The 288,358-nt window shown below is 41.1% G+C and overlaps 1 protein-coding gene and 1 long non-coding RNA gene across 11 annotated transcripts; one reads left to right on the top strand and one right to left on the bottom strand.

Moving 5' to 3' along the window:
* The first annotated feature begins 53,364 nt into the window (after positions 1-53,364).
* On the top strand, positions 53,365-270,133 carry LOC116783555 (sodium channel protein type 5 subunit alpha-like). Of its 10 annotated transcripts, none has more exons than XM_032681210.1 (28): positions 53,365-53,500; positions 94,569-94,887; positions 96,598-96,716; positions 101,896-101,985; positions 105,542-105,670; positions 110,504-110,595; positions 118,650-118,880; positions 133,298-133,361; positions 146,679-146,820; positions 148,498-148,695; positions 152,703-152,876; positions 155,282-155,683; positions 165,975-166,107; positions 169,974-170,212; positions 175,045-175,218; positions 176,625-176,981; positions 198,040-198,510; positions 212,647-212,790; positions 219,636-219,756; positions 229,082-229,236; positions 233,035-233,208; positions 247,046-247,168; positions 253,437-253,718; positions 259,927-259,980; positions 261,255-261,392; positions 262,699-262,803; positions 263,281-263,551; positions 265,304-270,133. In XM_032681210.1, exons 2-28 carry the CDS (start codon positions 94,621-94,623, stop codon positions 266,536-266,538), a joined length of 6,084 nt encoding a protein of 2,027 aa, XP_032537101.1. In that variant the 5' UTR covers positions 53,365-53,500; positions 94,569-94,620; the 3' UTR covers positions 266,539-270,133. The 10 variants fall into 10 exon arrangements, with proteins under 10 accessions (XP_032537101.1, XP_032537095.1, XP_032537097.1 ...); XM_032681204.1 differs by having other exon boundaries at positions 212,644-212,790; XM_032681206.1 differs by lacking the exon at positions 110,504-110,595 and adding an exon at positions 110,278-110,369 and having other exon boundaries at positions 212,644-212,790.
* On the bottom strand, positions 111,012-114,367 carry LOC116783613. The gene is made up of 3 exons (XR_004355768.1): positions 114,305-114,367; positions 113,774-113,859; positions 111,012-111,207 (listed from the first exon to the last, which is right to left on the bottom strand). It is a non-coding gene; the product is annotated as an uncharacterized LOC116783613 (long non-coding RNA).
* Positions 270,134-288,358: the final 18,225 nt, after the last annotated feature.

Below are 288,358 nucleotides of genomic sequence, written 5' to 3'. Positions count from 1 at the left end.
TTGATGTTGTGGCAGATTGATGGGGGTTACTATCCCATTTCCAAATATTTGATGAAACCAATATCTTTTTTTTTTTGGGGGGGTGGGGGTTGTTTGTTGTTTTTTTTTTCCCTGAACAACAGCTCAAGAACATTCAGGATAACAGGTATTTCAAATGAAGTGCTCTAAATACACTCTTAAGTTTCTAGAAGTCTACTTACATTCTATCACTACTTATAATTAAACAAAAAATGAACAGACTTCTCCCTGAAAAATATATTGATCATATCTTTTTTTAAATTACTTTTAGGAGCTGATGGCTCAGAAAGTTGATGTTATTAGCCATGCATGGACAATCGACTGTTTAATTTCCATAGCTTACCTGTTTTGGAGTTGCTTCCTTTCTACTTGTCTCTGTTATTTGGACAGAATTAGTGACAGGAAGAGAGGAACGAAAAATGGCTGAATTCTTACTACCTGGTACCAACAACTTCCGCAAGTTCACTCAGGAATCATTGGCTGCCATCAGAAAGAGAATTGCTGCCAAGAAGAATTGTCGAAGAAACACAATAGAGCAGAAACCTGAGGAGAAACCACGTCCCCAGCTTGACCTGAAAGCTTTCCAGAAGTTACCAGCTCTCTATGGAAATCCTCCTCCAGAGCTCATTGGGGAACCACTGGAAGATCTTGACCCCTACTACAAAGATCATAAGGTTAGAGCCAGCCAACATGCTTGGATTTTAATCCTAATTAATTTAATTTAATTTAATTTAATTTAATTTAATTTATTTTATTGTAAAAGAAAAGTTTATGCAAATGATTTATCAAAAAGTTTTGCTTACACCCCTTTAGAAAAACTATCATTCCTTTCTAGCTTAAATAATGCATGCAGCTGGCACAGCTGAGTGACATGCTGCAATCTTTAAAGGGAAAGCTTAATTCTGAATTATAAGAATTCAATAATATGAAATTGATTAACATTTGAATCAGAATGGAAGCAGAAAGAATAAAATGAATAAAGAAAGGAAAGTGGCTTTTGAGTCAGATCCACAAGAAGCTATATTAATTTTTTACATTTTCTTAAATTCCATAGTTTGAAACAATATGTTTCACTCTATCTCAATGGTTATGCTCAATTTACATGTATAATAAATGATAACTAAATATAAAAATTATTTTCAAACTATTGCTGATTAATCCTTAAAAACTACTTATTCAAACTCTATATTCTAGTCCTGACATATTGGAGAATATCATTTTTAACAATGAACAAAGAAATAGGAACCAATCCATTGGAAATTCTGCTTATTTCTTGAGAAATGTTTAAAACTTTGAACTGATTTCTACAGTCTAAGCCAGAGGATCACTGTCAACAATGGTAAACAGGCTGCAGCTCTTCCTTCCACCTTTGTATATGCTGACACAACGAGAGGTTCATTCTATTTCAAGACAATAATCATAAGCAAGATTAGTTCTGTGCACAGGTCTTTGCAAATTCCAAGGTGCAAAAAAGAAGTTCATGGTAAGGAATATTTTGCAGCCTGAGAGTTAATGGATATTAACTCTTCCATCAACTTCGGATGAAAGGATAGCAAAGTAGTACAGAGTCTTTCCAATTAACCAAACAGACTAGAGTGGCATTCAAACTCTTACTCATGACTGATACAACAGGATATAGCACAAAAATATGTTCTCTGTTCAACTTACTGAAAAATTATTGTTTGTTTATTTTTTAAAAGGTTTTCATAGTGCTAAACAAAAAGAAAACAATCTTCAGATTTACTGCTACACGTGCCCTGTGGATCCTCAGTCCTTTCCATCCAATACGAAGAACAGCAATTAAAATTTTAGTACACTCATATCCTTTCATTGGCTTTGTTCACTCTTTTTTTTTTTTGATTATAAAACTCTATGTAATCCTATGCCTCTGTATTTTAGAGCATTGAATGAATCTGACCTTTTCTCCACTACAGATTGATTCTAATTATGAATTACCTCTGATATTGTTAGTGGTTTGGTGCCCTTGTGCTACTTAGAAACACATCGTTTTGTGAATATTTGGCTTATGATCCTGATTTTCTACAGATTTGTGTTTTGAGAATGAGCTCTGATATTGATTTCCTGGTGTCTCAGAAACAAGTATCTCATGCTGGATCCTTTCCCAGCGAGAAGATTAATAAGATCTCTATCCCCTTTCTTATCTACTGGTTACCCAAACGTAGGAATTAAATTCAACTCATATGCAAAAGCTGATCAGCCATTGGTCAGTTTTAAGAGAAAAGGCTGAGACAGGCAGGCAGTCATAGGAAAACACACAGAAAGAAAAATCATGCAAACTTACTTTCTTTGGGAAATAAGACTCAAAAAGTATACCTTTGGCATGTAAAAGTAAATATTTCCATGGATGCTGTTGTAGGGAATGCCTTTGGGATATAAAGGTAATACAGATCCCACCTCAGACATCAAATTTAAGGGATGGAAATCAGTAGTGCATTGCTCCAGTTTGGCAGTGGGGAATGAGACCTGAGCAAAAATGCTGTTTCCTGGAGCTGTGTGGATTTCAGGTTTCCAGCAATCTCCTGGCTCTGTGGTGCTGAGGTAGCTGCAATGGGTCTGAAGTTGTTGTTGCAGCAGTGTACAGACATCCTTGGACGAGTGATGCCTCTGAGGCTTTCCCTGCCCAGAAATAGGGTGATGTTGGCATTTCAACACCAGTGGGTCCAGATCCTTGGGACAGTTTAACCATGCCTAGTGCTAAAGTCAGGAATTTTATTTTTTTTGGGGGGGGGGGGATGGAGAGGATGGATAATGGAAAAGCCAGAGGTCTTTCCCTTGCGCTTCTACCTCTCGGGTTTCCAAAAGGACTCAAGGCATGAGGTCCAGCTCCAGAGGTCCAAAGGCAGGTGCTTGAGCTTAGGAGTCTACACGTGGGGAAGCTGCCCAAGTTCCCATTCTCTGGGCCAGCAGGTCCCAGAGAGAGCAGCTGGGCAGCCCCAACAGTTGGTTAAACATGTTCATCCAGGGTCATCTGAGGCAGCTGTGAATATCCTGGTAGACTTCATGTTGTCCCTTCAGAGGAAAACAGCTTTGCCGGTTTAGAGTTAGGTTTGGGCTCCACCTATGTGACCTTGGGCAAGTTTTTTAACTTCTATGCTATAAAATGAGGTTAAAATTGCATCCTTCCTCCCACTCTTGGAGTGATTGAGGATCCTTTTACCAGGTTTGCAATGCTTAGAGCAGCGTACAGAAGTCTGTGAATAACAGTAGTAACTCAAAATTAACAAATACCCCTCTATGCTGTTCTCACATGTGCTTTAAAGAAAAACCCGGATACTACATCTAAGACTGATAGAATATCTAGTTACATTTCTGAACCAATGTCTTATTCTTTGCCTTCACTCCTGTGACTTACATTATTCACTTTGTTTATCATGTGCACCATTCTAACTAATTGTGTATTCATGGCTCTGACTGAGTCCTCAAAGACTACATCTCCATCGAAATTACTCAAGTTTGTTGAGTAAGTATCTGTGGGTATGTATATGCATATTTTTTAATTCTATAGTTAGATGGAATTACTGAGACATGTCTTACCTCCTTCACTCAAAGTAGCTTGTGAGAGAATTAAAAGGAAAGTCGCTTGTGTTAGGACTTTATATATATGTATTTTTATTTTATTATATTTGGGTGACTATTTTTGTCTTTAAACTCAATATCTATGATAATTTTGGTGTTATAGGAGAGAATAAGTGTAGATTAAGTTCCACTGTTGAACTGGCTTCATATCTGTTCTACTGCTCCAGTTTGTTATGCCACTTTCTGAAGTTACTCACTAATTATTTTCTCTCTATCAAGATGCATTTCCCACTGTTACTGATGCTGATGAAGCACATGGAAAGCTGCTGATTTTCAAAATTCTTTCTAATAATGTTGAAATGCTGAGTTTTGCTCTAATAAAATGTTCTGTCAGAAGCTCTTGGCTTGCAGGACTCTGTTAGAAAGTAAAGTTCTTATCTTGAGTGTTGCCAACACTTGCAGTGTTAAATCACAAAAATTATGCACCTCTGTAGTCCTTCTTAAAATATATTATCCCACGGTTTTAATTTTTGAAAAAAGAATATTTCAGATCTCACTTTTTCACTTTGTCAAAAAACTTCTAAAATATGAACACTGGTAATTCTAACACCTAACACAAAGAGAGAGCTTCCCAAAGACTGAGTTTTAAAAAGAGGTCTAAAATTATTTTTTACTATCTCATGTTACATGACACTGAAACAGCTGGGAATGGCAAATTCTCATGCAAGCAGGAACGAGACTTTGCATGGTATTGATATACATATCTCCAGAAGATACTGAGATACTTCTTTACCTATGAGAGAATTAAAGATTACATCAGAGTTGAATCTGCTGTTGGCATCAACTACCATTCAAAAGCATTTCAAGAATAATTTCTGAATACTTCTTTCCAAATGAAAAGGGAAGCACTACATCCATATAATTTCTTAGTGCATTTACTGACTACCAAATGAATGCCTTTTGAATCCTGTAGGGAGATCACTGCCTTCTTGAAATTGTAAGTGCACTCAGTTAAGTCCAGAAGAGCTTTTACCGATAATTTTCCATTAATAAGAATAATTGCCATCTTAAATTGAAAATCCTCTACTCCTGTATTCCTCTAAGTGTTTCAAATATTCTGCACAGAAGGGGATGATGTGTGCCTGAAGTAAATAGCACACCGCATATCACACGTTCACTTGGCTGCTTGAAGCCAGAGGAAGATACAAATTTTTGATCTTCATTTTAGCTAGTAGCTGGGAGCTTTGTGTTTCTGAAATTACGGAGACTCACATGGAAGAGTTTGGAAAAAAATTGTTGAGTGCCAAAAAGCTTGCAGGTCAAATCGTGTCCAGGTTGCAGTCAGCTACTGTCTCCAACTCCATATGAGCCAGATACTGATGGAATACACTGAAATCAACAGCAGTCTGAGTTACTTCTCTCCAGCATTGGCTCAGTTTGCTGGCCTAGGTGTTAAATATTCTGACTGTGTCTCTTCCGTGCTAAGTGCTAGTATTGCTCTTTTCTTTTTCTCCCTTCCCTAGATTTACTTTCACTGGCATTTACACTTTTGAATCATTGATAAAAATATTGGCAAGAGGATTCTGTCTAAATGAATTCACTTTCCTTCGAGATCCCTGGAACTGGTTGGACTTCAGTGTTATTGTTATGGCGTAAGTGGGAACACATAAAATATGGATTATGTGCCTTGGCTCTCTGTGTTTGAAGTTCTCATTGCTGTGGTGCAAAAGGCTTTGTCTGTGGTACAAAATCCAACCCGTGGCTCTGAATTGCACCTGAAACTGTCTAGAACATTGACTTTTCCCCTTGTTTATCACTCACTGTTTTACAATAAAATTTTAGTCTTTCAAGAAGGGAAAAGAGCTGTGGAGAGCAAGATAAGCCAACTTGTCAGTGGATATGAAAGGATGTGTTTAGACCAGTGAAATGTGATAGCTGGGCATAAATACAGATGTACTGTTCCTATGAATCAAAGTATAACTTTGAAATTAGAATGATGGGTATAGACATCAGGACAGTGGGTTAAATTTGAGCTCTATCTCCAAAAATCATAGTTTGAGCTTCATTTTCTGGTGATTAGTAAGTCTTTATAATGGTAAAATGCAGCTACAAAAGGGAGATGAAATCAGTTCAGCCAGTGTTTAAGCCTGAAATTAATATTTTTGAGAGTAATATTTGTTTATATATTAAATGAAGGATGATTTAAGATGCTGGCAAAAAAGCTGCTGTGCACAAGCCAAGAGCCACCTCGGATGAAAACTAAAAATCAAGAAATGGGTTTCTATTGTATAAATCTTCAGACAAATCCTGGATATGTAGTTTTTTTTGAACTTAGAAGAAACTTGGAAGGATTGACATTCAAGAATGACCACTGTAACATAGTTGCTCTGTTTACCCTGTTCAACCACTTGACATATCACATCCGGACTTTACAGGTATGTGGGAGCATTTAGTACCTTGGGAAGTGTGTCAGTCCTTCGGACTTTCAGGGTTCTGAGAGCTTTAAAAACCATTTCAGTAGTCCCAGGTAAGAAATCTTACTTTCTGCTAGTTACAATTCATTCTTTGTTTCATTCAAAATGTTGGCTTCCCCCCCCCCCCCTTTTTTTTTTTTCCTCTATATCTTTCATGGATTTCAGACATGAAAGCTGAATTTTTGGACACAAAGTGTGTCTCAGTTCATCTGTCCCAGTCAGGACAAATCAAGCGTCAGAAACGATCTTGCATGTAGTTTATTTTCATTATGCTTTTAAAGATACTGTTAACACTTTATCATGTCAGTTTTACAGAACATTGTCTCAGCTGGTCTGTGTGTTATGGTTCAACAGAAGCAACTTTGGAGACTGAAGTGACTTTACTGCTAATCATCTCACATCATCAGTCTGTGGCAGGGGAGGTTTAGATTCGATATTAGGAAAAATTTCTTTGAAAAGGTAGTCAGGGAACGGGCTTCTCAGGGAAGTGGTATAATCATCATCCCTGAAAGTGTTCAAAAAACATGTGGATGTGGCATTTGGGGACGGGGTTTAATGGTGAACACGTGCTGAGTTAATAGTTGAACTTAATCTTAGAGGTCTTTTCCAACCTTAACGATTCTGTGATTCTATCTCAGGGAAAACAGCTTCCCTTTCAGACTTCCCTTAGTTATAAAGCCAGTGGATTCTTTCTCATAGTGAAATACAAATTAAGAGTGAGTTGCCTCTGTCTTCTCTTTCTGTCATAATCATTATAGTTTACAGTATCTTCACAAACTACCGGTGTTGCGATTGAATTACGCATATCACTTTTTATGGATAAGGAAAACTAGACTATCTCTGTTTCCTCATCCTTGCATGAATATTTTGTAGGGATTAAGTGAACTTCTGAAAATTTGTAGGGTCAATGAAATGAGGAAAAAATATTTTTCTTGTATTAGTCACTCTCATCCAAACTATACTTCTACTGTAAATACGTTTACCACATATTATCCTGTAATTTTTGTACTTTGGTTTTTATACATTGTCTTAACTCTAATCAAGTATGATATCTGAATGTGAGTTTTTTATCCTGTTTTTCCCTTTTATATTGCCTTTTTAGGACTCAAGATCATTGTAGGGGCACTTATCCAGTCTGTCAAGAAACTTGCTAATGTGATGATCCTGACTGTTTTCTGCCTGAGTGTCTTTGCCCTCATTGGCCTCCAGCTTTTCAAGGGAAACCTCAGACAAAAGTGTATCAAGAACACTACAGAGTGTGGTAACAAAACATGGGAAACCTATGAAATGTTTGTTAATGATTCAGGTAATTTTTTTCCTTAGTTCTTTTTTAGATGATCATATAGACACCTATGCATGCATGCATAACCACTGCTGAGAATTACGTTGGTGTTTCGGTTGATATTTTGATGGGTAACTACCTGGTAAGGCTTTTTTATTGTCAGAGCAGCTTGCAGGCATCCAGGAATGCTCTCCTTCCCTTCATTATAGGAAAAGCACTCCCAAGTTTTCCAGTAACATCCAGCTCTGTTTCCCTGAATATATAACAATAACTGAAACACTCATTAGCTCATTCTCTGTTGTAATTCCCTAAAGTTCACCTTTTACTACATGCTGAAGAGTCTGTCTTCATTTTCCTGCCCAGTGAGAATAACTATTCAGCCTGAAACAGAGGAATTTGTTAAAAAGTCAAATTACTTTCTTCTTGACATCCTTTGTATCTTATTTGGTGTCTTATACAAGATATATACCATATACATCATTCATGGTTACACCTTGATTGAGGCTGGTGATGGAACTGTAGAGCAGAGATCTGAAAATACATCAAAGCATTCTCAAGAGGAACAACTGTGAGAGGCAATTCAGAAAGGAAGAGCCTTGTGCTAAAGGAGAAGCCTCAATATATGCAAAAAAATAGACTCAAAATGATGAATGTCTGTGCCAGAAATATGAAGAAAGCTTCATCACTGAAGAAAATCTCCCCAAGCGAGTTCAGACATAGCAGCAGTTACACAGGGAGATGAGAATTCTCCCGGGGGAACTGTTGAAATACATGAGAAGCCACCCAGGATTGCTGTTTGTACACACTTTGTGTGGGAGTTTTGTTCAGACAGGGTTTCTTCAATAACTTCATAGTCCAGGGGAAGAAAGTGTTTGTAGACAAGACTTTTGAGGAAAAACTTTTTTCTTGTACCTACCAAAAGATCACACATAAGAAGAAAGTTATTTACATGTACGGAATTTTGTAAAAATTGTAATTGAAAGCAAACTTGAAAAGAAACCAGGCAGTGACTAGACGACCACAGAAGAGACCATGGATGTGACAGTTTGGCTAAAAATGCTGATTTTCCGTGCTGAAGAAACAGACAGCACAAGTATCTACATTTTATTATTTATTTAATGCAGATTATTGCAGCTGTATAGAGGCAATGGCCTGGAGAATGTTGAGCTTGAGAAATTAAAAATCCTCATTTCTTCACAAGCTTTGTCTTGCTAAAATTCTATGCCAAAAGGAATATGAAACAAAAGGAATAGGAAGGCCCAGACAGGTTTAATGCAAGCTAGATGACTTTCCTACAGGATTTAGGATGCACAGCACTATAAACCCAGTTTTCTATGAAATTTTATATATGTATATTTATGGGCTGCTTTAGTCCTAATTTTGAGGGAAGTTCCCATCTCCACATGCTGTTATGATTCCCTGAAGTTCAATCATTGACTTCTTAAAAAACCTTTCTATCAGTTGGTAGGAGCATAGCTGAGCAAAATTTGGGTGGAAAGTATCCTAGATAGTGACTCATTCCTTTGTAGAGTATTTACATGCTAGAGTTCAGCTGATACTAATGGTTCCTGTTGGCTCTGAATCATACTGACTTACCTGATGAGCACAGCTGAGGTTTGAGAAGCACCAGGAATACATGAGAGCTCCCTTATATCTGGGATAAGAAACCCACATCTTAATGGAGATAATTAGCTATTAGCACTAAAGCTTTTACTTTGCATCTGCGGATAGCTCAGGCACCAGAGTAACTAATGTTAAGAGAAATAGGGTAAGAATTCAAATGGCACAGCTCCAGCATCCTAATGGAGAAATCTTAATTTCTCAGCTGAGCAGGGTTAGGAGATGCTGTTTGGCTCAGCAGTGGTGGATATCCACACAGCCAAATACTTTTTGTTTCTCCTCAAAACAGGGCTTTGTTTTTTATTGCTCCCTGGAAACAGAAGTGGTCTGTGCTACTCTGAGTGATGTTTGCACTGGAGAAGACTAAATACTGTGGGTCAGAACTGTGCCAGAGTTTGTGTTAATGGTTACCAAACCATGGATTGGTTTAACATTTAAATTAGATGTTAGGAAGAGTGGTGAGGCACTGGAACACGTTGCCCAGAGAAGCTGTGGAGGCCCCATCCCTGGAAGTGTTCAAGGCCAGGTTGGATGGGCTTGGAGCAACCTGGTCTGGTAGAAGGTCTCTCTGATCATGGCAGGGGGATTGGAACAAGATGAGCTTTATGGTCCCTTTCAACCCAAACCAATTGAGCCTATGCCTCCAATTCTCCATTTCCTTCATGGAGATGTAACCAAAATGATAACGTGTTTTCAAATTCTCTATTTAAGGACTGCATTCAGTCTGAAATTTGTACATAACCATATGAATGTTTATAAATGAGGCCAGGACATCCTGCAATCTGGTGCAGTTAATGTGAACATGGGAAACCTCTATGTGTGTGCACACATTTACAGGTCACTGGTTACTCATCACTACGTATTCAATGATGGAGGATTCAGCCTAGAAAGTGCTTTGCGTTTAAATCTTTTTCCTTTTTTTCTTATAGATGATTTTGCAAAGAAAAATGGCACCTTAGATATTTTGCTGTGTGGTTCTGGTGCTGGGTAAGTGCACTTAAGAATATTTATTCTTTGGAAGTTTTCTCTACCTCAGTGCTTCTACGTTTGCTCAGTCATGTGAGACCAAAGCAGAAATTCCAGGCTTTCCTTGAATGCAGAAACAGGAACACAGAAAACAAAGTATAGTAAACAGTCAGATAATGTAATACTTGTAGGAAAGGAAGTATGAACCTGCAACTGGCTTTTTCAGGTCTAAATTCCTTTTAAACTTTCCAGAAGTGCTGCCTTTCCCTTCCCCATGGATGTATGAGAGAACTGAAAATGTGAAAGATCTGGGGTATGGCACAGGACAGGCACTCTCTTCTCTGTGAAGGCTCATGAGTGTTAAACTGGAAAAACAAAACATGAATTTTGGAGGGCAGTTTTGGGCAAGGAGGGAGATGTGACTACTTTGCAGTGAGAGGCGGAGGATGAGGAGTGGTTATAAGGGATCTGTCCTGGGATGGTGATCTAACTCAAATCTTTTCCATCCCACCTTCCAGCCAATACTACCTGGAGAAGAAAATTAGTTTGCAATCTAATGAAAATGCAGAACTGAATCATAATCACAATTCATACATGAGCTGAAGTTTTCCTTGAAATGTGCATGGCTAAAAGAGCTCAATTTTTTATTATTACTTCTAGGGCCTGTCCTCCAGGCTACAAATGCTGCAAAATTGGTCCAAATCCTGATTATGGTTTCACCAGCTTTGATACATTTGGTTGGGCTTTTCTTTCCTTATTCCGCCTGATGACCCAGGACTACTGGGAGCGTCTGTACCAACAGGTACCAGCTTTGTGCATGGTTCAGGACTGATCTTCAATAGTTGAAGCAGAAGATGTGTAGAGAGGACAAGAAGCCTCAAATAAAAGCAGTATCTGCAAGTCACTGAGCCCACATCTTCCACTCTGCCTTCCCACAAGCTGTGACTCCTAGAAAAGTGATGCTGAAGTGTTTCCCAGCTCTGTCACCCTGCTGGTTTAGGACTTTAAAAAAAAACACTAAAAGGGTCTTGTACTCTCCTTCAGAAATATAAAAATGCCTTGTTGATTGTCATCATGGGGTGTAGGATCAATGATTCACAGGTGAGGGTACAGGAGAAGGGAGAAAGAGGGGGAAGGAGGGCCGGGGAAGGAGGGCCAAGGAAGGTCTAATTCCAGTTAAGCTGCCTAAAGCATGTGTCTAGGAAGCTCAGTGCTTCTAAAGAATTTCAGAGACACACTGAAAGCCTATTTGGTATTTTTTATGGTAATGTTTATCCCTGGGGTGTGTTGCTTACAGACCCTCAGAGCTTCTGGGAAGGTGTATATAGTCTTCTTCATGATGGTCATCTTTCTGGGCTCATTTTATCTAGTCAACTTGATTCTGGCTGTAGTAACAATGGCATATGAAGACCAGAACAAGGCCACCATTGCTGAAACAGAGGCAAAGGAAAGGAAATTTCGGGAAGCCATGGAATTATTACAGAAGGAGCAAGAGGTATGTAAATTATTCTCTTGAGAGCATTAGTCTCTGTGTTCTGTTGTTGGTCACATGGGAACATGGACTCACAGAGTGGTTTGGGCTGGAAGGGACCTTAAAGATCATCTTGTTCCAAACCCCTGTCTTGGACAGGGAACTTTCCACTAGACCAGGATGCTCAGAGCCCCCTCCAGACATAAAAAAAAGCGCTCCCTGTGTACAGCTGTATATAGTAATCCTTCATGGAAACAGGAGCAAGTGGTAACTTATTGAAAGTAGTAAATCCTAGAGTTACAGAACAATTCCTTGTTCAGCTGTGTATTTTTCCTGTGAAACAATGACTTTTGTTGTAGACAAAGAGTATTAAAGCCTGATGCTAGTTTTAGAAAAACGGTGTTTTAAAATCTGGAAAATGTAAAATTCCATCAACCAGCAGCTTCCAAAAGAAAATGCAGTTGGTTTTAATTTTTTTTCTTTTTCTTCTATTTCACCATTGTGGGTGGCTGAGCAAAGAATTATACAGTAATTCTGCCAATCAACTGCATTAACATCTAAGCCAAAACCTATTGTAGTTGAATGAAAAGTCTCTTGGTAACTTAAATGGCTTAGAAGCTTCTGGAACAAGACAGTCCTGTGTTTTGAAAACATTGTCCTAAGTTCAGGATGGGAAGGAAAGTCAGCCATGGTGTGAATACAATCTGAAGGATCCCCAGTGAAAAGATGGAATTTTAATACTCTTTGAGCATTTCTTTTGTGGAAAGGGTATATTCCACAACACTATTTTCAAACTGAGTATTTTTATTGTAAGTAAATCTGCCATGTGGAGGAATAGGAGCTATAATGTGATTACTTTGCCTCTGGCAGGCCCAGTACATGCGATCATGTAACATACTGCAAACAGCAAATTGTTCGGTGCTCCATATGTTGGGGGAATTCTCTGCTCTTTCTTTTAGTCTTATCACATATTGGAAGATTTTTAATGAGCTTTGTGAAACACAAATTGTTAACAGGAAATAATAATACTGAGCACAGAATTGTTTTCTTTCTGCTTTTATTCAAACAACCCAGCAAAAATATCATTCATGTTTTTGTTTTAATTTCAGTCATTGGGTATTAAAGGAATTGATAACCTATCACCTAGCTCCTTTGAAGACCCTTCTCTGTCTACCAAAGAAATCAAAGAAAGAAACAACAGGGAAAAGAGAAATAAGTCCTTGGGGATAGGAGATAATGAAGAAGAAGAAGAAGAATTCCCCAAGTCACAGTTCAGAGACAATCAACGAAAGTTGGTAATCTATTGTCTGAATCTGAGATTCTTACAGCTTTTCCAATTTTAATACTAAAATTAATTGCTTGAAAGTATAAACCAAATATCATTACAAGCACAGATCACTCTTAGGTCTTTAAAATAAAAAATTTTTTGGGATAAAGCAGAATTAGATGCAAAAATTAATTTGGAAAGGAAATGTTATAAATGAAGGATGAAAGAAGAACTGTAATAGTTAAAACATTTTCTATAACACTGAGAAACAAAAAAAAGTGAATGATTAGTAGAAGTTAGCTTTTATACCCTCATTGTCTGTTAAAATGTCTTGCTTAAAATATAAATATAAAGCTTACCACAAAAATAGCTGCTATAGCTGATAGGATTTTATTATCTGCCTTTTAAAATATAAATATAATCCTTTCCAGAAAATCTAAATCAAATAAGAGTTTTAAACTTGCAGTGATTGATAGTTAATGTTATGAAACTCTATACATTTACTGCTTCCCCAAATTTTCTGTATGATATTATGGTGTTCTCTCTATATTGCTTTTCCTGGGCTTTTAGTCTCTCCTTGGCCTGGTGTATGGTCCCAATGCAAGCCAGGGGAGACGCAGATTTAGCCATGGGAGCGTGTTCAATTTCCAAACACCCGCTGTAGAAGCTGATTCCAGGATGGATTTCGGTGCTAAGGAAACCCACAGTGCTGGGGGACATAAAATCCGGTGCCATTCCCTGTCGAGCACACAGATTGGAAGACGCTCCAGCTGGCAAAGCCAAATGAGCCACAGCTCTCACCCCACTACCCTGAACTGTGTGCAGAGCAAGTGGGCTAGCATGGATGACTACCATGGTGTGGTTTCGGGGCTGGGAGGAGGAAGCAGCAGGGTTCACAGTCAAGATCCAGAGTCTTCTGAAGGATTGGTGCTTCCACCGGTAATGGAAGACTCTGGAAAGGGAGACATGGTAAGGAAAAACATATTATTTTAAATATATACTCCATGTTATTTTTTTATTGATCAGTGGCAGGGGTTTCTTGTCTTAGGAGTTTCATTGCAATGTCAAACAGTGATGTGAACTGAAGTATGTTGATGTGAGGAGTTTATAGGTTGTCAGTAGAAATTGGTTTTTAATAGTCTGATGAGTTCCTGAAAACCAGACTTTGACATTTCTGTTATAAACTTTATGTTTCTGCTATTCATTAATTGTATTAACACATTTTTAAAGGTTCCTAGTGCTGAAATTACAAGTCACCAAAGAGTCTTTCTGACCCAAACTCTGTCCAGGGGTGTCACTTTGAGCAATACCTTTGATTATTCTTTTTTCTCCATAGCACATTTAGCATCACACAGCAGCTTTTTCTGCAAGTTCCCCAAGTGGGCAAAGTTGCTTTTCTAGCATTTATCCCTCACCTCTCTCCTATTCCATTAGTCTCTTGAATATTTCCTAGGCCTATTTCCCCTCATACACTTATTCCCAAGGTCTGTGCTTGCCCTGTTGCCATTACACGCTTGCAGGATCCATTTACTACACCTCTATTACTGAAGAGCAGGACCTTCATTCTCAACATCTATTACATCTTGTGAAAAGGTACATTTGTTTGGCTGTGTGTCATTGTTCCTATTAACTCTCATAGTTACCCATCATCACATCCTACTTCGTTTCATTCCTGTGGTATCTCCCTAATCATGTTTACTTCTTTGAGCAGCCAGCTGTGCATGATGAGAGCAGCATGATGCATTTACCTCCTCATCTGTCGGTGGAGTACTTTAATGAGGCTCTTCAGAGACAGAGGGCAGCAAGTGTAGTCAGCATAATTACCAGTGTCTTGGAGGGTAAGTGGTTCCTCATAATGTTTATTTCAATCCTGAAGTAATGCCACCATGAAAGAACAAAATATATTTCTTAAAGGTTAACAGGGAATTGTAGGTGTGTGGTGAGGAACTTCATTGTTAATCTGGCTCTTTTTTAGAAAAAATGCATTATTGCACAACCTTTACGTACTGGAACACATCCTTTGCCCATTGTAAAAGCTCATTTTGTAAGGACAGACTGTGAAGGGGGTTGGAGTGAGAGTGGGTGTAAGAATTTTGTTTAGCATCTGACCTGCAGGACTGGGGCACTAGTTTTTCCTCCTGTGATTTCTGCTGTGTCACTGGCAAACACACAGGCATGTAGAATCCAGCAATTAATAAGATTATGCAATTAAAGTTAGTTCTGGCAATTCCCAGATTTCTAATACCTCACCTCACAATTTTTTTTATTCCTTTAACTTACCTTTCCATGTGAATTTTTTTTTTTTGGAGGGGGGGTTAATCAATGACAGTAAATTTGATGACTGATGGTTTTATTGCAGATCTTCCTGAAAAATTTCAGTCCAAGTTGTTCAGGATGGTGTTTTGTTTTGTTTTTTTCCCTGTTGAGGAGCTCTACCACCAGCTCTTGGACCACAAGCATGGGATTTAGCAGAGGGGTACCCTGTGGCAGGGAGGTCTCTTTTCTTAATTTTTTGAAACATTTTGCCAGGACAATCACAGCTGCAACACATCCAGTTGAGTTTTGCTTTGCAGTGTAATTCACCAAAGATCTGGGTTTTGTCACACAGTTTCAGCTGTGAACTGAAATGCAACAGGACTTATAGCTCTAAGTGGCTGCATATTAACCTGAGAACAGGCATCAGAAGGGGTCTTTACTGGGACCTAAACACCAGTTCTGCTGGATCCACAATGTATTCATAAAGAAAAAGTCAAATGATGTAGGAGAACGGAAGACAAGAGCTAGACCTGGAGTGAAGGTTGAGTCAAGGTGATCACACCAGAATAAGCCGGGTAGGGTAGAATCTGGGACTTGAGCCTAGAGAAGAAATGAAAACTAAACAGAGGGAAGAAAAAAGGACAGGTCAAACTAAGAAAAGGATATCAGTCAAATCCAGTTCATTTGATACCTGAAAAGTTTTCAGGTCCTTAAAAACCGGATTACTAATTCCTACTGGGCTTGCATTAAGTCAGCTCCAGTTTTTCAATGAATTTACAAAGGACTTAAGGGTCAAAAGTGTTTTGAAGGACTTTGTTAATACTGATGATGAAGAAGGAAAGGCTATGAGACTTATATTTGATCAAAAAGATGCAGGTGAAAAAGGCAGAACAGTTTCTGTCCCAAGTTTTATTTATGGAAAATGGAGACGTGTGGAAAATGGTAAGTGTGACCTTTCCTACAGAAGTGGCCTAAAGCCAAATTTCAGGCACCACAGCTCGGATTTGCCTCACCTACAGTCAGGATTCTTTTGTCTGCCATAGCCTCTCAAAACTCCCTCGAGAGTCAAAGGAGACAAAGTGTTGTTGGGTGTGACACAGCTGATATCCCAGGCATTTCCATGAGGACAAGATGGGAAGTGCTGTAGCTGCGCTACTGACCTACGAGAGAGTGAGAAGCCTCTGCATCACAAAAGTCTGCATTTAGTCAGATGATTGTAGTACCAGTCTGAGTCTAAGACAAATAAAACCCCTTCCAAAGACTTTTGAAGGAAGTGTTCATGAATGCATTTAGAATCCGATTTTCTCTGAATATTTATCTTCACATTTGTCAGCTGATGCAGTGATTAAATGAATGCCAGAAAGTGTAGGGAAGCTTTGGGCTCTGTGAGAGTTGAGAGGTTTCCTTTTTCTTCTCCGGTCTTTTGAATGCTTTGTTATTTCACCATCTTGCTCAGTGGTAACTATTTAATGATGGTGGGGTTTTCTTTTGCATTTAGAACATGAAGAAGCTCAGCAGAGATGCCCACCACGCCTAAAGAATCTTGCTTTAAAGTATCTGATTTGGGACTGTTGTCCACTTTGGTTGAGAATCAAGAAAAAAGTGGCTGCTTTCATAAAGGATCCTTTTTTTGATCTCACTATCACTGCTTGCATTGTGATGAACACTTTGTTCATGGCACTGGAGCACAATAATATGTCACGTACTTTTAAATTCATGCTTAAAGTAGGCAACTTGGTAAGTAATTTCTCAGCTATGCAACATTTTATAGGATTCATTGATTGATTGATGGTTGCTTTCCCTTGAGACATAAAGAGCAATGGTAAAAATTAGCAAACTCTGCATTTATAAGCTTTGTTTCTAATATAGACAATTCCCTGATTTTGTTTTTTTTATTTATGCACTTTGACATGATCCAAAGAAGGCAGAAAACAACCCTCCCATTTTACTTAAAAGTGCATTAGGACTCCATAAAAATGGGTTTTATTAACCTGTCCATGAATATTATTTGAGGGAAAATGAACTAAAGATAAGATAAAGTCGTGGCTACTTTTAGGCTGATGCTGCTGTTTCTTTGTCACAGGTTTTTACAGGAATCTTCACGGCAGAAATGATCTTAAAAATCATCGCTCTAGATCCCTATTATTATTTTCAGCAGCCCTGGAATATTTTTGACAGTGTAATTGTCACACTGAGTTTAATTGAACTGAGTTTCCCCAGAAGCAAAAACCAGAAGGAAAGGCGAAGAGGAGGAACCCTGTCAGTTTTACGATCCTTCAGACTGGTAATGCTTCACACTTGCTCACTTGTATGACACTTAATTTTGTGTTAATAGAGAACACTTTCTGTTGTCTGCAGTTAGGAGGCACGAATTTTACTTTTTTTCAGTTAATTTTTTCCTCCTCTTGGCATTAAGAATAAGAAACACGCTCTTAAACTCCTTGTGATGCTAGTCAGAGTTTAAGGATATATATGCTTCTTTTGAATATACTAAGAAATACTCAAATGAAAAGGTATTCCAGAGTGGATGTGTTATAAAACTGTTATAAAAATATTAAAACAAGTATAAGAAATTAGGAAAAGACTGTCAAGAGTACAAATAGAAAAAAACCCCCAATATATAAAGATAGATGTGAAAGGATATTAAGGTATCTATATCATGTACTATGGATGGATTTAAATTGCTTTACCAAAAGACAGACTCATAGTGCTACAGCAGCCAGACCCCCAACTTTTAGTGCTTTGTATTACATGTAAGTTAGGCACCATAATCTACATCAAGAGCATTGTATGGACCCTGCCTGTGTGGGCCAAACACTTATGAGGGACTCAAGTTTGCCTGGTCCTTTACGGGGTAATTAATTTATGTTTGCAGGGTTGCGCAGTAGAAAAAAAATCTATTAATGCTTTTTAGAAATATTAATGTCACACGTGCCACAAATATTGTACTGCTAGAATATTGCAGAATACCTGTAATTTGGTTGTTGCAGGATTTGCATGGTGTAATGATAGGTTATCTCTACCAATGTCTAACACTATGTTTTATGTTGCTACACAGCTAAGGGTCTTCAAACTGGCAAAGTCCTGGCCAACCTTAAACACTCTAATTAAAATAATTTGTAACTCCCTGGGAGCGCTGAGTAATCTGACCCTCGTCCTGGGAATCATCATTTTCATTTTTGCCATAGTAGGGGTGCAACTTTTTGGGAAAAGTTATAGGCTCAACTCCTCTAGAATAAGCGAAGATTGCAAGCCACGTTGGCACATGATGGACGTTTTCCATTCATTCCTCGTCGTTTTCCGAATTTTGTGTGGAGAATGGATTGAGACCATGTGGGGCTGCATGGTGGTCGCTGAACCACCACTGTGTCTTTTTGTCTTTCTGCTGGTCATGGTGCTAGGAAATTTAGTGGTAAGTTTTCCAATATTTTCTTGTCTTCATCCTTTCTACGGCAGAATCTATGTAACTGCTGTTTTGTCAACAAAAGGTAGCTTCCCTAAACACAGGTGTAAAAGTTATCTGTGTGTTGCAGTCTGCAAAAGCCTCCTTTGCCTTTTACCTTTGAGCCATTGTCTGTATTTTCCCATTTTGTGTGCTTTGCACACAGCATCACTTGACCTTTTCATGTGGCAATGTGAGGAGGAATATCTTTGCAGTAAATATAATACAGGCTATAATGTGTTTCTTCACATCTTGCTTGGGATTTGGATGTAAATAACCAGTGAGGCTTATGGCTTACCTGCTTGAATTAATTAAACCAAGTGCTTAAGTCCCTCTGTAAATCAACTTTAATTTTTTTTTAGTAAGAGCTCATGCAAGTCTTGAATTCTTTATCAGCAAATGGCAGAATCTACACTCCTACCACTGAAATCAGGATTTTCTTAGTCACTTCCAAGTATGTTTATATCCAAGAGGTAGATTGTGCTATGGTAAACCTACACAGCCTCACACACTGTGCTGGGGCATGAGCCTGCCTTCCTGGCCCTGTTCTGTCATTTCTTAATGTCCAAATCATAAATACCTTACTGTAGCAGTTTTGTTTTTCATGTCCTTCTTAGTATCATTCATATACCAAAATTGTCTTAATTAGAAAAACAATTGCTGAAAATAATTAATTTTAGGCAGCCTTTTATGGGAAATATCTGTTCTGTGGCTGAATCACAAATATCTGGGTTTAATATGCCACCTGTTCCACACTGCAAGGATTGACATCAGTGATGAAATGAGTGATATTCATACCACATAATGTTAAGTGTGAAGCAATGAAGTGTTTAGCCTGCACTCTTTGTCTAGGCTGTCTTTTTTGTCCCAGGGAACAGAAAGGTATCCAACAATGAAATTTATTCCAGCCTAAGGTCGATAACTAAGACAGATGGGATGAACTGATCTCTGAAGGGCTAATATCCTCCACTGCTTGTGGTTTTTGGGTAACTCAGGGGTGCTATCTACCAGCTCTGACATGATAAAAATTAAGGTACATGGATCCCATTCCAAACTGAAACATTAGGGAAAAAATTAAATTCTTACACTCCCTTAAAAACAAACAAACATAAAACAAACTCAGGTTTATAAATTCTTCTATTTAAGTGTACTCAAAAATGGGAAGGAAACCTCTCTTCGAGCTTCTCTTGGTTTTGATTTTTGTGATAGTGTGGCAGATTCGTTGGAACTTCTGGGCCTGAACCTGATCTCACAGAATTTTGGAGTAACTCCACAGAGGCCTGATTTAATTCTAACTTGAAGAATGAAGAAACAATTACTAAACTGACAAGCCATAACAATACTCTCTGTTACCGTTTTAACCTTTGAAAAGTTGCTTTGGCCACATAATGCATTTGGCATGCACAGATCTGTTTTCTCTTGTATGTTAAATAACTCTTTTGGGAAAGAGGGGCATGGGAACTGACATTTCTGAAAGAGAATTTGATTTCATCAAACACAGTGCAATCAGTCATTGTCGTTTCCTTGTGACCTTGTTTTGATTTGCTCAGTATAACTGAACTTTGGTAGTATCTGTGTTCTTCAAAGTTAGAATTCAGAAATCTGAATTCTACTCTCCAGAACTTTAATTTTTTAATGAATGACTTTCAGGTTCTCAACCTTTTCATTGCCCTACTGCTGAGTTCCTTCAGTGCTGACAGTCTCCAGACAACAGAGGATGATGGAGAGATGAACAATCTCCGGATTGCCTTCGCTCGGATCCACAAGGGATTTCACTTTGTCAAGAGCAAGACGTGGGACACCTGTTGTGCAAAGCTCAGGCATTTAAAGAAAGCACACGGGAAGAAAATCAAATTGACTGCACAGAACTCACTTGGACTCAGGTGTAAAGAAATAAAAAACCTTAAAGAGAATCACAACAATGAATGGATTGAGAAAAATGGGGACAAATGCTCAGGTCTTAGAGATTTTGTTAATAATCCCAATATTGTTGTTTGTGTCCCTATTGCTGAGGAGGAGAACACGAGTGAGGGTTTTGAGGATGATGATGAACTGAGCTCATTTACGGACACAGAATACAGCAAACAGGTAAGGAATTTCTATATTTGTGTTGGAACAGTAGAACTGTGTATATATATCTATACAGAGAAAGAGGGATGCACACATGGTAGAAGATGGTCTCTAGCAGAACAGGGTGGGATATGTTAATCCTTTTCCAGAGACTTACAAAATTTTGAACTAGAACCAAAAGTACCAATATTTAGAGCGAGGGTAAATCACCACTTGGAGCCTTTTAAAATCAGGATTCTTTCATGTTCTTAAAATAAAGAGCATTAATTGCTGTGTGCTGCAGCAATTCCTAACTGATGTTATGGTGCACACAGGTACTTGCATAACCCATAGGTAATTGTGGCAGTCCTTGGTGAATTTGGATTTTTTTATGTAAAAAATTATGTAAATAATGTCAACTGTTTTGGTATTATGTACATAAAAGAGCAAAAGTACATATTCTGCATAAAGTACATGACCATGGACTCATAATATTAATTTATAGCTCTGGTCCTTACTTGGTGTTTGTCCTCGCTGTGTGTAGTAATTATTAGAAATTACTAAGATTAAGTATGGAGTAGTTCTACTAAGGTCATATTTATGATAAGACAGCATATATTACCCTATTTCTTTGTGCTCTATGGATTTTTCAGTTCTATTTTAACCATAATTACCATCCTGGTCTCAAGATTTCCCACCTTAAGTTTTCATCTTAAATCCTATGCACATATTCTCACTTAACTTCTGAATAGATCACTAAAATTCCTTAATTTGCTGCATGTCTGTTGGGAAAAATTTCCCTTTCTCTGTCAGACTCAAAATGATCCTATATTATGACTTTTGTCTGGAGAGTCCCACTTTAAGAGCAATGCATATCTTATCTTTCTTTCCCCTCTGACTTGTCCCCCTCCTAAAAATGGAAAGAAACTCCCTCTAACGCACAGATTATTTTCAGGATGAAAATCACCTGAGGCAAAGGGGAGAAAGAGCAAAAAATTCAGGCAGCTGGAGCAAAGGATCAGGGTTTTCCTCTGAGGAATTCAGTGTGCTTTACCCAGGAAAAGACAGGAAGGGTGAACCATCATCACCAGAACAAAAAGAGGTAGAAATTGTTTCTCAACTTGACTTTTCAATACTGGTCAAGCACAGGAATGTTCCTGTTCAAGGATTTACTGGAGTGGAGAATAGTGCCAGAAGCAGCTCTGAGCTGCAAAATTGTTTTGTAGTAATTATAAATAATTTATAACATTCTCTCTGCTACTTTCCATTTATTAAATTCTGAGTCCACAAAAAAAAGAAGAGGAGAATTTAAAAAAAAAAAAAAGGTATTAAAAGAGAGATAAGCTTGCAAGTGGGAAATTCCATCAAGTCTGCCTGTGTCCTAAGTAACTGTTTCAAGAAATGTAATGATTGAAATGAGTTTCTCTCTATGTCATTGAAGATTGTAGTTATTAATTTACAACATTTTTGGAGTAATTTGGAATATAGAATACATTCAAAGAAGTAAAAAACAGCATTATGCAAACATGAAAGACCAAAAGCATGGAGTAAGTAATTTGCAACAAACTGCTGGCTCATCAAACATTGTGTATGAGATAATGGGATGGTAAAAAGCTTTATAACTGAAAATATAGGGTATGATTCCAGTTTCTACTTCATAAATGCTGCCCTGGGTGCTCAGTGCCTGACACAATAACAGATATGTTTATCTGGTTCTCCTATTTGAATGCATCTTTCTATGGTTCCATGGGTTTAGTCCAAGTAGTTTATCCTGCTTTGAGGACTCCATGCCCTAACATGCAATTTAAAAGCTTTTCAATTTACCAGCTGATTAGGCAGTTACCTCTGGTTCATGTAGATAGATATTGTAATTATAAAGCTTTGGCCTCTATTTAGATGCACCTATTGGTGCTTCTAAGCTCATATGTTTTTAAAATCACAAAGTTTATTCCATTACTAACACTACTTGTAATATTAGTACACAGCCAGGTTTTCATTCTGAGTTTTATTTGTTCATGGATGAATTTATTCATTTGAAGCTGAATGTAGAAAGAAACAATATCTGATATTACTTCGTTTGGTAGTTTGACAGTGTCAGCTCTTCTGAAGGCAGCACAGTGGATCTGACAAATCCTGAGGATGTTTTGAGGCAGATTCCAGAATTTTCTGAAGACTTCAAGACTCCAGAACAATGTTTTCCGGAAGGTAAGATTCCTGTGTTTTCAATGCTGAAAAGTGAGAAGGATTAACACCCAACATGTTTCTCTAATGATGTTGAGACTATTTAATTTTAGTTAATTTTAGTTATGTGGTAAGTGGTTAAATAGTTGTCCCTTTCTATTCAACACAGTAATTGAGAGACCTGAAAACTAAAACCCTTTCCCCTTAAAGCAAATTGCTTCCAAAGGGGACTTGGACAATGGCATAGACTCCATTCCAAAAAATGGGATTATTATAGTGAAGTGTGATGAATTTCACTTTGTAGGACAGCAACCGAGTCACTCTGGGGGTTTAATGTAAGAGAAGTGTATGTGATCAGGTCTCACCTGGCAGTGGCCATAGGGATAATAGTGGTTTGGGTTGGAAGGGTCCTTAAAGATCATTCAATAAACTGAGAATCTCTTCTCAAATCACCACACAACATCATGCTTCGCACTGGATGTGTTCAGTACTTTTATGATTTCTTCCTACCCTAACACATAATTGCATGTAGCTTTCATAATACCATGCCTGTTAGAAAAAAAAAATAAATAAAGATTCTATATTTTCTTGCCCTGCTGCAGAGAAGAAATGTGAAATGCCTTGTTTTGTCCTCTGTAGTTCCCAGCTGCAATGTGCCTGCAGTGGCCAAACCATTAAAGTCAACTGAAGGTGCAGCAAGTCTGTACCTAACACAGATTTTACCCCTCCCCACAGTCCTTATCTTGTGCAGGTGCTATTCCCTGCCTCATCTCACATTCCAGATCCACATTACTGGGGATTATTGAAATAAAAGTAATCAGAATTTTTTGCGTGTATTATGGCCTGTAGTATACATGAGTTACATATGCGATGTTAAGAATATGTGTATAAGACTTCATATATAAATATGACACATGTATATGTTATTTTTACTGCGCTTGGAAATGACAGAAGCCTTCTGACTGACGTTGTTTGCCATAGTGAAAACATGAATTAATGCAGAGAATGCAGAAAGGAAAAAGTTAGCCAAAGTGAGTAGATTCTTGGAAAAGCTAATAAGTAATCAAACCCAGGATTTTGTAAAGAGGTGATCAGAAAATATTAGGTGGCCCTGGTATCATTTTCTGTTGTGAGAAGGAATCTGGTGAGCTGGAAAGGAGAGGTGTCCTTTTATGAAGCCTATGTATCAGCTAGAATATAACATGTATTTGCAGGTTATATTATATAAAATCAACCACTCCATACATTTGGAAGTAAAGGAATAAATGAATAGACCTTTCAAGGCATGGTATAAGGCTGCAATATTGAAGACAACTGTTTACCCCTCTGTTTCCAAGCCTTTTTGTTCTGGGGCATCTCTTCTCTGCTTTCTGAACAGTGTACAGAAAGTGAGAGGGGCTTTTTTTAACATCAAGACTCTTCCTGTGGCCCTGAAGTTTTGTGTGCCCAAACATCAGATCAGTGAGAGCCTGTCCAGTGTCTCAGAAATATCTTGAAATAATGGAAAGTTGTCCAAAGGGGCTCCACCTACTTTATGGGTGTATAAGTAGGAGCTACAAGGCAAGTTAAACTACATCTCCTAATTTTTTATTTTTCATGGAAAAACAGGGAAAACAGCAAACAACGACGCAGTTACTGTGGCTGCTGACAGAGGTTTTCTTGAGCAACCCTTCACATTCATGTACATTCCTTCCATATGCTCATTGCTGTCTCTCACTTGCAGGTTGTGCTCGACACTTTCGTTTTTGTGTGGGTAATGCTGCAAACTTTGGAGGAGAAACATGGTGGAACCTGAGGAAAACCTGCTACCAGATTGTTGAACACTCTTGGTTTGAATCCTTTATCATATTCATGATTCTTCTGAGCAGTGGAGCCCTGGTTAGTGTTTCGTGCAGTTTCGTGCATTTCAGCACAGTCTCGTGTATCTATTTAGAAGGATTTCTGGCTTTAATCAGAGATGTTTTTAGTAATAAATGCAGTGAATATCTTTGAATTCATAAGGACAAAACAGAAAAGGCTTCAACAGCAGTCATTCACTATTTTAATTATTGTGAATCTATTATTCATATTATTAAAAATTATAAGAGAGCGTGAGCAAAGCTAAAAACACATAAATCTCAGAAGATGTTTCTATTCTGGCTGTATATTGGATTTTTCTCAGGAAGTTATGTCACATTTGTGAAATATTAAGGAGTTTTTATATCATTAAAACAAACAAGTGACTCAATACTTGGGGGGAAAAAAGTACTTAGTTCTCTTAAACATATAAATTTCTTATTAAATTTCTAAAAATATATACCGTCCCAGGTTTTCATTGTGCATGATGGGTGCATCCACAGGGCTGTACTATACAGAGAAAAAGAAAGAGAAGGGGCATGGAGAATTATACTTTTATCAGCTGACATATGAGTAACACATGGTGTTTAGATCTGTGTTGAAACACATTGAATGATGAAGAGGTCTTAATGTTGCTTGACTTTGATTTTATAAGGTTCATTTCTGACTTCTACCATTTGTCTATATATTATGATTTAAGGCATTTGAAGACATTCATTTACAGAAGAGAGTCAGAATTCAAATGATACTGGCATTTCTTGACAAAATGTTCACTTTCATCTTTGTTCTGGAGATGCTTCTGAAATGGGTGGCTTATGGCTTCAAGAAGTATTTCACCAATGCCTGGTGCTGGCTGGATTTTCTTATCGTAGATGTAAGTTTTGCTTTTGGTGCCTGATTATTTTCTAGATGTAAATTTCAGACAGTGCTCTTACCTCCTGCAGTGATGGTGTTGGGATACTGCACTCCAAGGATGGAAACTACGGGGAGATTTGGATTTGTTTGTTGTTGGTTTTTTTTAAATGAAAATAAAGGAAACAGATAACAGGACATTGCTAATACTTTCTTTTGTCTTCCCACTCAGGTCTCTTTGATAAATCTCTTTGGCAGTTCGGTTGGCCCCATGAAATCCCTTAGGACTCTCCGAGCTCTGAGACCCTTAAGAGCATTGTCACGGTTTGAGGGGATGAGGGTAAGACTGATGAAAAGTTAGACCTTCAGAGCTTTTCAGATAAGAAACATAACAGGTTTGTTACTCATGGCTGTGTCTTTATGAAATAGTTCACATATCTACCCTGAGTTCCATATAGGAACTGTAAAATGAATTTTTAAAGAGGCCCTTGCTTGTGCTCTTCTGTACTTGGATGTTCCTTATGCACTTTTCTGGAGTGATGGATCCTAAGTGCTGTTGAAACTGAAACTAGTCTAGATGGAATTTTGTTCCATTGCTGGTTAGTCATTCTTGTGTTCCTGTCTTACTGAGATAGACAAAAACCAAACAGAGAATAAGAACTGTGAGCACAATTCTTGTTTTTGAAGTCTAATGGAAAGCTAACTCAGGAAAGAGTCACTTCCCTTTTGCAAGTTTTTGCTGGATTGATTTACAAAAACTTAAGACTATTAGAAGGTGCTTTGCTCAAAGTATTGTTTCAAATAGACTTCTTTCACAAATAAAGTGTGTTTGTCTGTAGAATATTTGATGGGGTTTTTTTCCATCAAAGGAGCACCTGGAACAATGTGATGCTGCTGGACATTAATTACATTTGCTTACAGATCTACCATTGTGCAAATGCAGAGAGGGATTCCCATTGTCGTATGATAAAACACATCTGTACACTGCAATGGGAAACAGTAGGACAACCACAGTGGTATTTTGGGCAAAAGTCTGGTCTACAGAATGTGCTCTGGCACATGAAAACAGATGATAGAAATACATATGGCATCACTGTCACACACGTACAAATGGTTTTAAACTCAGAGGAGAGATTTAAAATAGATTATAGGAAGCAGTTGTTTCCTGTGAGGCCCTGGCACAGGTTGCCCAGAGAAGCTGTGGCTGCCCCATCCCTGGAAGTGTCCAAGGCCAGTTTGGACAGGGTTTGGAGCAACCTGGGCTAGTGGAAGGTGTCCCTGCCCATGGCAGAGGGGTGGAACAAGATGATCTTTAAGGTCCCTTCCAGCTCAATACATGCAATGGAATGCAGACTCGAGGCAACTGAGACATAGATTGCTTTTGGATATTTTCTGGAAATGAGACTGAAGGCTTTCTGATTGCAATCATGTCACTGTAAAGACAGAGAGAAATGGCATTAAATTAATTAAAAGAGACTGTCAAAACTTCTGTGTTTGGAGTCAATTTTGAAACAGATTACATCATACTTTCTGTCTTGCTATGCAGAATGTGTGTGACATGGTCTCCAAAACCTTCACAAAGCTTTTTAATTTTTCTGCTGGTCCATCAAGTTGTTCTTTGCTGCCTGACAGCTGAGTTCACTACCTTCACTGTGAAACTCATATGTATAGTCTCATCATTTCCTTATACTGTCCCATTTTATAAAGCAATCTGTCATATCCTAGCTTGCTTTTAAAATCTACATGGACATTTTCTGTGGTTGTACAGCACCTAGCAGAGAAAAAGTACCTAGCCCATGATTATAGATCCCAAACACAATCCCAATCTACTAAAAATAATATATGCAACAAAATTCTAGCGGAGAGTTATTACTGGTCCTTTTAGAAACTACTTTTGACAGTCTTAATAATACAGTCCTTTGCACTAGTCCTTATGGATGAATACTTCAGAAATTTATTCTTATTAAAGTTTAAAACAAAGAAGCCAATGGGCTATCCCCCACTCCAGAACCAAGGGAAAGTAAAAAAAAAAGAGGATGGACTCACATTTTAGCATACTTATGTAGTAGGGGCTCACAGCAAACCAAAAAGTGTCAATTATCCATTTTAAAGCCTAAGAGGTGCTATGGACACTGTTCAAGATCCCCCTGCCAGCTGTGACTAGTATTGACATGGCAAACATCAGTTTTTGTTTGCAGAGGTGACTGACTGCTTATCATTGATACCTGAGCCCATCTTTTTTGAAGTGTGTTTTTTCCTCTCCCATTTCATCTAAGGTGGTTGTCAATGCTCTCCTGGGAGCCATCCCTTCCATCATGAATGTTCTGCTTGTCTGCCTCATCTTCTGGCTCATCTTTAGCATCATGGGAGTGAACCTCTTTGCTGGGAAGTTTGGGAAATGCGTCAACCTGACAGAAGAAGATTCCAAATTAAACGACATGATCAAAAACAAATCAGACTGTGAGAATTACAATAACACGGGAAAAATATTCTGGGTCAATGTCAAAGTCAACTTTGATAACGTTGGCTCTGGCTACCTGGCTCTCCTTCAGGTGGTAAGTGCTGCTTGCTCTCAGTAGCCAGCACCATGTCAGATGGGCTTGACCTTCTGTCAGCTCCTAATTTATCTCTGTGAATGATGTAAAGAGTGAAATATAATACAGCTTGCCCTTTCCATGTAACTGGCTGTTCAGGCACACAAATGGGAAAAGGGGGACAAATGAGACTCTGCTGCGATTTTGCAGATGACAAAGTGAGCATCTGGTGGGCAAGGGCTGTTTCAGCCTCCAGCACGTTCATGATCCTGAGAAATGGAGTCAATCTCAGAAGAAAATCTGGGGCAAATATTGACCTATTCCATTGAAATATGGATTTATTCAGCAATGAGGGTTGCAAGGCCTTTAGTACTATGCTAATGAAGGTTTGCTCTGTCAGCATCCCAGAATAACATGTTCTGTCCCACCCTTGCTAGCTTTCATCTCCTAATGAGGCTGAGAATGCCCCACATAAAGCAGCAGCCTGACCTTGGTGCTTGTGCATGTGATCATACCAAAAGCTCATGCTCCAGTCAGCATCATTTGGATATTGCAAATTATGTGAAGACTTTTGTGGTCAAAGTTCAACACATTTTTCATAATCTCTCACCCTAGGCAACATTCAAAGGTTGGATGGACATCATGTATGCAGCAGTGGATTCACGAGAGGTCAGTCATTGTACTTAAATCATGTTTTTTGTTAATGCCACTGCTTTGTGCAAATGCATTAGTTTTGCACTTCTATGACTGCTGTTTGCCTGTGCTAAATCTTCCCAGTAATTATTTATTATCAGCTGATGTAAACATTTAATCTGCAAATGAATCATAGAATCCTAAAGCTCCTCTGTTGTAATGGGGGTAGAGTTTCAGCTCAGATCCACCCACCTAAATGCAGTTCCTCTAGTGTAAAATTTCCGTGTAAGTTCCTCTCTAACTGCCCTGTGTGGTAAATGGAGATCTAATTGATGTGCTCAGAGGGATCTAGAGAACATTTGAACTCACCCTGGATATTTACACTGTTCAGCTGAGCACCACTTTATGCTACGTTTACTCTGCTAATAACTGGATGTCCACCAGCTAGAGGGGAGCTGAGTTTCTTGCCAGCCATCTTCACACATCTTTTATGAATCTCAAGCTTGGAGTAAACCTGAATGTTTTACACTGACATGGTTTAAAGTCCGCTTCAAAACACAAATCCAAACCTCCTCAAGAATCAAACTATTGTGGCTAAGCAGCCATTTGAAATACATTCTGAGACATCACTAGCACTATTTTGCCCACCTTTTATATTGCCAGACATGTTTGTTGTCTTATCAAAGGTATCATCTAATGTTACACACAACAAAGTGATATGTCTTTGGAAGCAAAGAATTTGAAATGAACAGGCTTTTTTAATTTCATCATGAGTTCAAAGGAATCAAAGAATTTTAAAAGTAACCATATATTAAAATGTTTTTGGCTGTGTTTTAATGTTTTTTTTTTCTTTGTGCTTCAATATGAAAATTTATTTTTCTTCTGATTTTGTTTTTATTCATAATAACCATCACAGAAGTTTTGGCTAAGAAAGAAAAAAACCAACAATGTAACTAGGACAAGATTTTTAATGGCAAGAGCTTGGAAATTGACTTCTAAATAGTTTGCTTGATTTTTCAAGTGCTGAGCAATTTACAACTCCTGTTCTTATTGGAAGGAGCTGAACTGATGCTTCTGAAATGTTTGTGAAAATTATGTCAAGAATATTTAATTCAGTAACTGTTTCTACTGATTTTATTAGGGCCTTAATCAATTGCAAGTGGTGGAAATTTAGGTCAGGTTTGAAAAGAAAAAAGAACAAAACCCACAACAATCAGTTTCTGTGAAAATAAAAAATAAATGAAAGTAAACCTAATTTACTGTTGATCAAAGACTAGGTAATGCTCTATAATTTTTTCAGTGGAAATATATTCAATAATAATGAAATTGTTGTGTTCTGCAATGCTTTAGCCAGAAACTACATAAACAAACATTGTAGAAGAAATCAAGTTAACAAGTTTTCATAGCGTAAACACTTTGTAGTACTATTATTTCCAGACGTATTTTCTGGTTAGTTATGTCTCAGGTGTATCATTTCATAAAGTTCAAGTTGAATTCAAACAGGGTAGTAGTCAGCATCTGAGCAATAATGTTCCTATAAGGTCCTAGAATTCTGATTCATCCAGTAGTCACAGTATGATTGTTAGCTTTGTCCCCTTTCAAAACTGTCATATACAAGTAAAATTTGGTGTTATGCACTATAGGTAGTTTTAAACCATACCAATTTTATCAGAGTTAGCAGTAAGATTATAAATCGTAGTACCTCCTGGAATCAATCTGTGAGAGGATCAGTAATATGAAGATTGTTTTGAATTAGGCCCGTGTTGTTATTGGTTATTCTTCAAGTTGCTTCTTATTCTTTCAGAAAGATGACCAGCCAGAAATGGAGCACAATCTGTATATGTATCTCTACTTTGTGGTCTTCATCGTCTTTGGATCTTTCTTTACCCTGAACCTCTTTGTTGGTGTTATTATTGACAACTTCAACCAACAAAAGAAAAAGATAAGTATATTGGTTGTGCTTTGAATTTTAGACTTTGCGACTACAATAGTGCTGCTTTCTCACCAAATAACAGTGACATTTCTTTGTATACTTAGGTGGGGAAGATATCTTTATGACAGAAGAACAGAAAAAATACTACAATGCAATGAAAAAGTTGGGATCCAAGAAACCTCAAAAACCCATTCCAAGACCACTGGTAAGACAGTGTTCTTCAAAAGGAAAATGTACTGCAAAAGTGCAATTTAATTCACTGAAAAGTGCATGTGTTCATATATTGCATGTAAATTATTTATACTGTCTTTACATTGATACTCACATGGTGCTCTAAAGTTAATTCCACACCAAAAAGTTGACTGAATTATTTTACAGGTTAAATATTTATTAAGTTCTCTGCATAAATATTGTTAGGCTTTACATTCACCTTGGAACTGATTAAACTTCAGGACGAGAAGGGAATTTTAATGTCATTTTCATGTTCTGCCTTTCTCAAATCTCTCCTGACTTCACTGTAGTTGAGTGACTTTGCAACATAAAACCCAAAGCTGTTGGAAACATGCACAGATGTTTCTCTCCCTACTTCCATAACTGATGTCATATATATATTTTTTTTTCCTCTAGAACAGATACCAAGGGTTCCTTTTCGAAATTGTAACATGCCAAACCTTTGATGTTGTCATCATGGTTCTCATCTGCCTTAACATGATCGTGATGATGGTGGAAACCTATGAGCAAAGTGAGACGAAGACGAATGTCCTGAACAAAATCAATATACTCTTCGTTGTCATCTTTACTGCAGAGTGTGTCCTGAAATTGGTGGCTCTGAGGCAATACTATTTCTCAAATGCCTGGAACATATTTGATTTAGTGGTTGTTATTATGTCACTTGTTGGTAAGTAAAATTGTTTGGCAGATTCTTTACTGAATCGATTATTACTACTCACGGAAAAAAAATAGGTAAAATTTATCAACTTCAAATGGACATTAAAATGTAAGTCATAATGAAAAGTCTTAAGGAAAAAAATAACTAATCCCACTCATCCCCTATTTTTTACATATATATATATATAAAAGACAACTCTTACATTAAATCTTTCATAATAGTTCTTTAGGTTGTTTTTTTCCCTAGTTTGAAAGACAGAATGAAAAACCCACCATAGCAGTATCACATTATGTGATAATTCCACTGACACAGACTTAATGCCAACTAAGAAATCTTCAATTAGATCAAATTGTTGGTTTTTTTAATGTCTGTTTATGGCAGACAACTGAAATATATAGAGAATAGGAAGACTGGAATTAAATTATAGACTATAGAATTCAGTTTCTGCCAACTCAGGCATTGTTGACTGAAAACAAAGGTTCATACTGTTAAACAGCACAGAAAAGATGACCAAAAATGTGTTAGTTTTTATTTGAAGGGATTGCAATAGATGAATAAGAAAAAGAGCTCTTTTGACAATTTGACCTTTTCTGCCAATTTAACTTATTCCTAAGGCCAGTACTGCCAAGTAGCAGAAGGCATCTAGGGAAAGAAAAAAGAAATTGTTTCTTTAGTATGACTTATGTTTTGGGTAAGTAAAATTCCAGTAAGACTATGGCTCTTTCTTGAGAAATTAAGTTCCTGAGCAGGAAGTCAGAAAAATGTACCCAAACCAGGTAAACCTAGAAAAGCCAAATCTCTTCTAATGCTACTAGATGTAATTTTTTTCACTCAAACAAGGAAAAAAAAGTAACATCCATGTGTAGCTACGTCCTGGAATTAATTAAAAGCCATTGTAGAGTGGCACACACAATTTCTGTGTTCATCACTGTGTTTGCTTATACATATCTTGCCTATATTACCTAAATGATGACCATGACATTGTATTATATCTTGTTTTCTTAGTTCAACTGTATAGTGTCAGTATTGGGAGTCAAATATAGAAGGTAAGAACATAACCTGCACCTGCTGAAGTATTCATGCAATCAGTGTCAAAGAAAACCATCAGTCATCAAGTGTCAACTGATGCAGATATTTTAAGCTGTGCATAGAAAGGTGCTTGCAATCCTTAGTACAAAGGATCTTCTGATGGCTGAGGAATGTAGTTCTCAGCTGCTGATTTCTACAACTATATTTTCAACTCAACTGCTGCTAAAGGTTGTCCTGGCAGGGTCTTAGCACACACACTTCAGATATTTTCCAACTGTGGAGATATTGTCATTCCATCCCACTTACCACTTAAGCAGAAATGTGATGTTCTAACCAGTTGTTATCCTTTCCATTTTAGCCCTAGTGCTTTCTAGCATCGGCAAAGCATTTGAGCATTACTTACCACCCACACTCTTCAGGGTCATTCGCTTGGCTCGGATTGGACGAATACTGAGACTCATCCGGGCTGCCAAAGGAATTCGGACTCTGCTTTTTGCCTTAATGATGTCCCTGCCTGCTCTGTTCAACATTGGCCTCTTGCTTTTCTTGGTCATGTTCATCTATGCCATTTTTGGCATGGCTAACTTTGCCTATGTGAAGATGGATGATGGCATTGATGACATGTTCAACTTCCAAACCTTCGCTAACAGCATGCTCTGTCTCTTCCAAATCACCACATCAGCTGGCTGGGATCTTCTTCTCAGTCCTATTTTAAACACTGGGCCACCATACTGTGATCCAAGCATACGTGGTACTGTAGGTGAATGTGGTAAACCTGCCACAGGTATTATATATTTTGTAAGTTACATCATTATATCATTTCTCATTGTTGTAAACATGTATATAGCTGTTATTCTGGAGAACTTCAATGTTGCTACTGAGGAAAGTACAGAGCCTTTAGGGGAAGATGACTTTGACATCTTTTATGAAATCTGGGAGAAGTTTGATCCTGAGGCAACTCAATTTATAACTTTCTCTGCGCTTTCAGATTTCGCAGATGCTCTGGCTGAACCTTTACGTGTACCAAAACCAAACAAAGTTGAACTCACAGCCATGGACCTGCCTCTGGTCAGTGGGGACAAGATACACTGCTTGGATATCTTGTTTGCTTTTACCAAGAGAGTGTTGGGAGATTCTGGGGAATTGGATACTCTAAAAGTACAAATGGAGGAGAAGTTCATGGCTGCCAACCCATCAAAACAGTCCTATGAGCCAATATCCACCACGCTCAGGCACAGACAGGAGGAAGCCTGTGCCACAGTCATCCAACGTGCCTACAGGAGTCACCTGCTCCTACGCTCCTTAAAACAGGCTTCTTACCTGTACCACCGCAGAACTTGCAGTGCTGACACTCTGGGAGAGGCTGCTCCAGAGAATGAGGGACTTATAGCATCTGTGATGGCTGCAAACTATGGTAGGAGTCCTAACAAGTCTGAAACTTTGTCCTCAGTATCCCTTCCTCCATCATATGACAGTGCCACAAGAGAGAGTAGTGGCAATATTGTGGTTGAGAATGGAGAAATAACAGGTAATCAGCAAACTCCAGACATTAAATAGTTCACCAGTGACAAAGTCGTTAAGAATGGTTTTAAATGTTCACAGAAGATGATACTGTAAATACATGTCAGCTGAGGCAGCCTCCCTGTGAAAAGAAGTCTGTTAGTGGGGATCAGTTACTTATGGTAGCTGGTGAATCATGGCCTTTGGCTCTGCTGTGTCCAGTTTTCTTCAATATTTACATATTTGGAGAAAGGTTTTGGATCTGTTTGATCAAGGGCATCCCACTGCAGAGCAGGTCCCACACTACCCGAGTGCTGCAGCGCGTTCACAGCAGTGACAGGTGACCTCTGCTGACACTTCCCTGGTGCCAGAAGCAGAAAAAAGCCCAAGCACCAATGGAACTACTGGAGAACAGAAAATGAATGTCCATGTTAGTATAAATTGAGGAGTGGAAAGGAGCTAAAATTTACTCTTATTCCATTCCTAATTGAAACTTTCATTATAAACCTGTTTAGCAATTGGCTGCTGATTTTTTAATTATTTTTTTTTATGTTTGGGGACAGCTGTGCCACAAACATAGACCCTGCATGATCCACAGATATACCACAGTATAGTGGACTTCTTCCCATGTGATCAATTTACAGAATAAGTCATGGCATGTGTGTTATTGTAGTTGTGTTATTGAAGTTTAATGAAATAATAAATACAACTCCTAGTATTGCAGAAGTTGTACTGAGCACAGCAAAACCTTGCTTTATGTTTTGTCTGTGAAGATTATTTTTTTAACCTGGTTTCCTCTGGCAGTGAAGTGAAGGCAGCTGTGCCCTGTGTCTGTCAGTCACCCCATAACAAATTGTGTTTATTTCATTCTTTCCTCAAACTTCTCCTAACAGATAAGTTTTGTGTTCAAGCTGATTCCTGACAATGTGGTAGAGAAGGGAGACAAAAATAAGCATTTCCACTGGCAAGAAACTGGTAACATCACTTCAGCCACTCCCTTAGACACCAGAAACAAGGCTAGGGAGCTCCACGTGGGACCCATCAGAGCTGTCCTTGTTCATGGTGATGAGCATCATCCATTGCCATGGTATGAGGCCTAAGGTAGATGTGGCAAATTGGAGGTAGGAGCCTTTCCCCCTTCTGGCTGTGCTTCTCTGATGGGAGAACCAGCTTTCTCTCTCCTGCAAAGATTAGAAGCAACCAAAGTATGAGTAATGTGGGCAATTAGGAAACCTGTGTTGAAGCATTTGGGTCTGGGGTTAACACGAGATTAAGGATGTAATCATAAATTCTACTTCTCATGAAACTACCTGTGCAGATGGTCTCTCATTTCTCATGGTCTCTCATCTCACCTCATTTTCCTTACAAAGTCCTTTATCTTCATGTCCTCAGAGGTTGGACTTCTCAGAAAAATACATGGCCAATCAGTACTCAGTCTTTCATCCTTTGTGCATGCACTTTGGAGATACTTCCAGCTGATACACTTTGCTGCCGAAGGACTGTTGTGTTTTCCTTTGTCATGCACTAGACATAGTCATAAATTACCCCTGACATTTTAATTTCTTAGTTAAGCTTCAAACACATTAGTTTAAGATGTTTTTTACTTTTCTTAGCCACAAATTTGGAGCTGAGGGGTCAGTGTTGGGTTTGGCAGGTTCTGGCAAAACTCAGGTGGGCTTCGCCCTCCACACTGATTTCATCCAGAAAAGAACTTGGCTTTTGCGACTGAATGGGACCTGCTGTGTGCTTTGCTTGCAACCTGCAGCAAGTCTCTTATCTCTTCCACACCCTTTCTCTATTGTAGTAGTTATGTGTCCTGTCTTGTGTCACTTTCTTTTTCTGTCTTTTTCACCTCTTCAGATTGTGAGGGTTTTGGACAGAAATTCTCTTTTACTATGAATGGTAAATTACACCTAATAAAAAGACTCTGTTTTCAGTTAATATTGTCTAAAGACTGATACAAATAAATAATGTTTATAGTACCTTTTGATTTCATCTGTGGTATTCCCTCAGCTATCCATTCCTGGAATCATAGCATCTTTAATTAATTTTGATTAATATTCCCTCAGATTTTAAGGTAGGTGCACAGTGAATACGTGTTGTACCAGAGAAGTCAACAGCTCCGTGCCTTTGGAACCCAGAGGCTCTATTCCTTCAAATAAATGATAAAACTAAAAACTACAAAATAATTTTAAAAATTAAATTTAGTTGGCTAAAATAACTTTTTTTAACCACTTTCCCAGTTTGTGATCCATCACAGGTGAGGAATTGACTACATGGCACTTGTGAGATGGTTTTTACCATCTCCACCTGTTCGAAGTCAGCTTCCCAAGATGTGCAGGATCCATCGAGGAGTAGTAATGAGCCACATGCATCGTTCTCATTGGTTTGGGGGTGCACTGAACAGTCCTGACATCGTATTCTCCCAGGAGATTGCATTGAACACATCCATACCTAAATGTGGTGCCACTCAACTTTGCCAGTCTGTGTGTCAGGAAGGGTTTTTTTCGATTGTAAAAGTAGTTTATTGTTGTCAGCTACAAACAAGCCTCACTGGCGTCCATCTCTCTGGGAAGACCACCCTGAAGCTGAGCCAGTGTTCCACCAATGTAGGAGATCAGATGCACAGGATCATTTTGTACCCTAAATGAAATATTTGTTGGTGCAAGAAATGACAAGTACTCCCTAGGGTGAATTTTATCTTTTGCAGAAACTCTTCTGAGTAAAGGTGAATTGTTTAGGGAAGACACTTCTCTTGCCATATTCTTTAATCAGAGAATCATAGAATGGTTTGATTTGGAAGGGACCTTAAAGACCATTTAATTCCAATCCCTTGCCAAGGGCAGGGACACCTTGCACTAGACCAGGTTGCTGAGAGTCCCATCCAACCTGGTCTTGAACACTTCCAGGGATGGGGCATCCACAGCTTCTCTGGGCAACCTGTGCCAATGCCTTGAATCACAGACTCACAGAATATTCTGAGGTGGAAGGGACTCACAAGGATCATCAAATCCAACTCTTCAGCAAATAGCCCATTCTGGAATTGAACCTACAACTCTGGTATTATTAGCACCATGCTCTAATCCATACAATAAAAAAATATCTTCCTTATGTCCAAGCTCAACTTACCCTCTTTCAGTTTAAAACCATTGCCCTGCATCCTGTCAGTACAGGCCCTGACAAAAAGTCTCTCTCCATCTTTCTTATAAACCCTCTTTATATAAAGAAAGGCTCCAAGAAGGTCTTCCAAGCCTCAGGAGGGTCCCAACCATTTGAAAGATAAAATCCTGAATATAAGCACAGCAATTAGAAAATGTACTCTTAGAAAATAATAATCTTGCACATTCTCCTGCTGCTTCTTTGAATCTCCTAGTTTTGAATCCTACCAATGTCCATAGTAAAATCCTAGTTTCCCATGATGGCTATGTGGCATACAGTCTTGTTTCTAGATGGATTGCTGCCCTTTTTGGTCATACAGAGCAATATTCTATGTGTATGTCCCCTTTTAGTCATTATTCTGAGAGCAGTGCATTAACAGCCTGGTCTCTTCAACAGTTTCCTCTTCCATAAACTGTATGTCACAAATTTTACCCCAAATTATGTATTTTAAAAGAAGTTATTAGTAAAGACAACCAAAAATTGAGGCCTAAGAGCTTTTTCCTTTGACAGTAAATGAGAAACACCAGCTCATAAACATGATGTTTCTGTTTGTTCCTTTTATATAGAACAATGAATAGACCAACAAAGGACATGAGATTTCCCAAACATATGGACCTCTCTGTAGTGGACTTCATTTTACCACCTAAAGTACACACATTTTTTCACAGAAAATCAAAGTAAGGAAAAACCTTGAATATTTGCAAGCCAATCAAAAGAGTTAAGGGGAAAAAAAAAAGACAATGGAGCTAATGAATAAAATCTGTTTTCTTCAGCAAAAAGCAGGACCTGTAACATAAGCTAGACTGTTACCAATGAGACTATCATTATGGGATCATGTGAATAATGTAGAGTGTTTCTCAGCTCTTCTGCAAATGGATGGGGCTACATGATATGAAACTCCTACTGCACATGAAAGAAAGGCAACATTTTCCCTCCCATTTGCCAGAGATCCTTGTAATTCAACAGCTATGAATTAAAACCAGATCAAGTGCAGAGAAGCAATGCTACAATAAATAACAATCTGTGATATGAAAAAGAGATTCAGGTTTAGTTTGTTCAAGCTAGAAATAACAGCTGAGAGGATGCATTGAAGATCTCAGTAAATAAAACGTGGAAAAATATGAGTGAGGGAGAAAAGTGTTTAAAAACCAAATTGAATAGTCAGCAGGAAAATTAACCTAGAAATTAGAAATAGTTTCTGTTCTTCACAAGGTGGAGTCATGAAACTGTTTTAGCAGGAGGAGAGAAACCAGTTTGACTGGAAGGTGAATAGTTACACATTTCTCGAAGGAATTATGTGACACAACACTTTCCAGGAGATCTGTGACCCAGCAGACCCCTTGGTTCCGGCTCAAAACTATTTCAGTTTAATAAAATTGACCGAGATCTGCATCTGGACAGCAAAACTTGTTGAATGCTTCCTCCTAGTGGTTTTCAATTAAAATGACATATTCAAAGTGAGGAAAAAAAAAAGAAAAAGAGAAAAGAAAATATTGAGGCCTCTGTCTCATGTATAGAGAGTGAAACCCAAACAGATAAATAACTGCCTGAAGAAAGAGTATTAGCAAAAGGGAGTGGGAGGAAGGGTTGTGCTAAAAGAAAGCTACTGTTTAAACGTCAGAAAACAAAATGAGTGAGAATTTCTAGAGTAGAAGAGAATTAGACCATGAAGAGGAAGCTGACACAAGTCATTGGCTACATAAGAAAGAAGAAGAAAAAGTAAAGATGAGAGTTTGGTTTAAAATGGGGCAGGGATGAGGTTTTGGATCGCTTTAGGGTTAAAGTTCATCTCTCTATACATATGATAAACATCAGGTAAGAAATCTCCTTCATTTTTAGTGAAGACTACAGAAAATGTGGGATTGTATTTTCCTTGGCTGACAAAAAAGTTTGAATGGAAATGCGAGTACATCCATGGATGGACACAGAAGTGAATTAAAACAATGCAGTTGGGGTCCAGAGTAATTCCTTTCAAAAATCCTGTTGAGAACTGTGACATGAACCTGCAGATCCCTCGGTAAGGATTTTGTGAGAACCTGCCAAATCAGGAAAGGTAGCAGGAGAAAAAAAAAAAATCAATAAAATCCAACCTAAATGTAATACTTGTATTTGAAAAGGAGCTAACAAGCAATTGAAGCAATCAGAGACTTCTAATCTGAATTAAGGATATTGCAGTGCTGAGGGACACATTTTGGAGAGAAAATAATAAAAGATTTGAAGGAAGGTGGAAAATTGAATACAAGACATTTGAATTTTATTTACTAAGAAAGAAGAATGTGTAAGATATTATCCCTTTGTGTTCTGAGTAAAAGGGCAGAGTATGAAGTGCTCTGCTGGGGGCCAAATGGGGATATTTGCTTCCAGGTGATGGAAACAGCAGAGCACTCTGAACACCTGGATCATTTACTGAAACAGAATGGTTGGGAGGTGCAACAGCATGCAAACATGAGACAGAGAAATGCAAATGAAAATCAGTCAGCTGAGACACAGCCCGTGGAGGGCAGGTTGTGCCGATGCAATGGGAAGGCACTGGTGAGGCTGCAACTGCACCCCTGCACACACTGCCCAAGATGTGTCCATCTGGTCAAGAAATATGCCCAAGAAATATCCATATGAGCCAAACAAGAATTAAAGGGTTTCTACAATAGACAGGAAACTAGAAAGTCTTTTGAAAGAAATCTGGGATTCTGGCTTGCTTAATTCTGAAAGTCGAGAGATGTGACTATTCTTGAGAGGAGAATAAATGCCAGTGAGGGTTAAACAAGAGTACTGAGCAACACTTATTTTGAATAGAGTCTGCATCATCAACCCTTCTCCAAAGTCTACAGGAGGATGCTGTTTATAGCTTCTGGGCAGCGAGTTTTCCCTCTGGAATCTTGCCATGATCCCATGGCTATGGGTCAGGCCTCTTGCACAGATGCATGCTGGAAAATGCATCTGGAAACTTTGTCATCCATAACCTATTGGTCTGGAAGCACAAGATGCTCCAGAACAGCAAAATCCAATCCTCAAATACATGTTTGCTAATTCCATCAAATAAGATGGTCCCTAACTGACACTTCATATGTGTTGGGACAGCAATACCAGAAAGTGGAAAGATATTTTCCTGACACAAAGGCAAGCAACATTTGCAGGAGGGTGTAGGGTGCAGCAGAGCAGGCTGGCACACTCACAACTCAAGTGCAGCACAAGTGTTCATATAATTGCAGGTAAAGAGATGCAAAAGCTTGTTGGACAAAGACAACACTAAGATTTGTGCAAGCTGATTTAGAAAGTAGATCCAGAGGGCCTGTTTTTGGATAGTATGAGCATAAACCAACGGAGTGATCTTAGTGTAGGTTGCTCTATTACAACTATGTCATGTTGCCACTGAAAGGAGCTGGCAAGGCAGGTATAAATGCTGCCAAATATCTTAAAGGTGGGTTTGGCTGTATTTGACTAATTTGTTCCACTGGGGTTATAGCTCTCCACCTGAAGACATCAAGGAGAATGTCTGCTGCCTGGTAATTTGTTTCTCAGTTAATCAGCCTTACACTTAAAATCACAAGCTTGCCTCTTTGTTTAAATTACCTTGACTTCAATGCCTTTCACACCTTTAATGCTACATTAAAAATTTATTTAGTACCTTCAATGAAAATATTATTCATGATCACCTCTGTATTTATTATTTTAATGTGATTGGAAGGAACTCCTAAAGCCTCTCACCAAGGCATTTTCTCAACTATCACGAAATCTTTTGACTCTTGTCAACACCTTCCTATATCTGACAAACCAATAACAGCTGAGGTTTGCCGTGGTCAATACAGTCATGATGGCAGGCAGCCAAGTATCATCTCCTTGGAACTGAAGAACAGGAACCAACAGTCAGGAACTTCATCGGATGTGGCAAAGAAAGGGTTAACATTCACCCATCAGGAGACAGCTGCAAGAGATAAACAGTCAGGGAACAAACTATAATATAAAGGCAGGAGATGAGTGCCCATGCTAAGGGAAGTGGGTTTGGGGCTTTGTGTGTAGGTTTGAACCATTGCCCTAAACTGGTGGTGGCCTCTGTATCTAATGAGGTGATAGTGCAGTTATAGCTACATTTGCTCTGTTTCTTTAGACAAGTTTTTGCTGGGACTGTTGTTCCAGTCAGGCTTTCCACGTATGTGTATTTGGAGAGTTTATCCTAGCTGATTTTTTTTTTTTTTTCTGAAGGAATGACTGCATTTGCTTGCCTGTTTTATGAGCTGGGTTTCATTGTTGCACTTGTCTTTGTGTTGGAGACTCTCTCTGGAGTGATGGTGTGTTTCTGGGGCAGGACTGACATGAGTGATTTATGTGTGTCCATGTGTGGTACAGAAGTAGTAAAATGGTGACCCCATTTACAAGAGAAAGTGGTGCAAATTCTCACTGCACTCTGAAGTTTGTGCTTTTGTCTTACCTATGTTTACTCTTCAACTTTTACTTTAAGTCATCTGTAGAAACCAGCTTTTGTTTTGGTGTATTTTTTTTATTTAATATGAGCATGAGTACAGAAAAGGCTAAGAAGTAAAAGTCAGTTAGAGAAAGCAAAATATGATGAGTAACAGGTGGTAGAAAGAGCTTCTCCAGCATCCATTCTCAGTGTTGGACTCCCTAATGCCCACAAAGGGCGGCTGCTCTTGAAGCCTTCCAACTCTTTTGGAGGCCCAAGTCAATTGTTAGTATTGTGTGTTATTGTCCATGAGTGGCTGTGTTTGTGTTGAGAACAGCAATTCCCTTCAAAAACCTGGCAGAAGCCCCAGTCCTATCCCATTTAAAGTCACTCCCAAATCAATGCTTGAAAATAGATGAAAGAATAAATAAAAAACCCTAAACACTCTCTCTGAGAGAACACTTAAACACTGGGGAGGGGGAAAAAAAAATTGGGCTTTTCTTGATGCCGAGGGGAGCATTCAATATCCAGCCAGGGTCTGACCCTGCACTCACAGGGGTCAACTGGGAAAGTAAAATGCAGTGGTTCAGTGTGTGCATTGATGCGCTTTAATGTGAGTTTTCCAGTCAAGGGCATATAGTCCTTAAAGGCTTCATTTGTCAGACATTAGGATATTGCATTAAGGATGAAATATGAAAAGCTGATGGCCTTGAGTAGTTACAGGTTTGTATAAAATCTTCTCCAAAGAGTTAAAACAGAAAGATTTGAAAGATTCCTCCACTTTTAACAGGTTGAATTTTTGGATGCTTGGAGACTCCAGTGACTTCACTTAACTTTTCTTGGGAGGCAATTGAGCCTGCTGCATTAGCTGTGAGGTCCTGGTTAAATGCTCTCCTCATCCTGCTCTTTCTTGGTCCTGGGTAGGGTCATCAATTACATTAGGGTTACAGATGATTTATGCTGGAAGTTCCTCTTGTAGAGGTTCTGACTTCATCTCAGCTCTAGCTTGGTCTAAAATTGCTTACTGCAGAAATGAAGGTAAGGAGGAAATTGGTGGTGGGATCTGATAAAAGTATAAAAATGGAAGTGGGAGTAATCAGGAGAGGGGTGAGAAACTTGCAGACTGCTGGCAAACAGACTGAGGAGAGAAAGAGATAGCCAAAAAACATGTGATGGTCAGTGCTTGACTCTTCTTCACTAAGGCAAAAGACGTGTGCATTGTGCTGGTTTTGGCTCAAGTAGAGTTGGTTTTCTTCACAGTAGCTACGATGGGACCAAGTTTTAGATTTGTGCTGAACACAGTGTTGATAATACAGAGATGTTTTTGCTGTTGCTGAGCAGCACTTGCACAGCATGAAGGTCTTTTCTGCTTCCTGTACTGCCACACCAGTGAGGGGACTGGGGGTGCATGAGAAGTTGGGAGGAGATACAGCCCAGACAGCTGACCCATCTGACCAAAGGGATATTCCCCACCACATGACATTGTGCTCAGTATATAAAGTGGAGGGAAGAAGCAGGGAGGATGTTTGGAGTAATGGCATTTGTCTTCCCATGTCACCATCGTGTGTGATGGAGACCAGCTGTCCTGGAGATGCCTGAACACCCACCTGTCCATGGGAAGTGTTGAATGAATTCCTTGTTTTGCTTCGCTTCTGCGTGTGGCTTTTGTTTTATCTTTTGAACTTTGACTCCACCCATGAGTTTTCTCACTTTTCCTCTTCTACTTGTCTCCCTGATCCTGCTGGTGGGGGAGTGAGTGAGTGGCTGGCTGGTGCTTAGTTGCTGTCCAGGATTAAACCATGACAGATGTTTTTGGTGCCCAGTGTGTAGCTAGAATGGTTAGAGATAATGAGAGATTTGATTGAAATGTTCCAGGTCAATTTAATAGCTGTTATTGCCATCTAGATATTAATTGTCAGGCTCCTGTTCTTGCCATGGGGCTCATCTGCCCGACTGTATTAGTCTAGTGCTTGTCAGTGGCTGCCTTTTGCCTTTGCTGCTCTCTGTAGCACTGATCACCTCTCTCTGCTGTGCCTGGGCATGTTTTCACAACAGCCACAGTGATGTGCCTGCACTGGCAGATGGCCAGGGCAGCACTGCTGAACTGGACAGGCTGGAACTCCAGTGTGAACTTCAGTCAAAGGGACTGTGAACCGTGGATGAGTCCATGAGGGAACAGATATTCACCAGCAGCCCACGAAGGACTTCATGCTGGAGCAGGTTGATGCCTGAAGGAGACTGTGATCCTGTGAAGGACCCACACTGGAGCAGCTTGTGAAGAACTGCAGCCTGTGGGAAGGACCCACACTGGAGAAGTTTGTGGAGAACTGTTTCCCATGGGTGGGACCCTGTGCTGGAGCAGGGGAAGCAGAGATGCCCCTGAAACCTGTGGTGAAGATGATGGTGAGGCAGCTGTGCCCCTGCAGCCACGGAGGACTGTGATGTGGACTCTTAACAAGAACACCTTGTTGTTGACCACGCTGGGATGAGGAGTTCACTGCAGTGTTAAACCTAGATAAACCTGGTTCCAAAAGGACCAGGGCTAGAGATCATAACAGATGTGCCTTCAAATTATTGTCAACCATTATTTGAGTTGTATGTTACAGCAATTACTATAACAGGAACCACATGGACCAATGGAGGAAAAGCATTAAAAGAAGCAGTGCAAGAGCAGAGTGACCCAACTTGAGCTGGTTTTGGTGCCCAGTAATTCAGTGCAACACACCATCCCTCCAGTCCTGAGTGGCCACCATAACTGATGGAGCCCAAAGTCATGGACTAAATGAACACAAAGGACTTTGTGTACATAGAGTAAGGGAGTGACATCTGTGTGTTGTACTGAAGGGTGGAAGGGAGGTGGTGGTTAATGAGGTGTTGGATAGTCTGGGACCTGACCACAAATGGTATGGAATAAGGGGTGGAACATGGTGGGTTTGGCTGGGGTAGAGTTAATTTTTAGTATGGGGCTGTGTTTTGGGTTTGTGCTGAACGCAGGGCTGATAATACAGATGTACTTTTGCTATGGCTGAGCAGTGTTTTCATAGAGCCAAAGACTTTTCTGCTTCTCACGCTCCCGTGCTGGTGAGATGTCCAGGGGTACCTGGGAGGCTGGGAGAGGACACAGCCAGGATAGTAGATCTGAACTGACCAAAAGGATATCTGGAGCCATGTGACATCATGTGCAGTGTATAAAGTTGGGGGAAGAAAGAATAAATAGGGGACATTCAGAGTGATGGTATTTGTCTTCCCAAGTCACCATTATGTGTAATGGAGCTCTGCTATCCTGGGGATGGCTGAACACCTACCTGCCCATGGGAATTGTTGAGTGAATCCCTTGTTTTGCTTTGCTTGTATATGTGGCTTTTGCTTTACCTATTAAACTGTCCTTAACTCATGAGCTTTCTCCCTTTTATTCTTCCAATTCTCTCCTTGATGCCAGTGGTGGGGGGAAGAGGAAGTGACTGTGCAGTACTTAGTTCTGTCTGGGTTTAAATTGAGACATACATATATTTATTAACTATTCTTAGTTGTGTAACCTTCACTCAAAGGTGGAGGTTTGCATAAGAAAGTATTTCTTGGCACTACCAAAAAGAGTCTGGCTGCATCCTCTTGATACCTTCTCTTCAGTTACTGATATACATTGATGAGGTCCCCTCTCAGTCATCTCTTTTTGAGGCTGAACAGGCCCAGCTCCCTCAGCCCATCCTCATGAGAGAGATGCTCCAATTCCTTCACTTTCATAGCCTCTGCTGAGCCTGCTCCAGGAGGTCCATCCCTCCTGTCCTGAGGAGCCCAGAACTAGGCACAGCACTCCAGATGTGCCTCACAAGGTCTGAATAGAGGGGCAGGATTACCTCCTCTTAATGCCATACTCTTCCTAATGGCATCCCAGGATACCATTGGCCTTCTTGGCCCTCAGGGCACACTGCTATCTCATGGACAGGTTGTTGTCCACCAGGACCACCAGGTCCTTCTTGGCAGACCTGGAATGCAGAGCTGCTTTCCAGCAGGTCAGCCCCCAGCCTGTACAGGTGCTGGGGGTCATTCTTCCCCAGGGGCAGGACCCTGCATTTGCCTTTGTTGAACCTGAGGCAGTTCTTCTCTGCCCATCTCTTTAAACTGAAGAGGTCCTTCTGAAAGGCTGCACAACATTCTGGGGTATTGTCCACTCCTCCCAGCTTTGTAATTGTATAAGGTTCAACAAGGCCAAATTCCAGGTCCTGCACAACAATGGGTCACAACAACGCCTTGCAGTGCTACAGTCTGGGGGGAGAATGGCTGGGAAGCTGCCCTGTGGGAATGGACCTGGGGATGTTGGCTGAACATGAACCAGAGTGAGCCCTGGTGGCTGGGAAGGCCAATGGCACGTGGCCTGTACCAGCAATAGTGTGTCCAGCAGGACCAGGGCAGTGATTGTTGCCCTGTTCCCAGCACTGGTGAGGCTGCACCTCGAATCCCGTGTTCAGTTTTGGGCCCCTCACTACAAGAAAGACATTATGGTGCAGGAGTGTGTGTCCAGAGAAGGGCAGCAGAGCTGGGGAAGGGTCTGGAGCACAAATCTGATTGGGAACAGCTGAGGGAGCTGGGTTGCTTAGCCTGGAGAAAAAACAGCTCTGGGGAGGCCTTATTGTTATCTACAGCTGCCTTCAAAGAGGTTGCAGACAGGTGGGGGCCAGCCTCCTCTCCCTGATAACAAGGAGTAAGACAAGGGGAAATGGCCTCATGTTGCACCAGAGAAGGTTTAGATTGGGTATTAGGAGAAATTTCTTCACAGATTGCCCAGAGGAAGTGGTAAAGTCACCATCCTTTGGAAGGGTTCAAAAAAATATGTGGATATGGCACTTAAGGATTTCGTGGTGGACTGGGTAGTACTAGGTTAAAGACTGAACTTAACAATCTTAGAGGTCTTTTCCAACCTAAATGATTCTACGCAGTGTCAGTTTAAGAGTTTCATATTGAAGGAGCTTGAGTTCAGGCCTCATGTTCATTTGGGGCTTCTTAAGCTGATCGGCTTGAAGATGTTGAAAATATATTAATGACATTTGCTGAATTCAGTCATAGAACCATTGAATAATTTATGTTGGACAAAGCCTCTAAGGTCATGGAGTCCAACCATTAACCTAACATGGACATCTTCCTAGCATGGTCATTCTTTCCTCTTTTCAGAAGAAAATAATCTATTGTCACATCTCTCTGCTGTTGCAGTAGACTTGGTTTGGACATGGATGAAGAAGCAGGTACATTTGGGGAAAAGTGACCAGAAAGAGGTCATCAGCTGGATTGGAGACTCTTGCGAATAAAACAACACGAGTACTCAAAACTGGGACTAGACTACAACCCCTGGATTTGCAACTTAATAAAAGGATGAAAAGATCGTTCAAGAGCACCAGAGAAAGGGCACTGAAGGACAAAGATGATGCAGAAAACTTATAGGAAAGGTTACAAGAAAAGGAACAGGAGAACAGCTCAGTTTAATTTGCTCCAGATTTGTCAAGCTTTTATCAGAAATTCCAAGCCATTGAACCACTTGTGACCACAATTTCCCTGAGATCTGACCCATGTGAGCATCAACAGGCCTAGAGCAGTCCCAGGAAGTCCATGGCATTATTTCTGTGCTTAAAGACATTGTGGTCATTATTGCATAGTTACATTGGGTCTTTCTACCCCAAGCACTTCCAGGAAGCTGAAATGGCAGAGTTTGAACACAAACTAATAGGCATTACAATTAATTAGGAGATCCAAATTAAAAAAATAAAAAGGAAATGGTTCATGACTCATGTAAAACGTGAAGTAAATGTAGTGGAAGAAAGTTTGCCTTTAATTAGTGTTAAAATGGAGGAGGGAGGGCATAATGGACTGCAGTAAAAGAAAGAAGAGGGATTGGGTTGCTAAATGCATAAAATTATCACTTGGAATTTCCCTGCAGTCCTTGTGGGGATTTTCTTGTTAGCTTTGCCTCAGAGATGCTTCTCAAGGCTTTTTTCTAACTGCAGGTAGTGTTTGACTGAAACCAATCAATCAACCAACTTTCTCTGACTGTGATTTTTTTTTTTTTTTTTTTTTTTAGTTTTGATGTGGAAATCTTTTCTAAAAATGCTTAACCTTTCACTGGTCTGCTTTGAAGTACTTCCTTATGGAAATCACAGCCAAAACTCCTGTTGAGGTTGGCAAAGTTTAGATTTCACCCTCCTTAAAACGTCTCCCCGGGGCATCCACGGTCCAGCTGCACCTTGGAGCCCTTTTGGTTCCCTCCATGGGCTCAGCTTTGATGTCCCTTAGCTACTGAATAGAAGACAGTATCCTCTGCTGGAGAGGTTGCAGGGGTAAAGCAATTTTGGTGTCGTGAGTGGGTGCTTTTGACAAAAAAAAAAAAAAAAGAGGGGGAATATATTTTTATTTTACACTTTGCAAAGGCTCAATGTGTGATCGGCTCTTTGTAGGAGGTTTTACCTAATCTAGGAAAAGCAGGAGAGCTTGGCTGACTCTGCTTGCTTCCTCCAAATAGGACAGGAAGCTTTGCTGAAACTCAGGCTCTGCCTTTCTGACACTGCTAATCACTAAACCTCATGTAAGTGCTTTCCCCACTTAGTGAAGCTGTGTTTCTCTGCTCTCTGAACTGCCTAATGACCAAATATTTGTGCTGTCCACAGGTGGCAAAAGCATGGTAATGGGTCATAATTCAGCCCAGCCCAGCATAACCTTCTTTGCCTTCTAAATTAAAACACAGCTGTCTTCTGGTGTGACATAAAGTAGCCTAATTTTGGAGAGATTGAGGGTTGAGCCATTTCAGGGAGATGAAAATTAATTTTACTTTAATGATGTGAGCTGTTATGTCTAGCAGAGCCCTGAATGCTTTCTTCACACTTGGACACAGTCGTTGACAGAGGCACTGTAATATTTTTTCCCCCATTAAATTAGATTAGCTCACTTTAGGATTATATCTTTGAGTCTGATTGAACAAATGTAGCAATTTATCCAGGCGTTACAGGATTTCCCCATGGATGCTTGATGAGAGATGCTCCATGAGGATGATACACTTAATTAAAAGATGGAAGCTGAAGACTGATACAGATGTACCCTGACACAGCAGCTGGGTTTGTGTCAGGGTCCCTTTGCTTATTGAAATTGAAGCGTGGGGATGAGAAGAAATCAGGGCTCTCATTGCAGAGGAAGGAATAAGCCCAGATCTCAGACAGGGTTATACAATGGAATTTTAGCATCATCCCTGATGTGATTCAGTGTGGGGTTCCTGTAGGGGTTAATCTTGTGCTTTCCATGGCACGGAGGGGAGGGGGGGGTCTCAACCCTGCTGGTTTGCTTTATTTCCTTGCAGTGGGGCTGGGAAGTCATCAGGGAAGGGAGCTTGTGGGAGTCCTTGAAGGGGGTCGATACAGGATGGCTCCAACCCTTTTGCCTGGTTAATAAAAGAGCAATGTTTTGGTGATTGCCTTTTTTCATCCCACATGCCCTCAATCTTCCATCACTGGAACACCTTTCTTATCCTAGTCTTCTCCTTTATTTCAAAGGGAATTAAAACAAATGACAGTATTTTTCTTTCCCAGTAGAGGGAAGTATTGCCTAAACTGAGTTTTGTGTGTGACAGCCTCATGGCACCTCCTGCTAAAGGAGTTTCTCGCAGCACTTATCCCAGGTAGTAAAAGGGTTTATAAAAAACTGGGGTCTGTGAAAAGCAAAAGCACTCCACTTGAGCACCTAGCAGGGTGGGAGGGCTTGGAGAAACCTTTCAATTTGAAGAATAATACTTTTTTATATTCCTTTTTGCCAAATGAAGTTCTCCAAGGAAAGTGCTCCTAAAACACTTTTGTTTTGTTTTGTTTTGTTTTTTTTTTTTTTTTTTTAAGGGGGGAAAACCAAATAGTGTGTTTTAAACAAAAACTTGTCCGAACTCAGACTTTCAAGATCTGCAGATTTTTCAGTTTCTTTGTTTTCTGAAAAGGTACTGACAAATGTGCAGAGATATGGGTAAAAGAAAGGGTTTACGAACATCTTTGAGGAATAAATGGCTCTTTGTAACCAGCATTGCTGTCTACAGTCCCTTTAAGTATGTAGTGATTGCTTTGTGGGGAAAAAAGGTATGATTTGGAGAGAAGTGAATTGAAAGATGACACCAACTGATCTCCCCTCCCATAGTATTTATTTTGTTCCTGGTACTTACTTCCACCTGACATGCACATTTACTGGGTTTCAGCTGACTTGCCTGAACTTTTTCAGACATTCAGCAAGCCAGCATTACCTGAATGCTTCTTCCAGAAAGGAAGACTTTGGCAAGGCAGAGCAGGTTTAATCAATTTTCCTCTCTCTGATCAGCCTGTCTATAGGGTTCCAGTTAACATGGCTGCCTTATGATTAGTGTTTGCATTAAGAGTTGATTCTGTGCCAAGGATGTTCCCCAATTACTGTGTGATTTGGAGCTGCACATATCCAGAGCCCACCTGGGAAGTGCTGCCTTCAGTGTATGTTCCTGGATTACATTTCTGTACCTTCTGAAGGGATGCTCAAAGGGAGGCAATTTAAAAAGAAAAACCCAAATACCATGTACATATTTGAAAACTGGGGGAAAAGATTCTTTTTTGGGGGGTAGGAAATGGAAGAACCCTCTCAGTCCTGTTCCTGGTATGGAAGAAATTTGGCAGGTATCATTCCCCTCTTGTACTCCTGCCTACCTTTTATTAACATGATTTATTTCCTTTTTAAATATTGCTCTGTTTTTTTCTATAAGCTGAGTTCAGACTGAGCTGATTTCATTATCATAGGATTTAGGATTTTCTAGTATTATGAATAATTTCTGTATTTGTAAAGACAAATGAAACAGATGGGTCATCCAGGACTTTCGACAGGGTTTAGTAATGTTTTCTCCCTCTGTAAAAAAGAAGTGGATTTGAAAATTTACAGAAGAATCATCTCTCAGAGACTGCAAAAATGAAGCAAGAAATGATTCAGGATTAGTGGATGGGACATTAAGTGAAAGTTTGTGGCTTTCTCCTCCTCTCCCTGGCTGTGCTACTAAATCTGTGACACTGAGATGCTGCTGGCTCCCAACCTTGGGATCATTGTTAATGTGGTTCTGAAGGAAGAAGGGAGGACAGAGGACCTCCTTTCATGGATTGCGAGTAGAGCAAGAACCATATGGATGAGAATATGGAAAATCAGTATTTTAATATTTACTTTTAGCTGCCATGGTCCCTTCCACCTGAAATTCCTGACCTAAAGGTAAATTTCCAGCAATGTCTGTGTGACATCAACCTGCAGAGGCAAACTCTGGTCTGTGAAAGTACAGGTGAGCATATAATATATAGTATTACATAAGTAGTAAAATAAAAATTCCCTCAAACACATAATTCAGCCCCAAAACACACATCTTCACATGTAATCACCACAGAGAGCACTATGATCCAGTCTATGAATCATAGACTCATTAAGGTTGGAAAAGACCTCTAAGATCCAACCATTAAATGAACTCCTCCTTCATAGGAAGAAGCAGTAAGTTCACATGTCCTCTCTCTCCACAAGCCCAACTACCTCATGATATATTTTTTTAGCTGTTTGGGGGAAGAAACACCATTTTTTTGAGGTGATGTAGGGCACAGCACCATAGTAGAAGTTTCTGCAGGTCTGAGCACCCCACAGTGATGGTTCTGCTGCCCAAGAGTTGGGAGTATTTCTGGGTGCTGAGAGCACTGTTGTGGTGGGATCATGCCATGGCCACCCCAATGTGGAGGATTTCCACTGCAGCTCTGCTGCTGTGATGAGCAGTGTGACCCCCAGCAACTATCCCTACACTGTACTTTTGCTATGGTGTGAATTCTTGTTTTAATTGAACTTAAAATGATGTTGGAAATCATCAACATTGCTGAAAAAGTGTTGTTCCTCTTGTAAGTTGGAGATGTCCTGTAGAGACATGACAGTGCAGTGGTTGAGGTTCAAAAACGGGTTGAGATGTCACAGACTCACAATCTGACTTTCTGGCATTGAAGATGTGCTCACCCTGACCTCTTTGGGCCCTCATGAGAACCTGCTTCCTTTGGTGCATGCACCATTCAGCCCTATGATGACAGGTTAAACCCCTGAGGATTTGTCTTCCTTTGCCTCCTGCCTTGCACATCATTTTGTGCTGCTCTAGGCTTTTACAGGCTCTTTTCCCACAGGGAAAGCTCCACTCTTCTCTGCCTTTCTTAGTCTTCATTCCCCTCCATCTCCTTTTGTTTGTAGTCTTTGTTTTCCAGCCTCTAACCTCTATTCCCCCTTCCCAACTCCTTCTCTCCTCTTCCTCACCCACCTCTTCCCTATGATACACTTCATTTCCTGCTTTTCCAGTTCTGAGTCTTTGTTCATTTTGAATCCCCCACTTGATAATTTCCTTGAGCATAAACTTGTTCTTGAATGGAGACCTGCTCTCCAACCACCTTCCCGGGGCCACTGCAGCCTCATCAGTTTTTTTCTCTACATGATCTGCTTCTTTCCCAGCACTTGCTGTCCTTGATCACTACCAAACCCTGAGCTGCTTTCACAGGAGTGCGTTACAACTCCAGACTCTCCAGAGAGGCAACAGCCACTTTCCAGCACATCACTGAGCTAATAAAGCAATGCCAATCTCCCCTGTACATCCTATTATACCTCACTCAGTAACTTAAGGGTCTTTTTCAGTTTTTCAGAAGTTTCTTTCACTTTTACCACCCTGAATACTTCAATATTTCCAGCAAGTCCTTGCCACTCCTCTCTACACCCACAGACATCCAACTATGATCTTTCCAGTCACTGCTGGGCTGCTTATTTTTAGTGAAAGCTGCTGTTCCTACTCATTGGAGTTGCTGCCCTGTAAGCAGGACCCAGGAATATCTTTCTTAAGGCCTGAGGCACTGGGACAGTCAGCTGCAGGAAGAGATGGGTTTGGTTTTCTGTGGGTGATCAGAGGGCCCAGCTTTGGCACAGTTCAGCCTTGTCCCCTTCCTCTGTGTGTTCAGGGACCCCTTGCTTTGTCCTGTTCCTCACTGCCTCTCCTCTTCCCTGTGCACCCTTGGCCTTGGTTGCACCCTTTCTCCAAGTCCAACATGACAACTCCCAACTTCCATAGCAGCTTCATCCTCACTCCTTCCCCCTCCCACGTTTCCCTCCAGTCCCTTTCATCCCATCTTGCTCCCTAGAGCATTTAGATGTAGCACCTGGGGACATGGTTTAGTGGTGGACGTGGCTGTGCTGGCTTAATGGTTGGACTCAATGATCTTAGGGGTATTATTCTACAAACTAAACAAGTCTGTGATTCTAGCCCTCACTCATCCCGCTTCCCACTGCCTTTTCCATCCTTCTCTTCCCTATCCCTCCCTTCTTCCCAGCTCCTCTCATCCCTCCTTCCACCCTAGAACACATAGATGTAGCACTTAGGGACACAGTGTAGTGGTGGACTTGGCTGTGCCGACTTAACTGTTGGACTTGATGATCTAAGGGGTATTTTACAAATCAAACAAGTCTATGATTCTAGCCCTCCCTCATCCCACTTCTCGCTGCCTTTTCCATGCTTCTCTCCCTTCCTCCCAGCCCTTTTCATCTCTCCTTCCACCCCACCCCTTCTCCTTGCCCATCGTTTCTCCTTCCCCACCCCTCAGCCCTGCCTATCCTTCCTCCGCACCCCTCTGCCTTCCTCCCTATCCCCCTGCCTGCCTCCCCATTCTGCACCTTTCTGCCTCTCTATTCTCCACGCCTCCCTCTCCCACATCCCCCTTTCTCCCTCCCCATCGCTCCCCTTCCCTTTCCCTCCCCTCCCTCCTCCCCGGTCCCTTCCCCCCACCGGCTGCAGGGGGCGCTGCGGGGCCGCCCCGGCTGCGCTCGGCGGGGCGGGCGGTGCCTCCGCCGCTCCCTCCGTCCGTCCATCCATCCTTCCCGCCTCCCTCCTCCCTCCATCCCTCCCCACTCCCCCCCGCCGCCCGCCCGCCCGGCCGGGGCTCCGCTGGCTCCGCTCCGCTCCGGCGGCAGCGGCACAGACGGCGCGGCGGCTCCGAGCCATGAGCGCTCCGCGGCGGGCGGGCAGCGCGCTCCGCGCCCGGCAGCCGGGCGCTTCCTTCCCGCGGGACGGGACCGCTCGGGGACTAAAAACTCTGTGGATACAATGAAGTGGCTCTGGGACTCTTGGTTTAGCAGGAAAAATTAAATAAACCAATGTAAGTTTCTCTCTCTCTCTCTTTTATTTTTTCTTTTTTTGGTTGGTTTTGTTGTTTGCTTGTTAATAAAATAATAATAAAAGGGGAAAAAAACAAAAGAAAGAAAGAAACGGGAAAGACGCCCTGTTCCGAGTGTGTCGCGGAGGAAGAATTGGTAGTGCTGGGATTTTCCCTTCCCCAAACTTTCCCTCGAGGCGACAGGAGAACCGCGACCGTCCCGTCCGAGCAGGGCGGCAGAGAGGGACCGGGGGCTGGAGCAGAGCGAAGTTGGCGTAGCAAAGCTTGTGTTGGGCTGTAAAAGCAGAGCATATATATATATTTATATATATATATATGTTGCTGTTTAGAGGTAATTCTGGCAGAGAATCGGTCTGGTTTCCGTCTCGCTTCCGCGCCCAGAAGTGCCGGGAAGAACAAACAGCAGAGAGAATAATCTGCAAATTGTTTGTTTAATGTTACGTGGTGTCAGATGTGTTGGAGTGGAAATTTAGTGGCGGGTTGTGAAGAGAAGAACTAGAATAGGTATTTCTGTGGTGGCAGGGAAAATGTATCGTTCTGTATCGTGAGAATATTACTGGTATTAGTTGTTGTAAGAACTGACATATTTTAAGTATGTATCTTAATGGCACCACACACCTCAAAGCTCTTTATAGAACACCTCTGCTTAAAATATGTAGCGTTTTTACCAAAACAAATTAAAAACTGGACTTGGCTTATGTAAATAAAAGAAATCAGGGGAGAGCTGTACTGCACTCCAGCAAGGTGATCATGATTTTATCGAGGCAACCCTGAGGGGAACAATGAATACTGAGAGAACTGTGAGAGAGAACAAAAGCTAAATTAAAGCAAAACTTATGCAACCGAAGTGTGGCTGTAGTGGGAATAAATCAGACCTTTTTATTTTTTTTTAATTTATTTATTTTTATTTTTTTTTTGAGATTTGGGTGAGGAGTTGGAGATGAGCCTCTGGAAACCAGAGAAACATGCAAGCCAGGCACACCTACAGCAACAGGTCTTGTTTTGCCTGGGAAGGATGAGCTGAGCTTTGTGAGTGCTTGAGCCAAGCTTACCCAGTCACAACTGGGGCAGTGGCTGATCCTGCAGACGGGCATTGGATCCGGGGCTGGTGGCCCCAATTTCTCCCACTGCTGGGCTGGCGAGCAGCTCTTCCCAAAACACAGGGCGGATGGTGGAATAAACGCGGTGATTCAAAGAGGATTTGTCAATACTAAAAATAAACAGGCCCGCAGATGTGTCCTAGAGGGTCATGTACAGGCTCAACATTTTCGGGGCCAATGAGCTGATTTCGGCCATTTTCCGCCTGTGTGTCCTGTCCAAGGTGCTGAAGTTCATTTTGCTGCAATTTCCCAGGATTTCGGGGTTTGGCAGAAGTGGTCTTGGAGGCTTCCTCTCGTCTGAAACTGGTGAGGGGGTTCCCCCCCGGGTGGTATGAAGAAAAGCAGGGATGTGTTTTCAGACACGTATATTTGATCCCTCCTTTTGGCGTGGGAAAGCAGGCCAGGTGGCAGATCAGGCAGATCCTATAAGCTTTTGGTGGCAGAGAATTGGAAAGGTCAGAGCTGTGAGGCAGCGAGGAGTGAAACCCTCTCATTCTAATGGACCAAGAAAGTGGTGGTTTTGAAAGTGTCAGTTCTGTTGGTTTGAGTGCATTGCCTCAATGAGACATCTGGTTCTGGCAAAGTTGAGGGGAGCCCAGTGCAACAACGGAATGGAGATGATGCAAATGGAATTGAAGTGATATTCACTGATTTTGTTAATGGTTTTTTTTTATTCTGATGTAGCCTTTTGAAAGGGTAAACACAGTTGGCAGAGAGCTTCAGAAGTAGAGGGTCCTTTAGAAAAGAAGAATGTCTTTTGGGGGCAAATGTCTCAACATGTAAGCAATAGAAGCCTGTCCTGCAAGTTGTGATATTTTTAGATTAAAGTGACAAAAGGTCTCAGCCTCGAGTAGTGGAGTTTATGTAACTTTGGTAGAGACAGATCACAGTATTGCCAGAAATAATCACAGATTAATATTTTACTTAACTTGTTCATGATTGGAGTTCAATGCTGTCACATGGTTTTTCTCAGATCTTGACACTCATTCTGACTCATTCATAATGCAGCTTTGTACTTCTGTCTGACACTCTGAGGGTTTTACAAACATGGAGGGTCAGATTCTAAGGCCAGTGTTCTCCCACAGAAGTAGGTTTTGCTGTGAGGAGTCCTGCAGATTTAAAGCATGCCAGAACTCTGTACAGTGTGGTAGAGAACTGATACTGTTTCATGCCCTGAATCATTCGTCAGAGCTCACAAAGGTATTCGGTTGCATCATTGGGTATGTAGCCTAAATACCTTGACCATGAAGGGGGTATGTAGACCACGAGACTTCATGACTCTGAATGACATCTTATGGGTGCAGACTTTAAAACTGCAACAGAGTTGAGAGCATTGTATTCCTGGCTTGAATGAGAAACTGGCCCTGGTTCTTGCTGTGATGGACTAACACCTGTGGCACCAGCTAACACCTCCCAGGACTTTTACAGGTTACAGGAAAATGTTGAGTGGTTGCTGTGTTCTTGGTTTAAATGTGTTGTCAAAATTATATTTAAAAATTTGCTGTTAGGAAATGACATCCTAAACTGGCATGGGAGATTTATGAAATATAGCTAGTTTTAATTTCTTTAAAATATCCTGTTTATGATATTAAATAGGGATTGGTTTGTCTTCCGATTACCATTTTCTGCTTAGTATATTGAAAGAATCCTCTGTGTATGCATGCGAGTAAAGAACATGTTGGGTTGCATATTAAAACATGTTGGTGGTCATTTGGAAAGCCTGGTCATGCTTTTCAAAAGGAACAGACTGTCACCTGCTACCACCTTAGATGCCTTAGTTTTTGGAAGCTCCGCTTGAAAAACATAGAAGAGACCTTTTGTTTTCAGAGAGTGAGTGCTCAGTTCTTCCTGAAAATTGCTACCTTGTAAGTTGTCTCTGAACATCCTCAAGAATCACTTCTGAAGATTATAGCCCTAATAGTTAAAAAGTGACAACAACTAATTTCTGAGTTCTGTAAAATAAAACTTTGGTAACACAGAAGCAGCATCACTCTTAAATATACACTTGACCTTTCTGCTTTGTGTTCACATGTTGTCTTGAGGTAGGGCCTTAATCAAAGTATACAGCAATTTATATTTGGAATTCTGTCATCACTTCTCACTTGCACCATCTAGCCTGTAGGAAAACACATGAAGTCAGTTGGGTATACTTCTATTTGATCATAGTGAATATCTCTTTAACAGTGTCATGTATGACTGCAAAAAGTTCAGATAAACGTGTGTTTATTTATCTTTTAAATAGGATTGTCCTTATGAATATCTACCAAAGGGAAACCCTGGTTGTATTTCTATTGATCTTGGTTTATTATTTAGTCTGCAAACAAAACTGATGGGCCCACTTTGACCTGTCTCTGTCTCTTTGGGTTTCTCTTGCAAAGTGACAGTTTCTAAATCAGGAAGAAAATCAGGTCACATTTCTGGCTCTACAGGATTTATCTCATTGCTCTTCTTTCAAAGTAATTAGAGTTACTAATAATGAGGAAAAGAAAACTTTTCCAGAACTGGAATGTCCCTAACTTCTCTCTCCTTCTGGCAGTTTTTGTGTCACTGAAGAGATCCACGTAGTTCAGAAAGTTTGTTGTGGAGGATCCTTTTGCTCCATCATACACATGCTATCTTCCTTTTAGTTTAACTGCAGGTGATCTGGTCACTCTTACAAATGTACCTTCTTTTCCTTAGGTTAATTATGTCTCCTTATTTATTTCCCAGTCATTCTGGGACGGTGTTACTGGACCAGCTCCGGGCTGTCCAGTTGCAGTGAGTGAGATCCCAGATTTCAAGTTGGAAGAAGAAAGAGGGCACATCTACCGAAGCTGTCACATATCCCAGTCCCTAAGTTGACTCAGGACAGAGTGGTTTTGTTAAATGCATGTAGTACCAGCTGTCATAATTGCCCCTTCTACCCCTCTTTTTCAGGTTTCTTATCAGTCTGACTTCACAAAGCCAAATTCCCAGCAAAGATGGCAAAAGAACGACAAAAATTCCCTCTCTTCTCACACGCCCACCTTTGAGGAGGTGTGGCCTGGCCTTCCAGGAGGAGGTCACCTTGTGAATCTTTTGTGTGCAAAATTTTCATCAGTGTCAAAAGATTCCTTATCCTTCATGGCAAAACCATGCCTCCCTGCTCTTTGTATTGAACAAAGCCTTTTTTAATCACAGTTCTGCATGACAGGAATGGCTTGGGTTTTATTTTTATCGTAATATTGCAAGAGCTTTTTGAATTAAGAGATCTGACACATCAAATAGTACTGTTGTACCAAAACATGCAGAAAAATTTTAAATTCTCCTAAGCTCCAAGTTTTCTCTTTGCCCTTTTTTATTTGATTTTAAAATCAGAGGTTTTCTTTTATATCTTGGAAAAAATAAGTCCATTCTTTACTGGATTATTTATTTCATCTCTCAGCTTGAATTGTGCTTTCTTGCTTTGCTAAATTTCTGCCAAAGAGGCTTTTTACTGCAATGCTGAGAGCCCTACCAACAGGTTGTAGGTTCTTTTTAAAGCTTGCTGGATTCCTAAGGTGCTAAAACTGCTCTGCATTCAAGTTATCACTTGAAAGATATCTGCAACTTGTGCTTTCTTAATTTTAATCCAACTCCAGTATTAGTATGGAATACTTAAAAAGTCTTACTCATTTTAATTGCAAGTTTGTAAAAGTTAGGTGACTGAATGCAGACTGTGGGCACAATTATGGTGTGTTGGAAGAAATGAGTCTTTCTCAATATTCATGGCATGTGAAGCCTGATTGTGAACACTAAGCCTAAGGTTTTAGGGGTCTTGGGAGGTGTGAGTTGTGGTTGAGGTTTTTTGCCTGCTGACTTTAAGGCTTAAGAGAAAATGAAAAAGATCTGTATGATACAAAGCTGTAGAAAAACTTGTCGATGGGCAATTTTTTTTTTAAGACCTGTTAGCTGAAGGTAGATTAAAGATTAACTTTTTAGGTCAAAATCCATTCTTAAAAACTGTACTATTTCTAAAGTTATTTTTCCAAGACTCTTTTCCTTATCATAATGAAATGGTCACTTTTCCCCCCAAAAATGGTCAGTTTTGTTATTGTCTTGGTGGTTGAATATGCCACTGTTCTGCCTGGCTGGCTTACAGCATGTTGGGTCTAACAGGCTTTATGTTTATCAAGGCTTCAGGTTTACAGAACCTTGGTCCTGGAAAATCAGAACAGGACAGCACAGAAGGATCACTTCTAGTTATTTCCAGAGAGAAAAAATTCACCCCTTTAGGAGCCAGCTTGGATTTTATGCCCCATTGCCAGCCCTTTTTGGTCCTCTGAGGAGCATCTCTGCTGCCGGGCTGTGCGAGGTCAGACACTGCCCCTGGGAAATCCCAAAAAACATGAACTTTAAAAAGAAGTGGTGATAAATAAAGCAATCTCTCTCACCACGGCGTAAAGCTCCTAAAGAGGAGAAACTCTGTCATGAAGTTTTTGGGTTTCCCTGTGATGTAGACTGGGCAGAGGTTTAGGGAGAGTGATGTTAGTGGGAGGCTCTCGGGGATAGGAGGGAGCACCTTTCAAGTGTTACAGCCTGACCTGCAGACAGGCACTTGGTGTTGTCTGAGGCCTGACACATTAGTGGCCGTTACATAATGCACAATTATAAAATCGCACTAAAGCCTCTTTAAAATACCTGCCTGATTATAACAGGGTAATTACGCCGCGTTTAATAGAGATGAGTGCTGCGGGGAAGGGACCCCCCTGCACCAAAACTTGTTCCCCTGCCTGCCACATCAGATGCAGCCCATGGTGCCTTATCCCGGCCCGTGGAAGCCCCAAACCCTCCCAAGCCCCCCACGGCGGTGTGCCGGCTCTCGTGTTACAGGGGTTGTCCTTTCCTTCCGGACGAGGATTTCTGGCTGTCGCTGCTCCCCATATTAGTACAGCCAGTGCGACGCCGTGACGCGGCCGCCCTCTCTCCCTCCCCGGGGCCCAGCACATCGTCTCCGCTGCCTCCCCAGCCTTGTTCCCAGCCTCTGACATCGAGTTATGCGCAGCTCCCGTGCTGCTGGGGGGGGCAAAGGCATTGCCGGCCGTGTCCGCAGCAAGAGGGTCTGGAAAGCACTGCAAGTATCTTAAGAATTTTTTTTTTTTTTTTTATTCCCTCCTCTATCTCTTTTCAACAGCGTTTCACGTCGAGAGGTCTAATCTCCCTCGATGCGTGCGTGTGGTTCTCATTCATGTGAGAGCAGGGGCTGCTCCGGAGTGTGTTGTGTGGTCCCTTGGGAAATAACCCCTTCAGAGTTGCAGTGCGTGGCAAAGTTCCCCCCTGGTTTGCTGAGGTCCTCGAAGCTCTTTCCTTCCCTGTGCCCGTCAAACAGAGGGATGAATCCTCCTCTCGGCTCTGCCGGTGTAAATCCAGATCGATTTGTTTGTCTTCAGCAGAGCTAATCCAGATTTACACAGTCCTTTCCCTGAGGACTTCCCCCGTTTTTTGCTCTAGGTGACTGTTAGTGGGCCAATGTCAAAATACATCTGATCTAGTCAGATTCCCTGTCTCCAATCATTAATTATTCTCTGGCAAAAGTTTCCGAGGAAGAGCGGTTGTATTTGAAAACAATATACAAATTCTGTTGCTAATTTTAGAAAGTAAGGGAGATTTTTTCCCCCCTCCTGTTGAAACTAAATATAATTTGAAAGATAATGTACAAAGACTTAAATATAGCACTCAATTATACATTGCATATGAATGGTTTCTCTTGGTTTTAACATGTTTAGTTTGTTTTTCCATCTTTCTCAGCAGACAGCTGTTAGATAAAGAGAGAAAAGTAAATAGTTGTTATGAAACCGAACGTCATAGCTAAAGGGAACAAAAAAAAGGAATCATCATATGGAAAGATAAAGACAAAATAAATCCTGTCTGTGCTTTTCCCCTTTGCCCCATACTTTCATGAAACTTCTGTAGTAGCTAAAGAAGTACTTTCATGTTTCTAGAACAAATTTCCTGCAGGTCCATCGTGCTCATGTTCCTTCTGGATTCAGGTAGTTTTGAATTGAGACTCCAAATCCTTCACGGGAAGGTAAAACTGGAGTAGAAACTTCCCTAGGAAAATCTCTGCGTTTTTGGGTTCCTTTGCCCTTAGTGGAAGTTTTGGTTGAGTTACACTGAGTTCGCTTTTCTATGAAGTTGCTAAACTTGACGACCCCCAAAAGTTTTGTTATGTCCACACGGTGTCTGAACAAGCACCTGCAAGGTGTACAGGTGTCCTTCTGGCTGCACAGGATGGCTTGAAGAACTTGCTTTCTCCGGTAGTTGTGAGATGCAGCAGTGCTCCTCATATGCTGTGACACCCAGGAAAAATTGTTCTTTTTGTTAAAAGTTTCTCAAGGTTTTCCCTGTTTTGTGAAACCTGACCAGTGCTGGCTGGTGGGTTCTTGCTCTGTGTGTTGTGTGTTCAACAGTCAGGTCCCAGTGCAGATCTCTGCTTTTTAACTGCTTCTTAGGACAGGCCAGAAAGAACCTAGAAATGCCACACTGGGAAACACATTGCCTTCTTTTATAGAGATATGCAGAATGGCATAAAAGACCCTCAGACTAAAAATAACAATAATTAAAAAAAAAAAAAACACACCAAAATTATGATTGTAGACTCCTGGGAACAGGGCAAGTGGCTGCATATGAGCTTATGATCTGAAAACATTGAAATATTCTGGGCTGTGGTTTTCTTTTATTAATTATCTTAAGTGATGTTCAGAACCTGAAACCAAGGCTTTTAGACACATCTCTGGTGCCTAATTCTTCTCACTGTCTCATAACAGGGTGAATCAGGAGGCTGTTTACTGAAGTCAGTGATGCAGTGTCGATGTAAAAGCGACATAAGGGAGATGGAGGATTTGTTTACGAGCATAAAAGTCCCCTGGACAGTTTAACACTAACAGAGAAAATCACTGAATAGCTGCAAAGCACAGAGCTTAAATGTATCTGAAATAAGTTTTCTGGAGCATTTCCAGAACTATTTTAAGGGCCTGATCCAGAGCCTGGTGAAGCCAAAGGTAAAGCTCCTTTTGACTTCTTCAAAGCTGACATTACACTTTGAAACATCATTTCCTCTCTGAAATTTTCTAAAGTTGTCTTTTAGATGGTTTCTAATTAACCATTATGCCAGATGTAATGTCTTTTTTATCCCTCTAGTGCTTGGATTTGTTAAATATAAAAAAGAAATAATAGCACAATTCCTTTTTTCACACAGGAAATTCTGATTTCCTATGTGTTTAGTCATTAGTTGCACAAGCCACAAAAACTCATCTTCTGTTGCTCTGTTTCTCTGCTGGTTTGCCTTTGTGCCTCTCTCTTATCCTCTAGCTTTTGAACCCACTGGGTTCAAAACCCTCCTGATTCAGAGGTTCAGGACTAGAAAATATTTGGGGTATGCGAGTGCTGTTAAAGGATATTCCTGGATTGACAATAGACAGACTCAAGGAGTGTAAGAAAGTGTAATGTAAGAAAGTGGCTGTGGGGTGACCCAGCCACATACTACACAGCTATGGATCCACCAGAACTCCATAGAGGAGCACGTTACTTCAGTAATGTGCGTTGACAGAATTTTTAATGCTATTCCATGTTACATTGCATTTTATGTTTAATGTCCCATTTCCAGGCCAGCCATTGCTTCACCTACACCAACCATGTCCACGAAATCAGGTAATGCCAAGTGTGGGCTGTAATTGTATAGTTTTAAAGGGGACTTGGAAACAAAGCCCTGCGATCTCAGCACCTTTAGGAATAAGCTCCATCATGCAGATTTAATGCTGGATCCAAAACTGCCGAAGATCCCTCTTGGGCTTCAGAATGTTGTGGATAGATCTGCATGTGCCATACACCGAGGAGTGGGTGTCAGGAGTCTGGGACCAAGGGTGCCTTGAGCCATGAGAGAGCTTGAGGTCCTGTTGAAAGACTGGAGGACGTGAAAGTGGGATGATGTCCCAGAGGACTATGGCCCTCCTGCTCTAATCCTACCCCATGCACTGTTATATCTGAGGCTCCTTGTGTGCAAGGGGAGTGTTTGACTATCAGTGCTGCTGCCCAATTTATGTTCATCAGATATGGATTAATAGCCATTTTTAAGCATATATATATAAAATATCTGTTATATATATATGTATATATATATAAAAATATATAAATATATGTAAAACCAAATGAGGAAAGAAGCAAAGACATGGAAAATGCCATTTCCAGCTCCACCAGTTGTGTACTCCCCATTCTGCTGGGAACTGGCATATCTGTGGTGTCAGATGGCATATGTGTGCCCAGCTAGAAGGTGCTGTGAACCAGGACGAGAGGCAGCAGGGATCACACCGAGGATACCCCTGAGCTGTGTGCGTCCATGCAACGAGGCTGTGGCTGTTTCTCCCCCAGCCCTCGGCCCGACCATCGCTGCGAGTGGTGCGAGGAAGGGAAAATGGAGGGTGTCCCTGACCCCGGTAATCTCCAGCTGCCACCGAGCCTCCCGGGAGGCACTCGCGGCCAGCGCAGATTAACACAGCCCACAGCAGGGACTGGCCTGCAGCCAGCATGGCCCCGGGATCAAAGGAGCGTGGAGGTGGCTGAGAGCCACCTTCGGGCTCCTCCTCCTCGCCTCGCTCTGCCACAGCTTTTGCCTTCCCCGATAAATCAAACCCACCCTCTGCCGTCGTTGCAGATCAATATGCTTCCCCCCCCCCCCCCATCTCGCATAGGGTGTTTATGTCCAGGTGTGCTTTCAGAGCTAATAACTGGCACAGAGTCACCTTTCTTAAGGATCTTGCAAGGGGAGTGAAGTGCACACATGCTGGCTGCCTTTTTTCTTGATGAGCAGAAACAGGGGCTTCTGGCCCCAAAAGATAAACCATGATGGCGCGAAGCTGGGAACCATCGTGAGGTTGTCACAGGCAGATCCAGTGCAGAGGCATGTAATGAGCTGTACCCAGTTCTCTACAGTCCTCTAGGAGGAAAGGATCAGGAGGGAGCGACATGCAGCATTACCTTTGAGTTTAAAAGGTCACAAGGCCCCAGGGAAAACACAGGCATTGGCATACACAGCACTGGAAATGGTGTATTTTATTGGCAAGCTAGTGCCTTGGTTTGGTTTGCAGGGGGTGGTCTACACCAGAAGCTTTATTTCTGTTAGAGAGGTTATTTTTGATGGCTGTTTGTTTACCAGGAGCAGGAGGCTGGTGTTTTAAAACACCTTTTGGAGGGACTATCAGTGTTGTCCCTATGAATTCCAGCAGCCTTTGTGCCCCAAAAATGCAGAGGCTGTTTCTTGCTGCATGGGTGAGCCCTTTCAGGGAGGTTCCTCATCCCATGCACTCCCTTTGGGCACCTTCATTTTCAGCTTCTCAGCTCTGGGCAGTTTTGTAAAGCAGGGAGTGCTGCTGACCAGTGGCAGGGCCACACAACTGCCAACCACCCCACCAGCCCTTGGGTCAATAGGTTTGTTTTCCAAGGTAGGGCTGGTGCCAGCTGCACTGTTTTTATGGTGTGATGGTCCCTGGGGGTGGCCAAGGAGTAACTCTACCTTAACTTCCGTGCATCTGTTGTTTTATCCTTTCCCGATATTAACCCAAAGTCCTGCCCAGACAGGAAACAACCCAAGCAACAACCTGGAGAAATGCCCTTGCAAGGGCATTTTCTCCTCTCACTTCAGTGGACCAGAGTCTCACCTTGAATGCAGAGCAACATCACTTCATGCTCATTTTAAATTGTGGTTTGCAGGACCACGTGGCCCAGAGCAGGATTCAAAAAGCAGCATCTCACATATTTAGGTCTATGGGATGTCAAATATGTTGAATATTTTCTTCCCAATGCCAGTTTGAAAGCTAGTTTTATAGTCACAGCTAGCTTTGCATATGTTTGAATCGTTCCCCGCTACATGATTTTTTCCAGGAGGTTCCTATAACATTAATGAATGTGAAAGTTGTGATTAGCATGGGAGATCATTGCTTATAGCAACTACACAATGTATTAGGCCACCCATCAGTCTTGCTGTTAGAGCACTCTGCAGAATTCAATAAGCAGCGTTATTTGCACAGTTGCCTTTAGGAGCTTGAGAAACTTTGCAAAACGTCTTATAATCTAGGCAAAAGCTTTGCTGCAAAGCAAGTTCGCTTCATTGATTGCATTTCTTCACTTTGGTAACTGAATGGTAGGCTAAAAATAAATTAAAAAAAAAAAAGCAGAATTGAGATCAATCTCTAATTGATTTTGACTTGTCATATGCAGTTAAAAGCAGAACCAATGCTTTCTGAAATGTTACTGATGTTTGGGGGCTTTGTAAAACTGAATATGAAAGGAAGCATCAATAGCAGAGTATAAGATATCTTAATTTGGGCTTCATACAGAGTTTTAGGCACTTAAATGTCAGACTAAAGTTCAAGTGTTCATTAAAGTTCTACGAGGATCTTCAATGTCAATGAAATTCCTAGTAAAACTGTCCTGTGAGGCTTTGCTGCCTATAAATGCTGGTTCCTTGAACCAAAAATTGCACAGTCTGTTGAAGCAAAGGCCTTCACAGGATAAAGGGATGTCCAGAGAGAGTTTCTGAGAAGGGAACAATGAGGGAGCTGCTGGAGGAGCTTCCACAAGAGCCAAACTCAGCTGCTTTTCCTCAGCAGTGGGTTGGCTGGGACACCATCCTGGAGGGCAGGGGTGGTTTGTGTGGCTCTGCCCTGTCCCCACACCTCCAGTGGGGCCAGGGGCTTGGATTGCATCTCCTGTGCTAAAGGGGCTGGAAATCACTCTTTCCCAGTAGCAGGAGGGCAGGCAGGGACCCCTGTGCTATGCTCAGCATCACCCTGACAGCACCCCATCCTGATTCTCCCCCTCTAAAAACACCTCCTGGCTCTCTCCGCTGAGGCTGCTGTTTTTCTGGATGTTTTTCCCTGGACCGCCAGCCTTGTGCCTTTGGCTGGGGGATGGAGAGAGGGGAGAGCCAAAACAGAGAACAGCCTATTTTTAGGCTGACTATCTCCCACTCCCTGGAAGGCTGGGTGCCAATTAGGTGGTGTCGTGGGGTGACGCTCGCCTGTCTGTAACGCAGCCCGTCGACAGCCGAGCTGTGGCAGGCACTGGAGCAGAAAGGGAGCAGAGATTTGAGCCATCTTTCTGCAGCAAGGGACCCTGAACCTGTCTAGATTTGCAGTAATGTTTATTTTTTGCTGTTGCATCTGTTTATCTTTGTCTGGATGGCTTTCTCCTCCCTCCCATCACATTTTATAACAGAGCTCCACGCACACTGTGAAGTGCGTATTTGAAGCCCAAGTACAAAATTTTGGCTTGTGCCTCTCTGTTCATTTTGTAGTGGGACCAAAAAAAAAAAGGCTGGGCAATTTAGGTCCAACCTCATAATATAGAGGTTATAAAACTGTAAAGTAAAACTGTGATCATGTACTCTGCCTCATAATTAGTATTGTTTCAGCTACAGCATATACTGTCAAGAAAAAAGGAATTGACATGGATGGATTTTCCACCCTTTAGTTTTTTGTAAACCATGGTTAAATAATTTTCTTTAAATGGTGCACGTTACACCTAATTTATATTTCTTTTGTTCTAGTTCCTGGCCACTGGATTTCTTCTATATCAGTCTTGACAGACTGCAGAGTATTCAGTAATATGGAGAGGAATAGCAATGTTTTAGCTGTGTTTGTCCAAGGGTGATGGTACAGTGATTAATTCATCCCTTTCCATTTTCTTTGGTATGATAGAGCTCTCTGAAGCATTTACTATGAGCCTGTTTTCTAGCCCATAGTTGTCCTTAGTGATACTTCCCTAAACCTTTCTAATTTATCAGCATAACCCTTGTGTTTTGGACATGGGAACTGAAATGCTCTACAAGGGTAATGTTCCCATCAATTTCTATCACTGTCCCCTGAGCCCTGATTAACCAAGCCCTGCATCAGCTATTCTGTTCTTTTGCCCAGAAAGCAGAGAAGCCCACAGTCACTCAGATCTTCTGCTTATCTGTATAAAATACTGCCACAACCATTTTCGTGTGGTGCTTTACCACTGCGTCCCAGTACTTAGAAAAGCAACACTGATATTCAGAGTACATCTTGGCCAAGTCTGTAGTAACTCTTGAGTTCAATTACCATGACTTGTTGATATAGAAAGTCTAGCTAAAGAAACCGGTGTGTTTTGTACTTCTTTATCGCTCTTAAATGTGAAATGTCATTCTCAGCATATTATTGCTCCATTGCATGGATTTTTTTTTCCTAGTACAGAACAGAAATAGGTATTGAACATTTCTGCCCTTTCTGTGCTGTTGTGCCTGACGGTACTTAGAGGATACATTTTGTTCCTCATGTGTTTGAAAAGTTCCTTCTTGCCCTTAGAAAGGCCAGCAAATTCTCTAGCTGCAGTTTTCTCACTGATTCTTTCTACTCTATCACAGGCATCTGAGTAATGTGTTATTCTTGACTTCTTTTAATTTTTTATTTTTTTTTTAAATACATCATTTTGCACTCTGAAGTGTGTGCAGCATTTCTGGTTGTCATAGGATAGGAGGTAGAAAATTTCTGAGCCATTCAGTGTCCAGGGAGAGTGACTGTACAGGCTCTGCACTACATGGCCAACATGGGATTTGAAGGACAGTGAAGCAGGTATTTGGAGAGAGCTGGGAAACTAGGAAAGGGAAAAGTCCCCAACATCTCATTAAGGGCGACACCTTTCCTCTACAGACAGCCTCAGTAAAACAGGTCTGCTTCACATCTCCAGACCTCGATGCACCTCTTTTATTAAAGGACAGCCATTAATATATAAAAGTCTGATACGTGTTCCCACCTCACATGATGGCAACTGCAAATATAATTTTTTTTCTCCATGGAATGTGGTTGTGATATCATGCCACCTTCTTTTGTGTTTCTGCTAACAGCTCACACATAACTGGGACTTAGGAAAATGCTACCAGAGTCAAAACCAGTCATCATCCTACAGCCAGTGTCCTTCTGCAGCTAAGCAGTAAATTGCTGCTCTCTTGACTTGATCCTTAGCTGGAGACTCCAACAAAACACCATCATTGGGACAGTCAGTGTCCTCAGCACACCCTTGCTGGGCTGAAACATTCCGGGCTTTGGAATAAATCCTCTGCTCTGTGGAAAAGCCCAGGCTGGGAGATGAGCTGTAGCCCTGGGTCAATGAGCTGAACACCAAGGTTTATGAGGAGGAGGGATAACTTCCCAAACCACTGCTGAAACCCTGCAAAGCAGTGAGATTTTCTTTCATTTACTGAAAGTATCAGAATTCAGTCTTTCAATCCCGCTGATGCTGGAGTCCCTGAGCAAGAGACACAAGGCCTCCTGGCTTTGACTGAACATGAACTCTGGGCTGATGCATATTTATTTATTAATATTTTCTATTTCATGCTGCTGATTGTCCCAGATGCAGAGGAGGAAAACGACTTTCAAATGAGAAGATTTTTCATAAGCCTAGAGCATAACTGTACTTGGAATGCAAGCTTTAATCAGTTATTTGCTGGAAAAATATGTAACAAAAGTGCAGTCTCTGCTGGGTTCTCTTTCATCCCGGTATCAGTTGCTGGGTGGTATCCCTTGGATGAAACATGGATTCTGTGTAAAAAAATTACACAGAAGCACCTTGTTGCAGGGACCATCTACCTTACTTGTGTGCCCTGAGAATAATGATAAATATTAATAATAATAACAATAAATGTGGCTTGGTGGGAAAACTGTGCTTCACTGGCTTCATTGGGGAAGTACAGTATTTTTAGGTTGGAGATTTTCTAAATCTCACTCTTGTGTTCAAGTGTCTGCTTCTTCAGTTCAGCAGCAGTCAGGTTCCCCTACTCTTGGACAAAGGAGTGCCCTTAACCCCAATGAGGCGTTGCTTCTTCCAGCTGCTCTAATCCTCTCACCCCATGCACCTTGCAGGTAGTCACACACCAAGCATGAATGAGCTCTGCTGAAGAGCAGCAGTATCTCTCTGTGGCTGATTGTTGAGGTTGGGTTGTTGAGGGTCTATACCATCCCTCACCATCCCACTGTGGCCAAGGGCAGCCCATGCCCCAAGAGCTTTTCCTCTGAACCTAAAAAAAAAATCCCAGGCTCTCATGTAAGTGTTTGCAGTAAAGAGCTACTGGAGGAGGCTATTTTTTTTTTCCAGGGCACAACCAGAGAGGCTACTTAGCATAGTTTTACATGCTGCTAATGTGGTTTTATTGCTTCTAGGACCTGACCTACTATCGTTATATGCTGCTGTATTATGTGCTGTGGATGCTTTTATTCATTTGGAGCTGGTCCAGGGATCTCTAATGGGGCTCTGCACTGCATGACCTAGGTGTGCTCAGCATGACACCATCCCCTGCACTGGGAAAGCTGGTTTATCACGCCACTGTGGACTGGGAGGATTGGGAAATCAGGCCAGCAGCACGCCCTAACTTATGTTCTGGTCTGGATCCTGCAGAGTATTGGGAGATGGAGGGAGGAACATCCCTGTGGTCCCTATCACCTCATAAGGCCATGGGTTACTTTATGCTCCACTGTGGACTCTGTGTGCACAGAGCACTTCAGTCCAAGCACTGGTGTGCAGGGAATTCAGTGAGCAGTGAGTCATCCCCTGCTGCTGCTAAAGGGAAACCCAACAGCATCCAAGTTAGAAATGGACAAAGGATGGGGTTTGGGATTCACTTTTCCCTGAACTGCTGAACCCAGGAGTCCTGCAGCCACAGCTGCTGTTCTTCACCCCATGTTCTTCCTCCAGTGCACTGAGCCTCCAGGAGGGAGAGGAAGAATGAGACTGAGGAAGGTGGAGGAAAATGCAGAGTGCTGGTGAGCGAAAGAGCTCTCATTCATCCTGAGCCACCACCAGAACCACTCCTGTCTCATAATTGTTCTCCTGGCCAGAATAAAGGGTCCAAACATTATCCCTTTAGCCATATAAGCAATTACCACAGTGGTATATTTAGTGACATGTTTTCCGTGTGTTTGGTGTTCCTAGTTCTGACTTTATTTCCCGTTCTACAGCCTCAAATTACTAAAGTGAACATGTGCTGTTTATTGTGTTTTTCATGTTTTCTTGACAGTTGTCAGCATTTTACACTTGGTATAGTTTTCTACTTTTTTTACCCCATATATAGAATGCTGATCCAGGCAATAACATCTTGGCTGTGAGGCCAGTTTCTTTCTCAGATGCTCAAATATAGGTTGAGAAATCCTTATTTTGGTGAACAGTGACTTTTATGCCTGAATAGCTCATAGGGACCTAGTCTGTATTTCGAAAATCCGAAGACCTCTCCTTTGTTATTAAAGTAACAGTTTTATATTGGATTTGGCAAAAATTTTTTATAATGGAGGTAAAAGCTTTGGATGACAATTTGATTTTACTGTGAGCACGAGTACACATGTTTAAATTTAAGTTAAAGGAGGCACTCATATGTGCTACTTGCCATTAATTTTAAATGCTATTTTTTAAGGGCAGAGCTTTCATTGTCCAAACACTGTTCCTGGATTTTATTGTCTGTGACACTTCACTTGTTTCTCTGGGAGGGGAGAGAATGGGTGAAGTCACAGGGGCAGACTGATCACAGGGCTGGAGTGAGGGTCAGGCTGAGCTTCTCAGAGATTGATCCAGTAGGGCTGGGAAGCTCTGCTCTTTACTGTCAGTTCAACCAGCCTCAAGGAAGCTTGGGCTGGCCTGAGATAACCTCCAAAGGAAAAGCTGCAGCAGCTGAGGCAAAGGAAGTCATAATTTTGGAGGACAGGGCCATCACTCCACAGAGAAGAGCATGTGTCTTCTTGAGAATGGAGATGGAGATCAGTCTGAGAGTGATGTTTGCCTTGGGTGCTTTTGAGTTGCCTCATTGAGGTATCTGGGCATTTGATAACATAGCCAAACTGGGCTGGAAAATCAATGAAGAGAAAATGAGACAGTGGAAAAGAAAAAGAAATAAAGGAAAAAAAGAAAGGAAGAGAGAGAAAGAAATAAAGAAAAAGAAAGAAGAAAGAAGAAAGAAGAAAGAGAAAGAGAAAGAGAAAGAGAAAGAGAAAGAGAAAGAGAAAGAGAAAGAGAAAGAGAAAGAGAAAGAGAAAGAGAAAGAAAGAAAAAAAGAGAAAACAAAATCCACCAAAAATGACACCTCTTGTGTTTATTTAGACAGCAACCTTGCACCACAGCGAGTGCTGTTTTTTTATTTTACAGGGGTAGAACTGAGGACAAATTTCATGCCCAAAGTCCTGTGGAAATGGCACAACAGAGAGCTGGCCCTGCACCATACACTAGAAAACAAATTTTTGGCTCACCTCTTCAAATCTCCACAGATAGCCTCAGCATGCCCCTTTCAGTTCCGGGGACCCAGTGAAGGGTCTTTCCACCCACAGCTCTCCAGAATTTCTGTCTTCACCACCGTTCATTTATTTTTTTCTGGAACCTTCCCACTCCTGCCTCAAATTCTGCTTAGGTGAACATTCCCCATCCCTTTGCTTTTGCTTGCTTCCAAGCAGCAGCACCTCCCACTCCAAGAGACAGCACGGGATTCAGGCTTTTCATGGAGAGAAACTGTGTGAGCATGCCTTACCTGGTTAATCAGGTGTAGAGAGAGAACACAACTTATGTGGCAATGCCCTTGTATGACCCCAGACGTTGCCTGGAGGTGCCTCTGTCTCTGCATTGGTGCTGTATGAACTTGAAACATCTGTGCTCTCACCGTGTGCTTTGCTGATGTAGGATGGCTAAAATGTGCTGTTTAGGTGATGAAACACAAAAAGGCTTTTGTCTTCAGGGATGCTGAGTTTTTCAGCCAAGGTCTGTGCTGGCCTCCCTCCAGTCCTCAAAATGAACCTCTCCTGGGGGTCTGTCTAGCTTTTTCTCGGCATGGACTTTGCTGTGCATGTCAAGACTGTGCTGTAGGAGCAAGAGAGCATTCAAAGTGTGTTGGCATGAGTGGTTCTAACCCTGATCCTAGCCCCATATAGACTCTGAAAATGCAGACTCAACAAAACTGCTGAAAATGTGTTGCAGAGCTTAGCCATGAGTGTACAACATCTGTAAAATATTTAAAAAGTAGTCAAAGAGGAGAAGAAATTAAGAGCACATGGGGAAGAAAGTGTACTATTTCAGCAGAAAAGACAATTGCACCTGCTAGTAACAAGAACAACTTCATCATCTGATGCGTGGACCTCTTCCAGCTTGTCACAACAAATACTGCACACCCAAGGCTATTTGTTGCATTAGCAATAAACCAGGGAGTGTCAGGAACTGCAGCTCGTGTTGGCACAAAAGCTGGGCACCAGTTCCCACCTGTGCAGTTACACTGCTGCTCAGGGAGTGGGGAAAATAGGGAAGATGTGAAATGGCATCGAGGTCACATTGTGTTTCCCACCTCCTCTGAACTGGGTGTTGATCAAGCCCAAGTGCTAGGTCAAGCCTCAAGAGGTAGTATTATCTACAATTTTACTAGGAGGACTTAAAAGACACCTATCACCCTTACAGCTGAGGTTTGCTTTGCTGTGGTTAAGACAGGACCAATCTTTAATCTAGGGCTGGGCAGGGCACAGGAGCAGCTGCCTTCAGACCCCCAATGGCCACTCAGAGATTAATCTAAGGAGAAGCCTGCATTCACCTGTAAGTGAATAGAAGGACATTATTTATCTTATTCTGGATTCAGATTGAGGCGAGACGTTTTTCCCAATATGTGTGAATTCCAGAGGTAGGATCTGTTCTATGGACAAAGCTCAGCTCCAACACAGAGAGCTGTATCAGAACAGTGGTATAACTGAGGCTCAAATCTTTCCTGGAGTTTGTTGCTAAGGTCTTTCATTCTGAATGATGCATGGGAGTGAATTAGCAGTAAGATGTGTGTGTAATTCATGTGTAATGTGCTCCAGTGGTGTGGTCTATTCAGAAGGCAGACTGCCTCACTATATTCTTGACAAAACAGTCTTTAAAATTTAAGTTAGACCCAAGTTGAGCATGTTGCAGTAATGAAGCTTTGCAGTGCCAGAGACCTGAATGGAACTAGGTGAGATCTCCATTTATAAAGATATCTACAATCTTCTGAATACCTGAAACAAAAGAAAGGCACTTCTCTGCAATACAGAGAAAAATAATCCTCCAGGTTGCAACTGACTCAGGGGACACATGCCAGAAAAGATGAGGAAGAAGAAAGCCCACATTACTCTTGTTTAGAGCACATGAAGGTAGATCTCTGCTGGACATCACTCTGTTTTATCTTACTGGAGGTAAAATCACCTGGCTTTCATCAAGGTTCCTGTCTGTTCCAGGATAGACAAGTGAGCCGCACCTTCTGAGAAAGGCTTGCAAAAGAGTGTCATTGGCTTTCATTGTGGAACTAAATAACAAAGGTGCATTTGACTTTGCAACGCAGATTTTTTCTCAGCATCTCGACCTGAAAAGGGCTGTTCACAGGATAAAGGAATATGAAAATTACAGTAATAAGAAAAGAGCAAACAGATGAACTACCCCGCAGGAAAAAAGTTTGTACTACCTTGCCTTCTGACAGAAGCCTTGAGGCTGCCTTCAAGACAAGATTTGCAAGACTTGCAAACAGTAGACCCTGAATCCCAGAGATGGGTACAGCAAATGTGGCCTTGAAAATCCCATGCTGGTTAATAGTTATGAGTTAATACATCAGAAGAGTGTCTAGAGGCTGCCTGGGAAGTGCTTATATTGGCGGGAGAGAGGAATAGAGCACAAGATACCTAGAGATCATGGAGACTGGCCTTTCAGATCTGCACTGATCAGCCCACATAAAGCAATTCCGAGTGTAATTTGGCCTTCCTGACACCTAAATTCTACCTTGTCCTTTCAATTTTCAAAGCCAGCCAAAGTTTGCCTGTCAGGTGCTGATTTTGAGGTGAGAGCTGCCTCCAGAACCAGAGCTTGACTGATGGGAAAGCAGCTTGGCTGTGGAGCGGGATGATCTCCCATTGTGGGCATAATTGCTACATTCCTTAAGTGGGAGAGGAGCAGAGCAAGCCTGCCTGCGTAGGACTTAGATGGAAATGGCATTTTTATGGGAATGTTTGAAATGCATCTTAAAGGCACCCAGTTAAACACTCCTCTCAGACTGGCCACAGGCCAGCTTGGAGTTCTTTGAACTTCTTGCCCTCCAGGCAGAGCCCAGGGTTGAGTTTTCCTACTGGCTTCCAGGATGCCAGGTCATTGCTGTCCACAGTGAAGAGAGCCCAGCTGCCTGAACTCTTGCCCACAGCGTTGCGTTCATCTCCTTGGCCATGACTGGGGTTTCACAGGCACATCCAAAGGCAGGCATTGTTTTCTGCAGCTTTTGTGGCACTGTGTCCACTGGCAGACCTCTGTTTTTAGCAGAGTTAGAAATCGGACCACAGCTGGTAGCCAGGCAGTCTGCCAGTGTGCTGGGCACACCAGCCATTTCTCATGATATATAGCAGCTGAGCTAGATTTATTTTTTTTTTTTTTTGGGGGGGGGTGGAAGCTTTGAAACACATTGAGCTTACCATGTGGGAAAAAGTTCTGTTGGTCCTGTGCTTGTCTGCATCCATTTGTAGCAAAGGCACAGTGAGTTTGGGAGCATATTTTTGCTCCTGGCTTAAAACTTTCTTTCAGCATATTGTGCATGCATGCACAAAACCTCTTGTTTTGGACACCAAGGTCCTGTTTCTAGGTTCAGATCCTCAGTGTGGTTCACGTAGTCTGGGAAATAAAGCTAAAAGTGTGTGTAAATTCAGAGGCTGCTTTTGCAGCTCTCATGTACCATATGCTGCTCTCAGGAGAGTAGGATTTCAGCCCAACAATCAGGCTCCTATGGGAGTCTTTCCCTGCTGTTTTGCTGCCCGGGACAGAGGCTTTGCATGAAGTTGCTATCCCCGAACCAAAAGGACAGCTGAACAGCTTTCATGGTCTTGTTATTCTTCATGGTCCTGCTTTAAGGGATTGCTTCATATTATCAGTGTTGGTTTCCTCCTCTTTCTTCAGGAGCGAAGGTTTAGACTTTACTATTTCAAGGCAGAAAAGGATAAGAGAGGAAGCCACAATATTAATTCCTGAAATGACACACTGATTCTGCTTTTGTAAGGTTATTGTCCTAAAAGAGGGGAAAAAAAGCTTCTGTTGCTTTGGGACTAGCAAAACTAATCCAGCATAACTTCCTATGGATCTATCTCATTTATCTTTAACTCACTCTTCCAAGCCTATAGTTTCTTCTGGACCACTTGTGGGACTAAATGGCAATGCATGCAGGATTTAGGATTCATTTGCATCCCTAAACTGATTGACACGCTGACAGCTCTCAGAATGAGGGGTTGGAGCTATACCACAGAGGGGACAACAACTATCATTGATTTATATTTCTTAGCTCTCCATTTCTTTGAGGAGTGGGCATTTAGTGTGTCTGAAATGTCTACTTCCATCCCAAGGGTGGTTGAAATTGGCCAATGGATTCAAAAGTTATTAGAGGGGATTAAAAGACAGACAGCATGACCAGATAAGCCTTTTTCCTCAGAAAACTAGGTTAAAAAGGGAAAAAAAAAATCTAGTGCAAGGACTCCTGTGATGTCCTCTCTGCATCCTGCTTTTTTCACTGTCTGTGGTGGTTAATACTGGAAGCTCCGAGTATTTACAAAGGAGTGATGTAGTACAAACAGAAGTGGTGCTCTCCTTTCCCCTGGGTGTTTATTTACATTACACCTGCAATACTGAATGTCACTGATGTGACCCCTCCCACTGAGCCCCTTGTCTCAGCAGCTGAAATCTTTGTGTGCGAGAAGTGGCTCCAGGTTACCCACATCTGAACAGCCCCTTGCTCAAAACAGGATAAAGCTGCCAGGAGACAAGCCCCATGGACTAGTCCCTGTTTGTTGAGGGGATGTAAGACAAGCCAACTAGTTGGTCATTTTTTATCCTTGAGCAGGTGATAAAGACTCTGCTGCTTCTCCCCTCAGTCAAGGTGTGAACAAGGAAGTATTTTAGTTGAGTAGGGAAAAGATGCTGTGCCCATCTCAGTCCCAAAGATATCCTTGACTGGCACCTTTCACAATGGACAACATTTTGCAGTCTATAATCTGCCAGTCCAGACAGACTCTGGGAGGTGGGGAAGCCCATGAGGTGCTGTGCTTGGTCTCTAGATGACAGGTTGCCACTTTGCATGAACAGCAAAGCTGATGACCCTTTGATCCCTGTGCACATCTCAGTGCAAACTCTGTTAATTGTGATCCCAGGATCCAGGAGGAGTGTTGGAAAGGGGTTGAGTTTAATGGAGACTTTCATCTGAGAGAAGAGTGCTGGGACAATAGCCAACCTCAGTTGCTAGAAGAAACATAGTTAAAGTTTGTGAAGGTATTAAAACTTGGGATTTAATTTCAGGCTAAAGACAGACATGTTCTGGGAGATTGATTTTGAAATGTGAAGGAAAGGTATGAGGCTAAGATTTGGTGTTCTGGTTATCTTGGCATTTCCAGCCCAATTTTCTGTGTTTTCTGTTTATATAGCAGAGCTGGTACAGCTTTTCAAGCAGACACAGAAATCCAGAAATAAAAGGAATAGCTGGTTGTGAACCTGCCACCCACACACACAAATCCAGAGAGCCAGCTGGGCTGCAGTACTCCTCCCTCTCTCCTTTCCTTCTCCTGTGACATCCCCGTTGTCTCAGTTCCTGAGCTCTTCAAAGCATTGCTGAGGCCCACGGGGCAGCTCTGCAGAGCAGGATGGGGGATAAGCCTGGAGAGACTGTCTTGTCCTTCTGTACCTGTAGGGCTGGGGTTCTAGTAGCTCCTGAGCAGTCTCTGGGGGGAGAGGTTTTATGGCTCAGAATCAGTGCTTTGAACACTACTTGGAGGAATTCGGATGAGGTGGTGGGCAACGGGGTTGTTTGAGGTGATGGACACCAGATTAAGTTCACACCTGCCAAGCAAAAGATTTCACCAGGGCTTTCAGAGCTTCTGAGTATGTCTCACCCCAGCTCATGGTGCAGCTGCACTTTCTGTATGGGGGAGGCAGTTGATGATGGGCTGCTGGGAAAAGCTTTGGAGATATGAGATCCCTTCATCCTGCTGGTGGAAGAGGTAAATAACTTCCCACTTTACTATCTTTTGTCAATCCACAGTGTGTTTTTCCAGCGCCTACCTGCAAAATAATTTTATCTGGGACCTCTGGGTGCTACTGTCAAAGAGCAAAAAATAGCAACAGGAATTTTGGGGGCTGGGCTTCAATTTAGAAACTCAAAAAATTTCTGCACACTTGGAAATCCTTCCCTGCCCTTCCACCTCAGATGGGCACTTGACGTTGTGAAGGAACGTTTAATAGCATCCTGGTCCTCAGGATTAGTAATTTACTTTGTTGTCTGTGTTAATCTAAAGCCTCTGACAATGTAACAAAACTTCAGCAAAGTGCCTCCTTAGAGAAATCTGGGAGCAGGGAATTAATGTGGTGTGTGTAAGAAAGCACTGTGCTAGAAAGGGTCATTATCTGTGACCCTGCTGTCCAGGAGGGACCCAGCTGCCTTTATCCTACATCAGGTGTGAACCTGGGGGGGAAATCCTCTGTACCACTACAGACAGAAAAAAGCTCTGATGTCAGACAGCAGCTTCCCAGCTGAGGTCTGGTGTTCCCTCTCCTCCTGGGGACTGCAGAGCTGCTGCCTTTTGGTGTCTTGCTCTCCAGAGGTTAAGAACAGATACTTTCTGCCCCTCCTTGGGCTGGGTTGCTTTATGGGAGTCGTGGTTGCACATGGTGTGGTCCAGGAGTGGCTCACTGCCTATGCCTGAAGATTGCAAGGTCCCTTACAAAGTACTTTGTGCCTCCACCCAGGCCTTGATCTCTTGGCAATGAGTATTCTTACAAGGTTCTACCAAATGCTCCTCCCACCCCACCCCCCTGCTGAAACAAGCTCACACTCGTTGTTTTCCTTTGTTGCTAATTTGTGGTGGTGTATTTTTCTTCCTGTACTGCAAGAGATAGTGCCTGATGTAACCTAACTCTGACAGACTCCTGAGAGCAGCTCCCCCCACTCTCCTTATTCCTGTTCATCTTGTGGCTCGTTTTGAAATTGCTATTATTTCATCCCTCTGGGGCACCAACTAAGGCAACCCCGATGATGGATCCTGCCAGACCAGATGCATAAATATTAAGAAAGGCAGAAAGAGCCAGACCTGTAATTTCCTTGCGCAGAACAGTGATGGGGATGCTGTTCTTACAGCTGACCAACTCAACTGCAATCTGAGCTCCAGATTTAAAAGGCTGTAGATGCTGGTTAAACTAAGGCTTCAGCTGGGACTGTGACTGGGGTTAAGCAGCATGTGGTCAGCTGCAGAAGAGAAAACATGTTGATTATAATGGAAATGTTCACTAGACTACTAATGGGTTTGTTCAGGACATTGTTCCCAAATGTATACAGTACCTTGTCTAATTTATGTTGCTGATAGTGCAAGACACATTTGTGACTAGATGATTTTTGCGTAGTTTTTTGAATCTTTACATGCAAATATTGCACCCTGTTCATGACCCTAGAAATGATTATATTAACTGTCAATCTGAGGTGTAATCATTGTAGGACAGTATTAAAAGACACCTGTCCATGTGACCACCTTAATAAATCAGTGTGGGAATCACCTGGAATTGCCAGAGGTTTGGTACTATCGGAAATATTCAAACACTGGAAGAACAGAAAAATCTTGATTAACGCTGAGCTAGCTCTCTCTTCTCTAATGGTGTTTCCAGTTCAATGGATGTCTTGATAATAGTGTTTGGTCTGAAGGCCACAGACTTATTGATGGTCATAGATCAAAATACCATCCCTCCTAATAAATTATGCTGCTCTATTTCTGTTAAGAAGTGCACCAAGGAACAACATCTATAAAAGCAAGGGTAAAATCTGAGTAGTCCAATCAAAGTCTCATAGCACCACTACTCAGGGTAAGAGCCAACAGGATTGAAGTACATTTCCAGAAGTGACATTTCGGGAATGCAAATTTGATGTTGACAGTGCATCTTTATTTTGGACCCCACAGCACAGAAGGCCTCATGGTGTTTTTAGAGGATGCCACGTTCAAACTTTTCCTTCCTCCAACTTATTCTGTATCCCGCTGCCCATCTATCCCACCTTGGAAGGCAGATACAGTTTTGGAAATTTAAGGATATATAGATGAGAAATAATGTTAAGGATATGTAGATCAGGAATAATATTGAAAAGGCACAGGATATTCTTTTTACAGCTCAGGGTTGCAGCTAATAGTGCCAAAAGTTTTTGATTTAGTAAATCACCTTAATGTTCACAGTCTCCAAAACATTATCTGTGTTATTAGCTGTGAACATCAAGGCCAAGGGCTACTGGTGTGATCAGACAAAGATCTTGATAACCCTGCACCCAGTCCCAGCTGAGTAAACTGACTCTTCATTAAATCAGGTATTATGAATGTTAAACAATCCTCATCTTGCCAGAGATGTAAGATCTCTCAAGATTTGCATGGAGTCTGTGGGTAATACTGCTACTCTTCCAAGGATCTTACTTTGTTACATCTCATGCTCAGCAGGAAAAAGGAAGTTCATCAGTTTAACCCTTTCCAAAGCTATTAACTTCCACTCACAAAAAATGTGCAAATTACCTTCCACTATTTTAAACTAACAATCAGGGTCCATTATATTCTCTGCAGTAGGAAGATTGGATGGCATCACGTTTCAGAGCATCCCAAAACTGACTGAAATTCCAAAATGCCTCACTTCAGTCTGCCTACTCCAGCAAACCCTGACAGCAACTGGCTGCAGAGTTCACATGTTTCCTTAAGATGAAAACTTTTGCTCTGTGACAATCCATGAGCATCCATTAAAACACAGATTGTGGAGCAGAGCAGATTGTGTGGTACTGCCCATCTGCCCATCGGATAGCCATGCTTACTTTTTAATAAGAGCAAGGAGCTGGATGTAATGTCATGCAGTCATAATTCTTGGCAGTTGCTATAGTTCATATGTTTATTGGAATCTGAAGCTTTGGAGCATTTTTCAGATATCTTTACGCTTCCTGCATTACTGCTTGGGGTTTTTTTCTCAGCTGAACTCTCAGGCTCCCAAAGCTCTGTTTGGTAGGGATGGAGCCAGGTGTCCAGGAGAGTGTTTCATGGGGGGAGTGATTATACTGAAAAAAGGTGAATAAGTCCAGAAGCACCTGCCTGGACAGTGCATATTTGTAAACTCAGAGAGTTTTTAGATGTTTTGAGAAGGACAGGGAGATAACTTTCCTGTAAAAGAGCTGAGTATGAAATGTAGGAGCTATCCTGAGCGATGACAGACTCTCCACTGGAGAGAAAGTGAGTTGTGTCAGACTGACCTGGGAGAAGGCAGCACTTTCTGCTGTCTGAAAGCAGACTGCAGTGAACTCATCTGTCAGGCTTAGGATGTCATTTAGAAGTTGGACTCAGATTTGGAACCACAGCCTGAAACAGAGGAGATTGTAGGACAGCTGGAGTCATGGGAGCATTTCTATCTCGTTCATCCAGGAAGCTTCCTCATACCACGTGATGTCTCAGCCACATGGACACTCTGGGAATGCTGAAGGAAGGAAGTCCACCCACTGTCCTGTTATGCATTCCCTGTGCCATGACACTGAGTTTTCAGCATCCCTGTTCACCTAAGACAGCCTGGCATGTGCTCTCAGGCATGAAATGAGAGTGTGCTCCTTGCTATGCAGTTATGAAGGAGAAGAGATACTCCTGGGGGTTCACAGCTCTTGATGTGGATTTGGAAGCTGCAGGGAGGATGATTTCCTGGCTTTTCTGGGGCAGCCCTGAAACGCAGGAGACAAGACTCACAAATCTCCCTCATTTCTTCTTTTCCCAATTGCTTCCATCTGAATTTAGGATGTAGGAGGGCAATAACAGAGGATACTTGGAGCTCCCCTTCTCCTATGACGCCAACACCCTGAATAAGCAAAGTAAAGCTGGAGTTTGCTCTCACGAAGGTGATATGGTATACAACTTCTTCTAGGACAAAATTTCTTTGTTTAATAAAAGTTCTATTTAAATAATCAAAGTCCCAGGACCGAGATGCAACTGGCCTGTGTGCCCAAGAGAGCATTTCAGAATACTTTTACCCAACAGTTGGTCTGAGATCAAACAGACTTGGCATTGTGCTGTTTCCTGGATAACACACCATCATTATTTATTAATCTGCATCAAAGTTCTTGATGTTTTTATGCTATCAGTTAGACAGAGCCTTATCGTCTGCCTCCCTTTTTTTTAAATTTGTTATGTTTCAAGAAAGTTTCGAAGCTGTTGCAGTGGGAAATCCATAGCTTAAGTGGCAGCTTGCTCATATTTTATTTATTTTTATAATAATCCCGTTGTTACTCATTCAAAACTCAAAAAAATCCTTGTCCTCAGTCAAAACTTTCATGTCTAGAGACTAATGATGACATCTAGAAGAAAAGCAGGTTTTACTCATTTTGAATAGGTATTGTTACTTTTTTTCCTTTCTGATTAAAAGAGATATAATGTGTTTTGTCAAAAAATGATTTCAAAATTCATTTTTATTTTGGGTTCAAAATGACTATGTAAAGTTCCCAATTTTTTCACATATTTTTAAAACACAAACACAGGAATATCAAGCCAGTGGGAGAACCAGCAATGGAATGTGATTAGGGTGATTTCTGGCCTGTTTCCCATCATTCTTGGAGAGAAAATATATTTTTCCCCCTGTGAAAAATGGTGATTTTCTCTGATAAATCTGTTCCCTTTTCAGTTTGGAGGCTTCTTTGTTGCAGAAAGAAATTTGTAACTCAAAGTAGATGCTCTTTACTAAAATGCTTCTCTATTGGAAAAGCATTTTTCCATAGAAATAGAGTTTCAATGGGAAATTTGCAGTCAGCTGTTCCATACGACAGGCAGTGCTGCTCCCCCTTCCTCTCAAAAGGGTGGTTTCAGAACCTCCACTTCTGCATATCCACACCAGTGCTGTGGTTTTATAAGAATATTTCCCTATTTCAAAATGTTTTCCTGTCTCCTGTTTTTGTGTAAAACATTCTCACAAAGAGGGAGGATGATTAATTGGAAACTACAGAGGAAACTAGAAAATCAATTGCACTCAAAGAACTGTCTAATGTAGAAACTAAACAAATAAAAAGCCCCAGAGAATTATATATTTTTTTTCTCTCTCCTTATTCAGTCGAGTTTTAACTGTTACTTGGAATATTTTTCTGAACCAGAACTATAACCACTATCTGTGCACACTGCACATTGTCTGTGAACATAGCAAACAATATTACAAAAATAGCTGAAAACTGTCTTGATGGACTGCAGAGTTATTCAGACCATTTACACCAAAAGGCGTTCTGATCCCCCAACTCACTGTGTTTCTTTATAAAATTAATCCGTAACATTTTTCTGCTCAGAAATAACTGTGAAATGACTGAACTTTGAAACGTAAGACATCTCATGTGCTAAACCTCATGGAAGAATAATCTCTTGATAAATTTAGTTTTAAAGTAACGGAAGCGTAGATGATTGCAATTCTATTTTCAGACATGCACAGTAAAAACCTTCTATTTAGTTTGTAGTAAGGCTGGTTTAAGTCAGAATGTCCAAATGAAGATGGAGGTGTGAGAACAAGCAGGAGCAGCAGGGTCATTGTGTTGAATGGTCCTGGCCTGGGGTTTGGAGGCAGTTTTGTGGAGGTGAACCCAGACTGTGTTTGCCAGAGCAGGGAGGGGGAAGTGATGAGTGAGGTATGAGCTGGTCAGTGCTGGTGGCATCACTAGTCACATCAGAAAGACTTGAAGACCAGGGCCCCTATCTCTGCTGGGTATCTGTACCCAGCCAGCAGAAAGCAAAGCACGCTGAAAACATCAGCTCCTGGGATCATTACTGTGTGCTTTGGGTAAGACAGAGGCAGGGATGTCCTGTGCTATCTAGGCCATACTTAAATAATAGATACAAGTAGACCAGGCACTGATAAGTGTTTCTGCTTTAGATGTATAAGGAGAATGGAGTTAAGATAAATCAGCAGAACTTTTCATCTTTTTAGCCACCATGAGTCTAAATGTTAAGCATGCGAACTGGGATTTCCCATTACTTTCTTAATGTGAGTATTCAATTTAATTTTGATTCATCTGGGAATATCATAAATTGTAAGAATTGAGAGGATCAGTAATGCTTTTAATGGTCCAATCTTTCAAGCTAGATGTTCTTCTTGCTTGGGCCTGAGGGCTGGCTTGCAGGCTCCTATGTGTTTTGTGGTGGCATTTTACACTGCTTTCTTTGCCAGCTACATCCCTTTGGGGGATGGCAAGGTAAGGTAGAAGTCAGACTTGATGATCTTGAGAGGTCTGTTCCAATCTAAATGATTCCACGATTCTAAGTCATGCTGAAGCCCAAGGCTGCAGTACAAGGTTCCAATTTGGTCTGGTGTGACCATATCTTGCAGGACATGTCCTTTAACTTCTTTGCAGCTCATTGACTTGGAGATGAAGTGAGAGGCACAATTTCCACAAAGGATGGTGTGGTGGATTAACCTTGCCTGGCTGCCTGGTGCCCACCAAGCTGCTTCCTAACTGCATCTCCCTCAGATTGGATTAACCCACCACAGATGGTTATTAGGTAAAGGGGATCTAATATACAACAATCCTACATAAAGGATGTTGGGACGAATAGGTCCTTGGGGAGTGTGAAATGTATCTTGGAGACATGGACAAGGAAAATGTGTGAAATGCCATCCAAACTTGTCTCTTTTCTTTCCTCCACTCCGTTCCTCTCTTCTCTGTCTGGCAGGAGAAATAGACAGGAGAAAGCTGTCCCTTTTATGGAATTAGTAGTTCTGGGAATATTTTTTGAAGGAAAGTAGAAACAGGGTTGGAGCGTTGTTAAACACTTGTGTGGGAAGAGAGGAACTGTGCCATCACTTGTTCTGCTTTTAAAACCACTATACACTTTGATATAATCTGCAAGACAAGCCCAAGACTGGAGTAGAAGTGGCTGTGAACTAGGACAGATGTGCAACTCCAGCTCTTCTTTGGATTGTTTTGTTGTGATCCTCTAGGAGTCATGGATGCCACTAGCCTGTATTCACTCTGTTTTTAAAAATATTAGCTCAGAACAACTTTTGCCTGTGTAACTGCACAATCCAGACCTCAAACATCCCTTTAATTTGTGGAAGTAAAACATAAGGCAGAAAATATTTTCTAGGTTTGTGAGTCCATGGTGAGTCTATCAGGATAACCTGGGTGACTCTGTTTCTGGGAACAAAGTGGTTGTCATTGACTAATTAAATGTATGCCGTTTGTTGAAATTGAAGATCTATACTTCACGTTCTAAAGTAATTGTGTGCACTGGAAAGCTGTTGTAGAAGTGTTAGTTTGCCACACGCTGCAGTGGAACAGTCCCATGGTCCATTCCTTTACCACGGTGTGGTTGGAGGTAGCTGGTCTCTATTTTTGAGAAGAGTCAAGTAGGCGAAAAACTAATGCACGTCACATTCCTTGCATCATATTCCATGATATGATGGTCTGAATTTTTGGGGGGGGGGGGACATATTTCAGTCCAGACCCCCCCTGCTCTGCCAGGGAAAAGCAGTTCTCAGGCACCTAAAGGTGCATATCAACACCTAAATTTCGGTGTCCTAATAAACAAATTGAATCATCAGGATCTTTGCTAGGGTCTGATGCATAGTTTATCTTGTTGAAGTAGACATTGAGAGGAGAGATGACTCACGTCCTAGCACTCTCTGCTTCTCCCTGAAAGTCTAACATCCCGAATTTCTTTGGTTCCAATGCATCAGAGAAGCTAGATTTTAGTTGATTCATTCTGTTCTGTCTATGAGGTTATTTCACAAGGGTTTCATATCCAATAGATATCTTTTTTTAGCCAAAAATTTCTAGAATACATTATTTGACCTGTCTGACTTGAGGAACTGCACTGTAGAATGGATAAAGATACAGGTGAGTATATAGAGGAGCAGGCAGTGCTTGAATCATGATCTTTATCCATGACACATTAAAATAAAGAGATCTGACCAAAATCTTCGATTACCTTGTTGAATTTTTATTTTTAGTTGCAGTTGTCTTGAAGAAGGGGAAAAAAAGTCCTGAGTATTCAAGCAGTACAGTCATTTCTGTATCATTTTAGGGCCCTGTCAGAGTGGGTGTATTATACCTCATAGACATAGTGTCATAAGGGCACTCTTACCCCCAGTATTCATATATATATCGGAGGAGATTAGGGTCAAGATATTGAATGATCTCTCAGTGGAATTGCTGCTTATCACCGCTCTTAGTAATCACAGAATCATATCATAGAATGGTATGGGTTGGAAAGGACCTTTCAGATTATCTTGTTGCAACCCACCCCTGCCATGGGCAGGGACACCTTCAGCTAGAACAGGTTGTTCAAAACTCCGTCCAAACTGAAGACTTCCAGGGATGGGGCAGCCACAACTTCTCTGGGCAACCTGTGCCAGTGCCTCACCACACTCACAGTAAAAAATTTCTTCCTAATATCTAATCTAAACCTACCCCTTTTCAGTTTAAAGCCTATCTCCACATGTGCTTGTCAGAAGTCGTTTTCCTGCTCTCTTGTAGCCCCCTTTAGGCACTTGGAAGTTCTGTAACATCCACCTGGGGCGTTGTCTTCTCTGGGCTAAACAACCCCAATTTTCCCAGCCTGTATTATTAAGAAAGGTGCTCCAGCCCTGTGATCATCTTTGTGGCCCTCCTTTCGACCTACCCGAACAGGTCCAGTTCTTCTTATGTTGGAGGCCTCAGATCTGGATGCAGCACTCCAGGTGGGGTCTCACAAGAGCTGAACACCAGGACATGGCTGGCTTTTTGGGCCAACCAAGTAATGACAAAGTTATTTTTAGGAATACCGTTTTTTTTTCTTTCAGGAAGTGCAAACAAGTTCCCAAATTATGTAGCTAGTGCATTTTCCATTTAGGAAACATCCTGCATTGATACCATAATCAGATATTTCCCTTTCACAGGCCAATTGATGTATTATTTTCTGGTTTGTTCATTGACTGCTTGGTCCCATAAGCTAAATTAAGCAAGAAGCCACAGCAGGGTTTGCAATACTAAGCCTCTATTGTGTGATTCCAATGCATTGTGCCTGAGGCCCAATTGAGTATTACCAACCACTCAAGCATGCACTGTTGACACATAAATGCATATTTGGATGTAACTTGTTAGTAAATGCAATGTCCCCAGCAGTTTTATTTGGATGATTATATTATTGCTAATTAACAGAAAATGTCATGACTTTTGGAATAGAATTGTTTGTGCAGTGAGTTATTTACTCTGAAAAATTCTTCCATGTAAAAAGATGAGGAAATTATACAGTGGAGAAAGGGGGGAATGTTCAGGATTGCTACAGGGTTCTCAGAAGCATCAGTCTCATTGACATCAGTGGGACATAGCCAAAACCACTCTTGGTAATGTGACTCACATACCTCTAATATTGTCCACGTTCACCACTCTTTAAATGCTCCTCATCATTTGCTCAGATGCACTTTAGGTTTTAGTTAGTGTCAGGAGAAATAAAGTTTAATTCAGCTAACCTGCCAGCAAAATATAGTCGCTAGAAGGCGGCAATCTTGGTCATAACATTAAAGGCTACGAGATACCTTTTTTTAAAAAACAATGAAAAATCCCCAGCTTCTCTACCTCCATGCTTCTGTCAGCCTCATTTACATAATGGTTTAACCATTATGTAATTCAAATCAAATTGCTGTCAGTCGGCACCAGCATCCGTTGCATCTTTTCCATGAAGCTACGCCGAGTTGCTGAAGTAAACTTCTCTGAAAGGAATGACAGAAATCTAATAATTCTGTCTCTCTGACGCCAGGGGTCTGACCCACTGCCTATTGCAGTCACACAAAATATTCCCCTTGACTGACGTGAGCTGAGGATTGCACCCCCAGAACCCATGTAAGCTCTTAACTCTGATTCCTAAACTTGGCAGACAAACCCAAGCGGTTTTCAATCGCAAACAAGCAGAATATCCCTCCTCTGTGGACAGCAATAATCTCTCTCTGTCTCTCAGGGCGGGGGGGTGGGTGGTGAAATCTCTTCCATCAGAGTGGAAGAACCACTAGCTTTATCCAAATAGTACTGTCAAATTTACAGTGCACTAAATAATGAATCAAATCTTCAATATATCCCAGCAAACAGCAACCAGCTACTCCCTGATAGGATCCCTGTTGTTCTTCATGACTCTCTATTTCCATTACCGGGAAAGATAATTTTGCCAGCACACTTGTAAATCTGTGCCTTTTTATTTTTTCTCCTGTGCATTTTGTTGCAAAAGCAGTGAGAATTTTTGTCGTTAGCTGGGGCTCTGTTAGCGCCGAACACTATCCAAAGCCATAGACAAACAGAGACCCTTGTATCCTTGTGCAAGGGAACCCACCATCATAGAGAGAGATGCATTGCATGAGACAAATTGGAAAATAAAGTTATAGTCCCAAAATTTCATAGCGTTGATGTGAATGTCACTTGAGAGTTATCGACAAGGACAGGCTTGAGGAACTGTTATGTTGACGTGGAATAAAGTAGTTGGGAGGATGAAATAATTTTCTTGGCTGATGAATAGGAAACGGATAGAAGTGGAGAAAGATGGGAAGCTGGGTGTATCATAGGTGTGTGGATAGGGTGGAGTTAAGTGAAGGGTGGTGGTTGTGGAGCAAAGCTCTCCTGCTACTGCAGACTTGGCAGGACCTGCTGTATTGCCTCGTGTCAGTCGGATGCAGGAGGGGGACCTGCCACCTCCCACAGCTTAACTTTGTGTGATTTGGGTCTGTCTCTCCCATTCTTTCACATCTAATTTTTTCTTGACCCTTTGCCTCAGCCTCTTTTTGTTCCCGTCACTTGAAAGAAGGAAAACCTATTTGCTCCATTCACTATTAAAAATGAAGTTTAGTTGTTATGTCATGTTTGCCTCTTAGTTCAATGCTAAAATTGTGAAAGAGGCCCTGGCTTTGCTTATAGAGTTTCATCCATCTTTTTAAATGTAAACATGTCAGTTCTGATGATTGGCTTTTGTAAGTCTGTTGGTTTTCTGCTGATGAAATGTGTCTCCATAACTTAGATGGAGGGGATCAGGGAATCCTTACCTATAACTTTGTGGTAATACATCAGACAGCTTTCGAGCCATGGCTCCTTCTCCTCTAGAAGCATGCAGCCAAGATTTTGCTGGCCAGCCTAACACTGCCTTCTGTCTGTGGCATAACTATCCCATAATGGCTTCAGAATACATTTTAATGGCTGTTTTACAACTTCCTATATCCGTCTTTATGTCTTTACAAAACACTCTGTGAATAAAATGGACAAGATTTGATATATTTTATTCATGTGAGCATCCAAAGCACCTAATGGTGTGAGCACTGTACATTATATTTGGCACAACATGGAGTTCTGTAGATTTCTTATTTCTTGTTCCAAAGCTAGTGACTGCATCCTGAGCTGAAAACATTCCTCTTTCTTGGTAGCTCTTTCCAAGCTCTTTCAGTTCAGAGTAGCAAAGCAGAAATCTTTCCCTGGATCTGAAGGCTGTGTAGTTTATAGTAAATTAACTCTGATGCCAATTTCTAGTTAATTAAAATAGAAATGAAAACCTGTTGGGTGCAGAGAATTATAATTTTCAGCAAAATATAGAGATGTGCAGCAACTATAATGTGCTACTTCCCTCTTGCTTATTTATGTCATTTGGATGCAGCATAATTTGAAATAAAAACACCTGAAAAGAAAGTAGAATATTTTTAGCTCACTAAAAATATATATTTTATCATAAGAGAAGACTTAGTGCCAGCATTTAATTCTTACCATAACATTTGTCATCCTCAAATACTCTTTCAGTATCGGAATGAAATCTTCCGAATTCATTTCCTTTTAGCACATGTTAGCTTTCTGAAGACTTTATTTTATCAATAAGTCATTGGTAATGTCAGAATGCCATGATTCTGATGAGAAAGATGCCAGCAAAGCTCATTAAACTGGATTTAAAAGAAGATACTGTGTAGGCAGAGCTGGTTGTGACGAAAGGCTTGTGTGTTGGTGATGGAGGTTTTGGTTTGGACATTTTGTGCTGTTTGTTTGGTGTTTTTTTTCCCCAACAATGTGAATGTAATGAATTCTCTTAAATATTTATTTCTACCCCTGGTCAGCATTCATGCTGAACAACAGGGCTCATTTTAGGAAATGTGTTATGCAATGTCATATCAACCTGCAGGTTTGTCTTGTGACACGGGCAGCAAGAGGAACTCTGTCTCACTTTTCTTCCTGTGTCTGTTTGGGCTGATTTCAACACTGTACTTTGCCTAGGAGATCTTCAGGAGCTAAACATCTCAGCCATTTCCATCAGATTGTTGTGGAATACAAAGCTTTTCCCTGCAGACCAGCCATGGGAGCCTGCCTGGTCCCCACCAGGCTTCGGCTTCTTCAGCATCCCTTTTTGGACCTTCAACTCTGAACTCACCCAACAAGACAACCATGGGTGAAGGAGCATTTTCAAATTGCCTTCACAGGTTGCAAAAAGCTCGAGATTTTCCAGCTCCCTGGAAGCTTGGTTACCTTCTAGGCCATTAGTTTAATACTTCAATTACATGCTCTCTGGTGCTCGCGCTCTGGTGTGAAGGTGCTCTTTTAAAAAAAAGCATTTCTAGTCAAATATTCCTGATCCTAATAGATCAGTTCCACAGCTGTGACTTCCCTGGGATGGGTAGAGCTGTGCTGATTTATGGCAGCTTGAGATGTGGCTGATTATATGTGTTAGGAACATGTGCTACAAAAACAATCGTTGTTTATGGTCTTGAGAAAATTATGCTTGTTGGAAAAAACAAACAAAGCAGATATCATTTCAAGTAGAAGTAATGAGTGTACTGTGTAAAATTGCAAGGACTGTATTATTCAGTTGCCCCTTGTTTTGATGTGAGCACACAGGCCATCAAAGTGTGTACTAACAGCCACTGAAATTTTTCAGCTAAAAGAGAATTTCCCATGACACCTCCTAGATGTGAAATGTGAATTGTGGTATAAATATAAGTGAATTAAGTCTCAGAAGGTTATTTGTTTACTGTCAGTAAAATTATGAAGTGTGTCTAAGTCACCTAGACTACTTTAGCTTCTTGATCTTTATGTAAAAAGTCTTTATTTGATCTTAATTAAAAACAAGAGTTCTCCATGAAGCCATTGCTTCATGGTTAGAATAAAACTTCCATGTGATTCCATATCAACCTGTAGTCCTTTTAAATATGATGATTTAAAAATGTTTGTGTTTGTGTGTAAATTTATACATATGTATTTGTGAATCTAGACCGGTGACATTAAATTAGATGTGTCATTGTTCCGTTTTTTATTTCCCTAGCCTATTATTCTCATGTTTTGCAGTGCTCTGCAGGTCAAAGGAAAATGCCAAAGAGATTATATGGAAAAGGAGGGGGAAGAGGAGAAGATGACTGTGCTCCATATAGTCTCAAACACTGAAAAGAAACCCATCCACATGACTGTTTTTGATACAGCAGTTAGGACTGCAAAATCTTTATTTAGTCACGAACATTTCTTAAACAAAAGGAGAATTTAGGACTCTTAATTCTTATTTTGTAAGACTTTGGCCTAGCAGAATTGCAGTGTAATCATGCATACTGCCATGGACTATCATCCCTCTCCCCAGCCCATGGCTGGTGGTAGCTTCTTGATTAACACCATGGAAATCTGTAGAGTTAAATAAGTACAATGCTACTCGAGATGAGCATGTCTGATGGTATCTAAACTTTAGCCTGTAAACACCACTTTCACAATGTTGATTTTTAAGTTTGGTTCCTTTATTACCACTGCCAAGTGTTTGAAATGTATGGACATGTGTCCTTGATACTATGTCAGGCCACGTTTGGTGTAGTGCAAGCAGGAGATGGAGATACAAGAAGTCCTGACTTCTCTGAAGGCAGTGTCCAACCAGCTGTAGTGCACAGCAAGGACCTTATTCTCCACTTCTCCTGTTGCTTCTGGGGAATGTGACCTCCCTGCTGGTTCGTTGGGACATTATAAGAGGTTCTGGGTTCCAGGATGGTGGCCTGAGCCCACAAAGCCCATGCCAGAGTAGGAGGGCAGCAAGCTGGAGGTGAGCAGGACCCCCTTCACCTGTATTTACCCCCCCTACAGGAAACCTGTTGACCAAGCTGGCCTTTTGGGTGGTGGTCACCCATCCCCAGGGACTCAGAGAAAGGTTTGCAGGGCATACAGGTGGTGTTCTGAGAACCTGAAAGGCCTTTTGAACTGAAGTGGCTGAAGCCTGTGACAGTAAGTTTAAAACTGTAATGGCAAACAGCATTTATCTTTCTGAATAAATTCAGGTGTTAGAAATACCTAATTTGTTTGTACTGCTCTCACTTCTTGCCATGCCAAGGAAACTATGCATCTTGGGGCTTTATTTTCATATGCACATTCTGTTTACATAACCAGTACATTTTATCAGCCAGAACCGATGTTAACTGACAAAGCAAGAGGGAAATTTTCATTCTGTGCGTGGTGATATCACAGAAACAATGTGTTTGAAGCCTTGCACTTCAGAAATATGCCTGTGAGGAATGGAAAAATCCAGGCTCATATTGTAAAAACGTGAGTCACAACAACTATTATCTCTTAAGAAATGGCATTCCAGCTCTTTGATTCAGTCATTGATGATTTCCCTTTTTAAGTTGTGGTTCTTTCTTACCCTTTTAAGAAACATCTGGGCTAACCCTGGCTATTTGTAGAAATGTTTGCAATTCATAGATTAAAAGAAATTAGACATAGAAAGGACCCATGAAATTATCTTGTCCATTCCTGAAAGCATATGAAATTGAAAAAGAATTGTGCTAAGTATATATATATTAAAATTTGGAACTTTAGCTTATATACAATATGAAGACAAAACAAGTCAAGAATTTTCAGTGGTAAGGATGCTGAAACATACTTTTTATTTAAAGAAAAATTAAATAGAAGACTGGAAAAAGTCTAATGAAGGTTTTGCAGGATTTTCCAATTCTTTCTAGGCAGTTACCTCTCTGGAATTTGTAGATAAAACTGAAAAGATTTGTTTTTGACCAGTCTGAATTTGATTCAATTTACTAATAAGAGAGAGCTTTGAGCAAAAATAATTCTCTTTAGAAAAAGTAATTAAAACATCTGATTTTGATTAGGTTTTTTCTGGTTATTTTATCTCCCTTACCATCCCCCATCCATTTTTTGTTTCTACTTTTTAAAAATATTGAGCCAGTTCTGTTGCTGGAATGGCTTCTCTTGGAAGTCTTCAGGAAGTCTGCGAAGGATGCTGAATATTCTAGTGGATATTGTAGTTTTTTGTGATCAAGCAACACCCGTGAAAACCGTGGTACTTGGTAGGGAGATTCCACTCGTTCTCTGACATCTCAGTAAGGACTTGGTGCCCCTCATGCTGTATGGCCAATGTCTCCAGCTTGGAAGTAAGGAATGTGGCGTGGAGGTGGCTACCACCGGTTTTCCAGCAAAGGGGGTGTCTGTGCAGGTCGGAGGCAGTCGCCCATCCCGTGCTCCGAAGCACTGGAAGCAGGGAGTTGGTGCAATGTGGGTCTGGAGCACCTGCAGGGGTGTTAACAAATAGAAGTAGTCTTTCTTGCATGCGCCCAGGTTCTGCAGCTGAGGGGTTTTCTCAGTCAGAGGCAGCATCTTTGTGTTTAAAACCACCTATGGACCTTTTGCCCTTTTATTTGCCTTGTGGCTTTGTGAATCCTTGCCATTTGTGGCCAACAAGTTTCACAGGATGACTGCACCATGTGGAAAGTGGCTCCAGTGGTTGTTTCAAACCTGCTGCTCTGTGATTTCATTTGAAGTTTCTCCATTCTTGTATTATGAGAAAAAACAAACAGTCATTCCCTGTTCACTGTCTTTACAGAGCTCATTATTATCTGGACCTCAGCTAACAGCCCACAATGTTCTCCTCTCTGGTTTAGAGACCTGTTCTGTGCCCTTCCAGCAGTGATGATCAGCCACCGATTTTCACTGTCCCCTTCAGCACTGAGACAGGTTTCATTTTGAAGAAACAAAAATTGAAAGGACAAAAACCAGATAATTTTCTGGCCACCTGTATTGATGTCATCTATAGAAAGTGAAATTCTATTTGCTCACACTGGTGCTGAGTCACAAAGCAGTGAGCATAAGAAACTCAATTTGTGGGAAAGCTTCTAATTTCCTGTTTTTTCAGGAGGAATGGGATAAAACAAATGACATGGAGGAGAGAGGGGAAAGGAACAAAGAGAATAAATCCAAAAAAAAAAAAGAATATCAGAATACTCAAACTCTGGGAAGAATAATTCATTTTAGCCCCGCTTGTTCAAACCAGCAGTAATGCTGAGTATAATGTACAAGCTTCAGTAAATCATTCCTATATGATAGACTGTGATCAATGACAATTTAATGAATTCATTTTAAAATGAAGTCAGAATAGGAAAAACAGTAGTTATTTGAAAGAGTACTTTACTCAAGTAAATTGAGTCAATAAATATGCTATTTGTCATGCAGAGTCCAGTTAAAGTCTTGTTTGCTAACAAAAATGCTGTCATCACAGAGCCTAATAGACACAAGCTATCTGGAACTATCCATTGTAAATAGACAAATACCATCTGAAAGCAGAAAACAACAATTGTGGTTGAACAAAGAATTGGATCCTGCACACGTTGCCTAATGCAATAGTGTAGCCCACCTCAAAATCTACTGTTTTGTTTGTCACCAACATGTATTCTGATTTAGTATGAATGGTCTGGTGGTGGCAGAAAATCAAGGTCTGTTTTTCTTCTGTGAAATGAGTTTTAATTGTTGTGTAGTGAGGACTTCTGTTGCTGGAAAAACATGCCTCTAAAGTAACTATTAAATTGCAAAATACGGCTTCGGTGAGTTTGGATGGATTTGTGCACACTGCTAGAATAGGGATAAGCTTCATCCTTTTTCAAACAGTAGTTTTGCATTAATTTTCACAGCTATACATGTTGTTTAGTGTAGATACAAGAAGCCCTTTTGTTCGGCTGTGCTTTTCACACTTGGCTTTACTCATATGAGTTGAAGAGATGTGGCAATTCTCACTTGTTTTCATTCAGGAGGAGACTGGAAGTTTTAACAGTGAAGTACCATAAGGCAAAGATGGTTACACTTCACAGCTTTGGGCTAGAATCATAGAATCAAAGAATATCCTGCATTGGAAGGGACCCATGAGGATCATTGATTCTAACTCCTAGATGTTCAAATTGGTATTGGATGGAAGGAGCCTAGTTTTCAGATGTGATGAACTGGCAGCAGTGGCTATTCAGCATCTTGGAAGCTTGGTGTGCTCTCATGAAGGTCCCAGGGCTTTTTCAGGCACATTTGGGTTTCCAACATCCTTCAGATTGCAGGGCGTGGAGGAAAAGAAAGTGCTCAAAAGTTTTGATAGATATCTTGAAGATGGCATTTCCTGTCCCAAAGGAAAATGAAAATTACATTGCAGAAGCCTAAGACAGAGATTATGAAGAATTTCTATTGGATTTAAGAATCTAAACTTGACCCTTCACTCTTTAAATTTGGAATAGAACAGCTGGGGCATTTTTAGATTTTGCGTCATGTGGCCGGAGATCGGCTGATTTAAATCTGCCCTGCAGTCATCTTAGGCACATTGTTCACCCACTCCCGGAGCTGCATTTTCAAAAATGAGTTAGGAATCCAGATCTCTGTGGCTTTCGATGAAACTTAAGCTTGTATGAATCTAAGTTACTCCTTAGTTTGGATTTAGGATCCTGAATGACTGAAAAATTGAAGAGTATTCCGCACTCTACCTACAAAGACTTTTCAGCTCTGATCATGTGTGATTCCTTATTGAAATTATACTTTCAGTAATTTTTGTTTTCCTGGATGTTCTATTAACCACCTAAAAACAGATGAAGAGTTTCCTGATAATCAATAACCTACAAGTTATTTGTTTGGGTTTTTTTTTATTTTTCATTCTGATGGCTTTGTTCTTCTCGGTTTTTCTCCTGCCACTAACTTTTTGGTAATTTTATTTCAGCTGTTTCCACTACTAGGAGTAAAGACCAGTAAAGACAAAGCAGGATGAAAAGATGGCTGACTTCTTGTTACCACCGGGTACTAACAGCTTCCACCGGTTCACGCCTGAGTCCTTGGCTGCCATCGAGAAACGGATCGCGGAGAAGCTTGCAAGGAATGCGAAGCAGGAATACAGAGAGCAGCTGGGCGAGGAAGAGAAGCCTCAGCCTCAGTTTGATTTGCAAGCTTGCAAGAAGCTGCCCGATATCTATGGGACTGTTTCTCCAGAGCTCATCGGGGAGCCCCTGGAGGACATCGACCCTTTCTACAATGACCGCAAGGTGAGCCCCAGCCAACTGTCCTCCTTGGCTGCTGCTAAAGCACAGCCACCATCTCTGTTTTGGGTGCTCTGGTTTTTATCTTTCTACAGTCGGTAAAAATGTTTCTTTTCCAGATTAAGAATCAGAGTTTTGGCATGAGCAGGGCTCCCAGAAAACCTCTAAGCGGGAGGGCAAAGAGGGATAAAAAATAAAATTAGAACTTGTGTGTTTTCAGATAACCCTGAGTATGAATATACAATATCTGAAAAGAGCAGAGCAGTAGCTGAGTTAAATTAAGCCAAAGGTTTTATCTGCCCTATCTTGCCTTCTGCGTGAGCTGTGACTTTTCACAGGTCTGTTGTTTATCACTTAAGCCCCTTAATGTTAAGGGCTTCTGGGTGACTCGAGCCTTGTGCAAGCACTCTGCACAAGAGCAGAAGCAACTCCACAGCTGTTCCTGGAGAGCAGCATTTCTTTTCCTGCTGAGGAATATTTCAATTCCATTTAAGATGACCAAAACAGAGCTGAAGGGAGATGTGTGAGTGGCGTGTGCAGTGCTGGCACTTTGCAGAAGGGTAAACTTTGTCCCAAAGTGAGCATCACCTGATGAGGGATCACGTGTAGGCTGGACTAAAGCCACGACAGTGCAAACAGCTTCTGTCAAAAGGCTGTTGACAGCAGAGCTGGGTTGATTGCTTACTACAGTTTGTTCTCCTTTCCAAACATTTTGCAAAATGGGCGATAAAATAAAGTTTGGAAGCACAGTGCATTTTTAGGCAGCTTCCAGTTCTTTCGGGTACTTGTGTTCCTGATTTTGGGCTATGCCATTTCCTCTAAACAATGTTGGCCATAATGCTACTTCTATTAAAACAATGTAGAGGCAGGTGCTAGAGGTACAGAATAAAAGTTAAATGGATAAAGACAAATAGATTACTTACCTGGAAGGGCCAGAATTAATTTACCTTTTAATTTGCCTGCTATCCCCGGGCACAAGCAGCAGGATATAGATTTGCAATTTTAGTGTCATGAAGTTTTTAAACCCAAGGTGGGTGATTTGCTTAGATTTTATATACTGGGTGTCCTGATTCAGTCTCTGAGTGAATATTAGTTCCTCTATGCTTGTTGGGGCATCTTCAGAGCTCTGCAAATTGGGTCAGCATCCAATTCACCTTTGCTTTGAATTTAATATAACTTACAGTATTGTTTTCATCTGCCCATAATTATCTGAGTACAATGAGAGTGCCTCAGCACCAGGGTCAGATCCTGCTGTGGAGCTGTGCCTCGTGCACCTTCTTACTTGGTGAGACAAATACATTGAGAACAACACAGTGCTCAGAGTAGAGAAGGTGGAGGAGCAACACAGCAAGGTCCCCAGCACCTGGGAAGAAGAGCATCACATAAGTTCCCCCACCACATTTTAATCTCCAGGTCATTTTTATTTTTAAAGGTGATTCCACTCTTTTCCCAGACCCTGATGGAGATGTTGCATGGAACTCTGTAAGGGTTGAAAGGACTAAAAATAGTTGGGATATTACAACAGAACAGACAACAGCTCTTTAGGGAAGGTCTTGGACAAAACATTTAACCAAGTGAAAAGGAATTTGGGGTGCTTGGGAGGGAATAGGAAAAAGGTATGGGATACTTGCAGGAATTTACCAATGGGATGTGGGCTGGGAAAAGCTGAGTATAAATGCAAATACTGAATGTTCTCATTTTCATTTTGTTTTCCAGACATTTATAGTACTGAACAAAGGGAAGACAATCTTTCGATTTAGTGCCACTCCTGCCTTGTATATACTTAGTCCTTTCCATCCAATCAGAAGAGCAGCAATTAAAATTTTGGTACATTCATATCCTTTCTGTTGATTCCCCTCCTCATGTATTTTGTATGGGTTTTAAACACAGATGGATGGAAGTCAGAAACCATTTTATTTCATTAAGCTGTTTTAAATCTTTTGTCTGAATTTGCTTGCACAAGCAGAAATGTACTTGGATTTTTGGTTTGTTTCATTTTATATTGTTATGTGGGCTATAAAAAATGACTGTACTATACTGCTGGCATCAGATAATGTGACCTGCATTGGAGAGTCTGGTGAGTTTACTCAGGATCATCTTCACCGAAGAGTCAGTGGAAGACAGTGGGTGTAGTACCTTAGAAAGGAAGGACACCAGGAGAAATCTACAATAATGGAGATCTTTGCTACCAAGCACTTCAGCAAATTCTCCCAGAGGTGAAACTCTATGACACCATATGCAGGCACAATTTAATTTTGAACTGCCTCAGAACTGAAATTTTTTTTCTCTCCTGAAACAGAATATTTTAAAAAAATTGTTTTGTTGGTTCTTTTCAGGTTTGCTTATTAGAACGTGTTATACAGGCAGGAAAAAAAGCACAGGCTGTCCTGCTGGACCTTCCAACAGAAGGGCAGTGCCTGATTTCCCCTGACTCTTGTTCTGAAGTCATGGGAGAAACACTGCAGTAGTTGGTTTTGCTTGTTTTTTTAACAAAACCACAGAAACATTATATTCTGACATAGCCACATCTCTCTGAAAGGCCAAATTGACCCAAATATTCAGCTTTGTGTGAACATTACTGAAAACACACCCTTCTTTGTGACTTGGCTGCTTTCTCTGTGGTGCACGTGGGAGACCTGGCAGTGATAATTCAGAGACTCCACATGCTGCTGTGCTCATTCTGTGATGTTTTAGTGATGGGAATCCCTCATCTGCAATGCTCCAGTCACCACAGAGAACTAACTAATAAAGTAGGTAGCATCTTAGAATCACTGGTTAATTATCAAGTTTCAGGAAAAAAATAGGCAAAGACACCAGATTCCCAGTGTTTGTCCATGCAGTGAGGGAAAAAATGTGATATTCTAGCCAAAGGAAAAACAGGTGAAGCTTCTGACTGCAATAATTCTATGCAAAACCGAATATGTGATATCAGCCAAAATATTATTATGGTTACTAAGAATACACTGTAGAATTCCGCAGAGAGATTTGCTTGTGGATCAGATTATGTGTGTGAGCAGTGCTGCCACACACCTAGAGCTCAACAGAATTTTTAGGTACAGTTACCTCAGCACAGCACTGCTGAAGTTAATCAAGGTTAATACATTTGTCCAGGTATGGCTAAGAGAAGAATCTGAAAATTGAGCTTCTTAGGAAAAAGTGTGAATATTGCCTCCAATGTTGGAGGCAATTTTTCTATTTTGCCCTCACTTTCTTCTACACTGGCTGGTGAAGCCAAGAGGTCATAGGTATGTGTAGCACAGGAGCTGTGTGCCCTTTGTATCAGTAAACCAAAAGATAAATAAGCAAGAAATCCTTATCGTTTTACTTCCAAGGATAAAGACCACAGAGGAGAGCATTTAAAATATTTATCAAGAAAGAAATATGGTCAGATGAGGACTGTAAAATTTTGGGAGTGGCGGGTCTGCAGGCAAATATAAATTTAGCTCCCGAAATGTCCAAATTACCACCTTGTGTTGATAATGCCAGGAGATCCAGCAGCTCGAGCTCTGGCAGGCACAGGCAGGAGAGACAACAACTCCATCCCAGTGAAACAGCAGCGAAGTTCCTACATTAGGCACTGATTTGTTTTCTGTCAATAAAGACCTTTTGCATCAACCTGAAACACAAAGGCCAACGGGCTGAGCAGGCAGTCAATATCCCAGGCAAAAGGGAGCCTGAATCGGCAAGTGCTCAAGCAGATAATATCCCAGACATGAATCTGGGAACCAGATCTATCGTCTTGCGTGACTGTAATCAAGCAATCTTTATTTTCCCCAGGGCAAAAGCCTAAAAGGAGCATTAGCAAATGGTGCCCTGTCACGTAAATATCTGAAGCAACTTCTTCGGTAGATGCCGTACTTCAATTTTCAGCCATTGAGTGTGCTGTGAAGGCCAACAGTAGAAGAGAATAGAGAGGACAGAGAAAAATCATCTTATAGAGAAGCTGTGGGGGTCACATTTCTTGGTTAAGTAGCTGTATATGGAGTTTTTCCTCTGAGATGTCAGGCAGGATAGATTCTGTATGTTCACTGCTCATCCAGCCAAGCCTGATAAGTCTAGTCTTTCAAAAATACATCCTTCCAAGGGAAAAAAATCATTCAGAAACTCCTAGGTATGTGAATTACTTCAACTGTCAGCATATCCTTAAACCCCTTCTAGGTATTTCTCCTCCTATTCAGAGTCTAGGAGGCCTCTCAAAAGGACCATGGTCAGAAGGTGGCCCTGGTCCATTTCTGTCACAGATGACATGAGGAGTATAGAGCTGCATCCTACTGATGAACACTTTATGCCTTCTGCATTATTATCAGCTGTTGTTAACATCTTTATTTACTATCTCCACCTATTAATGAGATTAAGCCACTGGTAACACTTCATCAATGCTTATGTTTAAACTCTCAGTTCTTGCCTGCAAGAAAAGGACCATTGTGAGGTGTCCTTAGTTTCCCCAAGCAGTTTGCTGGCCTGTATAAAATCTGTAGCAATTGTTATTTCTTGTTTTTCTAAGTATTATAGCCAAGTGCTCTCAGTTCACCACTGATCCAGAATGGGGGTTTGGCCAAAACTATTTTCCTTGATAGAATTATAGATTCTGGTGCATTAGAAAAAGAAATTTTAAAAAAAAATAAATAAAGATTTTCCCATCTTTGTTCATGTTTTCTGATTGCAGCTTTTCTCCCATCTGATTTCGCACACTTTCCATAAGGCAAAATGAGACCTTGTGAAGCACCAATTATATGTACTATTCATTGGCACTAACCTTTGCTTGCACATATTATATGTAATTTGGCAATGATCACCTAAAGAGCCTCTAGTATTCGGTCTGCTAATTAACAATTATCCATCATAATGAAGTCCAGAATAGAAGTGTGCCGTGGTTGACTCTATATCTTTGTGCTAGAAGATAAAATTTATAACTTTTAGAATCAGTTTGTGCAAAGCCTATTCTGTAACCTCAGATCGGAAATAATAGGTTTAATTTATTGAAGAAAAGATCCTGATGAGTAGCTTAGTATATTTGATTTGTAGGCTTTCAAAAATTTGATTTAATAGTAGTTCTAAGATAGGGAACACACAATGCTGCTAATATTGCTTATCTCAATTTTATCTTCTTTGCTTTGTCCTTTCTGAGTAGATCATCATCATGGACTTTTTCTAATGCAAGCAATTGCATTAGATTTCAGGTAGGAATGTTAATTTTCATTCTGTAGGATTTTCTGTAGCTTTTTTTTTGTTTTTGTTGTTGTTTTGGTTTGGTTTGGTTTTTGTTTTTTAAACACAGACCTCTAGCTGTGGTGCATAAGCAGCTGAAATATTTCATTCTTCTCTGTTCTTTGTAGTTTTCAGCTTGGTCATGAAATCCAGATTGAATTGATAGTGCATTTGTTGTCCCAAAGCTGACCCTTTACATTTTCAACTGAGTTCTCTGGTTTGTTCTCTTTGGTGCTTGAATAAGAAGGTGATGACATCTGCCTGTAAGTGAGCATCTGGGAAAGCTGTTAGATTAAGTTTATAACACAGGGGAACAGAGATATATAAATGAAACCAGTGCTCCTGAATTCCTGTAGAGGAGTTTATTTTCTTGGAATTGAAGTATGCTGTTGGTTTGGCAAGATCTGAAGATACCACTTTGGTTTACTGTGCTGGTTTTCATAGCATTGCACGGTAGCTGAAAAAGTAATCCAGTGTTTTGTAGGCTGGCTGCAACTTAAAACTAATTGTGTTAAGCAGAATGACACAACTCATAGAAACATATCTCAAGCTGATGTTAGAAAATGTGAGTGGATATCAGATATCCTTCCCAGTCCTTCCGCAGGAGGTGTTGGCCCAGAAGTGGAAAATGTTTGTGAGATGAGCAATCCCTGTGAGTTCAATTACTGATTTCTGCAATGGCCCTGGGGAATGCACAGGTTGGTTACTACCAATTTACCCTTGTAGTTGCTTGTGTGGCCCACTGGAAAATGTTCCACTCTTTATTCAGCAGAGATTTTTGTTCTGCGAAAGGATAAATTTCATGCGAACGTTTCAGGATGTAGGTTTGAAATTATATTCTTCAATCACTATTCTCAAACAAAAAATAACACCAATGAAATCAGTAAAGGGGTTAAAAAAAACCTCTTTTTTTTTCCCCAAAGAAAGCAAAAGAAATTTATATTTGGATGTTGCTTGTCTTCTTTCCCAATGGCATGAGACCAGTTATTTATGCAGGTGAATCCCATCATATTTTGAAATTATTTTTTTTTTTACACAAAGTGGCATGTGCTTTTAGGAGAGCCATTCAGTGAACTATGTTTCCCATTTCAGGAATTTGATTTAGGGTACATCTTTTCATATTTATGGCCTCATCTTAGCAGCCAAGTGCATGGACTATACACATGGGAGGTTCATTTTAGCCTCCAGTTAGGGAATCTGGTGCCTCAGCTGAGGCAGGGAGCTCTGCAGACCAAGGCTGTATGTTTGCCAAGCAGGTTTGCAGACCTAACCTTAAAATCAGTGCTCTGAAACTCATACTAGCTTTTGCTAAAACTTTATATTGGAAGTGAAATCTCAAGCCCGTTAAAGAGATTAAAAAGACCAGATTTGTAACTTGCCCTGCTGCCTGAGAAACGTTTCAGGATGCAAAATAAAATGGGAATTTGCAGACACAGGTTTTTCTGTAGATACTTAAATGAGACTAATCCCTCTTTTCATACAAAGTTGTGCACCTATGCACACTGTCATCTGACCAACACAGCTGTAAATTTGGGGTATTGTGTTTTAAAAAGGCTGCAGAGTCAGTACATTTGTTTACTGTATAAAGTATGCATAAAAGATGTAAACAAAGAAGAAAAAGCAGGGAAAGTTCCGTCATTTTTTCTGTTTATATAACTATTTGTCTACTTATACACTTGCAAAAGATGTTTATTGTTCTTTAAGCAACTTGCAAATTATGATTGGGCTGTCACATCTCTTGTGAAGGGACAAAAATTTATGAAGTCTTGTATCATATGCGTTGTTTTCCTTAATTCACCTCTTTACATTGTTCAGTATGTTTATTATGTGCACTATTTTAACTAATTGTGTGTTCATGGCACAATCAGAGACTCCGTCATGGAATAAATATGTTGAGTAAGTATCCTTGCTGTTTTACAGCTGCCCTGTCCTTATCTCATCCTTCTTTTTCTATTCATTGTATTCTTATTTTCATCTTGTTTGCTACTGATTTCTTTTCAGTAATACTGATCGTTTTTCCAGATAGTTTGGTTTGGGTTTTTTTTTTACCTGAGAAAACTCCCTTAGTAAGTAAAATGAAAATTTTTAGTCCATGAATCTCATACTTCTTGCTCAATGCAGCTTCAATGCTACATCTGAATAAAATCACATATGAGGACAACCCCATTTGAACCTGGCCAGACTTCCACAGTTATCATGCAAGAGACTTGATAGTTGGACACATCAGGATAGGCTGATGGAGTTTAAGTTGAATTATTTCAGAAAGTACTTTCTGAACATATTAGATCTATCTTTAAACTTACTGGAAGCAAAAGTTTCTTCTGGACTGAGCTCGTCATGAGAAGTGTTCCCTTGTAATCATTATTAGAAATATTTTATGAGCATAAAAGTGTCTGGGAGCACTTTTAGGTGAGTTCCTGTCTTTTTAGCTTGTCAAGCCTTCAGGAAATATAGCAAAGACATCACTTGAAGGTGTCTATTTGTTGTGGTGGTTTTGTGGTTGGTTTTTTATTTTTAATTAATTTTAAAGAAGGTAAGGGGGCTTCAGAAAGCCCATTTCATTTCTTTAAGTTGCTTTAAAATATTTATTTTAGAAACAGATACCAGATGCACAAGCTAATCAACGTACAGTGCATTAAACAATTATTTTGGCTCATTGAACCAATCAGAACACACTTTTTATTTTTGACTGACATATGATAAACACAGCCATCTGCTACTTTGTAGCCTGGTGGTTAGTCTACTTGGGGCTGTAAGGAAAGACAGTGAAACGCCCTTATTTAGGTTTCTTAAAATCATGCAGGACACATCTTCTAGGCCATAAATTGCTAATTATAGGCAGCGCTGAACCAAATATTTCATCCGATCACAATAACATCCTAATCCCAGGATGTTTCATGTATTTCTGTAGAGTGTGGTACCCTCAAATCTGTCTGTGACTGTCCTTTCCCTCGATGTTGTACTTTTCCTATGGAAAACTGTCATACAGTCCCATAGCCATTCCACTGAATCATGGACATCTCATCCATGTGAGTCAAAATTTAGTCTGTCGGTCTACAGCTGGAAATTCAAACATTCTGGAGGGAAATATCAAAACGCTTGTTGTGTCTCCTGCGAGCAGGAAAATGTGGATGATGTTATCAGTGCATCAAGCAGAGCATGCAAGAAATGTAGAGCAGAAATGCAAATGGACTCATGCAGCATGGAGTAAATCCTTCCATGTTTCCTCTTCTACTGTGTCCCCTCATATCTCTCAGCTTTTCCTCCTCAGGTGCATAGAATGAAATCAAAGTCAAGTACTTTTGAGGAGCAAAATAACCCAATGAACTGTAATTCAAATTGATTAATATTGGATTTGGAAAAGATGCATTTAATCCATTTTGTTCTGCTGTTTCAGAGACTCATGGGGGATAGAAGAATAACCTTGTGAAAATATTTGTCCTAGATCTTCCTTTAAAACATTTTCCCCACCATTTTGAAAACAGAAATCAATTCAACTTCCCTCCACTAAAAAAAAAAATTTAAAAACCCCCTGACTTCTGTTGTTAAAGAAGCTGTTCAGTTGCTCGAGGACTTTGCCCGATCCATTTAGAATTAGATGATGATTATACAATCAATTAAACCCATCTGACATGCTGAATAAATACAAGTGCTTTATCACTTTAATGAGCTTATGTACTGTTAAGTATTTTTTTTAGTTCTTTGCATGTGTTTTCTGCCTGTATTACTGAACACACACGCTTAAAGAGACTGTCACATGAGTGACCTATATTCAAAATACCGGAGCAAAATTAAATAGGAGCTGTGAAAAGTTGGATGCAAGGTAATGCTTAAGTGTATGGTCAAAGAGATGGGAGAGACATGTAATGCCCGCTATTACACAGAAAGTGTCCTGCAAATCACCATTTTAAGATGAAGCACACTGAGGTTTTATAACATATGTAACTAGCTCTGCTGTGCGACACGATGGCAGGAAGGGCATGAGATTTGCCACTATCTCTGTGTATGCCCAATTGCAGATCAGTGGAATACAGCTAAGAGGAAACACCTCCATTTTATGCATAATGAAGTTCTTCCTTATATTACACCTTTAACTGCTCACACCTTTTTTTTTTTTTTTTTTTTTTTTTACCAAATAGGAATCTCAACTGGTATAACTCAACTTTTGTGCGTGATGGCACCATTGTAGCTACTGATGTTTAGCCAGTGTTTCCAGTGAAAGCCCCTAACATCATGGCTTATAATAGTCACGTTTTAGTAGATTTTAGGTGTTTGAGGTTTATTAATAGGCTTTGGTATCATCTGCATCTTTGTTTGGAGAAAAGGGATAGGGAACATCAGTGGTGGATACTAAACATTTATTTCTTTTATTAAGATATGGCCTAGAATTCCTAGTCCCACTGGGCTAGGGTAGAAACATTAAAAAAGAGCTGTTGCATGCCCTGAACTCTGTCTCTGATGGTAGGTAGTGCCCTGGGTGAATAGAAATCTGAATGCTATAAATCACATGCATTACTGTCCTCCACAGAGATTTTGCTAAGTTTTATTACAATTGTCAACTTTATTACAAAAAGTAAGATCTATGTTGTAGCCCAGAACATCACTGTCAAGAGGCTGTTGGCAGTAACTTACTAGGGGGGAAAAAACAACCTCGTGTCTCCTTTGCTGTCAAGCAGGTCAAAATTACTATATAGTTTTTGGGTGGGAGTTTTTTTACTCTTTTTCGCTGAAGGTGTTTTGTTGTTTAATTCTCCAGGCTGGAGTGGTTTCCATGAATAGTGAAACACAAAGGAATTTGCAGAACAAGTACTCTTTTCAGCTAATAAAACCAAGTGGTGACATTTTTTTAACCTGCTGTACTTCAAAATGTCCTGGGTAGGATGAGCTGAGAGGTATGAAGGGAACAACCACCCTCCTTCAAATTAGAGAAGCAACAAGGATTGTGGCATAATGTTGCCAAGAGAGGTTGTGGACTCCCCATCCCTGCAAGTGCTCAAGACCAGACGCCTAGTCTAGTAGAATGTGTCCCTACCCATGGTAAGGGGGTTGGAGCTAGATGACCTTTAAAGTTCCTTCCCACCCATAGCATTCCATGACTCCCTAATCCACTCCTCTTTCACTGGTGATTGCAGGAGAGCTTCAAAAGTCCCATAGCACAGCTCAGCATCGTAGTGTTCATGCTTGACTTAACGAGTGAGGAATCATCAAGGTGCACCCTGTGGTAAAAACAATCTTCATCCTGTGGCTGCCAAGGGCACCTTCCCATTTCTTGCATGTTCCTCGTTCCACACACGAGGCTGCTCATGCACAACCCAGTGTTGCAGCCGTGACTCACCTGAGCAACCCCAGTGAGTTGGGCAGGAGTGTCTCACGTGAGTTGAGTGTGTCTCTGCCATTCCTGTCTGCTGCTTGCTAATGCTCTTGCTCATCTTGGCCGCTTTTTTTCCCCCAGGTACACTTTCACTGGCATTTACACTTTTGAGTCGTTGATAAAAATATTGGCGAGAGGATTTTGCATGACAGAATTCACCTTCCTTCGAGATCCATGGAACTGGCTGGATTTCAGTGTTATTGTTATGGCGTAAGTAGCACTCCTTTTTATTTTTCAAGATAGTCATGTGCAATAGAACTCTTTTAAAAATCTTTTGGCTGTTATTTTTTTTTCCCCTCTCATATTTTACTGAAAATGAGAAGGGGCTGAAGTGTATTATGAGGGAGGTATTTTTGTCTGAGTGGCTGAAGAGGAAGAAGTCAGAGGAATCCTCAGTTCTGTTCTTTCAATTCACTAGACTATTTTGGAGAAATTATTTACTCTCTCTGTGCTCCACAGAAAGAGCTGTTTGTAAAATATCCATAATAATACATATCTAAGGTAGTTTTGAGAAGCTCCAGACCCCTGAATAGAAACTATTATGTGTGACTGAACACTCATGTATTTAAATCCCTATTTATAATCTATCTATCCATAACATCACCAAAGCTGTTTTCACATCCTTCTCTTCACAAACCCTCTTCACCAAGAAAGTAATTACTATCGTACTACAATAGAAAATTAATTTATAGGCCTCTAAAACTTGTTATATATCTTGGGAATAGAAATTTGGCCCCCACCATGATATTCCCCTTCAGCTGTATACTTCTACCTAGATTATTAGAGTTCATTCAGGACATGTGGGATTCTGGTGCTTTGAAGGAGGTGATGGATTTGTGGCATCCAGACAGCTAAAAATACACAGGGGTAGGGGAGCAGTCAGCCAAAGCTCACAGGGGACACAGGGTCAGTCCAAGCTCTGGCCAAAGGCAAATGTCTGACACTGTCACTACTTCCAGCTAATCTAGAAATCCAGATTTTCTTCATAGTCACAGAAGAGAGAAAAGCACGCAAAGAACGCATGTAATGTTTAGGTGAAAGCTGGTAGAGATGCATGAAAAGCTCCATTTCTTAATCATGGAAAGATTTCATCCAGTCTCCCTGGGTTTTTTTGTGCTTAATGATACCTGTATTCAGTTCTGGGTTTAGGTTGGTTCTCGCTGCCATCTTTGAAGCTCATAATTCACAGCACTAAGTGAGATGCAAGTGTGTTAGCACTGACATTTGAGCTGAGCTCCTGGGACTGTGATATTTTAATGGAACTAAAATTGGGAAATAATATTCAACCAAACTTAGCTCGCATGCCGGTGAGGGCCACTGAAGTTGAAAGCACAAGTCTGTTAGGGAGCAGGGATCAGGACCAGTTTTCAGAATCCAGACTCTCTCTGCATTCTCAGGACAATTCTCTTGGTTTAGTTTTAGGCATTTGTGCAAGGAACAGTTTGTTGGACTCCATGGTCCTTGTGGGTCTCTTCCAACTTGAGATATTCTATGATTCTGTGGTCCTTGGCAGGATTTAGCAGGGCAGTGTGAAGGTGTGTAAAACCTGTGTGAACTTCCTCAGGAACACTCCCATTTATTTCAGTAGGCTTTGGATCAAAGCCAGCCCTAGGCCAGGTCCTGGTATCTGTTACTGCATTCCTATGGATTTGGCTGAACTGACATCTGGCCGTTATGATAAGCTTTTAAAAAAACATTCAAGGCAGATGAGAAGAACCTTTTGGAGGTCAGCACACATTAGGTATTTTTCTCAGCTAAACTTTTCCTCAAGCATTGCTAAGTGCAATTCTCCTGCAACATTTAGAGGCAGGACAGAACGAAACAAAACAAAAAACAAAACAGAGTCACCAGCCTGCTCCTCTGTCTCCTGTCCATCAGGCAGTCAGTAAAAGCAGCAAACTCATGTGTTTGGGACTTAGGACATGAGTTTATTTGTAGGTCTCATGGAGAATTTCTGTGCAAGGGTTCCCTCTTTCGTAGGGAGGTTTTTGACAGTAAAGTAGAAAGGAGCAGAGAAAAGGCCAAGAGGAGCCACAGCTTGCAGCCTTGACCATGACCCTGCTTCACTTCATCTTCTCAACTCAGGCAGAAGTTGGGGCATCACCCCTGACTCTGGGAGCTCCTCTGGGAGCATCTCATATGCTGTCACTGAAAGTCAAGTCTTAACTGTCGGTGTGGGGCACAGTCTGGTTATCCCTTAAATTTGGTCCACATAATCTCTGGGTGTTTGGAATTTACTGAGCAGGAAAGATGTGAAGATTTGCACAGACTTTGAAGTGGACAGTTACCCACAGGTGAATTATTCACTCCCTGTCGGTAGGAACCAGGATTTGGTGCCCAGAGGTTGTAGGCTTACCCCTATTTTTTCTTTTCTAACTCTAGACTTGAATGGTCTCTCAGTGCTCCAGCCCAGGGCTTCATGAAAACTTTCTTAGGGCTTCTCTAATGAGAGGCTTGGGAATGTGTGCTTTCTTTCTTAGCTACATTTTAATTTTCTTTCTAAATGCTATTTCATCTCAGAAGATTCCTAAAACAGGGAGACCTACCAATGCAAAATATCAAGCTTCTTTAAATCAAACTGTACCCCTGGCTGTGCTCTTCAGAACCAGCATCCATTCCTATTGTTTCTTACTTTAAGGCATACTATACCAACACTTTCAGAATGGAAAAAACCCCCTGGAATTCTGGAATAGAAAATAAATGGAGAAGTGCTTCCTTGAGCCTACAGGCAGCAGTGAGAGAGTTAAAAGTGGCTGCAATATGATCTTCATATGTACAATGAAACCTCCTTCCCAAATATGCAAGCAGAAGATAGCACAGAGCTTTGGCTAATGGAATCTATTCTGATATGATTTAGCCTTCATATAAATCCAATTTGCAAGTAATTTAAAGTAAGATTGATCACACAGGTAACTCTGGTGTTGTCTTTGCTTGTAGCTAGTGTGCTGCCAGGGGTATTTCTGTATCTGGAAACAAAGAAGGTTTGAGGATTCAAAATGGAGGAGGCTGATAAGGGGCCATGAGATTCAGATGGGCAGAGGGGTTTTGAGCCAGCAGAAAATCTGATTATGTCACTGATGGGTGTTATAGTGGAAAGACAATCATTTGTTTTAGAGTTATTGCAAAATAATTTCTGACCTTCTCTTTTGGACAGAAACAGCACAGATTGGGCCACAGAGAGTAGTTTTAAATAACACACTAGAGAGTAAGAAGTACCACAGGTCTCCAGGGTTTTTTTCCCATCCTGTGCCAGCAGACACAGCCATGGCTTGTGACCCTCTCTGGGGCCATGGGTGGGTTCAGGGAAAATTATGAAACTGCCCCTGTTTAGATCCCTCTTTCACAGACCAGCAAGTACTTCCCAGGACAGGTGAGGGAGATGCAGCTGTAACTCTGGGTTGGAAAGTGCCCTGACAAAAGCTTAAAGACAATAAGCAATTCCCTGGCTAACAGGAAAATCCAGAGTGGGAAATCCAGTTGCTTCTCACTCCCCAATACAGAGGAACTGGTCTGCTGCCGTTTGATAGAAGAAATGGCCAAAATAAATCTTAGTTAACTATTACAAACAAGCAGCAGTATTATTTGCTTCGCATGCTTGCTCACATGTTTATAATGTGGTTTTACAAACCTCTGGCCAGCAAAACCATATTCTTGCAATATTCCTTCTCCCCAAATTATATTTTTCCACCACCTTTCATGTTGCAGAAGAGTTTGGGAGGGAAGCACTGGGTAAAGCTGGGGAGGAAACAGGTAAATCTTTGCCCAGACTCCCCTGAGATTATGAAGAAAAGCAATATTGCTCTTCCAGGCTATAATCTGGATTAGTAGATATGGAGAGGATGCTTTGTCCTCCCCAGGGGCCTTTGGACAAAGTCCACTTAAGCAGGTTTTGTAAAATAACCAGGTGAGGTTTTATCTTAGCAAACAAATGCCTCAAAGAAGTAGAATACTTGAATGAAATTTAATGGAATTTTAATAGTGAAATTCAAGGGTCCAAGGCCTCTTTTATTCAGAAGGTACAATGGTGACTATGCTTTTACTGTGTACTGAGTTGGATGAAATAATTTTGTACGACACTGATAAGACAAAAATCATTCCAGGACTGACCCTCCTGGGAGCATTTAGCTCAGATGTGGTATGTGTCTCCAGGATGACCAAAACAGGCATGGCAGGGAAGAGCTGGGGTTGGTATTTTAATCATAAAGAGTTTTTACTAAGATGGCTGTTATATTCATTTAAACTCCATCTTCCTGCAGCCAAAGGATATGAATTTGATGTACAAAACAAAATACAATTCTAAGCATCTCTTGAAAGCAACATGTGCTTTACAACAGCATACAGCATCTTAAAATAACCCAGTAGAAGTGTTTGCACTGATATTTTCCCATGTTGTCCTATATGTAGTTTTCAGAAGCTATTATGTGAAAATTACTTGGGTATTTGAAGCTTTTATTTTATTTGTTTTTAAGAGCAGCAAAATAATTCTTAATATTTCCTATAATGTAAAGAATTTTTCTTTTGTTAAACTAAATGATGGTAAAATCTTTAAAGCATTTATTGCTGAACAGCACGATAACAAAGTTCACCCACTAGTTTTAAAGAATTGATGCCTATTAGATAAGTTTAATAGTTCAAGTAGGATTTGAAATAATGTGTACTAAGAAAAACCCAGGACAAATGGCATCAAAGAACAGCCTGAAAAGTGGATGCACCTCTCATTTGGCTGTGTTCGCTCCCTGTGTATGAATGCTTTATTCATTCAGGCAAGTCTCATACTCTATTGTATAATTCCAAATAACTGTGACTTAATTCTACAGGTATGTAGGAGAATTTGTGAATGTAGGCAGTGTTTCACCTCTTCGGACTTTCAGGGTATTGAGAGCTTTAAAAACTATTTCAGTAATCCCAGGTAAGAAGCCCTGATCCTTACGTTTTGGCTCTCAGCTACAAGTGATTCTTTCTCTGTCTCTCTTTGTCCCTTTGATTGTTGTTTTTTTGGCTGGTGTTTTGTCATTGTCTGTGTGTGACTTTCCCTTGTTACAGATACATAACTGAATTTGTGGACCTGGGCAATGTCTCAGCCTTACGAACGTTCAGAGTACTGCGGGCGCTGAAAACAATCTCAGTCATTTCAGGTGAAAATCAGGTTAAACACTCCGGCTGCAGTTAAAGCCTACATGCCATTTCCAGTAGCAAACACCGTAATTACAAATGACTAAAACCATAGACACTGATCAGGAAATGGAGGAATGTAGGGAATGTGACCTGTCAATAGAATACCTTTTCTTATGTGTTTTTCCAATATGTTTTTTGTGGGCAGAAGGAATGGGAGTGCCTCCAGAATTACAGACCTCACCAAGAGGAGTGCTGCTGTAAGAACAGTGGCTCATGAGTCACATGCATAAAGTACCCATTCCTGAACCATATGAAAATGGCAATGAAAAACTCTTTTAAAGCCTTTGGATATTGATTTTTAAAAATGGAAGGTTAATGACCTCAAAATGCATATTCATGTTTAAGAGCACATTGATAGAGGGATCTAAATCTGTACTATGAGCTGAGGTTTCAAGACTGCAGGCACAGATAGCCTAATTTGTCATGGTGTTTATCCAATTGCATATGACAGAAGCACTGTTGAAATTTTGGGTCTTGAAGAGACCAGAGAACTTTTCATTATTGATTTTGGTAGGTCCAGCATTTCATCAACTCGCATTTTCTAGGATATGATTTCTTCACTCTTCCCCCCTCTGAAAAAAAAAAAAAATCAGTGTTTTACTACACATCTGGCAGTGAAAGAAGCTCTTTATTTAATGTTACTATTTAAAAAAATTAATAACATTTACTATTAAGTAATTTATGCAGAGATGAGTCCACTGAGGACTAACCATGCGACAACATTTTCTTGCCAAGAATTATCTATGGACAGGTCTCATTCAGCCTCAGTGTTTAACATCTCCAACCTGCATGACAAGGTAGAGAAGATAGCAAAAACCATGCATGGTAGATCCTCTCTTTGATAATCCTGAACAGATGTTGGCAATTACATGTAAAAAATATTCAAAATGTTGAAAGAACTCCTCAGATTCTCACACGCAGCTCTTCAAGGTTAGAAAGGCTTTTCCACCCACTCTGTTATGCACATTCACACTATAAGATAAATCTAAACAAATTCTGAGGTGCAAACTTATATGGACATGTATTAAAACTAAACATGAGCACTCATATGGAGTATAAGCTAGAAATGGAAATTCTGGAATGGAAGTGTTAAGTAAAAACATATATAGATCTAGAATTTGCTCACTCATTCCAACACCAGAGCAATGAACGTCAGGGAAATTACTTGGAGAGCAAGGTACTTTTTGCTGAAAGTGTATGTCCAAATATAGGTTTTAAAGAATACTCTAATATGATCATTCTTTAGGTCCTTGAAATCAGTACCTGTCTTAATTTTTGTCTTTAAGTTTTAAGGAATAATCTACTAGCAGAGAGAGTTTCTTTTAAATTTTTCTCTAATGGGATTTCCACTGAGAAATTATTTTTATTTTCATTGGGAAACAAAGCTGAGCACAGTTTTGCAGATCATGTGGGATAGTACTGGCTAATCAGAGAGAAAGCCAGGATTTGTTTCCTAGTGTCCTTTGCTAGCAATTTGAAGACTAACTTGGAGGGACAGCCATCTCCAGGGGACACCTTTCACGTTGCATTTTGTCTTAAGCTTGAGCCTCTTCAGAGCAGAGCCTGTCAATTTTTCTGAGTTATATATATAGCAATTTTCTGCTGTCCTGTATCAGAAGGGGAGCTGAAGCTTGTTTTACATCAAATGATAAAATTTGACTTAGTGGGGAAAAAATCTGAGTACCGAGATTCAGAAAAACATTATTTGAAAATACACCAAACCCCTTCAGTGATATTAAACACTGAGTTGTTCCATTTGTTGGTTAATAGAAGAAAAAAGAAAAAGAGTATTATTTATTAAAGTAATACATAATAACTCAGTCTCTTTTTTTCATCCTGACTGAATATTTGATTAGTTTTTTGATAACTGAATTTTTATGTACAAGTCACTAAATTATTTGGTGACATAACTACATGAAGATATGCTAATAGAATATCTGGCCTTTGATTTTATCATCAAGATTATCTGTGCACTGAGTATGTTTAAATTACAAATGTAGAGAGCTACAAATTGCCATGGAACACCGATCTGCCAGTGAAACACAGCTGAGGTGTTGGGTTTTTTTTAATGTTAGCAGATAATTTCAGAGTCAGTTCATTTTTCAGTTTGAGAGATATATTTTAAAAGAAATATGGGACATGATGCTGTGGTTTATTTGGAGATCAGTCTGAATTTTTAATGATAACATAGTCTTATGCTGAGGTGAAATATTTTTCCACAGTAGGCTTAAAAATGAGAAGAGTATGAACATTAATATCTTTCATGAGATTTTTGGGGTTAACTGCAATAGAGAGGAGAAGGTGGTTGTTATTTCTGCCACTTCCCAGGTGAAAAACACTGAGTTGTATTCACCTTTGCAAATATCTAAGCTTTTCCTCAATAAAATTGATCACACTTTTCCATCAGGTACTTATATTGGCGCAAACATACTTGGACTCAACATGCTGAGTGAAAGTGCTTACCGAAAGTAACGGGCCAAGTCCTCCGTGGTGTAAGGCTTCTGTCCAGCAAAGCACTTAGAGGCTGGTTTTCAAAGGCTTTCTGCTTCACTTGGAATCAATGAGTTTCTCTATTGACTCCAGAGGGAGTCAGTAAAGCTAACAATTAGTGCTTTTAAAAATCTCACCTACCTTTAATGCCTTGCTCTAAGTGCTCAAGCAGGCGCGGGGATGTTTAGGGGACACGGACTCACAGGACTCAAAAATATCTCCTAAACTCAGAGTCAATTCCCCTGGCCTAAGGCTGTGTTTAGTATAGCTCTAACATGGCATGATATTTATTTCCTGACTTCTTCTAGCAATCCCTCAAAGGTGGAGGTCTCAGGATCTTCCTGAGAAGCCTGTTCCAGAAACTCATTGCTTTTGCCATTAGAAGATTTGTCCCGGGAGGATGGTTCAGATCCAGATCCAACAGCGCAAATATTTGCATCTACCATCAAGCTGTGTGATTCCCTCTCGCTGGGGAGCTGTGGTTTGATTGCTGTAATGCCAATATCTCCTGTTTCCCATGGCCGTGGACCTGCAGGTCCTGTCTCTGAATCCAGACTCCTGTCCAGCCTTCCTCTCTCTTGGTATATTATCAGCTCTCTTTTTTTTTTTTACCCCAGAGCTGTGTAAGACATCAGGTCAGTGCCTTACCTTCAGTGGCAGCCCTCAACATGCCAGAAGACCTTCATGGAAACTCTTGATTTTCCTTTTTCTGCACTAAACACACCCATTTGTTCCTGTTTTCCAGTTTCCCATGGTATCAAAAGGAAAAAAAAGCTTTGTACAGGTTCAGATGCTTAGAAATACACAACATTTTCTCTGTGGGAGCATAAAACCTTTAACTCTCAGTTATTTTATTTATTAATTAGCATCTTGCACATTGCCATGGCAACTGGCTTAATTTGATTTTCAATCTAGATAGGAACCATGGTCAGCAGCAGAACAACCCACTGAACTCATTCATTTATCTCCCATTACCATCCCATTACCAGCATATCTGAGTCCCAGTGTGCTCCATAGGAACTCTTCCCATGACAACAGAGGGTCTTGAATCATATTTATCTTCATGGAAATCATCAGCGTTTTTGATAACTACTGATTGAGATAATACAAACCTCGAGGTACACCCTTCTATGCTTCTCCATCAAAAGACCACAAAATGCAGGCCATCACCATCATTACCATCATTATCATCATCACCATCACCAGGATTTCATAAACTGCCTGTATCTAGAGAAGCTCCACTGCTCTTTCTGGAACAGGCGTGCACATCGCAGACATCTCGCATAAAATGACAGGATACCGGCGAAAGGTGACCTCATAGAAAATTGGGCCAAGGCACTTTGGGGCCTGATCCAGCTCCCATTTAAGTTAGTGTGAGACTAAAGTCTATAAATAGTGCTGTGAATGTTATCCAGTACTTTAATGATAGCCAGAACAGAGCTCGGAGAACAAGAATTAAGACTGTGTGGAGGAGGTTGACCCTCGTTCACTGCTTCAGTCTCACTGAAGTCCTGCTGAAGAGAGATAAATGACATCCTTTGGGTGGGTAAATCACTTAACTCAAGAAGTAACTATCCCAGAAGTGAGAAATATATGACATATTTGTATTTTCCTTGGAGACTGGCCTGTCAGTCACATTTCCATGCAGAGACAGTCTACGGGAATGCTGACAACCATTTGAGGTTGCCAACATGCTATTAAATTCTTTGCTGCCCCACGTCTCAGTGGCTAATTACAAAATACGCTCATCAAGGGTGAGCTCTTCTCTCCCTACATGCACATGACTCACACAGACATTTACAAGACATGTGAATATCCTCAGGAGAAGGAGTAGGATAGGTGAGGACAATCATGCTGCAAGTCACACTCTCCTTTTTTTGGGTTTTTTTTTTTGCTTTTTCTCCCTGCTTGTTTCCAGACTGTGCATGAAAGTGTCTGATGTTCTGTAGGTGATTGCCAACATCTGGTATGGATGTCATACTGAATTATGCTAATACTTTCTCACATCTCGTAGAAGGAATGGATGGTGTTTTGGGATCTTGCCATTTCTCATTGTTTGGTGTTGCTTGCATTTTCTATCGTTTCTGATTTGCATTTAAAAACCGATTATTTGATTAACCTCTGAATGTGATAATTTCTACCTGCCTTCACAGGAATGTTTGGGCCAAATTCTTCTTGCTTTCTGCAGATGTCAGGCTGCCTATACAGCCCTCATTCCACTGATTTTGGATCTCACGGTGTTTTTCATGTCATGCAAGCAGGATTTGGCCCAGAGCTGTGGAAAGAAGTCAGTGATTCAGAAAAAGCCTGTTATCAATTTACTCCACAGGGAGTAATCTATAGACCCATTGTCATTAACGGGTGTAGATGTCACTCAGCTTTGGATCAGATCCTCAGGTTTTTTCCTGCATGCTGCCTGGTTTGATGTTTGACTTGCAAGAATTAAATAAATGCCTCTAATGCCCCATAAATAGTATCTTCTATTAAGCTATATTTCAGTGCTCTCATTGGCACTATTTCAAAGAAGGATTATTTATCCAGAAGATTTAACTGTGCTCTAAATTTGAATACAGCTAGCTTGCTTTTACAAAACATGGGATTGATTCAGAGAGATGCAGAGCACCTGGGAGAGGTTCTGGGTGTCCTTATTTCCCCTCAGCCCTTCCATTTTGGAGGCACAGAAAATTTAAATGAATAGTGATTTAAATATTTTATTTAGCTGTGGCACTTAGTTGTGTCAACCACCTTGATGGATGTGACTTCATTTTCTGGGCAATTTTGTTTTTAAAGGAAGGGAAAAAACAGTTAAACTGTAAGTATAACACTCTTCAAATGGTTTTCCTGGAAAGTTTTAATAAAGGTCCAGGAGGCAGAGTACAAGTTATTTTTAAATGGTCTTTAATTACAGAAATTGTATTACTGAAGCACCATATTCTTAAACTGTTCGGAAGCCTGTAAGCTATGAAAACAAACAAAAACCAAAAAAAGGCAGTAAAGCAGAAAACCCTCTCATAAAGAAATTACTTGATACCTGCAAGGAATGAACTTGTAAAACTAATAATATAGGATTACTATTCTATTTAAAACTCCAGTAATTAAACTGGGAAAAACATGTTTCATGAAATGACCTTGAAATTATCAATACTGAGGCCTGATTTTGAAAAGATGATTTTGAAAAAAGATGGTCTTTGTCGGTGATTAGAATGCTGTAGGTTTTGTTTTCTAATATTATCCCAGTTCACATTAGGACTCCCATCGTCCTTGCCTGTGTGAGTAAGATTAATTAGAGCACTTAGATGATACAAATACAAACTCCAAGCTTAACAAGCAATTAAATGTGCTGCAGGGATCTCACAGAGGGTACTTCAGTAAAAGAATTTGTGGATTGGTATTTTTTTCGTTTCTTAAGACTCAGTCTGCATTTGGATTTCCCAAGTTTCACCAGCTTCATTGAAGAAACATCTGTTCATTCAAAGGCTAACCAATGATAAGAAGCATTGAAAACATTTCAGAATATTAGATTTGAAAATATTCTAGTGCATTTACAAATCTTATTTCTTTTTCTCACCTAACTTCTTGCTTAAGACATGTTTGTCTTAAAGGTCTTGTAATGCTGGTAGGGGTGACACTCCACAAGTCCTTTCAAAATTGGGCTACAAGTAAAGCTACTTCCACCTTGGGTATAAAGTTTACTCCAGATTAGATTATCAGAAGAGCTTTCCTATTTAGTTAGGCATCAAAACAGGTAGTCAAATCTACAGATGGACTCAAAAGTTCAGAGTCAGCCTTTTTGTGTTGCTACCTGAATAGAACTGATCTCATTTGTAAAATCTCTTTCTGGTGAGGAAGACAGGTAGCATGAAAATCCAGCTTTTGCCTAATGTTTGCCCTGCAATAATTTATATTCTATTTTTGAGTAGAGTAGGGAGCTGTCTACCCTTGCCTCTTAATCGTGCCACAAACAAGCTTTAAGGAGGCAAGCGAAGAATTTAATGGAGAAAGTTACCCACACCTGATGGGTCAGTCCCTTTTGGTTAAATGGCCGCTTTATAGATGTTGATATCATTCACAGTTTAACCTAATGACAATATCCTATGCAGGAGTGGGATATTTTAGGACTGCTGCACCTGTTGTCCATTCCAGTAGCTCATCCTCATTTGAGAAACCATGAGTTCCCCTTACTTTAACCACTGAATTTTAAGCAAGACCAAAAACCCATTTTGCCTTCCTGTGAGTCCTGAAATACATTTTCATAATATTTTCAATTACACAGCACTAGCTCAGCCTTTGAGGCTGCCAAACTCTTGGGGTGGAATTCCAAGGAACTGAGATTTAATGTGAATGATCATATTCAGTGAGCAAATCAATGTGCTTCTGAATATTGCCCAGGAGAATTCCTCCTGTTTCCTCTTTACATTTTCTTTTTTCCATTTAACTAAGTTTCTCTTACTGCTGCCATGCTGGTGACACCAATTATCAGAAGCACTTATTGCTACTTACCAGTATTAATTACATATAAATAGGAAAGAAACAACAAAATTGCTACCATTGTGCAGATGATATTAATGTTGAACTATAGCCCACCAGTTTAGAATAAGGGTCTTTTTTTCAAAGGAATATTTTTTGGTCATAATCATGTAATATTCAATGAGCTCAAATAGTGCTGATTTTCAGGAGCAGTTCAAAACAAGGGATATCATTTGAGAAAACAGTATAATTATTCATATCTGAATATTTATAGAATAATAAACTGAATCTAGTGTTACAGGGTGAAATAATACTGGAGAAGCTAATTTGTGTGACCCCAGCCTTTGGTGTTATGTAATAAGGTGATTTTATCTATGTTGGCAGCATATTATAAAACGATTAACTTTTGCCCAGGTATTGTTGAAGCCTCAGGTAGTTTTACTCAAATAATTTCCACTGGATTTATTTGATTGCCTATATTATTTGGCTTTTTTTTAATCTCAAATTCTTGTTGTCTTAAGCAAATAAATTGAAGGCAGAGGAATTATTCATATATATATAATCCAACGTGTTGGATTTGGCACTAAAATATGCAAAATAATCAGGGAATAAACAGCATTTCCATACCTCTTCATCTGTTTATGTGAGGGATAAAGTTATCTGAATCACCTGAGTGATTTAAAAATAATTCTCCTTCTCAAAATTCAATGGGATTTGGGCTTTACAGCCTTTACTGTAGATCCATGAAAATATAAAACGCATTCCGCATTTTCTTTATCCATGAATATTTTTGTACCTCACTGTCGCTCCGTCCAGTTCTTTCCCACCATTTTTACACTGGTGTTTGTGCAATGCCAGGACTTTTGTCCAGACAAAAGCAGGCCAAACTAAACATTCATGGTGATCACTTGTCTCTCGTTTCTGCCACCCAGTTGCAAACAGGTGGTAGAAACGCTTCCAACTTCCCCTTCCATGGAGATTTTCATCGTGAGAAGTAGCTGTCTGCAGACACGTTTCAGTCTCTCAGTCTGTAAACTCTCGGCTTTTATCTCCCTAGGGCTGAAGACCATTGTAGGGGCACTTATCCAGTCTGTTAAGAAACTTGCTGATGTGATGATCCTGACCGTTTTCTGCTTGAGTGTCTTTGCCCTCATAGGCCTCCAGCTCTTCATGGGCAACTTGAGACACAAGTGTGTCAGGGATTACACCATGTTTAACTTCACCAATGGCTCGTTGTATTTGGATGGTAGGATGTGGAACACCTCGGAGGAATTTCTTAGCGATCCAGGTAAGCTCTTCTTTGTCCTGTTAATCTGACTTTTGGTTGCTTGGGCTTTTTTGGGGGGGTTTTGGTTGGGCTTTTTTTAAGTATATTGACCAAGATCTGTATGCAGATAAGCAAATGCAGCATTATGTGACCACTGGCTCTGCATGCTGTTGATGTGGTTTTGAAAGACTTAGGAAACTTTTTCTGATCTCTATGGTGCCTTCACAGTTCATACTGAAAGTGTTTCTGGTGCTTTCCTACAATACAGAATGAGGTCCTTGTTGCATTGCTGAGGATTGTCACAGTTTTAGGTTGTCACGTTATATATTTCTTAAAGCTCCATTTCCTGGAATTGAGCAATCACTTGAAAATTTCAGCTCTGTGTGTGTGGGTCTGGTTTGCACGCTGTTTCTTGAAGACAATTTATAGTTCTTGCATTTCGTAGAAAAATTTCAAAGTTTGAATTAAGGGTCTTAAAAAATCAAAACTTAAAGCAGAGAAATTCAGTCTTTGTTAATCTGAAAAATACCAAGAGAATTTTTTTAAGAAAATCTTATGTTGTTAAAGCCCTAAATAATTATCTAGGTTAGGCCATCCTGCAGCATCTCATGCTCTGATATTTATTATCAGAAGGTTTGTTTTCTAGTCCAAATAAATTTTTTAACACTTTACAGTCTGCTGAACTTTTTCATTACAATGAAATAGGTTCACTGAGCTTATTTATTAACATTAAAAAAACCCCAAAAATATTTGATGTAAGTGAACTTCAGAATGTAAACAGGTAGCTCAAACTGTTGCTGCTCCAAAACCTCATGAGGCACTGGAGGACCTCCATCATTTGCAGTGGACATGGCCTCACATCTAAAAAAATTTAATTATGCTCTTGGGGGCAGGAAGCAGCCAGACTGATGTGCATTAGTGGGAACTTAGGACCAGTGACCTTTGGTATTTTATTTATTTTGAGGAGAAAAACAAACCACTTAGTCAACTCCTTTACTGGAATTTATGCTGGGGAGCAGTGACACTGTGCCACGGGGTACCTCTGCTCTCAGTGTGTGGACCAGACAGTCCTATATCTCCAGCCATCTGCACTATTAAAACCCCACACCTGACTACTGGAAACTGCCTGGCATGGCCCAGGGTTCTGTTGAACCAGGGATTAGGCCAGGGACAGTCCCACCATTCCCCACTGGTGACTTCTGGCCTTTCTGCTGGATTCCTCTGCCTGCAGTCTGAGCAGCGCTGGAAGCAGTGGTGTTAGGAAAGTTTCATTCAAGGAATAGGAAACTCAACAGTGGTGTCTTTAAGACATGATGTGGTTGACATTAGCAGCATTAAGGAAGGGCAAGTCACAAAGCTCTGGCTGAATGAGGGTTGTCTTTGGAACTGACCCTGACCATCAGGTTATGTGTCCTCTCAATGTCTCTGTATCAGAGCCCCTTATCAGCTGAAAGGGGAAAGAGCTCTTGGACCTATGCTGAATGGTGAGGAGCCTGCTGACGTGTTATCCTGTCCACATTCCCTGTGCTTCCAGCTTGGAGATGAGTGAAGAACTAGTAAAGATATTTGTGCACCTGTGGTGGATTAAGGCACTTCACGGCTCCTCTGCCCACAGATAACTGACAGCTGTGTGAGGTGCTGCTCTCCCTCTCTCACAGAGGCATTGGGAGATAAAATAGTGATGGCTGGAAGCATAAAGCTGTGCAATAAAGGTGAAAAGATGAAACGGAGCTGTGAAGATAGTCTGGCTCTCTGGAAATGGAAGTAGGGTAAATGTACCACTGGATAGGTTCTAATAAAATACAGTTAATATCAGGGCCAGCTGCAGCACTGCTTTAAATGGGTGGAATTGTACAGCTGCTCCAGCATACCATGAGCAAGTTTATTTGTGTGGTCCTGATATGGGGAGGAGGGCAAACATTCCCAGAAATCCATATAGGAAATCCAGCAATGGTTAATATGGCCATGAAAATATACTTGTTATCACTAAAGGAGATTTAACTATTACAAAGATAATCAATTTGGTGAGATAATGGATTAAAATGAATTGAATTCTGACCATGTGGTATTACTAGGAAGTAATATTAATATCAGTGAACGTTTTCATAGCATTTGAAAATAAAGACGGTGCATTATGGCAAACAGTCATCTCTTACTTTGTATGGACAAAAATGATTTAAACAGTTCAAGTGTTGAGGCACTGCAGTAGGCCACTGAAGACATAGAAGAAAAGTAGATTTATAGGAAAAATATAGTGATTTCTGAAAAAGAATAATGAACCCTTCCTCAAAAAGCTGAAGGAGGCTTAGCTATTAGGCTAGGGAGAGCATGTTAAGTAGGATTTTCATTTAATGTTGACCATTGCACTAAAGCAATTCAGAAATGGAAGGACTGGCTCATTTTGTGACTAGATGGGATAGTGCTTTGTATTTCATTTTGCATAAGTATTATGGTGAAATGAAGTGACTGTTTAAAAGACCAGTACTGACTAAAATTTAATAACAGTCCGAATTTCAAGTACCGCCGGGAATTAAGCAATACATACAGTTAGATTAAAGTGTAGGTAGACCAAATTAGATAAAAAGTGGAATATATTAAGAAACAGAATAGTGTCAGTGTTTACTCTGAAGAAGAACTAGAGAAGAAAATTGGCCAACATGTTGAGATAGCAGACTTCACTCGAAGGGAGCACAGACAATTACAAAAGCTTTTTGGAGATTTCAGAACCAGTGTGGCTGAGTCACTTAGTTTGGAGCACCCTAGAAAACAGAAACCTGAAGTACAGAGATTCGTAATGATACCTTTTAAAAAGGGGAAGGTAAAGAAATAAAGGAATGAAAACCACCAAAAAGTAAAATTGGAAAAATTGTTCATTTTATTTATCAGGACACCAAAACAGAGAATTAAAACAAGATGATATGCCAGTTCTGCTCTTCTTGGAGAGTAAAAATTTGCTTTGGATTATTTGAAAGAGTTTTTAATGTTTTAAAGGACCGCAGGGAGCCTCTGAAATGGCACTGGCCTCCTCCTGTGCCTTTGAACCTTTTTTTTGCATGCATGAAAAACCAAAAATGAGTGAAACCCCTTAAAAGGGTAATGCAGTGAAGAATTGCTTAGTGCTGCAAAGGAAATAACTAATACACTTAGTCATGAGGTGCAAAGAAAGATAAGAACTCAGTTCTGAGTCTTTCAAAGCCCTTTTTAGTTTGAGATAACTGTGTGCCATGGACACTTGGTAGAGGAGACATTTTGGTTGTGTAGAAGGCCTGGCATTGGTGTAGATCTGCTTTTTCATTCAAAACTGACTTTGTATCTGGACAAAGTTCTGTACTCCTTCCTTAGTTGCTTTCAGCCTCCAGGCAGCAAATTTTTTCTCATCTGTCTTCTTGATCCTCTTGTTTTGGTTTTATAGGTGGGAAAAAAGATCAGCTCATAAACTTTGTTTGCATCATCACCAGCTTAACCACAATTATGAGGTAACTCCCGATTTTTGGCTGATCCTTGAGGAAATAACCACCCACATTTCAGGAACTCCTTCCCTCAATTATATATTTAAGACTCACAGGTAGTTTCCTGCTCTACCAGTGTTGTTGCCACAACCATTCTGGTTGATGGTGCAGGTGCTGCCCGGCCCCTCTGCTACCCCTATTCCTGCCTCCACCACCAGCAAAGGCAGTGTACCAGCACTGGGAGTGGTGGTGCAGGAATTGCAGTGGCAGAAGAAAAATCTTTTTTCCCTAAGTCTTGTCAGTCCTGCATCAAAAGACTGCTAGTGTTGTTGAAAATTGTCGGGTTCTCTCCTCTTGTTGTGCATCTGTCATAAGATAATCATACTCTAAATCCCACAAGGAATTTCTGCTTATCCACCCAACAGTTTGCTGGTTCTTGCCATTTCCATGGCTTCTGCAGCTGGAGGAAATGCCAGGTAACTTAGAAAGCAAGGGACAGTGCCTTTAAGCATGGAGATTCAGTGGGAAAATTCACACTGAGAGATCTCTTCTGTTCACCTTCACTAATCACCAAGTGGTAGCAAATATTCCTGATCAGACTGTCATTAAGGGAAGTTTCTTGGCATTTTCTTAAAAAGCTTAATTCTGTAAAATAAACTTCAACCAAGTTACTGCAGGGGCCTCTGGTTTCTCAGCTTAATTACCAGGCACAGCAGTCATGGTAAGATGAGACACCTTTTTAGTCTTTCCTCAACTCACAGTGGAGATGCAGATCTAAAATATTCCTTTTAATGGGCACCTCCCTCTCATGACAAACAGGAGAATTTTTATATTCTTTCCACCAATTTAAATGCCTCTAGGTCTTCAAAATTTACACAACCTCTAAGAAGGCTTATCAGAAAAATTATTCCATTCTAGCTTTCCCTCCAGTGAGTAATGCTTACCACTGCAAACCTACAGAGGGGAAAAAAAGAAAGATTAAGGCAGAAGTAGCTCATCAGGTCTCACAGCCTCCTCCATAGGACTACTCTTTGTCTGTATGAGTGTATTGTGGGATGAGAAACAGCTGAGCACCAGATAGAATCAGACTGAAAAAATCTTGTGTCAAGTGCCAATGGTAAAGTTAGAGTGAAGGCACAGCTTGTTTGTCTGGGAAAACACTGCCTACTGATAAGTAATTATTTTTCTACCTGAAATTCTAGGTTTGGTAAGAGATTGCAATCAATAAGTCCAAGGAGGAATATTTTTAGACATTAATAATAACAAACCTGGGATTCTGAAGTTTTAGATGCAGCAGTGATTGTATATAGAAATTAAATAAAAGAAAAGAAAAAGGTTGAAAATAATGATAGTTTACATCCACACCATTATTATGTGATCAATATATCAATGTCAAAGCTATGGGGCTGTTGATTATATTTCAGAGAGCTCATAGTTTAGAAATACCAGCTGACTGAAAAACTGCAAGCTTAATTTCAATACTTGTAAAGATTTCTAGGAAAGCTTCTCCAAATAACAATCGTGTAACCCTGTCTTAAGTGGTGGTGTTTAAATTAAAGATGTATTTGATGAAGTGAAGCTTTATGAATGTGTGAGTTAGAATGGATTGAAAGCTATGTGATGTCAGACGTGTCAGTGGCTTAGAGATGTACCAATGGACTGAGTGTAGTTGATTCATGTGGCTGATGATTTCAGAATCTTTAATGTCATTTATGTATTCCATTATGAAAATGGATTATTGACTAGTCAATAAGTAGAAATCTGAGTACTTTTGCTGAACAGGGCTTAATGTAAGGGCTGAATGCATAGGAAAAAATACTTTAGAAAAGAACCCTAAAAATATAATTAAATTATAAAATCACTTATGGAATGATAGTCTCAAACTCCAGTATTTTCTTTTTCTTTAGACTAAATACCCTACTTAAGGCACTCTGAGTCTTGTTTTCAGAGTGTTTTACATATGTTTTCTCTCAAAATCAGACTCTTAAAAGGTAAATAAGAGCAACCTTGTAATTTCCTTTAGATAGTCTTATCCAAGCATTAAAAATAATTAACTAGTAAAATAAATGTTTAAGCTTTATTAACCTTTTACTGGGAGGAATCAGATACTAATTTTATAGATTAAAAGAGGCATTCCAGGGCTGTTATTTTTTTTTCTTCCAGACTAGTTTCTGGTATTCATTTCGTGGCAGTGATTTTTCTTTTCTTCTGGAGTCAAATTGTGTAGTTAACAAAGGTCTGGGGGGAAAAAAAGCAAAACAAAACAACTTTAATTAAAAAGAAAAAGTGCAGATCAAGATAAATGTAATATCTTTTTTGTCTTCTCCAGTTAGGCCTGAAAGCCTTATGGTTTCTTCAGGCTCTATATTTAGAGAGATGTATATAATATCTGAAGTTTTGGTGATACCCATCCAAATCCTGGTCATCTTGGGTGCCTGAGAAGGGATCAAAGGCCTGTGGGAAGCAACTCATCTTGTGTATGGTGAGAATGCAACCAGAGCCAGTCTGGCTGCTGGGAGCTGATAAATCAGGAGCAGTTCCAGAACAATGTGAAGTAATCCTAGAGCCTTTCCACATCCTTCTCTCTGATGTCCTGGGTGAAATGCACTGTTGAAGTGAACAAGCATGGATGTTGAGGCATATATCTGTGAATATACAGAAGTGTAGTTCTGCATGTACATGAGTGTGTGTGTACATATATATATTCTTTAAGCAACGTGCCTAATTGTTATCTCTGCCTGATGAACTGCTTCATTTTTGCTTTCTGAACCACTGAAATGGAACAGATACTCTGAATCTGTATGAGAACTGTATAGAAAACAATGACGTTCAAGTCAGATAATAAACGCAGCAAGTTTGGGGAGAGCTGAAGTGTTTGAGGTGTTGTCTGAGGTGGTAATGGAAGACAGAGAGTGTTTGATGAGTAATTATGGAGGTGGGAGGAAGGAGAGAAGCAATAAATCAAGTTGGGACTGGAATAGGTGTTTTATTATGTATGATTGTACATGAACCAGTGATTAAAACAAAGAACCTCTCTGGGTTTTCAGACTGTGCTTGCCAGCGTGGAATCTATTAACGTTACTCCTCTGTTAACTGTAAATATTGTGGCTTTGTTCGGGTGCTGTGGATCTTTTGATAAAGAGCTTCATAAATGCTCAAAACTTAATGCTCTGATGTGTTATTAACACGGGTATTGTATCTGTGCACTTTAATGTTTTAAGCTAAATAGAACAAGAAAGCCCCGACAGATATGCAAGGATCAGAAAAACATGGGAATTGGTAATGTTGAATCCAATACAGTCTCTTTCTGACCATTCAGTAAGATATTTTTTGGCCTTATGGTGAAAGATTTAGTTCTTATATTGGAACAGTTTGTATAACAGGAGTATTTATGCCTTGGGTACACTTCTTTTGCTCTCAGCGCTGCTCACAGAAAGGAGAGATCTACTAGAGGAAAGATCTGTTACAGAAGATTCAGACTGAAACTGTACCTTCAAATTCTTCATAAACTACCAAATTAATATACCCCTTGACTTGCACGGTGACGTGCATTTGAAAGGACTTTGTCTGCGCCCATTGGAACCAGTCCATGGACTGCTCCTTGCTCCAGGTTCAGCAATAATGTGCCTTGCAAAGGCAAGAGGCAGCTTCAGCTTTTAACTCTGAACACTCAGTCCAGGTGCCCTGTGAGACCACCAGCAGAGAACAGCTTGCATCTCTGCTTTCTCTTATTGCACTGGTTTTAAGGAATGAGTAAAGAAATATTTTCCCCTGATACTTTTCATCGGTGCTGAATTCCCCTAAGTGAGGTGGAGATGAAATGTGGGAATTCCCAGGCTCATCTCACCTTGGTGTACCTACAGCATCATCTCTCTGTGGCACTGAACAGTTTCATATGCTACAGAAAAAATTAGTAGAGCTCCAAGTATAGATATTTTTCTATTTCTTTGTTAACATTAACTATTATAACTCAAGATATCCTTATCTACATAAGCAACAAATCTCCCCCTTTGAATGTTTTGGCCACAGATGCAGCCTGTGGCAGCAATTTCAGAAGTTCAAATGGGAAGTGTAGTGAAAAATATTTCCTTTATCTTTAGTTTTGAAAATTCCTCTCTTTTTTTTTTCCCCTTTCCGTTTTCTCGAGGCAAAAAACATTGTTATCACGTTCTGTCACTGGAAGCACACAAAGCTCCCTGTTCTCCTTTTCCAGAATACATACTATTTTTTACTGGATAGTCACCTGTTTTCTAGGATGAAAGATGTCCGTTTTTTCAATTTTTGCTCTTCTTAAACTTTTCCCAGTCATTTTCATTACCTTCTCAGTACTTTTCAGTCCGGCACTTACACTATTGAAAGCAATGTCGTGGTCTGTGTTCTGGATCATAGAGTCATTTAGGTTGGAAGAGACCTTTAAGACTGTCAAGTCCAACCATTAAGCCAGCACTGCCAAGGCCACCACTAAACCATGTCCCTGAGTGCCACATCTACACATCTCTTAAAACACTTCAGGGATGGTGACTTCATCACCTCCCTGGGCAGCCTGTTCCAATGCCTGACAACCCTTTCCATGAAGAAATATTTCCTAATATTCAATCTAAACCTCCTGTGGCACAACTTGAGGCCATTTTTTCTGGTACTGACACTTGTTACCTGGGAAAAGAACCCAACCCTCACTTGGCTACAGCCTCATTGTAGTGAGTGGTAAAGTCCCCCTGAGCCTTGTTTTCTCCAAGCTGAGCTCCCCCGTCTCCCTCAGCTGCTCCTCATCAGACTTGTGCTCTAGACCCTTCCCCAGCGCCATTGCCCTTCTCTGGACACACTCCAGCACCTCAATATCTTTTTTGTAGTGGGGGGCCCAGAACTGAACACAGGATTTGAGGTGCCTCATCAGTGCTGTGCACAGGGAGACATTCATTGCTCTGGTCCTGCTGAATACACTATTTTGGATACAGGCCAGGATGCCCTTGGCCTTCTTGGCCACTTGGGCACACCTGGTTCACGGTCAGCTGCTGTCAACTGGCACCCCCAGCCCCTCCTTTTCCACTGGGCACTTTTGAGGCACTCTTGCTCTCTAGCACTGCGTGGGGTTGTTGTGACCCAAGGGCAGGACCCAGCACTTGGCCTTGTTGAACCTCATACCACTGCCTCAACCCATTGATCCAGCCTGTCCAGATCCCTCTGCAGAGCCTTCCTGCCCTCCAGCAGATCCACAGTGCCACCCAACTTGGTGTCATCTGCAAACTGAAGGTGCACTCAATCCCTTTGTCCAGATCATTGCTTAAGATAATGAAGAGAACTGCTTGAAACAAGCCACTGTTTATCAGTTGTTTCCTGTTTAATACTTCATCCTAGTCCTCCTGTATCTCAATATTACACTTTTCTTTGATCACAGCTTCAAATTGCATAAAAGTGTTGACTAAGAATCCCTAAAAAGAAATCCATCTCTCCTACCTGAACTTATACAGGGAATTTAAGACTTGACAAGGTTATGTATAGGCGAGATTTTCTCCTTCTCTGCTTTACTTCACTTTCTGACACCATTATATCCCACTTTGCTTATCTCCTTTCCCCCCCCCCCCAAGTGGGATAGGCCCCTCTAGTGTTCCTCGTTCAGTCCTGCTCTCAGACTTTATTTACCTGGAAAATCTGTGTATACTAGATGTCACCTCTCTGATCACCATCTTTCCCTTGTACTTATAAATGTAACAAAGAGGTGAAGGCTCTGTCAGCCTGTAGAGACACTGACTTTTCATCTTAACATATGTTTTCTGTCTCTCAGTCAGTTTTTGATCCAATTTATTTTTTTTCTTTATCACAGTAAGTGCAGGAGTATTTTTTTCCTATTTTTCTCTCATCTATCTGTAATCACAAATGCATTCGACCGTTGTAGCATTTTTTGATTTTAATTCTTTTGTGTGAAACATATTAAAAAATTCCGCAAAACACAAACCCTCTACAAAACTTCCAGAGAGCACACTTCAGCACTTTCCTGCCTATTAGTGTGAAGCATGTGTCTAAACAAGTGGTACTAAATATGCTTTTAGCTACGTGCTGTGCACCCTACAGTCCTAAGAGCACAGGTCTGCATGACTGGTCAGACACAGAGGCAGGGAAGGAGGTTACCTGAAGATGTTTAAAAGCCAGCATGTGTGTTTATTGCTAGTCATTGTCTCCTGTCTCGTCTTCCTGGGGATGCTCATGGACTTGGCAAGATCCCCAAGCCAATTTGACAGCATCTAAATTCTCCACTCGCCTCTAGTGCACATCTCCAAATGCTCCTGATGTGCTTTTTGTTCCCTCAGACCATGCGGGCAGCACAAACCAGGTGCTGTGGATCTTTGAGGCTTTCAGAGCATCTTCTTAGTGCACGGGAGCCATCTAGCAGAGGGCTTGATTGATAGTTTTAGTGGCTTTTTCCCCAAGAGGGAAAAAGCTGTACTGCCAAAACTGGAGGTATTTGCTATGGTGACTGCTGAGCCTGGCTGGGAAATTACTTCTTTGGCTTGTCTCAAGCACGGGGAGCAGCACTAACAGGAGCTCACCAGAGACACTCAAGCTGAAGGAGACCACTTTCCTCCCAGCACCTGGTTGAGTGGTTTTCTACAACGTCCTCTCAGCCCTCCGTATCTCCTGCAAGATTGTTCTTACCCTGAATTCAAGGCTGTGTTTACCATAAAGTCATGTAGTAGCTAACGATGTATATAACGTTGTCCCCTCGATCTCTGTCCTTTCTCTTCTACCCACCCAACCCACTTATCTTCACCGTAATTCCTCCTGTTCATTTTTGAACTGAAGTTTTGAAAATGTCCTTCCACATGGTTATGGGATAAGGAGGCAGGAGAAGGCTGGGCCTGAAGGGAGTTCCCATGGGAAGAGGGAGGGAAGGATGGGAAGCAAGGAGAGGAGAGCACCCAAGAGCTGTGAAACCCAGCAGAAGGGTCAGCAGCAGCAAATGCCAGCAGACAGCAAATGAGAGCCAGATCCCCTGTCATGGCCTGAGCAAGAGGAGGGTAACTGATTATTATAATTATTTACAACACCTTTCAGCAGGGATGAACTAAACTGGCAGCGCCATTTATTCCCAGGCATTCTTCCCTAATAACACCCTTAAAACAGCCTGTTCCACCGCTTTTGTGAGGCATGTTTTTCATCTTCAAACTCAATTTCGTTTATTAGAGGCTTCACCGTGTGTGACACAGTGCGCACACAGCAAGTGCAGCAAGGATTCGTTTTAATTACTATGCATTACCAGGAGGTACAGTGTGTTTGCGCCGGTGGGCGAAAGGGCGAGGAGGGGGTGTTATCTGTTTTGTTTCCGTGTCAGGTATCACGACTGGGGCTCTCTGAATTGCGTTTTTAAATTTGGAGTCAGGGTGTTTGGTGGCTTGCCCGTGCTCTGTGCCAGCCGTAGCACGGGGAGAAAGTCTCCGACCAGTGAGCACCCGTGCGGCTGCAATAAATAGTCTGAGATAACGGACACCTCTCTGAAGTTTTTGTTAGAAAGTCAGCCAGAGGACTCTTCCCCGGGCAGTGACTAATGATATTTGAATGTTGCTCTTTATGCAAGTGTGATAATATATAGGGTTGTTTTTTTTTTTTTTTAAATTGGAATTAATTTGTTGTAAGATGAGTCAAAACAACATTTCAGTTGGGCCTTCGAAGGAGGAACAGAAGCTGGAGGCAAGAAAGTGTGTTTTCTAAGCTGACTCAAACCTTTTTTATTTTTCTTAACTAGAAAATTTTCCTTTCCTTTGCACAGAAATGAGGAAGGTTTCTACCCTGCAGTCTGTGAATCCCAATGGCTTTCTGCTCTGTTGTGTGATATAGGTGTGGAAACCATAAACTGGAGCATACTTTTAATTGGAATAAATTATTATTTTGGGGAAGTTTGCCTTTTTTTTTTTTTTTTTTTTTTTTTTAATTTGACAAGTGGAGACATTGTGAATGTTTGCTCTGTTAGAATCACCTGATGTGGAAGGGATCAATGCAGAAACTTGAAAGATATTGAGAAAACAGACAAAGTGTAGAATGAAACAGCCAAAATGAGCAGGAAGTGACTTTGGAAGGAAGAGATTGCCAGAATAGTCCAAGAAAATTTGTGTATTTCCTCACGACTAGCACATAGTGACTTTACAGCTAGGGCCAGTGGTGTGTGCTTTGAGAAATGTAGGAGGCAGAGCATGGGCTTGCAGGAGACCTCGTTATTCAGACCATTTTTAATTTTTTTTAATGTGACTTACTCTATAAATTCCTGTAGAAAAGTTCCTAAAAGGCAATGTATACCCTGTAACTGTGACATCTGCCTTTTAGTAAAACTGCTGGGAAAAAAAAAAAAAGGCATTTCCTTTGGAAAGAATGGCACATTGCATAAAGTTTATGTATGCACACACATGTATGTAAATGTCATTGTTTTGGCTTGATTTTACTTTGAAGATAAAATAAATAAATCAAAAGCCCACTTAAAATGGAGGGGTTTGCTTTTATTTTCCATATTTGTTTTCCTGTTTTGTTTCCCACTCACATGCTGAAATTTCTAACTGAAAAAAGTGACAAAACAAAACAAAAACTAATTGCGCTCTTCCAAGACAATGAAAAAGTCTGTCGGTGTCTATCAGTTTGAACAGTCTGTGTTTCAGAGAGAAAATCCTCCTCTATATGAAAAAGAAGCTTCTTGTTCCTTGCCCATGTTGGAAAGCTGAGGCCATGGGTTAATATGATACCGAGGTGGTTTGTTCCTAAAAGCAAGAGTGATGACTGTTTGCTTCTTGCAGACCTCTGATTACCCAGCAGGCTTGATTGAAATCCAAACCAACGTGCTCTGAGGGACAAACTGATTGTTGTGCACATTTTTGTTAATACAGCAGTTTGTCTCCTTGGGTATAATACTGTAATACCCTCTTTATTTATCAGTAGGGAATCAGGAGCTCAGGTCTTCCTCAGCCTGAGGTTTGGCACGGTGGCTGTGACACTCCCTTGCCCAATTGCAGACCCATTGGTGAAGTTACCCCCTCCCAGCAGCACCTGTGCACCAGTCCCTCAGTGTGCATTTTGTGGGGCTCTTTGGCACCTGCCTTATTGCTTGTTTTAGAAATGTAAATGTTTAAAGTCAACAGCAGACAACAGAATTTTGTCTGCTCTTGAGAATTCAAATTTTTTGTTTGCACACAGTGTCTCCTTGTCCTCCTTAATCCTGTGCTCAAACTCTATTCTCATCTTCTGATCTGGCTGAGCAGGAGGTGTTGGTTCAGTCTTCAATCAGCACTGTGCTCCAGAACTTTGATCGAACCTTGAACCGTAGAATCATAGAATGGTTTGTTTTGGAAAGGACATTAAAGATCGTCTAGTTCAAAGAGAAGGTGGTCTGGTGTGTTTGTGTCACTGACTGTGTGTATCCCAAATAAGATACCACCTGTCCCAAGAAAAGCACAAGTCTTTGACCAGCAGAACTGGAGGGCGGAAGGTGATGCAGAACGTGGCATCCTTCCCCCTTCTGTGGTGATCGATCACCAATCCTTAACCATACTGAATTCCTGGGTGTTGCTGTCAGGCAAGATGCTTCTGTAGAACACCCACGTGTAACACAAGGTTGAAAAACATACCGTCTGAGCAGGATGTATGCTCTGATAACTTGTGAACACCATCACGTGCCCTCGTAACCACAAGCTCATGGGCAGTAATTCCCTCTTGGCATGCAGCAGAGCAGGGCTTTTCCACTGCTCACAGCTTACTGAGAAAGCCACAGCACATCTGTTCGGTGGTTGAGCCATTGAGCATTCTTTGCATACCCTGCCTGGATAAGCTGTCACTCTTCATTTTTAAAACATTTCACAGCAGAGGGTTAGCCTAGAATGGAGAACCTGTTCTGGGCATCATCTTCAGAGGCCCCTCTGCTCACAAAGTCTTACTTTGTAAGGCTGCCACCATCATGTGCTGTGTCAAGAGGGGATCATGTCCTCTCTGCTGCAGCAAAGCACACCAGATTATCTACCCTTCACCAGTCACCTGCGGGCCTCTGTTTTGCATTTATTATGTTTTTAGATCAATGCTTTTATCTGTTTTTCCATGCCACCATTCAGGTTTTAAAGATGCTCCTTAGAACATCTCCTTTTCTTCACACTCTCGCTGGAACGCTGGTTTTACTCATCCTTTAGAGAAGAAGTTGGCCTCCTGTTCTATGTCTCTGAGTGTTAGACTTGGTCGGCTGGGGATAGAAGAGGGAGTGTGTATGCAAAGTCTCTCATTAGCCTGGAGATGTTAATTTCCTTAAGCCTTATTGATAGTCAACCAGGGAATGATCCACAGCACTTAAATTTAGCTTGCTCCTCTGAGTCTCCCTTGAGAAGTGTCTGTCTCTCCTCATTGCCATTACAGATGACTACATTGATAAATATTTGTCTTTATGAATACTTCCTTGTTTGTTTGATCTTTAGCAGGGTGCATTTTTGTTTCTTTTGCTTTATACTCTGTGTTTTCTATGCAGAGCAAAATCTACCAGACTGGAGGAGTGGGCTGCTTTGTTAGTATTATTACATTCTGACTTATAGCTGGTTACATTTTTAACCTATGAGTCAGGAATTTCTATCACAACCTTCAATTAATATGTGTATCATCAGTGCAGAGACTAAAAGTTACAGGCAAACATATGGCTTGGTTTCATTACATTTATGGAATTCAGTAAGAGTGTTCTTGGTTAGAACAGCCAGGGACATGGCTAGATAAGGTTTCCTACAAACATTGCCCACAGCACATTGCCACCTTATTCAGCTGTTCAGATCTGGAATACAAACAAGAAGTGCTTAAAAGATGTGAAAAATATATTTTTTTGTACAATTAATAGAAGTTAAAATTAGCAAAACAAAGCAAAAGGATGCCATTCATCTCTCAATTACTGTCCCAACTGAATATGCTGGTTGGTGATGATATTTTTGAATGCTATCATTCCCAGAATGTGTTTATTCAGAAGCCATTTCTCTATTTCTGTTGCAGTGAACTATTTCATAAAAAATGGTACAGAAGATGTGTTACTGTGTGGCAATAGCACTGATGCTGGGTAAGTACTTTAAAAATATCTTCGATTCTGTTTGGTTTTGTTGCTGGGGTTTTTTTTTATTATTTTTGCTACATTTTCCTTTTGTTCTGTCCTCTTCTCACCAGCATGAAGTAGGTATTTCAACTTCTTTGTGTCAGGCGTAATAGAAGAGAGGATAATGACAATATTGCGCATGGTAATACAATTTTCTGAATGGCAGGGAAGAGAAGTTTGTGTGTGTCACTTATTCAGGTCTAAAATCTTTAGGGGCCTTATTACAGTTCCCTTTCAATACATTTAAACTTCTTGGTAAAAAAAATAGCAAAAGCTAAGTAACACTTCTGCTGAGTGGAGAGTATTTTAAAAGAAACAGAACAGAAATGGAAACAGGAAAGCTGGAGGGATTTAGATTGATGATGAATTCTAGACTTTTGGCAAAGGAAGATAAACAAATCAACAAATGCTAGTCCCCAAAATAACATGCTTTGGAGGTGGGAAAGTACTGAGGTATGAGTTGTGATCTACATTTGTATTTTATATGTTTGTTGACTATGAGTGTTTCCTTTTCTTACTGTATAGACAGTGAAGAGATCCTGTGGTACACTAACTTATTTTGCATGAAGGACTTTATTCCTATCCCTACCACCTATAGATGCTAATGGTTCCTCCTGCATCCAGTCCTCAGGGTCTAAGCACACTGTCAGAGCATGTGATTGTATTTGACAGGTTCTCATGATCTTGATGGAAGAGACAGGATGGAGAGAGATGGGATCTTGGGTGGTCAGCCGAGATCATAAACCATGCAAAGATTATAGGCTGTTAGGAGTCATAGGAAAAGGAAAAAAATACCTTGGAGTGGTGGGATTTTGAACCAAATATGTGAGAGCATTTGAACCAAATATGTGAGAGCATTCGAACAAAAGAGATGGGTGACTTGGGCCAAGTGAGGGGAGGAAATGAGATGATCTGCTTCTGGAGGGAGCTGAGTTTTAAGTTTTGAGTTGGTAGAAATAAATGTGGAACACTGCAAAAAACCAGTGTTTAACTTAGGGAGAAATTAATGAGAAAAAGGGCATGTGTTTGTAGGGAGACAGCAGGAAGATGAAGAGAGATAAAATCTGAACTTACTTTTGGACAAGAAGGCAAGAAAAGCCTCGGGGTCCATGGGAGAGACACTTTGCTTTCTGCTGCCACTCTCTGTATCTGTATTTACATAAGACAAAGGGAAAGCTCAGTGTCAGCCTTCCCTCTGCAGGTCTTGTGTGTCTGATCTGTACTGCCAGCCTAAGTCAGACTGTAGCTCTCCTTGGGCAGACGGCCATGCTTTCCCCTTTGTTTGTTCCATGGAAGGTACAATGTCAGCATCCATTAATTAAGTCCTTTGTTGATTGTAATACATTCCATTTATCCAGGCTCGGGCAGGACTCCAAGACTATTGGGATGTTTCCCGGGAATCCCAGGATTTGACAATCTGTGTATGCTGGAGAACTTCAGCCTTTGCTAACCAATAGGCAAAAATATTGAGGAAAAAAAAGTATTCAGCACAGTAATATAATTTTGCATGTCATGAAATATAGCTTGTTCTCACTGATGACCTGAACTGTGGTTCAGGAAAGGTGCTAAGGTCGTGAGCAATGAATAAGGGTGGATTAGATTAGATTATAGCTATTTTTGAAGCATAGTTTAGAGACTACTGCTTTGGAATTGTTCAAGTGGTGGGAAGCTAAATACCAATCCAATATCCATGGAGTATTTATATATTGGTAGCCTGTATGGATTTAAGTGTTAGGTTCTAGCGAGGTGTATGAGCAAAACCACCCTTATTTCCTTCCTTAGAAAGTCAATAAATTGCAACAAAAAGCCATGATTGGAGAAAACCTCTGATGGAGGCAGTATGCCCATGAGAGATTCACAACCTGAAACAGCCAGGGGAGAACTTGCAGCTCTCGATTATAAGAAGAAGAAAATGCCACCCACACACAGAGTGTCCTTGTACTTGTTTTGATAAATACATCAAAACTGTCAGTGTTTGTGACATTAAGGGAAATCCACTTTCCCTTTATGCCTCAACTCTTTCTTCTTCAGCCTCTTGTTGTTTTAGTTAAGTATTTAATACCACTGGGTAAGGTTTGGTTTTAAATGCCTAAAACTGGGGAATAAATATTCCTACTTACACTGTTTTTTTTAGCTCAGGACTAGAAAATGTTGTCTCCTCTGCTATACGTTGCACAGGATCATAGCCAGTCGTCCACTCCTGTTGTTTAAAGACATGAAGATAATTAGAAAGATGATCCTAAGGCCCCAGGGGATGTTCAAAGTCATGTATTCCCACCTGTTAGGACAGAGAGACTGTCATTTACAAGCTGATGTATCTAAGAGAGTGGATTGGTTTTCTCTCACCCTTCAATGATCAAAGCCAAGTGCATTCGACAGTAAAACAAAATGCACATGTGTGGGACCTTCTGGGACAGGTTGTACCACAGGGTCAGGGGAGGGGAGTTGAGAGGAAGTAGATGCATCATTTTGTGGTTCCCTCATTTGTTAGTAATGAAATTAATGACAAGTGAGGATGCTTAAGTTGAGAACCCATCGAGGCATCAGGAAGGTGTGCTGAGGAAAGACAGCTGGCAAGGCCATGTCTGACTGTTCATAGCACTTGTGGAGCTTGCTTCTGCTCCCAGTTTGGAGCTTGAATTCATTAGCCTCTGGGGCACACTGAGGACTCAGAGGAACCACGGGGAAGGGCGGTGTCATGTGTGCACTCCTGGAAGGATTTGTTGTTAGAGTGAGTGATATCTGTGTTTTGGCCAGGATATTAAATCTCAAGGTAATTGACAAAGCCATTTTAGTGCATTTTTAAAAGCATGTTAATGACACACTGAGGTTTGGCTGATTGCTGTTATTATAGAAGAGTAAGAAAAAAAATACGTAAATGAATCTGCTATGGCAATTATTAGGTGATGAGACTCAGATGGTCTAATGTAAGAGCATGTAGTGATGGAGACTGCAACCTGATCTGGAGTAACAAGCCAAAATCAGCAGGGAAAGGATCATCAGTGGATTCTATATCACAGACAACCTAATTATCTCCAAGGTGGGGGCTTTATTACATTACTAGGAAGGACTGTTTTCTGAACAAGCACCCAAGCTGCCAATAAAGCAGGAGGTAATGGATCTAGCTAATATTGATCTAGTTCAGAAGGGATTTGAATAGATGTATGTCACTCAGCAGCAGAAAACATGTCTCTAGTACTTGATCTGGCAGATGCAAGAAAAAACCATTTATTTACATTTTTATAAATGCCCAAGCAACCTCAAGGAGTTTTTTTTGCTTTAAAAACCACGCTGCAAAGACCTGCTAGGAATGTTGGGGAGATGGCATATTTCTCAGGTACACAAAAGCTGTCTGTGGGGTTTCCCATTTGATGCCTCAGAAACATTCTTCTTGATTCCTGAATTTTGATTTTTTTTATTTAATCAAATAGAACTTTTGTGTTGCTTTTCATTTTGTTTGTCCAGCTGCATTTCCCCCCTTGATGTACTACAAGAATTTCCTTTGCACTTAGAAGGAACAGTGTAAAATGGAAATAAGAAGTGATGTCTGGAGAAAAGAGAAAATCAAATGGTTGCGATCAAAGGTGTTGTTTGGCTCAAAGTGAATGCTGCTGACATGTGCTTGGTGTTTCACAAGTACATTCAGAGAACTATGTTAATGGAAAAATTCTCTGCTCTGAGATGTGTGTCACAGATTGGTCAGACACTGGAAGCAGTGCTAACAGCAATGCTCTCTTAGCAAAAAAAGAAATAAAAATGGTAGTGTATTTGCAGAATTGTTCATGTTTCTAGGTGTGTTTTTATGTTAAATTTGGTTGTTCTTTTGGATGTGATTGCACTGGGATATACCCAAGGTGTTTCTCTTTGCAATTTCAACTTCTTTTATTTGCTTCATTTAAAATAAATGGAGAAAGCTCAGATAGTCTGATTTTCAAAGGGATTACAACTCTGTAAATTTGCTTTTCAATTTAATTCCCAGTATATAGCTTATCCAATTTTAAACACCTTGTTTTAGCTCCGAGGAAGGTCCAGTAAAGAGCCAGTACAATGATCAAATATTTGGAAGATCTTAGCCAGGAGCAGAAGGTGGAAACTGCTCTATCCTTAGTGAAATCCAGTCTTTAGCATCAAGTGGACCATGATTTGCAAAGGCTACAGAACAGCAGGTGACAGCAGGCACCACCACACACTGCCTCTAATCAGGCATATGGGCCTTTTCCAGTGGCCTTTTACCACTGCCCTACTGTGTGGAATTGCCACGTATTCACAGATGAGTATTCATGGTGATAGTGCCAAAGGGAAGACCTGGGAAAGGAATGGTGATGCTTTAGAGTGTGCTCAGGAACCTATAGCAAGGACAAAGCCCGGCACTCAGTGCCTGGCCCAGGGCAATGGGACATGGGCAAAGTGAGGGAGCCTCCAAGGGCTCTCAGAAGGAGAGAAGGTGGTCCCACCTTCAGATCCGACAAAGTACCAGCAATTCCTCTACCAAGCATCACCCTGTTGCCATCACCAGACCAGGTCTCCAGTGGGTGGGCTGTGGGAACTGATCTGTGTCAGGCTGCACCAACCTGGTCGTGTTGCCCTTGCAGTTATGACTTGTCCTTCCTGACCAGTAACCTCACTAGTAACCACTCATCTCATATTTGATGAGATAACCAGTACTGCAGAGTCCACTGCTTCCCTGCAGAGTAAAGACTTGTGGGGGCTGCAGCAGCTTGGAATTACGTGTCTGTGAGAAAGGAAGATACATTTCAGCTCTAAAGCATTTCCACTTTTATCCTGTTGTAATTTTGCAGGGATGTTTTTCTGCTGTGCTTAGGCTGCTGTTTTTATTTCCCCTTCTGCCTGAAGGTTCGGTTGAGCAACAAGAAACAGCAAGGAAATTTGTCCATTATGAGAAAGAGACAAGATGCTGTCAATGTACAAACTAAAGAAGCAGATACAAAAGAGAAACTTAAATTTGTTCTTTTCACTTTTTTCACTTGAAACTACAACATGGAGCTGGATTTTCAGAAAAGTGTACATGTTTTAAATCTGTTGTGTCCCCTTTGGATCTCAAGGTCAGACTGCTTAATATTTTATTTTCCCTTACACATGGTATGTCCTGTGTATTCAGCTCATGGGCAGGAATAGTCTACAAGATCATACTGACAATGAAAGCACATTTGCATCGTGTCTGTACTGATATTACCAACAAGACTAGTGAACAGGAAGGAAAAGCAGGCAGTAAAGCTACTTCAGGAACAACAAGAAAGCACCTTTGGCAACTGCATCCTAGTAACTGTTGCTATAGAAACTTTAGCTACCTTTATTCTCACTGTGACCTTGATTTTTCTTAACAGGATACATTAAAATAATGTACACTGTGGGGCAAGATTCTCTGATTTGGTAAATTCTGTCACTGAGCTTATCACATATAAGGGATGAAGGAATGACCATGTGGTGTAGTGCTCCTCAAAGTTTTTGTGTCAGTCCTAACTCTTTCTAAGATATTATCAGAAAAAAAGATTGTTTTCTTTTGTGTTGTGGCATTTTACTGAAGTAATTAATACCAGCACATAAAACTGCATCAGATGCCTGTTTTCTTAGTCTCCATGAGTACCAAAAGCAGTGTTTTTGTGGTAGGTTCTCCACATCACCTCACTACCAGCATACTCGCACAGTGATGCAGCACTTTTACCTCTCTGAGCTGTAGTAACATTCCTTTGCCTTTGTACATCTCCATGCAGTGATTTAAAGTCCCTTGCAAAGGCTTATCACACCCCTCAAGGGTAGAGAAGAAACATGCTGTGTACTGAGAGCAGCATTGCTACCAAATACTTCCACCACTGCTACTGCAGCTCTGACCCAGACTTTGGCAGGCAGAGAGACTGGAAGAATATGGTGTATGCACCTGAACATGTTAAACAACATCCAGCAACCCAACCCCAACTGCTCTGGAAACTGGGGAGCTGCACCAGGGAATAGTGCACCCAGTTGATTTTTATCCTGCTGCTGGCAATCAGGAGCCTTGCAACTCTGAGTTGCCTGAACTTAAATCTGTATTATTATTACTCTTGTTGTTGTTGTTATTACTTCTTTTCTTAATATAAGAAGGCCCCAGATTCAGGCATGTGTTGTTGGATGCTGGGCAAGCAGGGTGAGAAGAGCCCCCTTGGCTTGGAAGTTTGGTATTTCAGAGTGGGGTGAAGAGGGTGCTCAGGTATCTTAGTTGCATGTATACATTCGTGGGGAGCAACAAGAATGGGTAAGGTCAGGAGAAACGTCTGGTTGCAAGTTACCTTGGGACTAGCCAACTTTGTCAGTAAGGTCTGCCAGTGTTTAACTTGCTGCATGAGTGGATCCATCACAAGAAATGGGATATTGGGAGTTTTGGTGTGCTCCTAGTGGGATTGGCGTGTTCACAACCCTCACCAAATGCAGTCTGATTGGGGTACAGCTGGCTGACAGATGGAAGAGGCTGTAAGGGTTGCTTGAGTGAGAAGGGGAACACCATTTCCAAATGTGTCCTCTTCAAATGTCACCAAAGCAAGGGTATTTTGGAAAGAATTTAGTGTGTAACCGCTAGAGCTAAAAACATAATTTCGCTCCAGATTATCAAGCGACATTAGTGAATTTATTTCAAACCTTCAGGCTATACAGCACACCTTAATGAATTTAACTAGATCCTGATGTAAATCACACAAACTTACATCTGCTCTGTGTTGGTTACAGCAGAAGCAGAATGAGGAAGGTTTGCCCATGGTGAGAAAGCCTCTCACTTGAGTATGTAAACAAATAGAAAGCAATTGTGACACCTCAAAGGTGCTGCAGGGGCCACGAACATAGCTTGAGGTATTATACAGGTTTAGGGACAATAATAACAGTCCCCACTCTTAGGGATCAGTGGTGTATTTGAAAGATCACGTCTCTGGACAAACAGCCGCAGTAGGGATTAAATCCAAATCCACTCAATTCTTAAGAAGGGGTAATATTACCTCTTAGTCAAAGCTGTAATAAGCTCATCAGCCACATGAGAGAAGCAGACTTACTAGAGGCTACAGTCTTCATTAAGCAGTAATCTACTATTATGTTTATGATGATAAATTATTGCCCTACATTTTGTTTGATGGGTTACACAGAAGATCCGGTGTCTGGCTGCTGGATTGAGTCAGAAGAAATGAGAGCTTGTTTGCCTTGCTGCAGCATGAGGTCTAAAAAAGCCACATTGCAGCAGAGGGAGTTCTTCCTCTCCCTGCCTGCGTGCCTGCATGGAGGGGGTTGATGTTGCAGGCTGGAACCACTGGTTTTCCATCTGCATGAGCAAGTAGCCAGTGGGGGAGGCTGAAACTTTTCCTGGACGCAAATCGGCAGCATGCACAGGTCAGTGGGTGCTCTGAGCCTGTGAGCAAGCCTGCTCACAGCACCTCCCTCCCTTTTCTCCTCCAGTTTCAACTCCTGGTTGATGTTGCTCTTTATTCTGAGCTTTTCGTCTCTTCTTCGTCATCTCTTTTTTTTTTCCCTGCAGCACTTAGTTGAATTTTCTTCCACTTCTGTCATTCCAGACAATTGGCACCCCTTCCCTTGCTTTTAAAAATGCCCTTCAAATTCTCTCTGACCTCTTAGATGCTTGGAATGAGAGCTGCTGGGGGCGCCTAGTCAAAACCTATCCATGCCACTGCAAGTCAGATTTTGGCTTTTAGATGGTAATTAGTGGGGAATTGTAAGTCAGATTCTCTAACCATGATTAGTCTTTAATACAAAAGAAAGAGTAGCGAAGGAGAACAGCCTGTGACTTTCAGGCACACCAAGCACCCGCTGACAGCAATGGCTTTGGCTGGGGTGCTGCTGCCTTTTGGCCCCTTTCTCCTACATTCTCAGTTCATCTTACAACATTCATTTCTGTAAATATTGTCCTGTTTCAGAGTGGGTAGTTTCATCTTGTCAGGTAGAAGCAAATGCCAGTCCAAGGATATTTGTCTGTTCCCCACAGCCACTTCACAGTGTGCATTCCTTGTTTGGCTGCTGCTCTCCTCCCTCAAAGCCAAGGGAACGGAGAAAACATGGAAAGTGTAGAGAAAAATAATCAAGTCTGTGGCCTAAGGGAAATTAAAGCCTCTCTTTTGTGACCTGAGGACTTTAGCAGGAAGAGTCGGGTTGAGGAAGACCCTACTGTGCACATCATGGAGACCACGGGCATTGTCTGTCCTTCAAAGGCTGCTGAGCTTTGAAACCCCATCATGGGCTTTCCATTTCCAACACCATGTCCATTCCCCTGGAATTAGCCACGTGTCAAAGACATCAGCTGTAAATTTTTCAGCTTGATTTCTGCATTCTTAATCTGTGACCTAAGCGTGAACACTAAGGGGCCCTTACCAAAATACGGGTTTGTTTTTTCCTACTTTTTGCTGTGTCTGTGGTATGTGCTTTATCTCCCATTACTGCTTCTTTAGTGAGCAGTTTGGTGTAGCAAGCTGTAGTGTCCCTTTGTAACTGAAACCCAAGGGAAGTGCAGCCTTCCCCTCACAGAGGTCGTAGCTGACATGAGCTACGTTTGATGCTGACTCCTGGTAGCACATGGACAACACTCCCCGTGTTTTCAGGATTTGAGTATTACAATCCAGTGCACAGTTGCTTTACGAATCTTCTTTTATTGTCTAACCCTATTGGCCACTACAGCCAGGATCAGCAGGTTGCTTGGCTTGCCTAGATTAAACTCTTGAGACAGAGCATTTTGTAATTATGCCCCTCAGCTACAACTCTCTGCCATTCCCAGCCTGTGTTATTTAAACCAAGGCTGTTTCTTATGTCCTTTAATTTCCTGTACCAATGCCAGCTTACAATGGTGATTACAGCCTGATGGATAGGTAGGTAGGCTGCTGCTTTTAACTTTTCTGAATCAATGACACTAATTTTATTGTGATCAATTGAATAGCATCCTGTGACGCTCCTGTGGAGGATGGTATATTTATGTAGCTTGTTGTTGCTGCCCATCCCTGTGCATCAGAGGAGAGTACAATCCTCTGAAATGCTTCCCTGAGGTGAAAGAAACTAAGGAGTTTGCTGGAAAATCCAAAGGGATAGGCTTAATATTCTACATCTAAGATAGTTCAGTAAAATCTTAAGACTCCTTAAAAAAATCCTCAGAGGAAATGGTGTCAGTTGCAGAATAATATTCTCACGTGAGAGCCTTACACCTCAATTTCTGTAGTGTTTTTCTGGGAAGCAGTATTTTGTTTTCCTCTCAGTGTTTCTAACACATTCCCATACCCTGTGGGTTATCAATTCTGTTGGCTACAAAAGAGGGTGAGCAAGAATGAGGAGTTGACAACTGGGATATTCTGTCTCAAGTGCCCAGTTGCCGTAAGAAGGATGTAAAATAACATCAACAGAATTTTTGAGGTGGGGTTCATGCTTTTTGTGCTGCAGCAGCTCATTTGAATGCTCTTAAAACTGAACATAATATTAGAGAAGCATTTTGTCCTGGTTTCAGCTGGGATAGAGTTAATTTTCTTCCTAGTAGCTGGTACAGTGCTGTGTTTTGGATTTAGGATGAGAATGATGTTGATAACACACTGGTGTTTTCAGTTGTTGCTAAGTAGTGTTTCTACTAAGTGAAAGACTTTTCAGCTTCTCATGCTCTGCCAGCAAGGAGGCTGGGGGGGCACAAGAAGCTGGGAGGGGACACAACCAGGACAGGTGACCCCAACTGGGCAAAGAGATATTCCATACCATAGGAAGTTGTGCTCAGTATATAAACTGTGGGGAAAGCTGGCCAGGGGGGCACTGCTTGGGAATTGGCTGGGCATTGATCAGCAAAAGGTGATTATGCATCACTTGTATATTCTAATTATTTTCTTATTCCCATTATTATTATTACCATCTTTATTATTTTGTTCCTTTTCTGTCCTATTAAACCCATGAGATTTCTCACTGTTACTCTTCCAGTTCTCTCTCCCATCCCACTGGGGCAGGGTTGAGTGAGACGCTGTGTGGGGCTTAGTCGCCATCTGGGGTTAAAATCATGACATGTGTACACTCACTGTGGAGTCAGACAGATCTTTGCACACCAGCAATCTACTGTGAGTGGAAAAGTCTTTTAAGAGATGTAAAGACAGAATGAAAAAATGCTAATTGTATCATAAGCAGAAAATATTAATCTGAGCCACCATTGTTCACTTTCACAGTCAGAAGGATTGCATCTCCACATCCTAGGGCTTTATAAACAGTTGTGCTAAAGTGCTTTGAGCAGTTGCTTGAATGTTCTTGTGCATCAAAACAGTTTCCCTAAAAAGCAACATTGGCATTGAACCTAAGAGTGACTTTGTAGGCTCTAATCTGCGCCAAGAGATTCCTGTGAAAATACAACTGCAATGTTCCTAATATCCACCTTCCTTCAGACTTTGCTGTTCAAAATGGTGAAGAAATTTTTAGAAGAAATTCTCTCTCTCTCGTTAATATTAATGGCAAAATTTCCATTTTGCCAAAGGTTTTAGGCAACTTATGCTAGATGAAGCCTGATTTCCAAATGACTGCCCTGCTTAGGTTTAGGTTCACCAGTAAAGTAACCACCATCAAGTTTCTCACAGCTGTATTCAGATGTTTTAGCCATTAATAATAACTTTAAAATATGAGTGAGGAGACCAGTTCAGTGGAGCCACTTGGGACTGGCCTTTTGTGGGAGACTAAGGAAAGGGCTGTCACCTCTGGACATGATCACTGAGCTTCCAGGCAAGCACAGTCTGTGAGTGAAATCCTTTTCTCATGGCAAAGAGAATGAGCCTTACAAAAATTTTCATGTCCTGTATAGACACGATGTCTTAGCGCAAACAAGTGGGAAGGCTTTCCTTCTTGAGAGCCCAGAGAATCCATTTCCCAGAGCTCTTGAACGGTGTGAGCAGCATGTCATGGGCAATGAAGGCTGTTTGCAGCAGCAGATCAGAGGCAGAAATCTCATGTGTCTACAGCAGAGAGTGACAGCAGATGCTGCCTTTGGGAGAGAGGAGATTTATTGAAAAGGCTGCCTCAAAAAAGGACATGGGTGTACAAGAGAGATTCAGTGTGCATCTGCATATTTTATGCAGAAAAAGCTGACATTTCTGCATTTTATTATCTTCTAACTCAGTAATGTTACTGTAATTTTTATTCAAATGTAGCTTTTATTGGGAAACAATAGGTAGTCAACGTAGGAAAGATCTAGAAGGAGGCATTTTCAGACTGGCAGGGAAAAAAATAGAATTGACTCTCTTTTTCTTTCTTTGTGAGATACAACTGTTATTATCTAAATTCTCAACTGAGATAAGCTAACTTGGCTCTACCTAAGGTGACAGAATCACTTATTATACTCTCACTTGCATGTTACATTTAATTCACTAAACATCAGCTGTTCATTTTTTATTGCTTATTCTGAAAACTACTGTAAACAAGGATCTGCACACATTTTGCAGTACTTCAGCACTCCTTTTATCACTGTTCAAAGCAAATTTACTTTAAAATTTGTTCTTGACTACTGATGTTAAATTAAGATTATTAAAGTGTTGTTGAATGTCTAATATTTGTGGCAGACACCATAGATTTGTGTAACTTCAGAATCTATAGCAATGTATTCTCATCTCAACATGTAATACAAGGTTGCTATCCTGTGCTGTAAAAATTTTAAATTATATCAGGATCAAATTTGTATTTTTAAAAGAGAAAGAACACTGATTTTCACACTGAGATATACTTTACTTTCTCAGGGATCTTTTTTTTTTTTGTTGGTGTCATTTTAAAAATTACTTTGTATTATTTGTATTGCTGCTTTGCATTTAAAATTGTGGCAATATTCTGCTTTGGTAAAAAATACCAGTGATTGAGAAGCTCTAGGGGGTTTTGCCAGGAGAAAATGAAGCTAAAAGCTGTACACATTGGACACACTCTACATGACTGGTGACATGTATGAGATGGTTGGATATTACCATAATCACCCTACATGAAGGCAGTTTAGAAAACCTTGATTCCCCCATCCAACAGGAAGAACACCAAGCTCACCACATGCCAGGACAGAGGGTATTGCTCTGGTCTCATGACACTACCTGGAAGTTGGTGCCTCTCAATGTTTCTGGTCTCTGACAAAGTGCTTTCACAACCCCTCTTGTTCCAGCCATCCCTATTTGTGTCAGCTGGAATTTTCACCAAATTGTACCAGGTTCATCTCTAGCTGAAGGATAAGGAGAACATACTGTACGTTCTGCTGAGATCTGCTGCTCCAGATAATTAGATGCTGCCCACCTAACGAATTCCCAAATACCGCAGGGCTCCAGGACACTGGCAACACCCTTGATCCAATAATCGCTTCTTAGGATACAGAAGTAATCCTTTGCATATTGCTCCATGTCTTCAGTTTCTGATGGGTCATATTTTGTGTTTGGAGAGCAGCTTGTTATATGCAAGAGGGGTGGGGTTTTTGACTAATTGTATTGCACGGCTGTGGGGGAGAGGATGGCACATCGACCTGGGATCTCTTCTACCTTGTGTTCAACTTGATGATGCAGTTCAGTACTTGCACAGCATCACTGAGAGCAGTCTTTATCTCTTCTGGCATATGGGACTAGAAAATTACTTGTAAAGAGCCTCCAAGGTTAATGAGAGCCAGTGAAATTCATGCTATCTTCATGCAATTTAATACAGTAATCTGCAAGACACACAAGGAACGCTTTTTGCTGGCAGAAATAGAAAAAATGTCATGACCCCAGACTGCGGCGGTGAGTGGAACAAAAGGGCTGGGTTTCTTAGATTAAAGATTTAATCCTTGCAGGGGGGTGAGTGTAAGGTCAGACACAGTCAGCAATCGGGAAGGTGCTCAGATAGCACACGCTGGTGTTTCCAGCCTGTGTCAAACTACATAATCAGAAAAGCAGGTTCACCATCACAGTATTACCTGCAACTCTAACAGGTGACACCAAGTATATGATTCTTAATTAGAAACATGTGCCAAGAGAAACCATAGTTAAACACTTAACTCCTGCTTAGGTACCTAATTCCATTCTGTTCCTAATATGTGAAGTGCTAGATGCTCATTTGTCATTGCAGCTTATATTATGGTTACAGTTTATCCTTTTGAAAAAAAAATAAGTTCGCAAAGATCTTTGGTATTGAGAAGTAACATCCACCTGTCTCCTGTGTTTTTATCCAGTGGAGGAATTTACCACCTATGATCTGTGCTCTTAACCAAGAGCATTCTGTACATTTCCCTGGAAATCAGTTTCTCCATGTTGAAGCCATCTAAGATGTATTTCATAGATTGTATTTCATGTTTTGCAGCTCATGCCCTGAGGGGTATATATGTCTGAAGGCTGGGGAAAATCCTGACCATGGTTACACAAGCTTTGACACTTTTGGCTGGGCCTTTCTCTCTTTGTTCCGTCTTATGACTCAAGATTGTTGGGAGCGTCTTTACCAACAGGTATGATATTATTTTATTACTGTTAAAAATTATAAATAAACACACCATTTTTTACGGTGACATATCTAATAATTAAAGACAAGACCGAATTGCTGGTTATTAAGTAAACTGTGCTCTGTGTGTGTGTGTGTTCTGGAGAAGGACCTTCAATTGTTACAATTAATTTATTTTCTTAAGAGTGATGATATCAAAAGACATTAGACTGCTTGTTTGGGGAAGTTGGGGGAAAGTGGTACTGAGAGAAAGACACTTCGAATGACTAATTCACCTGAGTCTAAATGAAGTTCACCTCTTGAGAAAGATCACCAGGTCGCCACTTGATGATTTTTTTGATGAATGGTGTAACACAAACTAATCTTTTGAGTCCTGCTCAAAAAAGGGCTAGAGAAACACCTGTGTACTTGGCATAACTGGTTTTTCAAGGCACAGTAATGAACACAAATTCAGCAGATGGCAAGACTACCTGGTCCATGTCAGTTCTCTCTGCTGCAAGCTCTTCATCATGGAGAGACAGAGGCACAAATGGGGTCAGAGTCAACCTACACTCACGTTGCAAGGTAGCCTGCGAGTATATGCTCATTTTAGCACACATTTCATGGAATGTATGTGAACTCTGAAGAACTAAATATCATAGTTTGGCACTGAATGACATGCTCTGTCCATGTTACCACTGAAGATTTACTGCTACATCTCAAAATCGCCCAAACTAGAAAACGATCATAAGCAAATCAAGAGACAGTGTTGACAGAACTGCTCTGAAGGTACTGAGGTAGACATCGTTGAAGATTTTGGGGACTTCAGCTTCACATACAGCCAGTTATAGAATTTCACTTCAGGGAAATGTAAAACAATTAAAAGGAAGATTCTTTAAACAACTATATTCACTTGACACAGAGCTGCGTGTACAACTCTGGGAGACAGAAACTGTCAGGGCAAATAAGGATGAACATCTCTCCCTTTTATTATTTGACCTTATAATATCACACAGTGTTTTCTATCAGTAATATGAAGTCACTGACCATGGGACATATCTGTGATATATCTGTTGCATATAAGCTTGACCTGTTCCCCTAAACTCCAATTATCCCAATAAATATGGTGAAGAACCAGGGAATACAATCAATGGAGCCCAAGGTTTGGTTCCTCTTATCCTGAGGCAGATGTCTAAATAATGTTCAGATGAGTTGCACCCTAAAAATATGTTTTTCTCCCCACTAACTGCGAAGGACCCAGAGTGTAGGCATCTGAAGGGATACAACATGAATCCCACTTGGATGGTTTCTAAACACTGGTCAAAACCAGATTGAGCTGTGTATGGGAATTTTTCACTGCAACTGATTGTAAGATTATCTATTCTAAAAGAAAACCAGCAGAGATATTTGGTAAAGGAGGGAATCATTCTTCTTTTAGAAATTAATTCACTGCAAGGCACATAATTTTTGACCAAGATATAAATATTTATCAGTGAGAAGATTATTTCCTTGGATGTGGTTGTCATTTCTCATCAAAGAGTTTCTGCTTGAGCTATTAACAAAGGCTAGATTCAATTATATTGCAAATCTAAGAGTTTTTTAAAAATGTATTTAAAAAATAATGTTTTTTCTTTTAAGAAAGCATTTTTTTCTTTTAAAAAGCATTGTAAACAAGTGATTAATGATTTTACTTCTGTGCTTACAGACTCTCAGATCTGCTGGGAAGATCTACATGCTTTTTTTTATGCTGGTCATCTTTCTGGGTTCATTTTATCTGGTCAACCTGATTCTGGCTGTTGTGGCCATGGCATATGAAGAGCAGAACCAAGCCACTATTGCTGAAACAGAAGAGAAGGAAAGAAAGTTTCGAGAAGCCATGGAGATGTTAAAGAAAGAGCAGGAGGTCAGTGAACTATGTGACATGATTAACCTTGGGTAACTTGAACAGATGGTAACTTGAGATTCACGTTCTCTTTATTTTACATTTATCTGATAACTAAAGTAAGAGTTTGCCTGAAAGCAGCTTAATGTTTATTGTACTGGACAGAGTTATTACTGTTTCTATGAAAGAAAAATGAGGGTTCTTCCTGTTAAGACTGAGGCCATTAAAGGTTTACATATCCAGAGTTGTACTGATTTAACTATACTGTATATGCTGGCAGAGAAATTTATATTGGGTGGCATGTAAAATGTTTTAATGATGGTGAAACTACATGGGCATTTGAGCATAAACCAGCTATTTTGGTAGCTCAGCCATAGCACCAGATGAACCTTCTTCCACCACCACTTTAGCACAACTTCATTTCCTGACTCATTCAACCTGCCAGTTGTTTGATAATGAAAATAAAGATGTAGGATAACCTCTTTGAATTACCTACAATTTAATTCCTGAAAAAGTAAACAGGCAAAGCTTGAGGTTCAGCTTCGAAAATTATGCAGAGGGTGTGGATTTAATGTTATGTCGTAAGTTTAAACAAGCCAGGGAGGCCAAATGGTGGATGTAGCCTTATAGCCTTAATAACACTACTTAATTTTCATGTGGTTTGTGTAGGGTAGAAAGCCCTTATTAAACAGCGGAAGAGAACATTTTAGGTGCTGTGAACCAGAAGACAATAAGAAAATTAGTCTGAAATAACACGTAGCACTGTAGCACAGAGAAATAAAACCCTGATACACAATATAAACTAATATACATAATTTTCTTATGAGTACATATGGTTTCAGGGCCTAATCCAAAGCCCATTTAAATCCTCAGAAAGAAAATAGAAAATGCAATTCTCTCTTGACAAAGTGCTACTAGAGGCTTATGCATCATTTAAGTCCTTTTAAATATCCTCTTTGATAGTTTAAGTAATAGGTAAATGCAATTTAGTCCATGTACAGGCACTTTGAACAGAATAACTCTCTGCCATAACCTAAGGGAGCAAACTGAGCTCCAACTCATACTTATTTTATACAAATTTTCATGTGTTTTGACTCCAGCTGAGCTCTTCCTCATAACAGTCAACTTTGGTAGCCCCAACTATAATTAAAGATATTTAAGAATTTCCTTTTGAAGGCTTTGATTTCAGTTAAACCTGTATGTACACAAAAAAAGGAACATTAAGCCCCGAAAGTCGGAATGTGGCAAAAAAAAGGTTGCTCCTGAAAACCTAAATTGTTCCCATTTGTTTATCTGGTTCATAATATAGCCTTTTCTTCAGCCAGCCATTTCTCATTTTTCCTGTGCCCTGTTCAGTACAAAGGGTGGACAGTGCATGACTCAAGAGCAGCTCTTTGCTTTCTCATCATTTGTTCTGTTGCCTTAGGCCACCTCTAGCAGACTTCCCAACTTAGGCAGTCAAAGCCTGCTTCGGAGAGGAAGTGACTAACATCCTCAGAGGTTTTTCAGTGCCTCTTGTCACTGCTCAGACTCCATGTGCTTCAAAAATACTCACTTTTATTTGTAATACTCCTGCAATATTGTCCTCATTTTATGGAAAGGAAATTTAAGAGTAGAGTGATTTGGATCTACCGTGTTCACTAATGAAGTTTAGTAAATCTGCAAATCAGCTCTTGACATCTGAAGTTAGACATTTTGAAGAGGCTTAGGAAAGTGAATTGGGTGGCTGCACCATGGAGCTTTCAGGGGTCCTTCTCAGATGTCTTACCCCAGTCAAAGCTATTTAGTTTTAGTCTTGTTTTCCAAACCTTGATCAAGATCTTGGTTTTTACTTTCTTACTGTACTACTAAATTCCTGCCTCAAGAACTATCTCTTGCATAATCCCCATGTCTTGGGCTCGTGTGAACTAAGCTTTCCTCCAATCCTTCAGACATTATATGTCCTTGCCAGACGTGTCTGGTCCCACAGACCTTTCCTGCTCCTTGAGCTGTTACAGTGGGTTACTGCTTGTAGTGCCTCAGGGACAGGACATGGTCCAGGCACAGGAACCCAACCAGAAAGGGTGGATAAGCAGGACATAGGGACATCCTCAAGGCCAGGCTGGATGGAGCACTGAGTAAACTGGTCTAGTGGAAGGTGTCTCTGCCTGTGGCAGGGTGTTGAACAAGATGATCTCTAAGGTCCCTTCCAACCCAAACAGAACTATGATTCTATGATCCTCCATTCCCTGAGGAATAATTCAGTCCGAATCCTTTTCCCAATAACTGAGAAAGGTGCACAGCATAGAAGCAATTCCACCTAAACAATAGGTAAGAAAATGCTAAGAAACAGAAAATTAGCTTATTTTGCAGTATGAGTACAGCATGCTTACTAGCACAACCTGCAATATTTTCTAGATCAACAAAATATGACAGCAATCAGAAAGGAAAACCAAAACTCTTTAGACCAGCTTTTACACTGTACAGTATAAAGAGACTAGAAATATAATTGATAGACCTGCTTGGGGACTATCAGTCAATTTATACAATTGGTTTAACACATTCCTAAATCTGAGCTTAACACCAAAAGACTTGCTGAATCTTTATGAAGAGAAAGCACTTCAGCATAGCAATCAGATTGACTCCAAAAAAAAACCCCAAAAAAACCAGCCTAGACCGGTGTCTGAACCCTCCTCCTCTCTGCTCTAAGCAACCTTGCTTATGAAAGATATTTCCCACAGGAATTAAGTTTTGTTGTGCTCCCAGCTTGATAGAGCTACTGCTACTCCTTGAAATACATGATTGATTCTTTACACGGCTGTTAAGTGCCTTCACTTTCCTTGGACTGATGCCTGTGGGAGGAAGGGAGTATTTTGCAGCGGAGAGATGATTGCCTGTTTGATTCTAGTGGCTTACAGACAATAGCACTGAGGATTCATCCGTTCCTCCTGTTCTGGGCAACCTGGAGAGGTTTTTTTTTAATAACTCGCTCTCTTTAGGCATCTCAGCTGGGGGCTTTGCAAACGGGCTTGTCTCCAGGCCATTGATGTGGCTACCACTGATTTCTCCAGCACCTCCAAACCTGACCCGGTGCTTTGTGCTCAGAGCCCCCTTCTGCCCGCTCCTCCCGCCTGCACCCGGGACGGGGACCCAGCGCGTTGGTGTGAGCTCTGGCTTCCTCCCTGCTCCTATCGATCCTTCCTCCGGGATGCTCCTTTGCTCCCAAGGCTGTGTCTTTGTGCGCTCAGGCTCTCGCACTCGGCTTCTGCGGGGTTTGTAGCGGCGGGTGTGTTATCACCCTCTTCCTGCAGCGATCCGGACGGGCAGCCGGCACAGCGCGGGAGCACAGGGCAAAGCAAAGTCCACCTTATCTCCGGTTAAGCCCAGGGTTTTCTCTTTGCATCTCTGATCACAGCTGCCTGTGCTGCTGCTCGGGATAAGTGTTTACAGAAGCGTGCCAGCCGAATTGCCTGCTGTTCCAAGCGTCCCTCTGTGATAGCGGGGGGAAAAATCCCAGCTTGGATTTTTCCCTCCTGCCCAGCCCTCCCACTTCAGGGGGCAGAAGTCCCAGGGGAATTTTAGTCAGAGGTTCCCCAGCTCGAGGGGTTTTTTTGCCTGGCATCAGAAATGTTACTCCAGAGGTGTGTGCATGTTGTAAACCTGCCCGTGTGTGCACACAGGCTGTTCCTTCATGGAGTGTCAAAGGGTCTCGTGTGTGAGCTTTACATAACCAACATTATTTTGTGCATCCATTCCTAATGCTCCATCACAGGATCCAGGAGGCAGACCTGCATGTGTGCATTTGTACTAGGAACCTGTCTCACTTGTTTATTTTCCAGTGGCTAAATGTAGAGGTAAGAAACAGGTGAAGAATGGTTCTGGCCACGTGAGGCAGTTTTATGATTAAAGATCTCCTGAAACTCTTAACATATCTCCTATACAACCTGAAAATTTAAAATAAAAAATAATTGCTGAGGAGTGTAAGTAGTAATTTCTCACTGAAATCCTTAAATGATAATTTTTATACCTTCTGCCATCTTCTGATTTAGGCGCTCGCTGCTAAAGGAATTGATTCAATGTCACTTAGTTCACTGGAAATGTCACCCAAAAGTGGGAAAGAAAGAAGAAATAAGCGAAAGAAAAAGAAATCTTTGGGGGCAGATGAGTATGTGGAAGACCAAAGGAATCCCAAGTGTGATTACGACGATGGTCAGAGGAGAATGGTAAGCCATGGTCTGAAACATCATTTGTTCCACACTTTCCTAGACAGGCCAGGCTCTGAACAGGCAGTTAAAGCTGAAACTTTCAGAAGAATCAGATATTTAATATCATGACTGATATTAACACAGCAAATACTACGGACAGGCTGTGTTAGAACAGTGGAAGGATATGTATTGCCACTTTATTTTCAAAATTAATTAAAAATGCCCATTAAACATTTTTCCAAACTTTTTTTTTTCAATTTTTTTTCTTTTTTTTTTCTTTTGGCTTCAATATTGCCCACAATCTGGTTTATTTTCTCACTTTAATTTCATTCATCTGATTATATTTATCCTATCCCTACTAGAGATAAAAAATTCTTAGAAGAAACCTGCAAAGCTTAAAAAGGAAAGAGAGGAGGAGAAAAAGAGGAAAGTTGTCTCTGAGGGCTTTTAAAATGCTGTACAAAGACATTATTAACATTTTTATATTCCTTTGCTAGTTGCCTTCAAGTCAAAACTTTGTGGCACTTGTTTCTAATTTGTATTGCAGGGAAGAAAAACAGTGAGACTGTTGTTAAATAGGGTTTTATGTAAATGTTCCTGACATGCATGAATATGAATCTGCACATGCTGTATGTATCAAATGATCGTAAATAGCTCCAGATAATTTGTCTTTGTTTGACTGAGGGCAAAGTTTAAATGAGTTTGTTTTGTTTTTTGAATAGCCATGTAATGGGCTAAGTCTTTTTATATTTTTTTGTCAGTGAATTTAGGAATACTTGGCAGCCATAAAAAGCTCATAGAAAACATGTGAGCGATGTAAATAAACGTGACCAATTAATGACTCCCCAGCTCACAAAATTTACCCAGAGCTGGATTTCTGTTAATGACATGCATTTTTTAATCTAATATTTTCTGTTATTCTCTCATTGGTCGAGAGGGTCGCGTAACAAACTACACATTTGTTGAAGCTAGGACTGCACTTTTAGCTTCATTCTGGGCGGGGTTTCAAGACACCACGTGCCAGAATGACCATGGATTGGAGCTGTGCATTGCCAGTTTTATTTCTTAGATTAATATTTCCTGTTTTCACTTTTCCCCCCTGGATGTCATATGCATGAGAAGCATGGGAGACACATTTCAAAGTTTATAGTAAATCTCCTCTGCAAGGCTGGGTCTGGCATGGTTGGAGGGAATAAGGCTGAGTCATCATTCAGATGCTATCTGAGCAGCTGGAAGTGTGTTGCCATCAGAAATCAGTCTCAACGACTGTGCCATCGAAAGCCAGGCATGGATTTTTGACCAGTTAAAAATTTGGTAGCAGTCAAAATGGGTTGTTTTTAGTTAGAAGGGGCCTGGGTTTTGTACTCCTACTTGTACCAGTGTCGTTAAATAGCATCATTATGTAACTCAGTGGTGTAAGCTACAGCACAAAATTAAATCAGGCTTCATTTGGTTTGTCTGGTTTCTGGGTGCTGTGGTGATCTGACCTCTCTTCATATGTACTCGGCTCATTGGAAAGTTCTGAAGAAGCTGAAAATTCTGTACAGGCCACAAAATCAAAAATATATTCTGCCTAAATTCTCTTACTCAAATAATTTCCTCTTCAGATAAACGGGAAGGGGATAGACTTGAATTCCTTACACATTTTCCGAACATCCTTTTTACTCTGCCAGATTTTAGGTGTGTTTAGTCCTTGGCTACATCTTGCTGGTGCTCTGGCAGAGTTGCAGTCTCACTAACTGACGTCAGAGTGGATCATCAAGGCTGATATTTGAGTGAGGGAGACTGCTGTGTACTGAGGTTACCTATCCCTTAAGCAGCCATGTGCATTGAGATAATCATTTTACAAACTAATAAACCATATCCCTCTTCTTGCTCTTGGTTTGTTTAGTTTTTTTTTCTTTTATCACCTTCTTCCGTCGTATTCTGATTCTTCTTCTTCCCTCTTCTTCTCATTTTCCCTGCAGTTCATTTCCTGCCCTATTTCTTTATCTCTTCTTCTCCCACTGCACTGTTCCTTCCCTAGCTGTTATGAAGATGTGTAATAATGCAGTAGATTGGAGCTGGATCCCCTTCCCTGCTCCTGTCTTCCACTCCTTGTGCTGCCTTCCCAGGTCCTTTGACACTTATCATTTTGGGGGGAGTAGATGCAAAGGAAGTATCACTCCATGAGCTGAATGCCACCTTGACCCTTCCTATTTCAGTACCTCTTTAACTGTCAAGTATTAGAGAAATACCTGATGGTTAGGAATGACTGTTCAACCTCTTAACTTTGCAGAGGCTGAACATGTGTAATTAAGTCTTTCTCTGAAGCGTTTGATTTAAAATGGGACTTGCTGCTCTCCCCAGAACTTCCTCGCTCCTGAAAACATGTTGCAAAATGTTGTTTCTCTTTCCCCTTTCTCCTTTCTGGGGGTTTCTAGACTCTCCTTGGCATTAGTTATGGTCCCAGCGCAAACTTGGTGAAGCGCAGAACCAGCCACGGAAGCGTTTTCAGTTTCCGACTCCGTGGCAGAGACACTTGCTCCGAAACAGATTTTGCCGATGATGAGATCAGCATCGCTGGGGAAAATGAAAGCCACCGGGGCTCTCTCTTAATTCCAAGATCTGGGAGACGTCCAAGCGTGCAAAGTCAAGTGAGCCATAGTTCTCACCCTACTACTCCCAACTACACCCAGACGGGCAAAAGGAACAGCTCAGTGGATTGCAATGGTGTGGTTTCCCTGATAGGAGGAGGCATCGGGGCACTCAACCCAGACCCTACTTCTCCTGCAGGGTTACTGCTCCCCCCAGTTATTATGGAAAAGCCTGGGACAGGCGACCTGGTGAGTACTTTATAACTTTTGTACGTGAATTGCGCTCTTTTTTTTCTTCTAAATGTTGTTGGAGTTTGCTGTAATTTATTTATACAATATGGAGTCTACAGGGAGAAATCCAGGCCCACCATTCCAGGCAGGGTGGGAAGACAAGGGGCTCATTCACACAGTAATGTGTGTCTGGTGCCACATCAGAGAGGTTCATACCTTCTGGTGAGACTTACTCTTCAGAGCTGACTGGAGGCAAATACCTAAATCTTGGGCTTGACATGAATTTTCTTTACTTGAAGGGACACTTTTAAAATTGGTTTCTTTTGACTTTTGAATAGCTGATGTTGTCTGGTGGATAGAAAATTATGTTTTTTAAATGATTGGGTATGTCTTACCGTCTTGAGACCGCGTTTTCTCTCGCTGGTTGCTCTCTCTTTGCATCTGACCTCTGGTCATCTGTCAGACCAGTTGTGGAGGGTTTTTTCTACAGTCCAAAGGTTTCTACAGTCCCAGAAGGGTTTAGCGTCCAGTTCAAATAACACCCAGGAAATATGAGCAGATGATCAACAGATTTCAGGCCTTTTGGAGATTGCCAGAATCCTTGTTACAAAGCACTACTGCTGGGAAGCATTTAATAAAACTGTGAACACAATCATAAAGACTGGTACCATTAGGAGACCCAAGAACAAATTCACTTGGAAAACCATGCGATGGTTTTTTTGGAAATAGCTGCTACACAGGCAGAGTAGTTTGGACAGGTTGCTAGTTTGAGATGGTGGGAATTTATCTCTTTTTATGTAGTCCACATTGAAGCTCATCACTCTTTAAACAGTCTTTAAAGCAGTGGAGGTCTCTACCATAGTCAATGTGTGCAAGGTTTATTCCATCTTAGTGAACAAAAATGGATCAGAATAATCTCTCTCCCTGGAAGTGCCTCTTTCTGTTCACTTTAGCCACATGCCTTAAGTCAGGTGAGATAAAGCCCACTCAAAGTAACAAGGTGCCAAAAACAGGTTACACTGGTGGGGAAAAAAAAGCAAATGTGATTATAACATGTATTAGGCAAGGTATCTCCTAAAGAGAAAGGTGAGTGAGATGGATCCCAGCCGTGGTGTCAGATTATCAGTAAATTGGGAAGTAGCTTTTTTCTTTAGAGCCAAGCAGCTTCTTTTCTTTCAAGCTTAGGACTGATGTTTTTTTCCTCACCTATCTGGGCATTCCCTGTAGTCCTGCAAATAGACTCTCACACCATAAATGAGAGGAGGGGACATGCTGTGCGTGGGAAACTGGTTGGTGTGAGAATTATCTGTTATGTTGACAGTTTTGAGGCTGTTGCTGCTTTTTTGGATGTTCACACCTTAGTTCATTTAGGACTTTGGTAATCCCACTTTTATTCTCTGTGGACAAGGACGACCAGTCCTGAGACAAGTCTCTAGACAGCTGAGCAGCAGAAACACTCTTTGTAGATAAAGAAGTTTTATTGGATTTAGCTTGGTGCAAAAAAACCCCAACCTACTGTGTATTAAAGGAATTGGGGAAGAAAGTTTGTATATCCGTTAAAAAAAAAAAATCTGAACCGAAGTCAAAAGACCTCAGTAGATAAGTAGAGGATGTCCCCCTTTTCTCTGTAAGGAAAGCAGCTCTGCAGGTTGCTGAGGCTGTCCCAGCTGTCAGAAAAAACTTAGCAAAGCATGAGAGCACTCAACCTTTCACAGAAAATATCAGTATTTTACGGGATTGGGTCCTGAGGTGACAGGGAGGCTTTAAGCTCTGCTGGCATTTATTCTCATTTGTCGGTTTCCTGCCTTTAAAAAAAAAATGGATGTTGGAAATTGAGTGGCCCAAGTGGGTGAGCTCACTTGGCAGTTCCCTGGACACCTAGGAAATAACGCCCAGGCTCTATAATAACAGATGCTCATTCAGCGATACAATGTGAAGGATGTTGTGTCTTCTGCAAAACATGTTTGGTATCTAATCTATCCAGAATATGTGAGCTGGAGTTAAAAGCTAATTGGCAAGAAGCCCATTGCTGTACAGATGTATTCAGTACAGGAATCGTAAGCGCTGGGCACAAACATGCAGCCTCAGCTGTGGCACAGGCAGAAAAAAATAGCAAATCCAGCACCTCAGTGTACCTGGAGGTAAATCAACGTGTTTCTGGACTTCGTGTTTGATTATTTTCACCTTTTTCATGGTAAAATTTGAAGTTGAATTTGTTCTCTGTTAGCAGGTCTGGCTTCTTTTTATATATTCTTGATACGTTTGGGGAAGTAAAACAAAGATGTTGCAGGGTGAAGTTGCAGTTACCTCATTAACCCCACTGACCCTTCTGCTGTTATTTATTTTGAATGAGAGTGAGTGTGTGGTGAAAAAAGGACCCACTTGGGCTATCTGTTGTATCTTTCATGAACAAGCAATAAAGGTCCAGTCCATGCAAAGTCATCACTGTAATATGGGTCAAGCCCTGCTTGCAGCTTCCTGAGGTGTAAGTGTGGATTCAGTCATGCAAACACAATGTCTGGGTTGATGGAGCTGAAAAAACAGGATTTATAGCATTAGGTTTTGAGGATGCATTTGTTTAGGTCACTTTGTGATGCTCAGTAGTATCAGCCTGATTGCTGCTAAGTGGGGAGATCACTGAATTCTGGTTTGGGGAAAGCTCAGAAGAGCACTTCTGATTTAAAAGGCAGAGTAAACATTGAAGAAGGTCTGACCATCTCTGGTTTTAAGTTTCCAAACTTCAACCCTTAAGCAGACCATAGCTGTAGCAAATGATTTCAAAGTGGGCCTTCCTAAGGTTTCTCAGGGAAAGCACAGTCACCTGCCACTCTTAAGCATTTTAACCTGACCAGTTTTAGCAATATTCAGCCTGAAGGGTTTACCCCAGGCAAAGTGTTTGGCACCACAATACACAACTTCCATGTCTTTGTGTCATTGCAACTGCTGCCCCCTGTCCCAGCCAAGGGCCATTTGCCCACGGGAGTGGCTGCAGGTGGCAGCTGAGCTGACATGAAAGCATCTGTGCAGCTTCTGCCCTCTCCCACAAGAGAGGTGGCTGCAGCAGGTTATCCCACTATTCAGACTGGTGACTTACATGACTGGTGTCCTGACACTTGGCTGCAGAAGAGCAACTGAGCTAAGCAAACGTTTGAAACTGGCTCTTCAGATGGCCCTGGCTGCCTGGCACAGATGGATGTGTGTTTCCACGAGAAACCCAAGTGTGCTTGCATTTTCCATCTCCTTCCCCTAATCCCTAAATACAGCTAGTGAAACTGGAGAAATTTCATATCATCTCAATGGATGGTGCTCAGGCCCATCAGTGCTGTCAGCAGGTTTGCTGGCCGTGGGTGGCACAGTCAATTCAGAGTGGCATCTGCTCATGAAGTCTTCTGCATCAAAGTGGCTTCAAGTGTACAGCGTGAACCAGAGGAGGGACATCCTACCCTCTGCAGGGAACTTGTGCGTGTCTGCACATTTGTCTACACCCACTGGTGTTCCCTTGGCACAGAAGAGCACACGCAAGGAGTGGTGGCATCATTGCTGAGGAGCTGCCCTTGGCAGCACAGGGGGTTCGCTGCAGTGCTCAAGACAGAGAGCCCACAGAGGTCACATGAAGAGCAAAGTGGTGCAATATGAAATGTGGTCTGCAGAAACCCTTCACAAAGGCAGCCCTGGGTCAGGCAGTCCCTCAGCTCGATGTGAAGAGTGACGGGTGTTCAAGTCTGAGGGGTGCTGGGAGCTTGTCCCAAGAAACCCATGGTTAAGTCCTAGTCACTGTCCTGGAATTCTCCAGTGTATCCTGCAGAAAACTCAGCCAGGGCTGCCCTGTTCTCCTACCAGCTTTATTCAAGTGGTCCAGCTGCTGATTTCATCAGACTTATAAGACATGAGCAGAGTTGGAGACTGTGGCTAAGTCCTAATTCTTTTTGGCTTGACCAGAGACTGAGGGGGTTGAAAAATGGTACATTTTTATGCTCATGCTGATTGCTGGGTGGGATTTTGGGCTATTGCTTTATTTAGAGAAGGTCTATAGATTATGTAAGTGATTTCAGGGCACAATCCAAACAAAAGTTTCTGCACGTTCCTGCAGTATTTATTTGTAGCTTTGTATTACTCTGTTGTATCTTGGTGTTTCTTAGTTAGGAGGTTAGAATAACATCTCCCTTCACAAGGTATTGATATGCTTCAACAGAATTGGATTTAGTTAATGAGCTGTTACCTGGAGCTCAATTTATTCAGGGGATCTGATGAGGTTAAATAAGATATCACTTATTGTTGTTAAGAACCTCTTGAGGGTTAATAAACACTCATGACAGCATCCCCTCTTGCCTCCTAAAGCCAACTGGAGCCCTTCCTGTAACAGTGCAAGGAAATCATGAGGTTTTAGTTTAACCTGACTTTCCAATTATTCTGAAGTGAAAGAGAAATGGGCACAGGACTAAGGAGATAGTGGTTTGCAAATAGGCTGTTAGCTGGTGATCCCCATTGCTTTGCTCTTCCTGGGGTGCCTGCTCACCAGAGCTTCCCATCAGTCCAAGAGCAGAGTGGGACAACCTGTGGCATGGCTTTGGGATGGGCCACGAGGCCAAGGCTGGAGCCATGCAGAGTCTCCCTCCGGCAGATATAACCTTTCCTGAATTTCCTCTTGGTAACACTCATGTTTTCTTTTTTAAGAAACTAGAAATGCTGAACACTGCTAGATTGGCAGGAGTGAAAACTACTGGGGGATGAGCCCTTGAGAGAGGTCAGGCTATTTATTTAGGAGCTGAACTAAAAATTCAGAAGTTTACCTTCGTAAAAACTTTTTTTGGTGATTTTATTTTAAAAGAAAAAAAAAAGAAAAACAAAAGACCTTGGCTTTTGTTGCAGCTAAGCATAAAAGGCTTTTGCTGACCACATTGCTTCGAGGTTTTCTTGTTGACCCTAAAACCACCCCGAGGTAAAATTTCTTTTTTTCCCATCTTGCTTTGCCACAGGACTGGTGAAAAGGGAAAGTGTTAGCAGTTTCCATCTTCAGAAATAAAGGTCAACAAAACAAGTCATCCAAAAATCACTGCCAATAAGTTATAGGGATGAAAGCTACCCAGCCCCCTGCCGCTGTCACAAAGAATTGTCACCATGACTCTAGCTTCTGCTCATTTCAGACTTTGCTTTAGCACACCCTGAGTGTAAATCACTCAGATTCGGCACAAATATTTCAAGCTGCTCCAGTTTATCTCTTTAAGTAACCTAGCATCCCCAAAATTAAATGGGTTCTTTTTAAAGTTGTGCTTTATCATGGTCACCTCCAATCTCATTAAATATTTGTGCTAGTGCCTTACAGGATCCATTGTTCGTCGTGTGGCCTGTTCACCTCTTTTTATGCTTGAAAAAATTTTAAGTGTACAAGGAAAATTAAACCTGCCCCAGTTCCTAAATATGGTCTTTAAAAATGCTGCCATGTATAAGACCATCTTCACATAATAGTTTTGACATAGCTCAGAACTGTAGGCAGTGAGAAGGAAACAATTCTGTTATGCATCCTCATTTACACGTAAATTACTGAATAGTATATTTGTCCCTATAGAATTCAGCTAATCCAAAGGAGAAACATTTCCAGTCAATCAGGGAGCAACAAATAATCTTGTCCTGCTGGAGGTGCCTATGTTTAACTCCATTGTGATTTCTCCTCTGGATCCTAAGGAGCCTCCTTGCGTAACTGTAGGGACTGCTATTATTTTTGTTTAATTCCTATAGAAATATAAGTACAATGAGCAACTGTGCCTATGTATTTTCTCTCAGGGGGGATAATAGCCTTTCTGTTGCCTGTTTGGCCAGTTCCTGGAACTGCTTTCTGTCTCAGAATGCAAAAACTACCAGTTCCTTGGGTGGCTATCAGCCATCTCTGTTCTAAAATAAATAGTAATAAAGAAACCTAAACCCCCCCTCACATATCTATTCTTTACATAGAACAAAAGCTCGTAAACTTCCTGAAGTAACTTCAATAATTTTAAGCAATTCACCTGCATGGAAGCTTTCTTTCCTGGACAAATACTTCCCAGTAAGTGGCAAGGTGACTATGTGATAGTCTTGCTGCTCTATTGGGAAAGAGAACACGGGAGTATTCCTTGTCCCTGACGTTACCTGCCACACACTGTGTCCTCGCTCTAGGGATTAGATGACCCACTGCCAAGGGGCTGGCAGGGAACAGGGTCTTTGGGCTCTGCACACACTGCTGGGCGAGTGGGTGGCTGCCACATGTGGTACCCTTTGCACTGAACGTGGGCCAGCAGCAAATTGCACCCCCTCACCTCTCCAGAGAGGGGAGAAGGAAGGAGTCATTCTCACTTCCTTCAGAAACACCCTTTGCACGTGAAGGATGGCACACTGCAAACAGTCCCCTCGACTCCAGAAGGAGCCCTGAAGTCTTGGGGACCACTTCCAGGTGGCAGGATTGAGGCTGCTGGGCTGGAAAGATAAGTAGAATGACTTACAGAACTTGTGGAGTGGGGAGTATCTCATCAAACCTAGGGGAAAAGTCAGTTCACTGCTAATTTTTTTAATGTAAGATATGCCAAACCTGTTTGTCTTGGACTTTTCATTTACCCTGGTTTAGCTGAATTGAAAAAAATAGGAAGAATGAATCCCTGAATGTTTTTACTTTGATTTTTTACCTCTTTGCACCTGTGAGTAAAAGGTGGCTTTCAGGTAAAGGACTTCTGAGGATGGGATTGTCTGATGACATGTTAGTGGTCACATAGGGTGGGAAGATAGTACGGTTTAAAAAGTTAGATAATCCAGAGGAATTTGAAGTTTGAGGGGTTTGTATGTTTTATTCTACAGACAGAGAAGTTGCGGGTTTACTTTGGGGTTTTTAGTTGGTTTTGTTTTTGGTTTTTTTTCTTTACTTTTACTTTTTTTATTTTATTCTACTTAGAAACTTCTCCCTCATGTTTTTTATCACCTTGTCTAGTTATTTCTTTTTGGTACCATGTATTTGTTATGTATTCCAAACTACTGTGCATGATTATGCAATTTTGTAGATGCTTTCTTCATTAATAAAACATTTGTTGTTTCTTTGCTTTTTATTGGATTTTTTTTGAGGTGAAGGGAATCAAGCAAACTAATGCATCTGAAATACCATTCCTGGTTTCCCTGGCTCCTGAGCCAAGGATAGGGCGTTTTCTTTTTATGTTGTGTACAACTAGGACTCTCTTGGAATAGTTTCTGATTATAACTTTCCTTTTGAGATGACTTTGTCAGTAACTCAATGAACAATGAGTTAATTGTAAAAAAAACACAAACAAAAAAGCAAACAAATAAACAACAACAAAGGACATTTTAGGGAAAAAAAAGGAAAAAAAAAAAAACAACCAAAAACATTTTGAAGCATTACTTCTTTCCTGACCCTGCTAATGTTTTAAGTGCTTACTTTAAGTCCTTACTCTTCTCTAGCCTTGCAGTGATTGATATTTTTAACTGCAGTACTTTGAAGTGGCCTGGGACTGGCATCCTGCTTATTGTTTTCAGTGTCAACATGTGGCCAAGCATCTTTGCCCTTTGCAATCATCTGATAAGGGGACATCCCCTGCCCTGAAGAGGTCACACTCCAGAAAGACAACTTGTAGAGCTTCAGCACTTTTTACCTGCCATTCCCATGGAAATGCCTTTCTTGAAGAGCAGTTTTGCTACAGAAATGGTGAAGAGGAGGGATCCTGAATCCCTCTGGGTGCATGTGCTGGGCACAGGTGTAGAGCACATGCACATGGCACATCTCAGCTGGCATCTTGGGTTCTGATGAGGGTGATTAGGGCCAATTCAGACCCAAGTGATGAGAAGATCCAGAACATTGGATCAGATTCCTGTAGCTCATTTGACTATAGAGAAACAAAATCAACTGCTCTGACATCTGTGTAAACTGGGGACTCTCATCTTTGTAGGAACTTCTTCTCCTTCCACATTTCCCTGAGCAATATTGCAAGAGCCATCAGGATCCATCTTCTACATCTGTCTTGCTGTCATGGTTTGAGATAGCCCAAATTCCAATTCCCTCGCTCCATCCCCCCTCCCACATCTCAACCCAATGTGAGATGGGTTTTTTTCCAGACAAAACACAACCAGACTCAGAATGGGGAAAGGGAATATATTACAATGACTATACAAATAAATACTACAATACATTATACACACGACTACAACTATCTCTACCATGACATAAGTATTTACAATGGATCAGATCTCTTCTCCCCTCCAAATAAAAGTCCAGGAGGGAAAGAAGGACAGATCCCTTCCAGTCTCTTAGGGCAGCAGCTTCTTCAGAGTAGCAGTCACTAAGCAGCAGCATCTTCTAAGGCAGCAGGCTCTCTCTGTCTCTTCTGTTTCTTGTAGCAGCTGATAGCTGGATCTCTGCCAGCACACACAAGGGGGGTATCCCCCTCGGCCACTCGTCTCTCCAAACGAGTGGTCTTCCGTGGGCTTCGTCACCCCAGACAAGGTCGTATCACCACGTCATATCACGAAGCACAGGGGGTCTTCGTGACGGTCTGGTATCTTCAGGAGATTCAAGCTCCTTGCAGGGCCTCTGTGCCCTGTCTCAGGCTGCGAGCTTCTTTGTAGCTTGCAGCAAGGGAGGGCCCTCAAGGCCAACCTCCCACACTCCGTCCTGGCTGAGCTCTCAGGACGTCCGAGCTTCTCAGCTCCTCTCTGCAGTGCATCTTGCACTTCAAGGCTCTTTCAAGTAAGAGTCTATCAACTTCCTCCTTCCAGGAGGTCTCAAAGGAGTTTTGGGGGGTCTGGTATCAGTTCTTACCCCCAAGAACTCTGTAGAACTCAGCTGCTGACTCTCCTTCCCTCAGGTCTCCTTCCAGGAGTCCCTTCTCTGGTGCTGCATGTCTTTGTTGCTTCTTCGGTTCAGTTCTGGCTGCTGCTTTCTCCGGCCACTGCCACGGCCACTGCCCACGATGGAGAAAACATCTCCCAGCATAACTACAGGCACCTAGCCCAGCATTATGCTGTTCCAGGTCCCCACAGGCTCCAGCTGGGGCTGGGGGCCAAAGCCCCCCTGTGGGGCTCAGAGCCCCTTCCTCGTGGCTCACAACATGGCCACCTTCTTCTCCCTCAAACTACAACTCTTCTCTTCCGGTCTGGTTGTGATATGTTTACATTTTTTGCAGGAGCGCTCATTGGACAGAAATTCAAAACTTCCAGGGGTTTCCACCCCTTGGGGTCTACCACTTTTCTTATCCTCTGGGGGAAAACAAAGTCCAAACCACTACACTTGCTTACACAGTATCTCGAACCTCACAGCCTGTGTGCTTGGAGGAACAGGGCAGAGGCTTTAAATATTTTTATTTTGGAAAACTGAGTGTCTCAACCAGAAGGTCCATGACAGAGGATGACGTTGAGCCTGGCTTTCCCAGATCCTTACACTTCAACCACCACTTTTCCTTCCACCTGTGTGAGATCTGGAGGAGTAAACGAAGTGGGATTTGTCTCTATATGAAGTGGGAGCTTGTAATAATAAAAGTCTTAATATCTTGCTCCTGTGAGCTGACAATATAAAGTATTTAATACAGTGTGTGTCTGCGGCTTTACTGTGCTTCTGTCTGACATCAAAAACCCAAGCCTACAGAAAGTGCAAAACTAATTTAAAATGAGACATTAAGCAAAGACAGTTTGGGAGTTTTGTTTTCCTGGTATTTGATTTCTTTAGGATTTTTTTTTTAATCATTTCCTTGAGAAGCATGAGAACAAGAGAGTTAGGTTATTTTCTTTTTCCTGAGAAAAATGAAGCTAAATTTCTCCCCTAATTATGTAGCTTCGGAGTCCATAACACCAAAGATCACTAGAATGACAATATGTTCCTGAGACTTGGCAGTGTTTCAGAACAAGAAAAAACATGTGTTGAGAAGTCAGTTTGCTTGGTATGATATCAGAGATCTGTAATAGAGCTGTTACTCACGCCCTTTTCCTCTTCTAGCTGTATAATTAAACAGTTAACACATTTCAGAAATAATGGAATAATTAATGTAATTAAGTAGGGCTTTTTTCACAAGCAAAGAGCATGGTAAAGCAGCACTGATATTTCTCTGGCATCAGAAGTGTTCCTTTATTTTCACCCACAGTTTACAGGAAGGTAAAGGGCAGAACAACATTTCCAAAATTGATCAAAGTGCCATTTTCAAAAGCTGTACCCCATCAGCATGTCAGTGACAAGTCAGCGAGCTTTGGGCTCTTCAGATGGGAAAAATAGTGCTTAGGCAGTTTTGAAATTGCTACCCTCTGTCTGCCTTGGTTTTACTCTGCTGATCCAATGTGTTCCTTTACACAGACCTCTCCCTCGGACGAGGCGAGCAAGAAACAGCTTTTAATGCCCCACCGCCCCTCCGTGGACCACTCGGACGAGCCCTTTCAGAGGCAGAGGGCAGTGAGTGCTGTCAGCATCATCACCAGTGCCCTGGAAGGTAAGAGACACCCTCAGCTCCCCAGCTCAAAACCATGTCCATGTTAAATGGCAGAGAAAAGGTGACACAAAACGCCCTGATATTAAACCCTCGTTGTTTTGAAAGAAGGCACTAAAGGTGGTTGTTACAACCCCCATAACAGAGGCAAGGCTGTGACAGAAGGCAATATAATCCCTATCTTAACCACGGCTTGTAGAAGTCCTGAGAAAATGCTGATGGTGTAATCAAAATGGGAGCTGGTAAGATTTTGTGCCCCCGTGGCATTAGGTTTACACAGGGCTCACCAAGGTGCAGGGCAGTGGAGCACCAGACTTGTTTGGGTGACTGTACATATATTTACACCTCATCTCCCTGGGGCTGATGGAAAGCCTGGCATGTGCAGTCACCAGCTACATGCAGAATATCCAAGCTGTGGGGGAGGAAAGTTCTCATGCAACAGGGACACAACAGTGTGGTGGGTGCTTGAACCCCACCATGAAATTTAAGGATGCTCAAAGGACCCTTTTAACCATGCAGATATTTCTCAGCAAATTTTTTCGTTGCTCTTGAGTCTTCCCACGAGGTGCAGGAGGATTTCCCTTCTCTGTCTTCACACAGACAGGGACTTTGCATTTCCCTCTCACAAATTTATCGATATAGCAAGACAACTCTTAGCAAGACCTCGCATTCTTGGACTCTTTACATGCAGCATGAAAGGGCTTCCTGCAGTTCCTTGTGTCTCCTGCATTGTAAATTGAGGCAAGACAGGAGGTAGCACCTAAGAGCACAGAAAAATGTCTGTCAAGAACACAGTGTGGAGCAAGGGAAGTTGTGGATTCTCCTGCAGCCTGATTCTCTGTGTGACTGATGAAGAGGAAGGCAAGGCAAGGCAGAGGGACTTAGATAAGAGATGCCTTACAGACAGGAACTGGACATATCTCCTGGAGATAGGCCAGCATGAAACCACAAAGCCCTTCTTCTTCCTCAGCTTTTTACCCTCTCCCATGGTTGTGTGCACCAATATTGTGGCCAGAAGATATATTTATGTTTACATAAATATATCTTTATGTTTACATAAATATATCTTTATGTTTACATAAATATAGGGTTGTATTCTTAATAGGGAAATAATCAGTTCAGTGTACTCCAGTGTTTAATGTAGTCTGCAAAGGTTTTATTTGTTTCCTGTGGGGTTTTTAGCAATTACCTTTGTGATTGATTTGCTATTTTTTTGTAATGTGTTAAGAATGCCTAAAAGACCTGAGCTGGAATTCTTATTTATTTGATGATACTCTCTACTCTTTTATACCACAGAAACAGGGACCATCAAGTCTAGGGTAACTCAGAGGATGTTACACTCAGGGACATGGTTTAGTGGTGGGCTTGGCAGTGCTACATTAATGGTTGTACTCAATTACCTTAGAGGTATTTTCCAACATAAATGATTCTATGATCCTATATAGAAGAAAATTGTTTCAATCCTTATCAAAGGTCTCCTAACTTCCAGACTTTGATTAGTCACTGAAATTGAATAGTTGTTAACAAGAGGAATGTCATATCAGAATAAAATGGACCATGGGTTTTAACTATACTCACAGCTGTATGATTTGTGCCATACTTTGAAACAGACAGACCAGAAATCCCTTCTCCTTTTATTACCTGGTTTCTTCTCTCAGCTCTTGGGTAGTCAGCATCTGTCTGTTTTTCCCAGATATTACAAAGCCATGAAGACAAGAAAGGTCCTATTTTATTTTTGTCCATTTAAAAATAAGAAAAAAGACATCTCCAACACATACTTGGATTGTATTTTTCTGACCATTTTTTTTAAAAGCAGTGCAAAGTAGCAAAAAAAAATACACAAGAGTAGAGTCTAATTTTACTTTTCCTTTTGCAGATATTTAAAAAAGATGTTAAATCTCTTGTGATTTCCAAAGATCTTCTGTGGTGGGAAATTATGTAAATTCTTAATTGATTTAAATCATTTTAATGCCACATCACTGCCAAGAGGACAGTCACACCTTCCTCCTTCCCTTACTGTGTTCCTGTGCTTTGATTTGACTGTATGAATGGTTTTCAGCTGGATCAAGAAGCAGAACCAGCTCACTCAGAAAGTCCTGGACCACAAAAGCTGGCAAAAGGACAGAGAAATCACATGTGGTTGAGGCTGAGGAGGGTGAAACTAACTCTTTTAGCAGCAACCTGCACTTAAAGGGGCTTGTGTTGAGTGGAACCTCAGGGAAAAGAGTCACTCATCTGATATGTGTCCATCATGAAGGTCCCCAAATTAAAAATAGTGGAATAAGTAGGGTTGGGTAGGCATGTTATGAGGAGTAAGGATGTAGATAGATGTGTTCTAGATTAACCTGGAAAATTATAAATTATATCCTTTAGGAAGTGACCTTAAACTCTTCATTACTTTCAGAAGCTGGTTTCTAAAGAAAAAAGCGAAATTATGATTTTGCATTCAAATTGATGGTTCTCTCACCATTTTAGGTTTTACCTGTCAGCATTTTGTTTGGAGGCTGGAAAGACAGTTATTTCTTGGAAGCAATTTGGTTTCCCAAAGATCTCAGAGCAATGCAGATGTTTGTGCAAAACCTGTGCATGTAGGACATAATCTGATATTTTGAAAGCTTTCTGGAAGACACCTAATGCCACGACTCTGTTGCCTGATGAAGAAAAATGGACAAAGAATCATAGAATTATTATGGTTGGAAAAGACCTCCAAGATCATCAAGTCCAACCAAATACCCCCTGCCCACAAAGTGCCACATCTACTCATTATTTGAACATTTCCAGGGATGGTGATTCCAGCACTTCCCTGGGATGCCTGTTTCTGTGCTTAACCACTATTTTAGCAAAGACTTTTTTTCCTAATATCCCAACTGAACCTCCCCTACCGCAGCTTGAGGTCGTTTCCCCTTGTCCTGGATGCTTCCTGCCCTGGGAGAGGAGGCTGTTTATGAACTGATGGAAATAACAGCCTTGGCTGAAGTTTTCCCGTTATCAGTGCAGGTTCTAATTATATAGACTAAAACTGTTATACAGCATTCCATGCCCATAAAGGAATCAGAAAAGGAAAGCATTAGGCAATTCCACTAATCATTATCATTCAGTCATTAACTGTCTTTTTTGGCTTTTCTTTTCCATCATTTAACACAAATTATACTTACGAAGCTATTTCAATTCTTTTGTCTGCAAGTAAAATGAGGATATAAAAGTTGTATTATAGGTAGTATTTTAAAAGCATCTTTAAAAAGCACGCTGGAGTTTTAGTAGCATGTTCAAATGGGCTTATGAGGTCCCTGGTTTTGTATGTGGGCCTCAGAAAAATCAGATGTTTAACACCTTTTTGGATTGCACATCAAGAACAGAAGCTCTGTTGATAGCCAGAGATACTCTCGTTCTCAAGTACTTAAATCAGCTCTAAATGTTGGATTAAGCTCTTTCATCTCTTAACTGCTTTAAAAGGTATTACTTAAGATACTTTGAAAATGTGACCTGGGATGAAAAAATATATTCCAATCTAAGTTAAATGAAGACAGTGTATTCTTATCCATTTGAACTCGGCAAAATGGAAAATTGAGTAAGAATTCAAGCCTATATATAATACTGGACTTAACATATTTAGTGTGATTTTCCCTTTTTGCTTGTGCACTTTTTAAAAAGGTTATTACTTTCAGTAGGTCACTGTCTGCTAAGTACAGGTCAACTGGCAAAAACCCCACAGTGTGTAATTTGCCAACCTGCTAGGACAGAAATATTTTTACCCTTAAAAAAATTTGGGGTAATTCATGGGCCTTCCTCTGTGTTATGAGTCATTTTAAGTGGTCTCTTGTCATATAACTCAGTGTGAATTGACTGTTACTTTGCTGCTTGTGACTTAGAGCTTGAGGAATCACACCAGAAATGTCCTCCCTGCTGGAACCACTTTGCTGTTAAATTCCTCATTTGGGATTGCTGCCCTCTTTGGCTTTTGATCAAGAAATTTGTCAAGTTTGTGGTAATGGACCCATTTACAGACCTCACCATCACCCTCTGCATTGTGCTGAACACGCTCTTCATGGCCCTGGAGCATTATAAGATGACGAAGGAGTTTGACCACATGCTTTACATAGGCAATTTGGTAAGTCACCCTGATCTTGAAGCACTACCTGAGGAGTGTATTTCCTGCTTTTTAAAGTGTTGGCTGTGGCTTGGGAATACCCAGTGTTTTGACACACTGCCAGCATTGCTCTGCCTATGACATATCAATCAAGTCCACACAGGCACCTCTTTCTGGGGGGTGAAGAGAATTGAAGGAAGAACAAGGATCTGTTTTTATCGAACTAACATATTCTAATGTTATTAGTAAACATTAAAACCATGTTTCTGGGCTGTTCCTGATAAATATCTGTTTAGGGAAAGGAGTTAAGAGAAAGGTTAATGAGCTTTATTTGGGATTTCTGGTAAAGCAGTGATAAGACAGCAGTTCTTGGTGACTAATAGTGACTTTTAAGTACAAAAAGAAACCTACAGAAAAAAGCAAGGCAAGATCTTGGAAGGAAATAGAGTGGTGTTTGATCATGGGTTGATGTATATGAAGGAAGAGGCGGATAGTAGACTTTCTGTATGTCCCTGTATGCCCTGCTGTGCCTTTCCAGAGGCATGTGCTGTGTCCCATGCAAACCCCGGGGCAAAGGGGGCATGGAGCAAAGCATGGCTGATGCTTCGAGGGGAAACTCTTACTGTGCAAGCTGGAGCAGACGGGTGCAGAGCTGCAAAGCAAGCAGAGACCAAGGAAAAACAGAGTGACAGTCCACAGTCAAGCTGCAGGGACAGCATAAAAGCCTTTCCAGAGGCAGTATGATACAATTTGTGACCCAGGGGTCCACTAAAATTCTGCAGTTACTACAAAAAAGAAGCTTTTTCTTTAATCATCGTTCTCCGAGTTGTGTTTAAAAGTTACCTTGTGTTAATGCTTTAAAACTTAACGTTTAAAATCCTTTTAATTTTAGAAGAATCTGAACTGGAAAAGACACAGGCCATTTACCTATGGCGTGGTGGAGTTGCCCCTGAAAGGTAGTGGTAGCAGCAGAGATATCCTATAGGATCAAAAGTAATCTGGAGAGTCTGGAATGTGGATGCTGCTAAGTTTGCATTTGAGACGCTTACAGCAGAGATTAAAAAAGCCCTTTATTTCTATAAAATCAAAGGCTGCAGTGTCTCAAAGCTGGATTCACATCACCTAAATTTAGGTATTTACAGCGTAGGAGTCTGTCTCTGTGCCAGTTGCCTTTGTCTCCCTTTAAAGTCAGTGTAGAGTAATGGACAATTTTAAACCACATTAATGTGATGCTGTAAAGATATTTACTTTTGAATAAGGTGAACTATGGCCTGGAGGCCAGTGACTGTAGTAACCATCGACCATGGTGGGAGTATGCAGAGACACTACAGATGTGATATCTGCCTTTAGTGAGATGCATCCTGTGCTGGCAGGTTTAGGTGGGTAGTAGCAGTAATCAGACATTTTGAATCAGTCCTAGAATATGTGACATGTCACACATGGATTTTTTTCTTTATCCTGGTCCTCTGGGCTTCCTTGGGCAGACTGAGGTTATTCTCCTAGATTGTGGGACTATTCTCCAGTTTTTCAGCTGCTGTGTCTTGGTAAATCTTGCTCTGTTGTTGTCTAAGCAGAAATCTGTTTGAGTCTCTCTTACCCTCTGCAGAAAGCAGTAGATAAGGATAGCTTGGAAAGTCATCTCACAGGACTGTACCCAGCTGCACTTTGCAGCCAGCATTCCTTCTTGTTGCTCAACAATTTGTGGCCTTCTAAGATGACTTTAAAAAAAATTCCTTTGGACCCAGTGTCCACCAAAGCAGGTGGCAGTGCTGTCATTTCCCTCTCTGGCAGTCGGGATAGTCAAGGTGTCTACTCTCTGCTCTGCTTTTGGCAGATCAGATTCTCTCTTGCAGACCACAGGCAGGGAAATTTTAGCCCTTGGCATCCCTCCTGCCAAAAAGCCGCCTAATTTTTAGCAAAGAGAGAAATTTTGTAGAGAGACACATGGTTTGCTTTTGCTTATCTTTTTTTTTTTTTTTTTTTGGCAGGAGAAATTTTGCAAAGCAAATTCTGCAAAATTTTGCAAAAAAAAAAAATCTCACTGTGAGTTTCTCAGCGTTGCCTAGAGCCATTTTTGCTCTTTGTGTTAAAGTGTAAAGTAAGCAAAACAGCCTACCAGTATTTTTTGTAGCAGGCTGATGGCTTGGGGCTCCCCTTCTTCTGAGATCTGAGGTTGGGTCTGTGAGAAGCCAGGCTGTCCCAGCTCACCCTCACCAGCTCTACTAAACCCCTGCATAACTGGATTGATTGTGAGTAGAGCAGGTCAGACAAAGGTAACTCCATTTTGTGGAGGATTTTGCAAAGTCATTTTTAATGAAAATTGACATTTTTTGCAATTCTCTATGAAAGGGAAGGGAGTCCCAGCCCCAGGGCAGGCTGCCAGGTGACTGCATCCCCTAAGCTGCAGACTGTCAGCCCCCCCTCAGCCCCCACACTGGCTGGCTGTCGCCTTCCTGTTGGATCTAACCCTCTCTAAGTGCTTATTCTAGCATTAAACAGGGGAAATATTAAAGAGGACAGGTCTTTGGCATTTTTTTACTCAGAACAAATGCTTCTGAGTGAGATGAAAGAATGAGAGTGGAACATAAATTTGCTTTCTCTGGATCTGGCAGTCACTGGAACTCTCCCGCTCTGATTGTCCATCCGCTTCAGTCAGTATCTGCTACCTTCAGACTCCTTCAGTTCATCACTTACAGGAATCAGCACTTTTAAATGTGAGCAGAAGGCCAGCCAAGCACATGTACATTTTTACATGCTTCATCTGCCCACACACCACCCAAAAAATTAGTAGATAGAGAGCAGATAGAGCAAGATTCCCTCAATTTTTGTTTTCATTTTAGAAGCCGAAATACCTCTATGCAATATCAAAGCCTAAAAGGCTGAAACAATAGGTAAAAGATTTATTTTTTTTTTAAGACAAAGTCCTCCAAATCAGCAGTGTCATATTTGGCACCAGTGGATGTTAAGCTACTTGTTTTCTTTCCAGCTTTCTCATATGACACATCCACATCCATCCTCTTGTGCAAGCTCAGCCGTCGTGTACCAGGTGCTGGCGGTTTGGCAACCGCTGTTTGAAATCTGTAGCTGGTACACATGCACGATTCCTGATGCCTCTAGGAAGGCCCAGACATTTTGCTGCCTTGCTGTGACATTTCCTTCTCAGAAGGCTATTGATTAAAATGATTCAGGTAAAGAAAGTGATCCTCCTGAGTCATTTCTCAGCAAGACGGTTGCATAACATGCAGTGTGGTATCGTAGTTTCTTAAGGCAGTCCCTTGGATAGAATTTCACAGACATCCAGTTTTGTCTTGTTCTCTGTCCTGGGAAAATTGAGAGCATTATGGTGGGAGTCTTTGGTTTCTCTAACCACCGTGACTCAGAAATTGTTGGCTGGTTAGAAATATGAGACAGGTTGGTTGTTGCGTTCTTGGTATGAGGCGGTGATGGGAAGTTATGTCCCAAAGTATTGCTGCTATCCAGGGTATCATTTTCCTGATGAGAAAGAGAAGGTAATTTACATAAGGAATTGTATAAAATGGCCAGTTGGAATAATTAATTCCAGGAGCATCAGAGAGTAAAGCCAAACATTCCTCAAATGCAAGCTATAATAATTTATTTTTATTCCTTAATGTCATAATTACATGATCTTAAGTTTTCCCTTTCCCATCTTAATGGGTGTCTTATCCCTGTTGCTCAGAGTTGATCAGTTCTGCTAGGCTAATGCTGCAAATATTCAACTTCTTGTAAGGAAAATGTTTCTCCTTGACTGTATGTTAGTGATGCATGAACTCTGTATCCTCTCTTCTTTTTTGTCCAAAAAAAAATGCATAAATGTTGATTGTTTCAAAGAAAGCCATGTACTTTACTAAATACATTTCCAGAAATTATCTGTTTCTGCAGATATATCTATTTCTGTTTCAGAAACATCAGAAATTCCAGAATTTTCCAGAAACACAAAGCTCTGTGCAGCTTGTACTATGACTTGAAATGAAAATGAAACAGTATACGAAGAACTTGGTGCTCACATTTAGTCATTTTAAATTGACTGTAGCTTTGCATTGTGCATTTAAACTGTTACTTAAAGAGGGCATATAAAAGGACAAGATCTGGGATACTTTACACAAATGTGTTAAAACTGAATTTGTTGTCAGCAGCCTTCCTCCCCCCTCTCCCTCTGCCTCATAGGTAATATTTATATGTTGTTTTAAAGAAAAATGTTCCAATTAGAAGTTCCACCGTATGACATTTGAACTGGGTCATAAATAACCAATGTGTTCCCAAGATGCAGTGAAAAGAAAATTGCCACGATTATTTGTAAAAAAAAAAAAAAAAAAAAAAAAAAAGACCAGGACTCAAATTAGAGTTTCTAATCGCCTTCACTGCCAGCAATAACCTCAGAATAACTGGAGGCGTGCATTGCCCTTCTATTGATAATAACAACAAAATAATAGGAGATAATACAGGAGATACACTGCAACCCAAATAACCCTTAACACTCGCACTGAATTCACTCAGCTTTCTCCACTGATATGAATAGATTTAACCTTTATAAAAGGCACCTTTACACTTTCTTTTTTTTACGACTGGGATTTTTCAGATGATGGAAAGAGGTAGAAATGTGTATTCTAATCCAGAGCTTGAAGTCAGATGTCATTATAACTCTACAGCAGTGTATTGTTGTGAAAAGAGAAGACAAAATTGTAATAGTGATAAAGAATCAGCCATAAAAAAGAAAGTATTTGTTTGTAAAAAATGTTTTTGGCTTTCTGCTGTTCACCTGCAGCAATGGAAACTCTGCAAACAAGGAGTTGTGTTTAAAAGGTTACTTTGAATTCATATTTTTCTTTCTACAGGTCTTCACTGGGATTTTCACAGCAGAAATGGTCTTCAAAGTAATTGCCCTTGACCCCTACTACTATTTTCAGCAGGGCTGGAATATTTTTGACAGCATAATTGTTATTCTAAGCCTGATGGAACTGGGTTTGTCCAGCATGGGAAACCTGTCTGTTTTACGCTCCTTTCGACTGGTAATGGTCTTATTCTGTTTTACCCATATTATTACATATAAACTCTGACATGAATGCAACTTGTTTTCTTAAAAATGCATCTGCCGATAATTGCTGCAAACTGGTGAACAGTACATGACACTAATTATAGGCTGAGGGATAAATGGAATTGTTCCAGATTTACATCAGGGTAAATGAGAACATAATTTGATTCCTTCTAGCTGTGCCAGGTACTTGTAGCACACTTAAAATATTTGAATTCCAATTTGTAATAAAAATCTACTGTTTTATGCCCATACACCTGCTAGCATAGTCAGCAGATAATTGATAGCCCAAGAAATGCAAGAGCCAGTAACTTATTGTTTTAGAAGTTGTTATTCCTAAATTATGTTATAAACATGCTACTGTTCTTTTAGATGTTGTCAAAAGAAAGTGTCTTTGAATTATTCACAGAGTGATTTTTTTTTTTTTCTAGAACTGATCAGCATAACATAACACCTGTCTTTCACAGGAATTCCTTAGCTGTCAGCTCCTTTGTTAGGCACAGGATAGTGGTGTTCTATTAATGAGAGACTGGTGACATTTTGGAAGAGAAAAGTACTTTCCTTGCCAGCCTGACATTTGTGTTGCACTTCGTGTACCAGGATGTCCATGCTAATCATTCTGGCCATGATATGGCTTCACAATTTTGAAGACCAGGAAAACAAGCCCTTATGGTTACATTTACCAGAAAAATTAATTTTTTTTTCCAAAATTCTCTGCACTGCTCAAAAATACAGATTTTCCATCTCTATCCTGTCTCCTTTCAGTTTTTGAGCAAGCACTCTTCAATAAGGCTGATATTAAACCTTCACTTGAAAACAGAACACAAGGGCTAGGCACCATTTACATCCTTAAAATAGGTCTTAAGTGGGATGTGGGTTGAGCACAGACTGCGTGAGCCTCGGCACAGAGGTGATTTTCACCCTGGGAGCTAACAGCTAGTAGCATCTGGCTGAGGCTTGCTCTGAAACACAGAGGAATTCCTTCTCTTTCTGTGGGATCAAACCCTAAAATCCTTCCTCCAGATGCCTGCCAGGCTGTTTAATTTGAGGAGGAAAAGGAGGAAAAGCAACGTAAAAGAAAATATTAAGATGTGTATTTTGTTCTTCCATCCCACCCCCACCGTGGTAGTTGAGGAATGCGCCTCTACGAACTTGTCTGTCCAACCAGGCAGAGCATAGCTCTGGAACACTTAATTGTCATCCTAGAAGCTCAGCTGATATTTTATTAATAGATGTAATGGGGTTAACAGGAAGTATGGCTAAAATCACCCTGTACCGCTGTGGCATTTAACATCTTTCACGTTTTGCCCACTTTAATAATTCATTGGCTGAAATGCCTGTTGCTTCTGTGAACTGACACCGTTGTTTGTGTTCTGTTCGCAGCTGCGGGTCTTCAAGTTGGCGAAGTCCTGGCCGACCTTAAACACACTCATTAAAATCATTGGTAACTCGGTGGGTGCCCTCGGTAACCTCACGCTCGTGCTGGCAATCATCGTCTTTATTTTCGCTGTGGTAGGGATGCAGCTTTTCGGGAAAAGCTACTTGGACAACGTGAAGAAGATAAGCAAGACTGGCAATTTGCCACGGTGGCACATGAACGATTTCTTCCACTCGTTCCTCATCATCTTCCGGATTTTGTGTGGGGAGTGGATTGAGACCATGTGGGACTGTATGGAAGTAGCTGGGCAGCCACTGTGCCTTCTTGTCTTCTTGTTGGTCATGGTGATAGGAAACCTGGTGGTGAGTTCTCAAGATGCTGGGGTTTTTTCTTCCTTTCTTGGTGGGTGTGTGAAAATGTACCATTTTTTAATCCAGAAATGGCAAATCTCACGTCGCTCCATGACTTTAATTTGATGAACCAAGTTGTCACCCAGAGAAACTTGTTCCTATCCCAAATACAAAATTGCTAACATTGCATTAGTCATAGGGAATGAGGGCTTGCTGGTTTTTTTTTAGGACAGATAGATTTTTACCAGAAGTAAGTCGCTTGGGCTGATTATAATGATTTTATTTCTTAGGCCATTCATGGGGATGAAAAGATTCAAGATCTCTTTTCTATACAGGTGTGAATATCACCTCAACAATGTCACTGTTTTGGGACATATTTTATTTCCCTTCATTTTTAGTCCAGAACACGTGAACCTTACAGACAGAACAGTGTCTTTGACTGGAGTTTCAAATGTCTTTAGTCTGCACGTTCTAGGAAGCTACAGGTTGTGTTTACTGTAATGTCACTGGCTCGCCTGCTTTTTTTAATAGACTACCCCATAAGCATGGCTTACATAAGCTCTGAACCTATTAAGACTGAATTATATTTCCCTGTTGACATCTTAAGGAGCGCTTTGCTGGCTTTCAGTCATTGTGGAAATGTTTCTGCTGTTCAGCTTACAGAGCATCTTTGACATTGTGGCTCTAATGGCCTTACTGTTTATGTAGTGAGTTGGTTAACAGTAGATGCTGCTATAAAAAACATGGGGGTTTGCTGCTGATTGCTTTTAGTGGTTGTTTTGCTTTTAAGTACGCAATGTTTTGGTTCTCAGCTGCTGGGATAAAAAAGTTCTTGAACGAGCTTATAGAAAAACAGAGCGTGCTCTTTTGTTTACATTAATTTATATTTTAACAGTTATTTTTGTGCTGAAAATGTTGATTGCAAGGGCAAATTATATTTTTAAGGGGTTTTTTATTATAAAAATCAGAAGTTACGATGTGATTACTCCAAAAGTGGTAGATTACTTATGTTTTTTTTCCGTAACTCACCGTTTCTATAATTTTTTCTTGGAATTAAGTTTGATTAGAGGAACTGGGGAAAAATGCTACTTTATTTAGAAAAAAATCATTTATTATATCTTTTGGGAGAGTTTAGCCAGAAATCCAGGAAGTTAATCTCCCCCTGCCATTAAGCAATGAATTCTGTGTATGATAATGAAAGCTGGAAATAATATGTGTTAAATTCCGGGGAAAATGTTAACATTTGAAATATTCATGGATTATTAAAAGATGTGAATTAGCAACATCTGATACCCTTAGATATTAACACTCATCAGTGTGCATAAGTTCTGTTAAATATGAAATCTGGTTCAGCAGAGACTGCAATAACATTATCTACATATATTTAACCTTCAGTGCTTGAAAAAGGCTGTCCCAGATGTAAAACCAGATATTGAAAAACTCTGTCAGCATGGATAAGCTGAAGTTATTAGTCAGCTGAAAGCAAAATGCTAGCTTTATTGTTTTCAGCCCACAGTTCTGTAAGGATGTGGCAAAGACCGGTAAATAGAAATGATTCTTGTGTGTGGGTCACTCAAAAAAGAAAAAAGAGAATGATTCATAGGTGATAAAAAGAACAGATTCTGAATCATGAGACTCATCCAGTGTTAACTGCGTTACATGAAAGTTTCATGATGTTGATTAGCAGGTAGAGAGGAGGTCATCTTACTCCTCTAGCATCAGCAGAATTCTTGCTTTCTTCAGTGAGGGTGGGTTGAACTTAGCAATCCATTTATTTGCTGAGCATCATCAGATCCAAAAATTCTGGTGTCCAAAAAGCACCACGAGCCCTTTCAAATAAGAATACTGGAGTGCTAAAACTTTTACCTGTAACACCATTGCAATCTGTGCCAGCAAGGTTTCTCTTTTAACTTGCTAAGGTCCTTGTTCCTCCTCTGAGTTTCAAGAGCCAATTTTGATAAAAAATATTATCCTGAAGCTGTATCTCATCTGGACCCTCAATGCTTCCGTGGTCTCTGAAGGCACAGAGGAAATCCTACAGCATTTTTCCTGATGTAGCAGATCTGCATATTCATCTAGACTAAATACTTTTAGCTGTCACATCTGCCAGTACGTATGGTGGTGTCTGTGCTCACTTTCCCACAAGAAGGTCAAATATTATGAAGCAGACCTGCTCTTGAACTCCTGTAAGGGCTGCAAACTGGTGATGAAAGTGTTACAAACCACTGAGATTCTGTGGCATGTTCAGTGATTCTGTTTGCAGGTCTTATCCAGCCTCACTAACATAAATTCAAAGGAATGGTGGAAGAAAATCCAGGAAAGTTAGTAACCACCCTGGGCAACATCATGTTATAGAGCAGCACAGCTGCTGAAAGGAACTTTAGTAAATCTTCAGTCTTTGGTTTGTATTCATATATCCTAAAAATGTCTTGGACAATTTGTGTGCAGTGCCACACGAAACTATATTTACTGCTGGTCAACTGATATATGAGTCATCTTCAAGGAACTAAACTTCACAACATAGTTGGAAAACTATGTGCTGTGGAACTTCTTTCACACAGTAAAACTGTGCTACTATTGTCAGATGGCAGTTTAGAGTCATTGAAGCCGCTTTAGAAGGACAGATAATAAAAGTTTCTCCCTCACTTGTAAGAAAGATCTTCTGAAATAGCTGACTGAATAATTATGCTTACTGTTAAGTTTTAAAAAAGGCCTTAACATATTATGTGTATTTATGTTACTGAGGTTAATAAGGAAAATCACTGAGACAGGAATTATTAAGAAGATGTAGGAGAGTTTGGGCCACAAGGCAGTTCCTGGTGACCCCTGCTCGAGCAGGTCAGCCAGTGTGAGAGTCGATATGACATCAGCCACTTCTCAGGGGAGAGTTATGTGTAATGGGTGCAAACAACGTGCATGAATAAAACTGACACCTCAATCACAGACAGAACAACCTCCAACCTCACTCTGCGTGTGTGACGTGCACTGGCCAAGCCACCCTTTTATTCTTCTGAAGGCCGCACAGATGAAAAATGTTTTCTACCAACTTCTCCTGAAATGCCACCAAGTGAAGGGCAGCTTGATGTGGCACAGAAATGCACCCACTGTCTTTGCTCATGCTCTGATCGAGCTGTGTCTGACAGACAGCACCCAAAAAGCATCAGTTAGTGTTAACCCCAGCTAAGAGCTGCAGTGCATTAGCTCACCCTCAGGGCTGAGTTCTGGACTGCCGTTGTCTCACCTCTATCTGATTCACATACACCCCAGTACTTCCATGGCACATCCACCACTGTTCCCCAGTTCACCACAGCTGGTAAATCACTGCTGCATTTCCGTGGTGGATTTTGTCTTACTGGAGTCACAAGCATGCCAAGATGTAGAGTCTGTAACCAGGAAAGTGACATTTTCAGAATTTACCTGAAAGGTAAAATATAAGGCTGAAATTGCTCCTTTAACATCAGTCCTGGGCTTTCTTTCCCCTCCCCCCCCCCCCCTACTGTCAATTCAGGAAAATATTAAAGCCTTTTTCTGAGAATACAATACAAAGGTAGAAAGCATGACCAATTTCTAGGATATCAGGCTATCCTGTAGGCAGGATTGCATAACCATTATTGAATTAATGCATGATGCATGGAAATACAAAATACAAAGTGTAAGGTCATGCACTCAGCCCTATTTAAGAATTTATGTTATCATCAAGTAGCTTACCAGCAGAAATTGTATATGTATTAGTCACTATGAACATCTACATCTGCAGTAATTGCATGGAGGTGCCTTTGTAGTCAGATCTGGTTAATGGAGTCTATGAAGTCATAAAATATCTTACCACCCAAAAAATCTAAATGCATTGGATTAAATAGCCCCTAAAACTGAAGTCTTAGGAGGAAAACTCAGGTGTAGAGATCCCCATGTGCATATCACTGGCTGACTGAGCCACTGTGATGGAGGGATGTACCAATACAGTGCACCCACTGAAAAAGTAAATGACATTCTAATTCACATCAGGAATGCTAATCACAGAGGAAAAAAGAGAATATGAATGCTATTGCACAGTGATCTGCAATACTGCATATGCTATACATCCCACTGATGAATGATCCTCAAGAAAGATGAGGGTCTACCGGGAAAAGAACAGCATGGGAATATGAAGTTGAGGAGGGCAATGCAGAGCTAGGCTTGGAAGGAGAACAGTTTAAGTGACAGGATGCTGCTCATCCCAAACAAAGGAATGTAAATCACTGTGAATACCATTACTGGGACTGGAAAGGAGGCTTCTTCTCATTATCAGTCTGGTGAGGTTGTTTGGGAGAACTTTCCAGCCCCAAGCCAGGAGTGTGTGAAATGGATTAGATGTTGAAAAAAACAACACATGTCAGCAGGGGACTCGACTTGGTGACCCAAGAGGACCTTCCAATCCTGTGTTTCCCTATGGTAATTTCAGTGCCTGGCATGAGCGTGAGCTGCTCAGCGTGGTTTGGATGAGATTTGAAGTGACCTGCTTTGGTTAAACTCAGTGGAAACTTTTCTCTGAAAAAGTCAGATGCAGCTGAAACTCATCTTTTTACTCTGCTTCCACATCTCAGGAAGCCTTAATGGATGTTTTTTCTGTTATAATTTGGCCCGTGACTGAGACATGCAGAAATATGAAAATGTCACATTCTTGGAATGAAGGGGTTTGTCCCTCCCCACGTGCCTTTCCATCAAGTCCATGTAGGACAGTTCCTTGAAGAGAGGAGGAGCTGGGTCCCATGTGTCTCCCTAATACCTTTTTTTTTTCTTTGTTTGCTAATGTTCCCTTCGGTTCAATGTGTGTGGTCAAGAAAACAGAACAAAAAACAAAGAAAGAAAAACATACAAAAGAGGCAGCTGTGATGTACAGCATATAAATGTGTAAGACAGGGCTGCTGTTTGTATTGCATAGTCTTCAGCATGGGGGCTTTGCTTCTGTATAAAACCATTTCATAGAGTTAACTACAGACTGTTACTAAATAAGCACCATGATCTCTAATTGAGGAACACAAGGGAGAATGTATGTGGCCACCTGTGAAGGAGAACTAGTAGCCCACTGTGTGGGAATCTGTCAACTGGACAACCGTATGGGAGATTCACAGGCAAGGGACTATCCCCACTGAAAATTGTGGTCAGTGCAGAGTATGGAGAAGTTTAATATTATGGAGCAAGATGATATTTTGCATTTATCCTCAGTACCAGAAAATGTTCTTGAGCACATTTAATTTATTAGTGTAGCAGTAGCCATAAATTCCTGTCTCGCCCAATGTTGATACATCTCCATCACTGCAAATTTCTCAGCAGACTATACTGGGCTTGAAAGAGGTTTATGGTAATGTGTCAGATTTTCTCTTTGTTTAAGTGAAATGGGTACAGAGAACTATCACTGTCCCATGTGGTAAAATCACAAGTAATAGCAAAATAGCTTCTAACAGGCCTAGGTGAAAGTGGATTACAATATTACATTTCAAGAACTCAAACAACCAAAGCATATTGGGATGGTCAAAGGTGATCTTCAGATGGAGGTTTGTGTTTCTGCCTGACATGATAAGGCTGTCACTGAGGGAAGATACATCAAAACTCCAACGCTTTTAAAAGACATGAAGCATCAAACTGGGGAGTTTCAAGGCCATAAAACTTTTTAGAGGGTGATGGAGAGTTGTTTTACCCCAAAAGGAATGAGGCCTCATTCATTCAGATTACCTGTGTCAATAAACAAATGAAAATGGAACTCCAATGACGAATGATAGCACTTTTACAGCTATCTCCTTATTTTGTCTTCAAATTATGTACAAATCTAAAATACCAAAGCCCCATTTTTGTGGTTTTTCCTGTCTATCCCCAGGGAAATGCTTAACTCAAAAGCTGCAGCAAGACTTGCTGCCCTGAATCAAGTAATTATTTTTGCATTTAATGACAAACATGCTCTTATTCACAGGGGCCACTGTAGACATCCACTCTGTGAATAAAGGTTAATCCCCTTGGAGGTAAATGTAGTATTTTTATTGCATCTGATAATTAATATAAATGAAGTGGAATTTTAAAATATCGTGTACCTTCTAATTGCAAATACTAGGTTAGATCTGCTTGCTGGAAAAGAAAGCAGGTTTGGTAAGAAGGTATTACAACTCAAATTACAGCATTTTAGGGCTTAGCTTTTTAATTTTCAAACCACAGTAGAGGTCTTCATCCTCCAGCTTTATATGTTGCACTTCTACCACTGGGCAGTACTTTCCTTGGCGTCCACCAGTTCCACTTCTTGCACAATGGAAGGAATAGGGGATAAGATGCAACTGCATAAAAGGTGTGGAAGAACTGCTTTTTGCAAGGAAATGGGGAGCTATAGGAGATTTGCAGAGATGTTCAGGTTGTCCCAAGTCTTGCTGGAGCACTTCCTTCCCTCCTCTCTCTCTACACCCCAGTGTTCACGTCCTGGGTGCCCTTGTTCACCTTATCTGCTCTTTCAGCAGTTCCCAACATTCTGGAAATATGCATTTGTGTTTTGGTTACATCAGCTGAGAAGGCCTGTAGATAAACAGGCAGGAATAGGCATGTCAGTAACAGTCATCGTCAGGGCGGACAGAATCTGCAAAGCGGCGAGCGGAGGGCGTGTGGGGCACCACGGAGGAGCAGGACTCATCAGAAAGCTGCAGGAGCCATAATGAGAGCTGGGAAATACTGGAGATGGGGGCTAGAGAGTTAGAGGGTCCAGAAGAAGCCAGGGAGCCCAAGGGTTCATTAGTGAGGAGTGGAAGTGTCATCTGAGCCTGTCTCGTCAACTTGGACACTTACATAAGGGAGGCGAATTTTCCTTCTCGGGTCACGTGTGACTTTGCAGAAGAGCAGCCCAGAATACATGAATAAGCACAACTGGGGACACAAACAAAGTAGTGTCAAAACAACTGTCAGCATGTTACTGTCCCTTTTGCTTCTACTCATGTACGCTTAGGGCTGGGAGGGGGAACATTTGGTGTGATATGGGAGAATTCAAAACTCAGAGGAAAGCAGCTAAACCCCAGCACATTTCCTAGCTTCCCCCTTCGTATTTTTCATGCCAGCTACCTGCATAGTCCGTAAGTCCCAAAGCAACTTTAGCTATTTGTATTTCCCATTATCCATCCTTTCTTGAGAAGTGCCTGGGAAGCAGAGCACTCAGGTAGTTGATGCTTTTTTGCAAACATCTGTCTGTATCTACTTAAGTATTAAACATCCTCAAGGGTAGCAAAAGGTCCGCCAGAAACAGATGGCATCATGTGATGCTTCAAAAAGATAAATCCTGACACCAACCATCAATCAGTCCAGTTGCCTCTGATGACTCCCAGCAGAGATGGAAAACCTTCATCCTCACGTGGGTTACTTGAAATGCAAACCTTTTACCTCAGACTCCAGGCTTTAAAAATTGCATGATTTGTCAGCAGGCACATAAATAACTAGAATTTATTTTACTGAGTAGATATTTCCCACCATCACGTGTAACACCAGATGCTGATGCTAAAAAGTCTGGGGAAATTAACCTCACTGTAATTATGATGGACCATCAAAGGCTGCTGGTTTTCCAAAATGCCATTGTATGGTAGATTAAGTAGAGCCTGTTCAAAGCCGGGAGGTTTAGGGCTGCTTTGCCCAAGAGATGTGAGGGAAATGCACCTGAGAACAGACAGGAGGACAAACTACCTTCAAAATCTGCTCCTAAAAAGTGATCTGCTTCCTTCTGTCAATCCAGATTTACGAGTGTCTGTATCCTGCTACAGGCTCAGCTGTTTCTTCTGAAGAGTTGAATCTTGGCACTTGGTGACTAATCTGAGCCTGCATCTTGTATTAGGGGACAAGTGTGTTCAGTTGCTGTTTTCAAGGTGCTATATGGTGTCCTTGTCAAATATGTGCTAAAATCTGCCAATTTTTTCCCTGCAACATTCATTCACAGAAACACAGATTTTAAAAATACAAATAGCCCAAATCCCCAAAACAGTTGGCATACAGAAGAGAACTAAGCTTTTGCTTCTGATGCAGCTCAAAGGAGGATGAAAACAAAAGGTGAACTAAGGCTTTTTTTTTTTATCTGTGACATAAGGAATTCCCAAAAACAATAATCCAAAGCAGATTCATTGGTGGGCTGTGCCAGATTTTGGCATTTGGTGTAGATTTTAATCAGTAGAATCATAAATATTGCTTCTTGATCTATAAATGAGTCACTGGGATATATCAGAGAGAAATAAAATCTCATAATAATGCCAGTGCTCTTCTGTAGGTTTATATACAAGGGAATACAAAACTATCTCCCATTAACGTTCATAGGTGTGAGATGACTTAGAAATATGGAAGAAAAAGAATGCTAATATATTAGTTCAGTCAACCTGGCACTTGGAAACCACCCTCATGCCCTTTGTTCTAATTGTGTTTCCAAATCAGAGATTTTTCTCTAAAAATATTGGTTAAGCATTGACTCCATTATATGAACTGCTGACAAGATGAAAAATTTTTAATATGATCCACCATATATATATATATATGTATATTCACATATATATTTTATTCGTGAAGATACTAGTGAATTCTTTTTGAGGTTTGGTTGTAATCCAAGAATTGGACAGGAGCTGAATTTTTATTTTGAAAACTGCAGCCCTGTTGATATAGTAGGCATCCACAGGGTAAAACGCTGCCCACTTTTTGTTCTACATTTGTCCTTGGTTCACACTGTAAGTAGGGTTTTGTCAGTGGTTAAGCTTGCTAATAGGTGGGTAGTTATTAAAAATCTAGAAGACACTGAGTCAAATTTAATTGGACAAGAGTGTGCAAAGGTAGGTACAACTGAATGTGTCTCTTTTTATTAATGTCACAGTACGTATTGTCTGGCTGTCATTGAAAGGGTAATGACAACAGAATTATTCCTAGCATGTGTTGAGGAAAAGTCAAGGTTTTTAAGGTTAAAATGGACCAGGTGGTACAAATTTAATACATTGTTCACTACTCCTCAACATCTTATACTTTAAAAAAAAAGACAAGTTAAAAATATTGTTCTTCCACACCAAAACTAAGCAGTGAGTAGAGCATTCTAACAGTTGCCTCTAGAAACATCTTGTTGAAAAGAATATGTGAAACAAACAGCTAGTCCTGACATCCTTAGCCTTCTCAGCAAGAGATACTGGAATTTATCTTTCCCATGGACAGTGCATATTTATAACTGCTTTTCTCCACCTAGCACATGTATGGCAACATGGTCTGTGGGTTCCCAAGGAAATACGCTGAAGAATGCATTTGGAAACTAAATGTAGTACACAGGATTAGATACCAATTTCCTGCCTTTGGGGATTTTATTGAACAGTAAGAAATTCCTGCAGTCAAAGAGGTCTTTTGGTCTCCTGCTACTCTTCCATATTTCTTTCTGTTCCTGAAAGTCCACTTGTCTGGGTCTTACTCTGTTAGACTTCTCTAAATTCAATAAACCCACTGACCCACATTTGCTGAGGAAAATTTCCAGCGGATACAGATCTACTCCATCAATTTTGTATTACTGCAAACAGTGCAAAGGAAAGGAGAATCAGACCTGCTGGTTTTTTGTCCCTCTTAACATTTTTATTTCTTTCCTGCTATATAAATCCCTTTTGTTCTGTTTCCCTGACTGTAGATTCATATGTGAACTTTTCTTCTTCCTGTATTGTTTGGGTCATCGTTAGCCAGAATCTTGTTTAAATTAATTCTTGAATGTGATCCAGATCTCCCCTTTTTTTATTTTTTTCTGCCTAAAATGTATTTTCCTTCTTTTTGGTCAGTTCTGGCCTTGATTGTCATAGAATGTTTTGAGTTGGAAGAGACCTTAAAGATCATCTGGTTTCACCCACCCTGCCATGGGCAGGGACACCTTCCACTAGACCAGGTTGCACAAAGCCCTGTCCAACCTGGCCTTGAACACTCCCAGGGATGGGACAGTAACAACTTCTCTGGGAAACCCTCTCCAGTGCCTCACCACTCTCACACTGAAGAATTTCTTTCTTATATCTTATCTAAATATCTTCTCTTCCAGTTTAAAGCCCTCCTCCCTTGTCCTATCACTCCATATGCTTGCAAAAGTCCCTCTCCATCTCTCTTGTAGCCCTTTTAGGTACTGCAAGCTGCTATAAGCTCTCCCCAGAGCCTTCTTTCTCCAGGATGAACTACCCTAACTCTCTTAGCCTGAATTCATAGGAAAGGTGATTATAGTTATTCTCTCTTTCACATTGCCCCATATCTCTGCTGTAGTCTTCCTAGTTTCACACTTTGAGCAAATCTCCTCTTTTCACATTGCTTTGGATTTCTGAGTTTCATGTCATCTTCTGCAAGGTCCATCTCCTCCTATATCTTGACTTCACCCTTCCCAATGCACAAGCAAATTCCAAGACTCTGTCCTGAAGCTGTTTGAAACTCTTGTAATTATTTCAGTGCAAAAGTGGTGTTATTTTTTTGACCAAGCCAATTTTTGTACAGAAGCGTTGCCATCTGTAGGTCACAGTAGTATTTTCTCACAAAAAGGGTACATGCTGACTGATCTTAGGACTTGGTTTTAAGTATACTCGATAGTTTCCATGCTGAATTTTCATGGAGATGAAAAGAGGAATTACATATGTTTTTGGGGATAGGTGATTTTTGTCAACTCTACTAGCAGTTAATTCCCCTGCCCCTGTGTTTGCAGCCTCCTCCCCACCATGAGTTCCCTTCTCTTCCTGGCCTCCCTCATGTAGACTCATTCATTGCAACTGCACAACTAAGAGCACTCTCATGCTTCTTGTGCTACAAACTCCTTTGTATGGAGGTTTCTTCCTGGAAGGCTTCCATGTCCCTTCTCCTCTCCTGTAATTTTCTTGTCTCCCACATTTAGATGTGATGCCATCCCATTTCTGGGAGGTTTGGCAAGTGCAAAATGCCTGCTGTTTGAAAACACAGGCAGGTGGCTGCCTCTGTAAACTGGCTTAAGGCATGAAAGCAAACATTGTGAGTGCCCCTCCTCTGGCACATTCCCTGGCCACCCCATTCCAGTTGATGCCTGGGCTTTCAGGGAACAGTCCTGGCTAGGCAAAGCAACCAGGGAGCAATCCTGCCTGGGGGAAGAGCAGTCAGCTGTTTACCCTCAGGGATGGGGAACAAGCCTTGGCTTGCCTTGGCTTACTACTGTAAATGCAATTTTTAGATCATAAAATGGACTAGCTGCCTAGGTCTCAGTGCCTCCCTTCTCCCTAGCAGATTGGCAGTAAGCATAAACTCATAAAAATGCTCCCATGGACAGCTTACACCGTCAACTTTCTCCTTTGCTTACTCAATTTTATGTTCATCTTTCACTAAATAAGGTTTTGAGTAACCCCAGTTGCTGAGATTTCAGCCAGACACAGAGAATACAATTAATAACACCCACCCAATTTTCAAATTTCCACATCAGCAAAGCACTTTTGTATTTCCTGATATAAGAAGGAAGTCAAAGATGAGGTCATCACACCTAGAAAGAAGAGCTTTCTTTGATCATGTGTTTGAGCACAGCCTTGGTTTCAAGGATGCTGGTAGCCAGTCCTCCATGAAGTGCTTTTCTCATGTTTCTAGTAATGCTTCTCTGAAAAACACAGCTTTATCCTGTAGGAAGAAAGGACACTCACCTCCTTTCCTTTCTTCCCAAGGATGTCTCCTGGGGGCTTTAGGAAGCACTAAGAAACTTGCAGAATTAAACTCAACTAAGCCGGGATCAGGTGATGGCAGAGGAGAAGGGTCACTCTTTAGGATGGCAGTGAGAGCTGTGTGTCAGCACCACCCACCTCGCAGAGCTTGGCTCTCATTTTGGATACACAACTGGCACCACTCCTGCTGAACCCTCCTGCCCCGTTTCTTTAATGAAATATGGAGGGTTGTCCCACTTTTGAGTTGTGGGTCTTCTCCAACAGGGGTATGTGAAAGCCTCAAGCCCAGCCACGTGCTGTGAAGGCAGATTTCATACTATGCAAAATGACTGGTAGAAATCTATTTTGTGGCTTTTCTGAAGGAAGCCCTCCTTGGCTGGCAGGCAGCTCTGTCGCTTTGTTCTGCCCTCCGAGGAATTTGCACTTGCAAAACGCATAAAATCAGAACCTCCTTACACCTCCCAAATTCACTACAGAGTTATCCTTTTCACATTCCACTTAATAGGAAAGTCTAATTTTGTGATGGAACCCAAATTATAATATTAAACCTGGGAAATGGATCAGAAAGTAACATTTTTAAAGGAAATCATGTTTCTCCCTGAAAAAAAAAAAAGGTGAAGCTTATGTTAATTATTTCTTGGCTCTCTGATTTAATTTTAATCTCTGGGTCTACCCTTATGTTGATTTTATTTTGGTGTAATATATTGGCTGCAGGAAAGCCATTGCTTACTGTGGCCATTATCATTGGTTTTCTATCACCATTATTCTGTTTCCATATGGGTTTTTATCCTTTTGGTGCTCTATGGCTTAGCTTTCCCCAGAGATTTTCTGCCATGTGTGAATGGAAATCACCTCTTTCCCTTGATCTCCAGTCCTGACTGCCCAAGGGATAGAATGGCCTCTGGATGACAGAGTGCAGAACCAGCATAATCCTTGGTCACAGCTGGGTGTCCTCTTCTCAGTGGGTAAATTCAGGTAAAAACCACAAAGCTTTAACTTCCAAAATCAGAGAGTTTTTTTCTTGTGTCTAGTCATTGTATATAATTGGTAGAGCAGCTGATGAGGTCTTATTTGCATACAGCTAGTGAAAATATTCCAGGGATAATAGAGGAGTTTCTCACCTGTCATCAATCCTTACGGGGAGCAGCAGTAGCAAAGACCCTCAAGTGTGTTGAGTCAGTCCAAACCTGTGCTGTCTGTCTTGCTCTCTAATCGTCCTGACATCCTCACTGCCACAACAGCTAAATGCCTTTGTTGACTTAGCATAAAGGTAATTGTGTCTTAGCTTGGAATCAATAAACTTTCTGTAGTTTCTCTAATGCTTTTGGGGTGTGTTGAGCCTTCAGCATCCCAAATATAGCTGTTTTTGCTGGGAGAAGTGTTCAACTGAACTTGTGTGATAGCATGTTTCTTTTCTGTCTAGACAGTGGCTTGAGAAGTCCATAGCAGCTCTGAGGGAGCTCTTGCTATGCTGGGGAATTACTGTTGTTTTGCTATCTAATGAAAAACCTGCAGGAACATGTTTGTTTTTATGCTGTGGCTCTAGTAGGGGAAAGAATTTATCTGCCTCCACTCACCATCTCATCCTCCTCTCATAAAGCACTTGGAGACTAAGAATTTCATATCAGAAAACACTGGGTTTCCAAAGACTCATCTGTTAATATTTTTAAGGGACATATTTTGAATACCACTGAAAGTCAGCAGTTACAAGAGAAATCTAAATTCAGTTCAATAGTTCTTAACCAGCACTTGGAGTGGTACAGCTTGTCTGCACATTTCTATTCACATAGGTGGGTAACAAAAGAAAAATACTCAGCAGCATGAGGCAACCACCAGGTTGTGGTAAGAAGTGTCATGCATTGCTTCAGATCTGTGTTTCAAGGACTGTGTTTTAAGTGTCAAGGACGTAGACTCCTCGCTCTTTCAGCTTTTGGGGTGCTGCAGAAGCTGGGGGTGAGGAGAGGCAGAGACTGAAGGTTGGTCCCTGAGAGACAGGAGCTGGGGATACACCAGCCTCCCCTCCCACTTCAACCTCCCTTCCTGAGAGGCATTTGCATCGTGTGGTCCATTGTGTCAGGCTGACAGCAATGTTGAGGTGTTCCCTTTGCCTGCCTCTCCCTCCCAACAGGAGGTACCCAAGACAGATCTGAGGTACCCCAGTGCTAGTGCAGCTTTATATCTCCACTGAAAGAGCAGAGGGATGAATGGTAGCTTGAAATGACCAAAAAAATTCTTCTGTGACACAAAAGTGATGTGAAGGGGTTTAATCGACCCTGCCATTACTCAAGGAGGTTTGCTCCTGTGTAAAGTGGTGAGAACAACACTGAGGAATCTGCCCAAAAAATTATGGATACCCCTTTAACCTCTGAAATGAGATATTGGGTGACAATTTCTACCACCCATGCACATCCCATCAACAACTGCCATCCAGCATCACTTCTCTACCCTGCACAGCTTAAATACAAACAGCTGCACAAGAGACCACCAAGTTATGTGGGGAAACATAGTGTCAATACCTGAAGTGGAGAATGGTCAGAAAAACTCCCAGCCTTATGGTAAATACCACAAAAGCCCTAATGGGATAGGGAATACATTGATCTCACCCAGTTCCTAGAATCTACCTGAAGATAGCTACAGCTGTATCAGCCACCCTACCTATTGTTCACATTCAACAGAGAGAAAAGGCACTTTTATTCCTTAATTTCATCTTATGTGTGCAGCCATCAGCTTTAGAATGGGACACATTGGGCTCAGGCTCCTCTGCCCATATGGATTGGACCCAGCCTGCCTATAGAGAGAACCCTGGATGCCTTCAACTCCCCTGAAGACAGTGTGAGTGCCAGCCATGCCCAAGGATGAGCATTCCAAGCCTGTTCTATTCTGTGCCGTGTTCAGCACAGGCAGGGAAATGCACGTAGTAGTTGGGGCCGGGGGTAAAACCAGGCCTTGTTCTCTTTGTTCTGAGGGTAAATAGAAATCATTCACATGAAATCACTTAAGTTATAGCCACTTTTGTATTTGCATATGAAAAAACTATTCCTACCATATTACTTGCATTTTTTTCTTTCCTGGGGATAACATCCACTTTCATTACCATCATAAAGTAGTTCAGAGATTTTGCATAGGAAATAGACTGTATTTGGTGCACAGTTTCTATTAAATTTCATTTTGTTATATTTAAGCAGACAAACCAGTTATTTCACTAAAGAGGTTTATACAGAGTTGATAAGAAAAAATTCCTGTTGCAACAAACTGATACTATAGTGCCCCACAAACCTCTCATCTGCAACTGCTGGCCTGCTTGTAGGCTCAAACACAGTCCACTGGGGAAGTTGTGTGGCTGCAAGGCAGGAAATCCGTATTTCCATCTCCCCGTGTTTTCCTAGCTGATCTCAGGCAAAAAACATGAAGGAGATCAATGCTGCTCCATCCTGTGTTCTCCCCCACCTGCCCCAGGCCACAAGGACCTTGTGCCAGTCTTTTCAGTATCATGATCATTTTGACAGCAAGAAAGTAAGATATCAGAAGAATGGGATTATGAGATTGACTGCAGGATAAAGAAAAACTGGGCTGGAAGGATATAAGCTTCTTATCCAACACAAATATCTGAAATAATAGAAAAGGGAATATAAAAAATAACTGCTCATGTAAATTGCTTTTTGCGGGAATACTCCCTCTTAGTAAACTTTGCCCTGGGATGAGTGTGTATTAAGGATTGGAAAATACACTTCCAAGGAAACAAATAATCCTCCAGTAGCAGAGAGACTGACTACATGACCTATTACTGCAGATCTCAGGTCTAACACTTACTTGATGCAATGAAAGCCCCTTTCTGAGCAGTTTTTCTTTGCAGCTTCATGGATTTTGTGACAGTAAACAAAATATAGCAACTGGTACCTATTTTATTAGGCTTGCTAGAACTCATCAAGGTCTCCAAAGAGAAAACTGCATCTTTCCCATCTGTGCTAGCCAAAGAACGGTGCAGATTTCCATTGCCATCCAAAAACAAACAGGAAGGAAGAAAATCAGATTTTTCCACTGGTCAGAGAGTGCCTGAAGAGATTCTTGCTGGTCTGTGTCTACCAGGCACTGCCAGGGAAGTGCGTTTGCATATGTTAAGGTCCGTAGGACCTGTTTTATTCACAAAAAAAGTATTAGATAAGTAGTTTATGATCCTGGCAGGTAGCTCATGTGCTCCACTCTCTGGGCTTTCCTGTGCAGCTAAGTGACAGCAGTGACAATGAGCTGCCACAGGGTTACAATTTGGTTTAACAACTTGCTTTTTTGCATGATAGATTTCACTGGTTGGGCGTGTCTTCTGCTCTGGACCCCATTGTTACAGAAAAACCCGTTTGGCTGTCTCCTGGGAGATTCTTCCTCCACAAGGAAGCACCCTCAAGTGATGTACGTCCCTTGTAGCTGCCCTCAGCTGTCCTTCCTATCCTCTGTCTCCTGCAGAGAGAATGGTACTGGTGTTGTTTAAAGGGTCGTGTGGGTTTACAAGCAAACAAATGCACTTGAAATCAGCTCCTAAACTGCTCTGCTCTATGAGCTTCCCCCTACAAGGATGATCCCATCTTTGATTCCAGCCTTTGATTTGTCCTTTGTTGTCTGGGCAGATGAGAAAGTCTGCCCTTAATTGCTGCTCAACGTGAAAGATCATTTAAACTTCATGTACAGACAAGATCGGGAGTTTGAAAATCAAACTCACTTGTTTTGTGGACAGTCTGTGATCAAGGCAGATCCCACTACAGGAGAAGCTGTTTGTGTGAACTCACACAAGATCTGCCAGCAAACAAGACCAGTACTTGAGGTCCTCACTTTGGAGATGACTTAGCCCTGCTGCTCAACCTGTGCAGGTGCAACATCATTCTTACTACTACCTAAATGAAATACAGAATTATTTTCAATCTGCTAAGAAATGGCTTTAGACTTCCCAGTGGATTTTCAGCCTGTATTCTGTGCAGCACTGAGCACGGTGTCAAATCCCTTCCTGGGTGACACAGTGAGAGTGCAGGGTAGGGAACGCAGTGCTGAGTCAGTTCACAGGAGGGCAGGAGGGCTTTAGGGCTGCACACTCTCTGGCTGAATGACAGATGGAAGGTTAAATACATAAAGATTTATATCCCTTTCATTTTTGCCGAGTCAAGGTAAATAAAAAAATGGAAGGGAAATGGGGGAGTGGCCTCATTCCTGTGGGTGGGTCCTTCCAATTTCAGATACCCTGTGATTTTATGTTAGTTATTTGACCTGCACTGATAAGTGCTCTAGCTTTAATCTAGCTCTAAGATGCTAAACCCAAACTAAGTTAGGTTTTGATAGGCACCACCAGAGATAGTTCAGTTCTTCAGCATCTCCTGGGATGCCAAACTGTCTCCATTGTCTACAGATATCCTAGGAAAACTCCTCCACTCTAAGTACCTCAGGGAAGCACCTGACATTAGCCTGGATTAATCTGATTGTTTGTGCCTTATAGTGGCACAACCAGAGCTACAAGCTTTGAAAAGCATGCTGGATTGTCATTAGGCTAAACACTTAACACAGTTATACTAAAGGAATTGGGGTTTCTTTGAGTGCATCTTGATTCCTGACCTCAAAGATCAAAAAAGTGACCTGCTTTCACAGTCTGGCTGCTCGGTGTCACTGGAAAGCAGATTTCTTTTAAAAGGGGATACATATGGACAGACAAATCTGCCATTGCTTTTGAAAACTGAGGTAATCTTTAGCTTGCTTTTAGCTAAACTGAAAGCATTGCCTTAGTAGCCAGGAGGACTGGATATTATTAGTAACCTATTACAGGAAACGTGGTGTGTCATGGGTTAGGCATATATTTTTCTGGAAAATGCAGTGTGTAGTGAAATGGGGAGAACAAGTAAACATGAAGTGCTTATTCAGCAGTTCACTCTATTTGAATGCCCAGCAATGCAACTCTGAGGTTACCTGCTCATAAAGGAAGGAGGGAATGATATTTGAGATTTATTTTTGGCTAAAAGCATGAAGTGCAAATAGCTCTTTGTGCAAAACATCAGCTGTGCTTCTGGTAAGTAAACAACATTGCCTTTATAGTCCATGGTAAATAACGACAGTAAGGGTGTTACCACCTATTATATATACCTGCAGGTGTATCTACATAAACTTGTCTAGCTGTAGTTTGATGTCTGAAATAAACACAGAAAAGTAAAACAAGGCATTTCAAACAAGTTTTCCTGTGAACAGCAAAATTAATGAAGTACAGGATGAAATTCAGCTTCAGCTAACCAAATTCGGGTGCCTACGTGGAAGTATTCATGTATGGAGAAGACATCTGAGCTACTACTAGTCTACAGAGATCTAGGGCTTCAGTTTTGTCAAGGACCACTGAGGACACTCTAAGGTATCCATCCTGGCCTCCAGCTGGACACAGATCTCCCATAACAGTGTGTCCTGGTGGTCAGTTACCTCAGGATGACTTGGGCATGGCAGGGGCAGTTGGCAGATTCACGTAGCCCTGGCCCAGTCACTGGTGTTTGGTCAGTCTCCACTGTCTACACAATGAATTTCTACTGTTTGAAATGTGGCTTAGATATCTCATTAGACTCTCAAGATTTGGTTTCTGAGGCTGGAGGCAGCTGCCATCCTTGATGAGTGATTTGGTTGCCTGCTGCAACATCTTGTTGTGTCCTGGTTGGGTGGTAGATGGAGCTTAAGAAGAACACAGGCATCCTGTAGGTCTGGTGCAGGTGTCCCAGGAAACCTCAAACATCATCAGACACCTCTGCTAAGGTAACTGAATTGCACCTATGAAGTCCAGAAGATTTTTATTCTGGCTTTCTTTATCTGTTCTCTTCTTCCAACTCCTTCCTATGTCCATAGGTTGTCACCAAGAAGGAGACACATTCTGTGGCTTGTTCCAAGCTCTTTCTGCACTGGTGACCTGGGAAGTGTCTCTTCTCTGCACATATGCTTATTTTGAGGATGCTTGTAGCAATGTGGTTGTCTCTGAGACCTCATCCTTCTATCAAACTTGTAGAGGCTAAAGGGGTTCTATCAGGGACTCCTTCCCTGATGGGCTCCCACCTGCTTGGCTGTATATCCAGTACTCTGGTTTTCAACTACCTCTTACATCATTTGCAATGCATCTGAGTGGGGTATGAAATGAAAGATTGATTCATGCCTGACCACCACGATGATTAGGAGACCCACACAAGCTGTCACTGACACTCCAGTATAACGGACCAGCTAAGGAACAATTAGCTTTAACCTCACTTAACTTCAGAGCAGGGCAGTGCTCAGCACAGTGATGGTTTACTCAGTGGTTCATAATGGACGTGGGCAACTGCTGTGCTACCAACTGCTTTTGTTTGTAATCACGGTGATTGCAAAGGGTACCTTACAATATTGACAGGACACTTCAAATGCAGTGTCATCAGAGTGATTAAGACCAGGTTTTCAGAGTTCCATCTCACGTATTCTGAATAGTTGAAATAAGAGAGAACGGGTGGGGGGAGGATAGCAATAGATTGTGGTGTTTTGGTAAGGCCCAGTTAAATAGAAGTACTTTTTATATTGTTTATTTTGGCCTAGCAGGATTTATCCGTTTAAAATACTATCAGAAAGAGAGAAGTAAAGGGACTTACAGGTATTTCTGGTAGCATTAAGAGATCATAGATAAAATATCTTCACAAAGTCAATTTTATTGCTATAAATGTCAGAAGTGCTGCAGCACTGATCTGTCCTTCATTGTACCACAGAGCTGGCAACCACCCCCCTTGTACAGGCATCAGAGTTGATACCAGGCAATTTGATCCCAGTTTATTTGGGTTAAATATATTTTAGCTGATATTGGTTTGAGTCACCTTTGTTCCATTCTTGTCATCCCAGGCATCTACCTCCAGTGTGAACTTCTTGTCTCTGTGAATCCAGCACAAAAGGTGCAGTTCATTCCTTCTCAGACCACGAGCAGGTGTAACCTCCAGTATACAGCAACTGGTGATCAGCCTGTGAGAGATGTTACTGGGAATAGCCTTCTAGAATTCTAGAAGAAGATAGTTTTATTTATTGGATATAATTTTATTTTTGTGGGGTGGGGGTGTAAAAACAGATTTAAATCATCAAATATGTCACTCAGATGTGTAGTTGTGTATAATCTTGCCATGCACTACCAGCAAAGGTAGACAGTTCTAAGTTGCAAGAACAGGAGGAATCTAAGTCTCCAGTTCAGTTTGGATCTTCTCATACACCTGTGAAAATCTTCACAGAGTTTTTTCATGACTAGTAACAGCATTTTCAGGACCAAACCTGCTTTGGAAGTGAGCCCTGCTCATATTTAGCTACAGTAGTCTGGTTGTGATGGCTTGTTTAACCTGGAGGGAAAAGTTTTTGAAGCTGTTTGACCTCTTAGGTGTTTATTCACAGTCACAATACATTTTCTTCATGGCCCGGAGAATATTTAAAACAAGACTGTCTGTGAAAATGCATTCAAATGTTAGAAATGTTTCCAACTGTACTATTTGGTTTAAGTGCCATGCCTATGTATATAATTATCATAAAATCATAGAATAGTTTGGGTTGGAAGGGACCTTTAAAGGTCAGCTAGTCCAACCCTCTGCCATGAATAGGGACATTTTTAACTAGATCAGGTTGCTCTGAGTCCAGTCCAACCTGACCTTGAATATTTCCAGGGATGGAGCATCCCCCACCTCTCTGGGCAAGCTGTGCCAGTGCCTCACCATCCTCATCTTAAAAATTTTCTTTCTTATATCTAGTAAGGGACTACCCTCTTTTAGTTTAAGGCCATTTCCCTTGTCCTATTGCAACAATCCTATTAAAAAGTTTGTCCCCACCTTTCTTGTAGAACCCCCCTTTAAGCACTGAAAGGCTGCAGTGATGTTCCCACAGACCCACTTCTTGAGCGTGTCCAGGTCACAATGTGTCATCTACTATGAAACATAAATAACAATATTCATGCTGAATAAAAAGCAAAAAGGCCCTGAAAACATTCTTCCTATAGTCTTTTTCTACATGCAAACAGTTCCTTTACAGATGTCAATTAGTGCTGTAATTAGTTATTTTCTCCAAGATGGAATATGGGTAGTTACAGAGAATTCATTGTACCACCACCACTGAGAATGTTTACAACATGTAGCTTCCAACGAAAATTTTATTTTCTGTTCTGTTTCTGAGCTTAATATTGTATTTTCCATATTTTGGGGTGTTAGGGGTTGGCAAAGGGAATGTCTGAGTGTGTCCATGGTGTATTTCTGCACGTGAAATCAATGTATTTGGAAGTGCCTGCAGACCTCCTTTTCTTACTGAAACCACCTGTATCTGAGGGAGTTCCACAGTGGTGTTATGTTGTCACAGACAAGACAAAACTCAGACCCTCCTGTCTCCAAGACCTCCACATTGAAGGCTCACCCATTTCCTTTCGACTTTATTAATTTCAGGTGCTCAACCTGTTCCTTGCCTTGCTGCTAAGCTCCTTCAGCGCTGACAACCTCTCGGCACCAGACGAGGATGGGGAGCTGAACAACCTGCAGCTCGCTTTTGCTCGGATCAACAGGGGCCTCCAGTATGCCAAAAAAGCCATGTGGAATTTTTGCTGCCACGTCCTCCGGCACCCCAAGACAACAGCTGAAAAGAAGGCAATGATGAAGCTCGCTGCCCAGAACCCAGGTGCCCTTAACAACTATGTGAACAGCCACACCACCGCTGAGCTCGGCAAGGACATGGAGAATCACAAGGAGAATCACGCTGAGGATGGGATGAATAAAAATGGAGAGAAACACCTAGGAATTACAGAAAATGATGATTTTATGACCAATCCTGACCTGTCCATTTGTGTTCCTATTGCTGTGGGAGAGTCGGATATCGAAGAGGAAGATGAGGAGCAAAGCACCTTTACGGAAATGGAGCAGGTAGGCAATGAAAATGTTTGCTATCTGCAGTTTATTAAGATGGCCTTTGTTCCCACCCTTGGTCTGGATCCCTGGCTAGTGATGCAAACGTCCTATGGCCTAATACTGCCTTTGATATGTTGTTAACTTCAGAAGAAGTTACAGATGCATATCCTAGAGCAAAATTCAGTTTCCAAACAGAGTCATTCTCTTTCTTCTTTTTTTTTTTTTTTTTGCTTGCCTAAATTAATTCTTCTAACCAGAGCAATTAAACCCTTTCTCACACAGGAGAATGTTTTTTCCCTTTCAGCTGAATCATGGGAATGCTGCAGAACAAATCTTAGGTTAACAGGGGATTTTTCTCAGTGTGCAAAAATGGGCAATGTCTTAGTTTGTTTTGTGCAACAAGAATAGAGGACCACGTAGTTCTCTTAAAAATACAATGAGACAGAGGCTGATATGACAAGGCACCAGAGAAAGAGAGAAGATATGTTATCATTTGTATTCAGACAGGAAAAGCACTTATTTGCCTGCTCTTTCGTGTGACATGGCAGACTTTCATTTTTTCCAGAGCACTCAGTCGTAAAGGCTGAAAAATTCTATGTGGTTTGAAGTGTTGTGTAAAACGAAGAAAAAAAATCTTCAGGGGAATGCTTTTCTTTCTCTGCTTCTCTCCCTCTCCCCTTTCTACCAACTTTATCTCTTGGTTCCACACACCATATCTAGTTAATGCTTTCCAGACCCTCCAGCCTTGATCCAGCATCTTCTGACGCTGCCCGAGACCAACAGAGTTCAGCAGGCACTGGATCAAAGCTCCTGTTGCAGATCCAGCTGTCAGGAGTGATCCTCGATCTCTTGGTTGAGGGGAAGAAAGTTTTGAAGCGAAATAGTTCTTAGAGAAGGACTAAAAAATCTCTAAGGAAGGACTCTGTCCCAAGAGTTGGGCACAAATCAGCTGCTAAAATTTAACTTCTGCTGCTCTGTTGTGGAAACCTCTTCAGTGTCAGTGAATCTGCTCACCAACAAGTCTTTCTCATTGGGGAGAGGAAGAGCAAGAGGTCAGAAAACTTTATCATCAACCTCCACTGTCCAAATAGACATCTAGGTAACAAAAAGAGAAGACTTACATTTTTGGTAAACAATTTTAGGGACATTTTTATCTCTTTTTTTTTTTTTAAGGAATATTTTTATTGAAGTGACCTGGGGATCAATGTGGGTGGTATGGATAATATCAGTTTTTTTCTTTGAAGTCCTTCTCTATTCCCAGGTTGTATTACTTAAACCTACAAGCAGAGAACATTTGAAAAGAGAATTATGAATACAGTAGATGGGGGAGAGAACTAGAAAAAGGAAGTAAAATTCATGAGTTGAGATAAAGACACTGGAAATTTTGCACTTGAGTGTCCACGAAGTCTGGTAGCCTGTGCCTGTACGTGCACAAATGTGTATGTTGCATCACTGTATTCCTCCTTTCTCAAGATAAATAGTAAGATTTACAATTACAAGATTAAATTGTGGCATAGGGTTAGGGATCTATGTCTTACTGTACTTTAAAACTATAGAAATGCAGACTTCTGTTTAGGTGCATGGTGTGTCCCTGTAGGTGCTGGTGTGTGTATTAGTAGATGGAACAGGTACCTGTCATTTTATGCTGTACAGCAAGTAAATTTGGAATTAAAGCTTTAGTGAGATCTGTTATAGTCATGAGGGAGAGAGCTCCTGTAGAAAAATAAGCATTTTATTGAAACAGAACATTATGAATAAAAGTTGACTTGAAAATATTAAGAAAACTTCTAATAGTTTCAATAATATTGAAACATCATCATATGTAATATAAACATGGAGGATTCAGAGTGAAACAAAATAGGGGGAAAAAAAACCCAGCAGGAGAAGCAAACCAAAATACTGTTTTCCCACTGTACCTTTTAATGAAATTTTCAATAAACATTAGAGGAATATTGCCACATTACCACAAGATATTTGGATTGCAGTGAAGTAATGTGGTTCACTGCTAGCATGTGCCTTAAACAGAAGGTATGGAGCTGCAAAATGAATTAATTAGCTTTGTCACTAGTGTTTTCCAGGCTTGGACAAACAGCTGCTTCAGGTCACTGCTGCTCCCTTGTGCATAGCCTTGATCAATGGTTTGCAACCTTTATCTGCAGGTCTGAGGGATTTAGTGCTAAAAAGGTCCAAACAAGAGACAAGTTCACATATCCAACAAACAATTTTAACAAATTCCTGGAGGGGAAAATGTGTACGCACAAGGGCGTTGCGACTAAAAGGCTCGAAATACATTGGCATAATAAATAAACAAAAATAGGAAGAAGCTTAACAGCAAAAATGATAATTGTGTGATGAGCTTTGCATTTGCTTTCCTCTAAAGCCCTAATAAAGTTGCACAGCTGTAAATGTCTCCAAATGGAGCAGAGCCATGAGAAAGCAGATACTGACAAATTCAAAGATCTGTCATCTTTAATAAAGCCCATTCCAAAGATAAATGATCTCTAGACTCACAGAAAAATTCCCTTGATCAACATGTAGGTTCCTGCAGAAGATATTATTGCATCTGGAGGTTGGTATGAAATCCCAATTCCCTGGATGTAGACTTGTGGGCATTACAGCATATTGACTTCTGTATCAAGGGCATCCCCGTGGGACTCTGGGGAATAAACTTCCCCACTCAATCCCAGAAGCTTTAATCCTGCAAGCCCCAACTCCGTGGATGTCCTTTCTTCCAGGATGGTCATGATAACCACATCAGAGGTTGCAAAGGAAGAAAACATGAACAAGAGCAAAATTTACATGATTGCACTGAGAGGGCACAATTACAGTGAAGTGTCATTTAGTGGGGAGGGCATCACACAGAAACCAAACAAAAACTACCAAGGGTATGCTAAACATTCAAATCTATTCTAACTTTCCCCTAATCATAATCCATATTTTTACATATTTAAATATTTTAGGATGTACAAAGAGAATGTGTATGTATATTTACTTCTCAAGAGAAGACAATGTACCCTGCTTCCCTTTAAAGTTGCTGGCTGACCTGGAATTGAGCAGCCCTCTGGTGACATTGCCAGAACCTCTCTTCCCTCCTCTTGCATGTAGGTTGTGGTGCAATAGCATGGAAGAGGAGGTGACAGGAGATGCATAAAAAGGGAGCATGTGGCTGTATGCCTCTCAAGTGCACAGCTAGTAAACCTACAAAAGTCTTACATGTCCTTTACACATCCCCTGTTAGTTGAAGATTCCAGACCACATTTAGTTCATCATGTGCCCCCATCAGTCTGACTTGTCTGTCATGACAGAGAGGCTAAAGGGAGGTTGGTCTCAGGCAGAACCACAAAGTTATTGATCTCGATGGGGTGTTTTAGGGTGATGATCAGCTCAGCTTACAACTCCTGTACCAATGCCGGGCTCTTCCCAGAAAGTCACAAAACTACTCTAAAGTAAGCCATTGTGGCTGTGACAAATGGGTCCCAGAGCATTCCACGCAGTGGTTTGAAATTTCAGATGATGAGAAAACCTTCTGTGACTGCACATTTTCCTCTGAGTAATAGAAATGTCTAAGTTTAAATTTCAGCTGCCATTTCTATTATCAAAGCTCGCTCTGGCAGCAGCCGTCTTCCTGAAAGCTACCAATTTGTGGCAATGTCATTGAGAGGGTTCTGAGGGAGAGAGCCCACCTGATAGCTTCTAAATCTCTTTTGATTACTGAGATGCAAGTGAGATGCTCTGCCAGCTTGGAGAGCCAGGGGAACCATGCCTGTAGCCCACACATACAGGGAAAGGATCCAAAAGAAAAGCTGAACAATGAAAGTCAGCACAGGTGCAAGAAGCAAGGAGTGAGGCTGAGAAAGAACCACCTTGAGCTAAATTAATTTGTCACTATTGTGTGATATGTGTGTTGCTGCTGATCACTGCATAATTTTAGTTTGTGTCTTTATTTAACCCTCTCTCCTTGCCCTCTTCATAGTGCTGGGAAGTCTTTCCCTTTCAGATGACAAGATTTCTTGAGGATTTAATGATTTTAACTTCATAATGAGAACAAGAATAACTGTCTTTGATTATTATCCCTACCTTTGAGATGTATAATTTAAATAGGGGCTGTCCTAGCAAGAAAACTGTTCCAAAAAGCTCAGCAGCAACCACAGTAATGTACTGGCTGCATCTTCTCAAGGTTCTTTTGGATCCTCATTTTGACCTCTTAGATGATTAAAATGTGGGAATCATAGTCTTGAACCTCCATAAAGTGTCTTGTAATTGCTTTATGACAATCTTTTCATATGTGAAATCACCTTTCAGTCTCCCAAAGGAGTAAGAACAGATCATTGGGCCAGTCACCTGATGGGACAATTAAGTGTACACAGTCCAGTCCAACTAAAGCAGTGGATTCAACCAGAACTTACTTGTAATTTAGCTGCATTGCAGGTTTCAGACATCAGAGAGATTTGTACCATTTGCATTAGATGTCTAAGTCCAAAGCTTCTATCTTCCAAATTTCTACTTTAGTTATTGCTTCCCCTTCAAGTGACCCACAGCTGTAGCCCAGAACAGTATGTGCCTTTTTCACAGTGACATTACTTTGTGCTTCAGAGAACTCTTGGGATTAATGAACTGAAAGGAGGTTCTAGATGAGTAGTGCTGGGTGTCCTAAATCAGACCCTGAAGTACAACATCCTGCACTTACACTGTTAACTCTGTCTTGTTCCTATTACCCCAGCACTCACTAATGTCCAGGTCTTTTTGCATGCCATCTGCATCCTCTTCTGCATCCATGAGTTCCTACAGGCAGGAAAAGTTAGTAGCATAACCTAAGGAAATGGTTCTACCCTTTCCCCCTTTCCTTGCTGCTTCAGTCAGTCGAACAGGGTTGTTATGTTTTTCTCGCCTTCCCTAGATTCAGTTACTACACGTACTGCCTTACTCAAACCACTGCCCTCAGATCCACCTGTTTGTAGTCACTCAACACGACACTGAGAAGGTGGTCCGTGCTGTGGTGGCTCTTGGCCACGTCTCACCCTCGCCCCCCGTGCAGTGACAGAGCTGGGCATGGACGCAGCTTTCCGCAGGGATAACACCTTTGTGTTTGCACAGGCAGCGCGGTGCCGAGCCAGCAGCACTTGCCTGCTTGTCTCCAGAAAATGCCATTATTGATTTGTTCCAATGGAGTGGCTAATTGGGTCATATGGAAAGTGCTGTCTGCCTGCTGCTGGGACAGAGTGCTTTGCAGCTTCTTACCCCTTCCTCGGCTCCAGGCACACAGGCCCTCGGAGCACTGTCTTTTCCTGCTCCATGTCCAGGTCCCAGCTCCCACCACAGCCAGTCTGTGCCAGCCTGAGGAGGGTTGGCCCATTCTCCTGCCTCAGGCTCATCCCTGGCTCTGGAAATCCTTAAGCTGCAGGGAATTGTTCCTGTGCCTGCTGGGGCTTACCTTCCCCGGATCTGGCATTGCCTGAGGGGAAGGGACAGTGTCTTTTATTGTCTCTCAGAGTCTCCCAGTTTCCCACTGGCACTGCTGCACTTCTCAGTTGGATTTTCTTAGACCTCTCTGGCAGAGAGCAGCACTTCTGTCGTTTTCAAGATGTTTGAGTCTGGGTCTGCACAGAGGACCCCAGGGCTGTACATTACGTAGAGTTTGCACAGATTCCTTGCTACAGAGCACACTTTGCTCTCTCAATCATACTCACATTTTTTTCTTGGTTGTGAGTTCTCCCATCTTGTATACCCTTGTCTGGACTTCACCAAACATATTTCCCAGGAAAAACAGGTTTCTAGCTTTAGATGAGTAACCGCCTCTGTACACATTGAAGATAAAGCCGGCTGCCACCTCCATCTCTATTCCATTGGTACAGTTTCTGTATTACCCTGAACTGGATCAAACCCCCAAGCTTTTATTCTCTTCTTCCCTTACATATTTCAGAATTACTAACTAATTTCATTTCATTTGACAAGGTAAAACTGTTTCTGACGGCTTTCTTGCATGTTTCTACCAGTAAAAGATTCATAATTTTGAGGTCAGGGTGCCCATAAGGGTATGATGGTTCTGCTTTCTCATAGCAATGAGTCAAAGACTTTATCCACTAATTTCTGCACAGAGCCTGTAAGTTTATTTTAGCTATGATACATCATTTGTAAGACAGAGAAAAAAAAAGAATGAAATTTCTCAGGTAGCAGAGAGTTCACCATCTGCATGTGGACCCACATCTGTTTCCTTTGTATACAGTGGAAATTTTACTGTACAATTCCTGCGCATTACAGACCTGCTCCTAAACCTGAAGGGATTCTGTAAAATTCAATAGAATTATTCCAGGTTGATGTAAGTGTATCCAAAAAGTATTGAAAATTGCTATAAAAATGCCAGCGCACAAAGATTTTGATGTAAAATTGTTTTTGACAATATCTTATGCTCCTAATAATTCTAACACCTATAAATCAGAGATACCATGAAACCCTGTGTTTATTTGTAAGCTGCATTAATTTCAGCCTTTTAGTGCAGGAAATATACTTTAGTGTCAGGAACCCTAATGCCCTTTCAATCTGTATTTATATTCCTTCTGTTTTCAGTTCCAGTCTGTGGGACACATTCTCTTTGAGTGTAACTGAATAAAATACCTTTGAATTCTGTTGATGACTCCCAAGTTCTCACTGGCAGGAGAGTGAGCCCACGTGTGTACATGCCTGCTGCACACAATAAATCTTACAGCATTCTTCTTGTCAGTTTTACTTGGGCCAATATTTTTCAGATCATTAAATAAGATAGAAGGGGGTTTTCACTGTTATTACATACACAGTTTGCCTGGGTTCCTCACTTTTTAAGCAGTATGTTTTGCTTTGTGCTTCTTAACAACTGCGTAGAACTCAATTATTAGCTAATTATTTTTAGCAATAAAAGAGAACGTTTCTGGATTTATTGTCTTCAAAAGAATATCAACAAGGGCATTAGAAACAGAGACAGGATTGTAAATCCCAGCAGCAGATTTAAAGCACCTAAGTCCTCATCTTTGCTTCTTCCTATAGAAAGATGTCTGTGTTTATTTTGTAGCAGCACAGTGGGGCAGAAGACTCCTGTGTCAGACCCTGCTGACGTGATTAGAGCAGTCACACCATGAACAAAGGTTTTAGGGTGCTTATTCAGTACGCGGTGGCAGGGAAATATATTTGTCCACAGCATAATGCCTAAGGTGCAGGAAACACAGGGAGTTGATGGAGGAGAGAAAGAGGGGGGAGGAAAAAAAAACCCAAAAAACAAAACAAACCCAGGCTGGCGTTGAAAGAGCTGATATCAGGTGTAGCGGAGTTGACAACATGCGTTTGGACAAGTGCCCAGACCGTGGACTACACGTCGGTCACAGCTTACTGGATGCCATTTCCCAGTATCCATATCCCTCCCCGGAGCAAAATGCTGCCCAGAAGTGAGCATTTCTCACTGTTTCTCCCTTTGGTATAAAGAAAATGCCGACATTTAGCATTTTGGACAAAATGAACAGCAGCCGGTTCCCCAACGGCTCCCGTGCCAAGTGAGGCAGTGCGCGCGTGCGTGTGCCGGAGGGGTGAAATTGCTCCCGTTAATTATAGTCCAAAATAGCAACATTTAAATTAATGATTATTTTGTTGCTTTTGCCTGTAATAAAACGAGACTTGCCTAATGATCAAAATATTAACATCTTATTTGGGTGAAAGGTTCTGGGTTATTTCAGGCACTCTCACTCACTGCACTTTGAGGCAAACTTCCAAAATTCAGACTTCCATCAGAGGAGCCCATTAGCTTGAGTTCTTCATATTATACTGTAGAGAGATCCCAATTACCAAAAGAAACATAAAGTAGATTGTGATTAAACTTCAAAATGCAATTTAGCAGAAGGTATTAGGTTGAACTCTGAACAATGAACACTTATGAAACACTTTCACTGCCTATTTAAGCCTGTTGAATTGATAACAGGATAAATTAACTTTGGCAGTCCATCTTTTTGCCAAGTCCCCCCCTCTCAGACAAGTTTTAAGAGTCAACCCTTGGAATAATGAATCTATATTTTATTATGGGCAGCATGTTGCTCAGTGTGGTAAAAGATCTTAGGCCAGGAAGGCAGAAGCCATTAGAAATAATGTGACTTGCTTCTCTGCAGCCAGAGTTCAAAGGCTTTAAGTATTCTGGATTAATCCAAGAAGGAGCACTGCTGAACTGCTGTTTCTGCCTTTGAGGGATGACGTTTTGCTAAGCATCCTGCACTCATGCAGAGACCAGCAGTTAGTGACTGTGATGACATTTGTCTGGCAAAGTTTTAATTTACCTTTATTTAAAGTGGAAGAAAATACCAGGTCGGGCTGGGTCCAGGGGAGTTTTTTGCTGTTAACAGTCTCTGCTGAGCAGCTGTGGTTTCTGGCCAACCCTAGCCTTAGACGTTCTGAATTGTAACGGCCAGATTCTGGTATTTTTATCCAGCTAAGTACTCACAGGTGCATAATTTTTCTAAAACAAGTACTCGATCTTTCTTCCAAATACCCTGTGACTTTCAGGGGGAAAAGAATGTGTTTCTTAGGTCAAACAGTGAGATGAGATCTGTGTTTAACTACACAGGTATAACTTCAGATTTCCATGGCCTTAACTCTGACAGGTGACAATGCAGATGGAAACTCACCTGAGACCTGTAGACATCCAGGTTGGGGGTATCCTTTCATCTACCCAGGAGCTGGGCAACAGACCTCTGCTCTTTCCAAACTCAGAGGCTATTGTGTTGACTATAGTGTTTAACCTGTTTTTCCCATGTTTTAGTGATTTGGGTTTTTATAAACATGGTTCCTATAAAGGCTGAGTCATCAAGAAAGTGAAGAAAAAAATAGCGCATATGGATTCACACGGCAAATATGAGCAGTACCTTCTAATTCTGATGTTTTACTACTCTCTTTGCACTGTATTGATTCTGGCTTCTGCATAGATGAAACGACAGGGAGGAGGAGATAAGGGCCGCAAAACTGATCAAAAATCAGCCTACTAAGCTAACCTGATGTCCGGTTGTTTCTGCTGAAGTGGAAGGATGGACCAGGTGGCAAAGGATGGAGAGTGGGCATCACCAGTCTCAAACAAACAAGTTTAGATTTCTCTTTTTTTGCCCCCCCTCTGAGGAATTTGCGTGTCTTAAATTATGCACATGCGGCAACCTTCAGGTGGGACTTGACACGCTTAACATCAGTATTGCAAACATTGTAGTCTACTAATAAAATGCCCTTGTAAAGGAACATAGTGTAACACAAGTCCTTTCTGTGTCTCAGTTGTAATCCTAGTGCTGTGGGGTGGTATTGCTCCAGGTTTTCCTCTGATTTCTCATTAAACTGAGTAGTGGCAACTCTGCTTTACAGAAGCAGAGAGATTCTTAAATATGCACACTTAAAATTGACAGCTGCACTCCAACCCTATTTTATTCCTAGTGGAATAAGTGATACTAATCTTCCCCTTCTCATATTAAGGAAGCAAGGGAATTTTCCTGATTTATTTGGTGATTTCTCTTCATGCAGAAAGATAAACCCACTGATTTTATTGGTGCTACAAGGATTTACATTTATTTGTGGAAAAGGAGAACCAAGATCATAAATGATCTGTTCTGGTAATAAGGGCCCATGATTCGTTTCTCTGGTTTGTGATTTTTATTTCTACCCCTCAGAATCTGTTTTACCTCAGATTTTTCAAGGCTTTTCAGAAACACTGAATTCAGCATTATCTGAGAGTTGTCATCCTGACATCTCTGCAAACTGTAGTCTGCTGTCTACTTTACACAGGAAAAAAGTGCCACCAAGGCAGTAATGCAAACTCGCTGTGTTTCAGCAGCACTGCGATCTGCTTGCTTCTCCACTTTTGTAGAGGTAGGATATAAACAGCTCAGTTTTCACATTCATTTACTTCTTGGCTTCTTTGCATTGGAAAGGTGCCAGTTACTAGACACAAACTGTTGCTGAGAAAGGGTGCCAATTGCTACCAGGCATGGCAATTTTATGAAATCCATAGCTGTCTGCAAGGAGGAACACAAACATCAACAATTACTTTACAGAGTAAACAGTCTTCTTGTAACTATGTGTGTCACACTGCTGAACTGGGTTTACTATACATGAAGTGTCTGAAATTTGGCTATAGGAAACTTTGCAGGTTAAAATATGCATTTCTTGAGGAGACTCAATTTCATAGTGTCACTCATTCATGAATGACTAAAGCAAAGATATTTCTGTTGTCAGCTGCTGCTGCTGCTTCCTCTGATGGGCAACATCCCGTGGTAAAGGAGGGTCTCACCAGAATGACCGAGTAGGGTGGGGAGGAGGGAGGGGGGAACTGCAAGCCTCCACTCCTGAGTCTGCACCTGGAAATGTCTTGACCAGCTCATTCCTGGAAAGTGACTGCAGAACCCAGACATCCCTGAATTCCCATTAGCGTCTCAAAAGTGGTCTTCGAAGAGGCAGAGGGACACATAAGTCTGGTGGGGAGTAGAGAGCAAACGTGGTGTCAGAGCTTCCCATTGCATTGTGGACTGAGTAAAGGGCAGTTTGCATTTGCACTGTCTCACCAGAGAAAGGCAAAACCCTTATAATTTTCATAAAACAATTTTAATTAACTTCCTCCTGCCACATCATTTTTCTTGCTGGCTCTGCAGTGGCAGTGGCAAGGGAGAGGGGGCTCCAGAGCCAATTTCCACTTCTTTCCTCCCCACCTGCCTGAAACAAGAAGCTTCCTGCTATCAAAGGATTTGCACGTCATCTTTCCCACAACACCCATGGCCAGGGAATCAGGGAACAAATGTTGCAAGTTAGGGTCATGATCTAGGAAGTGAGAGAAGCATCGGGAGAACCCACTTGAACCAATCACCATCCGAAATGCAAGTCCTGGGATACTCTTTCTAAGTTTGTTTGCACAGAATGGAAAAAATGATATTTCCATGGGGAAGGAATAAAGTGAATCCATGCTGATGACAGGTATTTGTCTTGTTTTGCCAACAGCAAGTCCTCTTTCCAAAGGATCGGCATTTGCACTAATCCCCATTTGAGCCTGAAACAATTAGCTGATCTGTGCTTTTTAGAGACAGAATGTGGTGTGGAGCCTTTGCATTTATTTGTGTCAGCAAACAAGTATGTGGGTCTGTGCACCAGCACACTTGAGATGTCACCCAGATTATGCTCTGCTTTCAGAGCCGTTGCTGTTTTGCTGGTGCTACAACTGTCTTGCAGCACACAAGGGGACAACACTGTGTCCGTCCTCCTCCATGTACTAATTACTGATGTGGTGTTGGCAGATCACCTCTTTTTAGGGTCCAGATCAGAGTAGAGGTGAGCAAACTTTTGGTTTATGTTCTAAAGGAGATGAGGTCAGTCCTGGGCTCCCAACTTTCCCTTTGCATGCAAAACATTTTTGCATTGCTGAGTAATTTTACTTTATAAATGAAGAAAACAACTGAATCAATAAATATCAACATAATGTGTATTGCCTTGGCAACATGGCACTCGATACAAAAATTAAAAACAAATTATGTAAACCACCCACGGTGGGGAGCTTTACAGGAGATAGACCTGCTACCGTTGCTGCCAGAAGAACAAATCATCTGGAATCAGAACAAAAGCAAACAGCCCTAAGTTAAACAACATAAACCAAAGGCACCTTTCCCTGGATAGGTCTCTGCTGATTTTCAGGTGCTGTGTGCTGTAAATGAGACTGTTGCATCCCATGAGAGTGGTTTACCAGGACTGTCATCAGTTGTTTGCAAAAGCTCAGCTGATTCCCAAACACTCCTTTTGGGATCAGTCTACACAACCAAATTCTTTTGAAGAGTCTATTTCTCTTAAGCATTTTCTTGCACCTTATAAATTTAGAGGCCAAGTTTGAAAACACATGCTGATGAACCAAATCATTATCCAAGCACACGGATACATTTCATCAGTTTTAATTAACATTAACTCATTGGGTACTTGGTAGAAGTGTGATTCCTAGGAAGAAGATGGGTCCATGTTTCCTAGAGTTTAGTCTCTAGGAAAGGGTTGCTAAGTCTTGGTACCCCACAGAGGGATTAATAAATAGAGATTTGCTGTAATTTTGGCATTTGACTCTAGATTAGTACAATAATTTGTCTCAGAGCTTGAATATTCGTCAGATCAACTGAGTTACACAGTCTGTCCTCTTACAGTGCATAGTTTCTAATGAATCTGAGTACACAACCTTTCTGCATAAATGAACTTGAGACGTCACCTCGGATTGTGTTGCACTTTTAACATGAAACAATTGTTTCTGTTGTTCCAGTGCTATAACCAATATCATGCCATTAAGATTACTTGGTACTAAGTTGTATGCACATTGCATTTAAAAAAAAAGATTTTTTATGGCTGAGTGCCTTACTTGTGCAGAATGTGCCTTCCACTTTGGCTTCTCCCCTGAATATTACACTATTTCCAAAAATAAAGTCTGTTAAAGAGGCTGAAAGAGTGTTACTTTTTGTCCTGGACATACCTGTAACTCAGGTTATGGAGAAATCTCTGGCCTGTCAAGAGCAGTGCTAACCTGTGACTAGAAATTGTATGTAGTACATTCTTATGCAGAGGGTATAGTCTTGGACATGCATAATTTGATTTATTAAAGTTAGAATACATTTTAGACCACATGCCCTCTGAAGCAGGAAACAAGTAATTTGATTTTAAATTAATTTGCGAGAAACACGCGACGACATTTGAAAAGACTGGCACAAACCTGACAGTCCAAAAGTATTTATACAGAGAGCAATTTGCTTAACCAACTGCTTCCTTTGTCTCATTTGGTCTTTCAGCTAGTTATATTTGGAATAAAGTGTTTTTTTCTGCTTCGGGTACCTCTTGAGGGACTTCCTGTGGTGATGTGGCTTTAGAACTGAGGCAGGTAGGCTGCAGCTCCCTGGGGAAGGGAAATTCGCTTAATACATGAATAAAATCGAGTGTCAGTCAAGTCAAGGGAAAGAAAAGGTGGACAGGTGAAAGATAAATAGGTTTAAATAATTACTGTTGAAATCCGGTCATGCTTGTAATTTTTTTTTCTCAGCATGGAAGTCCCTCTGTAAGCAATTCAGCACAACCCTTTGAATCTGGCTGGAGTTTTATTAATATTTTAGTAGCCACGTTAGTAATGGCATGAACAGTGGTGTTGTTGTGATGAGCTATGGAGTTTTCAGTGAAATCCCCATCTTAGGTGAATCAATAAAGCCCCACAAACAGAAAACCTGGGCCTCCAGAGGTAGGGACCAACCCTTAAAACATACTCTCCTCTGCCATTAGTCCTGGGAGCACTTCTTGAGAGCTCAGCAGCAATAATCATCACCCCAGGAAGAACGGGCTGGATTTAATGGCACCACTCATGCTAGCAAGCACTAGGTCTAGTCAGATGCGTTTATGGAAAAAAAAAAATATTGCTCTGATTCCAGAGTTCATCCCCTTTCAGGGAAGTACTTCAGAATGTGCTCTCCTTTCAACCTGCGGTGGAGCCCCATTGGCATCAGTGGGTGCAAAGTAGCGTTAAGTGTTTTGCTGAATAGGAGCTGCAATGCATTTGTGTGTTTACCTGAAGTTTTTCCACATCTGCTTTCAGATACCTTTTATCTCTTCCAGTGAACTTTGCGTTTTCCTCCACTTCAATGTGTGTCCTGTCTTCTCTGGGTGTGTGGGGTTTTTTTACTCTCTTTCAAGCAGACTTGCAGCACAGCATTGGGTTTTGCTCTCTTGCCTTTCTCCACCTGTTACACTGAATATCTCCACCTCATTGTGCAACTTCAGAGTACAATCCTTGGTTGTTTGGCCGAACTACAACCACCTCTCTGTGTTCCTCAGGTCACTGGAGGAAGTTTGTGTCTCAAAACCAGACTCAAAATAGAGATTGCAAGGGAATTTCCTCCCACCTCAGCAACAGCAGCTCAGAAAAAAAAAACAAACAAAAAGGAAGTTGGACTGTTTGTATGTCCATTTGCTACAGCCTTGGCATATCCATTTGCTAAAAATCAAAAGTTGCAACATAAGCTTGTGTTACCTTGTTTCTTGCCATTTTTCTTAAGGTGCTGACAAGTATAGTCCAGGCTATTTTCGCTTCTAGTTGGAGAGTTCTCCCTAAGAAATAAGCATGCTATCAAAGAAAAAAAGAAACCCATCTAGGATTATTTCCAGCAGGAAAAACAACTGCAGCTGAGGGGGCAGCGAGGTCAAAGCCCAGGAGTCCGGAGTCAGAACTCTGAGATTTGTGAAGAGTTAAGTGAGTTGCACATGGATAAGCAGTTGAAGGCTGAGCCACCACCTCCAGTAGGGCAAAAAGAGGTAACAGAAACAACTTTCCTACCTGATACTGCATGCAATGCATTGCACCAGCTCCATAGTGCATGTCACTGGTTTATGTGGGGTTTGTGGCTTGTAAAAATGTGTTTGTCAAGGGGTAGGAAAGCAATAGTGTGTAGTAGGTTTTAGTAAAGAAGAGAGAGGATTGTGTTATAATAAAAATAATTGGAAAGCTTGGAAAATGTGCATTATAAATTAAGATGGGATTCTAAGAGGCTTTGGGGAAAATAATGAATTACCTATAATGTTACTGTCTTGTTTTAGGAGCAAGTATGTGTGTGTTTTCCCACTGAAAATCAGCTCCAAGAATGGCATCTGCTGAATTGGCAGATCTGTACCTTGAGTTCAGTGGAGGGCATCTGCTCTCTGTCACAGATTAACAATTCTTTTCCTGTTAACACATAGACCCAAGAAAGGTGCGACAATTTGAGTAGCTGATGTGTAACTAAATAGCAAGCCTTGGTATTAGTCAGTTGATCTGGACAAAGTGCAGCTCACTCATTGTTTCTTTATATGTACACATGGACTTTTTTTTTCAATTTTTAGGATTATGTTGTCCCAATAAATACCAAAAATACATGTATTTGTAATGTACACTGAGTGACATCAGGCTGTGTAATTCTCTGTATCCTCGTTGCTGACTTCCTGGGGTTTCTTCCCCTTCAGATTTATCATTTTATTAACATAACATTGCCTTTATTATTAGAGAGGGAAATCCTCTGATTGAAATCAGGAAGTGGAGGTTTGGGATCTCCTCAGAGTCTGGAGAACTCCATAGCTCCTTTAGATTGGAACTGGGTGTGGTTGTGTGGGACAGAGTTAATGAGAGGGAAAGGATGACACAGGACATACATCACACCTCTCCCAGTTCTGCTGTAAAACTGCTGGCAAGTTTGTGCACAGCAGGAGCAATCCTATGGAGAAATCTTGACAGGACTACAGGAAACAGACTCATCCCTCAGCTGGGGCTCACCTTCTCCAGGCCTGCTGATTCATTTTGTCATACAGAGTGGAATTTACTGAACTAAATGTAGACATCTGCATCTGAACTTGTCATCTGAGGCCCCTGTATACTCAATGTGTGTCTCATCTCCAACTGAACCTGACAATTGCATTAGGTCAGATGTTGTAAAAGTGCCCATTTCCCTCCATTGACCGTAAAGGAAACACTTAGGTTGCACACTTAGGTGAGATAAATTCCACTTACAGGAACCAGAAATCCTCTAGTCTTGAAGCTTTGCTTTAAGGAGCAATCCTCTTTCCCAGAGTACTTCTTGGCATCTTGAACTTCGTCTTCAGAAAGAAAACACCCTCAACTTTAGAGGAAGGAGACTCAAATATTTGATATCCCTGTTTCAGGAAAAAAAAAATGTATGTATATTTAACAAAAAAACCACCAAAACTTTTAAATAAGGTAAGGAAGCATAATAACTAGGACAAATTAAAAGACCATGTCAGGAATTCTTCTCTCAGGGGATTGGTTATCCTTCATGTTTAAATGTCTTTTTGAGATAAATAAACCCTGTGATCCTAACAGGGAGGCCAGAAATCTAAGTCCTTTTTTAGTGCTGTAACAAAATGTCATGACAAGTCAGGAACATTCTAGCCTTGATATATTCAGCAACATTGTGATAAAGAAATAATCCCCGTTTCCTCCCTCGACTTTCAAAGGGTCCTGAGACACAAATGTCACCTTTCTATAGCAGAGCATAACTGATTCTATTTGCAGCTGCTTAGAAAGAGGTGGAGGAATATGGAAATAATCCAGGGAGGACTTGAAATCAAACGGAAGTTCACATGAGGTTATGAATGCCAACATAAAAGAGCAAAGCCCAAAGGATGCTATTTTTGAAGGCCAGATCTTGTGTGGACATTACATACTTATGGTCCTCCTATTCAGAAGTAATCTTTGTCCCGGCACACAAGGACATGCTCATCGTCTTTTTGATGAATGTCCCAAGAAGTTGCAACTTGCCAAATAAAGCCAACAACTGCAAGGGAGTAACAGATTTGGCAGGCCCAAGAGACAGGGTTTTCAGTGATTCAGTCAGTAACAGGAAACGTTGAATGTGTTCTGAAAAAACACTGTTTATGTCAGTAAAGGATACATTATATGATTAAAAATTCATCCTGTATAAATCATCAGAAAGGCACCACAGAAATAAAATCGTTGATGTTACAGGAGGATAAGACCTCAGAGTACAAACTGGTTCCTTTCTCTGCCAAAATGATGACCCATAAAATATTTTGTACAACTTTGTGGAATCTACCTTTAAATGTATCAGGCAACTTGGATTTCTTCATTTACCAAAGGGAACAGTTCACTTGCTAAAAAAAAAATCTCTTGGCTGGGTATATTACCTTAAATACCAGCCCTTTTTTTCCCCTATTTTTCCTTTCAAAGTGCCATTTCATTACTGTCTTTTACTAATTTTATCCATCAATCTCTTTTTATGATGTCTTTAATATGACTTACTTTATTAGACTGTTGCTTGCTTCCTATTGTCTGAGGCTTACCCCCCTGAAGTCACACAGCATTGTTCTTTCATTTCATTTCATTTCATTTCATTTCATTCTTTCATTTCATTATTTCTTGCAAATTAGTATCTCTGTGCCCTTTTCTGACTTTTTTACCTCTTTCTCTACGACTCCCTCAATTGTTCCTTTTCGGAGTTCTTTTGCCAAGAAGCAAGCACATATTCCAAATACAATTTCTACAGAACTGTAAGAGAAGAAATAGCATCTCATTATCTAGATGTGATGCTTTCATATGGTTTTCTGCATCGTTATATCCTACTGCAAAATCACACCTAATTTTTTCAATATTATTCCAGGTTTCCAAAATTTCGTTTGAAATTTTCCCGTAACTCTCTCATTTGTGCTTTTTTGAATCATGTCTCATTTTGCTATATTTTCTCCATATTTCACTTATCTTTTCCTTTCTGCTTCCTCGATTTCAATACTCTCTCCAATTTAATGTTATCAGCTAACATGAGGATTATATCGGTCAGGACCTCTTCTATATCTTTAGTGAAGATAATGCTGACCCTAATCCCTAGAGATTTCCTCCACCGAAGGTAAAGTTTGTGCTATATTTGGGTCCTTAGAATGGCTTTTCTGCACACAGCAATGGGTGAATCCGAGCCAATTGCAATTTATTTTAAAACTAGACTTTTCTACAATAGACATCCAACTGTTTTCTTAAGGTTTATATATCATGTGTCAATTTGATAGATTAAGGCTGTGATTTTGAGAGGTGAGGGAGAGAAGAAGGGAGATAAGTGAGCTAAGCCTTGAGCAAACATCAACTTTCAATGAGATTTCAGAATCTCACTGCTAAAGGCTTTTTGAAAAACACATTCAGATCAATTTGTCGCTATTACAGGCACAAGCAGTGGGTGTGGAAGCCCTGTCTGGGTACTTACAACAGCCACTCCACCAAGAAACACATTAAAAACTACCCTCTGCAGCATGAAGACTAGGGAAAGATGTGCCCCTGAATACCAGGGGAAAATCTCCCAAAGGGGTTTCTGACAGATCCCATTGTCTCTGCCCAGTACACTTCCTCCACTCACTTATTCCAAGAAAGAAACAGGAGATTCTGTGTTTGTCCTTTTTGCCTTCTTTTGACCTCTGTGCACAGTCCTCACCATACAGGAGGACCTCACTGCCTTTATGTCTCTCTGACATTTGACTCTGAGTCAGCACTCTCGTTTTCACCTCTGAGTCTTTATTTAATTTACTTTAATCACAGGCTACAGCAAGTGTTTAGTGATCTGTGATTCCCATGATTATTCCCTTTTTCTCCTCTCTAAGCTCTGTGTTGTGTTTACTTATTGCTGCTCTCTTGGGCCCTTTCCAGTTTTCCATGAGCATTCACTATTGATTGCTAATGATGTGTTAACTGGGTGTATCGGCTCCCTTTATGCCCTACAAAGTGCCTTGCCTGGATCTGCTGCTTTGCATATGTTTTGGGCTTTCTAGGTATTTGTCTACTTACCTTTTTGTTAATTCTAACAGACTCTCCCACTTCTTATTATTGATGCTCTTTTTGGATTATTTTATGAAAAGTTTATTTTCTTAGGCAATTGAATTTTGTTTAGTTGCATCCCCTCGTTGGTTGCTGTTATGTCCCTAGCTCTTTTCTTTCCCAAGTTCATGAAAACCTTCTTAATCCCTTTAACCTTTCTGGCAAAGAGTAACCTTTGCTTCTTTCCTACAATCATTCCTGATCTTTCCCTCCTCTCTCATATGTGTGGTTCCTACTTTTTCTAGTCCCAGTTCAGACCCTCAAGCCTTTGTCTAGTGTTTTCTGAATCCATGTTCACTACCTCTTCTTCTCTGAAGGCTTTTCAGAAGAAATCTTGTCTGTTTACCTTGCATGTTCCTCATCTCCCTTTGACACTGATGCATTCTAATACTTTTTGGGAACTCCTCCTGATAAATAACTAAATAGTCTATGATAATTGCATTGTATTTTGTTCTGTGAATTTCCTAACCTGTGTCTGCTAAATCCAGCTCTGTAGCTGACAATGTTATCAAGCTGACATTGTCCTCACAGTTTTCTTTGATTTCTGTTTACTATTAAGAATTATATCCAACAAAGCTTCTGTTCTCATTGGAACTCCTATTTTCTACATCCTGCAGCTGCATATGATTTGAGACTGTTTCAATGATCTCTGTTTTGACATATTCATAACAGAACAGATAATGACTAAATGCATTCCCTAATGAACAGTATCAGAAAGTTCTGACTGTGCTAAAACTTGGTATGACATTTTTTCCACCATCATACACCGTTGTTAGACTGTAGAAAATGGGATCTATATGACAGCTGCATTCTGAATATGGATTTTTAGAAGCTTTATCTATGTCTTTGACCTGTTCTGTTCTTTCTGTTCTGACTCTCTTCTTAAAAGGTCTCTTCTCAGTTGTTGCAGTTCTTTTGAGTAGAGCATTAAAACTCTAGCCAAGACTATGACCTTCTGGATGCTGCAGCTAATTGCAAACAAGCAGCTTCCATCCCCGCTTGCAAGCAGTGCTGGAATGTTCAGTCTTGCCCATTTTACCCCAGGTTCAGCATTTCTCTGAATTCAGCTATAAATTTTGCATTGACTGTGTATACTGGAAAGCAGATGGTCCATTTTCACATTAATAATAAATATATAAAGCTGTACGTATTCTCTAACTCCATCACCATCATGCTCACAAAAATAATACTTTATCTGTACATGACATCTCTCTTATAACTGTTTAAAAGCGTGGGTAAGTATTATTGTCCTAATTTTTTTAAAATTAAAGCAATGGTATTGCAAGACAAAGCACAAAAAATTTTCAGTAGTTACTCAGACAACAGAGTAAAACAGTTCAAAAATAACACACCTCTCCTGCTTAGAGCCATTTGGCATTGTTATGACCCACAGAAGCTTTAGCTTTGGTATTGCCCATTTACACCAGATAGTGGTCCAGTACAGTCAGAAACAGACTGTGAGCAGGACTGGGCAAATATCAGATTTTTCACTTTAGTGGCCAAGCTGAATAATCAAGTAAAATTTAATTTTGGATTAACACAAAATGGAAATGCTTTATTTTGACTAGCAAAATAAAATAAGGGGGAAACATTTCCTGTTTTCTTCTAAAGAAAGTCTCTTGATTCTGTTAAAAGAAAGCTTTAACCTGAAATGAAATTTCTATTTCATATTTGGATGACTTATTTAATTATGCATCATATCTCTTTCATTAGTGAGTTCAGCCTCCAAAACAATTTCTGAAAATTATATATTCCCCAGAAATTTTTTACCCAGATCTGCTTGAGAGTTCCTGCTCTAAATAGATGAGACAACCAGTGCTTCAGGGAGTGGCAGTATTCTTGTCCCCATTTTGCAGAGGAGGATCTGAGAAACGCTGAATTTAAACAGTGCACCTAAGATGGTGGCGTGAAATACTTCAGGCAAGCAGTAGAGCCTCTGAGATGCTTCCAGAAGCCACGTGTCCCTACAGCACCTGGAGATCAGAAGTGTGTGATTCAAAGGCGAGGGGTCACATCATGTTGTGAGAACAAGCCAGGAACTGGATGAGGCAGGTGGAAAAGCCCTCTCACATGTTTGTACCTGTAGCCTCATGCGACCAGACCCTGGTGACAGAGAGACTTTTGCTCATCTCAGAGGAGAAGCTTTGGCAGTAGAGAGCAGAGCGTGGTCCTGACTGAGAAGGTGCAGATTTTGCCCACCAGCTGTGTGTGAGGAACCTCAGGAATGAGGCTTCAGAGACAGGAACCCAGTGCAGGTCATCCAATTCATCCTTCAGCATTTCAGGAGACAGGTGCTACTTCTGGTCCCCTCCGTCTGGACGTGCGAGCCTTCAGGACATAAAAACCATAAAATCATGAGTGGGTCCATGATTCCAAGTTTCCACCTACCATTAAGCAGAGCAACCTGGTCTAGTAGAAGGCATCCCTGCCCATGGCAGGGGGTTGGAACGAGATGATCTCAAAGGTCTCTTCCGACCCAAACCATTCTAGGATTCTATGATTAATACTCAATGGCTGTTGCACTACCTTTCTATGGTTTGCCTCTCTTTTGTTTCAGAAAGCAAGTTCTACATGTTAGCTTGTTTTGTTGTTGCTGTCATTGGGTCAACCCTTGGGCTCACTGCAGCGTAGGCAGAGCTGTCACTCGTGGGGTGGGCACTGTGTGAAGTGCATGGCTGTGTCTCTGTGGTGGTGGCTTTAGCTGGGGTAATGGTTAATGGGATAAAAAAACTCAGATACTTCCTTCAGGGCAATTGATCAATTTGTTTTCCTCATCTTTGCTCTTGCTGACAACAAGCTTGATGAAATCAGTCTTTCTGAAGGCAGCACAGTGGATTTGACAAATCCTGCAGAACTGCTGGAGCAGATCCCCGAGTTTGCTGAGGAGCTGATGGAGCCTGAGGATTGCTTCCCCGAAGGTAAGAGCCTGCATATAACACTGCAGTGGTGAGGCAAGAAGCATTTTCTTCTCTTATTGAACATCTCTCCACCTTCTCCCCACATTTCTCTGCCTGCTTGCAGTAGTGTTTCACTGGGTGCACTTCATTTCTTAGATACTGTAATGTTCCAAACACACACTCAAAATTCCTTGTTGCCATTAGTCTTTGGATTTCCAATGCAGGATAAGCTAAGAGCATGCTCTAAAATGCTCTGCAGCTTCTACAGTGTTAGCCTTTTTCTAATCATAATTTATGCCATAAAGGTTTTGTTGGGTTTTCTTAAATGTTCATTTTTCTAATTTGGCCAGTGAAGATTTTTTACTTCCAATATTTGTGCGTGGTCACATTTGGTAGAAAACTGACCAGATCAGAATGTTTGCTTAAATGTATACAGGCAGTTAACAGAAACACTCTGGAGAGTTGATGAGTCCCAGGAACCCACTTCCATTTATTTTAAAGGGTGTTAAGGTTAGCACATCCAGTAGCTTTCATCTGACCATAGGAGTGCTATGTAAAGGGTATTTTACCTAATTATTTTAGATAACAGATCACATTTACATATTTATTTTAATACTGAAATACACCACCTTTTTAATAGTATTTTAATACCAGTCTGCTCCAAACCAAAGGTTTAAAATCCAGCTACATCAGAAGACCTATGTTAAAGTAAATATATACAGTAAATATTATATAAAGTAGATGACATACAAAGTTATTTCTTCTTGAAGTGAGTTCTATTCCAGATATTATCTCAGCCAAATTCCTCATTTTGCTTTAAATCCGGGTTAGGAAAAATAGGGTTAGCTGAATGGTAGTACATTCTCTTGAAAATTCAAGGATTATTACAAATAGAAACAGAGCAGCTCAGATGGGATCAGACAGAGATGATTTACTGGGCATATGAATGCCCCTAAAGTCAGCAAAAATGTGCATCTCTATATCTGTGAGAAAGATGATTGAATGAGGTAAGGGAGCCCTGCAGGGCTTACAAATGTCCTTAGGATCCAGACATTTTTTTGGCAGCTCTGCTTAAAAACAATAGCCAAAAACTAATGCAGTTGACGGAAGAAAGCCTGGTGTAACTATTTGGGCCCAAACAATAACATTTAGAAATTAGGTCTGGTGTTTTCATTCTTTCACAATATATTTCTTAATGAGGTTAGTGAGCAGCAATCTATGTTGTGCACTGTGAAATGATTATGTTACAGATGCTTGAACAAGCCTGTGCTGTAATATTGATGCTGGTCAGATGCCAGTTTACAAATTCTAAAACTACGGTTGGCCGTGGTCTCCTCCCTTTTTAAAAAAATAAGGTGAGCATCACACAAAACATTCCCAGAGCAGCAACACTCTGTAATTTGCTCTCTCTTGAAATAACCAGACCTGCCTGAAGTTCCGTTGTGCAGGACCCCAGTGGTACCAACCCAGTTTGTCAGTTCTTCACTGCTGTCAGTGGTATGCAGGGTAACAATCTGTGCTCTTCTGGATGGATCACTGGAAATATTTAACCAGTTTTGAAGCCTGCTCATCACTGTGGCAGCAAAGCAGAAACAGAAGCGCTGTGGGCTGAACCCCAGGCTTGCCTTGGGTTACATCCACACTTTAGGCTCCTTCACTCTTCTCATGGAGTATCCTTGCTCTTGCCTTTTGCCTTTTGTTCTCGTCTCTCCTATTTTATCACCAGTCCACATTCAGGGTGTTTTCCTCCTCTCCCAGGATACGGCCAGCTGAGCCTTGGGCTCTAAATGGGAATTGAAGGAGAGCCTGCTCCCAGCCCTCAGCCAAGTGCATGGTGTTCAGGGGCACTGGGGATACAAGTTGCAGGGGATGTCCTGCCCAACATATCTACTCTCCTGTCCTGTGCAGCACATATCCATGCAGATTTTTCAGAGTCTACTGTGTAGGCTAAATGTGATCACATTCTTCATGGATTTGGCAAAAATGCATAAACTTAACGTAATTATTCGCTCTTAAAATTTCAAGTCAAAGTATCATAAACTGAAAGTCCACATGATTCTTACAACAATTACATTAATATTTGGTTTAATTTATGCAGGGAAGCAAAGTGTTTCCCTATAATCAACTTCTGTTAAATACTTTCCAGTATTTTTACCCAAACTCCCTATCGCAATTAAACCTCATGCAGTTGTCACTTCAGTCTAGTTAAAAACCAAGTAAGCAAACAAACAGTCTGGTTAGCTAAGATGACAAGGTTGTAAAGTACTAAAATGGAAATATTGAAGGGCGTACCCTGGTCAAGTTTATCTAGTGTTGCCTTTACTGGCTTGTAATAAAGAAATATGACAATATTTGGTACATCTGGGAGAATGACCAGTTAATATTTGTGAAAGAAGGAGATTAGATGAAGAGGAAGAACGAGAAGGGAAGGGTTAATTTCTTACCTTGTTAGCTCACCAGCTATCTAAATTCAAACTACAACATTTCTAAACACATCCAGCACAGGTTATGTCCTGAACAAATATGTCCCGGATTCAGGCCCCTTTTTTCAGATAACAAAGGCAACAAAGATAATGCATGTTCTTGAAATAGTTGCTGAAAGTTTGCTGAGGTCACAGTTTTCCGGGAGTTGGGTGACCCAGATAAGCCATAGGTCGCTTTTCTTGGGGAGACTTGTTAATGTGTTATCATCTCAAAATAGCTTTGATTAGGGTCAACAGGGAACATTCTTGGGTCAGGAAATGTGAAGGCAAGGTAGGGTCACAGCACTGGCAGCTAGCAAGTATTGCTGGGAAAAACCTGATAGAAATGGAGAGGCCATTCTTGTTGCCAGTTGATGGGAAAGCAACATCTATCCAATGCCAGCTATTTGGGTACTTTTTCCTCCAGATGCCTTGCAACACTCCAGTTCTGTTACCTCCACTGGTATGTGTTCTCTGCATCAAAAATTGCTGTCTGTTTGGACATTATCTTCTGTGTCTCACAGAAGGTCATCCAAAGAGAGCCCCCTGGCCCCAGCGTGCTCCTCTCTCCCAGACCCTAATAGGAGAAAGTTCTCACCAAGTCCTTAAGTGTAATTCCCTGGACGCAGCCCGCTGGCACAGGTTTCAGGGGAATATCGTCAGATGGTCATGCCAGAATGAGTTACCTTGCTCAACACGTGGTTGGTCGCAACTCGTGACACCAAGGGCACCCAAAATCATCATTTCATGTGACCATGTGGGGGCAATTATCGCAGCTGGAAAATGCCACGCGCTGAAGTTACTCTGATTAGCGGTGGGATCCATGTCATGCCCTCCCCAACCGCGATTAGCGGCTGTTTAGAAGTCAAAAAGTGAAAAAAAACCCCGAAAATATACCATTAAACTGAACAAATCTAAATAGAACTACAGGGACTATCTGCCACCAGATGATGTTTGGTTGTGTAAAACCAAACCAAGCCCAACAAAATGCGTTAATTGCCTTCCTAGGAAAAAATTCATGGAACCAACCCAAGTGTCGCTTTCCTCTAGCCGTTAATACCTGGGATACCGTGTGTTTTTCCATCAGGAAAGGCGTTCTAGTATTCTGTTGTATACAATTTTCAGGCATCACAAGACTCTTACAGTCCTTTTGCATGTTCAGACTTAAATTTATACAGGTTGGGCAGGAGCTCTAGATTTCAACTCATCCACCCCCTGACTCAAAGCACAGATGACATCGGTGGTAGCCCAGGCTGCCACTGCCTTTGCTTCAAGGTGTCACAGCACTATTTGTAATGACCTCCAAGACGATATATTTTGAGGAGAGTAGCAGCAGAAATCTGAAATGTACTGTTTTTAAGCCCTTGGAAGAGCAAAAAACACCTGCCAGGCTGTGACATTGTCAGATGCCCTTTTGGCAGCACCCAGTTGTAGCTGGGTTTGGATTTGAGTGATAAATCTCCATGTGTGTCTCAGGTACCCAAATGCTGGAGGCAGTGATGGCAAATCCCTCCCAGGTTAGGCCTAAAGCTGCACACAATAAAACCCAGCTGTGCAGTCACAGAATGATAAAATGGTTTATGTCGGATGGGACCTTAGAAAGGTCATCTAGTTCCAACCCCCTTGCCATGTGAGTTAGTACTGGGGCCAGAAGATGAGAAAATGGCTAAATAAGAAGGGTCTGCAGAGATCATGTTCCCTGCATCATGGGAAGACAGTTGGGGTCTTTCAAAGGTATTGCTCCCTTGCTTGTGCATACTCAGCTAGGTAGATCAGTCATTAGAAACCCAGATTTGCGTGTATATATATATATCTATCTATATATATATTTATATACCATGTTTTGAATACCTACCTGCTTGAGTTTATGCTGAGAAAGCTGTATTTTATGTCAAACTGAGCAATGCTGTAACCAGCATTCAAAGCTAAGCAAAATACTGTTTTGTTCTAAAAATGAATGTCCCAGTAATTGGGAACTCCTGTATAAAGGCAATAACAAAATTGCTGCAGTTTGAACACAAAGTACCAGGCTTACTGGACAACATCATAGAAGAAATTAATTGGTGTTCTTCGTTTATTGAAGAGAACCAGCAGCCCAATCCATCCAAATCACAACTAATAATTTTATGAAAATGTAAATAAAATATATTAGTGTGAACAAGAAGTGGATTTGTAAGGTCTTTATCCGTAAGCTTAAAATTAATAGGTTTGGCTGTCATGCATTGAAGAGGAAGGTTTTGCAGTATAACTCCCACATTTACAAGGAGATTTTTTTCCTGATGCACTAAAGTAATGCAATCAGGTCTAAGAGCTCCATGATTAGAATGCACCAGACTAGAAAATGTGAATATGGAACCAAAGGAATATTTACACAAAGTGCATTGTACATTAAATTCTTCCTGCCTTTTTTTTTTTCTTCATTTGGTAACTTGTTTATCATTGTAGCAGATGTTTAACAAGAGGTTTAAGATGTATTATAATATTCAGTTTGTGATTGTGCTGTAGGACACCCTAGTGACTGAAGGGACCATTTCCCTTGTTATGAAAGGCAAACAAAAAGTAAATAACATCATGTTATACTGATGCATTTGGAAAGGTTTCTTGGTAAATAGGTCTCTGTTTCATGAGAAATGGTATGTAATATTCAAATGTGAATTGAAAATAGACATTATTCTTGGAAAAGTTAGCCACTGATGCAACTCAGAACAGCTTCACGGGTTTACCAGTCAAACATTCAATCCTTTGGGGGAACTTTTTCTGTCATTCTGTGTTTCTGATAAGTGGTAGTCAACTACACAGAATGAGTCAGTTTTCTCTCAAAGAAGATGTAGCCCAGCATGAATTACAATGGTAAAATAAGCCCTGAATAAATCACAAGGTGATCAGCTTCTTCTGCACGTTCCCTACGAGCTTTTATTCCAGGAGGATAGTACGAATCTGTTAGACAAGGCAAGATGAGTAATGCTGTCATAGGAAATGTCAAAGGATTTATTCCTGTCTTGACACTTGCTGTGCTAAAAGGTGTTAATAAACAGTCTTCTTTGTAAGGATAAAGCAGCTTCCAAAACAAGAAGATGGGCTTTGCTGACCACCTGTCTTATCACAGAAGCAGCTGGAGTTAGGATTGCTCAGACCCTCACCAGGTCATGCCTTAGACTCATTGGAGTGATTTTGATATTTTGATTTCATAGAAACTAAAAAAAAAAAACAAAACAAACAAAAAACCCAACCCAAACCAAACCAAACAAAAACCCCCACAAAACAAAAACAAACAAAAAACCAAAACCAAAACCAAAAAACCCAAAACCAAAACCAAACATACCAAAAAAAAAAAAAAACAACCCAAAACCAAAGCAAAACAACACCAAAAACAAAACCAACATATTAGACTACCCACCAAGTTCACGTAAACTTTTTTTGTTGGGTAGGTGAAGCTTCTAACTGAACATGTAAATTTGGGTCAAGGTGACCAGAGCAGTAGGCTACCAACATTACAAGAGAGTTCAGAAAAGCACAGGCATGAAAGAACAGTTAGTGAGGAAAATCAGAAAATTTGAAAAAGAAACAGATTTTTACTAAACCATTAAAAGACTTGTTTGTGACCATTTTTCTTTTTTTTCTTTCAATTTCCTTTTTCTCTTTGATTTATGAATAGTTAAAAGTAGCATTTCATCTGAATTGCAGCCAGCATGATTATTCATGGAAGTGCTACTTGACATTAGTAATTGTATCAGAATTTGGTCTAAACATTTCTGAATTGGGCCCAATCAAAAGCATTGGATTTAATAGCACTGTATTTTGGGCTGACTCATCTGAGAAGCTATTTTGGATTTTTCAAGGTATTACTGTCAGTAACTAGGACTCTTTTTTCAGATTGAAATTGCATGGAAGCCATCAAAGAGCATAAAAAAATAAATTAGTGTTGCTACCTGGCTTTCTGTCTTTAAAAATACCTCTCTGTACCTGTAGACTATCAGATGGAAGCTGACTGAATCAGTAACAACCTGGTTTAACCATTTTCCATCACAAATGAAGGGACTTTGGAACACAAAGTACCCTGTTCATTAGTATCTAACATGAAGGTGATCCCCTAATTTTAGCTGTGTCTGGACTCAGGTAATCATGTAGGCTCCCTGTGAAGTGAAATGACAGAGGCAAACTCCTCCAGGGAATGATTCATCCACTGTCTTACAATGGGGAAAAACACTTCCTGGGAGACCCTAACCTTTTCCAACAGTATTTACAGGGCATTTATACTCCATAAAAGCATGACAGAACATGTCATGACTGTTACTAGCTGAGCCTAGGTGTTCATGTAAGAGGCTAAAAAGCCAAATATCCATCTAGCAAGTCACTTACGAGAAAAGAGTGAGAAGTTTCTGTGAAAATGTTTTAAGTTGGGAAAAAAGCTGATTTTTTTTCCAAATAGAAATTGATTTTTGGAATAATGCAGACTCAAGGACGGTTTATTTTACTAGAAGCAGTGGCTACTTCCAGTAAAAAGGGGATTTCTGCTTAACATGAGAAATCCAACTTGCTCATTAGGCTGCTCACACGATAACTGACGGATTTGAGCCCAAGTCTTTGGACTTCCTGATCCAAGGCTGAGTTGATAATTATAAGTGGATGGTCTACCTGAATATAAGCACCACCTTTCAAGCAGACACTTGAAAGGTGGTAATCACTCTACAGGTTGTGGAGTAAGAAATAGTTCAAGAGTTTCCTGGCAGCACTACTCAAAGATGCAATTAACAACCCCCTCTGTCATGTGGTGCTGGTGGGATTATACTGATAGGCATCTCTCAGCAGAGCTGCCATATGAGTATGTTAGCTCAGAGATGCTGGTACCAAGCAGTGTTACATGCCTGAAGTCTGTTCCATGTACCCACTTCCTAAAGTATACCCAAACCATAGGCATTACCATCTGTGAGCACTGTAGTGGTCTGAGCAAAAAGTAGTGACTAATATGATTTCTTTTTATCCCTTGCCTTGATTCTTTAGTGTTTAGGATTGAAGTGCTTAGAAGGATAATACTTGCCTTTGCTGAAGTGGTAGCTGACCTACAAAGAGGCAGAGAGCTGGTTCTTACATTTCTGTCTTCTCCCAGAATTATGTCTTTCTCAAATATGTTTGTTAATTTAGTGTATTTCTACTGAGCCCAGAGTTTCTCTGAATTCCAGAATACATTGGTAAGCTGGGAACTGATGTAAGTCTGTGTGATTCAGGTATGCAGAGGACAGTTAGTTACTTGCATCATGGTCCCATTACCTTTGCATAAGTGGTTTGCTGTCCTATTAGTCCCACACCAAAACCTGCCACAGTCAAGAGCCTACACCTACCCAAAATCTCAGAAAAGTAGGGGAAAGGGGAGTTCTGGGAGTGGTTCATGTGTGAAACCTCCTGCAGTTCCGCTCCTCCGTAGCAGGGATCTGAGATAATAAAAACTCACAGAAATTGCCAGGAGGACCATAGCAGCTCTCTTCCTCCTGGCAGAGCCCACTGCCAGCACAGCCCCACTTCCAGCTGCTTGGGAATCCCGGCATGCCAGGAGCTGCACTGGATCTCCTTGCACCTCAAGCGCCTCAGTTATGCCACCTTGAATTAGCAGCGTCTGCTGCCTGTGTAACCTTGGCACTCGCCCTCTTTCCTTCCCAAGCTGCCTTGCCTAAATATTGTTTCTACTTGCAAAAACGTTGCATTACATCGCCATGGCGAGATGTCCTCCCTTGTCACTTCTGAGCAGTTTCTGTGTGCTGCAAGACATGTGGGTGACCTTGGCCACCTTTCAGCTACAGAAGCTGTTGGCCCCTGGCTTTTTTTCTCGTGATGGGGCTGGTAATCCTCCATAATTAATCTCTTTCTATACAACACATGGATTAAATATAGGGTAAAAAGCTTGTTTTTTGGAAATGAAGTGGTTTTCGAGGGTCATTCTCATCAGCAAATGTGACATTTGAGTCAGATTATCTGCCATAAGACTGATTGGCCAGGACAATTCTCACACCGTTTTAAACTCTTACCCAGCACAAGGCAATGCACATGGAGTTTTTTAAATGGGAGAGATGGATCTGTCCATTACCAATGACAATATCTTTTTGCTATAACAAAGGAGTGTTGCTAAGGAAACTAAAACTGGCCATGGTCTTGCCTGTCAGAAATCCTTGTATGGGCTCCATTACGACCACAGCATTTAACTGTTACACAGTATTCTTCACTAAGGTCAGAAAGTGCAATGAAGCATCAGTGGAGAACCTGCTGTGGACCGGATATCTGAATTTCTGTGACATTGGAGGGGATTTAACTGCCTCAGTATATTTCCAAGGTTGTTCTAATGCCTTTTTTAAGATAATGAGAGTCCAAGAGATCAAAACCTGCTCCTGCTTTTTCTGCCCACGTCTCATCTGCACTGTAGCACCTCCTCCCATCATCTCTCTTTCATCAGATTGCCATTTTTAATCAGTAATTCCAGTGGTATCGTAGTACCAAGAAAATAACCTTCCTCCATTCAAAAAGATGTGGAAGCTATCAGCAGTACCCTCCTAGAGTCATTAGTCCTGATCGGGAGTGCTGCCTAAGCTCAGCTATCACTTTGTGAATGACCCAGGGCACTTGTGACTCGTGGCCAATATATTCTGTATCACCAAAATCATTGGGAGAAATCACTGGGACAAATTTTAGGTGATTTTGAGTGGATTTTAATAGAGGAGTGAGAGGGGGAAATGGAAGGCAGAGCAGAAGGGGTTTGTGAAAAACAAAAGAGAGGAAAGACTTTGTGCAATCACCTATTGCTGGAAAAATTCTTTTTTAGCAGCTCCTTAATGCAGCTTTAAGAACTAAATGGGCTTCTTTAACAATTTCTTTGGTTTTGTTTTACCTCTTTACAGTTTGTGTGCGATTCTTCCCATGCTGTTCACTGGACATCACAAAATTTCCAGGCAAAATTTGGTGGAGGCTGAGAAAAACCTGCTACAGAATCGTCGAGCACAACTGGTTTGAAACTTTCATCATATTCATGATCCTGCTGAGCAGTGGAGCCCTGGTAAATGTGACAGCATTTCCTAGCTGGTTAAAAGTGGGCATGGGTCTCGGTGTTCTCCAGTTTACCTGACTCTAAGATCTTATGAGCCCTTACTGGTCATTTCTCAAAACAAAGTGTGTTTTGGGCTAAAACAAGTCTTTGGCTTTTCTGATTTCACGTGCCCTTGCCATATGGTGGGGAAATTTCTTCTGTTATAACATAAAATTCTGACTTGTACATGTTTTGAAAAGAAAATTCTTAAGGAATTCTGTGTGAGGAAGTTTCTCAGCGTTACTGCTTCAGCATCCCATAACTGTTCCATGAGAGTTCCCATCTGGAGAGTTGTATTTTCCTCTAGGGGTGGGGTTTTTTTCCCTTTTCCCTTTCCTTTCCTTTCCGCACATTCTGTAACCAGCAAATGAAAATCGTAGAAGACACAGAGGGCACTGAATCAGTGCTACCCATGGAGTTAGGTGGTATTTATGCTTTGAATACTCACTGCACAGATAACTCCTCTTTGCATCCAAATAAATGTGTATGTACAGAGTCTGGTTGGTCACTGCCTAGGACTCTGACAGGGAATCCTCTCCTCCTGAGATCCCACTGCATACTGGGATTATCCTCTCTGCATTATCAGCCCTGGGCTCTTCACAGAGATGGCAACATATATTTGTGTTTCTCTTCTACGTGTCAGGAGTGTCACTGCAGTTGGTGGGATTTCTCCCAGGTTTTATCCTGACGTAGAGCAAGGATGCAGATCAAGAGTTCTCCAGGCTTTGGTCTGGTGGTCCCTGGTCTTCTCCTTCATAATGGAGTAAGACATCCACATACTAAATTTACAGGCAGTGCCATGTTTGGGCAGGTTATCCACGTATTTCTGGAGGTCAGGATTAACTTCAGCCAAACGGATGAAACCACCTTAAATAGTAAGGTGAACATCATCTTAGAAAGGTGCCTGCTTCACCTCATCAGGAATAACTAGGGGCAGGAAGGCAGGATGCAGGAGGACTGTAAGGTAGCAGATTTACTAAAAAGAGCTGGAGAGAGAGCAGGCAACAAACAGGACAGAGTAAACTACATCACAGAAGCCGAACACCCCACTGGGCTGTATAAATTATCGTGTTCTTCCACTCCAGTTGGCATCAAGGAGGCCTCAGCTGGAGCACTGGCTTCAGCTCTGGGCACTGCACGTTGGGAAAGACATGGGCTAATTGAAGAAACTCCAGAGGAGAACAGCACAAATTATCAGTGGCCTAAAAAAAAGAGGAAGACACAGAAGTACTGGGTTTATGTAGTTTAGAGAAACTCTCTGCAGGGAGACAAGAAGGTGGAAATACATAAATGTTGATGCAAAAAGGAAAGTAATGGACTGTTCTCCAGGTCCGCCAGGGATGGGCTGAAATTTCACCCAGTGAATTTTATTTTATTATGAAAAGTAGAAGAGGCTGAAAAACTTGGGTAAATAGTAGGCTGCTGAAAATTGTCACAGCTTTACTGAAATCAATGGAGTCTGACAGTTTTTGCACCAGCTTGAGAATCAGAATGTTAATTTTCGAACACATTTTGAAGGGGGAATGTCTCTTGCCATAATATGCTTTAGACGAATACACTTCCTTGCATATGTAATTAAAAATGCCTTAGATACTGAACGCTGCAATATAAATCTCATTTAATTTTCATTGCACGCATTCATTTAGTTTTTGCGAATTTCAATTTAGCCAATGCAGTTCTGTATAAGGGCAAATTATCCTGCATTTTCCCACATATCAGTGCTGTGCTTCAGTATTTGGACTGGAGATATTGGAGGCAACACAACGTTTTTCCTCTGTTATTTTGGGGTGAACTCTTCCAAAAACTGAGCTCATCTGGCTACATCCCTAGGTCATTAAGTTCTTAAGGGAGAAGAGCTATATATACCCTTAAGCCACTTTATATTTTTGTGTGGTTGTTAAACCATGAGAATGTATCTGCAAAAGATCCAAAAACCTTTCTTAAGCATTTAAACCATAAGCATCCAAACTAGAAGCCTATTTTTTAATAGTGATTGTGGATAAATGCAGGTATCCTGCTTAACTCTTTTAGCACACCAAGCAAAGCAGAAGACATAACCCTTCTTGGTAAAGATTTCATGCACTGTCACCATGAAAAAATGCAAAGCACCAGAGTTTTGTCGTTTGGGTAGTATCCACAGCTTCTCCAGAAGTACAAAAGTATTCAGGTAGCATATTTTTCATCCCTTAATAAGCTGCTTCCTGACTCACAGCGTGCTCCTAGTAGACAAAACTCAATGTACTTTTGGACAAGTTAGTAAAAAATAGAGAGAGCAAAGGAGGGAGAGGAGGAAATCACTTTAAATAGTTTGTTGTTATTTTTGCAGTAATTGCAAAGTACAGCAAGTCATCTGACAAAGTGAGTGAGCCCCTACGAGAAGTGATAAACTCCAATCTGTGCATTGTTTTCTGTGGCTTTCTCCAGCAGCTCTTTCACACCCTTGAAATATCATTTTTGAAGGCAAGATAGGAGACAGAGTTGCAGTGAAAACGTCACCCCAAAGTGTGGGGACAAATGGACAAGCTTTGGCACAGGCTGCCAAAGCTTTCTTGTCAGTTTAATTACTGTTCCCTGGCAGGCAAACGAGCAGTGTGACTGCTTGAGTGACAAGTACCACACTTCTTGTATCTCCAGGCACTGGGTGTTTGCTAACTTTTTGAAGTTCATCAGAAAGTGGGTACAGATCTGGAAATATGTAAATGAAGATAATTCAGAGGATTAGCACAGACCCTCTCAAATAATGTTGTTTCTTGCTGACAAGTGCTCTGGGTCACATGATGGGATGAGAGTAATATGTCAAAGCTTGGGTTATCCAGGTTACAGGGGCTTGGGAGCAGCTTGTGTAGCAGCAGTGGCAAGCAGAGCGGGGGAACCATACCATAACTTGACTTAGAGTCCCAAAAAAGTCCCAAAAAATATAGGCAAACCTGTCACCATGATTCTACATTTTATTTGGTTTACATTATAAAGTGAAGGCTAAATTATGAGACAGTTTTATTTGCTCTCTTTTAGGACACATATTGTTTTATATCTTAAATATTTTAAAGGGGTTATTAAGTTGCAGGCATTTGATAAAGAAAGTCCTTTCATGATGCCCTGCATAAGATTAGTTAGAGACAGATGAGATGGAGAGACAGATACCTTGACCTTTAAAACATTATTGTTCTGTTAAGTGAATAATAATGAGCCTTTCTTGAGGCAGATAGCTGTAGCTACCTGAAATGTAATGACTGAACAGAAGCCAGGGAACTCCAGTACTCTGTAACAGGCAGGTTAATAACCCAATTTGTCATCATTAGCAATAAGATCTATCTGGCTAAATGGAAGGGTCATATTCTGTCTCCTAAACATAGACATCCTATGCTCTGGGACATCTGAGGTGCCCGGATAGCAGTGGCACTGCCAACAGGAGCTGAGGCTGGATGTTCTTGGGCAGCTTGGGGTGGCACTCTGCTCACAGGCTCACACTTCCAAATTCAGGGAGCATAAGCTCTTTCTACACTCAAATGATGTCTAGTCAGCACAACCAGTAGAGGCTGGAGAGAGATAGCTAAGCTTATGTCCACTATAAAGGAAAGCTGAACAGATTTCTCTTAGGTCGGGGTCAGTCTTGTTTGTGCCTGAGCCCTCCTTTTGATTGTAACATTAAAATATGACAGAAATCACAGACAGTACATGATATGTTAACAAATACAGACTTGCAGCACAACACCCATGCTTTCCAACATGGTGTAGGAGAAATTGTTGATCAATCCTTTGTGCTTCCAGGCCTTTGAAGATATTTACCTTGAAGACCGAAAAAACATAAAAACCATGCTGGAATATGCTGACAAAGTATTCACTTACATCTTTGTCTTGGAAATGCTCCTGAAATGGGTGGCTTATGGCTTCAAGAAGTATTTCACCAATGCCTGGTGCTGGCTGGACTTCCTTATCGTGGATGTAAGTATCATTTTGGAACTACGATACTTCTTGTATTAGATTTTGTAATGGGTAAGAACACGCTGTTAAGTTTGGCAGCTTTGTGTTTGCAAATTGACAGCTGCCACTCCAACTCTGAGTATCAACCCTGGGCAAAGCTCAGAGGAGGTCTTGATACATAACTGTGCATCCCCAGGAATGGGTGTGCCAAAGCAGAGGGTAACGCTTTGTGTCATGATGTAGAGGTGTCATCCTGCTAATTTGAGTCACATTCCCTTCTCTTCCCTAGGAACTCTTTCTTTTAGTGTTTAACATCTCTTTCCACACTCCCAGCTAACACAGGGTCCAGTTACCTCCGACTGCTCCACACATGACCTCGACACACAAGTCTTTCAGCAGATTAGGGAAGCTGTCCTTGGCGTGGCTTCCTGGCGAGGCTGCCAGCAACACGTAACAGTATGTTCAGTACTGCCTCCCAAGTATTTACCAGTGAAGGAGTCCAGCAGAAGGTGTGAATAGTCCTCTTGGCAAAGTGACTTCACTATTACAAAACATTACAAAATACTCCAAATCCTTGAAATGCCGCAACACTTCTCCTAATTTACGGATAATCGTTAAAAAGTGATTGCTGTACAAAAGGGAGGTCATGCCCCAGGAGTGTTTCCACTACCAGGTTTGTCTCCTCCAAATTGATGTGGGATCTCCTATATTTGGGAAAAGTCAGCAACATCACATCCTCCAGAAGAAGCTTAACATTTCATCACAGCATATCAACAAGGAGGCAATTATCTCCCCAAGGCCATTTCTTACTAGCTTGAGGTAATAAGTGTGGGAGGCTGGCAGAGGTTTGTCATGATTATGTAACTTATTAAACTTCAGATAAATTATTTTTCCCCATTTTACATCTGAACCTTGATTCGGGGGAAGAACAACACTTTCTTTGGCCCTGGCCCAGGAGAGCACTTCAGTGGGACAATTTACTTGTTTGAAGTTATGGACATGTCTAAGTGCACTGCTGGATCAGAGCCTTTGGAAGCTTCTCCAGAGCTTTAATAAATTGATTTATGAAAAGGAAATTCTTTACATAAATTGTGGGTCATAAATTCTTCTTTGCATACATACTTGGAAGCCTCTTAAAGGGAAGGCATTCATTTTTCTCAGATTAGCTTCAGCAGAAGAGGAAGGCCTGGTTTAATTATCTGACCACAAAATTGCAAACCACCAGTTCCTAAGTTATAGCCCAGCCCTGAAAACTGTTCTTAATGTGGTTTAGGACAAGTGACATAGCTTAGCTTTTCTGGTTTCTCCATCTGTAAAAATGGGACTAATAGGACTCACCTAAAGTATTGTGTGGGCTTCCAGGAATTTTATATGGGGGTTATTGTTTCAATGAGCTTCTGAAGACTAGAAGGGCTGGATGAGGGCTGGGTGTTGAATAAGTAGGGGTCTTCCTGACAGGAGCACAGCTCACACAGTGAATTTACTGGGGCAGTTTGGAGCTCTGCTGCATCATTAAGAGTTTGAAATGAGTTCTACACTTGTTAGAAATGCATACTTTGTAGCATGACATCTCATTAATGCCAAAGAGAGTAAACCAAAAGCTAAGCTAAATTCTGTCCTCCATGTGAAAAAAGCCCTTGTCCCCAGAAAATAAATCACAGAGCCTTCTTACTGTCCCTGAGTGTTTTATTTTCTTAACCCATTTTTAAACCTTCCACCCACTCTTAAATATTCTTTTTGCAAGCTCCCAGTCTAACCAAAAAGTTGCTCCACCCTTGAGTTGTTTTGGTTATTGATTGACTCTAGGCCATCACTTGCTCTCTAGTGTTCCCAATGAATAAAGCTTTTCCCCAAGCCTCATTCTTTCCTTGAAAATGTTTTCCCAATGCAGATTATGAGAACCTGGTACTATATTTTTAGCAGGTTTAACAGATGCTTTTCTCCTACCCTATTGCTAACCCACCCTGGCACTCTGAATTGGCACAGTAACATACTATCATTTTTCCAGCACAATTTGCATTTTCTTTTTGGTCCTTTGAGAACCAAATCATTGCAACTGAGCTGCAGAAGGGAGTGAATGGATGAATTAGCTGCTCCAAAAGAAGCAGATGAACTACTTGTCTGATTTTCTCAAATTTATTTGTTTAAAATTATTCACTTAAAAATTCCTGATCTGCAAATTATTCATTAGGGGTTTGGTATCAGTATTCAGAATTCAAGCTGCAATGGTTGATTTTTGATTGGACATGTGAAACCATCTCTTATCTGTGTTTTCTAATTGTACAAATGCAACTCAGAATCTATTTTCTGTTTTGAATAATTCATAAAACCAGCTCAAAATTTGCAAGTATTCAGTATTTCTAAATGTGATTTTAACCCAGAGGGGGTATAAGCATATTGCTTCTGAATTATATTGATCTTTTCTACATCCTGCCTTTTGAGAGACCTTTGACACTGATTTGGGCCACTGGAACAGCAAAGGCTCCATCTGACAGTTGTGGATTAATAAAGAAAATGCTGTCTTGCAATGCCTAAACATCAAAACACCCAGTAATCCACAAACTGAGAGCTATTTTTGCTGGATATAGAATCCCTAAAGGATGATCTCTGATAATGGGCTTCTCAGCAACTCAAAGAAGTGTGCTAGTGTAGGAAAAACCATAAGAAAGTGCTTTCAAAAGCATTGTAATACAATAAAGTCCTATCAACAACACTGCTGCAGATTTCTTTGGGAGGAAAGGAGAAAGGGTTAATCAAACCACAAAATACAGGCTCATTTCAACTTAGGGCACCTGGGAAAGATGCCTTAGATGTCTGCTGGAATTTGGGTATACTGAACAAACATCATCAAAGTCCTTTTATACATGTTACCTATCTGTAAAAAACAAGTATACTGCTAAAAGTAACTCCCTTCTACACTGCAGAGATCACCTCTCTGTGCTCATGAGTTGGAGTAGTGGGCACTCAATCAACAGCTCTTTTCAAATGAGGGAAAAGCAGAGACTGTAGTATGTCTGTGTAGGCAGATATAAGTGTAGGCAGACATCAATATCACCATCAGGAATGGTATTTATGCACAGCCCTCTTTGCTAGGATGCACAGGCAAATATTTTCACAAAGTATAGATATTTTCCGAGAATCCATGTGAGCAAAACCTCTTGGTACAAAGCAGATTAAATGAGGAGTCTGACCTTAGCCAGAGATGGAGGTGGGTGGCATTCAAAGTGAATGTTTATGAAAACTGCTCTTCACCAGTCCTGTCCTGCAACAGGCAGAGAGAGTTGAGGTTTAAAACAAAGGGCACATAGACTCCACCAGTTGGGCATGCTGGTGTCATGTTTATGTTCCTTTCAATTGTTTCCTCTGACCTATAAGTATTATCTTGAGCTTATCTAGTTTGAACTTCAGCCAATTAATTCTGAGCTATGTCTCAGTCTCTGCTGACAGCGGATGGATTATTCCATTGCATGGTCAGGTCGGGAAAAGCATCAATCTGGAGCTTAGCATCATTCAAAGACTGGAGGTGTTGCAGTCAACAGCTTCTTCACTCCCTGCTCGTGCACTGAAGGCAGAGGTGAGAGACTGGAACCCTAGAGAAGCTGTCATGAGAAAACTCATTGGAAAGGGATGTGAAGTCCCATCTCATTAGTAAGAATGCGCGGAAAAAAAAAGTCACAGCCAAGTTTCATTGCCACTGGCATTCGCGGAAAAATCCTCTTAAACCAGCACTAATGTCATCACTCTAAAAAAAAGTCCATTATCACAAATCCATCATCTCCATTGCAGCTTTTGGGTTCAATTTAATTGACCAAAAGTTAGTTCCAATCCAGGCTTAAAAAAAACAACCCTGATTCTCACGTACTGATTTCAGAGATGAGGGAAGATGAGGGTTTCTCCACCAATTGTTTCTAAGATTATCCCATCTTTGAAGACTTGATACTTGCAGAAAGCTATTTTCTTAAGCAATTGCTTTTTTAGGGATGCTGGCAGCCTTCTTCCTCTCCAGCCATCTCCAGCAATGGGCAGTCCTTGCACTATGTCCTGCAGCAGCGGGAGAGATCATCTCTAATTCTCGCTTTGTGCCCTGATGCCCCACCAGTTTCTCTCCAGCTGAGTCACCAGGGATAAAGATTGTGCTTTCTATCCCTTTTCCCAGAGAGCTGACTCTGGTGCCATGAACTCAGGGGCTCACAACAGCTTTTGGTAGCATATCTGTCTGCAAAATAGTTCAAGCAAGGCTCAGCAATGGATTTGAAGGCCAGACATCTCAAATCAGTTACGCAGCAAGTCCACTAGGCAGGATTTTGTAGACGCTTTTATGGAAGTAAAATAATATGTATTTTTCACTCTCCACAATAACTTTTGTGAATGGTTCTAACACAACATGTTTCTGGTGTTTGCCTGGAGCTGCTGAGTTTGTACCTAGGGATTTGTATTCCCCAATCAGCAGCTTTCCAAATGTCCTGTTTGCTGCCAAATTTTCTGTTTGCTTGTTTGAGAACTGCTCGTGGATGTTCAGTCATGAAATCCACTATCATTTTCCCTGAACACTTAAACAAAAATAAGGGCATTACATAGGAGAGTTTCCTGGAAAGCACTTGCTCTAAGATTTCTGCTTTGGATACTTTATTGTCAGACAAATTAAGAAGCAGCTAATAATCCTTGAGTCTGAGATGAACATTTTAAAACAGTCTTTTTATCCCTAGTTAAAAATTGAATTGAATTAAATTATGCCCTTGTGCTGGATTGTCTTTAAGTGACAATTAAAAACTTGCTGTGTGAAGTAAATATTGATGGCTTATGATTACTTTAATTGTTTTTTTCCATCTGTATTCCCTGTTGATTAACAAGGTGATTTCTGTTTGCTGTACCAGTAATTACACAATCTGCTGTAATGAGTCGTTCCCAAACAGCACTGAAATCCAATTTGTATTCTTGAGAAATTACCCTAAAAGCATGTGAATTTCATCTAACTTCTGTTCAGAAAAGAGCACAGGAGCAGAATGACAAAAGTACAGCCAAGGCAAATTAAAAATAATATGGCTTGTCAGTTGGAGGAGCATCCTAAGAGAGAACGTATTAGTGCGCTCTGTGAATTGTCAAAAATCCATGGGTACAACAGGGTATTATTACTCCAGAGTTCATTTTTTGACTAGATTTTTTGCAGTTCCTCAAAGCAAATGGGCATGTGGGATTTTTGAAGATGTCTTAGTGCACATTCTTCTGAGCCTCTCTGATGGCATAAACCTCCCGGATAACTAATAAGAATGAGATTCCTTCTCCAGAAGCCAGAGAACCTGGTTTTGAAGAGGAAAAAAAATAGAAAGAAGAAAAAACTAGTTTACTACGTATTGGATAATTTAGGATAACAGAAAAAAAAATTCCACATGAAGTTAAGTGGTTTTAATATGTGTTAGCAGGTCAACCGAGGCTGCAAATCTCCCTTCTGCCACCCCACTCTTTATCTCAGCATAACACATGAAAAAACATCCAAATGTCTGGTCTTATCTTGGTTTGCACCTCATGTTTGTTACCACAGAGATGCTAAAAGGGGAGCAAGCAGGCTTTGCCAAGTGGAAGCACAAGCTCAGTCTCAGACAAGGCACAGCAGGACAAAGCACACTGCAGCCTGACCAAAAGGGATGGCAAAAGCAGGTGTGGGGAGAAGTCCACAGTAAGCCTAGTTTGCTGCCTGCCTACACCTTTGCAAAGTGGTTAGGAGATGAATAATTACTGCAATTACTGTAGAATTTCAATTACTGGGGGAGAATTTCAGCTTTCAAAAGTGGTATAAAAAAAAAATCTCAACTCAGATTGTGCTGAGCTAGGTTTACCAAACATTTTTGTTTCTTGAAGTTATTGAAAGATGGAGCATGTTTCAATGTCCTTTTTTAGAAGACTATGCTTAAAAACAAAATAATGAATAAAATCCTGGAGTTCTTGCATGCAGCTTGCTTGGCCCTTTCCATCACTGTGGGTGTAGCAGCCAAATTCCATATACAGTGATTTTCTCCCTTGCATGAGAAATCAGAGCTGGGAGGGACACATAGACTGTTTTTAACAGTCCAGAGTCTCACACACTCTGCAGGGACAGAGGAGAATTGTCCCACAGTTCCTGTCCCTGATGACCAGCACCTTTGAAACCCCAACTTGCAGACCAAAAAATGTCTTCCCCCCACACTTGTGGCTCCATCCAGAATGGCCAGGAGCAGCTCAAGAGACTGGTGTCAGGAGGAGGAAAAAGGAAGAAATGAAGGGAGACAAACAGACTGCAGAAGGACAGGGATTCCTTATTAATGGGAGAGAGATAAAAGGAATTGGGATGAAAGTTGAAAGCTGTGTCCTAGTGGTGCACAGACCTTGTGCTGGCCTCCTACCCTGGTAAGGCTGTCTTTGGGGTGTTTTGTGCTGAGGCAAGTGAAGACTCCTGCTATGTACTCCTACTTTTATCATTAGCCTTCCTGGCAAAAGTCAGAGATCCTGTAATTCTTCAGAGTCCCTCTCTATTCTGGCATACTCAATACAATATCAGGATCAATCAGGTTCAAAAATCCAACTGAACAGCGATGATTTTCAAGCTTAGACGGTTGTATTTCCCACACCAGCTTGGTATTTTTTGTATTGATTTTGAACATCTGATTAAATAGATACTTTAGGGAAACAAGCAAATCTAGAACAGCACCTTGTGGAAACAAACCAGACAGATTTTTTCTCTTTTTTTTTTCCTTTTTTTTTTTTCCTTATGTCATGTACAAGTAGGGTTGATCCTAATCCTGCCCAGAAATAAACATGCCTTCAGCTCAGCACCTCAGCTCCCACTGGCTGGGATGAAAATGCAGTGGAGTCAATGGGGCTGAGCCCCCAGGGAAATGTTCTCTCAGTGATCACTATGCACACCCCTGGCATGATAACGCCATCTTCACATAATAAATAATAATCAAGTGTATTCCTGTCTACTCCTGACTACAGTAGTCAGCATCAAGAAGGTACCCTGGGATGAATAATGAGGTGGCTTTGGAGATCTTTTTAAGGGGAGAATGTCTTTCCTCTTCAGCTGCCCTAACTAAATCCAGGCTGTCTCTGCACAGCGTCTGGATGAGAAGCAGAACATAGCTGATGATGAAGAAACTATTTTGCTCTAAATCATGATAGTTATAAATATAAATATAAATATATATATGTATACAAAAATATGTATATAAATAAACCAGACTTTTCAGGACATCTGCACCTGCACAGCCACTGCTGCTGCAACAAGGAGAAAGTCTTTGAGTCTTGCCCAAGGTTTGAATGATCAAGGAGCATCACGTGATCCCCAAAATTCACAGCAATCCCTCTGCCCGGTGTTAAAAAACGGGACCTTGGGGTGTGGCAAAGGTGCCTGTTTTCGGTAAGAGAGGTGGATGGAGAGAAGCTGAAAATCCATTTGGAAAGGGAGAGGTGGGAAAGCTGCAGATCAATAAGTCAGTTTGCCGCCTCGCTGGATGTGAGCTCACAGCAGCAGGTCAACTCGCCCTCAGAAATTAGCTGAGGTTTAATCCATGATTCGCAGCCATCTGCCTTGGGAATTGACTGGAGCTGTTAGAAAAGCCTGAGCAGGTGTAAAGGAGGTGACAGATTAAGAGAACAGCAAGACGTAAAGAGGTTCTTCTGGAAACCACCAGGAAGCAATTAGGATGCAGGGATGATTTATTTAAAAGCATTTAACCCAACAGAAGTGACACATGCTGTTTGCAACAAGGCTGCCCTCTGACAAGGAAACATTACCTGAAAAGCGTGGACATGAGGAGAACAAAGCTGAGAACATGGAATATTAAAGGAGTTTCACAGCTTTAGTCTAAGTAGTAGATGGGGGGAAAAAATAAGAAAATAACAGGAAAAAGGAAAAAAAAAAAAAAGAAGAAATATCCTGTAGAAAAAAAAAAAAGAGTGAATGATGTAAACAACTTTTTAAACCTGAGTTATAAGAAATAATTCTGGGCTTTCCAGGAGATATTTTTTTTATAATTAATCTAGGCATTCGTGTAGCCCATCAGGTTATAACACATGAGAGCACTCCATGAGCAGTAATGAACTGCTGTGGTGAGAGAAGCTGTTTGATAGCTCTTTTCCAGGCACGCTTTCATCTCCATGCCATGGACCAACCCCAGAGCAGCCCTAAGGAGTTTGTATTCTTTACCTGAATGTGAGGGTTGTGATTCAAGGAAACAGGTAGCAGAGATGGGAATTTAGGTCATCTTAGTGTCTCTTCAGTGTCCTAATTTTAAGACTTTCCTTTAACTTTATGCCCTCCTTTCATAACATGGAATTTCTTGATTGACAGGTGCAATCATACAGTTCAGCATCTGTAAAGGGGAAAAGGATATTTTAAAAAAATAAGGCAACAATAAAAGTCTGCTCAGAAATGGTGGATGCCAAGGGGAATATCAGCCTCATAACAAGCTCCTTTCTTCCAACTTTATTTCCGAATGCATAAGAAATTCCATGTATTTCAGTTTATTTGCAAATTTCCCTTTCTATGAAAAATGTAGGTTTTCCAACTTGCATTTGGGGTACAGACTTAATTTTGATCCTCTTCAAATCAAGGGGAGCAACTTGTAACCTCAGGCCTGGCTCTAAAAGACACTGTGAAGACTTCCTTGGGTAATCCTATCCTTGGCAGCAATAGACAGGAGAAACCAGGCTGGACTGAAAAGAAACACTCAAAGTAAAACAAGTGCTCTTTCCTCTTTCTCTACTTTTCTTTTTTTTTTTTTTTTTTTCACAATTAGAGAGGGAGAGACAGGTTCCTGGAGCACATAAAAAGCTATTTGAAAGCACTGTGGGCCTGCATTAGCTGAAACTGCTTATTTAAATAAGTGGCCAAAGCTTTCAACTCAGCTGCTGTGCTTCCATTCAGACGTCCTTTTCTTTTTTCTCTGATCCCTCCCCTCTAATTTGAACAAGCAGGTTAATTTGATGAAATTCCTGGCTGCATAAAGCATATGCTGTTGCCTATACCAGGAAGGAGGTCTCCTCTTCCCCCCGAGACAGACGCTCACAGGGCATCACTCACAGATGTGTTCTGCAGCAGGCAGTCAATTAGTAGAGGTTCTCGTTGGTTTTGGTATTTATATGATCACCAAAGGAGGATTTTTGCTGTTCCTCAGGTAGAATTCCTTGTTGTCTGGGCTCTGCTGTTAATTCATCTCAGTGGTGGCCAGGGGTTAATTCAAAAATGCCGTCTGTGCTGCGTAGCATCTGCCTTGGAATAGTGTTGCTCAGGTCGGCTTCCAGCTGGATGCAGTGGATGCTCGTGGGTTATCTGAAATGCTGTGCTTTTAGGCTGGTGGAAAGGAATGCAAAAAAGAAAGGAGCAGCCTTTATTCCACTTTCTTGCTATAGGAACCTCCCTCAACCTCGGACGAAACACTGCTCCCAAAGTCTGTGCCCTTGACTCCCTGTAACCTCCCATGGTCTGGGGATGCCACTAATATGCTATTAAAATGTATGCATGTGGGAAGGAACCCACTACTGTTATAAATGCAATCAGTCTCTGGGAGAAAAGTCTGTAATCCTCTGATTAAAGGCCTTTTCCCCTGGGTGTGCTCCATTATCACACTTCTACTTTAAAATTGTTTTTCTGCTGCCTTAAAATTCTCTTCTGATGGCTTTACTAGGTTTACATCAGTTTACAACAGTGATTACTTAAGTCACCATCAGATAAAGAAGACGTATAAACTTATTTTAGAAATTTATCTCTGTGTGTTCATGGTGAATAATTTTAATAGTCAGAAAATGCTGCATATCTGTAACTAGTGAATGACTGTGAGCACCAACATGAGCACACTGGGAGTCTAACACTACGTGGGTGCCACCTGGGTACACATATACAATACATATTTCTTATCTCAAGAATGATTTACTTCCCTAAAATAGTGAAACTATCACAAGAAAGTGGCAATTAGTAAAAAAGTGTTCTGATTCATGGACAAGACATTCAGACAATCTCATTAGCATTGTATTATATATATATAGTTATATCAGCAATCATTTGAGCAGTTATCAATTCCTAATCTTTCTTAGGATTCATCTGCTCTCCATTGTGTTACATTGCTGCCTGGCCTTCAGGGGCAGGTTTTTATGAAAAACCTGCAAAACTATTTGCAAACAGGTACTGAAAGGATTAAAAATGTGTGTGTGCCTTATTATGAATCTGGAGGTTACATTGACCCTAGAGGTGTTTTCTGAGTGCCAGCACATTTCTCATACTGAGCAGAGCACAAAGCAGAACCTTGGAGCAGTTCTGGGCTGCACAGCCTCATAATAGAGAAAAAAAGTCACAGAAACAGCTGACTTCACCTTTTGCTGTGTTTATGTGGGGCAGTCAGCACCAATTTTGAAAACTGCTTGATTTTTTCCCTAAAAATAGCCTTCTGGGTCACTTTTAATCAAGTCTAAATGGCCAACTCCTTGCGTTAGAAATTCTCCTCTAAATAAAATTTGACAGGAATACCTTCAAAACCAACATCCAAGCATTTAAACAAGTTGTCTCAAACTCCAGCCTTGTAAATCATTGCCAAATATCACACAGTTTCGTGACCTAATCCTCTGAAGAGATATCTAATGCTGTGTAAATCTGTGTCAGGAGGACAGCAGCACCTGTGATGTGTTTCAGGGTGACATTTACAACTGTGGAAATGAAATGGTAACCCACTCAGATCCAAAGTCTGATTTTGCAGAATTTGAACCATACACCTTCTGCCTTGAGAAAAAGGGAAGTTATGGGACATAAATCCAGGAGGAGGAAGGAATCCTGTAGCAATCAAGGCAGTTTGAAGACCTTGAGAAGATCTGACTTTCAGTCATTGTGTGTGAAACTAGCAAAGAAGGGTGTTGGGTACTCTGTATTAGATTAATTTTCTTTTAAATATATACATTCACTTTACAAATCAATTATACAGATGAATGAACTTCCCTTGGTATGTGAGTGTATGGATCTTAATTTCTGTATCTGAGCACACGATCATTGAAATGTTTTTCTTGTACCTCCAGCCTTTCTGGATAGGAAACTTGTGAGGTTAAGGCTGTTTTCTGCACTGAACTTTCCACCAGAGACAGAAATATGTGCCACGGTGTTATTCCTATCATGATATCTCCATAATGTCACAGTTTTAAATTACTTAATTGAATGGGTTTAGTGTATAAGTACGCCGTGCATTTGTTTACTGCTATCAGACAAATCCTCAGCCCTTCCTCATTATTTAGGCAACATTAAGTTAATGGGGAGGGAGAATGAAAAGAAAAGGCTTTGAACTCTATGTTAATGCAGCTTCAGAGCACAGGATGAAATCAAAGCTGGTAAGAAATGGGGAAGACAGAAAATGGGTGGTGCCTCAGTCTGGGAGCATTGGGGAGTTTAAGATGGTTTTTAAGTTGAACCCAGGTTTTCATCTTTAACTGTGAATAATGAGTGAGCAGGATTTAGGTGAAAGGAACATGTCAAACATACAGCACTGCTTACTCTAAAATAACTTTTTAGTGCTTATGTCACAGGTTTACAGCTGCTTTCTTAGAGATGGAAGCAAAGGCTTTGCCGGTGATTTTTACCTCCCCAGTGTCTAAGGAGCCTAAGAGTCCCTGAACTCAGTCTGCCTGTTTACTGTGATGTTCTTATAGGACTCTCACCAGTAAAATGCAGAAGTGTTTATTAAGACCTTCTTTCTGCACCAGCCACTGGGTCTGTACACGGGAGATGAGTTTGTGTCACACCTTGTTAGAGGGTGACATGTCACAGCATGACAGCCAGCCTCTGTGCCACTTCTGCAGACATGGGCTGACTTATCCTGGCAGAAAGCCAGCCCGCTGCATCAAGCCCAGGCTTGGTGTCTCTGAGACCTCCTGCCCTTAGGCTTGCTGTCACCCACATGCCACAATAAAGCCATCAATAGGTAAATAATTTAACAAATTCAGCAAGTTTTACAAAGGTGCTTAGCTGTGCAGAAGGCTCTTGTAGGTAAATGGATGCAAAATCTGGAGAAAAGCTGCTCCATAGAGGAGACTGGTTTGTGACTTAGGGGACCAGGCTGGTCTTATCCTGCTTTATCCCAAAGCCCCTGGGTGATGCTGGGCTGGTCAACCAACAGTGGGGTTCAGATGAAAAATCACCTCATCCTAAAATGAAAAGGGAAGTTTCCCTCCAGAGCTGTCTGTCTTCATGGGGGACCCCAGAGTTTCCTTTTACCCTAAACACCTAATTTTTATAACGTAGAAGAATCCCCGATCTTAGGCCTAGCTGCTGTCATTAAAATGGCAGTAGCACACCCTCCTCACAGATGAGCTCTGCACACTCACATTGGTGAGCGGAAGATAATCTGATACTATGAGAACTGGAGCTGTGAAAATGTTAAGTGAGAAAAAAAATAAAGTAAAATGGGAGTAAGAGAACTGTGATAAGCAATATAAATAGGTCTCTCCTTCTAAGAAAATAGTATTTTATAGTATGTGGAAATTAATGGTGGTTGGGTTTTCTTGTTTCTTGGTTGGTTTTTTTTTTTAAACATGCAAATTGATGTGGTACCTATGGTGTTGAAGAGCTGTTTATTTTCACTCCTTGCTCAGTAGGAATTCAGACTGTGAACACTGATTCGAGCACACAAAACCCAATTGCTCCATGTGTTCATAATTTCCACTGCCATTCAGTTCATTCAGACCCCAGTCCTGTGCCTGATAGCATCCACATTTCTGACCAGCTGGGCACTGCAAAAGCTCTTAGAACATGAAGGGCATTGGAACCTCTCCATGCTTCCTCCAGATTTGGAAAGAGAAAGTTTATTTCAAAATAGTCTTTGAAAGGTATGAACCCCAACATTGATGTTCCATCTTCCTTAGAGACCATTTAGAAACTAGAAAAAGTGAAAAAAAGTGCAAAACCAGAGAGCCATGCACACTGTTCTTTTAAGATCTATGGCATAAAGTCATGTCTTTCAGCAAGACTTATTTCTAATCATTAAGTTGAAGACTAGTGATTGAGTGTTAATGCTAAAATCCTTTATCTCAACTGGAAGAGGTTAGATCTTAGAGGTGCTTTCATCCAAAAAGCCCTAAATTATAACATTTACATGAATCCTATTTTGGATAGTGGAAGATACACCTTGAGGAGTGCAAAGGAAACCTGCTGCACAGGCGGCACAGAGTGGTGGGGCTGTAATGGTGATCTCCTTTCTCATCCACTTTGTGGAAGATGATCCTTTCTTCCATGTGGGTCCATCCAATGTAATGGTATCCATTTAGAATCATAGAATCAACTGGGTTAGAAAAAACTTCTGAGATCATCAAGTCCAACCGTTGATCCTACACCACAGTGGTTACCAGACCATGACACTGATGCCACATCCAGTCTCATCTTAAAAACCTCCAGGGATGGCGAATCCACTCCCTCCCTGGGCAGCCCATTCCAATGTCTGATTGCTCCCCCTGTAAAATGTCTTCCTATTATCCAAGCTAAACCTCCCCTGGCAGAGCTTAAGATCTGCCCTCTTGTCCTACTGCTGGTTCCTGGGAGAAGAGATCAATCCCCACCTGGCTACAACCTCCTGTTCGGGAGTTGTAGAGAATGATGAGGTCTCCCCTGAGCCTCCTCTTCTCCAGGCTGAACAACCACAGCTCTCTCAGCCTCTCCTCACAGCACTTGTGCTCCAGTCCCTTCCCCAGCCTCTTTGCTCTTCTCTGGACCTGCTCCAGCACCTGAATATTTAAGACTTTTTTTTTCCACTGTTCCACTCACCACCTGTTTCATTTCAGGAAGGAAAGTCAGAAGAGAAGGAAAATGGTAGGAATGCACTAACAGATTGGATTTTTGCTTTGTGTTTCCATCCAGGTCTCTTTAATAAGCCTCGTCGCCAACACACTTGGATACTCTGAGATGGGTCCCATTAAATCCCTCAGGACTCTCCGAGCTCTGCGACCATTGAGAGCTTTGTCACGATTTGAAGGGATGAGGGTAAGAGTATACAAAGCACTTGGTCAGAGCTTAACATCAAGCATGTAACAGGGAACCATTGCACGTGGCTTTGTCTTCATTTTGTCAGCCAAAGGAAATGAATGATAATGCTTTATCAAAACAACAAAATCAGAAATACCTCCTTGGTCTTGATTGCAATTGTATCATTACATCTTTATCCTCAGGTGGATTTAGTGATAAACTAATCATGCTGCCTAACTCATCATACTGCACTTTAAAAAACAGCTTTTTGGCTGAGGAAGCATCTGGCTAACAATTACCTCTCAATTATAAGGTGTATCAGGGGAATAACCAAGCTACAAGTTTGCTCCCTGCTTTTGACATGTACTAAAATGAGACTGACTGGAAAGTTCTTAAGGACTTTTTCACTAATAATTAAAGCAAAAATTAGAAATGCTAAAGATAGGGAAAGCAAATGAATGATTTTTTTTTTCTCCTTTGAACGGATTGCAATTTCAATGTGGAATGTCAGGATTGACATTAAAACCATGTAGCTTGTGTTTGGTGCTCCATCTCTTTCCCTTCTGCATTCCTTTGCCACTGTGGCTATATCCCTACAGCATACCTGTTTATTTGTTAAGCCTACCTGCTACACAAATCAGTTATTATCTAGATAAGCATTTCATTTAATTCCTCACACCATGCATGACTTGCAGATGATGACAGCTGTGTTCTGTATGAGTCGAGGTTACTGCTAATCTTGCAGATTGCATAGCAAGGTAAAGCAAATCTTTGACAAATTTACACTTAAAACAGATTACTTTGATGATCCCAAACCTCTCCACTAGGCCAAGGAACATGCTACATATTTCACGATGAGATATATTCAGGATAAAACTCTTCTATAAACAAAATTTTGGTCCTAATCATTGTGATGTGTATGTGTAATTCATGCATTGATCTCCCAGCAATTCCCTGTTGACATTGCAATACTCTCACAGGAAGACAGACTGAAGTCTAGAGAGTCTAACTACTGAGATGAGCCAGGAAATATGGTGATACAGGAACTTATGAAAACCCCATACCCACAATCTTCCTCTTCTGTGGATGACCAGAATTGGAGACATAAAGCTTTGTTCCAACTATCTTGTGATGAGCTAAATCACATTATTTTTGTGGAGGAAGATGAGACAAGTGTCGTTGTAGAACACCCTCCTCTGTGTTAGTACTAAGACAAATAGGTTCAAAAGGCTCTGTTCATCCGGGCATCCAAACCTGAATTGTTTTGTTCACCACAATCTTTTTAGCAAAGACAGGCAATATTTTAAAGATGATTGACCAAATAAAACAAAAGCAAACCACAGATCCTCAGAAGACACAAAGTGATGTTGCACTACTGACATTAACTGAAGCTCTCCCTCCTGTGTCATCTGATGACCCCACTCCAAGTCTTTATTAAATATTCACAAATGGAGCACAATTCAGTATTAGCAAAAGGAGTGGTTTAACTACCAGAGTGATTTGTGCTCAGGCTCTCTCAAATCAATTTAGATATGGCTTATGAAGGCTTAGCTTCTACTGGTGGATTTACAAGTCCAAGCAAAACCCCTTTAACATGTTCTAAGCTGACATAGGATTGTACACCCATGACTTTGCATTGGTTTAACTAAATTGGATTCAAACCTGAAAAGCAGTGGGAAGACGAACCCAAAGGCTCAAAAAAGTGAGAGTAAAATAGGAAAAAAAAATTACATTAAAAAGTTCTCATTTCTATCTGAAAATAGCAAGAGGCTGCCTTGGTGGATATCTTACATGACACATGCACCAGCCCAGCAGGTTTCCTTCCCAATATGCTCATTCTTGCAGGCCCCCCTGGTCCCTGGCTCTATATCCCCTTTTCTTTCCTGTACCATTGCTGCTGCTGAAATATTTTCAGTCATTCTGAGCTATCAGAGGCAGTGAATTAGCTTGTAAACTATGATAAAATGTAATTGAGAATACGTGCTATTGGAAAAGCAAATCATTTTAGTTTCAGTTTGTCTAACCACTCTTAACAAGACTAGGGACAGTTAGACCTTTCATTATTAGGAGTTCATATGCTCCAAAATGCACAGGAAAATTGCCAGCGCAGTGATGGATTAAATAATGATAATGTTGAGAAGCAAACACTGACACTAAGAAAATAATGATCGTTTGCTCTATTATAATGTCTTTTTCTTGACTAACTAAAAGATCTCTGTATAGCTAGAACAGGAGCTAGAAAGTTCTCATTTATACTGCAGTAAGAGACTTATTTCACTGGTGCTGTGTCTAAATTTTAGAAACAATTGGTCCTGAGGCAAAGGCACAGAGTAGCACTTGGGTGGCCAGGAGGATCTGTTGCCATCAGGCTTCAGTTCTCTCCCTGTCTTCAAACAGACTGAGACCTGTGCAAGTTTTACTCAAGTCTCAGCAGCTCCCATGCCATGAGAGGTCTTCAAAATAAGGATGAACCGGTGCTATCCTGCCCCTCTGTGCCCAAAAAAAGACCCCAGAGAGACCAGGATCCCACCTGAAAGTTGCTGTGGACACTGAGGCTTTCTATACATGAGCCCAGAATAAAGTAGCTTAGGTCTGCCTGTCCCAAATCATGAAGTCTCCCATGTCCCCTCATTTGTTGCCCATCAGGAAATTATTTCAGAGGTGGCACTTCCCTGCAAACTACTTCCCAGCAAGGGAGGTTATTGCAGTATTTTAAAAGGGTAAGGGGGATGATGATGGACCATTTAATGTGAAAATGATACTAGGCAAAGTCATGGTGAGACTGCTACAAGATACATGCAGGAAAGAAACAGCATAATTAATGCTAGTTAGCTTGATTTCATGGGAATAGTTCTTGTAAAACTGATATGGTCCTTTGATTTGATTACAAATTATGCTGATGATGGTAACTGTGCTGTTATCGAATCCTTAGATTTCAGAGACGAATCTGATACCATGGGACACTGTGATGAAAATACAAGCTTTGTACGAAGAAAAGCAATTTTTTTTTAAATGGGTGATGTATCTCGAAAAATAATTGTAACCAGTGATGACACTGTAAATTGGATGATGATTGTCTCAGAGTGAGGGATCAGTTGGAATGAGAACTGTCCTTCATCTGGACTTTAGCAGCATCTGGAGGAAAATATAAAAATCTTTGCTGACAACACTCAAAATGAGTGTAACTTATATTACAGATAAGGGAATTATACTGGCTGATCTGGATCACAGTGAAAAACAGATCTATTGTACAACATGCATTTTAATAAAACCACATGCATCGTCTACCTCGGGAGGAGGAATGTAGGTCACTCTGGGGGATGTTTCTTGGAAAACAGCAACAGAAAAGGGCCTGGGGATCAGGATGATTGTTCAACAGTACATGAGCTTTTGGGCAGGTCCAATAAAAGAGGTGACTGTTAGAATCCCCCAATACACAGAGAAATAACCCAGCAGGCAGAGGGAGAGGACAGTGCTTCAGTACTGGAATTCCACAAAACTGCTGGAAAGGGGGTATCAAAAATGGGAAAGTCTCTGCAGGGAGCTCTATGAGCATGATTAGAAATCTGAAGGACCCATGACAGCCACAAAGAAATTCTGATTTTTTAATTATCCAGAGCAATGTGCAGTGGTAACTTACCCGAAGTGAAGATAACAGCAGATGATTAGTGCCTCCAATTCAACAAATTCTACCTAAACGTACAGCACCTGCTTCTAACACTGACCACAAAGGACACCAGGAATAGATTATCTAATAATAAGTTTTTTTCTCCATTAGTTGGCATCATGACTCTGTAAATTAGATGTCTTCTTAAAGGCTGTGCCTAAGCTTCACTAGGAGGTACAGTCTGGGCCCAAAATTCCTGCGGGAAGTCTGGTGGGCTCTGTTGTAGCAAAGGGAGGATTAACACATCATGCAAGTCTATTTCTGAGTTTAAAATCCGAATCAGCTTTGGCTGAGGAGGTGGCCTGTGAGATCAGGAGAACTGGACACCAGACACAGGCTATAGATTGCACTCTGGGTTAGGGCAGAGGGTGGCTCAGTTTCTAGGCTGTCCCTAAAGAAGTCACCTGGAAGGTTGTTTCACCTATAAAAGTATTGATGGAAACCAGGGTATGAAACCTTCTCTTGTACATTGGTATATATGTTGCTATTCCTAGGTGCAGCAGAAATTCATCCCTTTCCACGGCAAGGTTTGCAGCTAAACTTTTAACGTGAATTTGTGGTAATAACTTGCCTTTATGTATCCAGGTCTTTAAGTCCTCTCACTTGGCTCAGTGAAAAGCAAGGAGTGCTTCCAGCAGACCAAATGGCATCACACTGGTGTAAGAGCAGAAGCAGTGAGAGAAGAATGAAACCCCCCGTTAATAATTCATTACCAGAGGTGTTACAGGATTTGCTCCAGCCTCATGTCATGTTTTGTTATCTACAAACCATTGAACATAATTCAGCAGAAGGAAAAAAGCAGGATCTGGGCATGGCCATGGCTTGTACTGCTAAAACCTGGGTGCCTGTGTGCTGTCACAGAGCTTGTGTGGGGAGTGGATTCAGTAGCACATGTAACAGTAGGGCAGTAATTTTGTGCTGGCATGGATTAAAATTGAACAAAAATATTGCTGTGCAGAGAAGCAAATGAAAGCACTTTGACAAGAGCCAAGGCCCTTGATTTGGAAATTATTTGGCATTTTGGTTAACACAGTAAATTTTGTCTAAAAATGATGAAGTTAGAAATTGATTGACATCCAAAACTGAAAGATAAAATTAGTAAAAAAAAAAAAAAATCAAGAAAAGTCATCAGGAATCGGCCTATACAGAAAAACAAAACAAAACAATTGGTCAAACAGCTTTTCCTGTGTGAAAATTAGCTTCATTCATAAATGCACAAAATATAAATCCGAGTTTTGGAAGATCTACATAATGTTGTATTGTATACTGCAGATGAAGCTGCTGCCACACATGCATGAAACCCATTTTACTCCTCCGGGTATTTTTCTTCTGCAGGAATGCAAAAATGATGGAGAAGTGAATGTTACATTATTAGCTTGTCAGAAAATTGGACACTAACACAAGAGAAAAGAAGAGCTGACATTTTCCGTAATCAGATTCACAACTGAATAAAATTTAATTTTTATGGATCAATATCCCTTTGTCTCAGTTTCAGAAATGTAGATGGAGAAGAGGAAGGGCTGAGTGGCTGCCCTACCAGGTTTTAATCTCCAAAATGTGAAACAGAGATGGAGACAAATTCGTGTTTTAGGGCTGGTGTCAGCACCAATGCTGTGAGGCAGCAGTGGCAGCGCCTCCAAAGGCTGTGAACATGGAGAAACATTGTTGGCATAGAAGAGGATAATGGTAGTGTTTGTGGCAGTGTTCTTCCCTCAGAAAATGTCTTGCATGGTGTGACTCTCAGGGTTGTCCTGTGCAGGGCCAGGAGTTGAACTCGATGATCCTTGTGGGACCATTCCAACTCAGGATACTCTAAGATTCTCTGATTCTTTAATGTAAGGTGTGACATGCATAGATGTCTTAATGCTCAAAACAGTAAATGATGTGACTCTTGCCGTGTTGATGTAGTGGCATTATAGTGCTATATTTAATCCTGACAGCTGTAGAGGGTCTGTAGATTGTCTGACCTTTGTTTCTTTTGCTTGGCTTTAGAATTGTGTCCATTCCTAGTGCCGTCGTTCCCTTAAAGGCTCCTTTTGCTTTTCATTTTTATGCATGATTTTGCACAGGGGTTTTACAGCCCTGCCTGGATTAGTGTGTTGGAACATTACAACATGACACAGGAAAAAAATAATGAATTTTTTTGTTAAATTAGAATGATTTCACTTTTCTAATCATGCAGACTGATCAGACAGGGGAAGCTGGCTTACCGTATGTCTCAATCAGTTATTATTTAATTAAGCAAAATTTGTCACAGCTAGAGTTCACAACTCACTGGCTACAGAGGCCTGAGTTGAGTAGAAGATTTCAGAAGTATTTTTTCTCTGTTTTGAGTCACTGTGATACACCCCAGCCTTTCCAATTAATTCTTTGATTATGATAGTTTGACTGAAGTGTATTATCCAGAAGGATCTGAGAGGTCAAGATGACTTCACAGATTGCTCCTGAATTCAGAGATCCCTCTTGAACAAATATCATCCCATGGCTGGGATGCCAACAGATTAGTTCTTCTATTACAAAAGCTAAAAAGTAGTCATGTGTGAAACACAACAACTTGTTAACGGAGTGTCTATACAAGTGCTGACATTAATTCTGTTTTCCCTTTCTGTTTCCCCCAAGGTGGTGGTCAATGCCCTCGTGGGAGCCATCCCTTCCATCATGAATGTTCTGCTCGTCTGCCTCATCTTCTGGCTCATCTTCAGCATCATGGGAGTGAACCTGTTTGCTGGGAAGTTTGGGAAGTGCATTAATAAGACAGAAGGAGATATGCCTTTAGACTCTAAAATTATTAACAACATGAGTGACTGCATACTCTATAACGTGTCAGGCACATTTTACTGGACAAAAGTTAAAGTTAACTTCGATAATGTTGGTGCTGGGTACCTGGCACTGCTACAAGTGGTAAGTGTGACCACCAGAAACTAATAGGAAAAATGTTACTTGTTCTCATTGAAAGCATCAGTTTAAAGGTTGAGCTTAACCTCTATGGGTTTTTCATCCTTACACATCAGGAGACTGCCTTTCCTGACAGGTAAATTAGTCAAATGGTTTTAATTTGAGTTTCAACTGCATCACTAATATAGTGCTCTGGGAGGTGATCGGACTATTGAGGTTAATTAAAGACCATTTTGGCAATATGGTAATGCAGGGCAAAGTTCAGCTCCAGAAAAAAAGTCCTGGTCCAGGAAGGACTGTTCGTGCAGATGGAGTGCAGTGGCCTTCCTGAACAACCTGGGATTTCACTAGGTCCTGCTGGGAAAAAAACGAAGTTGTGCCTTCAGTTTCTCAGCTGAAGTTATTGCATAAAGCCGTAGTCCTAATCTTAATTTACAGACCTCTGCTCATTTTCCATGTTTAAGAAGGAAACTGGTGCCTCTCATTCCTGTTTCTCACTTCATTTCCAGCAGCTAAATATAATGAGTCAGACTGAACCTCAGTATGGAACCTGGTGGTGGTGGTGGTCAGAATTCTGACACTCCACCCAGCTTGGTCCCTCTGGAAAGGTGGCAAGAGCATATCAGAGAAGAGATTGTTGAGGTTCGAAGACAGTGGCAATATTTGATCTGTGAAGGCAGATCAGCCTTATACAGCCTTTTTCAGGCAGCAAATGTAAAACATGGATAAATGAGTTGTATGCACTGAGATTCACTGAGTTGTAACACAGCACAACCTAATGGATAGAGCCATCTTCTTGTCCAGGCTCTGCTGCTGGACTGCTGAGTCATTTTAGACAAATTGCTTTCTGTTTCAATTCCATGTAAAGTAGTGGTTATGATGCTTATTTCCATTGTTCCTAACTTGCTCTCAAGACAAATGATGACAAGGGCTGGATATGCACTGGGAGTGTTTGCTGTTTTGCATTTTTTGTATACGGAGTTAAACAAGCTCCTCGCTACATCCCTGGACAGGGAGGTTACTTTCTCGAAACACCTGTGATGGCATTCCTCGATTCTGGGATAAAAAATTGCTTGCTGGGAGCTCAATTCAGTTGTCACATACAGAATCCATCCTTTCCAGTGTGGTAGGGTATTGCCCTGGGCCCCCTCCTGCCCTTCCAAAAGGTCATGAGCCACACACAGGTCCCCATTGGATCTGCCAGCCCTCCTCCTTCCCATGAAGCAAATTTGCTTTTCCCAGATCTGTTTTTCTCTGACATAGATGTGTGAAACAGCTACATGAAACAGTTTCCCTTTCTTGTAGAAATGCTTGTCCTTATATGTGCTATTCCTGGTACACAAACACTTGAGTTCAAGATCATCTGACCACTATCCATCGAGCCTTTGCTTTCATACCCTCTGGAAAGCAGAAACGTCAGAATGGGCACAACCACTTTTGGTTCTTTCCATGACATAAAGATAAACTTGCTGAGAGCAAGAGCTTTTATCTTTTGCATGTAATTATGATATTCAGCCCAGCCGTGCAGGGTAGATTAATTCATTTTGAACGTCTTTAATTAGATTTTCTGTTCTATATAGTTTTTTCTTTGTCTTTTATTTAAACATCCAATCTAGATGAGCAGGAATTTCCAGGTTTAAAATGTTTTTCTTACCTGAAGCTTCTTAGTTCCTCTATGACAGCATAACAAATGCATATGGTTTTTTTTGTGAAAAAACTCCATCAAAGTAGTAGTTATTCCTTCACCATTTCTTTTGTAAGACTCAAGCTCCAAGTTTCTGAAAATCTTTAACTTTTCATAAACTGACACTGCCTAAGGAGTATCCTGAAGCAATCTTCTCCAGTCACTTCTGTTGGGATCAGTGATGGCAGAAGAAACATAACTGGATATAAGGTGGATCTCAACACACGTTTGAAGGGACAGTCTAGTACTGCTCTTTTCCAACTGAAAATGGACTTGATGACTCTTCAGGTTTCTTCCAAACCTGCATTGGGTAGGACAGAAGTAGATTTTCTAGAAGTACAAAAGGAATGTCATAAGAATAGGACCTGGTAGGTTGGACAAACTGATCATAGCAGGAATCAAGGGAGTCCTAAACCTCACTCAGCTTCTATGGCAGGTGCCGGTTCCCTCTTCCAGGAGGAAGGGCAGGAGTCAGATGCCACTGGGGGATAGGGTTTAACTTTAATCCTGCACCTGGAGCTCTTATGTTTGCTGCTAATGACAGTCTTAGGCAATAAAGTGTAAAGGTGACACCCGCAGAAGAGGGGTCCAAACATCTGGATCTCCTTTGTCAGACTCCCGCCAAGGAATATCGGTTACAGGTGCTCCTTGCCAAATGTCCTTCATATGGGGTCACATTTCATGAGCAAACCACCGTGGGAAATGCAGGGGATCAGCTAACAGCTCGGCTCTCCTGAAGAGACAGACACATCTGTGTGTCTCTTTGCACACTGGGGCAGAGCGTAGCAGTGAGGAGATAAGTGTTTTGGTTACGGGATCCAAAATACGAGCGTTTAAGTGGGACTTGTCTTTTGACTGTTGACATTTTCAGCTGCTGCAGCACACTCTAAGTGACTCTGATCTTCCTTTGGATGCCTGAATGTGACTGAAAATCCAACTGGAAACACGTAAAACAAACTTGTCTGCCTAATGTTCTGTCTTCGCTTCCTCAGTGTACTCGAAAAAAATGAGAAGTTGCTATTATGGAAACTTTAAGAGATATTGCTATCCAGAGGCATAGCTTCTGACAATGTAGTTGAAAAGCATATAACATTTGCCACATATGTCTTCTACTCTTTTCTTACCTTGTTTGGGGTCCATCATGTTTTTCTGAACATGCCACTTTGAATTAATGAGTCTGAGAAAACATTCATGTGAAGTCAAGTTTCAAGCTTCTCCAACTAACAACCAGGCTCTCACAACAGGTTGCTAAAGTAAGAGATAGCCTCCACTCACTCTGCAAGCAACAAAAATGCCTCATTCATGGGGAAGAAAAGATCTTTGTTATCACAAGTTTTTAACTTGCAAGAAGGATGATTCACTTTTCTGGAGGTTTAACACTCTTAAAACACTAATCTATCAGGAAAAAATTATTGCTGCAACTCAGTCCTTCAGTAGTAGCTTTTCTGTATTCCCAGATTTGCTTAGAGGATCACAGCTTCTATGTTTTATAAATCTATATTTGAGCTGAACAAAGAAATATCTTAAAATTTCCAGTAGGAGTTTTACATTTCCCTTGCAGAATCCTTCCCTTCTACTCTGTGATCACCTCCACATATTTTTTTGCAGTGGATTTTGAAATTTCAACCATCTATTGAAGAACACCAAGGAAACAAGTGGACTTTCACGTAGCATCAGGCTTTCCTGGAAAAGTTCTCCTTAGGTAGAATGGACTTCCATCGAATATGTCCTACAACTCTTTGTCACTTTGGGACTCCAGATAAGGAATGAAAAATAAGAGCACTCACAGACTAGCACAGCAAGCAGGAGCTGTAGAGTTAAAGCAATCCCTCCTGCCCGGTTGGAAGTCATGACTGTGCTCATAAATCAGGTACAAAATGGTCATGAGACAGCGACGTGTGTCTAAAGTTACTGAGTTACAGAATGTCTTGCACTTCTGTAAACTGCAATGCTTGATTTTACTTTCACAGTGGATGCAAACCTACAAAGAAGAAGAAGGAGAAGGAAAAGAAAGGGAGAAAAGAAAGAGAAAAAGAAAAAGAGGAAAAGGAAAAGAAAAAAAAAAAAAAAAAAGGAAAAGGAAAAAAAGAAAAAGAAAAAGAAAAGAAAAAGGAAAAAAAAAAGGAAAAGAAAAAGAAAAAGAAAAAAAAGGAAAAGAAAAGAAAAAAGAAAAAAAAAGAAAAAAAAAAAAAGAAAAAAAGAAAAAGAAAAAGAAAAAGAAAAAAGAAAAAGAAAAAAAAAAAAAAAAAAAAAAAAAAAAAAAAAAAAAAAAAAACAAAGAAAAAAAAAAGAAAAAGAAGACCAAACCCCCAAAAGTTTACAGATTTAAGGGCTTGCTTTATTTTAAGGCACCATTTGATTTCAGGGCAGCCAGTGCCATCCACCTATCCTCCTCTCCACTAATTTACTGCATTGCAGCTCTAACCACCAGTCAAATAACAAAATGTAATCCCATCCCAAGACGAGTTTATCGGTAGATAATCTCATCACATGACAGTTTCAGTAGAAAATGGTGTTTCTCTGGATAGCTTCCAGGCAGGATAATATCACAAACACTCCATGAAGATTTTGTCACTTCCTTATCCAGAGCGTAAGTGGTTACTAATTCCAGATAAATAATTTCTTTTCTCAGTGTTATATTTCTTTCATTCTCAGTATCTTTTACCCTCTGCAGATGAAGTGTCTAGGGAAGCTTTCCAGAAACCCTGTGGATTTTTAATTCTCTTACTGTTGGACAACTGGGGAAAATAGAAAATCACAGCACTTCATTCCCTTAATATTTATTTTTGTCAGATCACTTCATCATCTGTTATCACTACAAACCACTGTGCCTTGCAGGAGAGTCTCCCGTGTCTGTGGTACACATGAGGGGTAAATAGCTACTCAAGAGAAAAGATTTCCTCCCAAGTGGGAGAAAAGTACAGGCTAAGATCATATAATTTTGTGCCACAGGGAAAGGATTTCTTGTTTCATCCTGTCCACCCTTCCTGAACGGCACTTTGAGCTGAAAGCTGTAAGCGACTGTAATGACACCAGAAAACCTTTCATCAGATTAGAAGGAGAATGGCAAAAAAGGAAAATATTAGAACACATAAGGTGTATAAGCATGACAGGTTCAATTATTTGTTTTAATAAAACTGCTGATCGTTCCTGTAAATACTTTTCACCTAAAGTGGTTTTTAACACATGGTACCATGGAAGAGATTTTCCAAAGGATTCTCGTCTGAGAGAGTGCATTAATCTCTTTCAACCAGTAGATAAAAATGTGCAACCTTTCAAATATTGTTTTATATATACTCTCATGAGAAATATGATTGACCTCTGTACAACATTTCCTTTGGCTCAGTAACATTCAGAAGAAACTGAGAAGACATCATTACTCCAGGACTTAATTCTAATAAGAGAGAGTGTATAGTGGAGCATTTCTAAAATCACTGGATGTGCCTCAGTACAGCTGCCTGGGTTTTCTCCTGGAACCTCTGGCCAAATTCCTATTAGCCTTATCTGGAATTGCGTGCCCACACAACAAGAGAAAATTCAACCTATGTGTCAGTAGCTTTCATGCATGCTAGTGTAAATCTGATTAAATGAAAAATGCCTCATTATCTACTCACACTGATTTAGATTCAGGGTGAGTCTAAATGGGTCAGAAGTCAAATGAGAAATGACCCTAGAGAACTAATATGAAGGTAATGGGGCTTAGGCCAGAGTCAGACCTAATGCCAAGTGTGTTTGGCATCAGGCTATGTCCAATAAGAGGCCTATATTGAGATCTAAGAGTCATGGTTTTGCTACAGAATAGTAAAAATCACTTCCATGTGTTTCTCCTGAGATTTCTGTCCCTGCTCTTTCTCCATTGAAGGTTCGAGTAAGAGACACTGACTTCTGTGGAATCCTTCTTGATTTAAGAAAAATAAAGTCTGACCAGTAAAGCAGATTGAGTTTTCAGGGCCGGGCTCACAGCAAGTATTGATTGCCTTTACTCCTTTCAAATCAGCTGTGATTTGTGCAACTCCCTGGGCTTTACCACTGTCTTGACTTGTCCTGGTTTAAAAGAGGGCAGAGTCCAAGCTTCAGTGGGATCCTACAACACAGTTGTCAGTATGAGCAAGCAATATGCATGGGATCCATCTCACCTGGACCAAACTTGTGCAGGACAACACTCTTTGTTTTATGTGCAGCTGTTATCTCTTCATTACTCGAAATTCTTAAGGTGAAAACTTCCAAAGATTTAATTGCCATGTTTTCTCTCCTTCTTAAATTCTCTTTTAAAGCCCTCTATCTTATCCCTACAAGTATAGAAAATCAGGAAACACAAATGGGAAAATCCAGGAGAAAAACATTCTGGAATGATTTTAATATCAAAATGAACATAAACTCATGGATATGTATTGCTTTAAAAGGCAGGCAGTCCATTAATTGTGAAGAACATGCTCAACATTGCATTTTGAAAGTTCAGCACAGAGATGATGTTCTAATTTCAAGATGTACTTATTTAATTTGCTTATATATAATGTGGGTTTTTTTCAGGCCACATTTAAAGGCTGGATGGATATTATGTATGCAGCAGTGGATTCACGAGAGGTAAGTCCCTACATGGAAATTAATCTTTTCCTTTTCCATTGACTTTTGCAGCGCTCAAGATGCTTAACAATAAACACAACAAAAAAATTACATATAGGTTGCCAGTCCCAATATTATTCTGACTGGGACAGTTGCAGACCTTCACTTTTTGCAGCTGCTACTGAAGCATCACAACCTTGAGATTAAAACAAATGCAGCTCTACACTGAAGGAGCATGGAGGGACTTCTGGTAAGGCAAGAGGCTGGTGTGAGCTTTAAACTCTGGCTTGAGATGTGCTGGAGCTCTAGGTGCTGGTGACTGCCCAGCTCTTACCTGCATCCTCTACAGCTGTCAGGTTTCCTTAAAAAAAATGCATTTTCTTTGCTATATCACATATGCTTGTTTGTTTTTATGAAGGACTTACTGACTCCTTTTCCTCTATTAATAATATTAAAGGAACAAGTTTACACTTGCTGTTAATTTTTGAGAGAGCTGTCTGGTACTGGGAATTTGACAAGGCTGAATTCAGTAATAGGGAGTCAAGCCTTAAATGGAGGAATAAGGGGTGGGAACACCTTGTGGCATCACAGAAGCAGAAAAGTACCTTTGCAGAACATAGCTCAGGATGTTTATTTATTCTGGTGCTACATGTACACATGTGTATCCTCCCTAATGCTGAATGAAACTCATGGGTTACCTTTGAGAAAATACAGCATTTCGGGAATGCAAGTTCCTGGCACCTTGTTTGCATACCTGTTGCTGATGGGGCAAATCTGAGCACTGTTGTCAAATGTAGAGATGACTTGAGGTTATTGGCCTGTGTTGCTCAGTTATTCAGCAAAAGATCTTATTCAATTCCACCCTTCATTAAAAAAAAAAAATCGTACTTATAAATACAGGTTTTTTCAGTAGCATTTAATTATACTGGATCACAGTTCTGTTTTTTATAAGTTCCATTAGACCATATAAGTTTTAGAATAATCAGAAAATTGATTCTTTTCCCCTTCTGGGTTCTAACTGAGAACATTTTAGAGGATTTATTCTGACCTTGCACTTTCTGGAGTGTGATCACTGTGACAGTCTTGTCAAACATTGCTGAAATGACCATGGCAGTGCAGATGCCAAAAGTAAACTTCAGAGACCGAGGAGAGCTGACTCTGTTCATGGGAGTGACACCATTCTTTTCACGTTTTATAATTTTTATTGCTTTTGGACAGTTCTCATTTAACTGCATCAGTATTTTGATGTGTGCAGAGATGGTGTAATTTTCACATTTTCCCTTCTCCCTTTGCAGTACGAGGAACAGCCTGAATGGGAATGTAATTTATACATGTACCTGTACTTTGTGATTTTCATCATCTTTGGGTCTTTCTTCACATTGAACCTCTTCATTGGTGTCATCATTGACAATTTTAACCAACAAAAGAAAAAGATAAGTACTGCATATGCTACATATCATCTTGTGATTGCTGCAGAGACCAGGTCAAGGAATAGATTTATCAGCAATGGCTTTGCCACAGTAGCCTCAAGATTAGCAGTGGCAGAGCAACTGCAAAAACCACCTTACAGGATTTTTACAAAGGCACAGCTGTAGCAGTCCCTAATGTCCCCATAGCATGAGCATCCTGAAAATATAGGCTGGGGGATTATATTCCCCCACAGAAAGCAGTAGGGCAGCTTCAGGCAGAGGGGATCTCTGGCACAAACTTTGACACAGAGGCACAGACTGTTGTGGTGTCCCCTGTGCACAAATACCATCGTCCCTCCAAGAAGTCCATCCTGCTCTCCTCAACCAATTACCTACCCGAAGGTACCCAGCAAGGGCCGGGGAGGAGCAACCTGGCCTGGGAGTTGTGTTTCTCACTGCTTGATAGGCTCTAAACACAGGGGTGAGGTTCTTCTGTTTCCTCCTCTTACCCTGGACCTACCTTGAGTGCTGACAGAACCTGAGTCCTGCTCCTCCATCATTGCCTGCACTGCTCTCACATCCATGTGATGAGCAGCTCCCAGCACTGCATCTCAACAAACCCATCATATTGTGATTTAACCCCAGCCAGCAACCAAACCTCTCACCTGCCCACTCGCTGCTACCATGGCAGTGTGGGGGAGAGAATCGGAAGATGAAACCCCGGAGTTGAGATAAAGATTGTTTGTTAGGGAAAGCAAAAGCCACACACAAGCAAAGCAAAACAATCCACCAGTTCCCATGGGTAGGCAGGTGTTCAGCTATCCCCAGGGAAAGCAGGGCTCCATCACACATAATGGAGGCTTGGGAAGACAAAGGCCATCATTCCGAATGCCCCCTTTGCCCGTCTTCTTCCCCCAGCTTTGTATACTGAGCATGGTGCCACACAGTATGGAATATCCCTTTGGTCTGTTGGGCTCAGCTGTCCCAGCTGTGTCAGCTCCCAGTTCCTTGTGCACCCCCAGCCTATTCATGAGTAGGGTGGTGAGAGAGAAGCAGAAAAGGCCTTGAGAAACTGTGTGAGCCCTGCTCAGCAACAAAAACACCCCTGTGTTATCAACACTGTTTTAGGCACCAAACAAGCGTAGCCCCATCCTGGTTACTGTGCAGAAAATTAACTCTATCCCAGACAAAACCAGCTCACCTTCTTAGATATTTTGAGGAAAGCTACATTAAAAGGAAAATGAAATGGGAGAGTATGCAGCCTTGAACTTTGGAGTGGGTCGGTAGAGTTCTCGTCGTCAAAAGTAATGGTGTTGTTCTCACCCTATACTTAGGTGGCCAGGACATTTTTATGACAGAAGAACAGAAAAAGTATTACAATGCAATGAAAAAGCTGGGATCTAAGAAACCTCAAAAGCCAATCCCAAGGCCACTGGTAAGAATAGCATAATTCAGTTGAACTTTGTATAATAGCTGAATGTTTTTTTAGTAGAATAAATGCAATTCAACTTTCCAGTATAGGAAGGTTTATTGCTCCCAGATGAAAGGCATTTTGTAATTATATGTTTTGATTTTGGATGATATTTGCATGTTCATTGACCTGTGGTACAAAATTCCCACTGTTCTGCAGCATTTACTAAAATTCCAATTTACATATGCCATTTACTTATTCCAGTGGCCACCTGCCACAGTCCAGTGTCTTGTTTTCAGTAGTTTCAAGAAGCATTAGGAGTAAATGGATTTGAAAACTCTATCATAAAACCATTCATCACCATCTTTAAGTTTATGAAGTTCTCACCAGAAGCAGTGTATATTGCCTGTTTTCCTCTACTTTCTGATCAATTAAGAGACAATTATGTCGTCATTTTGGCGCAGTTCAATTTTCCTAACTAAACCCTCTCCTTTCCCCCAGAACAAATACCAAGGTTTTATTTTTGATGTCGTCTCAAAACAAGCCTTTGATGTCTCCATCATGATTCTCATCTGCCTTAACATGGTTACCATGATGGTGGAAACGGATGACCAAAGTCAAGAAAAAGTCAACATCCTCCATAAAATCAACATGCTTTTTGTTGCCATCTTCACTGGGGAGTGCATCTTCAAAATGCTGGCTCTGCGACACTACTACTTCACCAACGGCTGGAACATATTTGACTTTGTGGTTGTGATTCTGTCCATCGTAGGTAGGTGACCCTGGATTTTCACACCCAAAACTCCAAAGTTAAAAGGGAGACATAAAACTATTGACAAAGTTAAAGGCTGTGTGCAGTAATGTACTCTATCAACTCAGAGAATTGAATCCTAAAGACACTTTTTTTAGTATGTAATTTTAATCTAACATAGCACTGCCAAACAATAACTGGTGTGATCAGCGAAATTATGAGGTTTATCATACCTTTATTATCATACCTGAACACCCTTATTGGTTCATGGTGATAAAACACAGTCCAGAACGGGCCACCACATACACTTAACACCAGTTCTGTGTAACGGCCAAAGATGAGAGGAAGTAAAAAAGCCACGTGAAAAAGGGCGTGTGTGGATTTGTTATTGTTTTGCTATTTATTTTTTCTTACAACAGTATGAAATAGTCCTTCAGGGCAGGTTCGAGCAGTGCAGTGAGTCTGGCTGTTCTCAGCCCTGTTGTCACTAGAGCTCCACACCCTCATATATCCAAGGGATGAAACAGAAAGGCACAGTTTTATTGTTAGTTTGTGCTTTGTGCTGTTCTGCAGCCCCAACCCCAGATCATACATTAAGTGCTACAGAAGTGCAGGTCAAGTGTGAGTTTGAAATCCTACCAAAATTGTTTTCATTACAGTTGGAAATAAAGTAGCAACGGGAAGACGGTCAACTGATCCAGTGAGCAAAAGGAGCTCAGAAATTCAGCTCTTCCAAAAGAAAGCTTCCATTTTGAAGTGGGGAAGAGTTAAATGAAAAAGTGTCATGTTAGGAAAACAGAGACCTGTCATTGACTGATGCTCTTTTTGCACTAAACACTCTCTAATGGACCAGGGAACTGCAAGGTGCCAATGCAGATCTCCAGTGCCCAGAGAGCAGCCTGTGCTTAAGGGGCCTTGAACGGCCTGGATTTCACAGATTTGGGTCACCCAGGGAACATTACTGCCATGCTGTCATTAGAACCTTGATGCTAGGTGCCCTGGGTATGCCCATAGCAGTCAATTAACCAGAGGTGTCTTAGTGCTGCCTGTGATCAAACAGGTCATTTCAGTGTCAGAGGCCTTGGACCATGCCAGGGAACCCTCTCACAGTGGGACACATGAGCTCAGCACAGCTCAGTGCAGCCAGGGACTGTTGGCATCCGACAGTCTGCACCAAGGGTTCTGTTTCTGCTGGAAGAGTTTAGTTACAGGGATGCAAACTCATCTCCTTGCTAGTACAATCTTAGACCTTAATCCCCTCCCAGCCCATCAGGGAAACTGAAAAAATTTATAAGCATCCAACCAGCCAAGTGGTTGCACAGTAGAAACCTGCACTGTTCCAGTGATGGCTCAGAAAAACAGGCCCAGCACACCAGCACTTCAGTGCTGACTCACTAATATTTTACAGACAAATATGTGGTCATGTCAGAAAAATTCTGACCATCTGCACTCAGGATAAATTTCTCAGGTGGGTCATGGCCAAAAGCTGCAGTTATTTGTGTCCTATCTGAGTTGGTCCTGGTTTATCATCCCCAACAGGAAAACTTTTCCTTACTGAAACTGCCACTACCACTCTTTGCTCATAGTGTCAACACAGTCTGTATGGATTAAACAGGCATGAAAGCACCAACAATGCCATTCCCTTTATTGTAGGCCTTCCAGTCTGGGGAACTTTTCATTTATTTTCTCAATAATCCTGACTGATGGCTTTAAAGGGAAGCCTGAGATTATTTTCCATGTACTAACTTGCTGTTTGTCTCTTTTCTTTTCAAGGCACTGTACTTTCTGACATCATCCAGAAATATTTCTTCTCTCCCACACTCTTCAGAGTCATTCGTTTGGCTCGGATTGGCCGGATCCTAAGACTCATCCGGGGAGCCAAAGGAATTCGAACTCTCCTGTTTGCCTTAATGATGTCCCTACCTGCTCTGTTCAACATTGGCCTCTTGCTTTTTCTGGTCATGTTCATTTATGCCATTTTTGGCATGGCTAACTTTGCCTATGTTAAGAAGGAGCATGGGATTGATGACATGTTCAACTTCCAAACCTTCGCTAACAGCATGCTCTGTCTCTTCCAAATCACAACGTCAGCTGGATGGGATAGTCTTCTCAACCCTATTTTAAACACTGGACCACCATATTGTGACCCAAACCTTCCTAATGCAAATGGTTCAAAGGGAAACTGTGGAAGCCCTGCTGTAGGGATTTTATTCTTTGTTACATATATCATTATATCATTTCTCATTGTTGTAAACATGTACATAGCCATTATTTTAGAGAACTTCAGTGTAGCCACTGAGGAAAGTACAGAGCCTCTAAGCGAGGATGATTTTGATATGTTCTATGAAATCTGGGAGAAGTTCGACCCTGAAGCCACTCAGTTTATTGAGTATTCTGCACTTTCAGACTTTGCAGACGCGCTATCAGAACCTTTGCGCATAGCGAAACCAAACAAAATCAAACTCATAGCGATGGACCTGCCCATGGTCAGCGGAGACAGGATCCATTGCTTGGATATTTTGTTTGCTTTTACGAAAAGGGTGCTAGGAGAATCCGGAGAGATGGATGCCCTTAAAATACAGATGGAAGAAAAGTTCATGGCGGCGAATCCGTCTAAGATCTCTTACGAACCGATTACAACAACTCTCAGGCGGAAACAAGAAGAGGTCTCTGCCATTGTCATCCAGAGGGCCTACAGGAGACATTTGTTCCGGCGCTCCATGAAGCAGGCATCTTACTTGTACCGGCACAGAACTTTGGAGAGCAGCATCCTCGAGGACGATGCACCCGAGAAGGAGGGTCTTATTGCGTTCATGATGAACGAGAACTACGGCAGGCCAATAGACAAATCTGAAACTCTGTCCTCCACCTCTTTCCCTCCATCCTACGACAGCGTCACCAGGGGCACGAGCGATAACCTCCAGCTGAAGATAACGGACGTGAGCAAAAGCGATGAGGCCATGGATTGTCTTCTCTCCCCGGACAAGGATAAGGAATCAATTGTTTAAATGTTTGTTTAGAATGCTTTAAAATATTGTTTACAGAATGTAATGCTGTAACTACACAACGATTGAAGCAGCCTTCTTATTAAAAATTAGTTGCAAAAGAAACAATGGAGTTTTTACCCTTAACTACAGGAGTCTAATAAGTCATATAACCTTTGACCCTGCTCTTTTTGACTTGGTTCAATATTTATATTTATATATGCACAGGAAGAATCTTTGCAGGGTCATAGCTGTTATATCAATGGTGTGAATAAGAATAGGCTAGACTGTAAAACAGTAAACACAGTGTATATCTATCCACAGATAAAGCCTGGCTGTATAAATTCATTTAAGGTCTTACTCATATTAGTGTGTTTACTTATGGCGATGTATGACCTTGCATTCTAAAAAGAAAAAAAAAAAATATCACAGCTGCTGTAGCAAAATGTAACACTTACTGTATATGTTGTGAATGGTCTTTCATAAATTTATTATATTTGATATTTTTTTACTTAAAAAAAAAAGTCTCTTTTTCCATGGAGATTATTGATCCTTATGCTCTTCATGATGAACTCTGAGTTAAGGTAATAGGAACTTGTGGGATCCCCATCGCTTGAAGAGGAAAGTTGTTGCAAATAAAAGTATCAAATTAGCAACATTTAAACTGTTTATTACACTAAGCCCTCCCTCTTGGGACTTGCAGCTGCACGTCAGCAGAAACACACAAAAAAAAACCAGAACAGCAAATGATGTCAAAACAATGAGAGAAATGGCTTGTTCTATCCTTCAGGAAACTAGACAGTAATGGATCCTGTTTGTAAAACTGTTAATAAAAGCACTAATTTTTTAGTATGTTTCAAGATTCTGCTTCGAAATCCGCAATCAAACTCGCCATAGAAGTAGCGCATCACGTTTGTGTGTAGTGCTCCAAAGCACCATCTATGCTGGCAAAGTTTCTGTTAAGGTAGTGGGATAGGATATGTTTTCCCCAGGAACACTGAGCTAAGCAGCCTTATTGGGATCTCTGTGCATCAATATTGCTCACAAAAATACTACTACTACTAATAATAATCAATCAATGCCAACTGGGCCGTACAGAACAGCTGTGACAGTGTGATCAAGAAGGTGGGAGGGGAATTGCCTCTGGATCTGTACATAAATTTTGAGGTTTTGAATCCTGTTTACTCAGTGTCCATCTTTCATTTTCTCAGATGGTACAGTTAGATTTCTGGGGAAGGACAAGAAATACAGGAACCAATAAAAAGAATCTGCTAGATAATAGATATATCCTCATTCCTGTAGGCAAAGTAATATTTACAGTTGATGTGTCCCTCAGCTTCAGGCCAAAGAAATGACAATGGGGTGAAAGGTGGATGTGTGGCTGTAGAAAAGTATTAGAGGTTTTACGTGCTAACATAGATTATTATTTATGATTAATCTTTCAGCCTCAATAGAATGTGAGAAATTATTTATGGAATATAGAGACAAGTCCATCATTACAGACAAGTTCTTTCTTTTTCACTTTCAGATTGATTGTACTTGGGTTTGGTTGGACTTCATGGAAAATCTTGAGATTTCTGTAATGAGCCATTGCACTTTAAGGAAGAGTAACTGTGCTTTTCACCTTGGAGAAGCAAAGATATCAAGAATGTATTTAAGGTGTATTGTCATTAACATTTAGTTACATCCCAGGTTGTATAGGAGTCAAAAACCACATGGGGTTGGCAACAAGAATTAAAACAACATGTTACAGTCAAGTTTATCTATGGCCATTGTTATCTGTCCTCTAAACAAGTCAGAATATGTAAGACAACATGTCAAAAGGATGACAATGTATCTGTGTAAATATGGGCTAATAATATTCTCTCCATTCATTGAGAGGTGTCTCAGGCATTCACTTGAGAGTGGTCTATTGGTTAATTCAGAGGATTTGCCATCAGGATTCCTGGGGTCTATTCCTGATTCTTACTACATGATTTTTAGGCAAATAATTTAACCTATCTGTGCCTCAGTTTACCCATCTGTAAAATGGGAATAATAATACTTACCTACCTCACAGGGGTGTTGTAAGACTTTCTGGTTGCAAAGTGCTATAAGGGAATGAACCGTACTATATAAGTATTATTATAATCATGCTCTCTTGCCCTTTTAACCCCATGTCTATGGTGTATAACATAGGGCTGTTCCTCTGGGCATTTTGTTGCCTTTAAATCTTGTATGTAATTAGATTCTAACTTAAGGGGACTACTCTTCGTTCCTTGAAGTGAAAACTCTCTTTATTCTTTCCCCCCTCCCCACCCCTAACCTCCCCCGACAAAAACAGAATTGCTCAAGGCTTCTCAAATTAGAGAAACTTTATACAAATTCCCTGTGTATTTATGCTGTAATGTTATTCTGACTGTACATATCACCCAGAAAGAGTATGCGATTTTTATATTTATATGCATATATATATATATACACACATACGTATATCTATACATATACATGTATCTTGTGAGTTTATAGAGTGGCTGACACTCAGAGGACACGACTTACTGATTAAAATGTTTTCTCCTCAATGGGATTTATTGATCATTAGCAACAAGCTGCTGCCTATAATGAAACTGTTTAATTAGAAAATAGTACATTCATTACTTGCTGAACAAGCATTTATTGGCTGACAACTAGTAAAATTATTTTCCTTTCAAAGCTTTAAAATAAAAAAAAAAAGAGGGAAAAATGCTAAGAAAAAGGAGAATTTCTCATGTGATTTTTTTTTTTCACTTACAATGTAAACTGTTTGAAACCCAAGGAAAATGCCAGCCTGCACTCAGAAGTGTGTTGTTGGTCATGCTGTTTTAAAAATATTTTTGTTATTTTTGACTTATATTAGAAAATATTCAACTGCTGTTCTTATTAAGAGTCAGGCCCAGTAACGAACGGGATGTAAAGAGACAATTAGCTGGTCATTGATTATATTAGAGAAGTGCTCTTCCTCTGGTCATTTCACCCTTGAGTTGAACATTTTAGTGTCATTGCTGTGAGACCCTATAGTATTGATGCAATTAGAAATGGTTCTGTCTTTTACCCAAAACCTGTAAAAAAAAGAAAAAAAAAAATGTAATGCAAAAAAAGTCTGAAAGATGGGTCTTAACTCTAGATGTTTACAGTGCAACTTTCTAAAACTGAATTGTAAATTACTTTCAAAACCTTTGTAACTGGAAGGTTGGTTTTCTATTGGGTTTTCTATTGTTTTGTGGCGCATTTCTTTAGAGATGAAGAGGAAATGGAATCTTTGTATGGTTGCGGAACTCCCCTAGAAAATGTCATATAACCTCACTTGTAGATCCTTATTAATGGAGATGCCAATCCAAATCCAGCCATGATACAACCTCCCAGTGCAGTGATTTAGTTTAAGACACTAACTCAATAGTTGGCCCACACTGTCTATAAGCATGGTGAGTGCTACCAGTCTTTTCTGTTGATTCGTTCAATAAAGGCAACCACATGAATCACTCAAGCTACAAAAAGAGCAAGGAAAATATCAGCCAATATCATAGGACATATTAAGTTGTTTGTACCTGGAAAAATTCAAGTTTATTATGTTTCTTTATTAAATAAATAAGGATAACAAATACATTCTGTGCCTTTTTTTTTTTATGTTATCAACATTTATGTTATTATTTCTGTGACTCTTTTCCAACACATTTGTTTGGGAAATTCATGATGACTTTTGTTAGAAGACTTGAGGATGAAAACACATACAGTTCATCTTACATTGTAAGGCAACCTGCAGGGCATTAAAGGCTTGATCCAGAGCTTGTTGAAATCAATGGAAAATTTCTGGGTACGTCAGATGAATTAGAAGCAGATCTGAAAGTTTCTCTTCAAAGAGAGTCATTTATAGGATAAACCCAGCACTGATATTTCAACCTATCCTTCCCAGTAGAATTAGCTGGAGGACGAAAGATTTTACTGGAAACACAGGATCCCATTTAGAGATTAATAAAAAACATATAAAAGAGATTTTTTTAATGGTAACATAGAGAACTTTCCATTTAAATCATATTGATTTGCATTTGGTTATTATTATATTAGTTAGATCTTAAAATTTGTACCAAATAAAGAGTAATGTCCTTCCTAATGCATACGTACCTTAATCCTGGAAGGAGCTTCAAAAGGGACATGAATGACCCTTAGCCTTGATTGGATCAGCCTTATCTTCATCCAGGTCAGCACTAATTTCATTATCCTGTTTCAGTGCTATGATTTTTATTTAAACATGGCAGGATCCTAACCATATTAAACCAGAGCAAAATTGAGCTAGTTTGAACTGCAGTTCTGTGAGACCTTTGAATTAGCTTAATAAAATCAGTTTATAATCATGTTTTACATGAAGCTGGGGCAGTCTGACTTATAGAAAATACTTTTTTTTTTAAATAAGAATTTGCTAAAATGTATCCTATAATAATTTGACTTCTGAGTAATCATGTGTACAGAATGAATCTGTCTAAAAAATTTCAGCAAGATGTTTTTGGTTAGAAGGAGCAATTTGCTGAAATGACAAATCTCTGTGGAAACATGACAGGTTAGTTAAGGAAATTCCTGGTTATAATTTGAGGTCAAAATCCCCATTAGAAGGAAATTCAAGGTCATAATCCCCACTATGAAAATTTTCAGATCTAGATTTCTACCAGAACTGCCTAACTTACATAGTTGTGTTCCCATCACTGTGCTAGGAGCTGCTTTGGGCTACAGGACCCTTCTTATTTTCTTGTAGATCTTGGGGAAGTTTCTAAGGGCTTTCGGATTTTCTGTTTTTCAGGATGAAATTTAAAAAAAAAAAAAATTGCAAAATGGATTTCTTGTCTTGTTTTCCAGCCCTAGCAAGGAACCTGGAGGATTGACTCCTCAGAAAATGGGGATTTTTAAATTTTTTTATTTTTTATTATAGAATTATTTGGGTTTGAAGGGACCTTAAAAATCATCCAGTTCTAACCCCTTGCCATGGGCAGGGACAGCTTCCACTAGACCAGGTTGCTCCAAGCCCCATCCAACCTGGCTTTGAACAATTCCAGGATAGGGCAGCAGTAACTTCTCTGGGAAACCTCTTGCAGTGCCTCACCACTCTCTCAGTGAAGAATTTCTTTCCAATAACCAATCTAAATCTACCCTCTTTTAGCTTAAAGGCATTAATCAATCAAATTATGTTGATTTTGCAAAGTGGCAGATCTATTAAATCAAGCCTGTGTGAAATCCATGAGATCAGAGTCAGAGCCTGCAATTTCCAGGTTCGTGTTGAGATTTTTTTTTAGTAGTTTCAGTTCCTTCTTACTTTTGATGCAAATTGTTTTACTAAATACCAGGATCACTTTAGAAACAAGTCGGTGTTAAGAGAGTTAACAGCAGCGCAGGCAACTCATGAAGTTTTCTTAGGAAAAGCCACACATTAGCAATTTGCCTTAGATCCGAAGAGAATTTTTATAACCATCAGAAGTTGTTGTAGGAAAAGAAATAAAGAATAAATGCTTGCAGTGCGAAGCCTCCGCTGGGCTCTAAAGGACACCCATGTAGGATGGCAGTGTCGTGTTTCTGACACCAGCAATGCATTTTGCTGCTGTGTGACAAGAGCAGAACTGGATTTAAAACACGGGAAAGCAGACTGGAGTGCAGCACATGGAGAAAAAGTGCCGAACACCTGCGAAACGGCTGCTCCTTCACGTCAATCCCCCCCGGCGAGGCGCGAAAGACCGGTCGCGCCGGGCGAAGAACAAACATGGAAATCCTCCTGAGTGTTTACATGTTGCAAAGAAATAGCAGCCGTGTCAAAGGGAAAGCATGTGAAAGCAAATAGTCCACAGGGAATAGCTATTGGCAGCGAGCAAAAAAATGCTTCGGAGTCAAACGTCACCGATAACCCCACGAGGGCTGGAGGTGTTGGGCTGCAGCGCAGGCATGGGTTTGTCAGCACCTCTGCCCGAGCTATTTTAGCCAGCTGACAAACAGGACTTTGAGCAGCTCCTAACCCACGTGCTTTTGCCACGGCAAAGTTTCTGAGACTGCTGCTGCAGTTGTTTTTCCCTGGAATCTCAGTGTTTTACGTTGGGTCGTAAATCCCTGCCCAAAGTCAGGGCACCGGAGGTCTTTTTCTCCCTTGAAAATAGCTGCACGGTCCCAGAAACCAGCATTCAGTGTTCAAACATCATCAGAGTGGTTTAAACATTGAGATTTCCATTCAAATTAAATGTCTCTTTTCCTTGTTCTTCTGATTATTATTACTACTACCACCATTATTTTTAATACCCCAAAACTTCAAGGGTATGTCCTGGCCACATTTTCAAGCTTTCTGTTTTTCTAACAGCCATGTTAGTCAAAAAACTGGGGCTTCAGATGAAAAAGACAAAAGACTGAGACAATTATGGTTAAACCATGCTAAATGGTTCTAAAAGGATTTTAAATATATTTCTCTACTAAAAGCAGACTTGAACTATGTAGCTGTACTTTAAAACACCTGTGTTTCATGTGCAATCTCAATTTCTCTAAATCTAAAGGGAATTTAGCAATTCCCTTAGGGAAACCAGGTTTCCAACACCTTTTATTTTATATAGACTGCCCCAGTTGCTCATGTTTGTCTTAATTTTTAATCTTCCCAAACCTGCAGACCAAGAAAAAAAAATAAGTTTTAGTTCAGGGACAAGTTGTGTTTGTGATAAGGATTTCTACAGAAGATACAAACGTGGAATTATGGAGCCCTCTACATTATAGGACAGTTAAGCTTTTTGTGGTCTAGGAAATAGACTTATTGAATCATAGAATAGTTTGGGTTGGAAAAGGAATTTTAGAGGTCATCCAGCCCCACTGCCCTGCCATGGGCAGGGACACCTTCCACAAGACCAGGTTTCTCAGAGCCCCATCCAACCTGGCCTTGAACACTTCCAGGGATGGGACATCCACAACTTCTCTGGGCAAGTTGTTCTTGTGCCCCACCACCCCCATCTTAAAAAATGTATTCCTTATATCTAATCTGAATCTCCCCTCTTTTTGTTTACAACTATTATCCCTTGTCCTATCAGAACAGACTCCACTAAAATGTTTGTCCCCATCTTCCTTATAGGTCCTCTGCAGTCCAGGCACAAGGAAAAGTCGACCCTAAGATCAAAGCTGACTCCTTTACTCAGGCTCTTTTCTAGCAAACCCACATGCTCACTGCAGATCTGCTCCCACCTTTCTTTGCAGGATCTATAGACCTGTTGCATTCCTGTGGGTGCTGCTCTGAACCTGCTCCCAGCAGATGTGGAAATGTTGGAGGCTGAGCTAAAGAGCTTCAGGTTAGGCAAAGGTGACATTCATGCTTTGGGCTCTAGCAGAGACACTCTGCCAAAAAACTCTGCACCCTCCTACACATCTTTCACATGGGTGGGGCAAGGTCTGTGGGGAGGGATAAATCCCCAGGGCATGCCTGGACTGCTTTTCCCTTATAGGCTGGAGCAAAGAGCTGTGTTTTCTTATGACAGAAAATGTCAATTCTTGGAAAACATGTCTTCTGTTTTTGAAATGAGTTTTGTTGATCTTGAAGAAATTTTCTTTTTTTTTTTTTTTTTTTTTTTTCCTGCAGACTTTAGACCACTACTTGCAGTCGTATCCACATTAAACCTTAAATGGGAGTGGACATCACTTCCACCTGTCCTTGCCTTACCCCATAGGCCAAGTAAGACAGAAATCAGGCAGCTTTAGGCAATCTACTTTCTCTTATTACGGAAGTGAGGACTGAAGGGATGCTCTGGGGCTTTGCTGGGTTTGTTGTGGTGTCTGAAGTTGCTGTGGGGTTTGCTGGAAAGACTTTGAGGGACACAGAAGAGAAGAATGTCCTCCTGAGCCTGTGAGGAAGTTAGATGCTGTGGTTTGAGGGTGGGTTGCTCTGGGTGTTGCAGGGGGAGGTTTGTAGCTGTGTCAAGTGCTTCAGCAGCGCTGTGCTGAGGTGCTGCAGATGTGCAGGGTCTTCTCTAAAGCCTGTGGTTGAAATGGGGTAAAGATAGCTGTTTCCCTTGTGCAACAGGAGAAGGGGGGCCCTTACCCAGGAGGGGAAGAAACCAGCTCTCAAAGGAGGGCAGGTGCCTCTCAGGACCTCTCTGGCTTTCTATAGAGACAAGCTATGTGCCCACAGGGTCCATGTGCCTCTCCTGTGTCTCTTCCCCTGGCCTGTTTCTATCTGGTTTGGTGGAGGGGTGGCAGTCTCAAAGATAAATGAATTCCTATGAGTTTTGCAAAAATAAGCAGCTGAGGAGTCTGTGAGTCTTTGGCAAACAAGAAAGGTTGTAAAAAGAGCTCAGATCTTAAGGAAAGACAAAACATTTCCATAGAGAGGGCAGGTCTTATAAATGCCTCACTTTGTAGGGAGAAAAATGAATTCACATTTGCTGAACCATCAGGGACTACCAGCTCCATGGAACAAAACACAGGAAACCAGAGATTGTTAATTCTGATGCCTTGAGATCTGTTTGGATTGCCCTGGCTATCAAATGGGAAGATACTTGAAACAGAAACTATTGTACTTTTTGTTTTCTATGAGGAGTTGGGAGGATGTCTATTCACCTCAAAGGTAAGATCAACTCTGTACCTCTCTCCGTTGCCCTACTTCTGTAAAGTGTTTCTTATCAAAGGTTGGAAGACTTGGGAAAATATGGGGAGAAGCAAGGTGAGGGTTAGAAGTTTACAAGTACCTGATTTGCTTCGGTCCGAGCCACTATTGAATAGTGTGGTGGGCGAATGAAGGGAGTAAGCTCAGTGGTGATGACATTGGCATAAATCTCTTGCAATAGGTGCTGCTCACCTCAGTAGCATCTGCAGTGATGCAGCTTTCAAGCAGCTCAGGTTTGTGTTCAGTGCCCAGCAGATGCCTCTGTGTGTGCACAACACCGATAGCTGCTTATCTGCACAGCTGGTGCTCCAGGAATCTTTTATCTCCATAGAAATGTAGCAGGATTTTGCTGGGCAAGCTCTCCAGCCCCAGGGTTTCGCTGCACTGTCCTCTCCAGGCAGTGAGAAGGTGCAGAGGGCAGCAATTTGGATGTGCTCCTGAAGGTAGGGCCCCAATGGGTGGATTCACTTCCCAGAAGTGTATCACAGAGCACCGTGATACAGTAAGTCAAAAGAGTGGATGAGGTGGGCTAGAAAATATGTCCGTTGGAAATAAGATCCTCTTTCATTATTTGTTTTTTAAAACTCAAGGCTGTGTTGGGGAATTTGGATTCAAGCCCTCTTCTCCTCACTATCAGAGGAGAAACCCAGTAATATTCAATACTGGTGACGCTACTCCTGTGAGCAGTCATAAGCCAAACTGTTTCTCTCCCTGTAGCAGGGCCCACTGCACATCTGGACATTAGTATAGGATACAAAAAAACCCCACCACTGTTAAAATGCCCTGGTTTAAGGCACAAATTTTTTTCAATTCAAGCCACGATGAAATATCTTTCTCCAGGAGTGGGTGCCTGGCAATAAAGCAGATCCTTGCAATGGCATTTGCAATAGAGCTGGGCTAAGTGAGTGATCTCAATGTCCACTGAGAGGCCAGCAGAGGCCAGCAGAATAACTTCTCACATGTGGAGGCTTTCTAGATTTCAAGGAGGACATCTTCATTTTGTTGCAAACTTACAGTGGTTAATCAGAAAGGAAAATGCTCATCTGGGTGAAGTTGGGTTTCTAACCCCATTCTGAGCCTGGAGATATCGGGCTGCCCTAGTGCAGCCAAAGATACATTGTCCCTCATGAACACAGGAGTGCCTGGTGCAAGGGGAAGCTGGTCAGGTGTCCACAGATCATGTGTGACCAGCGAGGACAAAGCCTCAGTCTGTCACCCCTCTGTTGACCCATCCTCTTGCACCATGAGAAGGTCTTGTCTTTCATTTATGGTATGCATACACTGGGAACTGTAACCCACAAAGGCCACAGAAATTATTTTTGTGTAGGGTCTTGAGGATTTAACAGCTTCAGGGGCCAGAGTGTGAACCTGTTACCCAGCAGCTGTGATCTCCTCTCACCTCAGCCTCCCCAGGAAGGATGGGAAGATCGACCTGAAGATTAGTCAGTCTTCACATTCCTGGAGTGTTCAGCATAGAAACACTCCTGGACACTGACAGGGGGAAGGTGAAGAGCTACCCTCGCTCCAGAAGGTGGTAAACATGGCCCCTGTCCAAATCTAACAGAGATAGTAAGGCTGTTGCTTTATAAGGTTTCATGAGACACAGGAAGTGGGGTGAGGGAGGTGACTTGCTGGCTCACACTTCTCAAGTCAGTTCAGTGTATTGGGAAGGGTGGACAAAGCAAACTCCTTCACACTTGAAGTGGACCATCCTCCTTAGTTTCCTCTGGAAGGAATTTAGTTCACACGCTCAGAACGGGTGTGGGAGATTTTCAGGAAAACCAAATTGTCACCTCCATGCAGGAAACCAGGGCATGTCTTCCTTAGCAACCTGTCCTGGAGCAAACACCAATGAAGTTAAAGGGAGCTTCCCAGAATAAAGAATGAGATGAAACATGATCTTCTAGGAATCTTTTTATCTGATGATGTTTGCAATTATCAATCTGAGCTTTTTTAATCCTCTCTGCTCTTGGTGTAGGCAGTTGATGGTTGAAAGTATCACAGTTCTGGTCTCAGAGCTGTGTCCAAATCCCTGAAGCCTGAAGCTTAAGGTCCTTACCCAGCTCTAATTTGAGAGCTTTGACTCTCACACCAGCTGACTGTGTGGATTAAATGCATGTAAATACCTTCATAGTGACTGGCAAAACACACTTGTGACGACATCCTAAAGCTGTATGCTCTCTCTCCAGGGGTGTCAGCTTGATATTATCACCTACTCAGCAAATAAATCCCTTTATTGAAGGGCAGAGAATTCATGTTCTTCAGTCAGGTCCACAAACAGCTTCTTTACCCTGTGAGTCTGTTTTCTACTCTGCTTTACTATCACTAAAGCTGGTTTTCCAAACACTTCAAAGATGCTGTTGTTAATGCTTCGATATCATCTCTGTTTCAGCTCAGCTTGCTGTGAGTCACTCCAATGTTTGCACCTTGGTGCTCTGTCTTATTGGTCTGTGAAAGAGGCAGGATTAGAGCTTCCATTCCAAACACTCATCTCTCTCCCAAGCTAATGGGGTCAGACAGGTCTGCCTGCAAGACACAGATTTTCTTAGGAGCATCATGTTGCTGACAGAAGATGAGAAGGTGGCCCCTTCAATATGAATCAAGTACTCCTTGGCTTACAGCTCTACCTACATGACTGGATCAAGGCAATGCCTCACATCCAGCATGAGACTTGCTTCATTTCCCCTTGCCTCCAAAATGGTTGAGATGCCCTACACTGGTTCCAAGCACTAGTTTTCTGCTAAATTCCCTGTTTGTAAGGATATATATTAACTTCTTTCTATTGAATTTTTTTACTTGATTTTTTTTTTTTACTCTAGAGTTTAGGTGAGCCCCAAAAGAACCATGCCCTCAGCTATCAGTAGTGTTGGAGTAGTGAAGCAGACAAGCATTTGTGGACCAAATCTTGGGCTGTGTTTCCATCTCATACAGGTTACATTCCTGCTCCTTACCAAAATGAGTCACAGGTTGTTTTTCTTGTCCAGGATGGCAGGACTAAACTCTGGTCTAACTGAGGGGAAGGGGATGTCTCACCTTCCAGCCTGCTTAGCCAAATCAGTCCTTAGCCAATCTGACCTATTAAAAAAGCGTGTTTGGGATATTGACCTAAATCAAACAGTCACCTATCAGGGTGTGCTGCTAGACTAGTCCCCTCCAAAGCCTCAAGACCTTCCAAGAAGGGGAAATGGCTCTTGGGAAAAGAAATGTTGGTAGAACAAGCAGCTGGTGATGGGAGAAAATCAGAAATTGGGAAGCAATATGGAGGTACGGGGGGTTAAGTATGGATGACATGGGATGACCTGGGGACAGCACCAAGCTGTTAGCACTATGAGAAAGCACACAGGGAACAAGTGCTGCAGTGCTTGAAGCAGTTTTGTAGTCTGGAAGATAGTGTGGCAGTACTGAAGTCTTTGCCTGCCCATGTCTTGTTCAGTGTTATAGGAGTAATCACTTTGACAAAGGGCTCTCACAGCCTGGGAGCATCCTGGGAAGTTCCCTAGACAGACTGTGCTCCATCTGTTCAGTTCCAGGGAGAAACCTGGCTGGCTCATCAAACCATCAAAAAGTGTGGTATATGCTGGTTTGAGAGTTCTCCTTGGTAGGCTCCTAGGAGCTGGGGACTTTAGGGGAAGGATATCTGAGGATTTTTATTTTTTTTTTGCCTCTAAGTCTAACCAATCTCACAATATTTAAAAAAGAAAAAAACAAACAAACAAACAAAACGAACAAACAAAAAAAAACAGAAAAGCAAAGATCTGCATACATGTGTGTGTATACATGGAAATACATGGTTTCAGGAGGAATTTCTGAAAGTGATTTACCTGAAGAGGACTCCATGTTTCCATCCTGGGCTTCTGAGGACATTTTTCTGAGCTGAAACATATTCTTCATTTTCAGAGGACGGCGAAGGTGGGCTGTTTCATACTCTAAAAATGAGTGTTACACTAATGAAGCCAGAGCCACAGAAGGGCTCAATTACACATACATTACAGAGTAACCACAAAATCTAGTACTGGTGGAGTTCAAATGTCCTGGCTGGCTTGCTAGAAGATGACCACAAAGAATGCAAAGCATGATCTGGTTATTGCTGTCACCACTCCTGGGGAGAAACCCTGCTGGGCTAGAAACCTACTCCAAGCAGCTGACAACCCAAAACGTAAGTGCAGGTTGCTGTTATTGTTGATTCCTGCTTGCTAAACCTCTTTACTTGATGTTTATAAGGGATCACAGAGGAAGGCATGATGCTCTTTGTGCTAGAGACTACTCACCTTGCTAGTGACAGCAGCATCATCACAGGGCTCAAGGCCAGAGTGAGAGAAATGCATCTGACTCAGCAGTAAATCCAGTTTCCTCCTCTCCTCCTGTGCAGCAGGACTGTTGTTGAGCCGCAGAGGCTGCTCTGGGCAGCTCTCCTAACAGCAGCTGTCCCTCTGTGCTGAGCAAGGGGGCATCTAAGAAATCTTGGTATGTCTCCTGCCACACTCAGCAGGAAAGCTCAAACTGCACTGCAGGCTAAAAGTGATCTTGCAACAGGGGCTGAAAGGTTCAACACCCAGTCGTCCTTGTCATGGCACATTAAAAACAGGTGATCATTCAGCTGTGCACAAGCAGAGGCTTTTATGTAGAGCAAATGTAATTTCTGCCACACATCAGCATGAGAAGCAGCGGGCAAGCTCCAGGAGTGAGCTTTCTGCTGACACTTGGAGTCTCTGTAAAGATTGCATGCTTGGCAAGACCAGGTCTCTGAGAGGGGCAAACAAGTAAAAGATTCCCCTTTTCTTCACAAGATGCTTTCTGAGGAGCAGTGATTGTCCTCTGGCCACAGGGCACATGCAGTCTGTCCTGCATTGCTTATGGCAATTTTTTGAGGCTCAGAGGGCCACAGGATGCTTCGTGGGAGGCCACATGGCAGTCCAAGGGTATCAGCCATGCCAATGTACTCTCCAGAAACACCATAACTCCTCTCCCCTTTCCCTCCCCCAGGCTCTCATCATGGGAGTCTACAGCTCATCACTGGTTAAAAATGATTCTCTGCCAGGACTTTTCCTAACTTTCAGTGTGAGCAGTGCAGCCAACAGATGTTTTACTTTCAACAGCTGAACAAAGTCACAAATTCTAATCTTTTGGTCAACTTCATATTTAGCATTTTGACTGAACCTAAACTACATGTAAATTTATTAAGAGCCACTTTGGCTGAAGACATCATATTGAAATATTGTGCTCAAGCATTTGGACTCCTCAGTTTTCTCTCTGAATACACTGTTCCCTTATCTGTCTTTTGGTTCATTAAGATTCAGGATAAAAGAACTTCAAGTTTTGGTCAAGCTTGGGCATCCAGCTCACACCAGCCGTCTCTGTTGCTACTGAGAGCATTTAAATCCTCTCGAGTAGCACTCCAGTCTAAAGCTTCACCATGTCCTGGAGTGAAAGTCTACATTCCCCACTAGGGTTTTTGTAGTACCTGAAAGTACCCCTACATTGTTAATGCAGCAGTGAGCAGATCTGGGAGCTTCTGCAGCACAACATTGTGCAGCCCTTATTGCAGAGAGAGGAAAGCTGCCCCAGCTCTGCCCAGATCCATCCTACTCCTCTGCAAATCCATTGCTGGACACCATATGTGAAGCCCAGCCCTGGTCATGAGTAAAAACAGCCTTTTCCCCAGGTACCTGATTCTGTAAAGAACCAAAATTATCTAATAGTTCTTTAGTGTGGATCTTCTTAAAATGCTGTTGACAATTGAACTGTGTCCAGCTTCCTGCACACCTGAAAAAAGGGTTAAGAAGTATCCTGCTGAGCAGCAGCAACTGGAAGCTGTTACCTGAAGCCTACTTGATCCACCATAACATTTTTCGACTCTTCTGTCACATTTGCTTTCTCCAGAACAGCCTAAGAAAATTACCACCGTCCTAGAGGATTTTGGTGGTAATAGTCATGTCAATAATCACTTCCACAGCCTCCTTCCAGCTACACAGTGAAATATTGCTTCTCTGGATATTGCTGAGTCTCTGGGACTCAGCCTGATGACTTCTAGTCCCATCTCTTGTTGCTTTTCTAATGAAGCACAGGAACTGGGATGCAGACATGTGCCATGGAATCCCCAGTGTCAGCAATGCCATGGCACCATGAAGTTGCCACTCTTCTGGTACAATTAGGTTCATTAAAGGATCACTGCTCTTCCTCCTGTGGTTCAACCCTTCTAATATCCTTGATAAGGTTATTACTGAACCATCTGTGGTGGGATTCAGCTGGCAGCACTGCTCTTAAACAGCAGATACATTATTTTTTTGCTCTTGCGCTCCCTATGAACAAACAAACCTGTTATGACCACCCAGCTCCACACTTACATATCTCACTTTAAGGACACAAACCCTCAAGATCAGCCTGCCCACGTGCTTCTGGTGGGTTAGAAACTATTTACATTGCAACAACCATTGCTGAAATGTGGTCACTTCTGGGAAATGAAGCAGCTGCTGTTTACTAAGGGACAGGAGGCTTTGTGGTTTGGACAGTGGCTGGAGCCCAAGATTTTATTCTGGTAACACCACTGCTGGGATCTGCAGCATTGTGTAGACATGTCTTTGCAAGACAAGCATTACTTAGCTCAGGTGCTGATGGCAATGTAACCACAGACATGAGCACAGAGCCCTCCATGAACTGACTCCTCTGCTGGCTTGGGTACATGCTACAGCCCATGCTACCCCTCATGCTGTTATAAATAGATTTCTGAAAGCCAGCAGAATTAAAAAGGACTCAGGTACTGCTGGTACCCAGCCCCAGAAGGTCCTGAAGCGCAGCCAAAGTGTTACAGCACAGAATCCTTGAGGAATCTGCCCAGCTTTCTCTGCCCTCTGTGAAATGGATGGATGGAGTGTGTGTGCACAGATGTGGTGGAAGTACAAAAAAAGGAATAATTAAAGTGTTAATTAGAAGATAATATGCGTGTCTGCAGCCCAGCAAGGTCCAATCCTCCCTTGGGCTGTGTCCTGACACTGTTCGGGACTGTAAGTGGAGAGGTGGTTACTCGGATGTGACTGGAAGGTAGAAAGAATCTCCTGGGTAGACCTCCACAAGGGACATCATTACACAAATTTTGCCCAGAGAAGTGGGCAGTAGCATTGTTCAAGGCCAGGTGAAATGGGATTTTGAGCAATCTGATCTAGTGGAAGGTTCTCTGCCCGTGGCAGGGGTGTTGGAATGAGATGATCTTTAGGATCCTTTCCAACCCAAAGCACTTTATGCTTCTATGATTCTATGAAATTTATGGCACTTGCAGACTCTCAAGATCTGCTTTTGTTTTCCTTCTCAGAAATGCCCCTTCTCAGTAGGGATTTAGGAAATGGATGAGGTGAGTTTGGAGTTCTCTCACAGCTCCATAGGGACAGATGAGATGTCCCATATTGTAAGCCATGGGAACATACCACTCCCTTTGATCTCTCTGCCTGTCTCAGATGCAGATAGCAATAGCAAAAAACCTGTTTTGCCAGACACCAGAAAACAGTAGAAGAGATGAAGCTGGAAATGGTCTAATGGGAATAAGTAGGAGGTGGCCTGTTGATTATTTTATTTGATCAGGAAAGGGATCCCATTGGATCCTTTCCCTACTATAGCTTTTTCTGTAAAGGTAGCATAAGGTCATCACTGGTGGCAGATATCTCAAACCAGACAACACCAGAATTACTAGAAATGTTTGTTCATTTAGTCTAATACCTGGATGAGCTTTATTTAGTAACCAAACTGGACAGTTTTTTTTAATGGGATCCAGATGTGAAGCAACCTTTAAGCACTAACAAGGAGAGGTCTGAATCTGCTGGGTACAGCTCTTCCTCATCCATCACTTTAACACGATGTAACAGCCCAGGATTTTGGAGGGATGTGCTGGGAGTCAGCAGACAACAACGGCTGTGTCCGTCAAACTGCAGGACACTTGGGAGGCTGCATTTGCAGCCCTTAGGGATGGCAGGGACTGGCATTGATCAGTCAGATATAGAAAGTTTCTCAAGGGTGGGGATGGGAGCAGAGTTGCTGTGAACAGCAGATGAAGATTATGCTGCTGCTTCCCTCTTGTCTACCTGCCTGGAAAAAGCCCTGTGCCACCAAAAGATGACTGACACATGAGGTTTTCTGGAGCAGAGTTAGAGCAGATTTGGGGTTGATAAGATAGCCTTTTGATAAGGAAGTGTCAGAGCCTATCTCTGTGCTGTACCCAGCGCACTGAGATAAGGGCCTGCTATTCCATTCCTGTGGTGTCCTCCTGCTGCACATGCCACAACACCAAGTCAGGGTGCTGGAAAAGGTAATGAGACACTCGATGCACCAAACATATGGTGAATCACAGAGGAACATGAAGAAATACTCAAATACTCAACCACAGGAACACACTAACTGTCCTGGACGCAGTGTATGTCTTCCCCCAAAGGAGATACCCTGCTTGACAGCTGTTATAGTCCATCAGTCACACCCCAGCACTTCTCCAACAATACACGGGTTGAGCAGGGGAGTATTTGCTGAATTTGTTGGAGGATTTTTGTTGTTGTTGCTTTTAGGGCTGCCTCCTCCCAGTGCACAATATCCCACTGCAGCCCCTGCTCCAGTCCCCGTCTCCATCCCAGCTGCACAGGATTGAAGGGAAGAGCCAACAGGAGCGGCTCCCTCGCTGCAATCCCCTGTCTGCCAGGGGTGGCTGCATTTGTCAAAAAGCTCCCATTAGCTGTGCATGCCAGCTATAATCTCCCAGCCCAAACACAGCAGCATCTGCTCCAGAGCCAGTATTATATAACCACAATTGGCCTGTACAGGGCATGTTAAAGCCATGGGCAGGAGAGAGCCCTTGGCTCTACTGCAGAGCTTGTCTTCAGCAAGAGCCTTTCTGTGACTACAAACTTACACTGGTGGGTTTTTTCCCTGGTAGAATTTGGGGGCTGTGTTTCTTGTAAGTCTTATGTACATGTATCCATAGGCACTCACTCCTTGAACTAATGATGTTAAATTCCCAGTCCTGGGCTACAAGAAGTTAAGAAGAACTTTTGAAAAAACACTTAGAAATGGTGACAGTGAGAATACATACAAGGGAAACTCCAGTGTGTCAAATTTACTAAGAGGCTAAAAATATGTCCCTTTTTTAGAGAAAGGGGAAAGTGACTGGCAAATAGAACTAATCTGAGACAGTCTGAAGCAGATAGAAGGATTATGCAGCAGCTCATTTAGGACTGCAGAATTCATTTTCAGGCACTCCTTTGCGAAATGCTCAGTGATTCCTGGGCACACGACAGAAGGTCTCCAAAAGCAGTGTGAACACAGGGAGGGACTTCAGCCCCATTATGCACAACTGCAAATCTCTGAGTAGAATATCTTTAACTGTACTCAAGTGACAGCCAGGATTAACCTGTCTGAAACCAAACAGTACAGAAACATGTAGGACTAAATGCAAGGATGCCTCAGAAACCGCAAGGATAATCTGTGGCAACAGCAGCTTTAGGCACGAGAAGCCAAAATGTCCAGACAGACTTTGCTGCTGCTCCATGGAACTAATGCATTGGCTTTCACTGGTTTTAAGGGGTTCTCTGTGTGTTTGTGCACAGCATAAGTGCATGGGTAACACACACCTCTCCTTTCCTCTCTAGGGTGGTGGAAGACCCTCTTAAAGTGTAACTGTGGTTGACCACTCAGCCTTACAGACCCTCCTGCTCCTGCACTCAGGGATGGGCCGTCAGGTGACTTTTTGAATTAGCATGAGCAAAATCTCAGGACTTCACACACCATCACTCTCTAGGATGCTTTAAGTCTGAGACTGCAAGTAAAGGTGGTTTTACACAGTCTACCATCACAGGAGTGTGGAGTGCACAGGAGAAAAGGCCAACCTGCCTGCAAATACACGGGTCAGTGCTCAGGAAAAAGGTTGGCTCTTGGAGGGTGCCAGCAGCACCCTCTGGTGACCTGAGCTGCCCCAGACAGCAGCAGGTACTGAGGAGAAGGGATTGGACTCTGCAGGGCTTTTGCCATTACTGGAATAAATCATTCAAAACTCTGACAGTCCCCAGAGGGAGTTTGAGGTTGTGGAAAAGTGGCGGGGGAGGAGAAGAAAGAAATGCATGGCAAGGCTCCTAGGAGGTGAGTGAAGGTTACCTTTGTGCAGTCATCCCGTACCAGGGCTGGCCTTGTGTGCAGACACAGTTGCTTAAGCAGGTCACAGTGGTGTGGGCAGGAGAGACATTAGTAGCTGCTGTCTGCCCCAGTTTCTGCCTGCAAAGAGGTGGTAAGCAATTGTCAATACTACAGCCTCTTGCAGGGGCAGTTCAGTTGCTGCCTAGAGGCTCCTCAGTCATGAGACATTGTACCATGAGCAACACCTGCTAAATACACAACAAGCATCACCTAGAAATTTAGGCTTTCTATTTCCTCCTGTATATCTTTTTCTACTGACTGGTGGAACAGCTAATCTGCTAATGCTTCCTGTTACCTCTTAGCAACATGCCTGGCATGGGAAACCCCAGGCCGTAGCGAGCCGCGGGTCTCCCTGGTGATATCAGCTCCTGAACACACATTAAGTCTTCTTTGCTTCCCTCACTTCCCAGGGAATATCAGATCAAATTCACAGTCTAGTCCTTACCTTGCAAGTGTTTAAAGCATGGGCTGAAATTAAATGAAAGATTGCCTGGAGCAAAAATAAAATTCGTGGTCTATAACTTTGATTTCTGTGGGAGAAAGTAATGTGCGGTAAAATCATGAAACCATTTAGGCTGGAAAGGACCTCTGGAGGTCCAATGCCCTGCTCAAGCAGAGTTCACTTCAAGTGTTTGATGTTAAATCAGGTTGGTCAGAGCCCTGCCTACTCAGGGTTTGAATATCAGCAAGGACAGGGATGGCACATGCTTCTTGGGTTCCTGTTCCTGGCTGCATCACTATTTTGTCGATTTTGTCCCTCTTCTAAGTAATTGAAGCTTTCTTTGTGGCATATTGTGTCACAGCTTCTTATTTGTTCTGCTGTGAACTTTGGGAGAAAAACATGGCTCTTTTTTTCTCATTAGTCCCTCATCAGATAGATGAAAATGGCAGTGTGGTGTCCTCTTAGCCCTTTCTTTCCTCTAGCCTGATGAAAATACCCTTTCTCCCCTTCTCACACACTAGTGCCCCCAGCACCCCAAGCAACAACTTGGCTCTCCACTAGACAGGCTTTAGTTTATCACACCTACCTTGAATTGGGAAGCCTGAATCTGGAAAAAGTAATCCAGATATGACCTCATGAAGATCAAAAGAAGGAAAAAAATTACATCCCTGGGCATGCTACCAGCACTTGTCCTCATAGAGCCCCATATGTGGTAGACCTTCACTGCTGTGAGGGTTCCTTGTAGACTCCTGTTCAACTCATGAGCAAGTTTTTAAATGTTGTTTAATGCGTGTGTAGCTTCTGAGATCAGAAACCAGGAAATTAAAAAAAAATAATTGATTGACTTGTAGGATTTTAGCACTTCTTTTTGAGGTGACAACACCATACTCCCAGTAAGCACATTGACTGAAGGGTGAGGACAAAATATGCCTTAAGGCTCTGCTAAGGAAAACGCTCTTTTACACGTCATCTGGTAGAGCAAAACTCAGTCTCAGTCTCCTGTGTTCCAGAGTAGGTCCAAAAAAGATTTTAAGCAGCACTTCAGTTTTACACATACCTGCATACACAGGTAGACAAAACTTCTCTCCCTTGTGCTCCTCTCCGAAAGCAGACCAGTACACACATCAGGAATGTGGTACAGGGAGGCTTGAATGGCCCCGATTTGGTGGAGTTCATTCCTTTCTTAATGTCCATTAGGAGGCTTCCTGTGGGAGCCCTGTGCCCAAGGCACATGAAGTCTGTCTGAGGATCAGGTCACTTTAGAAAACGAAGGAACTCGTTTGCCCAACTGAGATGACAAGTAACTTTGGAGTTCAAATAACAGTTTATCCATTCTTATTTCATCATTACCTAATCACAGAATTATTCAAGATACTTGAGTCCAACAATTAACACAACTGCCAAGTTTACTACTGACCCATACCCCTAAGTGCCACATCTCCACAGCTTTGAAATACCCTGAGGGATGGTGACTCCACCCCTTCCCTGGGCAGCCTGTTCCAGTGCTTGACAACCCTTTCAGTGAAGAAATTTTATCTAATATCCAACCTAAACCTCCTCTGGCACAACATGAGGCCTTTCCTTCTTGTCCTATCACTTGTTACCTGGAAGAAGAGACCAACTCCCACCTGGCTACAACACCCTTTCAGGGAGTTGTAGAGAGCAAGGTTTGCCACAATCACATCAGTAGTTCTCGACACACTTGTGAACAAGACTGCTCAAATCAATATGGTCTACCTAAGGAAGCTATGCAGGAAGGTTCTTTCAGGGGTTATGGCCGGGATGGTTATAATTTCAGGATGCTCAGAAAGTGGAACTGAAACAATGTGGGTGTTTTGCTCTCCAAGTTTGGTTGTCTGTGGAGGAGAGGCTTTCACTGAGCTGAAGAAAGGTCATTTTTTCCAGTTATTATAGAGCTGATTACTGTGTGAGGAACTCCAATCATCCTTTTAAGTGTGAATTACCTTACAACTGCAGAGAGATGTAATCTGCTACCACACCACCAGATCACCTACCTCTGGTAGACGAGCTGTGGGGGAGGTTTGTATGAGTCAGTGCTGGACCAGCATCCCAATAATTAGAATACTTCAGCAGAGATGCTTCCTTAAAAATTGTAGCCTCTCTGGAAGAGTGTCCTCCTTTCTTCTGATGGAGAATCTTAACAGAAGTGTTTTGAAAGGAGGAACTTTAAAAATAAGATAGGAAAACTTTCACTAGATAAATTAGAAGAGAAAAACTGTGATGTAGACATTGCTCTCCTAATCACACAGGCTGAGTTCACAACTTGCTTCTAAGTTCTAGAATCGGAAACTTGACTCATTGGAACTGTAAATTTTATTCAGAGGCTGAAAAATCCTGTTGGAAGTCCCTAAAACAACAAATATTTTCTTCCAAGTTTTCTGTTTGGGGTCTCCTGGGGGTTCACAAGACTTTTGTTTTCATGCGGGTGAAATAATCCAAGAAAAGATGAGGGTCAAAAAACTCCACAATTTCTGCCCCAGAATAAATGTGAAAACCTGAACACAGAGTGCTTAGGTCAGCAGCCTACTTCTGCAGCTGGGGATGGAGCATATTATTATTTTGAGTGTGCCATTATTATCTTTACTTCACGCTGCCCTATG

The sequence above is a fragment of the Chiroxiphia lanceolata genome, chromosome 1, assembly GCF_009829145.1.
Source record: "Chiroxiphia lanceolata isolate bChiLan1 chromosome 1, bChiLan1.pri, whole genome shotgun sequence".
Lineage (NCBI taxonomy): Eukaryota > Metazoa > Chordata > Aves > Passeriformes > Pipridae > Chiroxiphia > Chiroxiphia lanceolata.
Note: the sequence above shows the minus strand (reverse complement) of the source record. Positions and strands in the feature narration are given on the sequence as shown.

Excerpts from the sequence above, each read along its gene's own strand:
- LOC116783555 (XM_032681204.1), top strand. The coding sequence starts at position 94,621 with ATGGCTGACTTCTTGTTACCACCGGGTACTAACAGCTTCCACCGGTTC. Across the intron at positions 152,877-155,281 it reads ACGATGGTCAGAGGAGAATG|ACTCTCCTTGGCATTAGTTA; the intron begins GTAAGCCATGGT and ends GGGGGTTTCTAG. Across the intron at positions 261,393-262,698 it reads TTAACCAACAAAAGAAAAAG|TTAGGTGGCCAGGACATTTT; the intron begins ATAAGTACTGCA and ends CTCACCCTATAC.